General features: G+C 45.7%; 1 protein-coding gene and 1 long non-coding RNA gene across 8 annotated transcripts; one reads left to right on the forward strand and one right to left on the reverse strand.

The window, feature by feature from the left end:
- Positions 1-68937: 68937 nt before the first annotated feature.
- LOC142765457 (uncharacterized) lies at positions 68938-212009 on the forward strand. Of its 7 annotated transcripts, XR_012884259.1 has the most exons (11): positions 88569-89051; positions 92352-92502; positions 95341-95459; positions 97417-97528; positions 102194-102361; positions 103205-103321; positions 131189-131323; positions 135772-136101; positions 156573-156674; positions 175953-176153; positions 177060-177224. XR_012884259.1 is itself a non-coding variant. In XM_075866496.1 (7 exons), the coding sequence occupies exons 2-7, from the start codon at positions 92443-92445 to the stop codon at positions 109534-109536; spliced, it is 741 nt and encodes a 246-aa protein (XP_075722611.1). In that variant the 5' UTR covers positions 68938-70811; positions 92352-92442; the 3' UTR covers positions 109537-111810. The 7 variants fall into 7 exon arrangements, 5 of the variants coding, with proteins under 5 accessions (XP_075722611.1, XP_075722610.1, XP_075722608.1 ...); XR_012884260.1 differs by lacking the exons at positions 156573-156674; positions 175953-176153; positions 177060-177224 and adding an exon at positions 211734-212009; XM_075866496.1 differs by lacking the exons at positions 88569-89051; positions 131189-131323; positions 135772-136101; ... (1 more) ...; positions 175953-176153; positions 177060-177224 and adding exons at positions 68938-70811; positions 109372-111810.
- On the reverse strand, positions 140226-144726 carry LOC142765459 (uncharacterized). The gene is made up of 2 exons (XR_012884261.1): positions 143240-144726; positions 140226-142673 (listed from the first exon to the last, which is right to left on the reverse strand). It is a non-coding gene; the product is annotated as an uncharacterized LOC142765459 (long non-coding RNA).
- Positions 212010-272822: the final 60813 nt, after the last annotated feature.

Here is a 272822-nt window from a genome sequence, read left to right on the forward strand (position 1 = left end):
GTAACAACGGGTTGAAGAACGAAGAAGCGGCGTCTGGCTCAAGGATGAACCGTCGAGAGAAGGACCATGACCGACGACTGTTGGAGACGCGCATAAAAAGGCAAGAGCTCTTTCAACACGTTTTAGGCATGAACAAAGAGGTCCTATCGAAGAAGCGGAAGACGCTTCGAGCAAATGTGACGACACTTACGAGCGAAATCTATAAGAAGATAGAAGAAGACGCCGATCGAGCGCAACTTATGACGCTTCTGAACCAGATAAAGAGCGTGTCACAAACGCTAAGACAAGTTAACGAACAGATAGAACCGTTCATTGAAGAAGACGACGCGGAGGCAGAATTTGAAAGAGTTTTGCATTATGAGATGAAGATCGCCGCTGCAACGACAAAAATAGAGGAGCGATTACGCGAGTTAGAACAAGCGACGCAACTGACAACGAAAATAGTCACAGAACAGGCGAGTTCAGTGCAAGGTACTAACCAAATCTCGGAGACGCAAGAGCTTGTTAAGTTGCCACGTCTTGAGATGATCAAGTTTGATGGGGAAAACATTTGTTCGCAGCTTCCCTCGGGGGAACACTGAGGAGGATGTGGAGCATATAAACGGTTAATGGGGTGTTAAAGTGCGACTTACTTGGGTCGATGGCTAAATTGGTTAACGTGGTTGTGAAATGGGGTGTTAAACGGCGACTTACTTGGGTCGATGGCTAAATTGGTTAACGTGGTTGTAGGAGGGGGTGTTAAATGAGTGAACACGTACACACGTATGCGAAAGGGCGGCGCTGGTCGAAGGGACGTCGAACATTGTGTTTGTGGATTCGTTGGAATTCATTTCACCGCGACCTTGGACGTCGACGCGCCGTACAAACCAACCGACGAGCGGCAACTGAGCGAGCGAGCGCCGACCTTGAGTATATATACAGCGCGACGGCGCATGCACTGTCAGCTGTCGAATGTTCGAGAAGGGGGAGAAGCGCAACGGCGCATGCGCGCGCGTCAGCTGCCGATGTTCTCGAAGCGCGACGGCGCATGCGCGCGCGTCAGCTGCCGATGTTCTCGAAGCGTGACGGCGCATGCGCGCTACATTATACAGCTAGCGAATGTTCGTGAAGAGGAGAAGCGCACGCGGTGTGTACAAGGAGAATTAAAGAAAAGTTGCTGGAGTGGAAGCTCCTGCGATGCCTTGCCAGCAGAAGTGAAGCCACCTATTGCCACTGCCAAGATGGCGGAAACATGCTCTTTTCTGATAGTGCCCGCTTAAAGATCAAGTGGCTTTGATACGTTATGTAAATACTACGGTAGTTCTATATTAAAGGATGGTTGTTCCTGACGAAATAACACTCAGAAACAAATATGGATGACTGAATCTTCAAAGAACTTTGCCTCCAATTAGAGGCTCACTACGGAAAACTAGTGACTTTAAGACGCACTTGGAGCACTATGAGGCCCCAAAAATGTTGGTTGCATTAAACTCGTTGGGCGTGCGAGGGAAACGCTTCGTTTTCGATCGCTGAACGGTGATACTTTATCATGCCCCTAGTAGGATGGCCGCCACAGCCGCCATCTTGCCAGAGGAACGGCTTCAGATCTGCGCAATCATTTCCACTCCAGCAATTTTTTAATCCTCCTTGGGTGTGTAGAGGAGGAAGGGTGCACAGATGGTGGAGGAGTGAAGCGCGCGCGGTGTGTAGAGGAGGAAGGGATGCACAGATGGTGGAAGAAGGAGGAGGAAGCTTGCGGACGGCGCCGCACTACAAGCCTCGAGTATTAGATGCTCCGCATCTAAAAACAGCATGGCCAAGGTTTTGGCATCAGTGGGAGACATCGGTGCATAACAGAATGAACATGCCGAAGAATCAAATGTTTAATTACCTTCTGGCGTCACTGAGCGGGGAGGCTGCGTCTCTCATAAAAGGTTTGCAGTTTTCTGATCAAAATTACGAGCATGCAGTCACTCTTTTGAAAGAAACCTTCGGACGAAAAGATAATTTAAAAGAGACCTACATAAAAGAGCTTGCAAATTTGGAAGCAGTGAAGAGTCCTAAAGATGTAGATGGGTTGAATAAACTCTTCCAAAAGTTGTAAGTGAACACACGAGCATTGCAGTCATTAGGAGTGGAAATGGGTAGTTACGCCACAGTGATAGCTACTGTTGTAAAATCTGCGCTACCGGTGGATATGAGGATTGAGATGAAGATGAAGGAGTTAAAGAAAGGTGACAACAAACCAGCAACTACGGAACCGGACTCAGCGTCAAGAGACAGCACGAGCAGTTTGAAAGAGATTATGGAGTTTTTAAACATATATATATATATACGCAGCAGAGAAGAAACTCGAGAGGAGAAATACGACGTTACCCAGTCACCGCACAGTATGAGGCGGACTAGAACATCTGCGCTTCAAAGCACCTCGATGAAAAAATGCATCTTCTGTGAGATGACTGGACACTACACGGAGGATTGCAGAAGAAGCATTAGTATGCAACAGAAGAAAGAAGCCTTGCAACGGGAACGAAGGTGCTTCGGATGCACCAGACCTCACCACACCGCGAAGATATGCCGCGCTAACGTACGCTGCAAAACATGCAAGGGAAGGCACGCAACATCCATGTGTCGACCACGTATGCCTGCAGGAAAGTCAGCACAGCAGCAAACCGGTGATGTTGAGCAAGTGCGTAAAAGCGCGCAACCTGACCGGTTAGACACCAGCAAGTCCTGCAACATGCACGCACAGCAGTCCGATGAACACAAGTGCATATTACTGCAGGCAGCCTTTTCGTGGACGGAGGGAGAAGACAGCGGGTGCTACGCACGGATTCTGCTGGACAACGGGAGCCAGAGGACATTCATCCTCAAAAGATTGGCAAGAAAACTAGCGTGCAAGGTAAAAAGATCCGAAAAGATTACTGTAGAATCATTTGGAGGAGGAAAGATGGAACTAGACATGAAAGTCGTCGAGGTCAGCGTGAGGCAGGATCCCATCTCGGAGCCAGTCACGATTGAGGCACTGGAGATAGAAGTTATATCCTGTGACGTGCTACCATCGCCAGCGTTGACAATACACGAAAGAGCAAGATCGATGGGAATTCGTTTGGCTGATGACAACGAGAAGACGGACAAAGAAAGAAAAAATATGGGAACTTCTATATTAATTGGAGCAGATTATTACTGAACTGTAGTCACTGGTCGCATTTGCGAGATTCATCCAAACGTAATGGCAATAGAAACAATATTGGGATGGACGGTCCAAGGTCCTGTAGGACTTCATTGTGTGCCGATGAAATCATCGACGGTTATGGTACTCAAGGTCAGTGCCAAGTCGGACACGACTGCGGACGAACTGCAGAGATTCTAGGACTTGGAAAACATGGGCATCAAGGAGAAATTAGCAACAAAGTTGAGCAATGAACATGTGCTAGACTACGTCCGGCAAACAATGGAGTTCAAGGCAGGAAGATACCAAGTGCGGCTACCATGGAAGGAAAACGTGACATTGGACGACAACACCACCATTGCAGAGAAGAGGCTTTTCCAGGTGACCAAAAAATTATGCAAGGATAAAGATGAACTCCTAGCCTATGACAAAGCTATTCGAGAGTACTTTGAGCAATAAATAGCAGAAAATGTCGAAGAAGATGCTGGATTCGATATACAGAACAAATTTGTATACTACATGCCGCATCAAGCAGTAATTAAGAAGGACCGAACAACCAAAAAAATGCGGATCGTCTTTGACGCATCGTCAAGTCAGAACCCAGGTGAATCCTTTAATGACAACTTGGAAAAGGGGCCAAACCTAAACCCCGACATCACAAGCTTGCTGATGAACTTTCGACATCACAAGATCGCTATGTCAGCCGACGCTGAAAAAGCATTCTTGCAGATCAAGATACATGAAAATGACCGAGACGCACTGCGATTCATGTGGTGGGAAAGAATACCCAGCGAAGATATGCCAACCCCGAAGATAAAAACATGGAGGATGACAAGGGTTACTTTCGGAACTACACCAAGTAGCTTCCTTCTAGCGGCCACAATTCATCGTCATTTGGATAAATTCGAAGAAAAAATATCCTGGTCACGGCACCATGTTTCAGAAGGATCAGAGAGACCGCAGGACCGATACGTCTTCGGTTTATTAATGACATAACAGGAAAAAAAATATGCAGAGCGTGACCCTGGCTACTTCTTCTTCCTCGCCTTCCTCATCTTCAATCTGTTTTCTACACTCTACAATTAGGCATTCTTCGACAACTCCGAAAAATTATTTGCAATAAAACTCTTCGATAAGGCATTTCTCCGACAACCCGCAAAAGAGACTGCGCTCGTCAGCTCCACTATACAGTTATCTTCTAAAAGTGACATGTCAATGGGAATTGAACCCAAGCCCTTCAGCTTTGCAGCCGCTAGCCTGAGCTGCAAATCTACCTGAGCCTTCTAATCTACCCTGCCAGATAAAGACTAATGAGGTCAGCACTGCACGAGATAATGAATCGAAGAGAAAATTAAGCGGCTTGGAACCAAGACAACTCGTCGAGAGAATTGTGGGTGCTCAAATGCTAGCATATTTATAAAGTATTTGGTATTAAGGAATCCCATAGCTGGTTCATTGGCGTGTAATCTTCAGGGGAAAAAACTGTACCTTTACCCTCGTGCCACTGCTTCAGTGCTTTATCCACGTAAAAGGGAATAGCAAAAAGATTCAGACTGCGCACTAAGTTTTCCGAGTCGTCCTTAAGGAATGCGTACTGGTTCTGACTTACTGTTATCGATTCTCTTCAAAACCAGAAAGGATGGAACGGGAGAGCTTGCTTTCCGGCTGCTTCGAACGAACGTGCGCCGATTTGCTGATGCTGATGCTGATGACCTCTGATGGATGGCGCTTACCCACAAAGGGGGATGGGCCAAGAACCGGGCGGCAGGATACTTAAATGAAACTAAACTGAAAATCAAGCCAATCTGAAAAAGAAGCTTAAAATAATACTACCAAAAAACAAAAATGTGTGCTGAGCAAGCGGTCAAACCATCTTTTGTTTTTGAAAGACATAACTATGAATTATAAACTAAAGATCTGAAAAGGTAGTGGTTCACTAGCATGGTAATCTTTTAGTTGCGTTGATGTAATCAAACACAGCGGAGCATACATCCCTGTGGCAGTAACCAAATGAAGTTCCGCCAAATGATAAAATTACTGGTAAATTTACTTGTATTCCTAGCTTTTGTAATGGGGCTACTAAAATTCTTTTTCTCTGATAAGAATAACGATGACAGAATAAAAAGAAATGTTCAATTGTTTCAATTTCGTTGCACCAAATGCATAGCGGTGACGCCTTAAGCTGAGCTTTATTAAGGTAATAATTTAGTTGTGGAACTGCACAGCGCAATCTGGTATAAGTGACCTCTAACTGGCGAGATACACACCACTGTTTATTCCAGCAATAGCTCAAATGCTCGAAATCTTTGAATTTATCCAAATTATCTTTTCCCCATTGCAGGCAAGCATTTCGGAACCTTAGCGCGGTTACGTAAGCCGTATCTGGCAAAACTGGGATGGTGGGCCCACCCAGGGATACTGCTGCTAAAGAGTCCGCCATTTCGTTCAAATATAATCCGCGGTGGCCTGGTACCCATAGCAAATGCAGTTTTTTTACGTTTTTCGGTACTAAATGCCGAAACGTATTCATGAGCTCTGAATTTACTGCCGCAGAAAGTGCATTACAAACTGATAATGAATCTGTAATGATAACTGCTAATGATTCGCTAGAGGGTAATTTGCGTAGGGCAAGAACAATGGCCAATAATTCTGCCATGAATACCGGGGTATAATCTGGGAGTCGAATTGAAAAGGACCAGTCCAAAGAAGGAGAGAAGATGCCAACCCCAGCCTTTTCTTTTGACACAGATGCATCAGTCGCTATGATATTGCTTATCTCTAGGTGGGCTAGATAATCTGCTAACTGGTCATTTAAATACCTATATGCCAATTGTTTCGCGTTATGAGGAAATATATCATCGAATTGTATGCTAAGCATTGACTTTAGGTTATGTATTGGACCAATATGTCTACTTTTTACATTCAGTTGGTTTAGTAGCGCTTGTGCAAATACTATTTGCGGGGTGTGTACTCGCTACCAATGGGTTTCGAAAAATAAAGTCAGTTCTTGAATGAAAGCGTAAAATGAGAGTCTTTAGTGCGAACTGTATATCTTTAAGAATGCTTGCACAGTAAGAATTTTAAACCTTTTTAGCAGAGAAGGTAGGCGAGCTTCCATATACAACACGTTATTTGCAACAAACTTTGGTAGACCCAGACACAAACGCAACGCTTCTCTTTCCAGCAGTATTAGGGGTCTCATTTTATAGGCTGCGCTGCCAGAAAATAATACACAACCGAATTCCATGATGGGCCGCACATAAAGTTTATATATCATTATTAGCACATCTCTTCTTAAACCCGCTTTACGGTTTGCAAGCTACCGTAGCCACCCCATGGCCCGTGTTGCCTTGGAGTACACATCATCAATGTGACTTCTCCAATTTAATGTGTCATTATATATGATGCCCAAATATTTAAGGGAATTCGCCTGCGGAATGAGCTCATTACTGTACATTAACGAGATGTTGATAGGCTGCAGAAAAGAGAATGCAAGGCGCACACTTTTCTTCAGTGGCATTGGCGTGTAATCTTCAGGGGAAAAAACTGTGCCTTTACCCTCGTGCCAGTGCTTCAGTGCTTCATCCACGTTAAAGGGAATAGCAAACAGATTCAGACTGCGCACTAAGTTTTCCGAGTCGTCCTTAAGAAATGCGTACTGGTTCTGACTTACTGTTATCGATTCTCTTCAAAACCAGAAAGGATGGAATGGGAGAGCTTGCTTTCCGGCTGCTTCGAACGAACGTGCGCCGATTTGTTTGTTTGTATCCTCTAATTCATGGCTCGTACCCACTCTGGGGGATTGGCCAAGAGAACATATACCGTAGTCTCATATGGAAGATAACTGCCTTATTGTTTACAACGAAAAAAAAAGGAGGGGTTGGGGGAGTTGTATAGTGAAGACAGTATGTTAAAAAAAAAGAAATAAACCAAAGATTTAAATAGTGAGAAAAAAGAATCAACAACAAAGTAGACACTAATAGCTACAACTTGATTTTGGTGCCGACCAGACAGCTGGTTTCGCCAAACCCGATTAATTTGGTATGTCACAGATTTATCCAGAATTGAAAATTACTTCTCGACCCGTTTTTCTTTTTTTTTAATATCTGTTAACGTGGGCTTTATGTTGAAAAACGTTCGTTGGGTTTCTTCTTCTTTAATCAGCACGTGAACCCCCAACATGAAAACGCCTGACATTGGCGTGGCGTTAAACGTTAGGGTAATACTTTTCTTCAGAAAAGAGCTGTAAAAATTAAGGGACAAGCGTGAGAGAAGAATAGTTTGCGAAGAGCGCGCATATACTGAGAACCTCCCAAGACAAGTTAGGTGTTCTGCTATGGATAAAGAAAGAGAAAGAGATGTGATGCGGAAATGCAGGGAGGTTAACCGGAAAACAAATATCTGGTTGGCTACCCTGCGCTGGAGAAGGGGAGGCAGAGAAGTAGAGAAGAAAGGAATGAGAGAAATGAGGATGGAGATAGAAACACAGATGAACACACGGGATTCCCTGCTACGGCTGGTATATAAGTTCGTGATTAAGAAAAGGCGGAGCGAAAGTTCAAAAAACACTGACACGAAAAACGCTAAGAAAACTGCAACACAAAAAACAAAAAACATCAAGTTTCCCAATTAAATTCCAAGGTTTAATTTACAGGAAGGCGATAGCGGAACGCTAATACACCAATTCTGGGCATTATGCGCCGAGGTGTATAGTAATGATTCTTTGCGATAGGTTTGTCTGAACTGTGGAGCGCACCCGTATTCATTCCTACGCGCAGCTATACATCATCGGCCGGCCGGACGAGTGTTGACCACGTGTTCTTCTGTAGTATGCCATTCAGGCATCTTCTGACCCTTAAAAAATCACTCTTCAGTAGTGGTCGAAACTCCGCTGAGAATTTATTGCAGCAGCCAACTTTAAATCAATTGTTAAAAACTGTACAGCTTGCCCGAGATATATTGAGAAGTTTTCTGATGAGTATATCATAGAATACGTCGTTAAGGAAAAAAAATGACAGTGTAGCCCAAACATTCAGAATACCATTGCATGTATGAGCAGTAATTACCGAGGGTGTTAAGCGTAGGAAACTTTTTTACGAATGTAACCGGAAAGAGTGAGTGCCAATACAAAGACCTTCAGTGCGTTGGCGGCCACCTTTCGTATCGGTATTAGCTGTCTTCACAGCAGTGATTTCTTGAATCTGTTCATTCTTATTAGATAAAACGACGAACTCACCTAGTAACCCTTCTCATGGCAACAATGCATAGCTTACTCCTTCCTGCAGCAGCCAAAGCAACGTATATAAGTGCAACCTCGGAGTGCGCTGTCGCGCTCACTGCTGCAACTAAATACACAAAGACAGCCTAATTAGTGCTGAAACACCCGTTCTGTTATAAGACACTCTGTTCTTCAGGACTTCAGAAATCGGAAACACAATCGGCTTAATAGTGTGCACCAAAGTCAAAGCATGCCTCCAGTATTTTCGCCTCTATAAAAGGAAGGGGGAGGGGGATACCTAAGCTTAGGCCTTTATCCAGGGGGCGGAAAGTCTCTACCTATACCTCCAATGTACTCACTCTCGGCAGCGACAGCGCCGCTTTTACCACTGATGGTTGCCGGGCGTTCTACTAGAAATAACTCAGGAACAAATAATGTCTTTCATGACATCCCTGATAACGTCCAGAAATAGAGAAAAAGGACGAAAAATCGAGAGCAGGAGGGTTGCCGCGGAAGCCCTCCTTTCCCACTTCGCATGCGAGCGGAATGCTCTCCTGCCTTCTTTTAGGTCTGCTCACCGCTCGGGCGATGCAGACATTCCTAAAATTTTCCTAATCGTTATTTTTTAATTTCGTTTTTTTTTCGTCTTTTCTGAAGAGGTCAAAGTTTAGAACCGATTTTTCAGTAAACAAAACTCAATCAGCCAAAATGAAATGAACTTTTTCATTGCACGTTTTGTATAAAAAACAGATATACACGTAGAGCTAAAGTGTTAATCTATAAAAGAGGTTGATCTTATAATACGGACAAAATGAGTAAACTTTTAGCCCAAACTATCCGAAATAAAGCAAAAATTACCACCAATTGCGACTAGGGCACGTCGTATTTGACTCAATCACGTTTGTTATGGCAGTTCTCATAGTTTTTTTTTTTTTTTACGGAACTTCAGTACAAAACAAGACGGAAGTTCAAAGGCACGGGGAGGCTTGAAGCGATCAGAAGTTTTTCGAGGAAGAACGTCGCTGGAAACAGTGTTTCGGCAAGATTACTTGTCTTCGTCCGGGCAACAGCGTTGCCTTGAGGAAGAAAAGCTCGCTTGTCAAAACTTCGGCGCAACGACATTCTTTGTAATAATCTTTAGAAGCAAATAGTCCATCACGTGTTCTTGAGTGACACTATTAGAATTAAAGAGTAACAAATTTTCAATCCGCTGCTACAAGAATTTCATGGCGAGGAAGCAACCTACAATTACTTGACATCATTTGAACTACTCGCCGAAATAAAAAGAAACTAAAATCATGTAGCCGAGTCAACCCGGCTACATGATTTCATCAATTCAATCATTTCAGTAAACGCATTTTCCTGACAGTATTTTGTTTGTTCTCTTCACCAATTAGTCAAGCCACACTGCCTTTCTGTCAGTCCAGGCCGGCTTGCAGAGAACTGAGTTTAATCATATGTACACGTTCAAAACGAATACCTGCTCAAATAATTGATACAAACGTTTCTGCTCACCCGTTGCCTTTAGGAAACGCTGAAGAACCTTCACGTAACTTGAAACCCTCGGGTTAGCACACCGCCGAGTCACTGGAAACATGCGTTGCTCGACAAAGCCATCTTTGACGACTGTCTGGTCGACTTGTTCGGCGTATAGCTCACTGCGGCTTCCGTTCTCTGCCCACCACAACTTGATGTCTTTATCTTTCTTGTAGCTGACGCGCCAACTGAGCGATATAACTGAGCGCGATTCAACTTTTCACGTCGCTGAGCGAGGGGCGAGCAGGAGCGGAGACACGCGCTATGAACGCAAGCCGATCTCTTCCCGCGCTTCGCCTTGCCTAAAAATTTACAAAATAAGGAATAAAACAGGCATATAAACAAAAGAGAAGTGTCTTACAGGAGTATAATTTTTTTATTCGTAAAAACTTGTGAAAGCCAATAAATGCGAACATTCACATCAACTTCACTCCGTTGAACTGGATCTTAGAATGCATTGCGACTGCTAGGAGCGGGCATGTTCCTTGAAACCGAAACTAGCGATGAGCTTCCAGGGCTTGGCTAGCCTGGCCGAGCCGCTGGTGTGTCCGTCCGCGTGGCTGTTCCTGTGTCAGTTAAGCACGGGGAATGCAGATGTGCAGGTCGCGCGTGCCATGCTGATTTCCCCTCACCTTATCCGCGCTCTGTGAAAGTCGTAATTCACGGAAAGTATGCATGAACGCCACTGCGAATAAGCTACTTCGAGACATGTTAAAGGGGTCATGGAAAGGTCGCTATTAAACGACAATGCGGCATCATAAGCAGCCACAGGCGCTAATTAAACTCGCATCAGCTCAAGTGTACCTGCATAGACAGCCCTTCGAGGAACGTGGAAGATTACCTAAACTTAATTTGTGGAAAAGACCTCGTTGTGGCTAAAGCAGAACAACGCTGTGTGGTCTGGCCCCTATTCCAAGGCACCGCTGGCTCTCACTTTCATTTAAGCCATCCTGTCTAGAATTCGCTGCTCCTCAAGGGCCGGGATAGACAGCATTGCCTCCCGCACCTATCTGTTGTTGTCCCCTTCCTGTCCTTCGGTGTGTACCGTATACATTCCCACGTGATGTGATGCATCTCCACGGCATCTGCGATCGCACGCAAAAGACACTCATCGATGCCTTTGTGCGCTTCCGTGTCCCACAAGAACGCTGATTATTAAGACGTCAGCTGCATAGTTCAAGCTAGTGCAGATTGTATGAGGCAAAAACGCTGATGAGTGCACGCACTCGCAAGTACCGTAGAGTTCTGTGTTTCACGATAGGCAAAGCAAGGCCTGCTCGAAATGGAGGAGGCGTTGGGCAAAGGGTCCGTGGAGGTCTACTTTACTTACGCAAACGTCCCCTAGTAAGTGCGTGTGGATGCCGGTCGTTCCGCATCCTAGTTTTAGGAGTGACATTTTCACGAACCACGAACCTGAATGCAAGTGCGTTCCTCTCGAAAAACTGTAAGCATAGCGGTCATACGCGGAGGGTGAGTAAGGCCTAGCTCGTAATGCTTGCTGGGGAGAAATGCACGCCTCAATTTGTGTGTGAGATTGTCGAAGCTTCTATTCTGCCTGGCTGTATAGGGATAAACGCGATCACCTCTATGTGCATTTACCATTCTTTTGTTTTGCTAAATTTTCAAGGCCTCGGTCATTGTTGAAAGTAAATTTGTTTTCCTCACCTGTGCATCTTTTTATTCTAAAAGCATGCAAAATAAAAACGCATGTTATGAAAGGCTACATGCGCGACATGTTTCGAAAGTACGTGACTACGTAATTGATCTACTATAATTATTTGTGTTAATAGAGATGCACGTTACGATTTCCGATGACTTTCTAACGTACAGACATTTATTGGCCACGTTTTTTGAAGCTTGTTTCAAGGCATGCTTTATAACGTTTATGTTAAACTGCGTGCTCTACTATAGTGCCTCTTCGAAGCTGCCTGTACCAAGCAATGAGAGAAAAAATTACAGCAGGTGTCATGTGCTTTATTGTGTCACTAAAACAAACTTGTGCATAAGAAAGTGTTTGCACCAGGGTAGCCGTGGCTTCTTGCACAGTACTATATATATGTAGCGATTGTCCGGAGGTGTGATTCTAGACAATTTTTTACTGAGTGATAATGTTCTAAGGAGAGTTGTTGAGCGAATCCTTTTATGCTCGTTCAAGACGGGTGAGTCGTTTCGTCTCCGCTCGAAAAGCACTCGATGGCAGATCTAAAACACGGCGGGTGATGTTATCGCATTCACCTTCCGAGCCGGCTCGTTTGATCTTTGCTGTACAGTTGCCATCATCGCACCCGCTCACGCGTTCTTACCCACGGGTGGAAGATATGCTGCGCGATGTTTATCATGAATTTGCAATTTATACAGAACATGACAGTGATGGTGACACACTCTTCAAGCATCCGTCGAGAATGTCTGTGTAGTTCCCATGGCAATAGTATCATTTTTGCTAGATTCAGTACTGCTTTGCAGACCCTGCATTTTAGCTTCCATAGCTTCGGACACGCATGCATTAATGCCTGTTCAATTGTCTGGGTGAGGTAAACGTGTATTTCGGAAATCATTCAGACATCGATTTAGATCTGGTTTATCTGCCATTATTCAGCAGCGGGAATTGCTGATGAATACAAAAGGCCACACCTATGCCATTTTTTTTTTCTTTGAAGCATTTGACGTCGTTTCTCATCAGAATCTCTTCAAGCATCCGTCGAGAATGTCTGTGTAGTTCCCATGGCAATAGTATCATTTTTGCTAGATTCAGTACTGCTTTGCAGACCCTGCACTTTAGCTTCCATAGCTTCGGACACGCATGCATTAATGCCTGTTCAATTGTCTGGGTGAGGTAAACGTGTATTTCGGAAATCATTCAGACATCGATTTAGATCTGGTTTATCTGCCATTATTCAGCAGCGGAAATGGTTCATGAATACGAAAGGCCACACCTATGCCATTTTTTTTTCTTTGAAGCATTTGACGTCGTTTCTCATCAGAATTTAAGAACAATTATTAGCTATGCGTACTGAGTGGGAGGTGCTAACGTTCGCTGCATGCTGCTTAAGAAACATAAGACAAGGCGTATAGCATAAATGTGTGCCTCGGAAGAGTTATCAGTGTATTCCAGTGTACCGCATAACTCAGTCCTCAGGCCTCTTATTGTTTTAGTTTGTAATAATGTTATTCATATTTCTGCCGAGCCGCCAATTTGTACTGCGGGCTGACTGCAAACGACTGCAGAGTATAATGAATCATAAATTATCAACAAAGCTGAAATAAACGAAATTATGCTTTACGCTCCATTTAATAAGGAAATGGCATGATTCTATGTAATCTGAGTGACTTACAATGAAAATATTTTGATGGCCACTTTATCGCATAACAAAAATATATATAAAGTGCACATTGATATGACTTTTCAAATGTGTAATTGTTAATTGCTTATTCTTTTAATCTTCAAATTATGCAAAACTATCCAATGTATTCACTCCTGCATTGGCCTGAGGAGGGGAATGAAGTATCTGCAAATGAAAAAAAAAACATTAAAAACATGTGCTGTCAACAACAATGTTTCTCTGTAGAATACTGCCATTAAACAATTTAGCATACATCCTATTTTCTGTTGCGAAAAGTAGAATAGTCTGAGCACTCAATATATTTATTAGGCAAGACTACAAATTCTTGGCACGTCACTGTCTTATTCGTTTCTTTCTCCCCGGGAAAAATGTATACATGGGCGATGGCAGTAGGGAAATTAAAGAATGTTCAATTCACTGAACATTCCACACAACTTGTCTCGAAGGCGGTAATCCACTGATGTTTTTGAAAGCCGGGTCGGGCGTGCCACTTTGTAGTGTCCGACCAGTAATACACATAACCACATCGCTGAAAAACTGCACAAAGACACACACACGCTGCAAGAGGTCTGCAACGTTACTTCATTTTATTAAAACCTATAAATCAGGGAAGTGTTATGCTAAATACAAGCACAATGTGAAGGCGTGGCAATAATGTGCAAAACAATTGTAGAATATTTTGCTTTGGCGGTATAAAAAATACAACAATCAAAGGTGGACACTCTTAACGTTGGAGAATGACGTTCGTTGCGGTGATATTTGTAATAGCACAGCTGACGCCCAGCATCGGTGTTCGAACGGACGTGGCCGCGCATCGAGAGTTTCATACTGTCTGCCAACGCCGGCTAATGTCGTACTGGAACTTTCTGAATTCTCTGAGGCGCTCAAAAGGACCGTTGGGGCGACACTTCTTGGAGATGTCTGTCAGGTGCACATTGAACAGGAACCACGTGAAGTTGGCCCTCTTTCTGTTTGTAGTCATGACGAACTCGGCCTGAAGGAAAAATATTATTGCAGTATAAGATTTGTTACAACTAGAACTCAGCTTAACTTTATCTCTCGAGCTGGCGATCCCCTGGCAATGAAGGTGTCACGGACAGCTTGAGATGAACTAGTGTACCACCAACAACTTCCGAATTTCAACAATTATCCATATAAATGCGATTACTACGAGGAATAAATATTTTCTTGGAGACAGAATGCGTAACAACGGCAAGAAAGAAACTGCGTGAAGCAGCCTTTCAGGCAATAAATGTCGTGCACGTACGCTCGTATCTAAAACATAACGAGGGTACAAGTCATCCCGACATATACTCTTTCAAATCACTTATGCTTGGACATGTCGCCGTCAGAAATAGGTCACAGTCAGAAATAGGCGTTTCATTGAATTCATTGTTCCAACTTTCTGAAACCCAAGCTTATATTTTCGTGCGTGCAGCTACAACTACTCAGTGCCTCATTTCAGCAGCGCTAAGCATTCAGCTAATCAAAATTTCAATAATTTCGGCATGAATTTAGGTTAAACACTACCTGCGTGTTTCTCTGCAATGCTCCAACATTTCACTGGAAAGAATCAGGTACAACCATCCTGGAAGCTGTAACTGCTGAATTCACCATCCACCACGGTGGCCTAGTGGCTATAGTGTTGAACCCCAGGTCACGGGATCGAGTACCGATCATGGCGGCAGTGTTTCCGGGGAGGCGAAAAGGGTTAAGTCCCGTGTACTTGAAATTGTGCACTTGAAAGAACCCCAGGCGGTCGAAATTTCCGGAGCCCTCTACTACAGCGTTTCTCATAATCATATCGTGGTTTCGGGACTATAAACCTTAACAATTATTATTGTTAATGAATACGCACGCTATGCATAGCCCCACAAGCTGCTTAAAAATGCACAATTATTGTTATACGAGCGTAAAAGTATTCCTCGGTATATGACTATATAATAGCTGCCAGAATACAAAAAAAGAAAGCCAAGGCAACGTGCACTCAATATTGAAACATAATACGTACATATCAAATTATCCAGTATTTAGTGCATATATACGAAATACACAAGTAACGGATACAAATGTTGAAAGCGACTCTTCTTAAGATATCCTTTGTGTCAGAGCAGTGAAAATCTCGTAGTATCTAATGAACTTGATTCGTATGAGCTCTTAGCGGTCGTCTTTGATACCACGCACAAAGTTTGCTAGCTTATACTTGCAGAGCGTGGATGTTATGTGCGTTCCTTCATTCAAAATAGGTATGCCCATTCTAACCTGTTGCATACCAATAGAATCACTGGATAAATCATTTCTTAAAATGCATAGATCGTAGATAAATCAAGGGTGCCCCACTACACAGCTTGCAGGGCTAGTATGAGTGGTATCTCTGGAATGTCGCTGCATCTCTGGAATATCGAGTGTGCGGAATCTTGAGTGGAAGCTTTACACTTAAATTTTGTTTTGTTCTTTTTTCTCTTTCAATATTCTTTTTATAGTGGTTCCTTCTCTATTTCTGGACGTCTTAACGTACGCCCTTTACCGAACACCAGAAGCGTCCTATGAAAATATCCTGAAGCCAACTGCGCCAAATAACCCACACCATCTCCAACAAGATTCGAAACGCCGATAATCTCACGCAGTTTCAGCCCTCTCGGATGAAATCTCTCATCGAGCTTGAGAACGTCGATAGTCTCACGCATCCGTAAGCACATCGGTTACTATTTTTATTCTATTATCTGCTTTGCGTGCCATCACAAAAGATGTAGTGATTAGCGTTTGTTGGTCCCAAAAGTAAAAAATCGTGGGTATACGAACACAGGTGTATCTTTTTCGATGAGCCTAATGTATCCCACTGTTAATTTCAAGTGCGTTTTGATATATTTCTAAGTTGTATTTAATGCACTTCGACTAACTCATAACGTATCCACACCTTTTCATCTATAAAAAAGTACAGATATGAGGGTGTGTCGGAATTATTTTTTAGACGAATAAAATTCTGTCGTAAAGAAATTTCGCAGTGAAAACTGTGATGAATTTATATTTTTCTAGTTCTATAAGATGAATCTATATTTTTCTGCTTCTAGTTTTTATCGCAGAAAAGTATGAGTGAAAATATGTACCTTTTCCCTCATCGTTTCAACGGTGTCATAGGTGTAGAACAGCGTCCTGCGTTGAACATTGGTGACGCTACCGGCGGCCTTTTCAGCTGTCAGAATCTCTTCCTCAGCTTCGCAGGTCTAAGGGCAAGAAATTATAAAAAATAAAGATCCACTTACTAATACAAAGATGTCTGCCTCCCCCGTAATCAGAAGTAGATGAGAGCACGATACAGCTGCCGGCTAGGGAGACAAGTTTGAAGTTATAAGCATTTCTATTGGGGTAGTGATTGCAAATTACACTGCGAAATTTTAAAATAATTCTATGCATTTAGGCGAGCTTTCAACAGACCACACAGCCCCACGCCCGGCTGTGCGCATGTCCGTACGCACGTCATTATTTGCTGTCGCTATGTTAGACAAATCTTGCGTTCGGGCTAGCGCATGTGGCGATGACTTGACGTCACACTGGTATGCCGAAACCAACGTCATGCCATTCTCAAAGGAGGCCGCAACCATCGCTATGGAACTCGCTCGGGGCGCTCTTTAGAGAGAGACGATGACTAGCATCTTAAAGAAACATCGCTATTGGGAAATTACAAGCAAAACTAAAGTGTTCTAGAAGTTGTAGCTGCAATAATATAGTGAATAAACATTTGAAAGAACTCGGAAAGAGTGTTTTATAACCTGTTTGGGTATTCATTAGCGTATTCGCTTTTGTACAACGGGTTGTGGTCAGATTTCGCGCTTGTTAGAGCTCAGACTGTACAAATGTTCTCGGGTTTGTTTGTTTTTTTGCTTTTTTTGTGACTGCACTCGGAATAGCTTAATAAAGCGCGCTATGTTTTGGCTAAAGGTAACTTGAAGGTTGCCCACAACTAAAACTTTTATAAAAATGTTTTATTCTTAATAAGGGAGAGTGACATCCTGGAGGTCTCCATGAAATAAATACTGGAATTCTTCAAGTGTGTTGGTTTATGTGTTCCAATGACACAAAGCGACTTAGGCTAGTATAAGCGCCGTAGTGGAAGGTTATGAATATTTCTGTCCACCACGCGCTCTTTTGATATACTCTGACACAACACAGTTCATAGAACTCGGCTAACCTGTGAACTGTCGCCGATAATGAAGCCGCTACAGTTCTCGTATACTGCGTCGGCGGGCCGCCTGTGGGGATAAGTCATGTTGTAGATGAGGGTGCCCATCTGGAAGGCGAAGGCCAAAACTTGGCTCGGGGGCTTGAAAATGTCGTTAGCCATTTCCACCACGTAGCCCTGTACCAGTTGGAGATGAAAAATGCGAGAAAAATGAGAACTCCGCCACTACGTAGTGAACAAACTTTGGGCAATTGCTGTCGTTAACAGGAATTCGGCGAGTGTTGTGAAACTAGTCAGCTTCGTGAGTTTTTTTTTTTCACTCTGTGGGGAACTGAGTTTTTTTCCTGCTGCCACAAATTAGAAATTTCAAGGAACCAAGTGCGCGACCAAAAATACGCAGTTATTACAATGATAATTGATAACTGTGAGCTTCGATTCGTTTAGAATAATTAAGCTTTCCCTCATAGAGGCAAGGCTGATTTCTATGAAGCTGCACTGGTTCATTAGGGCGCAATACTGATACATGCATGAGCAAACCGAACCGTATTGCACAGTTTCTATGAATAAAAAGAGCAAGGTCTTCTTGTTCAAGCGTGCAAATTAAAAATAATTATTTTTCATTATCAAGCTTGGGAATCTTTCTCATCTGAATTGAATTTTCAAGTCTCTTATGGCAGAGTGACTGATTAAACAATTGATTGTGCTGATATGGATTACTGTGATTTTTAAATGCTAACAGAGGAATGGCAGTTTGCATGGCTCTGTGCGGATTTGATGAGCCATCCACATTGTGTAAACGGTCTTCAATATGTGCCTTTCTCAAAACACTTTAACGGCGTAGTTCGTTGTGAAGTTACTAACTTGGACCATAGTCGGCGCCAAGGCATTGATAGCATACCTAATTGATTTTATGTCCGAGCTATCTCGCTCCCAAAATTTTCACTGCTGAAGGGCGAACGATAGTTATAGTGCGAGCAGAGAAGGACGACACAGAGACAAGAAGGTCACGAAGGACACGTGTCCTTCTTGTCTCTGTGTCGTTGTTCTGTTCACGCACTACAACTATCGTCATATCATACCAACTAGCCCAAGCTGCCACACTTCTATGAATGGCTAACACACAACTAACATTGCACTTATGGGATTCAGAAATGACAGACGTTGTAGAATGCCTGCTGGCTAGAACACCTCTAGAAGTAGAATTTAACACATCTGGCACTTTGTAAACATAACGGTAACAGAAATGACACTGAGCTAGAATGCATTCTAGTGTACTTTTTGTTTTTGCAATGAACTGAATAAATTCCCTAGAGTGAGCAGCGCCCACTACGAATTTCATTTCTTGTTTAATAATAGCATTGTTTTGCACTCAGAAAACCAAGAACATTACTTAGTTCAGCCAATCAAGCCCTTGGGTGCTCAAAGGACGCGTTAAAAAAACATCAGCAAATATTTTATCATCGTATTCGGCGATTCTCGGGTGCATTTATATCAATAACTGTCGAAAGTCATCAACACAGCCACCCAATTTCACGAACATTTATGGCATAATTATGAAATATAATTGCTAGTACAGCCAAATAATTGCATTTTTTCTAGCTCTTCACCTAGAAAGCAAGGAACTGGAAAGTATCCACTCTCATTAGGTCTCACATTCTTTTCAGCATTTAGTATGTTCGTTAGGCACGAACACTGCAATACTCTCAGCGTTGCCTTTCTAAGGAGAGTTTTCTGGCTAGCGGCTAATTCTTAACATTACAGGCATTGGCATTCAGGGAGTTACGTTAGTCGATGAATAAACTGATCTTGTTACCTACGCCTCATTAGCCCCTACATCTGGCACTCTAAGCATCTGTTTACACTTGCGGTACTGTGCCCGGTGGATAAACACGTGCTTCAGGACAGGCTGACCCGCGCTCAGCATTTGTGTCTGTAACATATATGGAGCTATTGTCTTGCCCTGAGGACTTGCCTTGTAGGCGCCATAACTAGAGTGCATATTAATGCGAAAGCCTTAGATGCTTATCATACACGAAAACTGACCATCGGCGTTGGCGTCTGGTGGATGAAGAGTGATGTGAAATATCATTACGTGATGCCGTTAACACGTGACGTCCTCGTGACGTCAAAGATAGCTGAAGCCTGTGATCGTGACAACGCGATGACATCACATGGTGACAACATTGCACGCCACTGTTTCTTGGCTAGTGGTGAGCGCATTGAGGAAGCAGTGCAGAAAAAGAAGAAAAAATCAGGGGGGATTCAGAAAGGCCACAGTTAAATCTTGCGGTTGGGCTGGTTGTTAACTCATCATATTGTAAGTAGATTTAGCAATATATAATGATTCCTCGAAACTCTCAGAAATTGACACTCGCTTCCACTCAAGAATAACACACAGCAGATAGCACTTAAGTGCTGTGGGTGGTGTGTGTGTCCAAGCGAGTGTGAATGTGTGAATGTTTCGAGGGATTCCTAAGTTGCGTTTAACCTGGAAGCATTTCAAAACCACCTTATGGGCAGTATGCTTTCGGTGAGGGGCGAAGTGGGAACAGTACTTTGAGTGAGGAGGAAAAGTAGATAGCTTTCGCAACGATTTGTCTTAGCGCAATGCATAAGAGACCCCGTGAGTTGTATATGCGCGCTCCAAATAAAGTGTTATGAGTGAACAGCAAGAATGCTTCGTTTAAAGTGTTATGTATCACAACAGTCCATATTGCTTAGCTGTCACAGCTGGTTAAGCCTTGTATCCGCAGCTATATGTATATCCTCCTACGCACGCAAGGTGGGCGTTTACCCAAGAAAATGAAAATAGGATAAATGCGCATGTCTGTAGCAGCCTAAAGTATTTCTCTCTGTAAAATATTCTTCTCTAAATACAGCTAGTTACACCTCAATTACTGTTATCGATGATGGCCTGTAGAGATACTTTCATTTAACACGGCTGCCTTTAGTTCTTCGAAAGAGCAGCCAAAGATGCTGGTGAATATTTTGATGCAGTTGCACCGAGCGAAAGACACAATGCGCTAAGGAGAAATAGAAGAGACCGAGAATGTCCTCGTGAAATTCCAGTAAAATTCCAGTAAAACAACGTTGGACGTCCTTTCACCAAAATGAATTGTTGCAAGTTAATCCAAATGATTATCCTGCTCTCTTTGTCTGTATACTTTCCTGCGTTTCGCTCAGTGCCACTTTATTCAAATGTTGCACCAGCTTGCCCGAGTTAAAGCTTTCCTGAATTGAAGACGTTACGCCAATTAGCCCAGTAAGATGTGACTATGTCAAAGTTTTGTCAAAAACGTATTTCTCTTTAGCGCGAAAGGGTCCATTATGTGACAGCCCACACTCACGAATCTAGGCGGGTAGTCGCTGATACTCCTGAATGTCGTCGGTGGCAGAGCGATGCACGCACTGGCGCTGGGCACGCTCAGCACGCAGGTGATGACAACGATGATGTCCTTCCTGAATGCAAATGAGAATCACACAATAGACCAAAAAGATTGCTTCACACGTTGCTTTAACAAGAACTTGTTCTACACAGGACAAGTTCTTCTACAAAGGATAAGCCTGACTACGTCCACTGCAGGACAAAGGCCTCTCCCATGTTCCGCCAATAAACAAAACATATAGTTCATTTAGGACGGCACAATTTGCGTAGCTCGTCAAGTTATTCCGCAGTGTTACAGTCACAATAAATTTATTAAGGTATGCTTACACTTATTATTTTGATGACGATTGTTGCAGAATATGTAACATGACATCATGTTCAGTGCCTAACCCCACTGTTATCATTTCGCTACGAACACATCTGTATCTTGCAGATGTGATTGCAGTGGCATGTCATCTTCATCTCATAGTACGGAAATGCTATTCCGATTCCTTCATTGTGTTACGACTATGGAGAGAGACGTCTTTGAAATTCATTTCTCCTATTCAACCATCCATGCAGTTTTTCATTCACTTGTTGGTTCATCCGTGCTGTGACTTTCTCTGCAATGGTGCCTAAATAAAACTTAGCAGGGAAGCATTAACACCACTCTTGAGGCATTGGGTATTTGAATAGATCAGCTAATGGTGTCCGTGATGTATAACTTACGTAGTGTAATGTAGCTGCGATGAGCGAAAGTTACAAAGAAGTGCGAAACAATAGCACGGGACAGAGGGTGCGCAAACTTTCAACTGAGATGAAAGTTTAAACAGGTGAGTCGAGATTTGAGAGTTTCAACTTACCAGGGTTGAAAGTTTGCGCATGCACCACCTTTCCTGTCCTATTTTTACTTGCCATCTTCGTACCTTCCCGCTCAGCGCAACATTACGATGCCGTACAACAACTAGCCTAAATTCAAGCTTTGCTAAAACTTACGCATTTGACGCGAGGATCAGAACCTGCAGCCTGTTCCAGGAGATCTTTTTGTTGTAAAAGAAGAAGCCGATTCCATAAATAACCCGTGACGTCTGAGCCTTCAGCCTCGTTATTCTCTGAGAATCAAAAATGGAGACAAAGAAAACTGTTATTCGAAAATAGGACTGATTAATGGGTGAATCGGCGCATATTCATCGTGGCTAACAGCGCGAGAAACGCAGACGACCACAAGATGTCAACACGGCCGAGTCCACTTCTCGTCTTCGTTTTTGTTTAGTTGTTTCAATGGTTGACTTTCTTCCGTCTCAGTCCATACAATGGCGCACAACCATAGATACCGAAAAACCAAACCTTTCCTTGCACTTGCGATCTTGAACGTTTCAGTGAAAACTAAGGCATGTGTTGCGGCAATCACATCAGTCTTTCTTGTCAACATTCTGATCTCTATGTTATAGTATAGTTTTCTTGAAATTGTCGAGCTGCTCACTGCTTGATCACTCAGCACGCAAGGTAGGACGGGTGAACTTTTATTATTTATTTATTTATTTGTTTGTTTACGGCTACTGCAGCCTCTACATAGGGCTATTACAGGAGTGTAAAAAAAGTACGTGAAAAAATTACGATTCCTCTAAGAACAGAAAGTAGCTAACAAATATAATCAGAAGTTACAAACTAAAGGAGAAGAATGAAGTCATCAAAAAAACGCAACCGATAACGCAACCAAGAACTTAATCATTGAATGCACTGCAGCATGCAGAGACAAATAGAGCATTATTGATTACAAACGAGGATATGTGCTAGGTGTTTTAAAAGCATATCTATGGATGAGCTTGAAATGCTTCATCGCTCAACGAATCCCATATATTGATAGCTCTTGGGAAAAAGCTATACTTAAAACAATTGGTCGAAACAGCAGGTGCAGGAATAAGCAATGAATGGCGATGTGCAGAAGTTTTAGTACGAAAATTACTGAAATATTCAGCATTCCTTATATGAACAAGGTTATCAATAATGAGGTAAAGATACTTGAGTGTTTCGTGTTTTGTCCTAGGTTGAATTGTGGTTAGCTCCGCTAGTGCACACAGTTGAGATGGGGAATCTGTCAATCAATATTTATTAAGTATAAACCGAACTGCTAAACACTGCAGTTTTGTCAATATTTGATATGTTTGTAATCATGAATGGATATCAGACAATTTCGCGTATTCAAATATTGGTCTAATAAGTGTTTTCTAAGCTCGAAATTTACTCGACATCCGCCTTAATGGAATGGGTGCTATGGTGCTTCGCTGCTGGTCCGGAGGTTGTGGTCTTGCTCCCGGCCGTGATGATCGCATTTTGGTGGAAGCAAAATGATAAAAACCTGTGTACTGTGTGATGTCCGTGCACGTTAAATAACGCCAGATCGACAAACATTTCCGGAGCCCTCCACTACGACGCCTCGTAATCACATCATAGTTTGGGATGTACAACCTGTGATCTTAAAATTTACTCGACAAGGCGTTACGAATGAGAGCGTAGATCTGAGGCGGAATAATATTTGTACGGGGTGTTTTTGCTGTCCAGTTACCCGTTTATGCACCAGAACCTTTCCCGTGCAACAGTTCTTGGAGCCTCGCAGTCTACCACAGTGAGGCACATCACCACCGCATTACCTCTCGTAATTCCCGCATCACTTACGTCGGCTCGAACCGTCGTAAGTGGCTTTTCGTGGAACTATGACTGATACAAACGACACCTGCAAAAGTGAACTGTTTGAAAGGGGATGCTATCGAGCATTTAAATCTATAACCACCTTGATGTCGGGGCTTTATTCGAGCCAACAGGCTCAAAAGTATACAGTTTCCTAAAATTAACTAGAGGGGACTCTGCTGCTGTGACTGTTCAGCGCCATGGGAATGATTGGTAGTACACGAATTTGCCTAGTCTTCGTACTTGCGGGTGACGGATCACACTTGTGGCTTCGTTAATTGCTGTGTTTAAGTTTTCTTTCAAAAGAAAGAACGAGCCCTTTTGAACTTCGTTACTTGATTTGAAACGGTAAGCCTAAAAGTAGAAGGTGGTGAAGCGCAACCGCTGAACAGTCACTTATTTTTGTTTCGTGAGAAAGCAGCTCCCAGCCACAAAAACACACACGGAGCCAGAAATACGAAGACTGGACAAGTCCGTGTACTACCCATCATTCTCATTCCCGCTGAAGCACCGAGCGCTGCAGCTCCCACAGACACTAGTGCCAGAGTTCACTCTAGTGCATATTTAGAAAACTCAATGCTCAAAGGGGCACTCAAGTGAAACCACGAATTATTTTAGAACAATGAAGTGCACACTGAGGACTCTACTGTCCACGTTTCACCATCATAGGTTCATTATTAAAGGAAAAAAATCAATGTTGAAGTTTCATTCTTAAAATTTGCGCCGAAATCTCCACACGTGACGTCAATGATAACAAAATGTATTTTTCGTATTTGCGCGACACTGGCTCGATGAAGTTTTGTGAAACATCGTACGCTAAGTCCATGGCGCCCACAGATGACAACGTACTTCAATTTTACCTATTAAGAACTACGTAGGATCTCGTAGACTGCATAAAAATTTCCTATATATACATACGTCAAGTTTTTTAGTGCGGGAATCTCAAGGTGGCGTCTTCACCCGCATTTTCTTTTCGCGGGCTTGCTCGATAAAGATGTGTCGTCTCGCGGTAAGAGGGACATTTTAGGGAATGTGGAATTATGATTTCCAAATACGCAAATTATCTCTTTTCCCTCTAGTGTGTTCTTAAAATTATGCTAATTGAGTTAATTTTCGCATTTCGTAAAACCCTAAAGCAAGCCTAAGCATACTAAAATACGAAGAATGGGTGCGCCATTCTCTTCTGGCTTTCCCTTTTTTTAGACGCGATTCACGAAGCCAGCAGTCTGTTTGCGTGACGTAATAATAAGTTCTCGATTGCTGCCTATACATTCCCCATATTGGATCAGCGATTAGGCTGATCGGCCGCTAAGCCGGAGGTCACAGGTTCAATTTTTGCCACGGTGGTCTCATTTAGATGGAGGCGAAAAGGTAGAGGAGGCCCATGTACTGTGCATAGTAAGTGCTCATTAAAGATCACGAGATGGTTGAAATTCCTGAGCTCTCCACTACGGCGTCTCTCATCATCACATCATTGGCTTTGGGACGTAAAACTTCATTTTTAATATTAGTATTATCAACAGGTTAGTATACGAGGGTATAAAGTTGTTAATTACTGTGCAGCCGTACTGCCTTTTCTCGCATGGCTATCACTCGTGATCAGCTCGTTTCACCTCGTTCCGGGCATTTTTTTTACTTTGAAAACAAAGATCATAGGGTATTTCCGAAAGCCTTATTCTGATACGCTCAACACCAAGTGCTGGCATTGTGCAGATGTTTTATGTAGAAATAAATAGCGAGAAAAAGCTAGTGCCGATGTAAAAGCAAGAAAGAATACACTCTCTTTTCTTTAAACTCGGAGTGGCATCGGGTCCTTATAACCGCATATTCTGTAACACATCATGCCATATATTTTCTGATTTCTGATTGGGCGTTGCCTCTGCCACCGTCGAACGAATAGGGCTGATCTGTCGATAACAAACAGTCTAGCAATAAATCTCGAGTGAAGCAATGACCAGCGTTAACACGAAAAGGAATCAACAATAACCAAACTGCGCCAATAGTGTTCTGTTTGTATTAATACAATTTATCCATTTATATGTTTCTTATTTCGAAATACCATAAAGCATTTATGCTGTGCTTTTTATTTCAGCGTCTGTATTTGATCATCTTAATTGCTTTCTCTTATTAACTATCATTAGGTACTACGAAGTAGTGAAGGCAGCCGGCAAGTCAGTGCTTTTAAATGCGTCTTACATTGAGAGCAGGCTCCACGTAGAAGGACGCCTCCAGGACTCTGTTGTCGTAGTCGTACATGTTGAGGATGCCTAAATGCACGACGTTCTGCCGCCGTAAGAGGGCGAGCTCCTCTGATATGTCGCTCGTGAATTGCGAGGCCTTGACAAAGCTGCAAAAAGATACAAGGAACCCTTTCAAAACCTCTGTGAATCACCATGCATAAGTGCGACATGCAACAGCAAGTTTTGTTTGTTTTTTGTACCCACTGCCATACGTTTCCCTAGTTCTGGGTAGTCATCATCCAAGCTCTACCTACCAACACCTCTTTCATTTGCTTCAGTGCTAGTGCAAACGAGGGCTCCTCAACGGTATAGCCGTCAGTCCGCCTTAGTTCAAGGTAGAAGTTGTGATGCGATGGGTAGCGCTGCTTGCGTCACACGTGCGTCTGAGTGCTTTCCCATGGAGGTACGATACACGTGTTTTGCTCTCGAATATCACACGTCTGTCAAATTTCTTCCTTCGTGCTCCTTCCTTGTGGCTTGAAGCGTTCCTGCCACTACCTAACAGCGCTCTTACAGTCGGCACCTGGAGCAGCGTCGCAGTAATGCTTCTCCAATGGTTGCCCGCACAGTGCCACAAACGGTGACACGCTTTCTCAGATAATCGTATCTCTTTCGGAGCCAGCATGACTGCCTACGTTGTGAACACAGAGTATGCAAGACCCCCTCCCTACAAATCCGTACGCAGCTTTAACAGCAAATTACTTCAGATGATTTCCGTCGCAAGGCGCCAACGTTGGGTGGCCTCAAGGAGGTCTGAAAAAATTGATTGAGTGGAAATTGTTGCGCATGAGAGAAGCCATGCCAACCGTAAGATGGCGGCTGTGGCATCCATCTTACAAGGGGCATGATGAGGTGTTCACAGTCAGCGATTGAGAAGGAGCGTTTCCCTCGCACACCGAACGAGTTTAACGTGGCGTATTTTTAGGTTCAGATAGTGCTCAAAGTGGATCTTTGTGTTACTAGTTTGATTAAAACAAATTTCATTGAAGATTAAGCCACCAATACTAGAACCTGCGGATTATTTCTTCGTAAACACCTATCTTTTAATTTATAGTTAACGCACTCTTTAAACAAACAAATCGAAACCACTTTATCTCTAAGTGGGCACCACCAGGAAATAGCTTATCTCTGAGATCTTTGGAGGGCAAAATGTGGCTTCACCAGTGCTGGCAAAGCATTGCGGGAGCTTCCATTTCGGCAATCTTTTCAACTCCTTGGGTGGCCCCTTCCACAACCGCAAAGCAAACGCGGAGGCTACGCGATATGCGAGAGCACAAAAGAGCTAGATGAGAGTGTGGTGAAAGGTTGAATTGGGCACATCTAGCTGGCATTGAAAAACTAGAAGTGGCGTTGGCTCTAGCAACACAAGCTTCTTAAATGCTTTCACCGGTCGATTGGGGGGAGGGTTTGTGCGCTCTGTTTTCTCAGAGCAACTCGCTCCGTTATGAATCGCTATGAAAAGCTGAACCATTATGAAAAGCTGCAGATTCGCGTGCAAGCAGAATGAGCAGCGTAAGCCACCGCCGCTGTTGTGCGAGCAACCTTGGTCGCACTTGGCAGCCAAGGCTAAGGTTGCCATGGAAACACAAAAACGTGAGGAAGGGTGCTACGCAAGATTTCCCGGGCTTCTCGTGCACACGACTTTGCTTCGTTCTCACACTACGGTGGTCATAACACGACGACCATGTGGAGTGCACGATAACGGCGTTGATATAAACGACTATACAAGAACGAGCGTGGCGTCAAAAATGTACGTGGGTATTTCCAGAGTTTATGAAAGAAACAACACGTGCGAGCACGTCAGCGCCACCACTCAGTCAACACTTCAACAGAGCAGTGACGTCAGCGTTGTTGTCGCGCTATCAACATCACGCCTCCCACATGCGTGTTCCAGGTTCTTTGTTGCATTCAGAGAGCTTCTTTCATTTCACCTGCAGCATAGAAATTTCCACTGCAAAAGGCAGCAGAGGTGCATGCGCAGCCCTGTCGTGCAGCTCATTTCGCTTCTAACCAACATAGCTGACAACTATACGGGCAGGTTGTCGACAGGAGCACTTGCATCATGGCGGTTGGAGGTCAGGATCCAGTGCCTATATATATGGGGTGATTAGTGAAAGGTTGTGCAGCGCGAGCAGTCGGCTTTTCACTCGAGAAACTCGCTAGCAGACACTGGCTGTTTGGAGTTGCTAGGTGAGAGAGGGGAAGGGATACGCATGCAAGTAGTGGTGTAAACGCCGCTGAAAGGAATGCCTGGAGGAGAGGGTCGAGTGAGCGTTCGTTAGAAGACGCTCCCTGTATCGGCGTTGCGAGGTGAGAGGAGGGAGCGTAGGAGAGGAAAGAAGTTGCGCACGCGCTGAGAGAGTGCGGACGCAGACGCCGCGGTACATACACCCGAGCAAGAGATGCTCCGCACGTAAAAGTGGTTGATGAGTGAACTCAGGTACAAACTCTAGATACTGAAAAGGCCTGACGCCGATCTCCGACGAAAGCTTTGCTATGACCTACTGGACTTGCCTTACGTCATCTGCTGACGCCGACAAGAGCACTCGCAAGTGGTGCCCTGTCCTCGCACTCCTGTGACCGTGTTTCCATCATTCCTATCTTTCCTATCCCTCGATATGTCCTCGCTCACTGTCCCAGCCCATGTTTCTCTATATATATATACCTTTATTCCTATTCTTTAATGCCTCCTGAACGCCATCCCTTGTGAGCTACTGTTAAGGTGTCGCACCCTGATGCAGACAGTTACGGGGCTCACTTTCTTTTTTTCCATCTTATAACCACTCTTCTGAAAAGGCCCCGAAATTCAACTTGCGACTGTCATGGTGCCAGTATAGTTGTAAAGTGTTTTATGCAGCGGACGCTAAGCAGCATCTTCTATGCATGTAAAGTAACGTGTTCAGTTTGCACTACTTCTACAAGCCATTTGAGCAATACAGCAGCTTGTGATCACCTTGCTTCTTTCAGCTTTTTGAGTTTGTCGCCTATTGAGTCCGCTTGGTATGCTTAAAAATGAAGACTGCAATAGCTCAAATTCACTTCACTTACATAATTAGGGCTAATTATGACTTAATTTAAGCAGAATAGTGTTCCTAATTATTAGCTTAATAGGCACCAGTTATGGTTTGCAAACACTATCTCTCAAGAGGTAGGTAACAGCGGAAAATTACCAGTACTTACCTACGGAGCATAAACGTGGAGGCTTACAAATGGGGTTCAAATAAAATTCCGGAAACGGAGTGAGCAATTCAATGGAAAATGATAAGTCAATCTTGAGATACAGCAATAATGCAGAGTAGGTCAAGGAACAAAGGGAGATTAGGAATATTACATCGATTCTCCTATCTAGTAATCGGTATAACACGAAAGTGAAACGTGTATTCACAGATATAGTTAAGTGCTTGTTGTGAGTTGTTTTAGCAACAGCAACAAATTGCAAAGCCACGTGATGAACAGCAAGCAGCTCAAAGCTTTCAGTGCACATGTCGAGCAGAAAGCACGCAGGAAATGAGCGCGGACTAACTATTATCACAGCTCGACACCTTAAGGGGCCCCGCAACACTTTTTGAGCCTGGCCAAAAACGCTGCAGATCAGTAGTAGAGGCTCCCGAGAACACGGGAGCCAGATGTTATAGCACAGCACATGGCCTGGAATTCACAATAAAATATCAAAGTCGGTTGAAAATTGCTCTATCTTCCCTCGACAAATTACGAATGATGCTCAAAAATCAGACGTAGATTGCCCATCTATCAGCAATTGGCTGATTTTAACATGGCGCGCTCGTTCACTACAGAGATTGCTGTGAGAGGCCGTCATTTGTCCATGTTGCACCCACGATCACCCTGTAAAAGCCGCGTATTCGAAGAAAAAAAAAGAAAAAGCTTCTCGACGTCACGAAGCCCGCGTGACGTTTTCGTTTTGTTTTTTGCCCTTCCCATCTCTCCCTGCTTAGCTTCCAGCGCTTTCGTCGGAACAAGAGAAGAGAGAATGCGATTGCAGCGTGTGACAAATCTTTGTCTCTCCGCTCGTACTGGACGGATTCTTAAAAATTTTGCGGCGTTGAATTTGTGAGGCAATACGCTTTTCCACTGATTTAATTCCATGGTTACTCAGAAAAGTGTTTCAATGCCCCTTTCAAGTGCGCTCTTCAAATAGAAAGACGTATGAAACAAGCGCCCAAATATACACAGTTCGTGCGCGAACTACTGTCAAAATTCTTAACTCGTCGTGTCCATCAGTGCTCTCCTTACGTAAACGCGGTCACGGCAGCCAACGATGTGCCCTTCACCTGCTTTCGAACTGCGAGTCTCATGAACGAGCACGCAGGAGCATGGCCTCTGATATTGCAGGCATATGCCGCGCTCCTGCCATCTCGGAGGACATAGCTTGAAAGACCACATTCCGTGGAGGTGGCACTCCGTCGAGGCGACAACCTTTAGAGCGATCGCAACGCCCAAAGCTATTTACCCCACGCGATCCCATCATGCCATCTCGCTACTGATAAGAAGAAGACGCTAAGGTTTAGGAGTTCTGAGCACCGCCAAACGGTGTATGGTATATATGAATGGCTTGCCGTTAGCTTTCTGACAAAGCACGCTTCATGGCATAATGGTTAGAGCCACGCGCTCTGAATCGAGAGGTTGCCGGTCTGACTCCGGGTGACAGAATCTTTCCTTCTAGATTTTTTTCTTGGTGATCTGTTAGTATACACTTTACAACGTCATATGCGTAACGGAAGTTCGTCAGCGGAGCCATGGTGGACACGGGCTCTTTCGTTTTAAAATCCGAACATGCCACTCTAATCGTGTGTATTCCTGCCTGTAGGCAAAGTGCGCTCACCGGGCGTCGAATGAAATTCCACAGGTGGTCTTAGAGTATTTTACTCCACACACAGTGGTGAACGTCGTGTAGCTGTCCATGTCGTCAACCGCCACAATTTGGTTCTTGCTCGCGCGAACGTGCGTGTACATGACGATGTCGCACAGGTTGTCGTCCGGGTACAGGGAAACCAGCGTGGCCGTCTCGGAGACCGAGCACAGAAGAGGTTGCGGCGTGGTTGTGGCTGCACAAAGCACACGTTGGAACAGTATTTAGTGGAACGTGCTCACAAAGAGTTCTGTTATATAAATATTTTGAAACCAAGATGAGCTACCGTCCTGATAACTTCTATAGGGATCAGTACTCTTGTACGGTATCAGGACGACCTCTTTGAAGTCGCCATTGGCCGATACGGAAGGGTATCTTTTTAATATGAAAGTTGCGAAAGTACACAAGCTTTCAGAAGCATGAAAAAGCAAAATTTTAGAAATAATCAACCAGCAATTAAACTAACAGTCTGGTAGATAGAAAAAAAAACGAGCGCGCGCAGCACACGCTGTCAAATTTGGCCATGTCGCCTTTAGAAGGTAGACTGATGCAATTGTGCTCCCATTGCGGAGGTCTCCGATTTCGCTCGCCACGCTACTCCATTTGATGTGCGCAGTGTATTGATCGCAATGATAGTCGTGCCACATGTATAGCTCATCGCCTCTGTGGAGAAAATCAATCAGCATTTTGACCGATAAACGAGCCATATCATTTATTCGTGTCTAGTTGCCCTCTATAAGCGAGGAAGAATAACATATTCTGCACTCTACAAATGCTGCAATGTAAAGGTCACGTGTGCCGCATCGCTTGCTTTTTTTCAATCTGCATCGACACATCTATCTATGCTGCCTAGACAGATATGTGTCGTCTTAGGAAAGCGTTGGAAACACTTGCCCTTTTCAGCATCGCGTTGCACTGTCAGCTCAGCGTGATGAACGCTATGGTTTTTGGAATTGGTTGTGCGTGCCTTCTCTAGTAAAAAGGCACACATACGAAACATCGAGGTGTTGTTATGGTACCTCCAATATGCGCAATAGTTGTTTTTAATTGACAATCGCACAAGCATGAACGCTCAAACTTGAGAAATAATTGCGGGCACTGTGGATTGGGTTGGCCGTTTGAGATATTGTTTAGTGCCGTTAGTGATATCGTTACCACGGACAAACAGACCAATGCACAGACAGACAGGCATAAATTTTGGCATCGAAGGTCCCCAAGAAAAATAATTGTCTTTATTATATATATATCCAATAAAGTGGCTGGTAGTACAGCCGCCGTGGTAGCTCAAAGGTAGAGCATCGAACGCGTTATTCGACGGTCGCGGGTTCGGTTCCTGCCCACGGCAAGTTATCTTTCCAACCAATTTGCTTTCTTCACATTTAACTTACAATTCGGTCTAATTACCTTCCTTATACTTTCTTTGGCATTATTGTCTGTTAGATTTTATTAATATGGTGTCAAAACACGGAAAAACAAGCCCATAAGTATACACTTCTTTTCCTTGTTCATTAACGAGGGCCTTGTACTGGTAGACTTGGTGCCTTAGGTTGTATACGAGGGACTATTAGTCAGCTGCCAGTTCGTAACAAGTTCACGAGCTACGTGACGCCAAACAGGCTCATAAAAGAGTGTGCCACACTCACCACCATGGCTACAGATGGCACTGACGGACACTCCCACGTTTAAATTCACATATACACCCAATAAAGTGGCTGGGTGGATAGCCGCCGTGGTAGCTCAATGGTAGAGCATCGAATGCGTTATTCGAAGGTCGCAGGTTCGGTTCCTGCCTAAGGCAAGTTATATTTTCATCCACTTTTTTTCCTTCACATTTTTCTTATAATTCGGTCTAATAACCCCCCAATATTTTCCTTGGCATTATTGTCTGTTAGATTTCATTAATATTGTGTCAAAACACAGAAAAACGAGCCCTGAAGTATACACTTTTTTCCCTTATATATATATATATATATATATATATATATATATATATATATATATATATATATATATATATATATATATATATATATATATATATATATATATATATATATATATATATATATATATATATATATATATATATATATATATATATATATATATATATATATATATATATATATATATATATATATATATATATACTTATCATCTCTACTCTGTAGATATGCTGTGATTTTGGGTGCACGGGCGAACGCATAGATGAACGGCAACCATGGGTGGACAGACAGATGGATGGACTTACACATACAGACAGAATGACTCACAGAAGCATGCACAGACAGAGAGACTGAGAACGGGCGGACGGACAGAAGCATGGATGGTTGGACACACGGATGAATGGACGGATGCTTGGCCCCACTCATCGTGATCCACTTCAAGGATATGCTGTGAAAATCACTAATGCCATCTAGGTATATTATTCCCAAATACATGTATACATAACGCTATCTATTGAGAGAGTCATAAACTAGTGGTGGCTGCACACTACATACGGAGAAGGGAGCGACCAGGCTGATCTGATTTAGCATCGGCGCGATGCTCCTATAAGGAGAGACACGTGACACGTGTGTATAGGTAAAAGTGATTGATGATGGGAATGTTTCGCTGACTCAAGCTACTGGGACCGTGGATTTTTGGAGAAAGACAAAAAAGGCGTCTTGCTGTATAGCTGATCTTGAACACGCCCTTCAGCTGCTGCAAGTTTTTGTCATCTTTTGTTCGCGTTGCAACAACATATAGACATACTGTTGCACCGCGACAATATGTGCATACATCAAACGTGGGAGTTTAAGTCAGTGCCGCCTGCAACCTTGACGGCGATTGTGGAACACTTTTTCTGCCTGTTTGGCGTCCCGCAGTATTTGAATACGAGCTGGCCGCAGACCCATATTCCTCGTATGCTGCCTGAAGGCGCCAAGTCTGCCAAACCGAGACCCTTGCTTTGAATGAAGGATAGAAGCGTGCATTTAAGGGCTCTTTTTCTTTGTTAGAAATCATATATACATTCACGCATATATTGGGAGTGATGGGGGGGAGGGCGCAAGGGAACCGTTTAGCCACTTTCACTCTCGCCCTTCATTTTTCCTCAAAAGTTTGAGCAGGGGTTCAGCCAACTCATAAACCACAAAACATAAAACTTCACCGACAAACAGGACACAACCAGAAAGATTTAGACGGTACCAGCGCAAACTAACAACCTCGAAGGCAAAGGATAACACTGCATAGCTGAAGTTACCACTGTAGGATCAACGTACGTTGGGATGTGATTCGCGAAAATGTGATTCGCGACTGAAGTTCGGCCTTTCCTTACAAGTAGTAGGTGCTGGCGGAGTGGCTTGGGTGACCCAGGTCACTTCGCCTTTGGTCGTATCGGTTGCGTGGCTTTCGGTGCACTGGGTACTACGAGCACGCGTTGGCAGAACCTGGAAAATATCATCGGTAAATTAAGACATCGAGCACGCATTGCTGTACAGTTGTCTGCCGTCGGAAACTTATCTTTACCTACGCGAGCCCCTGATAATGATCTTTTTATCACTCTAAAAAAAATGAGTGTTTGGAGACTGTCCAAGATATATGTATAGAAGTCCGTGAATTGGGTTGTCAGCAGCTCGTTGCCACCGTTGCAACCTACGCGAGGAGGCACCAACTAACTGCAAACAAAAAACAAAGAAGGAAATACGACGTCACAATCGGAAGCGGTTGCGACGTCACACATTTCTCCTACATCGCACGAAATTAATTTTTTTCTTAAATGCCGACCTTTTAGGCGTAGTTCTTAATACGCGCTTTTATTGGGCCTTGTGGCTCACTAAATGCGTGCGGGAGAAGAAAAACAAAAAAAAACTAAGCTTGAGGAAGCAAATCTGTTCCATTATACAAATTATGTACGTACAACATGCCCGAAAAACTTTGCCGAGGCAAATGTGAGACAACTTTTCACGAGCGCAATAGCACAATAGTTCGAAACCTCATGATGCATAATCAAAACAACTCCAGCGAAACAGCAGCTTTGAAAATATAGCTTTGCCAGCCGTAAAGTATAGCGTCTTGTTGCTTCAACGCCACCAAAGCCGAGAGCACAACACGTTCACCATCACTGAAGCCGAATGCATGCCGGCCGTGCACCAGTGAAAGCAGTCGGCTGTCACAGGAGTGGCCATTTACACATTCTGTGAGCTAGTTCAGCTTTTGAATGTTACACCAGTAAAGAGCACATAAAATATAAGTAAAGTACCGAAGGAACACATGAAACAACCATGAAAAAGTGAGCGATGCCTCGTTGACCTGGCACAGCACTGAACCAAAGAACACGCCGAACAAAACGCAAGCTCTGATAGCCAATCGCCTGGATAAGCCCCCCTACTCCCCATTTCTGACACTCAACGAAAAATCGTGAAAATCAACTATTTATGCAAGGGTGAGACACATCGTAAGGTAAGTTTATAGCTAGTTAACTTTATCATATATACAATTACGACTATTTGAAAAAACCTAAATTGAGTATTGATTTTTAAATTTTAAATTGAGATTGACTTTTGATTGTTCCTTCCTCACCTAGTCACGCAACAACCATTCGCGGGCGTTGATGCCTGTTGCAATAAGTTTCCCACACTTTTCGGTCCATGTTTCGCGACCCATGTGATTTGACCATGGAGTGTCTCTGCAAGACAACAGTATTCGTCATCTACTTCGAGTACTTTCCTCGCGCTATCACCATGGTTCCTGTGTTCGCGGTCACAAACGGCGCGCACGTTACAAGTGTGGCATAGCATTCCCGACAGCATTAGGCCAAGGCTGGGTTTTCAAGAAAAGAAATGCGAGCAAGTCTGACGACAATTATTGTTCTGTAGCAGAACTTTTCCGAGAATAATTCATACTTTTTCTTGGAGTGTAGTTGAAAACAAAAAAACAGCACTGTTTCACTTGCTCTCCCAAGGGTCCTTGAATAATTTATTTTGCTTAGGAATGATTAGAATAAGAGACAACAAGAGATACAGCTACCGGCACTGCCTGAGAACGAAGTGAAAAAAAAAATACCACTAAAATGTCAATGCAAAGTTATTTTACCTTGTTCACTTAAAAATGCTTAGTAATAGATAAACTTTTTTGGAGGACCTGGGAGTTTGGTGTTCTGCGTAAAATTATTGCTAACTTGGAAGTCACATCACCAATTTATGTGCCTTGTAAACATCGGATCTATTCACGCATGCAACGGGAGTGATGAGGGTAAAGCACAAGGGGACCTTTTAGCCAGTCTCACCCTCCCCTTTCATTTTTTCTTAGAAGTCTTGGGCAGGGGCTAAACCAACTTATGAAGCGCAGAACATAAGACTGCGCCTGCAAACGCGACACAAGAAAAGAGATGGGGATGAGACCAGCACAGACTAACAGTATCTGGAAGCACCTTTCTTCATGTCTCTTGAATGTAGTATTTTTAGATTTTTAGTGTCTAAGCGACTAGCTCTCCACCGTACCCTTCTTGAATTATAAAGCGGTCTTTCACGCTTGCCAATAGTGCGGCGATATTTTCTGGCAGCAAAGGAAATATTTGACATTACCAGGCACCACGTGCATATTTTGTTCGCTCGCGAGTGCTTGTCATCTTTATTTCAACTAGCCATGTCTTTCAGCCGACTAGCGAGCCCCGTTCACCTGCCAGACCTTGCCCTTGGTGTCTTCGTCGCGTCCCCGATGCCTCTACTGATCGTGTGGATTCTAGATGCGAAGAGTCATGTGGTCGAACTTAATCCGGTGTGCGGCGTGACTATCCTTACAGCGCATGAGCGCCCCTTTCTCCTCTCTTACGCTTCCGCTCTTTCGCCTTGCAACGCCAATGCACACTGCTTCTCCTCGCCCACCGTTCACTCTCCTCTAGGCATCCCTCCCAGCAGCGTTTACACCGCCAATACGCATAGTAGACCCCTCCCCGTCTTTCTCCTCTCGTACGCTTTTCCTCTCACCACGCAACGCCGACACAGACAGTGTCTGCTAACGAGTTCCTTGATTTAAAAACAAAGGGGACGGTTCACGCTGCACAACCGTTCACTGGCCACCCCGTATATATAGGCACTGGATTTTAACCTTCAAGGTAGTGTCGGTGGAAGACTTCTCCTGCGCCTTGTTGAACAATAAAAATTTGCAGCGAGCGCGTTAACTCAAAACGGACTGCGGGCTTCTGTGTCCAATTTGAGTCTCCTGTCTCTCATTGCCCATTAGCAGTGATCGGCATGTTCCAGTAGAAAACACCAGTCCATCACTGCATGCTTTGCCCATCTGAGTCTTCTGTATCTCATTGCCCATCGTCAGTTATCGGTATGTTCCTGGCATCACCGCCTCCGTCGTCTGTGCTATCTTTCACACTCGTGAGACTCGTGATTCGGAAGAGTGCGAAGTTATTTCGCTCGCTGCCGCGGCCGCGGTTTCGAAAGAAGCGCGTTGCTTCTTTCGAAGAAGTTAGGACTGTGAAGAAACGAAGAAGTTAGGACTGTGACTGTTCAAACGATGAAGTTAGGACTGTGACTGTTCTCGCTTATACAGTGTAGATTTGAACGTTCGTTACGTGTGTCTTCCTTTCTGTTTGAACAGCGTGCTTTAAATGTCAAGTTGCAACAGTCATTAGTCCGCGCTCATGTTGTGTATGCTCATTTCGCGCGGGCTTTCCAATTGAGGTTCACGCTGAAATTTTCAAGCTGCTTGCCGTTAATCACGTGACATTGCAATTTGTTTCTGCAGCAACCATTCCTTCGCCATTGTATTCAAACAACGCACAATAAATGCTTTAATACCTTTTCAAAAACACGACGCAGTTTTCTGTTTTACTAATACCTGAAAACGGGATCATCTTGGTGAATATGTAAAAACTTACGACAGCTGGGCCACTTTCAGGTGCGTCAGGCACAAACAGTTCCGGGATAGGAGAGCCTCCACCTCCACTGCCCCCTCCGCCGCTGCCGCCTCCGCTGAAAGCGCCAGAGCCACCGTAGCCGTCTTCATCGTTTATTTCCGCTGAAACAAAACATATTTCATAGATAGATAGATAGATAGATAGATAGATAGATAGATAGATAGATAGATAGATAGATAGATAGATAGATAGATAGATAGATAGATAGATAGATAGATTGATAGATAGATAGATAGATAGATAGATAGATAGATAGATAGATAGATAGATAGATAGATAGATAGATAGATAGATAGATAGATAGATAGATAGATAGATAGATAGATAGATAGATAGACAGACAGATAGATAGATAGATAGATAGATAGATAGATAGATAGATAGATAGATAGATAGATAGATAGATAGATAGATAGATAGATAGATAGATAGATAGATAGATCTCAATTTGAGGCACCGTCATGTACTGGGGCAGCGTTGACGTTGTGGAATTCGTTGGAAAATCACTATCTACAGGCACCTAAATTGCTCCAAGGTGAAGTAGTTGTGTATAGTGGAAGAAGAGAGGAAGACCTCTTATGACGGATATTTCTTTCTTGTTTCATACAAACATCTCAATTTGTAAAAGAGTGCTGCTGTTACACCGGTTGCATAAGTTCTCCTTTCAAGTAAAGCATCGTTTTCCGCGGAATGGTAGCAATAGCCATTGATTGATTTGATGATATGTGGGGTTTAACGTCCCAAAATCACCATATGATAAGAGACGCCGTAGTGGAGGACTCCGGAAATTTCTACCATCTGCGGTTCTTTAGCGTGCACCCAAATCTGAGCAGACGGGCCTACAACATTTCCGCCTCCATCTGAAATGCAGCCGCCGTTGCCGGGATTTGATCCTGCGACCTGCGGATCAGCAGCTGAGTACCTTTGCCACTAGACCACCGTGGCGGCGCCGGTAGCAATAGCCATATAACGGCCTGGTTCTGAACTTTCGAATTATTTTAAGGTACGTGGTTTTCGATAGCGAAAACAAAGAAAACTTAGTCACCATCGTTGCCGAAGACGAAGAGGACCAGGAATACTAAGATGAATGCGATGGCCAGACAGCTGCAAGTCATGATGACCCACACCTTGCTGCCGCTAAAGGAATGAGAACAAACGTAAATTAGGACTGGTATTGCGTGGTAACAGTAACTGTCAGTGTCACAACGTGATACTTTACGGAGCTCTCTATACTTAAAGACCATAGATTATCGCAAAAATTTCTGTCCGTCTGTCCGTCTGTCTGTCTGCCTGTCTGCCTGTCTGTCCGTCTGTCCTCTGTCCGTCTGTCCGTTTGTCTGTCTGTCTGTCTGTCTGTCTGTCTGTCTGTCTGTCTGTCTGTCTGTCTGTCTGTCTGTCTGTCTGTCTGTCCGTCGCACGAGTAAGTCACGCAGAGAAAGTTCCAGCCCTTGCTCAACACCCAACCACGTTAATCTGTTGGCTGCATTCATACTTGTCAACAATGTCGAACAAAAAGCAAATATTATGCATATAGTAGACGCAACATTATTCCGTAAGTGTTTCGCTCATAGCATATGCAAATATGCGTTGTTCATAAGACTGCGGCGTCTTTGACACTGCGCTGACAATGCAACGCAGTGAACGAAAAGAGGGTGTTTTCTACACTTGGCTGCGAGAACATGGTAATGCCACCTACCAGTGACTCTGCGTTCTATCCAAACTTTATTTTCCCGACATTTGTGCAAGATGGCGCTCATTACTTACGCAGTGCCTCCAGACTGGAATTCGCAACATCTTTGGACAGCATTTGCAGCAAAGCACGAAGATACACGGCCAATTATGTGCTTTCTTTTTCAGTATTACTACATACGGCCGCTCATTTCTGGCTATGGTATTAGTGCGGCAGACACCAAGTGTCAAGTTTCAGATATCAAGTCACTCGACAAAAAGCGAACATTACGCGTTATAGCATTGCAGTGTTAAATTGTTACGAAAAAATTAGCTACATATGTACACGTCGTATGTAGTTACCAATGGTGCAATATTGGTTTGGTCAAGCTACGGGCACAAAACGTCGAATAAACGTTAGGCCTTTATAAAAATCACTAAAGCATAGCGAGTTAGTTCAAGTGCGTGGGAACTTTCAGCTTTTGTTTTGGCAACGCGTTACCAGATTCTCCGTATATGTTGTGGCTTCTGAGATTACCAAAAGGCCGTAAGCTCGTATGTCAGTGACAGTGTATAAACGAAGTATTATTTAAAACAAACATTCAACAGTCATACCCATGTGCAACTATTGTAGAAGTACTGTTTATAAAATAGGGGGTGGATCACAACTTTTATACACACGTATCGCGAGATAAACGAAACATGTCCAGACGTTTTACACGAGCTCCATTATGACATGCTAAACTCAAACAAGAAAGTGTAGATCAAAGCGTTGATGACTTGAATATTCATGTATCAGGCAATTTTTAATTTTTGATGTGCGCTTTTCTGTGAAAGTATCGAACGAAATTATCAAAGTGCTTTTAATTGGAAAATACATTCTTATTACCAAAAACATGAAATTGCACTGATTCGGCAGTTTGTTCAGAAAGCACTGAAGAGCAGAAAACTGCCACTTTTTAACTGCACACTGTTTTTACGAACTCTTCAACTAACAGTCCTCACCGTTTTCGCTAACTGAGCATGACATGCACAAGTTACGGAACTCGTAGACTTGCGCAAGCAAAAAAAGAGAGATATAAATATTTTGATGGAGAGCTGGAGAAGTTTGTCTGGCATTTCACATGACACGCTACTTCTAGTAGCGGGTCATGATCATGATATATACAATGATAAACGCATAATACATACATGCGCACACACGCACTACCCTGCTTACGTAAAAAAATGCGATAAGCTAGTTGTTTAATAAAGCGCGAAATGGTATTTTGTTGCCGGGGTTTAAGATGATTGTACGTGATCTACATGCATATAGCAAACAAGCCAGTTTTGGCACCTGCAAACGCACGTTTACAAATGTTTATAAATATTTCACAATATAGAGAAGGACGTAAGACACCAACGTCATCAGAAACATTACAAAATGGCACTCCAGATATACGTTGCTCAGTGCTCTGATACTTCGCTTGCAAATCACTAGCGAGCTTTTCCGGAAAAACAATATGTAAAAACACTGAAATTGATATGGCACGTACATTTCTCTCGGTAATTCGTCGTTAACACGTCTCACTTCCGGTACTCTGTTGGCCTCCAGTGCAATCCTGCGAAGTGATTCGTGCATCCAATAATAGCAATCAACGTGCAATAGCGTAAGCTTGTTACACAAACCGGAAGTATTACATACTCGCAAAAATGCAAAAACGTCATCAATAAACTATATTCAGATATAAAACAAGGTTTCACTCACCACTACAACAAAACGCACGTAAATTCTTTTAAACGTTCGGAAAAAAATTATCGAATTTCCTAAATACTGAATGTTGCTACAAGAAAAATACGTGGCAAATTTCTCGAAAGTTGCCACGTATTTGCTTTGTAGAACCGTTCGAGACATGGTGCACTTTATACCTTGACTTTGGCAGAAGAAATGTTACAGTTGTTCCTTTAATTTCACGTATACTGAAACACTAATCCACACGTACATTTCATTTTGCATTATCTCCTCTATGTTCCTCTCCGCCGGCGGTTTAATGGACACCCGTGGTATCCTGCAAAAAAATAATAATAAACATGTAGTTTACGTGCTGGGAGAATACATGGAAGCTTGCACCCATAAAGACGACTCAACATGTTTTTAAATACAAATATATGAGAGGTATATAGGTCCTGTGCTTGGCAGCAGCAAGCACAGGACCGGGTTAACTGGCGGAACATGGGAGAGGCCTTTGTCCTGCAGTGAACGTAGTCAGGCTGATGATGATGATGATGATATGAGAGGTTCGATTTTTGAACACAAAAAGGGCACAGCATGCTTCCCTCTTAAAATCACGGATACCACTCACTGGTATGAAAAAGATTTAAGAATAGCCTTAGGGGGAGTGAAACTCAGCGTGCGATATGTACTACAAGAGCAAGGTCGTAAAAAATTGCAGTTGCACCAGGCGAACCTGGAGCTATGTAGCAATAAAACTAACGTAGGTTGAACAAAAAAATTAAAAATGTTGAAGCAAGTGTCGCAATACGGCTCTGATTGATTGATATGTGGGTTTTAACGTCCCGAAACCACCATATGATTATGAGAGACCCCGTAGTGGAGGGCTCCGGAAATTTCGACCACCTGGGGTTCTTTAACGTGCGCCCAAATCTGAGCACACGGGCCTACAACATTTCCGCCTTCATCGGAAATGCAGCCGCTGCAGCCGGGATTTGAACCCGCGACTCGCGGGTCAGCAGCCGAGTACCTTAGCCACTAGACTACCGCGGCGGGGCGCAATACTGCTTTGCTTCGCTTGTAAAGAATCACACCACTCTCAAAGTCTATATATATATATATATATATATATATATATATATATATATATATATTGTTACGGTACGATGGATGCCTTTATTTACAGGAGATGATCAATGCGAGAGTCCAGGGATCTGACCGATCACCGCTCGTGCCAACCTCGTTCTCCTCTTCTTCCACGCGCATCCTCAGTATCGTAGCAATTCCCCCTTTGCAGACGATGCCCACCGGGCGAGTTAGGCTTCGTTGCGATGATGATAGCGTTTTAAACGGGCAACATGAACGACGTTGGTCTTGCTTGAGCGGCGGCCAGTTGACAACAGCTGAGATATCACGTACGTGACATCGCTTAGACGTTCCAAGACAACAAACGGACCGGTGTAGTTGGCCAGAAACTTTTGGCAGAGGCCGCGCTTGCGAAGCGGCGTCCAAAGCCACACCAAATCCCCTTTCTCAAACCATACGTGCCGGTGACTTCTGTCGTAACGGTTTTTGGAGCGTTTCTGTGAGACGAAAGTTCGAAGACAGGCGATGCGCCGGGCCTCTTCTGCGCGGCAAATGATTTCGGCGAGAGTAGGTTGATCAGTCTCGGAAAAAGGAAGAATAGTGTCAAGAGATGTGCGGGGTTGGCGTGCGTAGAGCAGATAAAATGGACTGTATCTCGTTGTTTCGTGCTGTGCAGTGTTGTAGGCGAAAGTTATAAATGGCAAAATCGCGTCCCATGTTTTGTGTCCAGAATCAACATACATGGAAATCATGTTGACGAGAGTCCTATTTGTTCGTTCCGTCAAACCATTAGCCTGCGGGTGATACGGGGTAGTGTGACGAAAATGGCACGAAGCAAGACGAAGGAGGTCTTCAAATACATCGGCAACAAATTGCCGCCCGCGATCACTGATGATGACACGGGGGGATCCATGGCGTAATATAACGTGTGACAGCATGAACTGTGAAACTTGAGTGGCCGTTGCCGCAGGAATCGCCGCAGTTTCGGCGTAACGTGTGAGGTGGTCAACGCCCACAATAATCCATCGGTTGCCGGTCATTGATCGCGGAAAAGGGCCGAGCAGGTCGACACCTACGACGTCAAATGGTGAACTCGGGGGTGCTATGGGATGAAGTAGTCCGGCTGGCGGAGTTGTAGGACGCTTGTGGCGTTGACATTGCTCACAGCTCGCAACGTATGCAGTCACACTTTTACGCATCTTTGGCCAGAAGAAGCGTTCTTGCGTGGGATAAAATGTCCTAGAAAAACCCATATGGCCAGATGTTGGGTCGTCGTGCATTGCTCTAAGTACGTGTTGTCGAAGACTTGTAGGCACAACAAGAAGTAGGCGAGGGCCTACGCCGGAATAATTCTTTTTGTAAAGAACGCCATCCTTTACGACGAAACCACGTTGACCGTTCGTTCCGGAAATAAAGAAAGAAGCGAGACTGTTGTCATTGCGTTGCTCTGCTCGAAAAGTTGTTAGGTCGGGGAACGAAGTATCTACTACAGCCAAATATTCATCAAAGTTGTCAGCGTCACACTCGGTTGTCGGAAGGGGAAGTCGTGAAAGGCAATCAGCGTCGGCATGACGACGACCGCTCTTGTAGCAGACTTCAAAGTCGTGTTCTTGTAATCGTAATGCCCAACGAGCAAGACGACCAGATGGGTCCCGTAGTCCAGTGAGCCAACATAAAGAATGGTGGTCCGTGACAATCGAGAATCGGCGTCCATAGATATAAGGGCGAAACTTGTGCACGGCGAATATGACCGCGAGACATTCCTGCTCTGTCACAGTATAGTTTCGCTCCGGTTTACTTAAACAGCGACTGGCATAGGCGACGACGTGTTCAGCAGCTCCATGGCGTTGGACCAAGACGGCGCCAATACCTACACCACTGGCGTCGGTATGAACTTCTGTGGCAGCAGATGGGTCATAGTGGCGAAGTACGGGCCCTGACGTAAGAGCAAACTTGAGTTGCGAAAAAGACGACTCGCATTCCGCTGACCACCGAAAAGGAGCGTTCTTGTTGAGTAGGCACGTAAAAGGGTAAGCGAGGTCGGCGAACCTGGGCACGAAGCGACGGAAATACGAGCATAGGCCCAAAAAGCTTCGCAACTCTCGTACCGACTGAGGTTGTTTGAAGCTGCTGACTGCTGCGACTTTCTGGGGGTCGGGTCGAACGCCATGCTTGTCCACCAGGTGACCAAGAACGAGAGTCTCACGGCTGCCAAAGTGACACTTCTTAGAGTTCAGGGTGAGCTTAGCTCTCTCAAGGCAGGTGAGAACAATGTCTAGACGATGGTTGTGTTCATCGAATGTACGGCCAAATATTATAATGTCATCCAGGTAGCAAAGACAAACTTCCCACTTTAGTCCACGTAGCACAGAGTCCATGAAGCGCTCAAACGTGGCTGGAGCGTTGCATAAGCCAAACGGCATTACATTGAATTCAAATAGACCATCTGGGGTTATGAAGGCCGTTTTCTCTTTGTCATTCGGGTGCATGGGGATTGGCCAATAACCAGATCTCAAATCCACGGATGAGAAGTACGATGCCGAATGTAAACAATCGATGACATCATCAATCCTGGGAAGCGGGTAGACATCCTTTTTAGTAACAGAGTTGAGCCGTCTGTAATCCACGCAGAATCGCCATGTACCATCCTTCTTTCGGACAAGAATCACAGGGGCAGCCCAAGGGCTACACGACTCTTGAATAACCCTTTTCTTTAACATCTCTTCTACCTGTTGAGTAATGACCTTGCGCTCCGCAGATGAGACACGGTATGGTTTCTGCCGGATAGGGTGAGCGGATCCTGTGTCAATCCCATGGCGAGTACGCCACTGGGGTACACTTATTTGCTCTTCTTTCTGCGCAAAGTCAAATATAGTAGCGTGCTTCGCAAGGACTTCGACCAAAGCTTGACGTTTTTCTGATGATAGCGACTTGTTTACCATACTCAGAAAGTTGGCTTCTGTATGGTACGTTGCACAAATAGGATCTACTCTCTCGTCGCTTAAAGATGCAATGAAACTTGTCGCATTTTGTTCGAAGCGGGCGAGTCGCATTCCACCGGGTAGCATAACAGGTTCATTTGAATAGTTCGACACCCATAAGGCCGATCGTCTATCACTGATCGACAGAACACAATGTGGAATGAGCACATTTTTCTTGGCGCAATTAAGAGGAATGGGCTCCACAAGAACATCAAACTTTCCGGCGTCCGAGGCAGAGGCGTCAACGCGTACGGTCTTCATCGAGTTGGGCGGCAAGACAACATCCTCAATGACGGTGATAGATCCTTGACAGCACCTAGGATCGTCAGTAAATGCCGATAGCATAATCTCGCCAGCATCGCAATCTACAGTAGCCCCGCACTCGCGTAGAAAATCGATGCCCAAGATGATGTCATGGGTGGAGCTGGTCAGAACGGCGAATTCAGCCTCGAAGACCTTGTCACCCAAAGTGACACTAACAACACACACACCGATCGGGCACAATGTCTCCCCGCTCACTGCACGAAATGATGCACAACTGTCCCAGCGAAACATCACTTTATGTCCTAGCCGCAATTTGAAGTTAAGACTCATCACTGAAACAGCTGCTCCAGTATCTATCAATGCCATCGTAGGAAGTCCATCAATAAGCAGGGGGACCCTATTTTGAGTCATAAAAACGGGTGGAGGCATAGGTGGATGTAGTGACAAATGTTCGGCGACCTCACCTCCATTGGCCGCACCACCTAGTTTCCCGGAGGCGGGGAGGTGACGCGTCGACCAGGAGATGGGGAACGGAACCGGCGTGTTGTGGGGGGCGTCAAGCTTCGCACGGAGGAAGGCGAGTCGTTGCGTAAATTCCGGTGGAAATTGCGTCCTACATGTGCATCACTGTGGGTCGTTTGCTGAAAGCCGTCCCCAACGTACGCGTCCCGCATTGAACGCATACCACCGCGCCAGCGGTTTTGTCGAGAAGAAGGTGATGGTCCCTCGTAGTAGCGTTGCTGGGGGCGACGCCTTTGACCACAGAATCGAGCCACATGTCCACGGAAACCACAGTTATAGCACACAGGGGCCTCACGCACGTCGCCAAACCTTCCACGAGGCGCCATGTGCCCATGATCGTCCCACGAAGACACCATTGTAGGTGGTTGGCGGGAGGCGTTCTGGAAACCACGGCGATGATGTAAGTTGTCAGTTGGGGGCTCTGGTGCTCTTGATTGGGGCACATTATATAGCGTTGCATCAACGGCAGCACACATTGCGTCGTATGGCGGGGAGGTGTTGATAGCAGGTGCTCTCGGCGGGTTGACAGCATCACGTCGTCCAAGTTCTTCGCGTACGATTTGCCTGATCATTGAGGCAAGATCACAGGGGGATGTTGGAGGGACATCGACACTTGCAACGGTGGTGACGTTGGCAAGTCTACCAAATTTGGGAGTGATGCGCCTAGCCTTCAGTGTCTCAAACGTGCGGCAGTGTTGTATTACGTCCGCTACAGACGCCAAGGTGTCCTTGCCGATGAGGAAATTGTAGACATCCTCAGCAACCCCTTTGAGAAGATGCCCTACCTTGTCATCTTCTTTCATGCGTGGGTCTACAGACTTGCACAATTTCAGGATCTCTTCAATGTACGTTGTGCATGTTTCACCGGGGACTTGAGCACGCTGCATCAAAGTTTGCTCAGCGCGCTTCTTCTTCATCAATGGGTCCCCGAAGCAGCTCGCTATTTCTTTCTCAAACGCTTCCCAGGTCATTATTGTTTCTTCGTGGTTTTCAAACCACACCAACGCCGTCCCTTGAAGAAACAATCCGACGTTGGACAACCGGGAGGCCGCATCCCAACAGTTGTATTTACTCACACGGTTGAAGTGTTTCAGCCATTCGTCGACGTCTTCTCCGACCCTCCCTGAGAAGCTTCGTGGTACCATGTGCCGGGGCCACGCAGCGCCAGACGAAGAGTGCGTGGTGTCGCCGTCAGCAATCGGATCCATAGAGAGCGGTGGTAGACCAGCCAGTCGGCGGCTTCGGCGTAGTTCTTGAGGTAGCGCTTCCGTGATCGTTGGCCTTGGATCGCTCCGCTGTACCCCGCACCTTCCACCAATCTTGTTACGGTACGATGGATGCCTTTATTTACAGGAGATGATCAATGCGAGAGTCCAGGGATCTGACCGATCACCGCTCGTGCCAACCTCGTTCTCCTCTTCTTCCACGCGCATCCTCAGTATCGTAGCAATATATATATATATATATATATATATATAGAGAGAGAGAGAGAGAGAGGTCACAATCCACGTGACAGAACACGTACCATACTCCTGTTGTTTGGTAGACACTGCTCGCTGCCCGTGATCTCTTAGGCATCAATAAAGGCCTGTGGTAAAGTAGTAGTAATAATACTAGTTAACGTGCGGCAGTGATGTAATGAGATCATACAACACGCACTTGGTCTGCCGTTCTCGCGTCTCGAACGGACAATTGGGCAGCGAAGTATTATCGAGAAATTGATGTGAAAATGCTTTCAGTGATCTTTAAAGGGACACTAACGGCAACTATTAAGTCGACGTTGATTACTGAAATAGCGGTCCAGAAACCTTGTAGTATTACTTTGGTTCCAAGGGATGGCTTATTTTGAAATAAAATGGCGTTTTAGTGACCTGCACCGGGTTGGCGCACTTCAAATTACCCGTCTTAAGAAGTGAAGCGGCTCACGTCGCTGTTGCGGTGCACAGTGTTGCTCGGCTTTACTGCGTGGTCATCGACACTAGTAAACAGAACGGAAGCATGGGAGCCACAGCAGCAACAACGGCCATTGATCAATTTCCTGCCATTGGCTCCAAGATGGCGGACGTGTTTTGCTTCAACTGCGCCCCACTAGATGTGACGACCTGCCCAGTTTAACAAGAGTTGCTGCTGATTTATTGATATGTGGGATTTAACATCCCAGAACGACCATATGATTATGAGAGACACCATGTTGTTGAGGGTTCCGGAAATTTCGACCACCTGGGGTTCTTTCACGTGCACTGAAGTCTGAGCACACGGGCCTGCAACATTTCCGCCTCAATCGGAAATTCAGCCACCGCAGCTGGGATTCGATCCCGTGACCTGCGGGTCAGCAGCCTAGTACCTTAGCCACTAGACCTCCGTGGCGGGGCACAAGAGTTACTGTATATGCTACCTTTATGGTACAGTGACTCTAAGCTTAACCACGCGAAAATTGAATTTTTTAACCGCTCGCGCCATTCTCCATAGTAACATCCGGTGGTTCTTTTTTTCTATAAATCAAACAGAAACAAACAAGCAGCATTTTTTGCGTCTGTTAATGCCCGGTGGGTTCTTTATTTAGTGCAGGTAGAACAAGTGATTAGTTGTAGGTGGTTCGTCTGACGTCATCGGTATCATTTTGAGAATGTCCTACTGCGGCGTATGTGTTCTTGCGCATTTACCTTAATTTCTCAGTAATTATAGTGCACTGCTGTTGATAGTATAATCGTTTATATGTGTTTATACATTAAGCTTTCACTCTGAAGAAAATTCTTAATTGACTTCAGTGTCCCTTTCACAAAACAGAATAGAGTGCCGTAAGCCATTAAGGATTGATTGCGTGCTTGCTGCCTTCCTCAATCGATTGTTGTTTCGCTGTCTACTAAGGTTTTCTTTAATAGCTATACAGCTATACAGCGGTGCATGGTCATCGAAAGCAATGCTGCACTGAAACTGCACTTCTGGAAATAAAAAAGTAAAATTGTTTCAAGGCGTAGCTTATTGCCTTATCGTCTCTGATATTCGACTCCTGTGAGTCAACTATCAGAGACAATAAGACAATAAGAGCACGAAAAATTGTTCGTAATGTTCCAGTCAGATTGAATGTGCCTTAATGAAACTTGTATACACTGAAGCTCCTACGTATTGACGTATCGACGTGAACTAAGTGATGTCTGCAGGTCACTCTTGTGTTTCTAAGTTCCCCAACATGACACGTAAATAAACACCACTGAAAACTGAAGGCAAGTTGCGCAATACTGCATTGTTTCGCTTTCAAGGAGTCACAGCATTCTCAAAGCAAACATACAGACGTCAGAATTCACGTGACAAAACACGTACATTGCTCCTGGTGTTTGGTAGACACTGCTCGCCGCCCTTGATCTTTTATGCGTCGATAAAGGCCTGCGATAAAGTTAATAATAATACTAGTTTCTGTGCGGCCATGATGTAGTGAAATCATACAGCACACCCTTGGTCTGCCGTTCTTACGTCTTGAACGGACAATGCGGCTGCGAAATATTATCAAGAAATTCATGTGATCGTGCTTTCAGTGACCTTTAACGCAACAGAATAGCGTGCAGTAGGCAGTTGACGATTGATTCTGTGCTAGCTGGCTCCATCAATAGATTCTCGTTTTGTTGTCTGTTGATGGTTACTTTTGGCAGCTGTTCTGTTACTTTGTGATAGAAGTGCTGCATGGCCATCGAAAGCAATGCTGCACTGAAACAGAAATTCTGGAAACAAAAACTAAATATGTTTTGAAACTGAACCTTATTGTCATATCATCTCTGATATTTCATAGCTTTTTGACTCACAAAGGCTTGAAAAATCATTCGCGATGTACCAGTCAGATTAAATGCACCCTAATTAAACTTATATACACTGAAATTCCTACGTATCAACGTCTTCTACGTGAACGAAGTGATGTCTGCTGGTTACTCTGAGGCCTCTCAGTTCCCCAACATGATACCTCAATAAGCACCGGTGACGTTGCCCCTGCAGGTTCATTTTCTTAACCGTAGTAGCAATCATAGTCGTTGTTTGTGAGCTCTACATGTGCTCTGCTTCGAGGCACCGTTCTTAGTTGGCGTTAGCATCTCCATATCGAAAGTATTGAACATGTACGCAGGAGACATCGCTGGTAGTTGGCGTCATTGTATAACCATCATTCCATTTCTAACAGATCAATCAATATTCCTGATCACTCACCGCTTGAAATAGTAGTACGCAGAGAGCGAGACTTCATTAGTGGCTTTTCTCAACAACTCAATTGCAAGACAAGCAGAATTCTGTCACAACATCAACATTTTAGGAAATCTCATTTGAGCACAAACCAAGCAAGGTACGTACGAAGTACCAGCAATGCTTTAATGGTTAAAATATGCGTAGCTTCGTCGGGTCAAATAGTGCCGTCAATGTGACATATATAGGTGATAAGTAGTCAGCATGAAGAGAAGTTGGCTTTAGAATTTGTATGTACATTTGTCTCAACAATTCTTATTGCGCGACAGCCTCCAGGATGATGCACATTTGGTGCGATCTTTGAAGTCTTGATTTCGCAAGTGCTTCTGTAGACTTTCAATGTGCACATAAAAAACTCTGTGGCAAGCAAGAAGACACTAAAAAGCTTACTTGGGCGATGGAGGTTCATAAGGAGGAGCTAAAAGAAAACAGAACAAGAGAAACCCGAACATTTTTAACATCACTTCATGGGGTGGTAGGCTGGTTGGCTACGCATGGGTGTAAAAGTTACATTTTTACTATTCGAAAGAACAATTACAGCACCATTTAGTCGATGTCACTTTTAAACTTCAGAGCACCTACAACGAACTTCTAACGTCATAAACTTTGCGTGGTAAAATTCTCGCTCAATGAAATAATACGCTCATAGTGATTACTGAAGTGAAACACTATTGCAATGAAAAATAGATGTCATAAATAAACACCATAAGACATCATTAGATTAGCGGATATCATGGCAACCCCAAGCTGGAAGTTCAAGAAGGCGTTGCCACACTAATAATGGCATTTATTCTCCTATTGCTCTCATAATTACGATTTCACGCAATTAAACTTCTCTTAGAAGATGTGTGATGAAGGTCCTTCATGAATCGTTTCATGTCTCGCTATATCGCGACATGATCAATGTTGTCAACTCTAATGTAGCAAGGTACCGCAAGCCACTTTCGCACGCATTGTCAAGCTTGTTACTGAACAATGTGGAATCGAGTATTTTCACTTGTTGCACTTCAAGAATGATTCGAGACACGCAGAATTCTTGAATATGAAGAAAGTAACATATTTTTATGTAGACAAAAGATTTGAAGATAATTTAGGAAACGCGCGATGGCAACTGTATCAGTCATGTAGGTTCGCGTAATTTCAACTTCAGAGTATACATGTAATATCAATCTTATTTATTTATTTACAAATACCGCAGGCCCTTTCCGGGCTCAAGCAGGAGTGGGTACATAACTGTCAGAGAGAATAAAACCAACCGATACAGGTACAAAACTTACGAAAGTTTGCAACATGAATGAGAAATGTAATAAATATATAGTAATAGAAGAGTGTAATTATCAGCACCAATGAGTAACATAAGATATAGCAACATTTAAAAATTGAAGAGATAGATTATTGACGAGATGGGCTAACGATTGTGTTGTGTCAGCATTAACCACTTCTTCCGCCAACTTGTTTCATAATGAAAGAGAATGAGGAATTTATGAATAGTACATATTCTATATGAATGTATGTATACAATCTATATGAATAAGATACGTGTGTATATTATTATTAATATTATTATTATTATTATTATTATTCCTACATGTGTACATATTGTTATGCAAGACGCAATACGCTTTTCTTATTCGCATCGCATTTCCAGCAGCACAACATTTTTCTCTTATTACGAAAATAAAGACACGTATATAGCCGAAATATTTGTACATTTCGTGCACTTTCCATTTACGACACGTGGTCTTACCATTCTCACATGGTCTGACATCATCTGTCAAAAAAGACAAGTACACAAAACTTTCTATTGTAGCGAGAACGTGAATGGGTAGTGTTAATAAAACAGGGGGTTTGTTAAAATTCAAGTTTAAAAGTTGATAACTTGGATTTATTTGTTCTCACTTACAGATTGTATGAGAGTGCCACCCGACCGCTTCGGCCTCCGTCCCCCCTCGCCACGCAGATGTTTCTGAAAGCAATGCAGGACGATTTCTTAGCGTGCAAGACTGACTTTCACGTGTGACCCATTTAAATGGAAAACAAGACCACTAGCGCAAAAGCAACTCGTACTGTTCACCAGTGTATACTTGAAAACACTGGTTCAAAGGCATCTCGCTTTTCAATTAAAATGAAGCACAAAATGCTCGCTGAGGTAAGTTTAGTTGCACCTAAAGAGCTGCTCACCACCCCGAGTTCGAAGGCGAAGAAGTGGTTGGTTTGTCGTCTCCGCCAATCTAGCTACTGGTGATGTCTCTTCTTCGCAAATTATTTCTTAGAAGTACACAGGCGCTCAGAAGTTCCTATGGCACTATCCTATATAGGCCTAGGGCTGCGCGGCATGGGACCTTTGGACCCCCCCCCCCCCCCCTTCTTTCTGTATATAAAGTGTGGACCCTATCAGGCTTCGCGCTTGAATGTGCAGACGAAGACAGAAATACAGTGAGCCACGCACGATAGTCAAGCAAGACAAAGAAAAGCAAGTGAATGCCTGCATAGCGAGGGATTCTAGGAGACAATTCACAGTTGGTGTTTCGCGTATATAGAAGAATCAAGAGTACGCACTGAAACGATGTCAAGTGAACCACTGCTCTTGTGTCTGGAAGTCCGCCAGAAGTACAAGAAATGCCAGGGAAATTAAGGAAACACGCTTGTTTCCTCAATTTTTTTGTATTTTCGGACGTTAGTGAAGGGTGCTTTAAAGAACCATTTACAAAAACTGTTATACTAGAGAATCACTTACCTCAGCGCTATTCCTTCTGTCTCTGTCTCTCTGAACAGACGGGTAGTTACGTTGGATTAATTTTCAGTGACCTAAGACTTCGCTTCTAATAACAATCTCGTCAACAGAGTGGTTTGGAAAGAGATAGACCAGGCCGTCCATGAAAATAAAAAAGAAATGCCGACCACTTTTGCGCAGAGCGCGGTTCATGTCCGAAGCTGATCTATTCGTAACAGATATGATCTCGACAGTTACCAATGGCATACATGTAGTCAGTCCACTGGTACGCCTGCAAAAAAAAAAGAGCGAATAAATGAGTGCTACGGGACGTTTTGTGCCCTGCGTAGCTTAAAGAAAGCAAGATAAAGAAAGCAGCAAATGTGTTTCTTTGCTAAATAAGTGAAAGTGGGTTCGATTATCAATCAGGTTGACGGTATTTCGATGACGGCGTTAGGCAAAAAGCGCGCATATTGTTACATTAACAATACTAATTGTTGGCCTAGTTGGTACTTGCTTACTGACATGTTTAGGCCGCAAATAATACACACACAAAGTAAAGAAACACTCAACTACAAGCACAAGCGGAAGTTGGAAATGCCGCTTGTACTTGTCATTGAGCGTTTCTTTACTTTGTGTGAGTATTATTTGCGGGAAAATTATGTCGTTAGATTAAGTTGTACGGTGGTGACAAAAAAATGGCGTCTTTCACTGTGGCGCACCTGATATAATTTTGGCTCATAATATTCGCATATTTTTAAATAGATCGTTATTTAGCTGTGCATGCACTCTGAGGGGGTAAAGAAAGCCCTTTGGTATTTTTTTTATTGTGCACAGAAAACATTGATGGTTCTCCATTTCTATATTATCGCAAATAAACTATGCATTTTTACTCAGTTTCTATGCCTCTGAGCAAGGGAGGCACATTCGCCAACTCAAAAAATTAGCATTAACCACGTGAATTCAATGAAATGTATTTACCTTTATAGCACAATAAATTGCGTGGTGCCATTATACGCAAAATATTCAGAAGGGACACTCGAGGCAAAGCTCCAAGTCTGTTTTGACGACGTCCTCGACAACCATAACAATGTGACACCTTGTCTTTCGCACCTTTTGTAAGTGCCCGCCATTGCTAAAAGTATCAACTGAAACAACTAGACGCAGGAAAATTTCGCGCTGCTGATTTGCAAGATGTGTTAATGAAAGTTGACTTCCACGACATTTTTCTTCCTTCAGCGAAGTAGTCTACTGCCGCACATGTCATCGCCGATTCCCCGTGGTGGGTTGACCCATTGTTCCGGGAATAGTCACCATCATCGTCATCGCCGTCGCTCGTCACTGTAGTGGGCATAAACCAGAACTGGTCGAGAAGAAGAAAAGCTTTGCAATTGCAGCTGTCGCTTCGACTGCGGCTCTTCGGTATTCTGAAGCTTTGAGCACAGTAAGCTTTCTTCTCTGCATTCCAATCGCAACAATAGCTATAAATGATCGTCCAGTTGACACAATAGAGGTGACGATTCATAGTAGCACGTTAAACATGGTCATTTTCGAGTTGTCTACAGACACTCGCCATCCAGCTAGAGCTTTTAGTGCAGGCTTGCTTAAAAGTTCAGCCCTCGCTAAGCGATTACACATTTTGGCTAGATAGTTGTTGGGATACAGATCGTTGTTGCAGGAGTGTGAAATACGAAGATCACGCGATGAATCTTTGGATTCCATGACCCTGTTGGGAAACAACCACATTTTTGTTCCAGAACGATATCATGGGAGCAGTATTTTTCATGCTATTGTGCTTGGGCAATTTTCAACATGGTACGTGGAATGATAAGTCAAGTTGCACTTCATTTTGTTTGCTTTTTTTGCAGGTACGACAGCGGGCAGCATGAGTGCTCAAGGTAACAATCTAAATCAAATCGAATCAGAGATGAACTATATCGTATGTAGAACCAATCGATGTGCATATTTTTTTATGTTGGTACAAGTCTTGGTGAACTGGTTACCTAAAGCACTCTGTTAGTGAAAAAAAAGTTTAGAAGTGCATTAATAATAATAAACAATGCGCGCCTGTTTAGTTTACCTTTTCACAACCCACCATAGCACAAGGAGAATGCCATAGAGGCAGTGACGTTAGTTATTGTTCTCCACCTGTGATTATTCAGCTCTCCTAAATATGCATGAAGCAGTGTTCTTGTGCCCATATTTTTAACTTCAAGAGTGCACGAACCGGCGACTTCAGGTACATTTTGAATGGAATACCGACCACGTCCAAGTCTGAAGTCGTTTATGTAACTTTGTTTTTATAGGGCTCTGCCTAGTTACATGAATGTATTCTCTTTCGCAATATAACTTACATTCACTGAGATAAAAAGGTCAACGAGGTGGTAGTGGTTCGTTTAGGTCATTCTTGAAGATACTCCAGACAAAGAATTTCCTAAGATGACTGGGAGGTCAAATACATCTTGATCATCTTCTCCTTCAGCACATTACCCCCCTCACCCCCTGCCCCTCCTCTCCACTTTGCCTGAAAGTTTTCTGCACGTTGCTGGTTGTCTGTTCATAAAAAATATAATTAGTGCCCAAATACACGGCACATTCACACATGTAAACACGTACACAGCCAGACACCGAACACGTACAGTTACCATTTCCATCTGTTTCTCCTGTACATGTTTGGTGCCTCGGTGTGTGTGAATTGGATGACCTTTGAGTAGTTGACGGAGCCATGTGATGGCGTCATTCTGTGACATCATGACGGCGTTACATTAATGTAAAAATAAAACGTTGGCGACCTGTGACGTCCTGCTGGCATAGTTACGTCATAACGTCGTACCGACTTTTTGCATCATGCAATATTTAGTGCGAATACCCAACAAGGGCGAGAAGGGAGGACACCCACCACGTGCGCTAACTTTTTACAGTGTGTTAATGTTTTTGTTGGAAGTGAGCGCACACGTTGTGTCTTCCTTTTTCGTCCTTGCGTGACTTTGCGCTAAGTCTCGCAAACAAGGCCGAATTCGTTCCCTTTCTGCATCACTGGGGTCGCCAATGCTGCTGACAGTCACTTTTCAACTTGGATGAGGCATCTCAAACTTGCGCCTTGCAAAAGAGCTATGTTCTTGTAGTGTGAGTTTCTAAACGACAAATACATATTGGGAGGGGGATAACAGGACATAGACAAGAACGTGATTCTGGGTTCTATAGAACTGCCTCAGTACAAGATTTTCGTCTCGTCCTGATTGTCTTTGTGCTCTTGCTCTCGTGTTGCACTGAAGTGATAAGTAATACCTCCACATTGTTCGTGCACGCTAACAATTGTGTTCTTTTTTTTACAGGAACGTCGTCCTGGCGAGCGATGAATGAGGCTGAAATGATCGCTTGGCACTCGCACATGTCGTGTAAGCGAGAACAGCAATTAAGACGTCTCATCCTACTCCTTCGCTTACTGGCCCGTTTTCATGCTCGAACCAGCGTTCGAAACGCTGTTACACGTTTCTACGAGAGCCTAAAAGAATGGAATACTAAATATGTGTGTGTGTGTGTGTGTGTGTGCGTGCGTGTGTGTGTGTGTGTGTGTGTGTGTGTGTGTGTGTGTGTGTGTGTGTGTGTGTGTGTGTGTGTGTGTGTGTGTGCGTGCGTGCGTGCGTGCGTGTGTGTGGGGGGGGGGGTTGCGTGCGTGCGTGCGTGCGTGCGTGTGTGTGTGTGTGTGTGTGTGTGTTATGCCATTCATTTTAGAGTTTTAAACAAGTTTAAACTGTTCCCTGTAATACCTAATGATTTCAACTATTTTCTTCAATAAGTGAATTAGTTTAACAAGTAAGACGCCGTCCCATTCATGACCTATCCCCCTGTGTGGGTTGCGCTAAGCTGTTGCGGAACCAACCAACCAACATTACAATAACTTGCCCGTTTTTATCGACTCTTTCCCGCAGATGACACAGCACCGCCAGGGGTTGGTAAGGCAAACGCTGCGATCACAAGATTCTGTCATGTGCAAATATTTTGGCCACACGTTTTCGTTCTGAAAGTGAAAGAAAAATTTGGCGCTAAGGCCTATAGCCGACTTTTGAATAACATACATATTTTTTTACAATTATTTACTGTATAGGACTTTTCGTGTGTAATCTCTTACGTAATGAGTACAACCACGTCGTCTCTTACGTGTGACGAGAGATGCAATGAACTAAGAACATAAGGCTGACGATTCAATAATGTCACGAAGGGAATTTCAAGTTTGCTATTGAAGTTACTGTAGTTCGTGCGAACGATAAGTAGACGATGGTTATCAGGCTCAGAATACCTAAAAATAATATAATTTGAAACTTTTTTATGACCGCACAACTTATATCTCAACACTACAAAGAAACATATGCAACACAACTGAATGCTTCAGCTGTAAAAGGTGATGAAGACGATGCATCAGTAAGACCTATTGTTGAGCTGGTTGAGATGTATATTTCAATTGGTTGTCAATTTAAAGATGCATTAAATTCAATAGTTTAAATGCACATTAGCGACATTTAAGATTCTTTGTTAGTCAGTATAAACTAATTTGTAATTATGTTTTCTTCAAGGGGCTGTCGCTCAACCGTCATCCCCAAAGTGAGTCACTGATCTTTTTTGAGGCATTTCTGCTTTACGCTATGATGTTCTCTACGTCCCCTTAGACAAATATGTACTTTCTCAATGTTCGCAAGTACTAGCTTAGAAATATCACACCATCGATGCGCCAGTATGGAGGTGCTCACGCTATAAAAATGATACTTTCAAACCTGTACGCATATTCGCGTGCGGAACTCATAACATTCATTGTCTAGCCTTTCATGCTGCAAAGCATTTGCTTTCTTACCTGACAAGCTTATTAATAAGTTTTCACGAAAATATTTGCTGGTTTTTTGTGTATTACCTGATTTTTTACCATGTTGAAATTCGTAAGGTATCGATTCTATGATCGAAGGCTCTTCGCATTGCTAGGAAGCTAACAAGTGGAAAAATGAACTGATATCGGCTGTTTTTTTTTTTGTTTTTCTTTTTTTGCGGGAGCATGTCGTCCATTGTTTAGCGTTATCTCACGTATCGAGTCGTCATCACAGATGTTTATTGACTTCATTTCATAGAGCAGAGAGAATGGTTGTAGACCAACCTGAAAGTATTATTTCCGACCTTCATATTCATTGCTTTTGAGACTGCGATAGCCAGGCCCTCTGGGAGATGTGCGTTGCAACAGGGGTGAATAAACTCACTGACAGCGATAGCTGCTCCAGTAACAATAAGTAACCTTTAGAAAAACCACCTGAAACCTTTCCAGGGGGATTGCATACTGCCGAAACGAAAGGTACAGGAGGGTCGCTTCCTTCACACGTGTCGCTTCGTTCACATAAAAGACGCATATTCGAAGGTGTTTCAGGGAGTGCAAAATCCAATAAGCAATGTTGCATTGGTTCAAATCTTAAGAATAATTTCTCGGGCTCTTCTTACTGTAATAAATTTCTTTCGAAACGTCGGGGAAAGGCAATAGGTTGAGCCCGTATTTGACAGTAGATTTGCAAAATGTCTGCTCTGTTTCGATTTGAGTTATTTAGTGCTTTTAAAAGGATGGCGAAGCTGTGATGAATATGTAAATAATATTTTAGTGTAAAAAAGGTCATCACCATAATTACTTTTTTTCACTTCATGAATTTCCCTCTACTCACGCGACCTGCATGGTTACTACTACTACTACTACTACTACTACTACTACTACTACTACTACTACTACTACTACTACTACTACTACTACTACTACAAATATAAAGACGATCATCTTTCATAGGATACTTGTACAAAGAAATTTCGACCTATCTATTTATCTGGCACTCTAAATGAGTAAGCCACTCGGCCAATGCTTAAGCACTTGCTCAGTGCCCAGCAATCTTGGACTGGGAGTGGCGTTCATATTTGTAAGCATTCTCGAGCAAAACGCAAATATTAGGCATATCTGATGCACGACATCCGTATTTAGGTATTAGGTCGTATGTTACTTTACTAAAAATAGACAGACGTGTAATTCTCAACAGCTTAGTGTTTGTTATGCTGCGCAGAAAATGCGACGCTACGCACGAAAAAGTGCTCTTCTGACGATATGATGCTGCCACCTGGCAGTGACCCTGGGTTCTGCACAAGCTCATGTTTCCCGATGCCACTGCCAGATGGTGTTCATATCCCACTCAGTGCCTCCTCTATTTTATCAATGCGAATGAGATGAGGCCGGTTCAAAATAGAGCAGGTGCTGTCTGAGGCACGGCAAAACATATATGCGGGACCGGCAGAAAAGTCTTTCGACGACATTTGCACCGAAGCATGCAAGTACGCAGCCAGTTTTTATCATTGAGGATGTAGATGCGGTCACTGACCAAGTCAGAAAGGAAACTCGCTGAGACATTTCGGCACTCGTATGGCTTCCTCGTCCCGTGAACAAAGAAGCCGAAGGTATCCCGAAACGTTTGTGTTTTATCACCTTGACTTGGTCAGTGACCGCATCGACATCCTCATCATAATACCTGATCAGACGAACATTCGTCGAGCTCTTGAATATTACATTATTATTATTATTATTGTTATTATTATTATTATTATTATTATTATTATTATTGATATTATTATTATTATTATTATTATTATTATTATTATTATTATTATTATTATTATTATTATTATTATTATTATTATTATTATTATTATTGTTATTATTATTATTATTATTATTATTATTATTATTATTATTATTTATAATCCATGAAACCATGACGATGAGAGTGGCAGATGCCGAAATGACACCACAGGGTAGCCTAAAACAGATTCGCAGTAATACATGGCCAAATAAACAAAGACAAGAACAAAATTTGTTGTTTATAGCCAAGCGAACGTCATTTTCTTCCTTTGAAAGGAAGAAAATGACGTCTGTGGGTTTGAATACTACCGAGGAAAAGAGTGTTTTTTTTCTTTTGCCTGATTTAATTCGTTTTATTTTAGGACTTAATTGGTACACCCTTATTAAAACAGATATTTTCCCTACTGTTCGCGTTGTCTCAATGCTTTTTTTCTGTATTCACTTCTTTGAGTGAGCACTAGAAGATTACGTTCATTGAGAAATCATGTCTCTGCACCAAACCAGGAGCTCAGCATGTCAGAGTGGCTAGCGGAAGACGTGTTAAATGGTCTTCGCGATTTTACTCCGCAGTGCATAGATATTCATATTTTTATGATGTTTGCAGGCCTTGGGTGTATAAAGGACCATCGCCGGGCAGCAGTGCCACCCCAACACCGGGCACAGTGTATGTGTTGTCTGTGTTACATCAGTATCAGTTGCTTGTTTTAAAGAAGAACGTTACGTTTCAGAAGCGAAGTATCCAAGTATTGAGCAATTTTCGTCTAGGGTAGAGAATGATTTTGTTGTGGCCGAACGTTAGTTCTATTGCAATGATCCATAGTCGTCTGATGTAATGTATGTAAGTTCTATGTGATGATCCATAGTCATCTGTGTATGATGTAACACTCGATGAGAATTACTTATAACGAAAAAAGAAAAACACAACACGGGTGATATGTTTTCTTTGTGTTCGTTGCTGCCGACCATCCAAGCCAGCCGTCCGCGCGCACGTTCGTGCACACTATTTTCTTAACAACGCTCATATCAGAGATATTGTCATGTTTCTCTTTCCCAAACCCCTTCACCCCTGCACTATGTATACTGGCATGGTGCTATCAATAAACGTTGTTCCACCACCAGCTAGCGTGTCGTAAATGCTGCGGCTGCTTGTCGCAGTAGGTTACTACAACGGGAAAGGCACAAGTGCTTGTCCCAATTATTTGTCTTTCTCGTGTACTATGTTTTTTTTTGCAGTAAGCAATGCTCGTCAATATGCGGTAACTAGGGCCTCAAGTAATCCGCCTATTATCTAACACTTACGGCCTCACCTTATCACGGCCCACCGCAACCTCCTTTGGGCTTATAATATCCCACATGCTGGTGATCGGTGTTCTCTCTTTTATCAGAAAAGCCTATTACGCGCTTGTATGTTCAAAATTGAACACTTTCATTGATTAATAATAACAATTTTATCAAATTAATCGATGCACGTTCCAATTTATTCAAGTGTTAAATTACCTGTTATAATACATAACAATTTTTACAGGAGTCCATGGGAGCCCAACAAAACGCCGCTAGACAAGAATTTAGAGCAGACATGGCAAAGTGAGATGTACGTGGGATCACTGTTTCTATGCTTTCACCTTGCAAGAAAGTTATACGACTTTTGCTCACGCGATGTGTTGGAGTAATGCCCACCAAGTCTTCGGTGTACCGATATTATTTCTGACGCCATTGGTTTTTTTCGGAGCTGCATGCTACTCCGATATATTTACAATTATTCTAAACATCGCTCTCATGGTAGCTGATCAAAACTCGTCTTTGATATGTTTGTTCATAATACTCTTATAATCTGGCAAGAATGTAAGGTTTGCTGCTTTCATAAACAAGCTTATTGCGCTGCCCAATAACTATTATAACTGGTTCTGCGTGTTCTGCAGGAATGCATTGGTGGCCGCTGAAGTGCCGGTAGTGAGGAGGATCGAACAGCCTGAACCAAGGGGAATGTACGTGTTATCTGTGTTTCCAGGTATTTGGCTTTAGCGAAATATGATGTGTTTACACCAGCGAAGTGAGAACCTGCTGTGCAACGTCACCCTCGACATACAAACTGAATTTTCTGACAACCTTTCTTTTTCTAACGATCCACATTTTTCCGATGGAACTACTGACATTTACAACAGTCATGCGTTAGTGGGCAGCAACTACCCGTTTTACATTTGCGTTTCTATTATGCATACTGTTATCATCATCAGTCTGACAACGCCCACTGCAGGGCAAAGGCATCTCCCATGTTACTCCAATCTACCCGGTCTTGTGCTCTCTGCTGTCACGTTGTGCCTGTGAACTTCTTAATCTCATCTGTTTAAGTACGTTTCACTCTCCCTCTCACTCACATGATTTGTGTTGAAACCCAGTCAGTTACCCTTAATCACCAGTGGTTATCCTTGCAACGAGCTACGTGTCTGGGCCTTGTACAGTTCTTCTTGTTGATTTCAACTATGGTATCCTAAATTCCTGTATGTTCCCGGACCCACTCTGCTATCTTCCCGTCTCTCAATGTTGCTCCCATATTAATCCTTGCTTCGTCCTCAATTTGAAATTGAAATTGAAATTTATTTTTCAACAAAGAAATGTTACGAGGAGCGAAGGAAAAGCTACGAGAACAGCTTGAGTAGCCCTGACTCCTTAGTACACAACGTAGCACAAAAGACTTGTGGCTGAGGACAACCGAAATAAAAGTGTTTCAAAATGTGCATTTAAAAAAGGAAACAATAAAAGCATACAATAAAGGAATAAAAAATGTAGTCATCAGGTTGCATCAATATGTAAACACTAATCGCCACTGTTTTAGTGATATGCTAGATATGTCAATGTTATGTTCCCTAATTAAGCAGTTTAGAACTGTAGGCAGTTGAAAGTTTAACAATTGATTTCCGTATTTCGTTCTACATTTTTATATGTGCCACACTTCAGGATGGCGCCGCCATGATGGAACAGTGGCTAAGGTACTCGGCTGCTAACCCGCAGGTCGAGGGTTCAAATCCCGGCAGCGGCGGCTGCATTTTCGATGGAGGCAAAAATGCTGTAGGCCCGTGTGCTCAGATTTGGATGCACTTTAAAAACACAAGTGGTCGAAATTTATGGAGCACTCCACTACAGCGTCTCTCCTAATCATGTGGTGGTTTTTGGGATGTTAAACCCCCATATCAATCAGTCACTTCAGGATGACGTACATTATAAGCAGGAAAACCTTTCTCCAACCAAGCCATTCTAGCCATCACATTATTATTTTTCAATAAACCGAATTTATATAAACGTCTTAGTTTGTAATCATACATTGATTCATCCCGAATGATTGTGTTTTTTTTAACAATTCTGCTGTTCAGACATGGGGAGGGAGGAAGGGATAACGGCCATCCTCTCAAATCCTCCAAGAGGGGCGCTAAGTCTTCTTTATAGAATACAAAATCACTGATGGTCAAGTAGGTTTGGATTCATAACGATATGAACAAGGGTAGTGCTGGGACCAATACAACGGATGGGATGACGACTGGCATGCGCTGTGTCGTGTCGTCATCTTGTCTTTTATGTCGTCCTGGCGCTGCCCTATTAGTTTCTTCCTCGTGCTTACTTAATCGGACATGTCTAGTCATTGTTGCTCAGCGCAGGGTTAAGCTACTGCGTGTTCTTGACGGCAATCACCAACGAGTATTCTTAACCTTGCTATGACTGTTTACTTCCCAAGTATATTCCCAGAAATCCGGGAACTCGTGGCTTATTGTGAGAAACTGGTCTTCATTTCATTTTATTTATTTTTGTCTTTTTAAAACGTTTGCGGTGCCTACGTTTTAAAAAGCGGTGCCTACTCAACCAATATGGTACAGTGGGGGTTGCTGCAGGCCAAGTTCTTCTCCCGCTAATGAAAAGACTGAGGCTTTTGCCTTGCCATTATTGGACGTGTTCGTAAGCGGAACTAGACGACATATTGAGCGTTAACAGACAAGAACACGAGAGAAGCGATGCATTGTTTTGTCAATATAGCGCATTGTGATGTCGTCTCTCATCTCCCTGTCTTTTGGCGCTCGATCTGCCGTCGAGAGCTTTTGCTTTAATAAACATGTGTATGTCTGTGCAACTAAGGACTGTTCACTGCTATCATAAACAAGTTCGTTGCACCTTCTTATTAGCAACACGGCTGTTTTTTCTCATGCTTTTTTGCTGAATTAATCTATAAAATGAAAATTTTATAGAAGAATTGTAACAAATGCTTTAATCGCCTGCAGTACAATGCCATTTGAACAAGCTGCCGTATGAAAGCGGTGTTACGTTTCAATATTTTATTAAGTGAAGCTTGCGGAACTCGGATGTTTCGGCACGGCACACAACAAACACGGCATTGGTGACCGTTTTAGAAGGGAGGGGGGGGGGGGGGTTAGTGCGCTCGTTACATGCATGTGCTGAATTCCCGTAACTCGTGCTTTTTTTTCGATCGTGGGCTTGTCGATGGTCAGGCTTTTCTGATAGGAAGATCTGCCCTTGTGTCGAGTTTACTTGTCAATTACCATGGGATGCTTCATTGCTACTGTAATATGAACGCCATCGCTGCTGATATAGTAACTGAAGTGTTGTACTGCTAAGCAAACATATGACGGTCTACTTTCCGTCGTGAAGGAAGGCAAACGTCAAGATGGAGCACTGCGCAGTGAATTACAAAAGTAGATAGATAGATAGATAGATAGATAGATAGATAGATAGATAGATAGATAGATAGATAGATAGATAGATAGATAGATCGATAGATAGATAGATAGATAGATAGATAGATAGATAGATAGATAGATAGATAGATAGATAGATAGATAGATAGATAGATAGATAGATAGATAGATAGATAGATAGATAGATAGATAGATAGATAGATAGATAGATAGATAGATAGATAGATAGATAGATAGATAGATAGATAGACAAACAGGCAGGCCGGCATGCATGCATGCAGGCAGGCAGGCAGGCAGGCAGGCAGGCAGGCAGGCAGGCAGGCAGGTAGGTAGGTAGGTAGGTAGGCAGGCAGGCAGGCAGGCAGGCAGGCAGGCAGGCAGGTAGGTAGGTAGGTAGGTAGGTAGGTAGGTAGGTAGGTAGGTAGGTAGGTAGGTAGGTAGGTAGGTTGGTAGGTAGGTAGGTAGGTAGGTAGGTAGGTAGGTAGGTAGGTAGGTAGGTAGGTAGGTAGGTAGGTAGGTAGGTAGGTAGGTAGGTAGGTAGGTAGGTAGGTAGGTAGGTAGGTAGGTAGGTAGGTAGGTAGGTAGGTAGGTAGGTAGGTAGGTAGGTAGGTAGGTAGGTAGGTAGGTAGGTAGGTAGGTAGGTAGGTAGGTAGGTAGGTAGGTAGGTAGGTAGGTAGGTAGGTAGGTAGGTAGGTAGGTAGGTAGGTAGGTAGGTAGGTAGGTAGGTAGGTAGGTAGGTAGGTAGGTAGGTAGGTAGGTAGGTAGGTAGTGCTTGTACAGCCATGCAGGCACAATCCAAACTTTGCTAGCCTCTCTTTCCTAACTTTTGGTACCTAAAACAGTAAGGCTCGTGTGAGACATAGGTTATTGCTCAGTTAGTTACGTCGCATTGCATACATCATTGAAATATTGAGTCATATTGTTTACTCTTATTCAAACAAGCCAATCAGTATACATCTCATGGTTACACTGTATGCCTTTTTTACCGCGCAAGACCAATTCAAAATTCTTTCCCATCTCTGTAGTAATGTCAAGGTGTGGTTCGCTATGACCTGCTGCCTTTTGACCACGGGAATCGTCCTGGTAGGCCTGGTAATCTTCGTCCTCAGCGACGATCGTGAGTGTGTTTTCTTTTTTTGTGCTTTGTTTTAGAAGCTCTGTTTGTAGAGGAGTTTGAAGTGGTATTCATATATATATATATGAATGCAGGTGCAATTTTCGAGAGACTGTAGGTAGATTTCAGCTCTTTCCGTCATGCCCCATGTATGCATGGGGACGTGCATACAGAGAAAATGCACAAAGAAAGTGACCGCGTACCTCAATTCGCCACGTTAGAAAACTCGGTGACGTGCTGTGGGCGAGTCACCTGAGCCTGCATAATAACGGAGAGCTATATGTATGCACCATTCACAGTTGGCTACACGCAAATATTGATTGGTAGAACCTAAGCGCGTTTACGCAATGCTCCTATAGTTTCGCTCAATTTTGAAAAAAAAAATCTTTCGACACGGATAGACGAGTGGCCACATTTCGGTCTTACTCGAAGTCGTGGGTGCCCCTTCATTTAGAAGACCTGGTGCCACCCCTGTGCCCCGCCTATTTACACGGCTCAGTTAACCCACTCGAACGTAACCCTGTATAACAAGCAGGATCCCCAGACAGTGCGCTATTTCAGGTACCCTGCTGTCACCGTTAACCAGGCTTCTAATGACCTTGATATCTATAGAGATCCATTATGCACTTTTCACGAAATTGTTTCTTACTACCGCCTGGCCAAAGAAATGTCCACCCCCATCTACATCTATCTATCTATCTATCTATCTATCTATCTATCTATCTATCTATCTGTCTGTCTATCTATCTATCTATCTATCTATCTATTTATCTACCTATCTATCTATCTATTTCTTTTATTCTATTTTGTTTCAGTGAGTCTGGATGAAAACGAGTATGGCGGCTTCGACGCTTCCAGCGGAGGGGGAGGTGGCGGCGGTGGAGGCGGCGGGGGCGGTGGGGGAAATGGAGGTGGTGAACTCATTGTGCCCGAGCCACTTCCAAATCGCTCAACTCCCGTAAGTCACCTCTTATTCATCAATCGTAGTTGCAAAGTTATCAGCGGTGAATGGTAAAAGTTGCTTCATAATGTATTTGACTTCCGTGAGCATTGCTATGTAAAATGATGTGGCCAGATTTCGGAAAATTCCCTCCAGACCAAGCATTGCGCTTACTATTATGCTAATTACCAGCTTGTTGATATTTTCATTTCATTTGTTTGGGCATTTCGTAAAATGCTCACAAAGCGTTGTGGGCAAGAGGAGATAGTCTGTCTCTGGATTTCGCCCGCTCTTCATGAGGCACCTCAGAAGGAGGCATCACGTTAACACATAAACACTACGATAATATGCATACAACCAACAGCTAAGCGAAAAGTGCTGTGGAAATAGGAGAAGAATGAGACAAATATGCCAGCAGAGCTGTTTATTACCGATAAAAACGATATGCGCACCGAATTAGAACCATTTCACATACATGAAAATACTTGCAAATGAAATGCAATACGGCCAGCAATTATTACCTTAAGTACTATAAATACATTGACAACGTGCGAGGTAGAATCAAGTTCAAATAATACAATCTATTTTTATCTTATCTATTGCATATATGATTCGGTTCCTAAACTGTGTATTGTTTGTAATCTCCCTAGCATATTGAATTATTTCAGGAATTTCCTTGCACAATAGAACAGAATGGTTGTCAGCTAGTGTGTGTATAGTTAGCCCGGCACATTAGCCCGACAATCGCAACAGTACTTCAATTACATATAAGATTTCTGCTTACGTCTGTATAAAAAAACATCTATTCTTTGTATTTTCTTCAACATTAACATGGCTAGCTTTTTTATATATCAATGTTTCTTTATTAGCGTCAGAAATGCACATTGTGAGTAAGTGTGCAGGAGGAGGTCCCAAGGTAGTAAACCTCAGGGGGACCTCCTATGTTAATACAAATAAAAAGAGAAAATACGAATAACGACCCTAGGAAGTTGAACGCTATAGTCGTTTAGTAATGGCAGTGCATTGAACACGCAAAAAAAGGGACATGTTCTTGTATACCCAGGCAACCATTGCACCAGTGCGCAAAATTTTGAAAACGAATGAACCTTTCTCAATGTTTTTGTTACACCTACCCCGAACTAAAAGAAATTGCATGATTTCCGAGTGGGTCGAAGAAAAGTAATCGTGTCGTTTAACTGTCCCTGTGGGAAGGCACTTCAAGTGTTGAAGAAACGTGCGTCAGTGTATTGAGTATGTCTGCGTACTGCGTGCACACAGATACGATTGCTAATAAGTCGAAATGGTAAATTTCAGCACTGAGCACAGCTATAGCACGGCCCAATGAATACACAATTTCTTCATAGCTATTTGTCGCAAATAGTGTATTACCAACATATATTCAGATTTGTGGTAAGCGAATTTTCTAAGCTGGTTACTCCAATTCTGTGATGTCGTATTATGCATCCCTATAGTAAAAAAAGACTGCAGTGACAGGGTTTAGCCAGATGCCTCCATCCGGATCTGGAACGTGTACAAGATTGCATCACAGGAATGTAAACACTAAGCGTAGCGCAAATTCGGTTTTAAAGCCGATGACATGCCAACGCTTTTGTCAAAGAGTTTTGCGCACAAATTTTCTTCGTGCCACATCACCAACTTGGTGTAGCTTTTTCGTGCATCATATGCGTGTCGCAGCTATAGAGTTTCCTAAAGTAAACTAGAGGGGACTCAGGTGCTGCGATCGTTCAGCCAGCTGGGAACATGATATATAGTACATGGATTTGCACAGTATTTGTGCTTGCGGGCTTCCAACGCACTTGTGCACGATGGCTTTGCTTATTGCAGTGCTTTGGTTGTTTATGAAATGAAAGAACGAACTGTTTTGAACTTCGTTACCTGATATGAATAGGTGAGCCCGAAAAGTTAAGCAAGTGAAGCATAACCGCTGACAATTCAAAGTTACGCATTGACGAAGCATATCCAAGCCGAAAGTATGAAGATTAGAGCAATCCAAGTATTGCTCACCATTCCTAAGCTTCCTGAAGTGACATGCGTTGCAACACCCTAAGACGCTACGCGAGAGTTCCCTGTAGTATATTCACAGAAAACTCTATTATCACAATGAGATTCTGTCGATCTGTTAGGACCAACATATCTGTCAAAACGTGTAGGCACTGCTTGACTCGACTACTTCCTGGTAGTTATGTAGCAGGGCTGGTTGTTCCAGTATAGGTACGTTGCGTGAGCTTGGGCAGATAGTTCACAAAATGTGTTTCCTTGTCGTATGCCCGAAAGGACCGTATTGGCTGCACTGATCTTTCCTAGCTTATGCACTGCCCATCCCAATTCCGAGAGGCAACGAGCGCGCTGTTCCGTTTTCTCAAAGACACCAGTCTGTTTCATCGCTTGTGATGTGAAACGTGAAGCTGTTACGCGTAGTCCCAGTCAGTTACTTTTCCCCTCCTCTATACCTTTCTTTACCCCTTTCCCCTTCTCTAGTGCAGGGTAGCCTACCGGGGCTCAGCCCTGGTTAACCTCCCCACCTTTCTCCTTATTTTTTTCTTTCTCTCTCACTCGGCGTCATAGAGCAGCATGGCGTAGCATTCCTGGTAGGTAATTGGTGAGGTACAAATAATAAGAAATGACAGCATGAGCAAGCCGGATGATGATTGTTCTTGTTGCACAAAAACATGGTAGATCCATTTGTCATATAAATCCGTGTAACAAGAAAGTATAAATTTTCTTCACAAAAGTGATTTACTTTTAAAATGTGCGGGAAGATACGAAGGATTGATTGCACAATATTGGTGTTTGGCAGCTATATAGCATTCTCTATGTGCATGCCCCCCCCCCCCCTCTGACGCCAGGCAGCACATAACACAATCCCGATAACTATCGTCCATGGTAATGAATGAACCTTTGCGGTAGCTGAAGTAGCCAAGATACACATGTTCATTGTATATGGTGAATCCTGAGCAAAGATGGCATCAAGAAGCACACAATACGGACCGCTAATCGATTCGCACTCGTTCAAAGCGTCAAAGTGCCATCATTTGAGACGCCTGTGCGCACGCTCCCCTGTTATAAGGTAACGTATGCCTGTGCTCATCATACATGTACGGCACAGTGCTTCAAGAACGTGAGGTGACATTTTGAACCGTGAACGCAGGAAGGCGTTCTGTACCCGGGAAGCCATTCCGAAAGGATGTCATTGATACAAATAGGGCTTGTAAAGTCTTGCGCATGTGCGTCGGCAGGTTGTGCTTATGCATTCGAGCTGTCCTATGCAACAAAACTCTGCCGTTAGACCATGCAGCCCTTGTAGTAAGCCAATCGATTCTGAGTGTTGTAGACCGCTTAAAGGCTAGCAGGCTATTTACACCAGAACACCTGCGTGATTCCTGCTAATTCCTGCTAATTCCTTTCAAAATAGGGTGTGCGCGAATGCTCCTCCTTGGGACACTGTAGTCATTGAAACAATCCTACTTGTTGTTGATGGATGCAACGCAAAAAGGGCTGTTGCCATACATCCAAGTACAAGCACATGAGTCATCTCCTGTTTCCTGTCAATACCATGCCGTGATTTTTCTGTAGGAGTTAAGCAGCCCCTCCTCCGTCCTCCTCCATAGGACTTTTGCAGGAGCGAATAATGCCTGTGCATTTGCTTTCCGGTTGAAGCCTAATATTTGGCTGCCCTCACACGTTTGCTTCGACTGTAGCTAGTTGGTATGACATTGCCAAGTGAAACTATGTGCTCCATAGATGAACAGACCCGAATGACACAATCACGCAAAACCGATGAGTACATTGGGTCTTTCTCTGTTTCTTGTTCTTGTGTCAGTCGTTTCTGTTTATCTATGCTGCGCCTCTTTTCGCTTCGCGATTTTCTCGCACACTTTCACTGCAACATGGAAAATGCAATCAGTGGGTCGACACTATCGCCCTGCGACGTTACACAGTGCCTCACGGCGACAGTGGTGATGGTAGTGACAGCGGAAAATGAAATTGTATCCGTAAATTGCTATTCCAATAAAATATATCATTATGCAACTCCTCTGCTGCAAACAGAAGAAAAATGTGGCCGCAAGTTCGATATTTGTCAGTGAGTTACACAGGAACATCTTTCAAAAAATATATGCTCCCAATTTCTGGTACAGTGTGATGGGGAGACAGCAAGCACTCTCTGTTCCCCTCGGCCTCCCGGTAGGTACGACTATTGCGTCATTTATGTGGCAGCGTGCATTGGCTTATATGATTTTAAATATTTTCCCTGGTATTATTGTATAGTACCTCAAAGTGAAGAGATTGGGAAGGACAGTGATGTGTGTTCGGTTGTTGTTTCACGAAGAAAATAGAGATAATTTTATATAAATGCTTTCGTAAACGTGGTCAGATTCTAAGGCAATTCTCGTGATCACGTTATCGTACTGTAATGATTCTTAAACAAATCAAGCCCTTCAAGAATGATTGACGCACCTGATATAGTTGTGTCAGCTTGGGAGCCATGCAGTCTGCAATAAGTTGGGTATCACGCAAAAATGAATTAATGTACATTTGTGCGTTCATTAATAAGTGGAAATTTTTCAGGTTTTGCCTACACACCCTTATAAAACCCTGAGTATCTCAAGCTTCAAGACTATCACGAGCTACTCACACAGAACTGGAGACCCTAGAGGCTGGTCCACCGAAGTACTGCCTACACTACGCCCTACTGCTCCTACCGGGCCAACTACTTCTCCATGTAAGAAAGTATACTGGAGATTTTAGGTTTAGTATGATTTATGTATATCTATATATAGGAAGAGAGAGAAAAAGAGAGAGAAAGATAAACAGAAAATATCTATGCATGTGAATCCTATCCCCTGTAGATACTCATCATAACCACTTATGAGCAGAGGGGCCCAGGCTCAAGGGCAATAAAGAAGCGGCTTGCTGCCTGAACGTAGTCTCACAAATTGTGGATCACGCTGTTTGGTCCCTCAGTCCTCTCGTTCTACCGGTATTTTTACGAGTCCCACTCCAATACGCCCCTAGAGCTTCGTTCAGGTCACCATTTACGCCCACACACCTACTTGGTCACCATACCCCAGAAGGACCCGCCAATGTTCACAGGACTTCGTAGAGACGACGTTGACGACTGGTTGAAGCAGTTCGATTATGTGAATGCACTGAACTGCTGAGCCAATCTGCGAAACTCGTGCGCGTGGCATTACACCTGACTGCTGTAGCGAACCCTTGGTTTTTTAACCTCGAGCTGGATTTCATCGACTGAATTTCATAACTGGACACCAGTTACGAGAGATTATCTCGTACCCGTCCATCCGCTGCGACATCGCGTAAATGAAGTTATCGGAGCGTGTCGTACCGGTGAGTCGCACACTTGCTACACAGATGTTCTGGCACTTTGTCGATGCTCGACGCGCAAACGACTCAATGATAGAGAGCCACAGGTGGGGCTGCGACATTCAACACCCTTGCAGTGCTAAACCACACTACCACTGAAGAAGCCATCGCCACGTGTCAGAGCCTTAATGAACTCCGTCTCCTACATTTACATCCTAACTTATCTCATCTTACCGCAACCAAATACAGTGACTTACGAGCGTTGACTCGTTCCATCATGCGCGAGAAACTTCAAGCAAAGGCTACTCACGGCCCATTTGAGCTCCCTACGCCTCCTGCCAAGAGCTTCCAGAACATTGTCAGGGGTAAGCTTGTTTCTATGAGCTGTACAGAGACTACCGGGTGTGACCATGTACCGACGCCAACTTACGCTCACCTAGCGGCCCTCGCCTCACCTGAGAAGCAACCACCCTACGCACCCGCAATGCACGGGTCGGCAAACGTTTTACCACCGTCGCCTCCATTATCCAACGCCTAGCGCCCGACTTGACCAGTTTGCAACTAATGTAGAACCTGTGGCCACGTTTTCAGCTTTTCTCGGCGCTATCAGTAGATCGAAAGATGCGGTTACGACTACTACGAAAGACACGAGTTTAGTGCGGCTGTTCCCACAACACGGTACCTCTTAACAACGCTACGAACATCGCTCACAATCTCTGCCGAGCCTCGAGGAAGCAAGCGGTTCCAGTTTACCGCGTCGCCGCTATCTGTTATCAATGCGCCGCTCCTCTTATCCCATTCGGCCAGCTACTTCGACCGCGGGTCATCACCCAGAAAACTAACTATTGCAGCTTCGGGTAGAAAAGCTGAATCTTTCAGGCTATGTCAAACTCCTCTGCAGCAGCCCTAAAATTTACTGTTAGTTTGTGTTGAAAATATAGATTGAGGCGTTGGTAGACACGGCTGCAGCGTTTTGCGTTATTACTAATGAACTCTGTGCTCGCTTTAAAGAAAGCATAAACGCCGCATACTGAACCTACCCTTCGGTGTGCCAACGCAGTTCTTGTTGAGCTTGTTGGGGTGTGCACTGTGCGAATTTTCATCGATGGCATACTTCATCACATTAAGGCTCTCGTTCAGTTGCCATGTACCCACGTACCTATTTTAGGATGAGACTTAGTCACAACATCGGCCGTGATACCTTGTCATCAGCGAGTCCTTCACTTGATAGACACAAAATTTTCCTCTGATTACGCTGGCAAACTTCATTTTGCCACAGTTTCCCACTGTTTTATTCCATCTGGCGACGAGCATGTTCTGACATTGACGTCCAACGCGATCGTTAATGGTGATGTGTTTCTCGCACCATATGATTGGTGGCTGTCTGTTATAATGGTAATTGGGCCTAGTTTGGCCGGATTTCATGACAGTAGTGCGTTTGTCACTGAGTGTAATACTACATCTAAGCCACTTGTTTTCTCCCAAGCTACCGTCGTGGCCTGTTTTGCTGACACCGAACCTCTTGCCCTGATGCGTCTTCACACGGATGCACCATGGCCGCCAACTACTAATGATGACCATGACTTTCCTTCAGCGTCTAGAGCAGCTGGACAAAGTTTCGACGTGTATATCGAACGCTGACCTGCCACTCAATACGAAAAAAATTCGTTTCGCCAGAACGAACATCACAACGTTGGGCTTCTTTGTTAGTAGAGATGGCGTTCGCCCAGATCCTGACAAGGTAATTGCTGTGACACGCTTTAGAAGCAGTTACAAAGTTTTGTGAGTTTTACATCTTATTTTCGCTGTTTCATTCACGACTTCTCCTCTATTTTGTCGTCATTTCACAAGCTACTGACGTCGGGCACTGCCTTAACTTTGACAACCGATTGCGACGTCCCTTTTGACACCCTGAATTCGGCGCTTACATCTGATCCCGTTCTCAGTCAGTTCCATGAGCATGCCCATACCGGCCTGCACATCGATGCTAGCGGCCATTGCAACGGTGCTGTCGTCCTGCAATGTGACACAACAAACCGTAAGCGACGACTCTCTCGAGTTGTGGCTTCCGTCAGCTGGGCAATCACGAATGCTGAACGAAACTGCTCAATTACAGAACAAGAGTGCTTGACTGTCGTTTGGGCCGTACATAAATTCCACCCATACTTTTATGGACGTCATCCTACAGTGATTACCAACCACCACGCTTTGAGCTGGTTGTCGTCATTGAAGAATTTGCCCGGACGCCTCGGCTGCCGGGTTTTCCGGCGGCAAGAGTACACAGCTGACGTTTATTTACAAATTTGGGAAAAAATCACCAAGATGCTGACGCCCTATTTCATTACCTGCCCCGCTGCGATAGTGTGGTAACTGAGGTACTCAACTGTTACCCGCAGGTTGCGAGATCGAATCCCGGCTGCGGCGGCTGCATTTTCGATTGAGGCGAAAATTTCGTAGGCCCATGTGCTCCGCTTTGGTTGCACGTTAAAGAACCCCAGGTAGTCAAAATTTCCGGAGTCCTCCACTACGGCGTCTGTCATAATCATATGGTGATTTTGGGACATTTAATCCCGCACATCAAATCATCCTATCTCAGTGCTCACTACCACTGCTGTCTTAATATATGTAGTTTAACGTTCCAAAATCACCATATGATTATGAGAGATGCCATAGTGCAGGGCTCCGGAAATGTTGACCGCCTGGGGTTCTTTTACGTGCACCCAAATCTAAGCACACGCGACTGCAGGATTTTCGCCTCTCTCAAAAATTCAGCCGCGGAGCCGGGATTCAATCCCGCGACCTGCGGGTCAGCAGCCGAGTATCTTAGCCATTAGACCACCACGGCGGGGCTACCACTGATATCTTCTTTGTACAAGCCTTTTCATAGCGCGTCCAATGATGAGGCTCACCATCCACTTATGTTATCAGAACTATTGGTTGTTGACGCACTGTTTTCGCCTTCCTACACTCAGTTGTCGTCCTGTAAACAGCAAAATCCGTACTGCCATCGCATGTTCAATGCCCCCGGGGAAAGTCTCCTCGACCAATGCCATGTCACATTGAGAACTCAGGCAATTCAAACTTGACAGCGACGTGCTGCATCGGCACGTTTACGCTGAAGTACTCCAGTGCTACCACGCTTGCTTAGTGCGCAAGTTCTAAAGACCTTCCACGACAACCCCTAGCTGGCAACTTCGGATTCAATAAAACATGCAGCCTAATTAGGAGCCGCTTCTTCTCGCTTGACCTTTCAATTTCGACTGCCTAGTACGTCTCTTCGTGCGCATTACGTCAATGGCTCAAGTGGCCGACTTCACCTCCCGCTGGCTTGTTACAACCGATACCATGTTTAGAGGAAGTAACCTTTTGCCACAGTTGGAATGAACATCTTCCCGTAACGTCGGCCGTATTTTGCTGGGTCATGACAGTGATCGACCATCCACCATGTGTCAGTTCGTGGAGACCACTCCCCTGTGCTCTGGCTCTACCTAAGACATGGTCACCTTCTTCGTTGAAGACATTGTCTTGTGCTATAGTGCGCTTCGCACACTAGCTAGTGATTTCGGCAAGACTTTTCTGTCTAGAGTTATTGAAGAAGTTCTTAAAGCTTTCACCACACACTAACTGAAATGAAGTTCTTGTATATTGGAGCAGCTCATGGCAACTGTGACACCATCTTGTCATTTGTGACGTTTGCTCACAATACCACAGTGCAACGTACTACTGGCTATTCACCATACTACCTCGTTTATTGAATCGAATTCAATGGAGTTTATTGCAGAACAAATTGCGTGGAGACCAGGCGAAAAAGTTTATCTGAGCAGCTTGAGGAAAACCTGGCCACCTCACACACTGAGTGGTTACAGCGATTGAAAGCCTGCTCAATATCTAATGCATGTACACAACAGCGAGAACCGTAAACAAACACGGTAAATAATGAACAAGGGTATTGTGTTAACATTTCCAACACCAAGAGAAAAAATTATCTCTAGTGATGAAGACAGCAAAAAAAACAAAAACATCAAACACACCTATGGCAGCACGAGCACTCGTACAAATATGTCACGTAGGCGTTTTAGTGACAGAGAGGATACATTAAGACCGTTTTTTGTGCAACCAATTTAAAATAGCCGGTGAGCAAAACTGTAGCATTTCGCCACCCTATAGAGTTTTGTTTGTGATAACAAGCCATAGTTTTAAACGAGAAACATTATAAAACTAATTATGTTGCTGTAAGGACGCCAGTTGTATTGGGGAGTCATCATTTTTAATATTTCCCCGTCTGCACAGGCGACAAAGCCTATACGTTTACAAAGATTCAATTTTTATGGTACTAAGCTTCGGGAACAAAGGAGCTGTATGCCAAATATATGACACCCTGGAAACAAGGCGCATGGCTTTTTTTTTGTAGTACCACGACTCAGTGATATTTTGGGCTGTAGTGGTCCCCCACTCTAGAGTTTTGTATTGAACCAGAAAAAGAAACAATGAATTAATCAAAATCTTTTTAATTCACGTAAGGAGATAACTGCAATAGTGGCGCATAATACCTATTGCTCTAGATAATTTACTAAGCAATTCCCTCGGCATTCCCATGACAATGTTTTAGAAAAATATACGCCAAGTCATTTGAAGAACGGTAGTAGTTCTATTTCAGTACTGCTCAACTTAATGGGGCTTAGTTGAAATTATTTATTACGCAATTGAAACAACACTGCATTTGTTTTTCCTACAATAATTTTAGAATAATTGCTGTTTCCCACATGTATAAACTTGCAAGCGTCCTATTGGCTCGATTTGACCATTAGGAACTTAAGTCACCCTCAGAAAACATGCTTTTATCATCTGCATAAATACGCACTTTGCCAATGGGTCAACATTGACCATGACCATTGATGGACAATATGAAGAGGTACGGACCCAATATTCTCCCCTGCGGGACGCCTGTTTTTAAAGATTCAAGCTGCGAATGGTCCCCACTTATAGCTACGAATTGGCATCTGTGTTGAAGGTAGGATGTAGAGAATGAGATACGCCCCGAATATCATAGTGATCAAGTTTCTTAAGCATGGCATTATGACCTATAAGGCCGAAGGGCTCTGAAATATTGAGGAAAATTCCACGCACTTTTTTTTCTCAAGTTTTTGCATTATGAACACTTTTTGGGTCATAAGGGCTAAATCAGGTGACTTGTATTTTACGAAAACGGAATTGTGCAGGACTTATGACAATAAAGTGGTAACTCAACGAACTAAATCGCTCTAATTTTCCTTTCTCTAAACCTTTCGAAAAACAGGCAGCACAGATACAGAGCGGTAGTTTGAAAGATCATTCTTGTCGCCTTTTTTTTAAATATTACTGTGACCTTTGGAATCTGCAAGCCTCCAGGGAAAATGCCTGTTGTCAAAGATTAGAAATGTACTCTAGGCACGATGAAATTATGCATATGACGAATTTCACGGGCGCTACATGAATACCAATTATTTTATGGTCGTTCTGCGACATTCACAATCGACGCTATTTTTCTTTCGCACATAAACTGACAATTCCACAACCCCACCCGAACAGTTGATTCTGAGACTTCAAAAAGGTCAGCAACTTGTTCGGCTCAGCACAGAAGCTAGTCAACAGGATCGAAAACAGCGTTACGGCTGCTTGCATCGCGACGCCTTTTTTTATTCCGGCGACGAAGTGCTCCTTTAGTCACCTGCTCGTGTTCTTGGATTGTGCGAAAAGTTTTACTCGCGATTTCTCTGTCCCTGCATTATAAACGAATGACAGCCCCTGTAAACTGTGACACCTACCGTTGAGGCTTCCATATATATATATTGTCACGTTACTCGCGACAAACTTGATAAAAAATGGGCTCGTTTAGTCGACTACTCAAGAAGCGGCTCAGAGAGATCGTCTTTGTCTTCTTTCACTCTTCGATCTCACCCAAGCAAACCATGTGGCAATAGTCCCCCCCTTTGAAAGCATCGACTCGATGCTCGTAAATAAAAAAAATGAAGGTATACACACGCAGATATAGAGAACCAAAAGAGGGAGAGTGCCACTACTCGCAGCGCAAATGAGGAAGTTTCGCCAACGCTTCCGCCAAGCGCAAAAAGAAAGGGCACAAAAACACACGAGAACACAAACAGCAGCGGCAACGCAATGTCACGGCATGTCGTAGCACGTGAAACCACAAGGGCTACTGTGTGAAGTAGGGCTTCAGCCGAAGGACATGCACGGTTTCGGGTCGAAGCTGTCGACGAGAAGACGCTGCGCCGTCCGGAAATACCTCGTAGGTAAGATCTGTGATTCGTCTAAGAACCTTGTACGGTCCAAAATAACGGCTTAGGAGTTTTTCGGATAAGCCTGGTCGCCGGACAGGGATCCACACCCACACTCGGTCCCCAGGGTGGTAGGTGACATTTCGATGGCGGAGGTTGTAACGTCGCGCGTCTGCATCTTGTTGGTGTCTGGTGTTTATGCGAGCTAGCTGACGAGCTTCTTCGGCGTATTGAGTGTATTGCTCAGCATCTTGAGCAAGTTCATTGCTTTCGTCACACGGAAGCATAGCATCGAGCATGGTTCGCACGTTGCGTCCGTAAACAAGTCGGAAAGGCGGAAATCGCGTTGTTTCTTGCGTTGCCGTATTATAAGCAAACGTGATGTATGGCAGAATCTCGTCCCAGGTTTTATGTTGTACGTCCACGTACATTGACAGCATGTCCGCTATGGTCTTGTTAAGCCTCTCTGTCATTCCATTGGATTGCGGATGATAAGCCGTTGTTTTTCGATGACTTGTGCAGCTCAGTTTAAAAATGTCCTCCATCATTCGTGCTGTAAACGACGTCCCTCTGTCCGTAATCACGCATGACGGGGCACCATGCCGTAGGACGATTTGGTGCACGAAGAACTGCGCGACTTCAGAGGCCGTGCCACGGGGTAACGCTTTTGTTTCAGCATAACGCGTGAGATAATCTGTCGCAACTATAATCCACTTGTTCCCAGAGGACGACAAAGGGAAGGGCCCGAGAAGGTCCATTCCCACGAGGTCAAACGGTGTCCGTGGTGGTGCGATCGGCTGGAGCAGGCCCGCGGGTCTCACAGGCGGAGTCTTGCGGCGCTGGCACTCACGGCAGCCCTTCACATATCGATGTACACTAGTTGATAGTCGCGGCCAGTAATACTGTTGGCGTACTCGGGCGAGAGTTCGCGAATAGCCCAAATGTCCTGACGTGGGCTCGTCGTGGCACGCCAGAAGGATTTCATCACGCATGTCGGTAGGAACAACGAGTAGGAAAGCCTTGTCACTACCACGGGCGTTTTTCTTGTAAAGAATGCCTCTTCTTAGACAAAAAGAGGACAGTTCGCGAGCAATGTGTTGAGGGACCTTAGAGTTGCGGCCTTCCAGGGAATCAATGACTGGGCGTAATTCATCGTCTGCCCGCTGCTTTGACATAAATTCGGAGTCACTAACTGCTCCGAGAAAGGCATCTTCATCTTCGGAGCCCCTGACAGCGTTCCCCACAGGTGCTCGAGAAAGCGCGTCGGCGTCTTCGTGTTTGCGCCCTGACCTGTACACAATCGTAATGTCAAACTCCTGCAAACGCAAACTCCACCGTGCGAGACGGCCGGATGGATCTCTGAGATTTGCCAGCCAGCAGAGCGAGTGGTGGTCAGTCACCACTTTGAAGGGACGACCGTAGAGGTAAGGCCGAAATTTGGTCGTCGCCCACACGACTGCGAGGCATTCTTTTTCTGACGTAGAATAGTTGGTCTCAGCTCGAGAAAGAGTACGACTGGCGTAAGCTATCACATGCTCAACGCCGCCGTGTCGTTGTACAAGGACAGCGCCAAGTCCGACGTTGCTGGCATCTGTATGAATTTCTGTAGCAGCGTCCTCATCAAAATGGGCAAGAACAGGGGCTGTTTGCATTCTCTGTCGTAACTCTGTGAACGCTGTATCTTGTTCTACGCCCCAAGTAAAGGGTACGTCATCTCGGGTGAGTCGCGTAAGAGGTTCAGCTATTTTGGAGAAGTTGGCGATAAATCGGCGATAATACGCGCACAAGCCGAGGAAACGGCGTACTGCTCTTTTATCTGATGGGACAGGGAAGGCGGCGACAGCAGCAGTTTTGTCTGGATCAGGTCGCACTCCATCTGCACTAATGACATGTCCCAGAAATTTCAGCTCTTCATAGCCGAAATGGCATTTTTGGGGTTTCAGCGTAAGTTCAGCTGTGCGAATGGCTTCCAGAACCTTTCTCAGACGCTTCAGATGTTCTTCAAAGCTCTCGGAAAAGATGACCACATCATCGAGGTAGACAAGGCAGCTTTGCCACTTCAAGCCAGCGAGAACTGTGTCCATCATCCTCTGAAAAGTGGCTGGTGCAGAACAGAGGCCGAAGGGAAGAACTCGGAATTCGTAAAGTCCGTCTGGAGTCACAAACGCGGTTTTTTCTCGGTCTCGTTCATCCACTTCAATTTGCCAATAGCCACTCTTTAGATCGATGGACGAAAAATACTTCGCACGTCGTAACCTGTCGAGGGAGTCATCTACTCGTGGAAGCGGGTAGACGTCCTTTTTTGTGACGCTATTAAGCTTCCTGTAGTCAATACAGAATCGCAGCGTTCCGTCTTTTTTCTTTACTAGAACGACTGGCGAGGACCAAGCGCTGCTGGATGGTTGAATAATCCCGTCATCGAGCATCTCTTTTACTTGTGTCTGAATAGCCTCGCGTTCTTTGGCAGAAACGCGATAAGGCTGCTGCCGGATGGGGCGGACGTCATCGTCGGTAATAATTCGATGCTTCGTGAGGTGAGTTTGACGGACTTTTGAAGAAGAGGCGAAGCAAGATCTAAACTCCCTTAAAAGGTCGTGAAGTGCAGCCTTTCTCTCGTCTGACAGCGTCGAATTGATGTCGATGTGGTCTAGAAATTCCTTATCCTCATGCGTTTCCTCGGACGCGAAGCACTCCGTGACGTCGGCAACAGGTTCTCCATAGGCTAGGGTGGTTCCACGGAAAAGATGCCGGTGCTCGTAATTGAAGTTCGTAGCTAGTATCGTTGACTGTCCGTCACGGACGCGCACTACACTTCGGGCGGCGCATACACCTTGGAGCAGCAGAAGTGATAAGTTGCTTTCAGCCACCACGTCGCCGTCTTGGAAGTCTTCACAAGTGACTTCGATGGGAACAGTTGCTCGAGGTGGCAGCGTCACACTGTCGTCAGCAACACGCAGCGCAAGTCTACGGCAGTTATCGGCGTCTCGATCTGTTGCGCCTTGAGTCGAGAAGGTCACGATGCGCTCACGGAGATTTATGATAGCACCGTATTCCCGAAGGAAGTCCATGCCGATAATCAGCTGACGCGAACAGTCGGGGAGAACGAGGCAGCTGAGCACAAACGTTGACGCACGAATTTTCACTCTTGCGGTACAGCGACCCAGCGGTGTTACAACGTGTCCTCCAGCTGTTCGAATTCGCGTTCCATTCCACGGCGTGATCACTTTTCTGAGATCTTTCGCTAGCCTCCCGCTGATGATCGAATAGTCTGCACCAGTGTCTACCAATGCACTGACCTGAAGACCGTCAACCAGCACAGGTATGTCGAGCGACACGCGGTCACTAAGTTCAGATGCGGATGTCGGCGTTTCTTCGGCACTGCGATTATTCTCTGACGAAATGCCTTCGGCGTTGCGTGCAAGCATCGATGGGAGGTCTTCCGCACTTTGAGTCCCAGCGACCTTGCCCCCGAAGGCCGCTGCCTTCAGTTTTCCCGACGAGGGCTCGGGGAGCGTTCCCGTGTCGTCACCCCGAAACGTGGCCCAGTGGCTGCGGGTCTCCTCGGAGATGGTGACCGCGATTGCCGTCGTGTAAAGGGTGCACGCTATTGCGCGAGATATTCTTCGATATCCCTTGGCCTTTGACCAATTCGGGGACGAGGGGAATTGACGGAAAATCCGCGCAGTCCAAGTTGCCGGTATGGGCATTCGCGGTAAATGTGACCAGCCTCACCGCAATGATAGCAGAGGGGTCGTCTGTCTGGCGTACGCCAGAGATCAGACTTGCGCGTCGGTGTACGGCGACTATCGATGTCCAAATCAGCGTGCGCTGACTGAATCGCGACTGACGGCATCATTGTCTGGATCGGGACGTATGGCATTGTCTGGATCGGGACGTGCGGCACTGTCTGGATCGGGACGTGCGGCACTGGCTGGATCGGGACTCCTTGACCCGAAAGAGGAGTGGCAGATTGCAAGGCTTCCGCGTACGTACGACGGCGACTGTCGGTAGACACAGGAGCCGTTTCCAGATCAACCGACGTGGGCGGAAAACGATGGGCGTGCAGCACCTGCTGGACCTCGTCGCGGATGACACTGGTGATAGACCCAACATCGATTTGCCTTGTCCCGTACATCTTTTCTATTTCTTCCCGGACGACAGATCGAATGATCTCGTGAATCCATTCGGGGCTCTTGCTCCCAGGGGTGGCGAAAATCTCGGGAGTTGAGGCAGCATTCACTTGACGGTCAAACTGGGCAGACCGTTGGTGCAGTACTCGCTCCATTGTTGCCGCTTCAGTAAGGAACTCAGCAACACTTTTGGGGGGACTACGCACCAAACCAGCAAAAAGTTGTTCCTTCACACCACGCATGAGGTGGCGCAACTTTTTTTCTTCTGCCATAGCAGGATCCGCTCGCTTGAAAAGCCGTGTCATGTCCTCGACGTACATCGAGACGGTCTCGTTGGGCATCTGGATGCGTGATTGAAGTGCACGCTCCGCCCGTTCGCGGCGGTCGGGACTCCTGTAGGTCTCCAGGAGGCGACGCTGCAACTCGCGCCAAGATGTCAGAACATCATCCCTGTTCAAAAACCACGTCTTGGCACCGTCTTTTAGGCACGTGTACACGTTCCTGAGCTTCGCGGCATCATCCCAGTAATTGATCGCTGCGACACGTTCGAACTCACTCAGCCAGTCGTCAACATCTTCATGCTGCGCTCCGTGAAAGGGGCTAGGCATGAGCGGGTTCTGGACGGTGCAGTAGATCGGCGTGGAAGGTGTCGGAGCTTGCATGGGATCTTGTGTCGAAGTCATAGTCGCTGCGTCAGTGGTTGGTGTCTCAGGTGGTAGGCCTCGTTGGCGGCGGCTTACTCTATGAACAGGAGTGTCCACGGGTGCAGGGCTTGTGTTCCGGCTGCTGGACGGGGTCTTGGGCATCGGGTGGATTGCGAGACGTTGTACCCAGCAACTCCACCAGTCTTGTCACGTTACTCTCGACAAACTTGATAAAAAATGGGCTCGTTTAGTCGACTACTCAAGCAGCGGCTCAGAGAGATCGTCTTTGTCTTCTTTCACTCTTCGATCTCACCCAAGCAAACCATGTGGCAATATTGTGGGCCATTGTAACTTACATCGTCCTCATCCCTTCATAATCACAATCATCATAATCCGCTTGTCTCTTTGCCCTCATTGCCACTCTGGGTCATCATAATCGTCATCGTCTGTGCGCTGGCTCTGCCCGTTCGTTTTGCGAGGTCTTTCCTCAAATAAACGCTGTCGCAGCCAAGACTACAAAGACTTCATACGTGGTGGAGGTGGATTTTCGGTCCTCTGACCTCCCGCAGCCCGCTATACCCCCTGGAGCTTCGTTCAGGCCGCCGCTTGCGCCCACAGTCAGGCAGCATGTCCCAGACCGAGCCTGCCGGCACTGATGTCATCAACCACGCACCGCCGCAAGCAAGCTGCCCCTCCTACTTACATACACGGACATCAGCGGGAACCCCCGCTCTTCGCTGGTCTTCGGGGAGAAGACGTGGAAGACTGGCTTGATGACTACGACCGCGTAAGTGCCGCTAATAGGTGGGACGAGGCCCAAAACTGCGTTACGTGCCTTTTTATCTGGTCGGAGTCGCGAAGACATGGTATTTTAAACACGTCGTTGACTTACCAGACTGGGCTACCTTCCAGCAGCAGTTGCGGCACGTCTTTGGGACACCAGACGTTCGATCCGCCGTCACGAAGAGGACACTCGATACTCGCCGACAACATCCAGGTGAATCGTATACTTCATACATCGAGGATGTCCTCGCACTCTGCCGGCGTGTCAATAAATCCATGCCGGAATCGGACAAAGTGCGCCACATATTGAAAGGCATTGGGCCTGTTGCCTTTAATGCCCTCGCTGTGCACAACCCAGCTACCATCGCTGATGTCGTGGCGACATGCCAGCGCCTTGATGCGCTGGACTCCGTTCGTCTTCAACCAGACATCGGCGACCACCACTCCACGTCAGATGGCCATCTGCGTGACCTCATCCGGGACATTATACGCGAAGAATTGCGGTCCATGGGCTTCACACCTCCTACACCGTGACCTACACAGCCTTCGGGAATGCCCTTACGTGACATCATCAGGGAGGAACTTACATACCTGACTGGCTCTGCGCCCGTACAGCCACCTGCTTCTCACCCTATAGCCACGTACCCTCAAGTTGCTGCCGTGCCTCCCAGCGACGCCCACGCGACATTGCCACGTCCATCCTACGCGTCAGTTGCTGCCGCTACCCCGGTGAACTACCATTCCGTGCCCCCTGACCCTTCGGCCCACCTGACCGCGCTATCTCCAGGTGCCCCGAATGCCTTCGATTCCCCACCGTGGCGCTCGTCCCGCCCTGTATGCTACTGCTGTGGCTATCGCGGCCACATATCTCGTTTCTGCCGAAAGCGCCAGCAAGATGAGCGTCGGAACGATGTGCGTGAACGGAATTTGTACACCGGGGCGTCTTATCAAGGTCGGCGTTATTCGTCTCCCCCGCACCGGTCTCCATCTCCTCCTGCATCGACTGCACCACGAAACAGCCGAAACACGAGACGCCGCTCGCCTTCGCCCTTCCGCCGTTCCACTTCTCCACTTCGGCCCGCTTCATTCACCTCTGATATTCATTCGGAAAACTAAGTGATGCAGTTTGTGGAGGAAAAACTGCATTTGGAATTAGAATTGAAATTCCTCCATTAGGCCCGTGTAACATGGTTTCTGTGGAAGTGGAAGGAGTGCGAGTCGTTGCTTTGGTGGACACAGGTGCGACATTGTCTGTGATACGTGCTGATTTGTGTGAACATTTAAGGAAAGTAATGATGCCTTACGATGGCCCCACGTTAGTTGCTGCCCAGGGGAACGTCATTCGCCCTTCCGCGCTTTGTACTGTGCGTGTTTTCATCGACGGTATCCGCCATCATGTCCAGTTTGCTGTCCTGTCCCGCTGCTCTCACCAACTAATTTTAGGGTGGGATTTTCTATCATTTGCTTCCGCGGCGATTTGTTGTGGACAACGCGTCGTTCACCTCGCTGACACCGACTACATGCTTGACGACGATAACCAGAAGCCACTTCGTCTGGTCGCTGCGAAAGACATCGAACTCCCGCCACTACAAGAGCAAATTGTCAGCATTACGTCCAACGACATCTATCCCGGGGATGTAGTGGTCTCACCATCACCACTTTGCGTTCGCAAAGGTATAGTTCTTCCGTCCGGTGTCGTTCATTTTTGCAATGGCTCGGCACTTGTCACCGCTGTCAACTCTACACCGGAGAAGATCTTACTGCCACAGGGCACTACTGTGGCCCGTGTTGCTGACTTCGAGCCTGTACTGGTCATGCCACTTCAGGCCATCGCATCCAAAGAACCTTGCCTCGGTGAGCATGTTTCTTCCTCCGCCTTTACCACCACTATCAGCAGCGAACTGACATATTCACAGAGGCAGCAGCTGCTCGCATTGTTACAAAAACATGCAAATTATTTCAATATTTGCTCGTCTAAGCTGGGCCGCACTAATACTACAGCACATCGAATTCAAACTGTTGGGACATCTATTGTACACCGCCGACCCTACCGCGTGTCTCTAACTGAAAGAAAAATTATAGAAGAAAACGTTGCGGACATGCTTAAATGGGAAGTCATCCATCCCTCATCTAGCCCTTGGTCGTCTCCTATTGTTTTGGTCCATAAGAAGGATGGCTCTGTGCGGTTTTGCGTGGACTACCGGGCGCTCAATAAGATCACACGCAAGGACGTGTACCCTATGCCACCCATTGGCGACGCCCTTGATTCCCTACAAGGCGCGGAATTCTTTTCAAGCATGGACTTGCGTTCTGGGTACTGGCAGATCCCCATGCATGAAGACGATAAGGAGAAAACGGCATTCGCAACCCCCGACGGGCTATACGAATTCAACGTGATGCCTTTCGGGCTCTGCAACGCACCCGCGACTTTTGAGCGCATGATAGATACCGTGCTGCGCGGCCTGAAATGGAAAAGTTGCCTATGCTACCTGGACGACATCATTATATTTTCGTCAACGTTTCCTGAGCACCTAGAACGATTGGATCAAGTTTTGACGTGCCTTGCGGGCGCCGGGCTTCAAATAAACACGAATAAATGCTCTTTCGCTAGCAAATCTATCAAGGTCTTAGGACACGTCGTTAGCAAAGATGGCATCCGGCCCGACCCTGACAAGATTTCTGCATTCCTTCACTTTCCGCGCCCCGAAAAACCAAAAGAGCTTAGCAGTTTCCTTGGCCTCGCCTCCTATTTTCGCCGGTTTATCCAGAACTTCGCTTCTATTGCTGCTCCATTACACCAACTACTTGCTTCCAACGTCCCCTTTCTGTGGTCTCAAAAATTTCAAACGGCATTCGACCTGTTGAAGCGGGCACTCACGTCTGAACCTCTGCTCTGCCACTTTGACGAAGCCGCACCAACTATCCTCCATACCGACGCTAGCGGCCTTGGTATAGGAGCCGTTCTTCTACAACGCGACAAGTCTTCCCTAGAGAAAGTTGTTGCATATGCCAGTCGCGTACTCACCGCTGCTGAAAAGAACTACACTATAACTGAGCAAGAGTGTTTGGCTGTGGTTTGGTCGGTCCAGAAGTTCTGTCCCTATCTCCACGGCCGTCCCTTCACAATCGTTAGGGGCCACCATGCCTTATGCTGGCTTTCTACACTGAAGAACTTGTCCGGACGCTTGGGTCGGTGGACACTACGCTTACAGGAGTGCGACTTTGACATAACCTACAAGTCAGGCAGAAAACATAAAGACGCCGATGCTTTATCTCGTTGCCCGCTTCCAACTACCCATATGAGCGTTGGTGAGAACTCAACCGCCACATCTACCAAAGTTCATACGCTCGCATCAATAACGCAACCCTTTTCGGACGACGAGCCAACATTTATCTCCCGCCAGCGGTCCGATTCATACTGCAGACGCACGATGGACCACCTTTCGGGAGTTTCTCATCCACCAAACGCGTGACTCCGTCGTCAACTCCTGCACTTTAAGCTGGACAATGGGGTTCTCTACCGCCACGTCTACCACCCTGACGGTCAGCGCTGGGTTCCTGTACTGCCCCGCTATCTTCGACTTCAGGTGCTCGAAGCCTTCCACGACGACTTGACTGCTGGTCATCTTAGTTTTCAAAAAACTCTTGACCGCATTCGATGTCGTTATTACTGGCCTGGCCTTTCTTCTAGTGTAGCTCGGTACGTCGGTTCCTGCTACCCATGCCAGCGTCGTAAACTCCCCACGTCGGCACCTGCTGGACCTCTACAGCCACTTCCGTGCCCTTCAATGCCGTTCGAGGTTGTAGGTGTTGACCTTTACGGGCCTCTCCCCGTCACATCTGCTGGCAAACGATGGATAGTGACTGCCTCGGACCACCTGACACGCTACGCTGAGATTTCCTCTGTTATTACAGGCTCAGCTGTGGAAGTTGCAGACTTTATTCTTCACGCAATAATACTGCGTCATGGGGCTCCTCGTGTACTGCTTAGTGACCGCGGCAAAGTGTCCTGTCACAAGTTGTAAATGAAGTACTGCGCGCTTCTGGAACTACTCACAAGACAGCTTCAAGCTACCACCCTCAGACAAATGGTCTCACAGAAAGATTTCACCGAACCCTTGCAGACATGATAGCCGTTTACGTCCAACCCGACCACAAAAACTGGGATACTCTTTTACCATTCCTGACATTCGCATACAACACCGCCGTTCAGCGAACAACTTGCTACTCACCGTTTTACCTCATGTACGGACGCACCCCGACTACCTTTCTCGACGTCTCCTTCCTTAGCAGCCATGGGAATTCATGTCAGTCTTCTAGCGAAGAATACATTTCCCGCCTGGCCCAGTCTCGCCATCAGGCTCGCATCAATACTGAAGCGGGACAGCACGAGCGGAAGATCATCTATGACTAATCCCACCGCGTTGTGTCTTTCCAACCTGGTGACGAGGTGCTGCTTTTGACACCTATTCACACTCCTGGTCTCTGTGACAAATTCCAACCACGCTTCATCGGGCCACACATTGTTTTAGAACAGACTTCGCTGGTTAATTATCGTGTGACACCACTCGTCGCCCCAACAGACCGCCGCTACCGCAGCACAGAGATTGTCCACGTTTGTCGCATGAAACCTTTCACGCGACGTTCCCCGTCACTTTGACTTACGGCGGCCAGGGTGTCCGCTTCCAAGTGGGGGGAATTAGTGTGGGCATTTGTAACTTACATCGTCCTCATCGCTTCATAAACACAATCACCATCATCCGCTTGTTTCTTTGCCCTCATTGCCACTCTGGGTCATCATAATCGTCATCGTATGTGCGCTGGCTCTGCCCGTTCGTTTTGCGAGGTCTTTCCTCGAATAAACGCTGTCGCAGCCAAGACTACCAAGACTTCATAATATATATATATATATATATATATATATATATATATATATATATATATATATATATATATATATATATATATATATATATATATATATATATGGGATATGGCACAACGGGAGCGTTGTCAACAAGGATAAATATATTTATTTCCCAACAGTTTCGGGAGGGGTCCTAACTCATCCCCTGATGAAGGGAGGACCCCTCCATCCTTGTTGACAACGCTCCCGTTGTGCCATATCTCATACCTTCACGAAGACTACATATATATATATATATATATATATATATATATATATATATATATATATATATATATATATATATATATATATATATATATATATATATATATATATATACGCGTGCAATACCTCACCCCTTCGAACACAGCAACTGGGCCTCGTGGAAATTGCTTGAATTGTTTGGGTCGAAAACTTCGAATAAACATTGTAATCAATGCAGCACTATCCTTACCCATAGGGGAAGCCGCTAAATGCACTTCATTATTTCATTTTGGCTGTACACGTGAATGCGGCTGCAAGTAGAATGTAAGAAATGTCATTGTAACACTGCATCGCAGGTATTTTTCCGCGAGCCTATAAGAATGGTGGTCATTCTAGGTTTGCCAACATCCTTGTAATGACTTTCACTAACAGATTCTTCAAAAGCGATCCGAAACGGGTTCTTTGCGCAGCCCCGTACAATGGGCAACCCCTATTCTGCTCGGTGTCCGAGACGGCTACGGTGGCTTCAATGTACCCGGGCGACAACCTATGTGACATCATTATTTACACGCACGTTCGCGTGGACCAAGGCACCATTGCGCCTGTTGACGATGCGGATAGCTACACTACGTTCACCACGGTCTGCTCCACAGTATATTCCACGACAAGCTGTGGTGTCTCCTTCGACGCGCGGTAAGTGAGCCTTCTTGAGAAGCAAGGTCGGCGGTATAATCGGCGTGTCTATGGAGTTATCTTTCCTTCACGAGTGGTGAAGTTCTACCACAGCGCACTCACGCCCCCTCCCCCTTCGCACACACACACACACACACACATCTTCTTTTGCGTGTGCGTCATAGGTAAAAATCTTCACAGCGGGTAAAAAAGAACGCCAGGCCTGCGCGACAAAGCTGGTCACAGCAAAAGCTTAGATGAACTGCCCTTACAGAACTTGTTCTAAACTCTTCTGGGGCTCTTAATCCAGGCAAGGTACGTACTTCGCCATAAATCATAAAATTTCTCAAGTTGGAAAGGCCCGACAATGCCATTAGCTCTCATTCTGTGGAGGAGTGAGGTACCCGCTACACAATTAAAAGGCATTATGGGCACATCGTTGATACTACAGCTGATGACGACGGCGAATTACAGTTGAGCCTTTTCCAATAAGTTGGAAGGACTCAGTGGCAAACTAATTACGAAATTCACGTTCTCTGTCACCAGGTTGTTATTTTACTGTTCTATCATGCTACATTACACGTGTTAATGTGGTCACTTTTCGACATGACGCCGGTATAGGGTCCCAAAACCACCATATGATTATGAGAGACGCAGTGGTGGAGGGCTCCGGAAATTTCGACCACCTAGGGTTATTTAACGTGCACCACAATCAGAGCACACGATCCTACAACATTTCCGCCTCCATCGAACATGCAGCCGCCGCATCCGGGATTCGATCCCGTGACTTGTGGGTCAGTAGCCGAGTATCTTAGCCACTAGACCACCGCGGCGGGGCCGGGCTTTCGGTTGGGGAGGTAGAAAGTAAGTCGATCTTTGAATGCAATATCCTGAGTCCTTAAAATAAGAATCTTGTGCGAGCCACACTTTTTTCATCAGCTCATGCTCGCGGGCGGGTTATACTCGACCCGGGCGTATTGCTTTGCACTATCACTCTGAGCACCACTGCAACTACTGCGGAGGTAATTTGAAAAAAAAACTGGAAACAAATATTAAAACATTATTCCATCATTCAATGTTTATTCACTTACTAGACGAGCTGACTTCATCGACATGGCCCCTGAGCTTATCGTCCACTGCCACACAATGTTAGAGTGACATGACACACAACAAAACAGTCTCCATGAGCTGCACACTGTTTCGTTTGACCGAGTCGGGCTCCAAGCCGGGAGAAGAAGGAGCCATGAGAAAGAAGAACGTAGGTTTTAATGCTGCATGCTTGCCGAAAGGAGGTGAACAAGAATGGCCCCACGGCATGGTGCGCAGTTGATTATAAAGGCACGCCGTGAATGAAGGGGGTGGGGGCACACATATAGGCATATACGCAAAAACAGATTATCGTCCGGAGCGGATGAGCCAAACTTGGGCGCTGGCTGATAAGCGGCGAGCGATGCTCAAACACAACACCACCCACTCTGCGACGATGCACCAGATGGCCTCATAGGTACAGCAGTAAGTCCGCCGCGGTAGTCTTTGTTTTGGGACGTTCGAGTTTTTTTGCCCCATCTTTACGCGTCCGAAAAGTAGGGTAGGAGGTGAGTCTATACGTGCGGGCAGCTCATACACGATTATATGCGGTTCTTTTCATTTCAGCATCGTTCGTTCTCTGAAAAATAGAGATGCGGAGAGACGTGAATCACCAAGTGCATGTTCAGGTACAGCGCGATAACGACGAAGACGAAGCGCAACGAGGGGCCCGAGAATTTAGACAAGAAATTTAGAAAATTTAGAAATGTTCCTCCAAGCGCTGTATACCTCAAATTGATTGATTTATTGATTGATGTGTGAAGTTAAAGTCCCAAAACCACCATATGATTATGAGAGACGCCGTAGTGGAGGGCTCCGGAAATTTAGACCACCTGGGGTTTTTTAACGTGCACCCAAATCTGAACACACGGGCCTACAACATTTCCGCCTCCATCGGAAATGCAGCCGCCACAGCCGGGATATGATCCCGTGACCTGCGGGTCAGCAGCCGAGTACCTTAGCCACTAGACCACCGCGGCGGGGCATATACCTAAAATGCTACCTCACCAAGCTACCCAACTTTCAATGCTGTTGCTAGTCACCAAACAGCTGGCTTCACGTAGCCCATAGTCCCTAGCCCCGCCGCGGTGGTCTAGTGGCTAAGGTACTCGGCTGCTGACCCACAGGGCGCGGGTTTGAATCCCGGCTGCGGCGGCTGCATTTCCGATGGAGGCGGAAATGTTGTAGGCCCGTGTGCTCAGATTTGGGAGCACGTTAAAGAACCCCAGGTGGTCTAAATTTCCGGAGCCCTCCACTACGGCGTCTCTCATAATCATATAGTGGTTTTGGGACGTTAAACCTCACATATCAATCAAGCACATAGTCCCTTGAATTCGGCACTAACAGCGTCATAGATTTCCACATTATTGTGGAGGAGGCAGCCAATAAGAGAAACAGAGGGGGAAAACAGCGAACAGGCGTCATCAATTACAATCTGCCGCATATATCGTTCCCAGGTTCCTACTCTTGACTGCTGAAGCAGAGAAAAAGCGGAGAGCCGCCGAGGTATTTTCCGTGCTGGTGTAGACGAGATCTATCGGGAAGCGTTAGAAGAATTCAACTTCACATAAGGTAAAATGCTGTTCGCATCCACATTACATTCGTTCCTATTATCAGAACAATCTAGGCGGAACTGCCCCAACGAAAATTCCTTGAAGGGCTAGTTGGTACTTGTCTTGCTGTATACCGAGTAAGAAACGGGGTCGAAGCACAAGTCGGTGTCGTTTGTCTTCTTTGTTCTTGTTTCTTAGGGCTGTAAATACTCAGTATATATAAAAACTGGGCCGTTGGTTTTGCGGTGGTGGCCTATGAAAAAATCAAATGCGGCATGAGAAGAAGGGGGGGGGGGGGGTCAGTCACGAAATATTTGCAGGCTTCTAGCTCACGCCTCATCTTACCTGTAATCTGTGGCAGGGCTCAGCAAGCCTAGGGACTGGTTGTTTCGCGTGACTGTCACTGGCAGCTTGTGGAATCCACACACTCACAAAAGATTTAGAGACAAACTTCATTTCAAAGAAGCAGGAATGAAATCGCTTCGTTTGTTCGCTTTTGTATGGACTGTTCTTGGAACCGTCACCGGGAAAGCAGACAATTGCGGTCATCGACTCATATGTATTCTGCATATAGGTACATGCATGACCTTACTCTCTCGAGTACGCAAATATTTATTCAATATCAGAGGGCTGTTAGAGTCAATTGCAAAGATGTGTAAGAGCTCATTCTCTTCATTCACAGCTTCGCAGATCCCTCGTATTTCACGACTAAAGTATCCGAGCAGCTCGCCCAGCTTCGACAGAAGAACATCGTTCACTTGGGAATCCTCAACATGTACGACTACCCCTCCAGAGTCAAGCACTACGCACCCTTAGTAGAGTCAGCTCTCGAAGTAAGACACCTTTTTTAACACCCATAGTTTTGGCATTGTTCGCGACGTGACATATTTAAACAAATTTATTCGTGAATAGTGGCAAGTGAAGGGCACTAAATTTGAAAAATGAGTCGAGTCAGATTGATGAATAGTACTCCGAGAATTGAAGTTTTGTTTATTTCGCAACTATACATTTATTACTAGAGTAAAATGAGAAGGTCTGAGTCTCAATAATTAATCTCGTGCTGAAACTTCTGCATTTAGCGTTACGTATGTTATTGCGAAGTTTTCGTGTTTTGGTGATACTGGCTCGATAAAATTTCGCGAAACGTGGCGTGTTAACTTTAGAGTCTGATTAGATAACAATGTTGCTCATTTTTATTGATTGGGAAAAACCTATGACGTATCAGACATCTATGACGTCATGGCGTTCGATACGGCCATTTGAAAATGGCGTCTTTATGCCCAATTCATTTAATCCGTTTTATCGCTTACTAGTTTTCTCGCGGGAGGAGGGGTGGTTTTAGTGTTGCGAAATCGTAAGCTCTTATACGCTAGACGTTTTTCTCTTTCAATATTTTGTTACAATAAAGTGTTGCCAATGAAAAGAACACACACGTATTAATAAACGTCTTGCAGCAACTACTGAAGAAAATACTTCTAAGGGGAGAACGAGAAACTCCCTTAGTACCACCATCATTATGCTCTTTTATCATGTTAAAGGGAACAGCAACCTTTTCTATGGTGCCTAACTTTTTTTTTAACGCGTAGGAAATCTTACCCATCAGTGAGTCAGATTCCGTAACGGTAAAGTGGAAAACGCCGCGTAATATTTGTAATTAGAGTTCTTATATTTGCAGCGAATATGTAAGTCGTATGCTCACGCGCTGCAAACAGTGAGTGCTCGGGCAGTTCGTGTTTGAGCGCGGTGCTCTACTGCGCATGATCGCACTCCGCGCGCATGCGCAACAGCTTGACTCGGTGCACTGTCGGCCATGACGACAGCGCTGCTTTTCACGATGCCAGTTTTATACAGCACAAAATTGAGCGGAGATGGCTGATAATGAACGTGGTAATAATAAACTTTGAGGACTGGCACGCACGACAGCATCACACTACGCACCCACGTTCAGCAAAGTGATGGACTCCATATTTCATGAGCCAGCTTCATTGTTCTTCCGCTAGGCTGCACGACAAAACAGTTTTTGGTAATTTTAAGAGTGATTTTAAAAATATAAATCCTGGTCTCAACGCGAAAGGAATGCTGGAATATTTCGCTATATTTTATGCTTTTTACAATTATGTATACTGCGATCTAGTTGCACGTTCTAGCTATAGTTATCGGTCCCTTTGAAGCAAGTTTCGACAAAGGTGAATGTTTATACATTTCTATATATTGAACAACACTCCATCTCCTCCTTCGACTTGGTTGTGCGAACTCTCGTGGTCTATTTCCTTTGTTGTATTTCATTTCTAATTTGTCATCTGTGCGCGATAAGTTCTTCAATTATACTACAACTATTTTATCTTTCAGGTTCATGTTTCAGTCTTGCAGGTTCGGTTTAACTTTTAGGGTGTTTTCTTTTTTTTTTCGTTTTTGCAGTTACGATTTTTCATGTTATGAAGTTGTTTTTGCTGTTCCAAATGTAGAATGCGAATCTTACTGTAACTCGGTCAAAGGCAAACCTGTCCCGGAAAAGGTGCTAAAGGCTTCAGAGGGGAACGGGAGCCTACTGAGAAAAAGAAATAGAAAAAGACGAAGAAGTTGTCTTTCGCAATACAGTCGTGATGTACACATTCGGAGGATGCATAAAGAACACTGTTTCATTACTTTTCTATCATCTTGTGTGAAGCATTCTCCTAAAGGAATCCAGAGATTTTGAGAAAATAAAATAGGCATATTTAGGACACCGTTGGTATTAGCTTGTAAGGGCTTGGAGCCAAGCGACAATTTCAGGAAAACGTTCGTAAAAGAAAGCAATGCTATTCCCTTAAGGATTGCTTTGGTTACAAATCAAGGGGTCGTTGGTGAGACCAGTAAATTTCTTTCACAGTGCTTGCCTACGGTTGTGCGCAGCTGTAAATTTTTCTAACAATAGACTGTTGGACGAGTTTGGTAGTTCTGCAGCCTTCTCCGTTTTTCGCACATTTTTAGCGAATTTTTTATTCATCACATGTGCACTATCAGCAGTAAATGTTTTCGGTATGTTTGATCCACAACAAATGCTTGTTTTTTTTTATATCAGTGCTTAATTCTTGTAATCAAGCTGGTGACCGCATAGGTCAGAATTTCAAGTGCAGTGTGGAACACTTAATTCAAAGTGACATTCGCGGACAAATAAGAAATATAGCTTTACCGAACACTTCGCAAACATTTGCTGCTGATAGTACAGTTGCCGGAGGTGGTACCAGGGGTGGGCACAGGGTGGCTGGAGCTTCCCCAAATTTCACCTCTCCTCTTCGTTGCCTCCCTGCCAGAGGCAACATAGTCATAACACAATGGCTAAGTCCTCCGTCTTGGTGCCTCTCTGAAGGAACTGATCCGGTGAAACAATCCTGGAGGCGCCCCTGACAGTCACGCTCAATACATCTTCCTACACGCTCTTTGGGCTCAAAATGGCGACAAAGCTGCAAATAAGGATGTGTAAGAAAAAAAAAGTTTATAAAATAAGCTGTCCTAGTTAGCGGTACTTTATGAACCAATTTCGCGTTTGCTGGTTTTTGTCGTTCAGCCTTGAGGTCGTAAACCACAAGCAGCGTGTTACAACTTTTATTGAGCGCGACTGTACATCTTCGAACAAAAAAGCTCGAGCGTTCCAATAACAGTTCTTATATTTTTCTTTTTTTTGATATCAGAAAATGGCAGCGTTGAAGGGACCGACGTCGAGGATTATTTATGGCATCGGCTTTTCCTACTACAACGACAACAGCTCCTGGCAGAATCTGCAGGTTTTGGTCCTTGCGGCGACTGCAGCGTGAGTGGCATTTCGTGAGACTCATTTTGATATCATTTGAAATACATGCTTCAGCAAGATGGCGGGGAATGCGCGCATGCTGGTCATCATTATTTCACTGCTTTATAGTGTACCTTATAGTTGCTATAATTGTGGAAAGATGATATTGTGGGATACTGAATAGGTGGAATGTTTTCAAAAAAGTGCGTAATTTGTGGTTAAAAGCCGAATCAGGGGATTGCGTGCTCTAATACCACAGTTTCCTGAAAACACGCGCCTGAATATTTTTGATAATTTGTGGATCATGAATGCGCAATCTAATTTGGTTGCATGGCTGTTTCTGAATCCCATCCAATAAAAAATGCTGCCATTGTGCTAGGAATCAAAGCAGCGTCGTTAATTCTATGTGCCACTTCTTATAAACTAAACTAAGCCCTTAAAAAGGTGAAAAATCAGTAGCGCAGTTCTAACTTTAACGCACTATGCTAAAGCATCACTAGCTTTAATGAAATAGAAGAGAAATAGTAAGCTTTCTCTTTACCATTCTTTCAGGCCTAATAAAGGTAACTGCTCTCACGCGTCACGTGTTAGTAATTATTCCTACCTCTGTTGTCCACAGTAGAGATGGAATCGGTTCGAAAGTAGGTTTATATGTTCATGTCTTCTCTTCGTTTCAATAATTTCTGTCCCAATTTGGCGCTACATGGAGTCCATAAGTATCTCTTGGGGTATGTTGTGCGTAGAATCATTGATATTGCGTGCTTGCATGTGCGTGCGTGTTTTCGGTCATAATTCGCTACATGCGTTTTTTTAATACATTGTTAACTAAAATGTCACTGGTGTGTATCTGCCAGTGCTATTATGCCAAGTAATAAGTGGTTATTACTTGGTGTGACAAGATAAATTCGTATTTGCGAATTTATCTTGCGACGTGTTACTTTGCTTATTTGCGACCTGTTACATTGCGAATAAATTGATCATGCGACCTTGGCCAGTCGCACGTGGGGATGAGCTTAAACTCTACTAAAGAGATGGTGACAACTATGGTAGTAAAGTTTCTATCTGGGTACGTCTACTTTCGCTTGGTGGTGAATGTAAATAGTAATTGTCATAGCATCGCCCCGCCGCGGTGGTCTAGTGGCTAAGGTACTCGGCTGCTGACCCGCACGTCGCGGGTTCGAATCCCGGCTGCGGCGGCTGCATTTCCGATGGAGGCGCAAATGTTGTAGACCCGTTTACTCAGATTTGGGTGCACGGTAATAAACCCCAGGTGGTCAAAATTTCCGGAGCCCTCCACTACGGCGTCTCTCATAATCATATGGTGGTTTTGGGACGTTAAACCCCACATATCAATCAATTGTCATAGCATCCATAAGTAATAGTTTTGTGGAAAACTGATAGAAGCTTCTCTCGCAAGCTCAGAGTAAGCGTGGACGTTCAGTGCGAATTTGTCTACTCCGGACGAAAACGGACGACGAGACGAAATCGCTCGTGGTGAATGCTAGCGTTTCAGTCAGCTGGCCCGTTTAGGCATACGCCGTGTCCATGTCTAGCGTTTATTTCCCTGTTTGCTAATCTTATAAATACAAAAATTTTGTTTCAAATCTGCTCTACTTCAAGAGTCGTCTAAGTGGCTGCGCTACCGAGCAAAATCAGCTTTCTTGAGAGCATTGCGTGAAGCCCTAAAATTTATCTCGTCGTTCAAGATGAGACGAAATTTCACTACTCTCTTAGCTACCCAACGCAAGTCAATTCTTTTAAGGCACCGATGCCCCGATTGCGTAAAGACAAAGTGATTCCATCACGACCGCGTACGACAGATACATAAAGATGAAAACGTTCTTCAATATCCGCACAAAACCACTACTTACTCTGTACAAAAATGAATTCAGTACACTCATACTTGCGCTGACATCTCGAACACATGTAATTCTAACAACTGTTCCTTTGTCTCCATTTCTTTTTCCTCCACGGGCAGGAAGGACATAATCGTTGTCATCACCTGCGTGCTGAGCGTACCCAGTGCGACCAAATGCATCGCTTTGCCACCCACTGCGCTGAGAAGCGTCAGCGACATTCCTCCCAGATTCGTGAGTGTAGACGTTGCTTACGGGACCACTCTGCACTTCTTTAGAACGCAGCTCTTAAGACCCCACCACACGTACGCGTTGCAGCGTGTCAGCACGTGCTTTTGAAGAGCTCTCGCAAGTGGTGCCCCGTCCTCGGACTCTTGTTACCGTGTTTCCATCTTTCCTGTCTCTCTTATCCCCTCGATATGTCCTCGCTCGCTGGCCTAGCGCATTTATTTCTCTATACCTTTACTTCTATCCTTTTAATCCCTCCTCACCCCCATCCCCTGTGAGCTACTGTTGAGGTGTCGCACCGTGACGCAGACAGTTACGAGGCTCACTTTTCTCTTCTTTTCTCTCTTTTAGAATCACTTAGTAGTGCTTTTGTAACATGATTCCTTGCCCTATCTCTATGAATAGAAAGGGTGCACATCTTCGCAGATACGTGCCCTCTCTCTACACAGGAAGAAGGCGCGCGGCGCCGCGTCCGAAATCCACGCGCTGACACCCTGCCACGCGTATATGTGGTCGGGTTTTTTAGGCGTGTGAGTAGCTTAGTCGAGCATCTTTTTCCGCCGCTCTAAGTGAACTATAGGATGATCTCCTGTATCGTGTGCACCTTCAGCTACGTGGCACTCTTCTTTTATCGAGTCTTGAGAGATTCCTCCGAAAAACTGGTCGACGAAAGACAAAAGAAAATGAATAAAATACACATTAACCGTACACAATAAAATGAAAAGGACGAATGGATAAATTAGAATTGTCCGTAAATGCAGTTTGTGCAGCCAAGCCAGTATTCAACATAAAAAGGTAAGTTTTTTGTGAAAGTATTCTGTAAAAGGTTAAAAAATACAACTAAAACAAAGAACAACAAATGAAAAGCATCTATAGAAAGAATGCACTGTACATGGACACATATGTATGCATATTCCAAGTTGTTTACATCAATATATCCGCAAATTAAAACGGAGGTTCTTCCGCCTCGGTGGAAATCTGGCTAAGGTGCTCGGACGCTGACCCGAAGGTTGCGGGTTCCATCCCGGCTTTGGTGGTCGCATTTAGTTGGCGGCAAAGAAGTAGAGGCCCGTGTACTGTGCAATGTCAGTGCATGTTCAAAAACACCAGATGGTAAAAATCCCCGGAGCTCTCCTCTATACGGCGTCTCTCATAATCATATATGTTGGTTTTAAAACCTAAAACCACATGTATTATTGTTAAAGCGCAGGTACAATGGCGCCTGCTTGTCAAATTAGGAATATTGTAATCACAGGTATATTTTCTTTCAGTTCGGCAAAACATAGGGTTTGGCTGTTTCCTCATATTGAGCATTATTGTAAGGAAATGGTATACTTCACAATAACTCATAATCGCCAAGAAAGTCTCCTAGAATTGAGAATCTTTACTCCATCTCTCTAACGTCGTGCGTGGGTAAGGTGGCAGAGCACGTGATTCTCAACAGACTTAACGACTACCTGGAGGGAAATAAGATTCATACGCACAATATGATCGGGTTTCATACCGGCATTTCAACGCAGGATGCAATGCTGTTCATTAAGCACAAAGTCCTTGATGGTTACTCTAGTGATACAAAGGCTCTTCTTGGCCTAGACCTATAGAATGCCTTTGACAACATCAAGCACGAATTCATCTGGGAGACTGTAGTGAACTTCGAGCTTGGGCCCAGGCTGTACAACTACATCAAGTCCTTCTTGTCTGGAAGAAAGGCGAGGCTGCGCATCGGGAACTTCTTCTCTGAAGACATACCACTCGGACATAGAGGCACGCCCCAGTGGTCTGTGATTTCTCCGGTACTGTTCAATTTCTGCATGATCGGGCTGTTGAAAAGACTGGCTAGCGGAGACAGCACCAAGCATACCATCTACGCCGACGATATCACAATCTGGAGCGTTAGCGGCAATGAAGGCCGGGTGCAAGAAGCAGTCGCCGAGGTGGAATCGTCCCTGCACCAAACGGGACTCGGGTGCTCACCCGCCAAGCCGGAGCTCCTGCTCTATGGAAAAGAATGAGGTGGCCGACCTCAGGTATGGAAATCCGTCGAAGAAAGCGATATACACATGTACATGAGTGACGGGGAGGAAATCCAGAGGGTAAACACCATCCAGATCCTCGGCATGTTTATTGATGCGAAGGGTGGCAACGGCACCGCTCTGCGGAAGATCATCGCCAAGACTGACAACGCTTTCCGACTCCTCAAAAGAATCTCCTGGAGACATAGAGGCCTTAAGGAAGACGATTTGTTAAGGCTAATCAATGCGTTCGTGCTCTGCCACTTTACTTACACCGTTGCCATGCACTACTGGCTTAGGTCGGAGTGGAACAAGCTCGACGGGATTATCAAAAAGATCACCTAGAGAGCACTGGGGCTACCCGTACGCACACACACCGAGTACTTGCTCATGCTCGGTGTGCACGACTTTGCTGCCGACATTGCGGAAGTGCAGCAACGCCCACAGCTGGCTCGGTTGTCCACTACGACAGCTGGTCGGCGCATACTTGGCGAGCTAAGTTTTAACCGTATGCAGCTGGAAACAAATAGCGTGTGTATATCAGAACATATATAGGAAAACGTCCTGGTTGCCCCAATACCCCGCAACACTCACCCTGTACACAATGAGGGACGTCATCGGGCAAGGGCAATGGCTCCACTGAAGCAACTGGGAAAGGGTGGCGTAAATGCAAGTTTCGTTGACGCTGCACCATATCGATACGGCAAGAAGTTCGCAGCGCTGCTCGTGGACCTGACGGGCTAGACTACGAACTGCGCTACGGTATGCACAACGAACCCCAAATTGGCTGAACAAGTGGCCATTGCACCCGGTCTGCTAAATGATCGGTGCGAAGATGTGTACAGCGACTCCAAATTTGGTGTCAGAGCCTTTCAAAAAGACCGCATATCAACACAGGCCGCCAAGATCTTGAACAGCTTCATCAGTGATACGATTGTCCCTCACACCATATAATAGTTCTCCGCGCATGGTGGCTCCGTAAACCGCGTTACACTGAACCCGACCGAGTCGACCCACACAGCAGGGCGCGTGCTTATTGACCGCGCTGCTCTTGACCTGGGCGACGGCTCCAGCGCCGACGACGCGGGACACACCTACCACACGCAACAAGATTACTAAGTATTACTACATGGCGAGGTGGGCATTCCCAATTCCACATTCAAAACTCAATAGATCACAGGCCGCCTCGTTGCGCTTACTTCAAACCTATTCGTACCCGTCGTTAGCATACCTAAATGCAATTCATCCTTACAAGTTCCTCGGTGCCACTTGCGGGCAGACCGCTACATTAACACACATGCTCTGGGAATGCGGGTCGCTTGGACCGACTTATAGCGAACCCGAATGGGATGCGCTTCTGCGCAGCCCAAAACTTCAGTACCAAATCCTGGCCGTCCAGTGTGCCCGCGACAGGGCCGTCAGGCTAGACCTGCTGGTCCCCACGTGGGAGTAGCCAGGTGACGCGTGGCAACCTCAGCGTCTGCACTGAACCATAATAAAGTTGTTTTCACTCACTCACTCACTCACTCACGTACTTCGTATTCTAATGGTTCCGTTACACGTGAGCGTAGCCTTCTTTAGTTCTGTATCGGTTCGGTCCTTGTGCCAACGAACACCACATATAATCGTTTTATGTCGTGTTCGTATACACGACACATCTTGCTACACTTGCTTCTGAGAACACTAGCCCAACGCGTTGATTAGTTCCATCTAATTCCTGCAATAGTTGCGGCCACTACTTCACAAAAAAACTTCGCGAAAGCGAGCAATAATAAACAAAAGTCATTGTTTTCCGAACAATTCATTCCAACAACTTTATTATTATTACGTGGAAGAACCTAATTGAATTGACAATTTGTGACTGAGTAGAGTTCTTCCTAATGTTGTTATCTGAAAGCACACGCTCAAACCCTTTGTAATGACGCCAGCCACGTTCAGCACTGAAAACGAGACTGAAAAAGCGGTAGTGCACAATTGCCATATTCAGACATCCAGAATGAGTGAGCAATGTTACACCAGTCATCAACCAACTCAGTTGTGTGGGGCATGACACACATACCTCAGCGAGCACGGAATGACCTCTGTATTCGTTGTCTTGAGCAGTGACGTCATTCTGATCATCAGCTTGTACACGCTCATCAGCGCTTCAATTTCTGCTTCGCCGTTGAACTTGGTTGAATTTCATTCCGCCACAAGAATTGCTACATGCCACTTTTTCTCAATCTAAAGTTTCTGATGGGTTCAAAATGTGGGCCAGTTGGTAATTCATTTTCTTCGTTCAGCGAACTGGGAGCGCAGAGAAAACACAGAGAGCGCTCGAACAGAGCGCTCGAACACGAACAGAGAGCGCTCGTGTTGTGTGGTTCCTCGCTTCGTCCTTTGTGTTTTCTCTGCGCTCCCAGTTCGCTGAACGAAGATTCTGATGGGTTCTTGCCATGAAGAGCTTCAATGCTTCCATTTGAGATCACCGCCGTCCTCAACTAACTTAAAAAGGCACTTGTATATTGAACAGAGATCAAGCATTGGCCAAGCACGCAGTATCAGAAAGAAAACGAACAGAGTTTGTAAGTGTAAAAGTGTATAAATCTACAAAATGGCAAGTTTGGTAACGTGAAATTTCCCATACTACGAACTTTTTTTTTATCTGCAACCGGTACAGGATCGGGCAGTGGCGATGGCTGAGGAGAAGTTCGACTCCCCGAGCCAGGTTCTGGCGTTCTCATTCCAGATGGGAACCCTTATTTACAACATGACCGAAGAGTACCGGTTACCCACCGATGCGCTATACAAGACTTGTACTGGCTTCATTGTCAGCGACAGTTCGCAGGTCAGCTTGCCTTTTGATGACTTCGTCACCTTGCACGCCACAGCCCTATCTGTTCATTTGTCGGAACCATCAATGTTAGTTAATGGAAATTTTCTGTAGGGACCTTGATCTATTTATAAGAAATAGCTTTATTCCTGCAAGTACAGCAACACAGTGAAGGCCTTATGCATGAATGTAACCTTCGAGCTAACCCAAGGTCATGCCAGTCTCCCTGAGCGCATGTGAGGGTCCAGATTTTTACAGATTGCTTGCCCATGAGTTCGCGCAATGTTCTTTAGCCGCTGATTTCAGGCCTACATTTCTCCAGCGTATCAGCGATTTGATCCAATGCACGCACCTCGCGTGTTGTCGCGACACCGGCCAGCAGTTTCGTAGCCAGAAGTGGTTATACGATCCCGAAATTTTTCAATTACGCTTGCGTTTGTTACATGCGCACGTACAAACGCATGCACGAACAGGCATAAAGATTGGTTAAACACCCCCCTCCCCCTCAAAAAAAAAGTTCTCGCTATGCTCCTGCTGGCCAGAGATTCAGCGACGCATTACAGCCACTCAAGCGTGACCTTCAAAATTAGCTCAAGCAACGCGCTGCTGGAGCCATATTGTTTTTTTGGCAAACTTTGCTTCGACATTGAGGGCATACTAGCATAACCAAGTGTAACGAATTTTGGCTTGCATAACCGATTCTCACCAAACAAAACCACATCCAATAGTACGTACTAACATATGCCAAGTACATATGCCAAGTACCTCTGATTCATCATTATCTCTATATATGTAGCCACCCATTCTTGCATGTTGTATTAAAAACCTTTGTTTTGTTTTGTTTTGTTTTGCCCCCAGATCTGCGAACGAGAAGAAACGCTGCTGACCGGCGAGTATGCAGTCGGTGGCATGGCTTCTATGCAGTACAGAAAGCTATTCTACACCTACGACACCATACAAACGATGAAGGAAAAGGTATAAGGTTTTCTTAATATGTGTCAGCTGCAAAATCTTCTAGCAGTGCAAAGCGTGTGTATGATATTGTCTCTGGCCTAATTTACTTATGCAAACATTTTGTGTCTGTCAATTGTCATTCACGAGCAACCAGTGATTCTGATCTTTCTCTTCCAAGAGCTTCAAGTCAAGCTCTCATTCTGGTTTTCTAAACATTTCAAAAATTTTTGCAAAAAAAATTGGCAGATCCCACGTACAGTGGAAATTGATGATAGGCGAAGCACGAATGAGAAAAGTTTATATGCCACTTTAAAATCAGCACAACGTTATGAGGTGGAGGTAAATGATGTCGTACATGACTTCCGTGTCATGATTATCATGTTTGGATTTGTTGTTTACCTTCGTCATCTATTCAAGTCACGTGATACCAAATTTTGAATATGTGGAGCTAGCGAAATGGCCGTGAGCATGCTATGAGCGTGGTATGTTGTCAATTTCTTACATGACACGCGTGTCAGGATTATCATGTTTACATAAGTCATATAATTCGTCATTCGTTGACGTCACGTAACACCAAATTTGGTATAAGTGGAGGTAGCAAAACGGCCACGAGCGCATCATGAAGGTCCCAATATACTCCCATGTAGCGTTGACACGCGCGCACGCTCGGCACAGCGACGCTACGTTTGCAAAACACGAGCACTCTAGTCTGACGCCAGGTGCGATCGGCGCGACCAGCATCCGTAAGTGCGGCCTGACGGAAACCGGCGCGAAATGCGACATGCTGTGTTTCGTGTCGATGGGTTATCCAGACAACACTGCGTCTCGTAAGGACGCTGGACGTGCTGAAATGCGCATGCGTCAAAGCAACGCAGCGTGGCGCGCGCCTGCGAGTGTATGCCAAAACTGGCGCCTGGCGTGGCAACTCCGGCGTGACGGAACGAAATGAACGCCGGCGAGCACGCGCACCACATCACGTCGAAATGTGTTAGCTCCTTGAGTGCGGCATGTAGTCATGTTCTCACATGACGCGCATCTCATAATTATCATGTTTGCATCAGTCACATACTTTCGTCATTCATTGACGCCACGTAATGCCAAATTTGGCATATGTAAAGCTAGCGAAACGGCCGCGAGAGCATCATGAGCGTGTCATGTAGTCATGTTGTTACATGACACGCATGACATGGTTTTCTTGTAAGGGTCTGTCTCTTGTGTTCACCATGCGATCATGCCATACCATACCAGTTTTGCAACGTGTCATGTGAACGAAACCACTGAAGAGCTACAGAACAATGAAATGTAAATTATGACATTCATGACCTACATATCATGATTTTCATGTTATGACTAGTCAAATATGTTCGTCATGCAGTCATGTTATGCCATACCAAGTTTGGTATCGATACCATCATCGAAACTGCCAGGAGAGCTAAATGTCGTAGGCGGATAGATAGATAGATAGATAGATAGATAGATAGATAGATAGATAGATAGATAGATAGATAGATAGATAGATAGATAGATAGATAGATAGATAGATAGATAGATAGATAGATAGATAGATAGATAGATAGATAGATAGATAGATAGATAGATAGATAGATAGACAGACAGACAGACTCAAAGTCGTCGAAGTTCGTTAAGAAATGCTTCGCATTAAAAAAAAACTCCCAAGCATTTCCCAGAGGGTGAACATGGTTAAGTGCGAATACACGGGGTGATGCTATGAGGGGTATTTATTAATTCACACTATTATATTTATTAATCACACTATGGTGCCTTTATGGTGTAATAGTTCCTGGGAATCGCAATTTGATCACACGGGGGAGTTTACATTGACTCACTGGCGAATGCCAACGGATTTTAACTTTATTCCCCCTCACGACCCCCTCTCGACGGGAGACTGAGAGAGAAGGCGGGCGCGCGAGAGAGAGAAGTGCGCGCGCAGCTGCAGCGAGCGAGGAGAGCGGAGGAGCGAGCGAAGAGGGAGGGGGTATAAGGCGCGTTACTGACACCGATATAAGCGTCGCGTCCGTGGCTTATTCGGTAGAGCGTCGCGCTGCGGCCCGCCAAGTCCTCTTTCTTTTAAAGATAGAGAGAAGACTGCGGACGCCGCCGACGGCGGTGGATGGTTTGGGGTCGCTTATAAAGTGTATTCACACTTGAAAATCAAACTGGAACAAAATTGAAAGTCCTCATTGAAGTTTACAGAGTTATGTTTAGTGCGTACAATATCGGGGCATACGTTCACACTACCGTCCAATTGACTGTCGATTAACTAATTCAATTTTATTTAACGGGTTTATTGAAATACTAGGCGGTTGTCTTGTGGCCAGCTGGGAATAATGCTAAACCTGGCGGAGCGCTTCTCTAACGTTCGCTTTTCTTTATGCAGTCTCTGAGAGACAGTTCGGGGGGGCAACAAAATGCAAAGTTAGCTCAAGTAGTACACCATGACAGACTACCATCGATGTGCTCGTGTCGCCACTGGGCTCCTAAGTCACGAACTTGGGTGACTTTAAATTTTCTCTACGCCGTTATAGAGTGGCATTTAGTGAAGCTGCAGTGGCCAACACGAAATAGAGTGTAAATTGCAAAGGGCCCTGTGACACAATTGGAGCATGCATTTTGAATCGGTTGTGCAGGTGCTAGGAGATGCGCCGATATCGTTGCGCAAGGGGAAACGCCGAAATAGAAGCTGTTATAATTTTATTTCACGGGACCAATTACCTTAATTTGGACTACTGTGACACACATCGGCTATTTTGTTCTGGGAAGGGACATTATCTCATGCGACGAGACAACAAAGACAGTTTGCTTTTGATTGGCTTAACGCGAGAAGTAGCGTGCAGTAGTCATATGTCAGTAGTTAGGCCATGCGAGTGAACGCTAAAAACAGCAAAAACCCTTTTTATACTTTATCGGAAAGAAACATTCCTGTTTCTAAATGATGTACTTTCAGAATCATGTACACGACACTTAGTCTGTGAATGAGGCTACGGTACGCCAGCATCTAAAGGTCGAAACACATGCCACGTTAGCCGCGTTTTTTAGCGAACCAAAAAATGCGACATTCGGCGGACGCCAGCGTTGTCGTCAAACGCGTCTCGCATGCAAACTAAGAAATGAACCCAACCCAGGTGTATGCATGTATCTTTCACAGTGTGACCGTGGGAGCGTCTGCTACCCGACGCACGTGGTTCGTAGCAACCATGCTGACGACTTCGTCAAAAGTAGCTGTAGCGAGGTATTGTGTGAAGGCCACTTCTGGTATGCCTTTACGAAAGTCGGCAGTCTTTGACGTCAGCAGACGAGTGACATGCGAAAAAGAACGTTTCTTGTCGTCGTCCGCTCGAGTTCTGAGCTTTTCGGAGTCGTAGCTCGCTTTTCGTGCACCGACTTCCATCACCCTTGTTGTATTCGTCTCGGCAATCATTGCTACACGCATTCCGGTGCTAAAGAAAGCTGTCGCAAAAGTGTCGCACGGCCCCGTTGAGAGCTTTTTTTTGTTATATTCGTTCTTAAGGAGGACTAACAGACAATGATGCCAAGAAAAGTATAGGGGATGGTAATAGTATTATGTAAATGTGAACAAAGACAAATAGATGAAAAAATAACTTGCCATAGGCAGGGACCATACCTGCGACCTTCGAATAGTGCGTCCGATGCTCTAGGAACTCCTCTACCACTCATCTACCTGTCCACTTTATGGGGTCTATATGTGCGTAAAGCGTGGAAGAGTCAGTCAGCGCCTGCTGTTGCCATTGCGGCGTTCAGGAGACTCCGGCACTTTTGCCAACCATGTCTTGCGCAATAGAGAGTTTTGTAATAGGGACCCCAATTGTATTGGGGCCTTGAAGAAATGGTGTCGAGACTTCATGCGGGAAACCCAAACAGGGTTTAGGTTTTGCGTTGTAGGACGTTATTTCTCGAACTTAGCGGCACGGCACCCGCTGAAGCACCTGCTGAGGTGAAACGCCACGGCATCCGCTGAAGTGACGGGTAAGGGGAGTCTTATACCCCTGTCACACGGCCACCACCAAGCTCTGTTAAACTCCGTCAACGTAAAGCTCCGCTAGGTAGTTGGACGGATGTGTAGTTGTATCAGGGTCACACGGCAATGACGAGGTTACTATAGTTGCCGCGAGGGGGCTCAGCCGGCACTGTTTCAGTTTCACAGAAGTATCCCAATTACATCTCTAGGTGCTTTTTTGGAAATCTTTGTTATGCGGTTTCTACGAAAACACAATATTAAGTACGTCTGAATGCAACAATGCCTTAAAAATTATTTCGAATGGAAACACATTCGCTAATTGTAGCAATGCTGGCCGCGACGCTGGCCACCTTGTGCCTAATGCTATGTTTGTTTACAATTGCGCTGTGCTCGGTTACTAGTTGGTTTTGTAGCCCGTGCACCAAAGTTCTTGTGTTTCCTTCCCTCGTGAGTGCATCCCAAGTTATCCTTGAATTATGTCTGGTCCCATTACCCATTTCTGCAGTCGTCGAAGCAGGTGACAATGATGCAATGCTGTCAGTCATTCCTCTCCCGGGCACACGCAAACACGGTGACAACAAGAACCACACGCATGGACGATGCCATCCACACCGTGCCAAAAAAACACACGTTATAAATGAGTAGTGCAACAAAAGAACGTTTAATATGGGCAAAATGTAATTATTATTGTCACTGCGGTAATTTATTGCTCGAAATTTTTTCTGACCTGCCATACTGGGAACAAGATTACCTCGTTTCGCTGCAAAGGGAGATCGTCGAACGTCCTTTGCGAAGTGCTCCGTTTACCTTCGTTTGCTTAAGGGTTGCCGTGTGACATGGACCGCACCTCCCTTGACATAAGGATGAAGGAGCTAACGGAGTTCGCGGGTGCTCGTGTGACAGGGGTATTATTCGAAAACTCTTAGCTTCTGCTTGACTCAAAGCGAGCACACGCAATGCGCTTTGGGGCCCCAAACTTATGGGACCCCTAATTGAAAACTACCTAATGTCCACGTTCGACGAGTCACCTAGCTCCTTGCCCCGCCGTGGTGGTCTGTAGTGGTTAAGGTACTCGGCTGCTGACCCGCAGGTCGCAGGATTGAGGACCGGCTGCGGCGGCTGCATTTTCGATTGAGGCGGAAATGTTGTAGGCCCGTGTGCTCAGATTCGAGTGCACGTTAAAGAGCCCCGGGTGGTCCAAACTTCTGCAGCACTCCACTACAGCGTCTCTCATAATTTCTAATCAAATCAATCAATCGAGCCACCTAGCTCTTCTAAATAAATATGCGGCTGAAACCACATATAACAAATTATTGTTCATACGTGTAAACTGACAAACAAAATACTTGCGTGCGGGATGTGTACGGACTCGCAAAAGCGTAATGACCTAAATTAGCTTAAGACTGCTCGTGGCAGACAGTACTGACTTCTTTTGGTCAACTCGTTCGGTGCAAGAACAGTTTCCACATCCACTTTCACTTATAGAGTGCCAACAATACGAAAGGAGCTCACCGCAGTGTTCTCTTTAACAGTGTGCCGTACTGTAGCTATATTACGGTTGTAAAATCTACTTGACTGTATTTTGTCTTTGTAAAAACTTTTGATATCTGAAATTGCTTATATACAGAACTTTATCGTGATCCCCTACACATTATATACCTCCACGTTCGACCATATAACGTCCATTCATGTCATCGTTATAGACACTTTTCAAATTTGTAAAGGTAGCTTTTGTGCCACGCAGTTTGAAGAACTAATGGCAGCTTGTCACTTGGTGGAAATAGCCTGTTCAAAACTAGTTTACTTACGCAATGTCATGGACAATATTGAGTCGCCTTTTTTATATATAAACACTTACATTAGACAAGTCCTAGCGCGTTCAAGTAGGACCGCGTCTCCACTTGAGGCACGAAAGCTGCCGCCAATACTTGATCCAATATGCAGTGCAGAGAAGCACACTTGAGAATTATGAAAAGGGTCCATTGAGAGGCTAATTTTGAAGCACTGGTACATGAACATTTCTGCTTGATATAACCCACCGTAATCACTCTCTCTCCCTCCACCTCTTTATCAGGCCGGGTTTGTCATGAACAGCAGACGGAGGAGGGCCAATTTGACGTGGTTTCTTTTCAACGTCCATCTCACTGATCTCTCCAAGAAGTGCCACCCCATCGGTCCTTTCGAGCGCCTCAAGGAGTTTAAAAAATTTTTTCTCAACATAAGCCGACGTGGCTACTGAAGATAATGCCGTCGATGTTCAGCCATATTTGTCTGAAGGACGACAGGAACAACGAATCGTGAAACTTGACTGCTGTACGTGGTGCGGGACATTATGTACTGCCTGCCTCCACCTTATCTCCCCAGTGATTGGGGGAAGCGTCATTGTGTATATGTTTTTATTATTAACGTGATAGCATAGCATTTTATTAACGTTTTGCGCTATTACTAGACAAGTTATAACGCATTCTTTACAGTAAATGTGAGCTATATCATGCTTCTATGTTTCTTTTTTTTTTATTTATGATTAGCATAAACGCTCTATGCGTCACTACACAAGAGTAAAGCCTTCCTTTACTGTAGCTGTGGGTTTTACCATGCTTTCGTGTCCCCAAATGTACTAATAAAATCACGCACTGCGCAGCATCTCTACGGTGTTAAATAGCGAAAACATTATGCACTTACCCAGCAAGATAACGTAAAGTGTAGAAACGCTCACCAGACATTCCAACGCTTTAACAGACAACTATTTTACCACCGGGCCACCGTACTACTCAGGAAAACCGTAGCAGCGGTGGCACTAGAAACCCATGTGTCTCCCCCTTCCCCCCTTATTTCGATATAGAGGACTGTTAAACCGAAAATAAATTATGAATATAGGTTTATGTCTCAAACAGACAAGGCCGTCAGCAAGTGCCCGACAGCCCGTCAGACAAAAAAAATCCTGACTACTGGCCTGCTATGCAATTTATTTCCCTATTACGCCTTTTTCTACTACCCTTTTTTTTTTTTCTACTCGCGGGAACGTCTTCTAGCGAAATGTTTGGGTGAAGCTATTCAATTTTGGCGAGTTCTTATGCGCGTAGTTTCTGAAGCTCATAAGGAAAAAATCTTGGGCATGAATACTATTTTTTGCGATGTAGTACTCTTTTGTCTTTCTTTCATTGCTATGTTGCGTGACTGCACCAACGCCACCTAGAAAATTATCAGGCCTGCTCGCTGCCACTGTGACGTCACTATTTTTGCCCGAAAGAATGCGCGTACGGGAGGCTGTGAATCCACTGCCACCATCGTCTCCCGGTAAAAATATTAAGCCTTCGCGGCGAGTTTTACACGCTTATTATCTTTATCCTGCCTTTTGCATCAAAAAGTTCGCTGGTTTAAGTGAATTATTGCGCTTCAAACCATTTAGGAATTCACGTGTGAGTCATTTTTTTCGCGAGCAAAGTGACGAAATAAATAAGGCGAATTTTATTCATTATTTATTCACACACACACACACACACACACACACACAAACAAACAAACAAACAAACACTATGTAAAGCATGCAGAGAAACTGTTCTTACTCATTTGGAAAGCTTTTGCAGTTCAATTTGTACTCTTTTGAACATCTGTCTTCTAAGACACGTAGTTATTGAGGAGAGTTTGTGCCGCTGCCACAAATATAGTATTCAGCAAATTATCAGGGTCATGACCATTGCAACAGCTAACAAAATCGTTAGTTTTACAAAAACAAAGTTGTGATTGACGCAAGAAGCAGCGTTTCCTCTTTTGCGCTGGGTACCCTCGCAGTGGTGCGTAGTTCATAAAATTTAGGTCCTGAAAAAATATTAATACTTTGTCTATATTAAACCATGTAGCTCCTTTGGGCGCTTCTGCTTCACAGCCTATTTTTGTATCGGTACATTTTTGGTAGAAATCATAACTGAAAACCAATTAGGAAGCGTTTTACTGTAAGTGTAGACACTCATCTGAATTTCAAGAAAACAAATTATGCCAAGGTGCTGACCGCAATAAAGTGGTATAAATACCGGAAAGAAAATACTATATGCACAAAATCGATACGCTAAGTCATTTCTTCCATTTTTATCAACCAAGTTAATGAAACTAGCACAAGTCCGTGGCACTAATCGCCAATAGCAAAATGTTTGCCCACCCTGAAGGAAACACGCCTATTCTGAGAACGTACTGCCACGCGCGTTTATTGTTTTAATGCCAGGGCTTACGACAACAAGTCAGAAGCACACATGACACCTTCATCTTAGAGCAAGAACAGAACATAGTCGAGATGGGGCGATTGGAACCAATTGGTAATACGTAGTACGGGCACATGTACCTTCAGGTCACCAAGAAAACGAATGTCGACGTCAGTTTAACGAACGACACACTCCCATTTCGTTCTTCGGTTGTCCTTAGGGAAACGAGAACGCTCGCGACTTCGATCTCTTTGCCACGACAATTCGCCACGCAGCATGGCCCAACCGTTCAGACTTGCAGCCGTACAGATTTTGAATATCCAGGGCACAAATCACATCACATATTCACGCAGCAGGTTACGGAGTGCGGACACAGAAAAATACGGGCTTGTCATATCGTCAACAAGCACACCAGCTCTAAGAGAAAACGTTTGTCGGGCTTGCCAATCCGTCTACCGAGCAACGAGATCAAGCTAGGCACGTCTGTGCAGTGAAAACACGCTGGTCACAACGGAGTGATGTCAGAGGCTGAGGCAGACACAGTGATCAGGCGTGAAGTTATCTAAATGGCATTAGACTGGATTCCAAGATGCGCCAACCACGTGAGAGGGAGACAGAAAATTAGGGGGCACAGATGAGATTAAGAAAGAAGTTTACGCGTAAGACGCGGCCGCAGAACGTACAGGACGGGGTTGATTGGAGGAACATGCAGCGCGTATAGTCAGGCTGCTACTGTTGCCGATGCTGCTGGTCGATTCCACGAAAGACCGAAAAACGTGCTATGCTTGATATCTCCTGGTTTGCTCGTATTTTTTATATTTTTAGAGTTGAAAAAGTTCATTTTAACCAGTTTGCGCAAGAAAATATAAGGATATAAAGTACCCACACAAGAGTTGTTAATGCTGCTCATGTCAGTGTTGATTCTTGTGCCCTCCTTTTTTATTTTTGCGTAATCGTCAAGAAATATACTAGTATGCATTTCATTCGAAATGTGGTTTTTGATGAGAACATTTATAATCTCAGTAAATAACGCACTAATGTTATTTCGCAGAATCACAAAAAGAAAAACAGCGTTATTGTATTTTTTGCCAAAAAATATATGGAAGTGAACATGGAAGTGAAAACACTCTGAAAACGCAATGTTTGAAAATGAAGAAGTTTGTTCTCATCAAATTGAGCCAACATTTTTTTTAGAATATAATAACGCAGTTTACCGAGTAAATTTATAAAACATTGAGCGAAATTGAGAGTGTGTTTTTATATAGGTTTTCATGTTTAGAGCGACAAAATTCACTCCTTTGAAAACTACTGGACAAATTAAAATGCAGAGAATAATTACTCATTTAAGGTGCTATCAATGCTGGAAGTATGAACAAGCTATAACATTCACAGAAACAGAATCTGGCCCCAAAAAAAAAAACGAGCGACTTTTATAAACATGGCGTTTTTAGATAATATTTAGAAATACCTAGGTTGCCCAGAGCTTGATAAAATTATATAAGCTATTTCTTCATTACTTCTAGCTGTGCTAAGCAAAAACAATTTCTGATATATAGCTTGCGCCACTGTTAGCATGATCGCGAATTCCCGAAAACCCACTTTTAAAAAAATGGCCGGCGTGACCCGGCGATGCTTTTAAATTTTTCCTTGGTTCAAAAAAATGTTAGTTGAGAAAAAATTGTAATTTCAAGCTCTTAAATCACACAGGCATGGCATAAAACGTACAAGGAAAATAGGAGATATCAAGTATACCGCGTTTTTTTGATCTTCCGCGGAATCGGCCAGCTGGTGATGATGTTAATAATGCCTAGAGCTGAGACCATTAAAACTACGTACTGAAAGGGTTGAGCGGATAGTAAGGACATTGCGTTACAGAATTGATGGATAAAATATTCACTTGTATTATCAAGGAAACTACTCGAACTAACGAACCCATTGCTTTCACTTGAGAATACTCTGAGTGATTGGATATGTATCTGAATGATGTGCTGTGGTGGATAAGTGGCTAAGGTACTCAGCTGCTAACCCGATGATGGCAGTGGTCACATCCCAGTTCGGGTGACCACATTTCGGGGGAGGTGAAATGGCTAGCTATGGGATTCTTAAACATGGTTCGATTTTCAATAAAACCAAAAAACTATTAAATTTGCATCATTTGTATTTTGTTTGCGGAAAACAGTTCTCGCTCAAAACTAACGCACAACGAGCTATTCAACGCATTAAAATAGACGGGCGTTTCGATCGTAAAGTTTCCTTTATTTCTTAGATTATAAGAACGGAAAGCAACCAGCGCTTGCTACTTGTCGTTGCATCCGTCTAACGAAACGAACGACTCAGCAAATACAAGATCGCTCAGCGCGTTTTCCTTGCCGCGGCTTCTATCTACCGAAACAAAAAAATTATCCTACTCAAATCAAAGACCAACGCCGTAGTAACTGAGAGAAAGAGACTTAAAAAATCAAGTCATTTCCCACAGAAACGGCGAATCACAGACAGATTAGCCACACGTGCTGTGCAGCCCTGTGCTTGGCGAAGGCGACTATTATGGCGACTGCCTCTTCCATGAAGACTTGCTTGTACACTGACGCCATTTGCACGGCTACGTTGGCGATTGATTCAAGTGTGTTCAAATAGTCCCTCTTGCGCACGGTGCCCAACCCTTCGGAACACACTTCGATGTCTTGCGTTATGTATTTCGACAGGAAAAGCTGGGCAACCGCCTTCTCTAGCATCCTGGCAAAGTCGACTAGCCTGGAGTCGTTGTCCAGCTTGGTACTGCGTAGCATCTCTTTCGTCCAGCTGAACATGGCCGCCATCGAGTTCATGGGCATCTCCAGACTCGTCATGTAGCAGCGGAAGTGCTTCGTAATGGTGCGTTTGGCGACGTTTGCGAACATGGTCGGATCGTCGGGGTAGAAGAGGCCGCTGATCATCAGGTCGATCAAGCTTAAACCCTGCGCCACGAACCAGGACCGGATTTTGCCGAAGTACGTCTTGCAGACCAACACGAAGACGCGTTTCGTGTGCAATGACCTGGGTAGCAGGATAAGTTGTTGGTAAGTCCTATAGAAAGATATTCACTCTTCACAAATCATTGCATACACGTCTGCTTGAAGCAAGAGGAGTTGATGAAGGCCGCCTGGCTTTTTTTTACCAGACACCACCCAATGAGACTAACAGACAATAAAGCATAAACGTGAATTAATTGAAGTGGATGAACGGAGAAGTTGCTGACGGTAGGAACCAAACAGAGAACCTTCGGATAACGTCTCTGTTGTTCTACTAATTCAGCTAAAGCGTCAGGCGTGTTCCTGTCCTGCCACCCATCTTTCAAAAATATGCGATCTCGAGTATCAGGCCAGCAATGTTCTTTGAAGAGAGCAAGCTTGTGCCACTTCTATGCAACAAAATCACAACACCAGATGACCAACAGTGAACAAGAGGTGGCATCTCGTTGGCCAGGTTGCCCTACAAAACGTGTGATAGACATGACTACCATTTCAGCATGCACTATAACGAAGCGAATAATGAGCTAGTGCTAAAAAAATTCGGCAGATCCCACGTGCCTGATAATCGACGTTATGCTAAGCATGCGGAGGGAAGGTGACCGTGTTGCAATTTTTTTATTGAGTGACACGTCATGAAATGGCGTTAAATATATGTACAAATGTTGCACGCACAGACATATGTTTTAGAGTTGCAGATGTTTATATAACCAGTTGTTTGCACTTGCGCAACGATGCCAACTGTAACATGCGTATTAGCAACAGCAGAAGCTCATATGAAGCGCTGATGCTCGCGAAGATGCTGGCCCTAGATATTGTACATAAACAAGTGTCAGGACATGGCAACTAATCACGATTGGCATTAACCTGACGTGACGGCTGTATCAAATGAGTACATATGTAATGTTAATAAAATTGGGTAGGCAGCACTGCAACCACTATAGACGTTTCACGAAGATTAGTATCTATTTGAAAAGTCGTTCCGAGACCTGGTGTAGCTGTGTGGTAAAATGCTCAATGCCACGCAGAATGCTTGGGTTCGATTCCAGCTGGGACCCTGACATTTATTCTTTGCATTCGACGGGTCAACGCTACCAATGTCGGGTATTAACGTGCGTTAAAATTTCCTATGTGTGTTGTCATCGTTCCTGGGTGGATACTAAGTGTCAATCACCTGTGTCACATACCCACATACCAGCGGCACATACCCGACTATGGGTATGTGCCACTGTCAGGCGGTATGTGTTGACGACGTATGTGATGGGATTGTGACGAGCGCGTCATATTCGTCGAACCACCTTACCCTCCCAGGCTAATTTTGGTTCACGCCAAGTTAAAGGCGTGACCACGAGAGCACCCAAACGTAAGTGGCTGGCTGGCTAGCTAGCCAGCCAGCCAGCCAGCCACTAGCCAGCCAGCCAGCCAGCCAGCCAGCCACTAGACAGACAGACAGACAGACAGACAGACAGACAGACAGACAGACAGACAGATAGACAGATAGATAGATAGATAGATAGATAGATAGATAGATAGATAGATAGATAGATAGATAGATAGATAGATAGATAGATAGATAGATAGATAGATAGATAGATAGATAGATAGATAGACAGACAGACAGACAGACAGATAGATAGATAGATAGATAGATAGATAGATAGATAGATAGATAGATAGATAGATAGATAGATAGATAGATAGATAGATAGATAGATAGATAGATAGATAGATAGATAGATAGATAGACAGACAGATAGACAGATAGATAGATAGATAGATAGATAGATAGATAGATAGATAGATAGATAGATAGATAGATAGATAGATAGATAGATAGATAGATAGATAGATAGATAGATAGACAGACAGACAGACAGACAGACAGACAGACAGAGATAGATAGATAGATAGATAGATAGACAGATAGATAGATAGATAGATAGATAGATAGATAGATAGATAGATAGATAGATAGATAGATAGATAGATAGATAGATAGATAGATAGATAGATAGATAGATAGATAGATAGATAGATAGATAGATAGATAGATAGATAGATAGATAGATAGATATGCTCCAATTCGCCGACGTTCGTTAAGAAATGCTTCGCATTTAAAAAGATTGAACAAAGCATTGGTACTGTACCTGTCCGGGTGTTGGTCCCCGAACGCACGGCAAGCGACAACGATAGTCTTGCCCCACTGCTTGAGCAGCGGTTGCGCGTTGGCGCTGATGATGGGCTTGCGGAAGAGGGTGCCGCCCAGGGCGTCGCGGATAACCGAGTTGAGAAACTGCAACATGCGTTTCATCTGGTACTTCTCAAGCACGTCGCACACCGCTATAATGGTGGTGCGCTTGTTGCCACAGCTAAAGCGCCACAGGGCATCGCGGGCCTGCAGCTTTGCTATGTTATCCATATCGTTCTTGTTGGAGAAGAAGAGGTCGTGTACCTGCGCAGGATGTACGAGTGAAAAAGTTCGCGTGCTTTATTCGCGCTGCACGCAAGCCGCTTTTCAATTATGATGGTGTGCTTTAACAATACAGTGGGATTAATGACACATGTTTGCTTGCACGAGAGATACAGTGTACTCTACCAGAGAGGCAATTTCTAAATTAAATACCTCTGGAGCTTACGTAAAGCTCTAACGATAAGTGCAAGCTTGCGGTGGCGTAATACGTAGAGCTGGGGGGCAGGGAAGTACTGAACCCCTCTTGTGCTCAGATAGGGGAGAGGGGAGATGCTGGTTGCCAACATGATGTGTCTGAATGGCTGCACAGTGGGCCATAGCGAACTTAACATTTTCATCGCATTTATACTTTGTAGCGTGTAACCGGGTTCAATACCTCTCAGCTCTGTGAAACTACTGAAATCAACTAGCACTCAATCTGTTATAGATAATACTGAACAGAATACCTGCCACGGCAAATTTGTCCCCCCTTTTAATTTTTTTCTGAAATTTCGCCCATGCAGGCTTGATTGTTGGTTTGTAAGTGGGTGAAAATTACAATAGCCTTGTCAAAGACACATATAAAAGTATTCGGGCTGCTCCGCACGCATTGCGCTCGTCCGTTACGAGGTTTTTGCAGCTCACAAAGGGGCATGATGAACACAGTTTAGGAGATGCCAGCAGCAAACTAGGCCAGTGGTTTCTCAAGGGCCTTTTAGAGCTTGGAAGTAAAGTTTAACTGCTAAGAAAGAATCAGTACAAACCTTGCTCACCAACTAGATTATGCAGAGAAACCCTGCAACACTTTTTGAAGTAGCCTTGCAATGAATTCATTGAAAGAGCTTATTGCCTCAGAAAATAACCGCCGAAAACATTTTTAGTATCTGTACAGGACGAGTGGAGTCACTAAGATTTGTCGCACGCTGCAATTGCACTCTCTCTGCTGTCGTCCCAACGAAAGTGCGGGAAGCTAAGTAAAGCGGGACGGCACGGAGAAAGAAAATACGTTAGGCACGCCTCGTAATATTCAGCACTTTATCATAGTTTTTTTTTCGACTACGTGATTTTTAAGTGCAATCACGCGTGCTCGCTTGAACAAGTGACGGCCTCCCACGACGGCCCAAGTAACGACAGAGCGTGGGAAGCTCAAATCAACCAATGGCTGAAGCAATGGCTAAGACAAGAAATGTTTTAGCTTGTATCGTCCTTTTTCGAGAGAAGCGAATTTTTGAGCTCATTTTAAGAATTTATCATGAATTCCAGGCCGTGTGCTGCGCTATATTGAGCCTCTGCTACCGTTCGGCAGCATTTTCTGATGATGTTCCAAAATTGTTGCAGGGCCCCTTCACGTCTATGTTTCACTCTTTCCTGCCTCGTTAGTGAAGTTTCTTCTTTATTATGCAGCGATGGCGCCAAAAATGCGTTGTTTCTTTATGTGCAATTGCGTAACATTTTTTAAAACTCGAGCGTTCTTAGTAAGCACTTACTTCTCGGACAATCTTGAACATAACGAAAAGCTAATCCTTGTTGAACTTTGCAGTGTCCAACTAAGATACACGTAAAAAAACGTCGCAGGCAGGCGCTCCAATTTATACGATTATGCTTGTCTTGTCTCCTTGTGTCCTGTTGAGAAAGACGAGACGCCAACACAGTCCCTAAGGCGCCACTGCTCCGAACTCCGCCGCCACGGTCCCCAGCCGTTTGGTAGCGCGTGTTACTCAGCTCGCGACAGCTTCTGCGCAAAGCTGATAGGCGAACGGGCGAGACCACGGTGAGTTAAGGCAAAGTTTATGTACAGCAAAAAAATAGGGGCGTTACAAATTCGGCAGTGGGACTGACAGCTTAGAGACTTGAACAGCCGAGCTCTCTTCTCTTACACATAAGTCTACTGCTGGCGACGCGCCGCAGGGCTTTTTTTTTTTTTCATAGGAACCGGGTGGATCCTTTGAATAACCAAATATCCAACCAAAGCGCCGCTGGCCATGATGTCGGAATCTTCCTATGGGGCCCACCGCTGCGCGTGGTTGCACCAAGGACGAGGTGATGTTGCCACGCATTGCGTAAGACTCGCCAGACTCGAAGGCGCCGATCGCTGCGCGTGGTTGCAGCCAATGACGAGTGACGTTCCCCCACATAGCGTAAGACTCGCCAGACTGGAAGGCGCCGATAGCTTCAACGGGCTCGCGGGCTGAGGGAGCTCGTGGTGCGTTGCGTGACAGACCAACGCCGCCGCTTGATGACGTCGTTGAGTTGATCGGGTCAGGGGGGTTCGACGGCTGGCCTTGCCAAAGATTGCCTTTTGCAGAAGCATTGACGGTTGGTGTGGACTCGCAGGCGTAACAGTCCCTAACTGCATCGTATTTTCTGTCTCAACGCGCTGTTAAACTACATATAACCAACTAGGCGTAGTGTCTGAAGAAGGACTACGGACCGCCTCAAATCTCCCCTTTATTTTCAAGGACACAGACACACATACAGGACAGAGACGCATACACAACACCTCCTCTCGTGTGAAATGAAAAGAACGAAACTGAAACGACAATGACACACCACAAGACCCTACCCTAACTCTTCTAGCTCTTCGTTAGTAGAGCCGTCTGCGAAAAACATGTGAAACTGTGCAAGCCGCCGCTGGCAATCCCTTGCAAAGCACGCCCCCACATACCTTCAGTTCTGTCTCGACGAAAGGCTTAAGCTTCTCACGGGGCTGCTCCCAGATTCTGCTCGACATCTCGTCGCCCAGTGGCTCCACGATGGAGCTGCACAGGAGACGACCCACGGCCTTGGCTCAGTGGAACGAATTCGCTGGTAAGACACGATCGTAGCGGTGAACCAAGAGGTGCTTTTCGAAGAAGACCAGCAGCTTCTGCTTCGCGAGCTTCGAGCCCCGCCCAGATGTTGATGATGATACTGATAAACTCGCACATGGAACGCGACGCGCGCGCGCGCTCTCCCCTTTGTTTTTTTTTTCTGTTTCCATAGCTGTTTCTTATTTAGTTGTAGCGGAAGAACATGGAAGGGTCGGTTAAATTATAGCCACCTATTCCGTCATAACTATAACATTAATGAAGACGCACAAAAACATGTGAAATCAAAAAATAATAAAGCCACAAGGAAAGAAATTTAAAGCGGCCTTTATCTGTAGGGGTGCCAAGCTTGAAGAAATTATGGAGCTGGGCAACCTTCTTGGTTGCTCTTAATTCGGTTTTCTGTTTATTTTCGCTATCACTATTTATATTCATTTATTCTTCTTTCTTTATCTCTTTTTCTAACTCATTCTGTCTACTTTTTCATCTATTTTTTTTCTTTCTCTTTCAATTAATGACGACTTTTTTAATTTTTTTTCATTCTTTAAGTCATTTTCTTTTCGTTACACTAAGTGATCATCACCAAGGCGCTCAAAGTACGAGAGCACAGATACTTCTCCTTGGCGTGAGCACATTCCACTATGCTACCCGTTAAGCGTTGCGCCAACCGACGACGGCAACACGACAGCAGACGACGCCCCCCTTAAGTGCTCCCTCCGCACATTAAAAAACTTAAGCCGGGTCAACGCCGAGCGCACCGCTGCTGCTTCGCATCCCATCAGGATTGCGAAGCAGCTTCGGGAAGATAGTCTATAGTTTTTTTTACGCTGTGATGTATACATAACAGGGCCACTAATGCGTGTGGAGCTCGCACATAGACAGTTTTAGTAGAGCAGAGTATAAATCCTTGAAACTGTGACACACACTGGCGATGTGGTATTACCCAAGAGCTATCACATGAGTTACTAGAAGCCCTCCCCAGTGCCTTTCCCTGTGGTGGCGTTGCCGATTGACTGCGGTCACGGAGCAAGAATTATTTGTTCCTTCATGACAGTGGTGCACAGGTGAGGCTCTCTCAGAAGTGTGGCAGCTTGGGCTAGTTGGTATGGCATGACGATAGTTATAGCGCGAGAACAAAAAGACGACACTTGAGACAAGAAGGACACGAAAGACACGAGTCGTGTCTTTCGTGTCCTTCTTGTCTCTGTGTCGTCGTTTTGTTCTCGCGCTATAACTATCGTCATGCTCTCTCAGAGTTGAGGCTTCAGACTCGTCATCATCATCATCGTTTCTCATGCACTGAAAACGGCTGTGCTCTGATTTGTGCGCGTGCATTCGTAACACAGAAGAAGAGAAAGAGAAACGCTCACTCGGAGGCTTTGGAACGTTGTTAAAAGCGTTCATCGAATATTCTTCAACTTTCGTGCATCCAACGTCTCGACATCGACGCTGCGCTCAAGCATGGCTTGTCACCTGGTTGCCGCGCTTCTACTGGCGTTCCTCGACATGCAAGGTGCCATTTTTTAATGTTACGTTCACGCTTTCTTCCATGGATAGCAATTAACTGTAATGGGGATAGCATCAAATGGTACGCCAAAATACTCCGCAGCTGCGGGAGAAACAGGTTTGGGGCAACCAGGCATGCCAGACACAATCTGGCATAGTTAATACTCGAGGGCCAGCGGCACCACTAAAATGGCAAAAAAAAAAGAGGGGGGAGTGGGCAAGGGTTCGTTGCATGCCTCCCCCCCCCCCCCGTCCCTATTCTGTCAATGTATGGGGCGAACTTCGCACCGTGCACCACCTCCCTCCTTTTGAGTTGCAGCATCCCCCTCCCTACTATTACGGTGTATGGAGCTCATAATGCACCCCCCTCTTTCTCCCTCCGCCCCCCCCCCCCCGCGGGTGCACGCCCATACCAAGCCCGCAACGAACGTGCGTACAAACCCTCTAGCCGAGATGGGAGAGGTCATAACGGGAACCATATAGAAGACCAACGAGCACTGGTCGCAAAGGCCCGGGAAGCGATTGCTGTCAGAGGATTTTGAGAATGATGGACCCTCCTAAATAGGATTACCCTAAGTAAACAATCTCGTGAACAGTGTTTCGGAACGTTATTCGTCATCGAGGTACCTACCTTAACACGAAAAAAAATCCACTAAAACATGGACAAAGAAAGAACTGAGACAAAAGCTGAGACAGTCGACACAGAGGTGAGAGCCGCCTTTGTTTCTGCTGTGTCTGCTTCTGCCTCTCAGTTTTAACTGTTATTAGCGGCTCCTATTTGCTGTTATTTTCGTTGCATTTTTTTACTCACCTTTGAATGTTGTTGCCGTTTTCTGGTTTAAATTTTGGCTTCAGAGGTACAGGTACTACTGCTTAAGAGAAGAAAAATGGTTTTTTTGTTGTTGTTGTTGTTTGCTTATGCGCAGCACACTTCGCCTGCCATCTATACTGACGTGCCGCTTGGAGAAAAAAAACAATACTTTTCATTCCCTTTCTGTTCAAGTAAAACCATTGTGATCACCTTAAAATTTGCAAACATCTTCGTTGATTTTTTTTCATTCGTTTTTCATTTCTTCAGCAGTTCCTAATTTGTAATTCATTAAATATGCGTTCAACCACCTAAACCGCATCGCGGTCTTTCGACGCAACGTATATAGACATGATTTCTTGCTAACTTTTACTTCTTGACATTATCATGAAGGTCATGATCCTTGCTGCTTTTGTGCTGTGTACACATGTACGGCCGTCGGCATCTTTAACACCAACACTTTGACGCGTGGCCAGGGCTAGTTTGATTGATGCCAGCCATGAAGTGCTGGGAACTTTTGCCGAGACAATACCTCGGTAGGCTTGGATAGTATGTCGGCATATATGGTTAGCATCGTGGCAAGAGAACCCGAACGTACGTGGTGTCAGCTTCGATCAAACTGCTGCAGGACACGTGGCGAAGCATTCGTGGTAAAGGTGCTGACGGCTGTACGAAAGTTTCTTCAATAAAGACACTCGGAAGTTAGCGCCAGTACCGTCACTCCCTCCGCGTGTTGCTTCCCGCTACAATAATTTTCAAGAGGGAAACTCCTTAGGTCCACACCCCACCATCGCCGGGCAAGCGTGCCGATCAAAGTTACAGGTGCGCGCTCGCGCTGCGCAGAGCACGCCCCACACACACTCGCTCAATCTTACGCGTCACCGAGCGCAGCCAGCGCTCTCCGCACCCGCTCCCCACGCTACCCTGACAGCTTCATGAAAGCCTGCAGGGATATCAGTCGCGTAGTGGTTTGCGTCCCATTTTAAAGGAGTTTCTCTCATCAGTTGTATTCTTAGATGGAACTGCTAGTTTTTCTTCGCGGGTCATAAAGAAACTTGCTCAAGAAAACATCTAGCTAAGCTATACAATCCATACACTCACACGACCACTGTACTGGCATATATCGCCGCTTACTTGAGAGTCGTCATTCGGTGTCTTTTGTGATCGGCAGCGCTGTGCTATGCCTTATGATGATATTGCCACATGGTTTGCTTGGGTGAGATCGAAGAGTGAAAGAAGACAAAGACGATCTCTCTGAGCCGCTGCTTGAGTAGTCGACTAAACGAGCCCATTTTTGATCAAATTGTCGAGAGTAACGTGACAAGACTGGTGGAGGTGCTGGGTACAACGTCTCGCAATCCACCCGATGCCCAAGACCCCGTCCAGCAGCCGGAACACAAGCCCTGCACCCGTAGACACTCCTGTTCATAGAGTAAGCCGCCGCCAACGAGGCCTACCGCCTGAGACACCAACCACTGACGCAGCGACTATGACTTCGACACAAGATCCCATGCAAGCTCCGACACCTACCACGCCGATCTACTGCACCGTCCAGAACCCGCTCATGCCTAGCCCCTTTCACGGAGCGCAGCATGAAGATGTTGACGACTGGCTGAGTGAGTTCGAACGTGTCGCAGCGATCAATTACTGGGATGATGCCGCGAAGCTCCGGAACGTGTACACGTGCCTAAAAGACGGTGCCAAGACGTGGTTTTTGAACAGGGATGATGTTCTGACATCTTGGCGCGAGTTCCAGCGTCGCCTCCTGGAGACATACAGGAGTCCAGACCGCCGCGAACGGGCGGAGCGTGCACTTCAATCACGCATCCAGATGCCCAACGAGACCGTCTCGATGTACGTCGAGGACATGACACGGCTTTTCAAGCGAGCGGATCCTGCTATGGCAGAAGAAAAAAAGTTGCGCCACCTCATGCGTGGTGTGAAGGAACAACTTTTTGCTGGTTTGGTGCGTAGTCCCCCCAAAAGTGTTGCTGAGTTCCTTACTGAAGCGGCAACAATGGAGCGAGTACTGCACCAACGGTCTGCCCAGTTTGACCGTCAAGTGAATGCTGCCTCAACTCCCGAGATTTTCGCCACCCCTGGGAGCAAGAGCCCCGAATGGATTCGCGAGATCATTCGATCTGTCGTCCGGGAAGAAATGGAAAAGATGTACGGGACAAGGCAAATCGATGTTGGGTCTATCACCAGTGTCATCCGCGACGAGGTCCAGCAGGTGCTGCACGCCCATCGTTTTCCGCCCACGTCGGTTGATCTGGAAACGGCTCCTGTGTCTACTGACAGTCGCCGTCGTACGTACGCGGAAGCCTTGCGATCTGCCACTCCTCTTTCGGGTCAAGGAGTCCCGATCCAGCCAGTGCCGCACGTCCCGATCCAGACAGTGCCGCACGTCCCGATCCAGACAATGCCATACGTCCCGATCCAGACAATGATGCCGTCAGTCGCGATTCAGTCAGCGCACGCTGATTTGGACATCGATAGTCGCCGTACACCGACGCGCAAGTCTGATCTCTGGCGTACGCCAGACAGACGACCCCTCTGCTATCATTGCGGTGAGGCTGGTCACATTTACCGCGAATGCCCATACCGGCAACTTGGACTGCGCGGATTTTCCGTCAATTCCCCTCGTCCCCGAATTGGTCAAAGGCCAAGAGATATCGAAGATTATCTCGCGCAACAGCGTGCACCCTTTAACCGACGGCAATCGCGGTCACCATCTCCGAGGAGACCCGCAGCCACTGGGCCACGTTTCGGGGTGACGGCACGGGAACGCTCCCCGAGCCCTCGTCGGGAAAACTGAAGGCAGCGGCCTTCGGGGGCAAGGTCGCTGGGACTCAAAGTGCGGAAGACCTCCCATCGATGCTTGCACGCAACGCCGAAGGCATTTCGTCAGAGAATAATCGCAGTGCCGAAGAAACGCCGACATCCGCATCTGAACTTAGTGACCGCGTGTCGCTCTACATACCTGTGCTGGTTGACGGTCTTCAGGTCAGTGCATTGGTAGACACTGGTGCAGACTATTCGATCATCAGCGGGAGGCTAGCGAAAGATCTCAGAAAAGTGATCACGCCGTGGAATGGAACGCGAATTCGAACAGCTGGAGGACACGTTGTAACACCGCTGGGTCGCTGTACCGCAAGAGTGAAAATTCGTGCGTCAACGTTTGTGCTCAGCTGCCTCGTTCTCCCCGACTGTTCGCGTCAGCTGATTATCGGCATGGACTTCCTTCGGGAATACGGTGCCATCATAAATCTCCGTGAGCGCATCGTGACCTTCTCGACTCAAGGCGCAACAGATCGAGACGCCGATAACTGCCGTAGACTTGCGCTGCGTGTTGCTGACGACAGTGTGACGCTGCCACCTCGAGCAACTGTTCCCATCGAAGTCACTTGTGAAGACTTCCAAGACGGCGACGTGGTGGCTGAAAGCAACTTATCACTTCTGCTGCTCCAAGGTGTATGCGCCGCCCGAAGTGTAGTGCGCGCCCGTGACGGACGGTCAACGATACTAGCTACGAACTTCAATTACGAGCATCTTTTCCGTGGAACCACCCTAGCCTATGGAGAACCTGTTGCCGACGTCACGGAGTGCTTCGCGTCCGAGGAAACGCATGAGGATAAGGAGTTTCTAGACCACATCGACATCAATTCGACGCTGTCAGACGAGAGAAAGGCAGCACTTCACGACCTTTTAAGGGAGTTTAGATCTTGCTTCGCCTCTTCTTCTAAAATCCGTCAAACTCACCTCACGAAGCATCGAATTATTACCGACGATGACGTCCGCCCCATCCGGCAGCAGCCTTATCGCGTTTCTGCCAAAGAACGCGAGGCTATTCAGACACAAGTAAAAGAGATGCTCGATGACGGGATTATTCAACCATCCAGCAGCGCTTGGTCCTCGCCAGTCGTTCTAGTAAAGAAAAAAGACGGAACGCTGCGATTCTGTATTGACTACAGGAAGCTTAATAGCGTCACAAAAAAGGACGTCTACCCGCTTCCACGAGTAGACGACTCCCTCGACAGGTTACGACGTGCGAAGTATTTTTCGTCCATCGATCTAAAGAGTGGCTATTGGCAAATTGAAGTGGATGAACGAGACCGAGAAAAAACCGCGTTTGTGACTCCAGACGGACTTTACGAATTCCGAGTTCTTCCGTTCGGCCTCTGTTCTGCACCAGCCACTTTTCAGAGGATGATGGACACAGTTCTCGCTGGCTTGAAGTGGCAAAGCTGCCTTGTCTACCTCGATGATGTGGTCATCTTTTCCGAGAGCTTTGAAGAACATCTGAAGCGTCTGAGAAAGGTTCTGGAAGCCATTCGCACAGCTGAACTTACGCTGAAACCCCAAAAATGCCATTTCGGCTATGAAGAGCTGAAATTTCTGGGACATGTCATTAGTGCAGATGGAGTGCGACCTGATCCAGACAAAACTGCTGCTGTCGCCGCCTTCCCTGTCCCATCAGATAAAAGAGCAGTACGCCGTTTCCTCGGCTTGTGCACGTATTATCACCGATTTATCGCCAACTTCTCTAAGATAGCTGAACCTCTTACGCGACTCACCCGAGATGACGTACCCTTTACTTGGGGCGTAGAACAAGATACAGCGTTCACAGAGTTACGACAGAGAATGCAAACAGCCCCTGTTCTTGCCCATTTTGATGAGGACGCTGCTACAGAAATTCATACAGATGCCAGCAACGTCGGACTTGGCGCTGTCCTTGTACAACGACACGGCGGCGTTGAGCATGTGATAGCTTACGCCAGTCGTACTCTTTCTCGAGCTGAGACCAACTATTCTACGTCAGAAAAAGAATGCCTCGCAGTCGTGTGGGCGACGACCAAATTTCGGCCTTACCTCTACGGTCGTCCCTTCAAAGTGGTGACTGACCACCACTCGCTCTGCTGGCTGGCAAATCTCAGAGATCCATCCGGCCGTCTCGCACGGTGGAGTTTGCGTTTGCAGGAGTTTGACATTACGATTGTGTACAGGTCAGGGCGCAAACACGAAGACGCCGACGCGCTTTCTCGAGCACCTGTGGGGAACGCTGTCAGGGGCTCCGAAGATGAAGATGCCTTTCTCGGAGCAGTTAGTGACTCCGAATTTATGTCAAAGCAGCGGGCAGACGATGAATTACGTCCAGTCATTGATTCCCTGGAAGGCCGCAACTCTAAGGTCCCTCAACACATTGCTCGCGAACTGTCCTCTTTTTGTCTAAGAAGAGGCATTCTTTACAAGAAAAACGCCCGTGGTAGCGACAAGGCTTTCCTACTCGTTGTTCCTACCGACATGCGTGATGAAATCCTTCTGGCGTGCCACGACGAGCCCACGTCAGGACATTTGGGCTATTCGCGAACTCTCGCCCGAGTACGCCAACAGTATTACTGGCCGCGACTATCAACTAGTGTACATCGATATGTGAAAGGCTGCCGTGAGTGCCAGCGCCGCAAGACTCCGCCTGTGAGACCCGCGGGCCTGCTCCAGCCGATCGCACCACCACGGACACCGTTTGACCTCGTGGGAATGGACCTTCTCGGGCCCTTCCCTTTGTCGTCCTCTGGGAACAAGTGGATTATAGTTGCGACAGATTATCTCACGCGTTATGCTGAAACAAAAGCGTTACCCCGTGGCACGGCCTCTGAAGTCGCGCAGTTCTTCGTGCACCAAATCGTCCTACGGCATGGTGCCCCGTCATGCGTGATTACGGACAGAGGGACGTCGTTTACAGCACGAATGATGGAGGACATTTTTAAACTGAGCTGCACAAGTCATCGAAAAACAACGGCTTATCATCCGCAATCCAATGGACTGACAGAGAGGCTTAACAAGACCATGACGGACATGCTGTCAATGTACGTGGACGTACAACATAAAACCTGGGACGAGATTCTTCCATACATCACGTTTGCTTATAATACGGCAACGCAAGAAACAACGCGATTTCCGCCTTTCCGACTTGTTTACGGACACAACGTGCGAACCATGCTCGATGCTATGCTTCCGTGCGACGAAAGCAATGAACTTGCTCAAGATGCTGAGCAATACACTCAATACGCCGAAGAAGCTCGTCAGCTAGCTCGCATAAACACCAGGCACCAACAAGATGCAGACGCGCGACGTTATAACCTCCGCCATCGAAATGTCACCTACCACCCTGGGGACCGAGTGTGGGTGTGGATCCCTGTCCGGCGACCAGGCTTATCCGAAAAACTCCTAAGCCGTTATTTTGGACCGTACAAGGTTCTTAGACGAATCACAGATCTTACCTACGAGGTATTTCCGGACGGCGCAGCGTCTTCTCGTCGACAGCTTCGGCCCGAAACCGTGCATGTCCTTCGGCTGAAGCCCTACTTCACACAGTAGTAGCCCTTGTGGTTTCACGTGCTACGACATGCCGTGACATTGCGTTGCCGCTGCTGTTTGTGTTCTCGTGTGTTTTTGTGCCCTTTCTTTTTGCGCTTGGCGGAAGCGTTGGCGAAACTTCCTCATTTGCGCTGCGAGTAGTGGCACTCTCCCTCTTTTGGTTCTCTATATCTGCGTGTGTATACCTTCATTTTTTTTATTTACGAGCATCGAGTCGATGCTTTCAAAGGGGGGGACTATTGCCACATGGTTTGCTTGGGTGAGATCGAAGAGTGAAAGAAGACAAAGACGATCTCTCTGCTTGAGTAGTCGACTAAACGAGCCCATTTTTTATCAAGTTTGTCGAGAGTAACGTGACAATATGGAACCCATTTCGACAGGAATATCACATCTGTCTTCAGTATGCGACCCAGAAAAATGAAACCGAATGTTTTGCTCTGTTTTTCAAAGAGGGTGCTTCTTGCAGTGTGGCATAGTGTAAGAGATTAGGGAAGTGATAGGTTCAAATTCTGTGGACATACGCTTTTTTTCACGAATTTACTCTTTCTTTAAATTCAACTGATGTTTTTAGAGTATACTGCAATGGCGGTTACGTCGAGTCCCAATCTCCATGTTCTGACGAGGCGTTAGATGTTGTCGCTATTCTATGCTTCAACGCTGCCTCTTTTGTTGTTTAAGAAACCAAAAGTAGACAATTTCCAGAACTTTGTTTACTTAACACTGAAAAAGTCCTTAAATTAACTGGCACTTAAGCGTGATCTGGGGAGATTACGCTCAAAGGCTTAAAATTACGAGGCAATAATATATCGCTGTGCGTCGCCAGCCAGATTCCAAGCGTGTCTTGACTCCATCTGCCTAAGACGAAGATTCCGACTTGTTCATGCTACGTCGGCGCGGTAGTTCTAAGCATTGGGAGCTTCAGCTGAGTAGCAGAAAGTTCGAACTATCTTTTACTCTGCCTTCAAGAAAATAGTATTTTTCGTGGCTAACTCTGCACTACTCCCCCACGATGTAAACGAACTCTGGCGAGAGTATACAGAGTTGCTCTGATCTTGCAGTGTTCCTTCCACATATAAATTAATGACAATACACAGTGTTTTACGTACCAGAACTGCGATATGATATTTTATAAGACACGTCGTGGTGCAGAGCTCAGGCCCTTTTGACCAACTGGTGTTTTAGGGACAAAGATTTTCACTGGGGACTTGTCTCCCGTTGGTGCCGTAGCCGCTACAGTTCTCATTGCTCCCGCTAAAGGCGCAACCATGCTCTCTCCGGTGATTTCAAAAGCACTGACTAGAAGGCATGCCGCCGCTCAAGGCTGCGCACTCTCGGCACGTGCTTTCGTTATGAACACCGATGAAAGACGAGGTGGTTGCGGAGTAGAGGGCTCGCCAAAGCGGTTGCAGCGCGGGCTCACCGTCAAGACTCTGCAGTGAGAGCTCGCGAAACAAAAGGTACAGGGGCTCATCGACAAGCAGACCCGAAGCTGAGGGCCCATGAGGCCGGAGCAAGAATTTAGCACCGGCAGCGGGCCCAAGCGACCACCGATCCAAAGGCGGCGAGGGCCTGTGGAGCCGAAGCGAAACAGGCGCAAAGAGACGCGGACCCGGAGCTTAGAGCCCGCGATGCCAAAGTGAGACAGAAGCGCGGAGACAAGCAGGTTCGTGTTTCTGTGTCACGTCCTTGTATGATGACTGAGAGGCAAAATGTACGGAGGATTCACGGTTTACCAAATTTCCACCGGAGCTTCACCCACTCATCATCATTTACTTCGTGGATATACATGTATTTTTTGAAGCGCAGTGAAATCGCACACCTCACTGGTATGTAGCAGTTCGCTACCATCGAAATTCAATCGACTCGGCTGGCATCAAAGCCACGACATGAGTCAGCAGCCGAGCAGCGTAATGATCGTAATGCGCTCCCTAACCTAGCTCCTTTCACCATTGCTTGTTTAGTAGTATTCACAGTATTCTACACAACCTTATGATCTATATACCCTCATTAGACCAGCTGCATTTGTACCGTCTACGATCGGTCAGGTTAATCTTACAGCCAAGAAATTGGCCTGCTTCACGGCAGTCTCGCCTTTCAATCATGACCCGCCATAGTGGTCCAGTGGTTACGGTGGTGGGCTGCTGAGCCGCAGGTAGCGGGGTCGACTCTAGGTGGCGGTGGCCACAGTTTGGATGGCGAACTAAATGCTTGAGGCCCGTGTGCTTACAGTTAGGCGCACATCAAAAGAACGCGGGGGGATCGAAATTTTCGGAGACCTCCACTACAGCGTCTTCCATAATAATATGCGTGTTTTGGGACATAAAACTCTAATAATTAGTTATTGTCTCATATTCGTGGTTTTCGATCGTTATAACCCCGATAATAATAATAATTATAATAATTATATTAATAATAACAACAATATTATTATTATCATTATTATTATTATTATTATTATTATTATTATTATTATTATTATTATTATTATTATTATTATTATTATTATTATTATTATTATTATTATTATTATTATTATTATTATTATTATTATTATTATTATTATTATTATTATTATTGTTCAGTTTGTAGTATATTTGTTTGCATTTTCAGTTGTTATACTGCTGCGAGTTCTCCTGTTTTTACCTAAAGCACATTTCATGTTAGCCATCTCGTTTTGTTAGAACAATCGGTGAAGCCTGTTCTAATTGGTTGTGGGTTCCATCTTTTACCTCATATTCGCAGGCGTTACGGAAGTCTACTACGGCCCGTCCATCGGCGCAATTACGACGTTTAAGCACGGTGTCTCGGGCAATGTGTTCGCCGCCACTGAGATGAGCGTCATTATATCGGACCTGACATACGACGGTACAGGACCAGGTAGGCACCCGCTCCTTTGTATTGGGCGAAAATGTGGGCACGCCTCCCATCAAGAGGCCCGTCGAAAAAAAATTGCCACGTATGTAAGTGTTGCGTTGCAAAGGACATCGAAAGATTTCTGTCTGGAGGTGCTGCATGAGACATGGTGCCATCTGGCAATATGGTGAAGAAGCTAAAGTTTATTTAGAGCGCGTAGCCACTGGTAGCTGGCAGCAGCAGGTCTTTTCGTGAAAGAACCTGAATTCTTTGGAGAAGCGCAGGAAACGCCTGCCTTTTTCGTTCATTGCGTCGCCGATTGTCAGCGCAGCGTAATTGGAACTTCCGTATCTAAAATTAAGCGTCTATGCATTTTAGACGCAGTGCATAAGTCTTACGTCTCTATGCGGCATCTCAAATAGGCTTAATATTTTCCTGTTGATTGAAAATGTTCACAAGTATAAAAGAAGGCAACAGACCATGATAAGTTGGCTTTGAGCGTGGGCTTATTTCTTCAGATGGCTCAATAGTTTAATAGACACCAACAGTTACGTTGGGGTTAACCTCATGTGTTTCCTTGCGGCTGGTTTTGGCCAACACATCAAGAGTTTAGCGTTAAAGTATCCCAAGAAAGATAAAGAACCATGCAATCTTGCGACGTGGCAAACTACTACCACCGGAAGAGACCACATATAAATTCACCGCTGCTGGGTCTCGCATATTAACTGTGGTTTCGCGCTTTGGTTCAAATGTAAGCCCGTTAATTTGGTTTTATTGCGATAGCAGTCAGTCCTGTAGCTTCGTCTGAACTGTCTGTTACAAGAAGAAGGCTAACCTATTGCCTCTTTCACCTTGGTTATGTTGGGGTTAAGCTTGTGGTGTTTCATTACTGCTGCTGTAAAAAATTAACACTTGGTGCTCAAAACCGTCAACCCTGCGGTAATATTTTTACAGGGAGAACTTGTTCTGTTAGAGCTAATTTAGCAAACACTCTACAGACCGCACAGGGTTGCAGGCCAACAGGGCAACTCGAGAGTCCAACCAAGAACAGCGTTTTCGTGTTGCTCCACTAAATGTCATCTCAGCGCCTGTGTCGTGGTGCATAGCTTCATACCCATGACAATATATCCATGCAACGCAGGTAGTGTGTCGTGTCCATAAAGAAACATGGACACTCGATGTGCATTTTGCCGTCGGTGGCTCCCCAGCCGTCATGTTCGGTATAAAGTTGAGACCAACGAGATCATCCTTCATCCCTCTTTTCTACCCCTTTCCCTTATCCCCTGTGTAGAGTAGCAGGCTAGAATGAACTAGCTCAGGCCGACCTCTCTGCCTTCTAATAAATTCTCACTCTCTCTCTGAGACCAACGACATCACAGTGTGCATCACGTGTTCTATACGTGAGTGAGCGCGTGCGCGAGCTGCCGGTGGCTTCAACTGAAGCAGATATCATAGGCTCGTTAACACTAAACGCGTACTGGCAAAGCGGAAAAGCGATCAAGCTTCTTGCACCGGCGACTGCGCGCACAACTTCAGACCGCACATCACCTTTGGGTAGCCGCGCGGCAGAGGATGCGGGCCATCTCGCACTTTTGCCCACGTGTCGCTAGCGTGGCTATGCTTCTCCCAAAGATATAACATCGCTATAGCTGCAAACTACCTTGGCTCTCTGCTATTCTAGGCATTTATGCATCTAGTTATACCCTTGTTAGACAGGCAGGCTAACCGGGGTTACGACCAACCATGGTTAACCGCGTTGAACAGCGGTTACCACCAACAAAGGTTCGCCGATGTTTTCACAGCGTTCAAGGCGGCCAACGCCACCTTGCATGCAACACACTGACGTACTAATCAGCAGAGAATCAACGGTTGTTCGCCAATATGTCACTTATTTTTTACGAAATGTTCTACATAAGTACGACTGGTGCACCGTTGAAAGGGAACTGCTTGCACGGATGTTTAGATTTCTCTATCTTACAGACGCATAGCAGGTTTGACTTGCATATGTCGTATGCTAGTTGTTGACAGTTGTGACTCTTCTTGATAGACCAGTGACGTGCAGAAGAATTACTTCCTTATCCACTTTGCTGTTAGAGGGTCCACATTCTTGCTGGTTTTCTTTCGAGTGTGCCCTTGATAGTGGACAATACTGTACATTTATTCGAATATATGCATCTCTGGGGTAAATCGCTCTACGTCAGGCGGCAATTCAGTGTTCAACTCGGCTTTTATTTACACATACACCTTATCACCACATAGGGATTCGCAGATAACGCAAACGACTTCCCAATAGCCTAGTCAGGCGTTTCGTAATTCATGCCGTCCAGTTCGTTCGTTTTTCACGCGCGCTCGCCGGCATCCACCCGTCATTTATGGACGCCGCCATTTCATCGGCCTTGCCTGCCAGATTATTGGCGGTCACTTCTAAAGCCTCTGAAATTAGTAGCAAACGCCAAAATAGCCCATATCAAAGGCCAAGTACAAAGACCCTTACTCCTACGTATGCAGCGCCGCCATAGATGACCGGCGTTTCACGCTCATCCGGCAGGCAAGGGAAATCTAGGAGGCTATGTCATCGCTTATAACCGCCATGTCGGGGTTGCCAAACTCAGTTTCCTACAACCACGCTTGGCGGGCAAGACATGGTGTTGCGCACGATGTAACACACGCGATTCGCGGTTTCACATAATCACGGGTACGTTAACAGCCCTTTAGGCTGTCTTTGTTATTACACATACGAGCCGAGTTGAACGCCGAAATTCCACCTGACGTACCGCAATTCACTCCGAAGATGCATATATTTTCTAAATGCACAGTATGGTCCACTGTTAAAGGGGACACCTAAGTTTATTTATTTTATTTATTTATTTATACAATACTGCAGACCAATTTAATGGTCCAAGCAGGACGGGCAGAAAAAAGAATGTTCACGCACATAAAATGCAGTGCAATGTAACAAAAACAATGAAGCAACAAAACGCAAAATTCACTTGGAACTACAAAAAAAGCAAGCCACGGTGAAACCGACTTTTCGCACAAACATAGCAGGGTTTCAAATCCAAATAAAACTAGAAAATCACGCACAACTTCAAAAAACATTGCTAAAAACCCGAACGTCAGTAATTAAAAGTTTCTAAAATGATCGTGTAGGGCTGTCATAAAATTTCCACTAAAAATTCTTTCTGCAATTTATTCCAGTCATCTACCGTGCGTGGAAAATATGAAAACTTAAAGGTATTTGTTCGGGCAAAGAATGGGGATAAACTGTGGCTATGTGTGTGTCGTGGTTTCCTCGTGGTGGACGGACTAATGAATGGAGTGGGTGATAATCCAGTCTTACACTTAATTAGGGATTCCATAAAAGCTAAGCGGGCAATTTGGCGTCTAATGTGTAGTGGTTAGATTTTATTGAGTGCCATGATACCTGACGGAGAATCACTTCTTTTATATTTATTATAAATAAAACGAACAGCCCTTCTCTGAACCTTCTCCAATTCGTTAATGTTTTTGTTCGTGTGCGGGTCCCAAACAACCGCTGCATACTCCAGTTTAGGCCTAATTATGGAATTATACGCTAAAATCTTATTGTTACTAGGTGTACCTCGAAGTTTATGCCGTAAAAGACCAAGTTTTTTTAGCGCTGAAGAAGTTACCTGCTGAACGTGGTCGTTCCAATCTAATCTGAAGTTCAATACGATACCTAGGTATTTAAACTTACTAACCTCCTCGATTAAGGTGTTTTTAATTTTGTACCGGAAAGTTGTGGGGTTTCGTTTCCTGGTTATACGTAAAAGAACTGTTTTTGTAGTGCTAATTTTCATGCCCCATTTGTCGCACCAAGACGATATGTCACATAAAGCCCTATCTAGCCGATGTTGATCAGAAGCAGACTGCACTTCAGTATAAATCTTGATATCATCCGCGAACATTCCAATATTCACAGTATCACCAACCACAGACACTAAATCATTAACATACAACAAAAAAAGCAGGGGCCCCACCACACTTCCCTGGGGCACACCTGATGTCACTGTTAGAGAAGAGGAACAAGTACCATCGATGTCTACAAATTGCGTTCGATCTTTCAAATATGAATTAACCCAATTTACAAGTGTAGAAGGAATTCCTGCTTGTTTAAGTTTTAAAAGAAGGCTACCGTGAGGAACCCTGTCGAATGCCTTGCTTAAGTCTAAAAACAAAACATCAATTTGCCCGGAGTGATCTAAGATTGAACTAAAACTATGAACGGCGGTGACCAACTGCGTAACGGTAGAAAATCCCTTTCTAAAACCATGTTGGAAGGGACTCAATGTTTTATTGTTTTCTAGTACATTAAGAATATGGTTAGCTACAATATGTTCTATCATCTTGCAACAACAGCACGTTAAGGAAATTGGTCGATAATTGTCAACATTGGGTCCGGCAGTGGCATGATGTGCAGTCGCTACAGTGTCTTCTGCTTCATTTTGCAGATTGCCGCCAGTCTGGGAAACCACTATCTCCACTTGCATGCCCCTTCCAAAAGCCACCTTTGCAACGCGCCCTTCAAACGGCATGACGAAGCCTTCAATAACAGCACGTGCGCCAAATCATCGACTCTCTAGGACGTGCCCGCTGCCACGTGGTGCTCGCCCGTCGGCTGGTCCATGATCAGCTGGCCAAATTGCACACGGCGTGGGACGGCAGCGACACCTACCTGGAGGCAAACGGACATAAAAGCATCGTCGCCGACGCTCCCCTTCAGTGGGTCCGGCAGCGGCATGATGTGCAGTCGCTACAGTGTCTTCTGCTTCATTTTGCAGGTAGGGAATCCGTACCGGTATAAATGCCATAGAAGTGACAACCGTTTTTTGCTGCTTCTGCCGGACCCTACCTGCGCATGGCTTTTGAGTGTTGTCACTAGTGTAAAAATTGTCTTGAGATTTCTGTTACTTTTGTCTGGTGACGTCGAGACCAATCCCGGCCCCGCATCCAAAACTGAACAAATGTTATTAGAATTGCTAGCTGGGCAAACACGTATTAGTGAAGATATATTAGCACTCACCACAAGGGTTGCAGCGTTCGAAGCCCGTCTAACAAAGTCGGAGTCTAGTGTCACTGATAATAACGGTCTTGTGAAACGTGTGCCGGAAATGGAGATTACAATGAACGATCTAACTAAAGCAGCGCACACACTTGATCGCAAAAACGACGACTTGGAAAATCGATCACGACGAAATAACCTTATAATACATGGATTGCTGGAACCACATGATGAGAAACCCGAGCAGCTACTACCGTCGGTCGTGAACCTTATATCAACGAAGCTTGTTATTGAATGTGACAACATCGAACGCTGTCATCGCCTCGGAACACGCATAAGCGACAGTCCAAGGCCAGTAATTATCAAGCTACTCGATTTTCGAACCAAATCCAAGATCTTAAGCAAGACTAGCAAATTAAAAGGAACGGATATCTTCATCAACGAAGATTTTTCAGTCAGGGTTCGACAAATCCGCAAGGAACTATGGCAACACTCCGCTGACCTAAGAAAAGTAGCCAATAAAGTACGACTACAGTACGATCAGTTAGTAATTGACAGTGTTCGCTACGTCTGGGACAATGTCACAAAGTCAGTTATTGAAGCGTCTAGCAATCGTGTTCCCCGTAGCAATGAATGACTTTCTGGAAGCCAGCGTAAATTAGTGCTGCTGAACGTGAATGCTCGCAGTTTGGTAAATAAGACTGTAGATTTTAATTGGCTCATCCAAACTTACGCCCCATCACTAATTTGTGTTACTGAGACGTGGTTAAATAATACTATTTCTGAGGCTGAATTCCTACCCCCGGGTTTCTCGGTGCTACGTAAAGACAGAGAGGACAGCCGCGGTGGCGGTGTCGCCATCTTCTTAAAGAATAGTTTGAAGTTCTATCCATTACCCGACCTTCCCGAGTCAGAATCTTTATGGTGCAAAATCAGCGTTGGGGGAAAAATAACCGTATTAGGCGTAATATACCGGCCTCCTGGTACCGACCACGTTGTTTTTCCTGCTATTAGTGATTATATATTGAAAAACAGGCTTCACAAATTTAAACTGATTTTATGTGGTGATTTTAATGTACCGCATGTTGACTGGAATTTACTCTTACCCACTGGTCGCGATAGGGCACTCAGTGAAGCTTTAGTTGACCTTGTTGTGTCGTTTGATCTTACCCAAGTAGTCGATGTTCCTACGCGGGAAAATGCAATTTTAGACCTTGTATTCTTGAATGAGACTGTGCAGCAGAATGGATTTGAATGTGAAGCAGTGAATAGGGTATCTGACCACAAGGCAGTCCTTCTTAGCTTGAATATTGCCTGTGAATCCAAACTTCCGACGTACCAAACGGTTCTGGGCCCGAATTCACAAAGCTTTCTCTTTGGCTACGCATTTTCTTAGCCAAAAATTCTCTTATCTGGAGGGATTACAATAGCGCGGGTATGAATTTAACTTATTCGGCACTTAAGAGGGCAAGGAGGACCGACGATAGCCGATGAAACGACAAGGAAAGAAAGAAGTGTGTGCCGATAATATCAAGGTAGCACGCAAAGCATCTAGCATCGAGAGTATACGATGATAGCCAATGATTTGCTGCATCTAAGTTTCAGTTCCGCGAGCGTCTGCTACAGCGCTTACGGGATGCCGCGTACGTTGTAATAGACGTTTTGGTGGGTGATAAATGAAACCACACATAAATCGATGCATGCAATGTTTGAAAATGTGCCTTGAATGTCTTCCCTTATTTAAAGCGACCACTTACCTTACATTTCATTGAAGCTGCGCTGCTACTTAACTAATTCCGTGCAATCTAGCACGGTATAGTGGTGAACGTAAGGTGTTTTGTACCTATAGTCAAAGGTAGCCTTTGTTGCAATATTCTTATTAGAAGACACATGAGCGACTTTGGTGCCTGCAGACTAATTGTGCTAAAATAGATAACAGCAGTAATCAAATCAAATTGTGAGCGGAATTTCGCTGGTTCCATGCACCGTGGCATTTTTATAAAGCCGGAATGCAAGAACGTGCATACGCTTACGCTTAGCTATATGTCTACGTAAAATGAGGGAGACTCGTCGGGAGGTGTCTCAGTGATAATGCTTTTCACAAAACACGGTGCAAATATTTCGTCCAGCGTTGTTTGAGTGCGCAAACAAAGCAAGGGACGTGTATACGAGTCTTGAGGTCGAGAGACGTTATCACACGTGCGAAAAGGATGAAGAGAGAGAGAGAGAGAGAGATTCTCGTTTTGGCTTCGCGAAAGCTTGAAATTGATAGATAATAAAGACAATTTTCTGGCCCAGCAGACGTCAGGGAAAGTCTCCGCAAAGCAGCGTCAGATGCTCGGAGAGCATAAAAGAGAGGAGTACGCGTTATATGGGAGTGACAGCCACTCAGAAAGCGAGATGAAGTGTGACTGTCCTTAGATGTGAGAGTCATTGCTAATTAGGAGAGTTGAGTTAATGAGCCAAAACTTTCCTAAATAACGATAATGAAAGCAAACTGAGCATTCATCTAGTAAAAGTGACACTAGTGACAGTGAACTCATAATAGTTGATTAGCGTTGTCACAGGCTGTTATATATTTTCATTTTCTTATTTATATTTGGCAAACTATGAGAAGGTAGCCTACGTTAGAGCCGGCTATCCCAACGTCATGACAGTAATGTACAAGAATAAATAGCGCACGGTTATACAGTCACACGTGGTGGTTTCTATCTTCTAGTAACCTTGGGCAAACGCATTCTAACAATTTTTTATATTTTCGACAACGTTTCACCGGACGTTTTTGCATTTGACTTCATTCGAAGGAATGACGATATATCAGCAATAGGGCGAATGCAAGCACTGCTGCAGTGGACGAGCGGTTACAGCGCTCAACTACAATCTACGAGGTACTTGGTTCGATTCGCAGAATCACTAAGAACTTCTTTTTTTTTTCAAGAGGTTGCCCAGCCTGACAATATGCGTGGTGGCGGGTACTAATTTTTTGAGAAGTAGGCTTTCGCACTTGCTTCTTTCACTCCCCTTTTGACCCAAAAGCGCTGTATTGTGCTCCTTCAAAAATTAAACAATTCAGGGTTCATAATTTTTTCCTCCATTCTCTTTTATCGCAAAAGTGTCCAGTGCTGAAATACCGTATATATTATATTATAGGTATATTACTTTTCACGTGTTTGGATATTCGACCAGCAATCAGTCTTCACGGTGTTTTGAAGAAATTCTACACATGCAGTGAGCTAACTGCTTGCAGCCAAGTTGACTGCCTTTGTAGGGACACGCTTTCGTGCTAATTTGGTGGGCATAATCACATGCAGCGAGACCAAAGGGCACGGACAGTTAGCGCTGACGCGAACAGAGTGATTAGTTTCTGTCTTCTCTCCCACTATTTCTCATGCTGCACGCTTCAGTGTAATGTCGCTGTCAATGGTTAAAATGAACTATAGCAGTTAATCTAGTTCTGCTGAGAGGGTCCCCTATTGTCCAGAATGGAACAGAACAATAGCAATTTGATTTGTGTGATAAAGAGATACCCTGCTTTTGGGTACTAAAATAAATTTCTAAACTGAAGTTTATTTTTATTAACAACAGTTCCAGTGCAGATGAAAGGTGCATGGACAAAATTCGTGTATTCAGCTTGACTAGGTTTGTGACCTTAATTGCAATTGCGAACCGGTATCACAGTATGCATAAATATCACACACATATACAACGACGGGTGATAGCTTGCTTATTCTGATTAAAATTGAAAGGTTGAAATCGAGATATTCAACCAACGCAATGTGTACGAGATATGCCATGTAGAGTAGCTATGCTGTAAACTAATCTTCGCAGGTCCCTTCCATTTTACCGAATTTCTTGCCCATGACTGTAGGTTGGTAAATATAACAACTTCTTCGAACACACATATTCTGTGTAAGGTTACATTTATTTTTATGCAGTACAAAATAAATTGAAAGATGTAATGGCTCAAAAGAAAAATAACTAGAAACAAATTCAGCCATATCATTACCAAACTTACTCACCAATGATAAACGGATTCTCATTTAAAAGATACATACATACATACATACATACATACATACATACATACATACATACATACATATACGCACACACACATATACATATATACACCCGTACATACATACATACACACACTCAGGTGTAAATATTAAAATGCATGGCTATAAAACAACAATTCTAATAAACTCATTTTGAATATACTGCAGAAAGTAACTTACGAGAGAAATCCACCGGCACTGTTATGTCTGAACACGGTGTTTCTCGAACCATCTCGCAAAAGCTTGATGCATAGTTTTCCGCTGATGCCCAGTGACAAGCACTCTTTATAAAAAACACAAGAATAAAGCCCTTGACAATGTCATGCTAAAGAAAAGGGCTGTGCATCAATATTTTGTACATGTCTGCAATATCACTCTATTTACATAGCTTGGCTCATTCACAAGCCACTAACAAAGCATGTTAGGACACTTGGGCTGAAAGTTGGCACAGCGCGAGTAAATTCTAGACAATACATGAATAATACAAATATAAGCTACTAAGCTCCTTGGTGCAAACAGTGTTTATATTGACAGCTATAGGTGCCATTTCGTTTCCCCAAAACACTTCTCAAAAGTAGAATCAACTTTATTTAGCTAAAAGTTTCTATTCTGGCGCGTCGTGGTGGCTCAACGGTGGAAGTGACTCTTTCGGCCAAGAAAACAAAGACCAAATATTTTTCCAGTTTGTGAATTCACCCCATGCTAACATTGAGGCAGCTGGTAGGAGTGCTTTTGGAAAGAGGAAACCACCACATTCCCACCAGTTGTGGCCTTGGGTAGCTACTTCACTTGGACAAAAATGATGAAAAACACTCCTCAAGAAGACTTCAAAGTTTGCACACCAACACAGTTCCCATACAGCTGTCTATTAGTCTGCTTGAAAAATATTGAGTTTACTGGTGGGCAAAGACTATACACTATGTGAGGTGATGCTCCAGTGAACTGCATGTATGACTTGCTGCTGGCCTCAACTGCGATGTTGCTCAGTACATATGTGTAAAATAACAACTAATACTGTGCCACTGCCAAGTAATTATGGGTCATTTGCATGAAACAGGGACCACAATAAAAGAACATAACATTTGCCTTCACAATGTTCAAAAACTGTAAATAAATTTCCAACGAGTTTTCACAGTTCATCTGAGGATAGTAATATTGGTTATAAACACATTCTTACTTCCACTAACAAACTATTTTAAGATGCCAGATTCAATATTAGAGTATACCAGCACTTTTGTAGGGCTTAACAATTGATATGTGGGGTTTTAACGTCCCAAAACCACCATATGATTATGAGAGACGCCGTAGTGGAGGGCTCCGGAAATTTCGACCACCTGGGGTTCTTTAACGTGCACCCAAATCTGAGTACACGGGCCTACAACATTTCCGCCTCCATCGGAAATGCAGCCGCCGCAGCCGGGATTTGAACCCGCGACCTGCGGGTCAGCAACCGAGTAGGGCTAAACAATTGTACAGGCACCTAGAAAAAAAAACACAAGTGAATGCATGCTACAGCTACGTATAAAAAAAATAAATACTTTTATTTCTAGTCTGAGTAGAGCTGCATAGATGATAAGTCACTTGCATTACATTATGAACAAACCTATCCGAGCAAAGTATACATTTAAAAAGTTACACTTACACAGTAGATAAGTAGACTGTTGAAGGACGGACAGGCAGTGTGATAATACCCAAGCACTAAAATCTACTGTTAAGATATACTAGAAGTAGTGATGATCCTCTTCCTTCCAAATAAAATAATCCACATAGATTCACTTCCCAGAGCTTATACACTCATGGCATCATTGGTGCTATACAAATGAGTGTACACTGAAGGATTACATCGACTAAGTACATGATTACTGCATCCATGGCTTTACTTCTTGTACTACAAAGAATGCAAACACATTTACCATTGGCGACCATGGATGCTGTGATTTCTGGCATGCAAATGTAGAGGCACGAAGGCACTTAACACACCTGTTAAAAACTTCAGCTCAAAAATATTTGCCCACTAACACTACAGCAGCCTTTACATTAGTGTCATACTTTGGTATCTTCCATGCAAAATTTAAATAATTTCGAATGCAAGCAAAGGAACTGCTGAATAATGCACTGCTAAGAAGTTAAGCAGCAGCCTCTCCTGACATCACAATGTGCTCTTTCTGCTGTTGTAAACTTTGAGCAGGAGAACAGTCACTGGCAGTCCCTTTATACTTGTTGGTCTTCTGTGCTCTGTTCTTGATACACTGTAAATGACCGTGGAGCACCGAACCCCTTGTTACTGCTGGAACTTAGAAAAATACAGATCATTGTTACAACCATGCTACATGCAAGAGTGTATAGTTGTCAATTATGTGCTCATATTTACAGACATTGTATTTTCAGAAGCCAATTACAAGCCTCAACACACACACACACACACACACACACACACAAACAGTGAAGGCTGAAAATATATCTAATATGATACAAGAGCAAAACCACAATGGTATAGATGAAGGCATGAAACTTCTGACAGGCATAAAAAGCCAATAGAGTTTCTTTTATTTCGACTTTACACTAGGTGCGAGAAGTAGACCACAAATAAGTTCACTAAGAAACACAAGTTAGACTGCATAACAACACAACAGCCAATGTTGATAACTTTAAGGCTATCTAACATAGCCAGCTCACCATACCGCATATAGGAGCAAATGGGCAGTCTAGAAGACACAAAGAACTTGTGGATTATGAGTGTGCTTGTTTCTGACATCTATTATTCTAAATGAAGAAAACCTTTCAAAAATGCACTTTATCAGGGAAAATAATCATACACAACAAACACAACGGGCTCCAACAGGTGCCAACAACACTCACCATTATTGTTCATACCAGTGTCTTGCCGGATGGATATGCTGTGTCCTGCACAGAACACCAAAGGAGCGCTCCATGACTTGGATTGCATGTGTGCTAGCTGCATCGCTCTGCTGCTGAAATAGGCTAGCCACAGTCAGAGAAATGAGAAGCCATGGCTTTGAAACACACTGAACATCACCTTTAGAGATCAACAATGCATGCTTAGGTCAGGTACAATTTGTAGAAAAATATATATCACTATGCAGTCGTGGTGAACATGTTCGGCTGAAACACAAGCAACAGCACTGAGAGAGAAAAAGCTACATTAGGTAAAAGATGCAGTTACTGGCCTTATGTCATCTGAGGCTTCTTCAATAGGTCTTTCTCCTTGCAAGTTGTGAACAGCAAGGCAATTTTCACCCACTTGCTATTTCCTTCCAGAGCATTTGATCCACAGAGGGAGTCACAAGCTGGAGAGCTCAATAAGGAATCAAAGTATTTGTGCTCGTTGCAAAGCACACGCTTTTGAGTCTCAGATTATTGGAGTTTCATTCATAAGCTGCAGGCTTTCAGCTTTCAACATTCTCAATTATCTTGCATTTTAGTTCTATAAATGTTGAATAAGAATTATGTGTAAGAATATTACAGGTATCCACTGAAAGCAACCATGCTTGGGTTTTCAATTTGTGCACAGTAAGTGGTGTTCACGTAATCGTTTATTAAAAAAAACTATCCTTGCAGCCAGCCGTAGGCAGTTTTGTGCCCTCGAAGCTCCCAAGCAGATTGCAGTCTTTCAAGATGAGGCTGCCATGCATGCTTCCACGTCACATCCGCTGAATGATAACAGTCCGAGCAGTGACATAGGCTTGCACAGTTAGGGAGAACGTGTCCTTCCTATTTTTGTACAGGTGCTCCAAGTAATGATGAGGATTGATGTGCCAGAATGTGCAACCGATGCATCACAGGACCTTAACAAACCAATCTCTGCGATCTGTGAAGAGCCAAAAACGAGATATTTAAAAACAATCATTAAAAGCACTCACTTCTAATACTTATTTGAGGAAGCTATCACTTCGTTAAAGTGACCAAAGTCTGCTATAATCACTTTGAAATAAACTGAAGCCTCATGTAAAATTTACGTACCGCAATATATATGTCCTACTGAAGTATAGTACTACCGCAGTGGTAATCGTCTATAGAACTAATTTTCCAAAATAACATAAATTTTTAAGTGCAACCTGGCTCCTGAAAAATAAATTCACATTAACTTTCTAACTATCAAACGTGGTCAATCGACAGGCCCAACCTCATGATCAAACAAGAGCTCACTTGTATCAAATCACAAAAAACTTTTTATGTATTTGCTCCATAATATATGTATGTATATAACAGTAGTAGTAAATTTTTCATGCTTCAACTTACCATAGAGAAACATTACATCTGATGGGCTTAAAAACTTGCACACGTTATAGAACTGCGTGAATTATAGTACCGGTGAAATTTAGTTCAGCAAGCTCAACTCACCGATGGCAGCATTTAGTAGCCGTCGGTGTCCTGACGAACCAAGTGTGCACTACGGCCAAGAGGCAAAGGACATCTGCAGACTGGAAGCGGCCGATGACAGCAATTAAGGGCTGGCCAGGCATGCACGTCCACTGATATAGTGTAAGAACTGGCCATGACCGGCTGTTGTCAAGGCTCTAGTGCCGTGCAAAACGATGGCCAGACGAACTCGGAAACCTGTAGTTAGGCGATATTGGCCTACAACTTCATCCAAAGCAAGGCACCGGTGAAATCTTTGCTTTTTTGGGGGGCTGGAGGGAAGATTGACGTTCACGGGCTCTCGCTGCCACATAGAACTCTCAATTTGTTACCGAAGAACAGTCTAGGCGCGCTTCCAAAGTAACACGATCCACAACAGAATGTAGCATCTCGCAGTTTTGGTTGATCACATCACAGCGCTAGGACTATGGTTATCACAAAAAGGGGAAGTGACGACTTAACAAACAAAAGCGCCAAGCTGCCCACCACGACTTCGCAGGGCAAAACAGTTATCAACGCTGTCTTTCAAGTTTCGGTCACACGAGCACAGCGTGTTCACAAGTCTTGGAACGTCAACACAGCACCACTGTTCACAACTAACATCGTTTCACTCCCGAACAGTACATTGCTCTCCAGTGAATAGAAGCGTACGGGCTTACTAGTGGCGAAGCAAGAACCGAGCGCGTAGTCCATACGTTTCCGTACGTACTTGGGGTCACTCAAATAACGTGTCAAAACGATGTCAATCCGAAATATCGCACAGCACCCAACTGAGAGACTGGAAAGTCAAGCGAACGAACTGTTACCGGCACACAAACACACATTGCAGGCTTCTCGAGTGCCAGTTGTGGTCGATACATCGACGCCGATCCCCGCTTGATAACCACACTAACGCACAGGCTTCGCTGCGCTTCACCGTACACCATTGCACTGCCACAGCTTTCCGCACTGCTTACACGCACCGAAAAAGCTGCTGTAATCACAACACATCCGGTCAAACGCTGAAGTAACTCGTGCGAGAAGCATTTGCTGAAAGTCGCACCGACCGATATGCTGTTTACGACGCCATGTTGTTTTCGACAACTGCGCAGCACATAAGACGATAAGAGAGCTCTTAGAAAGTACTTGCACTATTTTCACGGCGTGAAAAAAATTTCTCTTATGTGCGAGGGGGGTGATACGACGAACAGGACAGGCGTGCCAGATGAAAGAAGTGTTTTGGCAACGTCACGGAGTGAGCTGATGTGGAGGGTATTGCTTCACAACCAATCACAAGCTGTGCCGGTCGGCCAAGCCGTCGTCTGCTCGCGTTTATCGTCTGCTTCGATCAGAGCATGCGACAGGGGATTCGCCTTCGCAACGCTATTATTCTCAGCTCAAGTGGTCGCTACGTCGCACAAAATACTTGTCAGTGGCTCGCTCTACCTTTGAATGATGTTCGTGCGCCAAGTTAAATGGCTGGTAATTGACGCAGGGATGAATTCAGCCAAGGTTTGCTCTAGAATCGTGAGGGTTTGCATATTTTTGGTGTCATACAAAGTTACTAGGGTCATTTCATTCCGATTGCTTGCCATAGTATCACGGTCCATATCGGTGTCTGAACAGTGAAGGTGAAGATGCATGATTTGTTTGTGGAGTTGCATGCGTAATCATGCGCACCCCTAATACGCTTTGGTTTACAAAGTACGCTTTGTTCCAGATCGTCCCAAAGTGTATCGACAGCTGTATTTCAGAGATCGCAACCATTGGACTGTTAGAGCCAATGAAAGTACACTAGAGCACAAACTTTAGGAACCACTCACTGAAAACTTTCTCTCATTTTTATTTCCAATAGCGTGCAAAGAGTGTGCTCCCATTAACCTCTTTGGTGGTAATTTCCACCAATGAGGCAAGGATCTCGAGTCGCACTTTTAATTGGATGAGATGGGGCGCAACACAACAACATAACAAATAAGGTTGATTATATGCCATGTCGCGTTCGAATGCACCGACCATTCACGTATCACATTGGTTTTCATCCAACCACAAATCTTTACATGCGTAGTTTTATGCCATTGACGCCCAATAGAATTCTTCAATTACTGCGACTTTGAACCTATTGGACGATGGTGGTTGTCAACACCATCCACTGCATACAAGGGAAACAACACGCAAAGCTCAAAGCACCGAAAGAAATAAAAACGCACCAGCTGTCATCAGGCAGCCCTTGATGGGCGTGAATTAACTCAAAACCAGCCAGGGCACCAAAGTATACCGCTGCGGCAGCAGGTTCTAAGTAGCCACATTGTTCCTAAGAGTGGTCCGGACCACTCTTGGGATTTTCTCTCAGCCATGCTGTTTTTACGCACAATTTCGCTTCGTGAATCCACTTACGAGCACTTTTCGGTGACGTAAGCAAATATAGCAACTGCATCACCATCGCTGACATGTTCCCGGGCAGTTACAGCGCGCTTTATTTGCAGCGGCCGATGTGACAACTATGGCCTCTTACGACGTTTTTTCGTTTCGTGAATCGACTTACGCAAGAAAATTTCTCTTGCGCAAAAATGTTTTCGTAAGTTAGTTTTGTGAATCCGGGCCCTGGATTTTACCCACGCGGACGACAATTCAATTCTTGCAGTTCTAGCAGCGTCTTTTGATGATTTCTTGTTCAATAGCAACCAATGTCATGTGGACTTGTTAGTTGATCAGTTTTTTAAGATTGTTGAACACTGCATACACACATATGTCCCACAGAAGTGCCTAAAACGAAACCCTCGGCATCCTTTGCTAAACAGAGAAATTATTCAGCTTACTCGGCGAATAAAGCGACTTCGAAGGCATCGTAACACTCTCCTAAATAACTAGCACTTATTGAACTCTCTGAAAACAGAGCTAAGAGAAAAAATGCATGCTGCCCGCAAATTCTACTATGAAAGTTCGTTAACAACCTTTATGAAAAACGACCCATCTAAATTCTGGAAAACTCTTAATCCTGCAGGCCCGACATCTTCCTTACTTATTGTGAACGAGCAGCCCTCTTCGGATTCTTTAACTATCTCGGAAGCGTTCAATGGTTATTTCAAATCAGTGTTTAGTACAGATGATGGCACCAGTCCCGCTTTCGGTCTTGACAGTACATTGCCTGCCTTCACAGAACTACAAATTAGTTACGCTGGAGTTGTCAATCTCCTACTGAACATCGACACAAATAAGAGTGCCGGCGCTGATAACATCCCTAACACATTTTTAAAACGTTACGCTGAATGGAATGCGAGGTATTTAACAGTCATTTTTCAGAGATCCCTTGAAACAGGAATTGTACCGCAGATTTGGATAAATGCAAAAGTTGTTCCGGTGTTCAAATCTGGCGACAAACAAGTAATTCCAAACTATCGACCTATTTCATTATTCTGCACCTGCTGTAAAATTCTTGAACACATTATTCACAAACATGTAGTCACATATTTAACTGAAAACAACCTCCTCTCCCAAAATCAACATGGCTTTCGTGCAGGATTTTCAACAGTCACGCAGTTGCTGGGGTTTACGCATGACATCGCTTCGACTTTAAGCGGTCGCGGTCAAGTGGACGCCATTTTTATTGACTTCTCGAAAGCGTTTGACACTGTTTGCCACAATAAACTCCTCCTCAACTTAAAAGCCTTTCTGCGCGGCACTCACGGCATTCGCTTGTTATCTTGGCTTTCAGATTACCTAAATTTAAGGCAGCAGTTTGTCGCGTTTACCAATTCGCATTCGTCATCCCTCCCTGTCACATCAGGTGTGCCGCAGGGCTCGGTCCTTGGGCCTCTTCTTTTCCTAATTTATCTCAACGATGTTGTCGAAATAACAAAAAATACAAAGGTCAAACTCCGTCTATACGCCGACGACTGTGTCCTCTATTCTTGTATTAGTACCTCCCGTGACCAAATACAGTTAAATAATGTTTTTTCTTCTTTCCGTACCTGGAGCTCAACGTGGCAAATGGCACTAAACCTTAACAAAACGGTAAGTATGACATTCACAAACAAGAAGGAACCCCTACGTTTTTCCTATGGCCAGAACATGAAGCATGTCAACGAATACAAGTATCTTGGCGTAACATTCTCACCGAACTTAAAATGGCATAAACATATAAACCTAATCTGCTCGAAAGCGCTCCGAAAATTGGGCTTCTTGAAGCGAACGTTAAAAGATGCAACTCACGAATGCAAACTAACAGCATACAAATCCCTGATACGGCCTGTTCTTGAATACGCCTCCGTTGTCTGGTCACCTCACTGCGCATGCGACATAGCACACTTAGAAGGTGTTAAAAAAAAAGCAATAAGATTCATATATCGCCGTTATGATCACAATTTTTCGCCTTCGTCACACGCTGTACGTCTATCACTCAAATCACTTGAACAAAGACGTACTTGCGAGCGTATCGGCACTTTACATAAAATCGTGAACAAGATAATCACCATTGACATGCCCTTTTCCTTTGCCAACTCCGTTGCAAACACTCGCAGGTCAAACCCCATTAACATCGCACCCTTCATGCCATTTCTAGATTGTTTTGAGTTTTCATTTTTTCCTTTCACAGTGGAATTGTGGAATAATCTGGATGTTTCTCTCCGAAAGTTGCCTACCAATAGTTTTTTGAATGAACTACCAAACCATGTGTTTTGTTAGTTTAGTGTGTATTCACTGTTATGGACCCACTCCTGCAATGTTTCGAACTGTGAGACAGCAGTATTTGTAAATAAAAAAATAAATAAACAAGGAAACGGTCTCTATTTTTAAAAACTGGAATTACCCTAGCCATAAGCCAATATATGGGCAGCACGGACGTCCGAAAAGATTCACGAAAAATGACTGTCAAAAACCGAGCTAAAGATTCTGCATAGCGACGCAGAAAGGCGTTCGGGATTTCATCCGGGCCAGTAGTGCACTTAGGATCTAATCGCAGAAGCATTTCAAAAACTCCTTCAAAAGAAACAAGCTCGATCTGTTCCGAATGAGCCTCCATATAAAATTCATCACCTTGATCGTTTGAAAACACAGAATGAAAAAAAAGGAATCGAAAGCATTAGCAATGGAGAGACGAGATGTTTCCATCTTGCCATCAACCAATAATTGATCGACCGATTTACGTGCACTACGGATGTGATTCCAGAACTTTCCTGGATCGTTTAAAATGAACTGGGGCAAACTTTCGCAAAAATACCGTTTCCTTGCGGATTTTACGCTGCTCGAAAGTTTAGAGACTAACCTATTTAAGACATCACAATCGGGACAGCGAGTCATCTTGATACGTTTAATTCGCCGCTTTAGGTGAATAATATCTCGGTTAATCCATGGATTGACCCTTTTGATTCGTTTTTTCTTATCAGGTGTAAAAGACTTTAAACAAAATTTGCAATGCTCTTTAAACATTTCCCACAAATGCCGCACATCATTACCTTGAAAGCTTTCGTAAGCTATGTCAAGGTAATCCAAAACAGACTCGTCCCTCGCCCTGGAGTAGTCTTTGACATATGTATGCTTAACTCCCGCCAAACGTTTTTTAGGTTCCAGAAATACATTGGTAACTACAACCTTGTGATCAGAAATCCCGTCACTTACATGAAATGAATAATCAGAAAAACTGCGATCTAAGAACACAAGATCGAGTACGGACCTAGCTGTACCGCAAATTCTGGTGGGCTCAACCTGGTTTAAATTATGAGTTAGCATAATGTCGGATAGAATATCAGAGTGCTCTGCGGCTCCGACACATCCAGTAGGCCAATCAGTACCTGGTAGATTGATATCGCCAACAAGCATAAGCCTGGTTTTGCGGAAACTAAACAAATGATCTTGGAGCTTTCGCAAATAAGAAGAATCAGAACTGGGAGGTCTGTACAGCGCACATAGGACGAAAGTGAAACTAGAAAATGTTATCTTGAGAAGCAGGCTTTCGTGGTCTTCTATATGATTTAAAATCACAGCTTTTACATTTTTCTTTAACAGAACAGCCACACCCCCCCCCCCCCCTCGTGACCCACGGTCACGTCTGAAGACCGAAAACGATAAAGGAAAGACGCAGTCGTCAGTGATATCGCTAATTAACCAAGTCTCAGTTATTACTGCTACGTCGGGGTTGTGCGCAAGTAATGCAATTTCCAGGGATTGGGATTCATTGACAACACTTTGGGCATTCATATTCAATACAATGAGCCTGTTGCGATAAAAATCGCTGCCGGGATCATGTCACTTCGACTGCGACTGCGCGGGGGACAAAATGAGCTTCATTCGTCTACCTGTTAAATCATCCCAAAGATATGTTTCGTCATTAATTTTAAGTTTATCGTCATAAAGTTTTGGATCCACCCCTTCATCCTTATCCTTGCGTGCCGATTCCCAGAGAAGTTTTCGCTTGCGGAGAGTTTCTTTGGAATAAGCATTCTGAATGTAAATTTTCGAGCCTTTCAGCTTCTTAATGTTACTGAAAACAGCCATCTTCTCATTGAAGTCTTGGAAGTACAAGATTACTAGTCAGGTTTTTTGCTCGCCTCTACCGCTATCATTTTCACTGTTACCGGTCTCCTTGATGCGTTTTCCCAGTCTGTGGATACGCCCAACGGATGCAACTTTCACACCAAGCCGTTTATCGAAGATGTTGCCGATAACCTTCTCCTTCAGTTCATTTTCAGATTCTGATTTAGCCTCGGGTACACCAAAAACAAGCAAATTTGACCGCCGAGTGTAATCTTCGAGATTCACTACCTTTTGCTTTTGCGAAATAACCGACTTATGGAGCGACTGCAGATGTTGTTAGATTGGTGCTATAGGCTGCAGGGAAGTTTGAAAACCTGTCACATGTTTTTCGATCGGTTCAAGTCTAGCCATTACACTGCAAAGCGAAGCATCAAGCTTGCATTGCAAGGCTTTCATTTCGGATATATCGTTCTGCATTGACTCCTTCGATTTTATAATCTTATCTAAAGATTTCTGGATATCTGGACCAGGGTTACTCTCAACATCGCCACACAACAATATTTTGAATACAGAAAAACACTCGTACGCAATGCAAAGACAGCGCCGAGGGCACGGCAGAAGCACTAGTAGCATGTCATCACTTCGACAAGAAGAATCATGACCAACCTGGATAATCAAAACGGGTGGCATGCTTAGAGCCAAGTTCGACAGCGGTTCGCCGTGCCCAGTGAAGACGAAGCGATGCAGCTCTTCTTCTATACCCGGTGGCCCTGGTGACGTCACACCTCCAGCGAAGTGGCCGATAGGCGGACAGTCAGGCGCCGGTGCGTCATGCCAAGATGTCACGTTCGTAGTTGATACCGGTGGATTGCCGAAGTTGCAGAGCACGTTGTTGAAACCAGCGAAACCAAGAAGAACCTGGATAAGCAAAACGGGTGGCATGCTTAGAGCCAAGTTCGACAGCGGTTCGCCGTGCCCAGTCAATATTGCTGGTCCTCACATCAATATTGCTCGCCCTCGCCTTTTATGTGCAACAAGTACCCTTGTTACACGGCAGCCTAAACTGTAGTTAGCGTCCGTGGTTATGTGTAACCGTGGCTCGCGTACGTTAACCACCAAACCTGGGTTGCCAAGCTCGGTCCCGTACAACCGTGTATAGAGGTATAACCGCTGTTTTGCGTGCCGTGTAACAGAAATGGAACTGTGGTTAAACACAGCCACAGTTACGTTAACTGTGGTTTAGGCTGCCTGTGTAACGAGGGTTTCACATAATCAAACCGCGGTTACACACATAACCGTGATTTAGGCTACACATCTGAGAAAGGTATTAGACATGTGGGGGAGGTGGTGGAGGGTAGTCGGAAAACGACTAATACAGCACACGATGGGCGGGTGTTTATCTCTTCCTGTGGTCCCATGAAGGACTGTTCTCGGATTGAGTAACGCAAGTTCCGAGCTCAGCCTGCAGCTAACAAGACACTAGGCTGAGCACGTGTGGTACGCTAAAGATGACTTGCGTCGCGGACTATTCACATTGTGCTGTATCACTTGCACGCAGGGGGAAGGTTTATAGCCGACAAGACAGATAAACTCACCGACTCGGGCGACCTGATTCCCGACGAACATGGAAAGTACGTATGTGGCGGAATAGTTTTGGCCCGTAAAAGCATTCATTTTCGCGTTTTTTTTTTCTGCCTCAAGACGTTCTTTGGGTGTCCCAGAAATAGTTTTTTGAAAGCATACAAGCTTCTAGGCTGCAAGCGTGTGCACGAGGGGTAGCCAGTGGACCCACCCCAATTTGATTCGCCTGAAAGATAGGGAAGGGGGTACAAAGTGTGTCACATTTACTAAATATGAGGAATGGGCTACGACAAGCCTTCACCCCCTCCCCCTGAAGGGGAACTCTGCACACATTTATCGATACAATTGCAGTGTATCATTCCCGCCAGAGCTTGAATGATATCACCGCGTATCGAGAGAGCTACCGGACACTAAAGATTACCCTCCTGCTAAACCTTGCTCTGCTTCGACTTCGCCGATCGAAGTAAGCACCAATTTCGGCGGTCCTCCGCAGACACCGTTTGGCACATCCTCTTTATAGCATACGGTTTCTTTCTATGCATGCCTGCTTCTTCTCCTACTCCTCAAGTTTTTAGAGCAGCGTCTCAAACGCCAGCCCCGCGGGCTTTTCATTTGCGGCCTGTGGTCCGTGCATTATCATCTTCGTCCTGTATTGTTTCTAATTCTTTCTTTAGAATGTATGGTTGAGAGGGCTCCACCATGGTGCTCTAGAGGTTACTCTTGTCGACTGCTAACCTGAAGGTCGTGGGATCGATTCCCTGCTGCAGCGATTGCATTTTCGATGGAAACGAAGATGTGTAAGGCCCGTGTAAACAGATTTAGATGCACGTAGAAGAACCCCAGCAGGCCGAGATTTCCGGAACCCGTCCCTACGGCGTCTTTCATAATCGTATCATGGTTCTGGGACTTTAACTTTAGATAATAATTATATTTGTTTTCGTGGGGAGTTCCGTGCTGCCATCATGTTCTAATAATAATAATAATAATAATAATAATAATAATAATAATAATAATAATAATAATGAATAAAGTTTACGGTGTCAGAACCACTACAACATCTCTTATGAGAGATGGTGTAGTGTAGGGCTCCGGATTTTCGGCCACATGGGGTTCTTTAACATGCGCCAAATCTGAGCTCACGAGCCTACACCATTTTCGCCTCAATCTAATATGCAGCCGCTGTAGCCGAAATTCCATCCCACGACCTGCGGGTCAGCAGCCGAGTACCTTAGCCACTAGATCGTTGCAACGGGGCCCCACATAGTGTTGAAACATGCCCTTCAAACAAAAAACTATTTTAGAATCGGCGTCCAGGTCATTACGGTAGGTATTCACATGTTGCAATGCTGTACGCCAATTCTTCGGAAATTAGCTCTATATCAGATATGAAAAAAAAAAGATTTTCTTGCAAAAGGTAACGTTAGCTGACAATTACGACAACCTACCCTATGCCACTTCCCACCTCCCACTTTCATCTTCGCTTGTTTTCCTGGCCCGGCCCTTGCGGGGCTAAATTGCGTTGCTGCATGCGGCCCGCTGGCGAGTTTGACAACCCTGTTTAAAAGTATCGAAGAACTAAGCAGTGCGTGTGAATTCATTCTTATTTCGAAGGGTTTAAGGTCCCTGAACCACGATATGAGGTACGCCGTAGCTGAAGATCCTGGGAAATTTGACCATCTGGTGTTGTTCCGAGATCACGTAAAAAAAAAAAAAAGGTCATGGGAAATGCTGTCCGAAATTTCATTTGGTTTTTTTTTAATAAACGAAATCCTAGTACTATATTTCTGTTTCGTAAACTAAATAAAGGTAATGTAGTAGTATATCAAAATGAACTCCACAATAATAATGTACTTATTAAAAGTGAAAATTTTTAATTGAATACTTGCTGCGATGGCAACATTAAAACGTTGCAAGAAATATCAATATTTGAGCAAAGACACTACAGTAAAAACAAAATTCAAAGGTGTACAAAACATGCCTACATCCTTTATTTCTGGTTTTGAAAAGTTTGGTACACATAACTGCAACACGTTTTCGTATGTGTTTCAAAGCAAATGCAGTAGTCATTCACCAAGGCGTTTGTGTCGCTGAAACAGACAGTTCCGCGCGCATCAGTAAAACACCATCGCACTTGACATTTGCCGCAAAGAAAGTGCTTTCAGATCGTTTTACTTCTGCTCATAAGAAAGCTCGCAATTCTTACACCTGTCTACCTTTTCTGACTTTTGGGCCACGGGAATGAAGGAACATTGTGGGATGGGCTCGTTAAGATGAATAAGCTCGTGAATAATCTATTCTCTAAACGCTAGTTGAAACTCTGTCAAATAAATTTAAAACAAAGTGATTAAGCAGCCAGTCTGTTTAGCTACTCGCTAGAAAAAACGAATGCGAAACTGCGCTCACCCACGAGTACTGGCTGGTCCTGGTCGATCCTCGTCCTTTACTGCTCTCCGAAATAAAATTCGAGCTGTCGAATTCAACCTCGGACTTCTCGCTGCTCGGCTTATCAAAAAAAAAAAAAAAACACGGCATATCCACGGAGTGAATGATGATGAGTGGGGCGAAACATCCGTTGGTGTGTCTGTATGTATGTATGTATGTATGTATGTATGTATGTATGTATGTATGTATGTATGTATGTATGTATGTATGTATGTATGTATGTATGTATGTATGTATGTATGTATGTATGTATGTATGTATGTATGTATGTATGTATGTATGTATGTATGTATGTATGTATGTATGTATGTATGTATGTATGTACAGACATGCATGCATACAGCTTTTTTGGACAAGCTTTATTTGTGCAGTCGTATTTACTTTTTTGCCAAAACCTTGCTCAACACATGCATCCTAGCGTAATATACCATCATTGCCATCGTGGTATTTCTCCGAAACTTTGCAGATGGTGGCGCAAGATTTTCTTTTAGCTACTATAGCGAGAAACTCTGTGATTGCTGGTACGCTGACACGTGTTTATTATCTCTCTTTTTTGCTGTAACCTGGTTTCGCTTGCGAAAGCACACAGTATTGTTCATCGCAAGTAGTGCACAAATATATCGTAAATTTCTGCTGTGTTTTCTATTGTTATAGTTCAATTCTGGCAGTAAATCTACAACGTTCCATGACATATGCATAAGAGATGGTGCGTCTTACACTAGAGTGAATTTTTTGACGAGACCGCAGGCGTTTATAGCGAGTGTAGAGGACTTATGCTGACGTCACTGAAATCTTTCCTGTTGGGTTACCAACATGGTGGGACATAATGACTCTGATGTCACATTGACATCAATGCATGCATCACATGCGGGCTCTTCGTGATAGCTGAGACGAAAATACATCAGCGAAGTCGTAGTAAACATGAAACACTTTAGTGTTAAAATGTGCTTTGACATGTGTCACAGCAGCCTCGTTGTCACACTGACGCAGGTCAGCAGCCACATGATTATGCCACACTGACGTCATGAGTGTGACGCTTGAATACCAGTGCATTAGCAAACATGCGTCTGTGTCGTCAAATATTACTTATCAATATTGTTTTGTTGGGTAAAAGTTGAACGACTGTTCATTTTTTCAGGTTTGGGTGCACGATAATGACCCCCAGGTAGTCGAAATTTCCGGAGCTCTCCGCTTTGGCGTCTCTCATAATCATATGGTAGTTTTGGGACGTTATACCCCACATATCAATAAAAACTCATTCTTTTACGATTCGGCTGCTTGCATCTATCAGCGTTAAAACTACGTGACTGAGTGTAACCATTCGCAATGTGTACTCTTACAGGACCGAAAAACTGAAAAAATACACCGGTAAAACAGTGCACCTGACTTTGACCAAGAAGGTCACCGAGTACAAGTCCTTCGGCATTTATTGCACAGTGCAAAGGTAAGCACCGCAGATATGAAGTCGTGCCGTGGTTCACTATTCTGTGGGCAACTGAGTCGCGAACTTGATTGAACGTAAGCACAAACACTCTGAAGTCATCGCGCTATGAGTACTGCCATGGCTTCCGAAATGGCGGGTGCGCGACGCCGCGCGCCCGCCATCTCGGAGGTCATGGAACTGCTAACAGTATATGGTGTGTATAAAAAGCTCACCGTTAGACACCTCCAGTGCGTACGTTCTGCGGACAAGTTGTTTCGCGACGCACTTTGCGGAGCGAGGTGAGTATAGGGTCGACTGCCAACGACGCAACTATTAAAGACGATAGTCTTTCTAAGGGACCTTGGACGCTAAAAAAATGGCAGCATATCCACGGAGTGAATGATGGGGAAGGGGGCGAAGCATTCGTCCGTCCATTTATTCTTGCTTCCGACCGTTCCTGCGTACGTCTGTGTAACCGTCCATTCGTCCATCCACCTGTCCGTGCGTGCGTCTGTTCGTGCGTCCGTCCCTGCGTTCGTCCATGCATCCGCCCCTGCGCCCGCTCATGCGTCCATCCATGCATCTGTCTGTGTGTCCGTTCGTCCATCCATTCAACTTTCCAAGTACCACCATCCCGCATCTTTTCATCAGATATTTCCCATATAGAAGCACCGCCATCCAGCAGACATTCCAAGGACTAAACGAGAGGTGGCACACGCACACTTTCTTACGGCTTGCGCTTCGGGCCTACTTCCCGCCTTTAACCACCTCGAGTTCGTGGTATATACTTGTTCACTGTATTCATGGCACTGCAGCCCAACGCTCGCTAAACCTTTTTAAAACTAAGGCGGTCACACCCAGCAAGTATAACGTAGCAACCCTTTCTTGTCAGATAGTGTTCAATGCACATGCCAATGGCTGCTAATGGGGATAGCAGCGTGCGCGTTAACTAAAAGCAGAATGGTCCTGTCTCTCATTCCCCCTTAGCAGCCATTGGCATGTACATTGAGCACTATTTTTTATTGTTCAACAACGCACAGAAGAAATGTCTCACTGGCACCACCTTGAAAGTCAAAAGGTTATATTTGTTACACACTACAACGGCTACGAGGGACGAACGGGTGCCGCTATAAGGAGCTTCGCCCCTAAAATTTGGTCTCTCTGTCTGTACCTTTGTCTGTTTGTCCACCCTTAACAGCACCTTAAAAGGCACCGGAGTGACCAGCCGATACCTTAAACGACCGACCCCATCCGCAGCGCCCACCAATATTGCTCAAGGTTCATCGTTCATACTTGTGCGATTGTCAATTAAAAAGCAATTACTGCGCATATCTGAGGCACCATAGCAACACGTCAATATTTTGTACGTATATCTTTCACTAGACAAGACATATATAAGCAATTGTAGGGACCGTAGCGTTTATCATACTGCACTGACCACGCAACGCTTGCACGAAAGGAAAGTGTTTCCAACACTTTGCTAAGACGACATGGTGATGGCACCGACCCGTCGCCTTGCGTTCTGCACCTTATCACCTGGGAGACCAGGTGGGCCGTATGGTCCGCCGGGTCTCCAACAAGCGGGGCGGATTACGAAGCAGGGATGCAATGCGGCTTGCCCATGCTTTCGTAACGAGTAGAATACTCTACTCGACTCCCTACTTGCACCTACGCAAACACGAGGATGATCAACTCGAGGTCATCCACCGTAAAGTTATCAAGCGGGCTCTCGACCTCCCTATCACCACGTCCAACCAGAGACTTCTGGCCCTAGGCGTGGTGAATACCTACCGGGAACTTCGAGAAGCCCACCTCGTTAACCAATACACGCGCCTTGCACAGACCCATTCCGGTCGCCGCCTCTTGGACCGAATACACATCAAACACGATTACTATATTGAGGAAAGGGTGAGAGTGCCAGAACCTTGGAGACGCGCCCTCCGGGTCCGACCCCTTCCCCGCAACATGTCCAAAGAAAACCACAGTGGTCGCCGCCAGGCGCGCGCGGAAGCGTTGCAGCGACACTTTGGTCAAGAGGAACACGTGTGCTACGTGGACGTTGCCGGCCCGCACCATGGGGGGTGGTATACTGCCGCAGTCATACACAACGCAAACACCGTAAACGGGCTCACTTTCAAAGCCTACAGCGCAACACACGCGGAGGAGGTTGCCATCGCTCTGGCTCTCACCTATCCCTCTTCTAAACATATCATCACCGACTCACGAGGGGCCTGTCGAAACTATCAGCTAGGGTGGGCTTCACCGCTTGCTCAGCGCATACTGGAACCTAGCTGCCGATACGTTAATCCAACTCCGCGAAATCTGGTTTGGGCACCCGGTCACCAAGGACTCAGGGGTAACGAACAGGCCGATCAGGCCGCCCGCGCACTCTCTTCCCGGGCTATCTCCCTGTCTTTGGAAGCCTACTCGCAATCAGACAATTCGGCCCTTTCATTCAAAGATATTACCAATTACTACAAGGAGGAGCACCGGCGCTATCCAGACCCTTGTAAGGGACTGCATCGCGCTGACGAGCGCCTCCTTTTAAAACTGTTTACCAATACTGTACTGTGCCCGGCGGTGCTAAAACATTTCAATTCATCCTTTGATGGCACGTGCCAGTTCTGTGGTGAGGTGGCTGACACCTTTCACATCGTCTGGGCGTGCCAGTCTAATCCATCTATCCCCCCCAACCCCAATCCCACGAGAGAGGACTGGGAGGCGGCCCTGCTCGGCTGTCAAGACCTGAAGGCCCAAGAGGCTCTGGTTCAACGTGCGCGGGCGGCGTTGCTTGCCAATGGAGCCCCGGAATAGGGGTTCCACCTAGTGCTGTGAGGGTAGGAGGCCAATAAGGCCCCAACCCAATCACCTCTCTGTAACCATTTAATGGTTATTAAATGTTTTCACCACCACCACCACCACCACCCCCGAGACGGGCGTGAACGCCGCACGCGCGCTTCGTTTTCCGAGATAACTGCCAGATGGTGCTCATGTCTCACGTGTGATGTGACGACTCCCCTGCAAGCTCGAAGCACTCTTAGGCCGCGTTCACACTGAGCATTCCGGCCGCCGAAAGTGCTCCGAATCTGGTTCGGCGGCGGCGAGATCCGCCGAAAGGGCCCTCTACGCGCCGATTGCTCTTGGACCGATTTTTGCGGCGTCTGCCGCCGAATCGGTCACGGCGGACCAATAGGAGCGCTAGTCAAGGAATTTTGAAAAATGGCAGCCAAGCCCTACTCACTTGTTTTGCCGCAGTGCACGTAACTTAACGTTGAAACCAACGGCAGTTTAACCTACTCTGTGCCTACTTCGCCTCCGTATTTCGTGAAAGAGGTGACCGATCTAGCTGTTGGCGTGACTGAGCTTGTTGCGGTCTTGCAGAGCAAAACGAACCCACCAACGCCGCTGGCGTCGGTGGTTTTTCTGCTCTTCGTGCATTACAAGACAGCCACTCGCCAGCAAAGTAAGCAGTACTGTCTTTTCTTGCTTCTTGCGCACGAGAATCGTCGAAGTATACACCACCAGATAGCGTAGTATCGTTTGCGAGCCGCGACAACAACCGGGAGACAGCGCATCCATCCCACGTTCATTTCTTTTCTTTATCATTAATTATTTCTTCTTTATTTTTCTTCTCATCCTTGGTTCTTTTTCTTGCTCCATTTATCTCCTTATAATTGATGCTTGCCTATGCTTTCCTTTTGATCTGCTTCTTTCTTGTTTTCTCTTGGTTTCTGTCTCTCATTTTCGGATTGTTCTATTTTTATTTTTTCACTTTACGTCTTTTAATTATTCTTAATATGGTATCCTTTACTTTGTGCACTCCCTCTTTTCCTCGTGTTCAACCTCACATCTTTCGTCCTGGCTCTCACTTTCTCATCCCGCACCGTTGCTACACTATACTGCACGATACTATTCAAACGGCTCCGGTATTAAAATGTTTCTTCTTTGCAAACTGCGGGCATTTGAACCCCTGACCCTCACATATCTAATACCTTCACGCTTGTGAGATTTTGAGCTTCTCTGAGACACTTCGACAGGCGTGCAGTCACAGGTATTACTATGGTCGTGGGGTGATCGGCTCACAACGTTCCGAGAAACTACCCGAACCTATAGGCTGGCTTGAAAGCCCTAAGTTCGCGCCACCGCACAGGCATGATGCCAGAAGCTCTCGCTTACTCCAAACCCACTCAACAATAGACCTACAATTCTAGGTCACTGCTACCCTATCTTCTGTATCACCGATGTATGTAAAGCGTGCGGGAACGGACTAACGATTAGCCACGTGCTCAGGAATTGTGCGGGAGACAAGTCGTGAACACATTGCCGTTAGCAATATGCCTATACCGGCCATCCAGGCTAGAACAAAAATCATGCAGCTCATTTGGCTGCAGGAGCCACATTGGTCCTTCTTCGCTGGCACCGCTACCACTGAGAGGTGGCCTTCTGAAGTTCTAAGCTAAAGGACCATTTCTGTGCCATTCGGCAGCCCGAACATATCGCTCCAGTCCAGGTACTCCGAGATCTCCCCTGAAGCTATCAAGACGAAACTTCCGACCCAATCTATTAATGTCCTCTTTCTTCCTACGCAACATTCATGCATGAAGTTCGCATCGAGTTTTTTTTTTTTTTCTGAAACACTTGCAGGTATTGACGTTGCTCTGTGGTAGAACTCCTGCTTGACAAGCAGGAAATCGGGTTTTAATTTGCACAGAATTAACGTATTCCAGTAATTATTTCTTTGTATTGATTGTGACTTCTCGGTAAGGACAAGCTGACTTTGCCACTGCCTGTGACGTCCACACTGGTATTGCTGCCAAAAAGCTCTAAAGCCCTATCGATTTGAAAATACACTTACGTGTAATCAGTGGGCAGTTGCTGAAGTGAAAACTTTACATCTAAAACTAGTACACATATTGATCAAGCAGAAGTTAGTCAGACTGTTTTGTGTGTTTCAAATATTGTTTAATTAGGTATGTCTAAATAACTAACATTTCAAGGAATGAAGATAGAAAAAAATTCAATGAGAAAGTTGTAGATTGGTTCGCAAAACGTCTGACTTGACAGTTTTGAACCTGATATCTGTTAGGTAATAGTGTTTTTCTGCTATTGACAAATGCCCTCAAAATACAAAAAAATACCACGTGACAAACCCGCTCGCGTGTCAGTGCTCACGATGATTCTAGTGTTCACTAACGTTCCATGTACGAACCACACGCTTCCCTCGCACCGGCTCATGACAGCGATAAGCAGTCACAGTGGTTATTGTTTTTGTGGCTGATAGCAGAACGTGTCCATCGTAAAGCCACCACTATCGTTGCGGCCTTGCCGAGACAGCACAATGGGGCAAGTTCTATGGTCGTTCGTTCACGGAACGTTAGGAAGCACTAGAATCATTGCGTGCACTGGCGCACGAGCGGCTTTGTCATTTGGTATTTTTGTTTTTTGCGGGCATTTGTAATTAGCAGAAAAACACTAATACCTAACACATATGAAGGTCAGTACTGTCTAATCCGATGTTTTACAAACCGATCCACAACTTTCTCATTAAAATGTTTCATCTGTCTTTGTTTCTTCAAAAGATAGTTAATAGGTGACCAGTAAAAGAGCGAGGTATTGTGGGATGCCTCGCTTATTGCGAGCTTCCGGTTCGAAAAGAGTAGACGACGGCAAACTGCTTCACCGCAAGTCTCAGGTTATTCAGGATGCATGCTCGAGGTTGGCTGTTTATCTTCGTCCTGATAAACCATTGTTGGTTGTTCAGCCGTTGGCTGCTCCAAGTCGAGCGTGAAAGGCAAACGCAGGTATCAATTCTCATGAAATGAAGAAAGAAAATGAGGTGTACCGTGGCTGTAAGAAGGGCCACCACGACAGGTAGCCTTTGAGTACGGAACGTTGAAGCCAGTGTGTGCGAAAACCATTTTATCACAGGTACGTGTGTGTTCCACACTAAAAAAAGCTTACGCATGAATTTGCTGCGAATGTTATATCGATAAGTGTATTGTCGCGCAGGCGCGCCTAGCAAAGACCCCGCCGCAGTGGTCTAGTGGCTAAGGTACTTGGCTGCTGACCCGCAGATCGCGGGTTCCAATCACGGCTGCGGCGGCTGCATTTCCGATGGAGGCGGAAATGTCGTAGGCCTGTGTGCTCAGATTTGGGTGCACGTTAAAGAACCCCAGGTGGTCGAAATTTCCGGAGCCTTCCACTACGGCGTCTATCATAATCATAGCGTGGTTTTGGGACCTTAAACCCCACAAATCAATCAATCAAATCAAACTTGTTTTCGTTATTGTTATGTATTTTGCTCACTCTGCTTGAACTTTTTGTGCGCAATATTTTATAACTGATTTGCTAGCCAAACTGACAATACTCCGGAGCAGCAAAACAGCATCGCAGATCATTTTAGTGTGATCAAAAAAGTTTCCTAACCGTTCATGGCTTTCGTAGCCTGTCATCGTCACAGTCATGGTTGGCAAAACCAAAAAATCAAATTCTAAAGCACTGACATCGCATGGAGAGGTGCTTTTTTAAAGGATTGGTACAAAAATTCGTGCATGCCGCTGCTACCCCGTGTGGTGCGTCAAACCGGAATCTGTCGTATTCTTCACTTCACTTCACTTCACTTCACTTTTATTTCCTTAAAGACCCCCTGTAGGGGTATTACATAAGGGGTGGTGCATAACAGAAAAAAAAAAAGAGAACTATACAACGGTGTTTTTAATGGCTTCTGCAAACATAGATGGGTTAGTGATGGCACAGGTGGCGTGAGGAAGGCCATTCCAGTCTTTTGCTGCTCTTACGAAAAAGGAGGCTTGGAATACAGTGGTCCGGGTACGTGGTAATGCGACTTGTAACGGATGACCAGTGCGATGGGATATGTGCGGAGGGGGCGTGATGTACGGTGGATGATTCAGTGAACTGAAATAAAACATATGAAAAAGAGAGAGGGTGGCACACCGTCGGCGTGAAGCAAGGGTATCTAGACCTGATTCCGCCTTTAGAGATGAGATGCTGATATCGTATGAATATGCAGAATGAATGAACCTGGTAGCCCGATTTTGAAGTGATTCGAGTTCACTTATGATGTATGATTGATGAGGGCTCCAGATGGAAGATGCATACTCGAGTTTGGACCTGATAAATGATTTGTATGCAAGCGTCTTGACGTGAGGCGGAGTATGGCGTAAGTGTCGTCTGAGAAACCCGAGTGATTTATTAGCAGACGAGATGATGTTAGTAGTGTGATGACGCCAAGACAGGTCATGAGCCAAGGTGATGCCGAGGTATTTGAATGATTGAACTGATTGTATGGGAACATTATTGATGGAATAGGTAAACTCAAAAGGGTTACGGTGGCGAGAAAAAGAAACGAGCTTACATTTATTAGGATTTAAGTTCATTAACCAACGATCACACCATGTTTGTATGTTGTTAAGATCATGCTGAATTAGTGTTTGGTCATGAATGTTGGTTACTGATCGGTAGATTACGCAGTCATCGGCAAACATACGAAAGTTACATGATACATGCAATGGTAGGTCGTTAATGTAAATTAAAAAGAGTAGAGGCCCTAAGACAGACCCTTGCGGGACACCTGAGGTTACAGGTAGTCGGTTAGATGAGTGATTATTAACAAACACAAATTGGGAACGATTAGTCAGGAAAGATGTTATCCATGCAAGTACATTAGGATCTAGATTTAACAGAGATAATTTAAGAATTAGGCGTTTGTGAGGGACAGTGTCAAATGCTTTGGCGAAATCCAGGAAAAGAGCATCGGTCTGAATGTTGCAGTCAAGGTTAGAATGTAAGTCGTGAATGAAAATGGCCAGCTGCGTTTCACAAGAATAACCCCTTCGGAACCCGTGTTGAGAAGGATGAAAAAAGTGCATTGAGTCCAAGAAGTTGATGATATGGGAGTAGATGACATGTTCCATGATTTTGCAGGGGATACTTGTTAAGGATATGGGACGGTAATTTAGTGGAGAATCTCTGTTACCTGATTTGTAGACTGGAACGACCTTGCCTACTTTCCAGTCTGCTGGCAGAATGCTTGATGATAATGACTGCGAAAATAATAATGTAAGGTATGCGGCACACACATGTTTAACATTTATGAGAAGTTTTGAATTAATGTCATCCACACCTGCAGAAGAAGAAAGCTTAATCTTTTCTATAATCGAAATGATGCCGTCCGTAGAAAATGCAATCGGGGGCATAGACTCGGTGCTGCGCGCAGGTGAAGAAAAATCGGGAACTGAACTCTCATTCGTAAAAACAGAGAAAAAGGCCTCGTTAAAAAGGTTCGCGCATTCATTGTTGTCGACTATATCGCCATGCGCATTTGAAAGACTAGTGGTGCGCATCTCCTGAGGGTTTATCACCTCCCAGAATTTGCGAGGGCTGGTTGCAAGCATTTTGGGCAGCTCTTCATGAAAGAACACGTGCTTGGCGTTTCGAATGGTTCTAAGATAATCATCTTCCGCGGCGTAATATTTTTCCCATAAGGACAGAAGTTTAGACTGTTTGGCTGATCGGAAGAGGCGTTTTTTCTTGTTTCTTAGTTTGTGAAGTGTACGTGAAAACCATGGCTTGTTTCGGTTTGCGGTAAACGTTATTTTTGGGATAAATTTCTCGACAAGAGTGGCTAACTTATCTCTAAATATAATCCAATTCTCATCCACAGAGCGTGTATGGCTTATTCTCTCGAAATCAGGAAGAAAAGATATCAATTCATTATTGATGGCACTATAATTGCCCTTGTCGTAAAGACGGATTGTTTTGTTGACAAGATCGCGTTTTACAGGTCGAAACGCAAAAGCCGCATGGATTACCTTGTGGTCACTGACGGCACGCAGATATGTAATTGATGATAAGCTCTCTTGATGACTAGTTAGTATTAGATCTAAGATGCTGGAATTGCTCTCTGTAACGCGCGTTGGTTGGGATACAAGTTGGGTTAGATTGCAATTCAGGCAGAAATCTATGAAGTCCTTTGCGGGCTCACTGCCCACAGCTGACGGGACGCTACTACTCCAATCTATTTGAGGGAAATTAAAATTCCACAGCTTCCTGCGATTGCCGATACTATCAGTCACGTATTAACATATCTAATTAAACAATATTTGAGAACACGAAAACTAGTCTGACTAACTCAAGGCAGCGGTGAGCAACATGCGTTGGGTTGCGTCGTAATTACGAAATCTGGCATATTTTTAAAATCTGGCTCAAACTACGTGGGACACCCTGAATATTGTCATGGGGTCGTGACGTGCCGAGGACAGGGGACTTAATGTTGGAATTTAACTGTTTATTCGGGCGAACCTGTGCCCGGTAAACGGAAAGTCCGATTACAGTAGCAGTCTTTTCACAGATAGCAGCGAACGGAGCGTCGGCCGTCGATCAACTACTGACAAGCGGCGAAGTGCGTCGGCATTTACACTCTTGCCATCGAATGTTCTAGCGTTATCGCTGGCGGTGACGAGTATTCCGGAATAATCTGTACAGTTCGCGGAGTGGGCGTTGTAAGTGTCGGAAGGAAGGACTCTGGAGGATACGAAAACACAAAACAGGTTTATGGCACTATATACACTTATTTACAGAAAAGAAAGGTTAGTGGTTTCACAAACCACGAGCGTGGTGAATGAAGCGTTACATAGTTCAGAGCGACGTCCAGCACTCTGCGGCGCCGTTTTAAGCCCTGTCGGGCTCCTCCTCTCCGAGTGGAACACCAATCACACACACACACAACAGGTGAGGGGGACGAGCATGCACAGTCCCCGTGAACGTCCAATATTGAGTCGTGAACACTGCACTGCAAGGTGGCGCCAGCAGGGCTCTTCCTCGTCGTGTGTGTGCCGCTAGTCGAGAGGTCCCACGGTCCTGACAGCATACCTCAAAAGGTCCGCCGATCGGTTCGCTCAATTAGCGGGATGATTTGCGGTGGCCGCCGCGGTCTCTTCCAGGAAGATTCTTTCTTTGTTGTCCTCTCTGGAACTGTTTACGATGTCGTGGCGACACGACGTCTCATCCTCCGGCTAGCAGGGACAATGCCTGGCGGGCATAGGCAGCCGGCCGGTCGGCTGCTTGATTGGGGATTAAAAGGAGCGCCGCTCTCCTGTCAGCTCTGGCGCCGGTCGCAACAGCTTCCCCGTCGCCAGATGAATCACCGAGGGCATCAGTCACCGCTTCTGCTCGAAGAGACGACAAAAGGGTCCGCATTTGAAAGACGGGAACTCGCCTTTGCTTGCCGCATTGTCTGGGTAATTGTTCAAATCTTCGACAGCGTCAGGCAGACTGGGTGCCGAAGGGATTGAGAGACGAATCTCCAGGCCAAACCTAACAGCTCCTCCGCCACCCAGAAAATCTCGGCTGGCCAGCGCTCCCAACCGCTGGGCACGAAGAGAATGGTTGGTGACGTGGACGATGGCCTGGCTTTGACCCTCCAGCTGCGAACTCGTAAGCAATTTCCAAACCAGCTCACAATGATCGACAACAGCAAGGCGAACCACACAACACAATACCATGCTGAAGCCAAGCACATTGAACCCGCTTAAAACCCTCCAGGCTTCTCAAGAAACACAAACAAAAGAGAAACCTGTACGCTAAAATTTTGAGGAAATTTGGTGCCGCCAGAGTTACAACAATCATGGACGTGTAGATGCTTACCAAAAAATGGAACAAATTGCCGTGCGAGAAAAGCACACAAAGGCAAATACAATTTGGCCCCATATAACCGTAATCACACTATTTCAAAACTAGCTTCCTACCATCCGCACTATGTTGTAACTTACATCTAACTTCATGACTAATTTCATGAAAGACAACTACCTAAATTCCACACAAATGCAGCCTGAACCAACAAAAGGTATCTGGGCGCATTTTCTATTCTCTCATTACAAACTTAAAACGTAGTCGTGAGTGCCTACTTGGAGGACACCCTGACGCCAACGAAAACTCTCACAACACATCAAACTGCGTTTTTATAAACTCTAGAAATAGATCTCGAGTCTCAAAGATTGGTGAACGCTACTCTCGTCAGCTCAACAGATCACTTGAACTGTGACCACTCATTAAAATAACAAAAGCAAATTACCCTCACATACTAGCACCCTCGTCAACTGAATGTAGCCTCATGTCAGCCCCTGTCTTTAAAGAACGCACATGACTGCTGTGCGCTCTAGCACGACATCATACTCTCATTCAAAGAATGCTAGCATACTAACACACACCTCATCATAGGTCATATCGCTATAACCTATAGCCACCACCCTTTCAAATTTAGCGGTCGTACCATAACTTCATTGACTTACGTGCTCTTATCTCCAAGAAAACTAATTTCACGCAGTCGGCAGATTGATGCGGGCCACTGTTTCCGCTTAACAATTAAAAACTTCACTCGAAGCTCTTACAAAGCTCACAAAAAAATATTGAAGTGAAAAAGCAACTAAACAAACTACCCGGGGAGATGACAAAGGAATATTACTTCAAAAACAAAAAATAAGCAAACAAAGATGCTTCCCCGTAAATTGCTGTGTCACCTTCTGCAGCTTACAGCCGTCCCTCACCTCAATCGCACACGCGGCGGTCGCGGTCTTGGCGGATTTCGAGGACGCTCGAGTCCACAACGTGCACGTGCTACCAGCTGAACGGCAGCGTTACGCCTCATTTGCGATTTCGGCCGACTTGTGTCAATCTGGCGGAGGGGATACGAGCAACGCGTGGGAAAGAGCGACGGTGTCCTCTTGGGTCTAGCTCCCGTGCGGTGCTTAGCTATTGTAGCCTTTCTTGTAGGACCCCTTCGATACCCTGTCCGTTCAAAGCCTTAAACCTCTTCCGCGAATTCCGTCGCGAGGATGCGCGCTGCGGCCTACCACTTCGCCGCTGGCGTTTTGCTGCACGACACAAAGGCCTCCCCGTCGAACTGGCCGATAACCCACTCTTCCGTCATTCGCCCGGCTGATTGCTACCTCTTTCATCCCTTCGCTTTGTCCCTCGCGTACGCTTCTTCCTTTTTCGGCGACGTTTGCGACCGACATTGCTTTGAAATCGGTCGCGGGTTGAGTCATCAGCGGTAGGTATTACAGCTCAAGGGCGCATCATGAAACTTGCTGTTGATAGAACGGAAAGACTGGCACTTTCCAGGTGATTCAATTTGCGAACCGGCGTTCTTTCGACTTTTGGCCCGACTGCTCGCACGCATGCAAACCGGCTTTGATGCCGATCCAGAACTCCTAGTCCTACTTGCTACGCTAAACGGTTTTGCGCCTTCTTTTACCCGCGTAGTACTTTTTGTCTCTCTCGCGACTTTCCGACGTCTCTTGCGTCTGCGCCGCTTCTTGCGACTCATCTCTGAGCCTACCGCTCGCATCTCAAACTCGCTCACCCTCTCACAGCACTCGTCAGCTGTCGACGCCGCGCCGTCTAAATGATTTTCGAAAAAATCACCTATTTCACACTCTAGACTGGCGGACAGCTTGACGCTCTTAGGAACAATGCAGCTGCTTTACTGTTAAAAATCTCGCACGTCTTGCTGGGAGCTGCCTCCAACCACACCGTTATCATCCTCTACCTTCGCTGCTTCTCCTGAGCTTTCTCCGGTGTCCTTGACTACTTCCACATTGTCTGCAAGATAGATCCACCGTCGCGACAAACACAGTTGAGGTTTGTACCAGCCTGTCTACCGCTATTGTAGCTGTCTCGCTAGTATTAAACTGGCACAGCACCTCGTCGCATTCGCTGTCGGCCTTTCTACTCAGCGCAGCATCATTTGCAGCACTCAAACTCGATTCGCCTTTGAATCTGCTGCTATGTTCACATGTGCTAGCCTTCTCTGCGGCTCTAAACTGCACCTCACTCATTTGAACATTGCACTTCTCTTGAGCTACACTTACGCATGACTGAATTTCTAGTCTCCTTGCCTCAATTTTCTGTTCCAATTGTTCGATCACCAAGTTGCGTACTCGATCACGCTCTTTTCTATCCCTCATTTTCTTTTCTTCGCTTTCTTTTTTCTGTTTTTCTACGATCTCTACCGTGTTTTCAATATCCTCCTTACTGGCTTTTTGCGAGATCAGCCTCACAACTGCTGTCCTGCCCATTCCTTCCTCTACTTCGATGCCTAGATGCTTACTCACAACCAAAAGTTCATCTCTTAGCATTGCCTTCCACACCATGAATGCCGTTGTACTTTGGTCCTGCATTTCACACATAATTAGGTGATCCCTACAACTCAAAAATCACAAAAGGTAATCTTCCTAATTCACACACAATCCAGCTTCTAATAAACTCACACAATTGAAGCCTGGAAAGTCAAAGCGAAGACCAAGTACTCACCACAGCACAGCACCACGTCGTGAAGTTCATCCCACCGCTGCCACCGGTTGTTAAGTGTCGGAAGGAAGGACTCTGGAGGATACGGAAACACAAAACAGGTTTATGACACTATTTACACTTATTTACAGCGAAGAAAGGTTAGTGGTTTCACTAACCACGAGCGTGGTGGATGAACCGTTACATAGTTCAGAGCGACGTCCAGCACTCTGCGGCGTCGTTTTAAGCCCTGTCGGGCTCCTCCTCTCCGAGTGGAACACCAATCACACACACACAACAGGTGAGGGGGACGAGCATGCACGGTCCACGTGAACGTCCAATATTGAGTCGTGAACACTGCACTGCAAGGTGGCGCCAGCAGGGCTCTTCCTCGTCGTGTGTGCCACTAGTCGAGAGGTCCCACGGTCCTGACAGCATACCTCAAAAGGTCCGCCGATCAGTTCGCTCAATTAGCGAGATGATTTGCGGTGGCCGCCGCGGTCTCTTCCAGGAAGATGCGTTCTTTGTTGTCCTCTCTGGAACTGTTTACGATGTCGTAGCGACATGACGTCTCATCCTCCGGCTAGCAGGGACAATGCCTGGCGGGCATAGGCAGCCGGCCGGTCGGCTACTTGATTGGGGATTAAAAGAAGCGCCGCTCTCCTTTCAGCTCTGGCGCCGGTCGCAACAGCTTCCCCGTCGCCAGATGAATCACCGAGGGCATCAGTCACCGCTTCTGCTCGAAGAGACGACAAGAGGGCCCGCATTTGAAAGACGGGAACTCGCCTTTGCTTGCCGCATTGTCTGGGTAATTGTTCAAATCTTCGACAGCGTCTGGCAGACTGTGCACCGAAGGGATTGAGAGACGAATCTCCAGGCCAAACCTAACAGCGTGATCTTATCGAGATGATCTACTACAGTCCCGAAGCTTCTTGAAAACTGCAGGCACGGTTTGCGCTAAGAATTCTGTAGTGCATTGGGGCGATAACAAAGCTTGGGGAATGGAACGTGGCAATATACTTTGGTCCCATAATATAAACGTCGTTGTGACAAATTTTGGATTAATTGGACTACCCTTGGGCCTTTAACGTGAACCTGAACTTGAAGTACAAGGGACTCGTTTTTTTTTAATTTGTGGCCTATTTAAATGCTGCCGTGAATGTGTACGGAGGCTATGTGGCTATCATTGCATAGAGAGGCGGTGCTCCAAAACTTCGATGAAATGCCCTCTAGCACGGCGGACACATGGTGGTAGCCATGCTACACGAAAGCCCGCAAACAAATTATTGCGTACATGTTGATAGAGTGGCTTGGCTGTCTTTATGTAACTTAGAAGCATATTAGAAGCACCTGGATGATTCTTCACATGAGACCTGTTGTGTCAACTGATATATGCATCTTAATATATAGCGATCGCGAAAGAATGATAAAGAGTTGCGCGGTTACGAGAACGCTTTTATTTATTACTTGGTTCTGTAGCTCTTCGGAGTCATGCGGCAGTGTATGTTGGTGAATACAACAATCAGCGAAGAGTAGTGAAGTAACCGATCACTGAAGAAATGAGCCTGCGCCGACCGCTCGAGTTTTTGCCCGTGACCGTAAAGCTCGCGTTCATCGGAAGCAGTGGCACCACCTTTTGAACAATTGTTTTCCTGGCACCGGGGAGTAACGCCCGCCAACCTGCACGCCGTATAGCTTTGCTGTTGGACTACTTCAAGGTGCAAAGCCAGCTCTTGTGCGATAAAGTAATATATAAAACGTTAGGAGAGGAGTCCCTCCATAGGCCCCAACGGCCGATTTCAGTTCGCAAAGCAAGAAACAGGCGTACGGAAACATTGCAGCCTCAGAGATGGGGGCCGCAGAAACAGTCATTTTGAATGCCATTTCTTAGCGATTACAAGAACTAAGCAGCCTCCAAGACCACTCCTGTGTGCGTGCTCGTCTGTGAACCAATGCTTTATTTATTTTATTTTTTCGTGTAAAGTGCACCACTAGAGCGGCAAGCACACGATGCCATTGGGTGTTCTTGCAAACATTTACAATAAAACGGGAGAACTGTTTTGAAAGAGTGAAAACTTTTATTTTCAACTCATACTAATCGTAACCACATGGCCACTTTTTTTCTCAATGTTTGATAAACGTGGGTACGAGGAGATATGTTCATTGCACTGGAAGACGCGGCAAGGCAGCTGTCATTTCATGAGTTTAACTTTACAGAATAGATAAGCATATAGGCGACATTACAAAAAGAAACCTTCAGCAAAGTAAAACTGCAGTAAACGCTCAAACCTAGACATACAGTGCGCAACGCAACACTTCGGTAGTTGCCGCAGCACTCGACTTCGGACGGCATGAACTGAAGAAAAGAAAGAAAAAGAAAATGGTTGCTACGTTTTTGTTCCCGCCTTCTCACAAATTTTGTTCCATTCATTTTACATCACTATTTCACAAAAAAACGTCACAAACGATCGCCGCAGCAAAAACAAAGCAATCTCGGGTATCAAGCAAGCTGTTAACGAGGCAGCAGTGTTTATTTAGAAACTTACGCCGTAGCTTTAGCTAACAAACATTTTTCTTGATTCGCCACTTCTCTCTTATTGCGTTCGTTACAACAGTTTGAAGCAATTTGAGAACGCCAGAGGTAACTATACTAAGCATAACTGTACCTTTTACACAATCTTACACATACAACGATTTTGAATACATGTAATGCCAGCACAAAGGAAAACTAATAATGCGAGCGACAGCTCACTTTCTTAAGCCAAGAAACCATTTTCTCGCCAAGGTACTGCACACCAGTTTAAACGGTTCATTTCTTTTTCTTGTGAAATTGAGCAATTTAAGAGAATAATACGAGAAATGAACAGCACAATAAAGCTCTCTACACTGAAAGAACACAATGCGACAAATGGTAGTTTATTACTTCAATGCAGAATGCAATACGCACTTTACGAAGTAATGACAGAGTTCGTGCCAACCAGCAGACAAGGAGCGAGGCAGACGAAACGAGCAAAAGGCCATGACGCATGCCGGCAACGTTATTGCACATCTTTTAACGTGTCTCCCCTGCTGTTGCCTGTACTTTTTCACTGCTTTGAATGCTCATCAACACGGAGAGTGACAACATTGCCGTCACATGAACGCCATGCGCACTTATCTCGCATCTGATTCATGCCAGGTCCTGCCCGACAATATCACACTGTTCAATTGCAGCTGATAAATACAGATTCCGAGCCTCAATGCGTGATGGTAGAAGCCACAATTGCAGTCACAAAGACACATCGATGTATAAAGCACTAGAAAAGGTACTGCAGTAGATAACCAGTACGCGCGTTTCCTTAAATGCAGTAAGTGATGTCTTACCTTCCTGCGGTTGGCGTGAAGCTGCGTAGCTCTGTCGCATTTCACAGGAGTGACCACTCTTGCGTGTTTATGTTACTCCATGCTTGTACTTTACCAGCGCCTCATCTATTCTTTAAACTCTAGCCGGATGCACCCAATCCAGCCGTTCACCACCTTGTCCTTTAGCCCTTTTCTGCTATCGCCAACCGCCTAGCCTTTGCTTCTTTGCAATTATGGTCGAGAGAACCGCCTTTGTGGTGCCTCACGATGAAAGTCATATACAGTAATTTTCGGTTCAATCAACAGATACGTGGGGCGGCGTCTTGCATTCCTCATATTTACAGTGTTGGCGGTCACGCTGGCTCTGTAATATATGCGGTGTTTTGAGATGCCATGTGGCCGCTCGTAACGTTATGCGGGCAACCAATAGGGAAGCGTCAATGCTGCGCATGCGCTGTCTTAAGAGTGTTTTGAGGAGGTGGCATTGCTTTGAGCCACAAAGAAGGAGACCAAATAAATCATCTAACAAACGTACGATATTGGAGAGGAAAACACATCTATCGTATCTCCGTGGTCAAGCCTTCAGACGCACGCGTGACGCGAGCAGTCATGTGGCATCGCATCACGACCATTCTCAGAACTAAGGTGAACAGACAGCTTCCATTGGGCAGTACGTGTCTGCACTGCGAATTAAAGAACTGTTATGCTAAATTGTATATGTATGAGCTGTGGAGTTGCTACGCTTGGAGACTTGGACATTCCGTGAACTTTGTTATTACGCACCTTTAGATGTGAAGGGGTAGCCGGCGCTTTATTGGGGCGCCAACACCTCATCACATCACATCATTAAGAAAAAGAACTATAGAAGGCGTTGGTACTACGCATTGTCGCAGGAGAGCCCATGAAAATGCATGTGTCACGGCCACCCGCCATGTTCGTGGTTCGAAACACAGAAGACATGTTTCATTTATGCAACGTCTTCTCTTCATCAAAACTCTTTTCTGTACTCTCTATGTCCAAGTGCATCAAGCGCTTATGTAACTGCAGCGTGTTCATAGAGTCTCGATGAACCAGGCATTGTAATCGAGTAGCTTGAGGGGCAATATTATTTCAGGTTCTTCGTATGAATGACATTTCACAGCAAAGCCCGCCTAGACACTGCAAATAGGAAAGTTTTTTTTTAATGCGACTGCATGATCATTCGATAAATAAATATATTTAGGTCCACTATATAGTGTGATTGCTGAGAATGTGCGTGGCGCACGTACCCATGACCATTCATTTCGTTCTTATTATTTAGTTGCTATTGTTAATGGTGCTTTCAGCGTTGTCATTTTAATGTGTAATTGTCGCAATGTGAGGTTTTTACTCTACGTGCTATGCGCTGTGTGCTAATGCGTGACAATGATTAAATTGTGTAATAGAATCTTTGCGGTGTGTTTGCGCACGTGATGGTGGCTGAGTGGTTCTGGCACTGTGCACATTTCGCGATGGCCTCCCTCTCACGCCCCGCAGTTGTAATGGTCTGGTGCTGTAGACATTAGCCTTACGCTTATTTGACTTTGAGTTGATCAGTGGCTTAACTGTGCTTACAAACCGCAGAGGTCTAAGCTTTAACGTTGCCCGGGTTTCGTTGTCGTCGCTTAGCCCGTCAAGCTTGTCGAACGGCAGATGCTCGGTAGCTTTCGCCTAGGTATTCGCCAAGAGCCGACGCTGTCTTACCAGGGGCTGATACGAAACGGCGCGCCTTGATAGGGCACCGGAGAACCGCATCTAGGCAGAGCAACTGTGCACTTCGTTAGGTGGTGGCGCCCTCTCGCGCAACGTCGGTGGTCGCAACACCGTTTTTGAAGTATGTTTAGCAATCTCGTGGCGATTGTTGCAATTACGTCTTGATAATTTCTTCATTTATGTTACTTTAGACATTCTTCATTTAGGTTATTTCAGTTTCGAGCATTTTAGCATTGTTTGAAGCGCATATTTACCTCATTAAATGGAGCGTAATCACGCCACATAAAATCTATAGAAGGACGAGAAAACTGGCTCCTAAAAACGCTACGCGCTTAATAATGGACGAAGCTCCACGACGTCGAGCTCTATCTTCGGCATCAGCATACTTATAGTCCTACTGAAATGCGGACGTTGCCTTGCATTACTGCGCCTGCGAGTACGGGGGGTTACATTACAGAGACTACTGAATGTATGCATATTTAGAGCGCACAGTATTTAAGATTAAATTGCAGGTTCAAGAAACCATAATAACGAAGATGAAAGTGGAAACTTCCCACATAGAAAGACTCACAGCGATACCATCTCAAAAACCAGGAACAAGCTTTTTTTTATTTCAATATGAGTTTCTGAGCCACTTATGATCTACATGCGGAATGTACAAGTTGGGAAAAAACATTTTTGGTTCTGCGTAGCACTGCGTATTAGAATACAAGTATCAAAAGTTTAAAAAATAGATACAAAAAAGAAGTATTTCAAATAATCTGTTTCCTGTTCGTGTTTTACACATGCTTATGATGTAAACTCTGTTCGTGGCCTTCAGTACCACAGAGATTGCGTTTAGTCTAGAGCTTCAAGTTCCTACTTGCTTCTCCTGCAGTATTTAGGTTCTCTAATTATGTCAATCGTTTCATCTTCTAGCTCATTCGATAGGGGCAAGTCGAAAAACCCCCAGTTACTGGTTGAACCCGAAAGCTCCAGGGAACACATGTGGGAGAGGTCCACTCACTTCATGGTATTTTGATTCTGAGGGCCGTAAATGCAAGGATTTTACCTTCGGCGGATGCAACGGTAACCTAAACAGGTTTTCTTCGGAAGGACAGTGCCAACGCTGGTGCTTACGTAAGTGAATGCCTTCCCTATATTAGAGCATTTCTATTCAGCTATCTGGGAAAGCACGGCATTTAGGTGAATGTAGAAAAGCATTAAAAAGTATCCGTGTCAGGTATATTCGTAATAGGACTATCGCTCACATTAACACTCGCTCTTTATACTTAGGCCTCCTACTATATTGGGTGATAAATATTAGAAAATATTCAGATTTACAACATTTCTAAGCAAACTATCAGTATAATAAAAAGTTACCAATTATCAAAACTTTCCAGTTCATTTCAGTAAAAAATAATTATTACACAGCACGTACAAAACCAGAAACGAATAGAAAAACCAAAAGAACATGACAGCATTTAAATACAAGGAAGAAAGCAATGCAGATCTGCAGTTATCAAACTGACGTATTAGGAGAGTATCGCACGTTTTTTGTCGAAAAATAAACAATAGTAGTAATGCTGCAAATTACAATATGCAATTTTTTTAGTCACATATTTGTCAATACTGATATTTAGCGTGTAATCAAGTGCGCGTAACGTGAAAATAATTGCTACTCAAAAATATGCCCGAGAATACGTATGTCGATATCATACTTTGTTTTTACAAAAAAAAAACTTTTTCTCAAATTGGCATCATGCCAATATTAACCGACATTACACAACGCAAGCATTGATGAGTTCATTCGAACTAATAATGCACGTTGGTTTTGTTGTCGTTCATCATAACTGCCAATGGCATAAATCATCCAGGACAGGAAAGAAGAGTGACGCGTGAACAATCACATATAACGCAAAAATGACAGAGGCTAATGTTTTATGCGCTTTAGTGAGATAAAATGCCACGGCATCTTGCTAAATCGAGGGCTAAGAAAATTGTTGCTTAAGATTTTGTATAGCACACTACGATTTTTTTGCGCAGGTGGTGTTCCAGAGAAACCAGTCTGTAGCTTGGCTGTCGAAAAAGGAAAAGGGATTTGGGGCATTTTTGCATGGTCATATAATGCTACACAGGACCAATGTCAAGTGTTCCTGTACAGTGGGTTTGGCGGAAACTCGAACAAATTCAGAAGTTGTTATCAGTGCATGAACAGATGTAGTGGTGAGTTTCTTCTTGTTCAAACATGCAAAAATATTGCCCTTCATCAACGCTCCAATAGCTTCTCTGACTTGTAAATCATTTCTAAGGCAAGAAACCGATTGACCAGCCGCTCAGTACTCGCGCTGTGTGCCTTGATGGATGCATAGCTTCTCTAAGCTCTAGAGACACGTAACACTACCAAGAGCGCAAGACAAGTGCTGCCATCTGGCTTTTGGATGTGGAGAAGCTGTGGACCAGTACCTAATAACCTGATCTTAGCACCTGCAGAGTTATGTTCACTTGTATAATACAAGGGGTCGAAAAAACAGTCATTCCTAGTTGAACCCCTTCATTAAGCGTGGGCAGGATCGTGTACATGTAATTCGAAGATGCGTCACACGTTGCATGTTTGTTCAAATGGCCTGAAACTCGGCTTTAGCATTCCTGCAGGCTTTCTGAGTGATCAGCTATTGGTCAAATAATTTCATTGCGCTCCGTAGTGCTGCATAAGACCACTTTGCTGGAGACACTACCCGTGTTCGACGATTCTTCGGTGTGCTGCATTCCAGGACCGACATGAAAAGTTTATTTCTTGTCCGCTCGGTATGAATAAAACCGGAAAGGAAACTGTGCAAATGATTGACGCCAAACTTTCAATTATTTTCATGCAAGAAGAAAAGCTGGCTTATGGCAGAATAATTAGGTAGTTAGAGACAGACTTGTTAACATATTTTTTACTGAAAATCACACAAAACATCACATTCTTTCATTTTCTTTCTCGGATCAAAATAATGAGTGCTTCGAAACACTATCTTGCGAATTTGGAGTTTTTCTGACGGCGCATATAAATTGACTGAAGGGAGCAAACATTCAGAAAAAAATTATGGCGGGCTAGGTGCTTGATAATGATGAAGGAGCTGTGCCCCACGACTGCTGAGAGACCGGGCAAAAGATGAAACATTGTGCTGCCCTTGTGTAACCGTCCACACGCAATGCGTTGTTCTATGAGCCATTCACATCCAAGATTTATAGTTGCTCATCGAAGGACACTAAAGGTGACACAATGATGACAACGGGAGATATAGTAGCTTCATATTGTCTTTGTACTTATCAGCTATATGAAGTGCACATGCAAGCTCACACCGCCTTATTGGATGAATACAATGTGACATTAAAATGTACACCAAGCTATAATGCAGCAATAAAGGAGGAGTGCAGACACGCTTCGAATCATTTAAGCAACGAAAGCCACTCTACATCTATAATTTTTGTCTTGGTGGTATGTATTAGCCCTGCTCAAGCATTTATTTATTCTGGAATGGTTCAAGCAGAACAATTTGAAATATTTCGGCTCAAAACGGGGCCATATTTCACTGATAAACAGATTGCTTACCAGGATATATAGCTTCGCTACATGTGGCTTAGGTTACTGTGCAGCTATCAAAAAGAGACACATATTTTCTATTCAGTCTTCTTCTTGAAAATGAAACAAAAAAAATTGATTGCGTTCTCTTTACTATATTTCCCGGACACGTTCTGAAATGATTCCTTGTGTTTTCCTTATTATTTCATATAATTCACACAACGCTAACTGAGAGCCGGTCAGTGGAAGCAGACCGAATGTAAAGTGGTAGAACAATGCCCTCTATTACGAGTAAAACAATAAGACTGTTGAATTTATACAAAAATTTATTTTCACGTAGTTTCATTGTGTATTATTATCAAAACTGATATATCGTCCCAAAACATGAGCAGCCAGAAACATGTTTTTTGTAACCGTAACAGGAAGCCACGCTATCTTATGTGAGTGGGTTGCCTTCATTAAAACATTTTGGCTTTGGGCCATAGACGGTGGAATTCGAGCTGCTTGAAATTCCTAAGACTTAGTTATAATTACGGTGTTTGCTGCTCGACAACATATATTCAAAAAAATATCGATAATCAGTACTGTGCGCACACACCAGCAATTACTGAAGAGCCTAAAGCACACTTCTTTGAAACTTCAACTTTCTTGGGATGTAAGATCCTTCCCGCGAATACAAAGTGACGAAGTTCGTGGTTAAGCCTGAATTTCATTCATACCGTCATTGATTGAGGAATTGATTCATTAGGCGCATAACTTAAGCGGCAAATAGCAATATCAGCAGCAACAAGAAAGAAAGCACTATAAATAATGGCTACAGCCTTACTTCATGTCATGCACAATTAGCGTACGCGTTAGCGACTTATCAAAACTAAGTACATCAAATTCTTGATCTTTCACAACGTTAGTGTGCCATAGGCCGAAGCTTCCGACTACCATATGATTTTAAACTGACATCATTTCTGGAACATCATCTATACTTTTAGGTCCCAATAATTATGATGCCATCTGTGGTTTTATACGTTAAAAAGCCAAAATGCTATTATAAAAAACACTGGTTTGGCTCTAAAAGATTCGACGAACTAGGGATTTCTATTGATCGTAGACATCGCTCAGTAAACAGGTCTCTGCCATTTCTCATCTACCCCGATTCAAACGCCTCGGTCGCGATCGAACCCAGAACGAAGGCTGTATCCGCAGCCGTGCACCGTAGGCACAGATCACCGTGGCGGACAGTTCAAGGTCGCTGACGTATAATTCATTTCTTCCCCATCGAAAGAACTAATAAATTGAGCCAGAAGTCACACCTCTGTTAGGAGTAGCGCAATGCATTTGGTTCACAATATTTACAACAATTAAGGACTGTGCCTGATGCTCTATTTCCATGTTAGCACAAGGACGTTAACGCCCATTTCAGTGCTCTTGCCTCCACTAGCAGATATTCAGCGCTTTTAAATTAGCGATAAGAACAGCTTAAAATACCTGAATGTCCAAGCGAGTTTTCGTGCAATCTCAAAAATATGTCAACAACGTAGGCCTCCTCAATTTATTTATCCACAATAATGAATCGTCACAGAAAAGGAAGCAAACAAGTAGACCAAACGGGAGAAGGCGGGGAGGCTAACCAATAAGACATCCTCTTAGGTTCCCTATATTGGGAATTAGGGAAGGGTACAAAATAGAGAAAAAAGGAAAGAGAGTAAAAGGGGAGGGAGAGCCAATAAATTCACCCCCACGGTTTGATTTTTTTTCAGGAAACAAGAACTCGAGATATATATGCGACATTCTCAATTACCAGTTCATGGTGTACTACTTCTCACTTGTGCCATTTGGCATTGGCTGGCCTACATGAAAAACATAACGCCCTCTCGAAGAAGAAGAGAAAACCAAGTTTCAGCGGAGTACCTCCAGCACAATAAAGACTCACGCGTAGTCTTACATGATTAGGATGTTTATGTTTTTACTTTAAGATACGTGTTCAAGTTTCACTCAAGCGCTAAGGAGTATCCAGCGCCATAATTGTGCGCCAGCATCTCCTCCATTCAATAAAGAAAAGATGTTTATTGCACGCATTCGTTGTTGCAAAATCGTTGATCGCAAAAATACCACTGCAAGAACGAAGTGCAACGGGTTGCAAGAAGACGTTTCATGTAGAACTGTTAGTTGTTTTTTTTTCAACTTGCAACGAAAATCAGTTGTACTTGACCAACTACAGTATGTTCAAATTTAAGAAAATTTGTGGGGTCAATATGCGTTTACAATACTTCAAGGAAGTGCAGGGCAACAGATTAGGAGCATTCAAGCAGACGTTCCTGAATTTTTGTTAGATTTTTTCGTTAATTTCCGAAGATATTGCACAATTTGGTAAAAGAGGCGGTAAAAAAGGATTGATTGGCGTCCTAATAGTGACCACTTTATTGCTAATGACAACTAGTGTGATATCAATGAGCACACACTCGAATTGTAAGTGGGACTGCTACAGAAGACAAATTGATTACCTATCGCAAGTGACTCGATTGTGACATATTAACTGCGAAGCATTGCTTTGCGTACTACAAGCACATTTGGCGTATGTCTATGTATCTAAATGACTATCTTCATAAGCGCGGGCGAGTATGTGCCACTGGTGATTGACAGTTAGTAAAAATTATGTGCAATTTTAACGCGTGAGCGTTAAGAAAAAGCTGACATCGGCTGCGTTGATCCAACGAATGTGAAGAAAAGTATGCCAGGGTCCCAGCAGAAATCAAAGCCTTGCGTTCTGCGTGGTAACCAAGTATTCTGCCACAGAGCCACGCCACGTCTCGCAACTACTACGACGACGAGTGGTCGAACCTATTGGTTTTAGGATCCATAATGTCTACATTGAAGTCGCCGACTAGTATAAAGTGCGGACAGATGGACGCATGAATGAACGGACAGACATGTGGACGTGTGCACGCATGCACGGATGGACGGGTAGATGCATGAATGAACGGACAGATGGACGGCATTGGTGATCGTGTATTGTGCTGCCATATAGTTTATTACACACAAAGTTGGTTGTTTACACATGTTTCCATTTCTCTTGCAGGTGTTTAGTTTCGGTTTGTGTTTTGTGGGGTGTGATGGGCGCCAACTAGGTCGGCACTAAGAAGCTTCGCCTCTAAAATCTGGCATTCGGACAGTCGACCGACAAACGCATAGAATAAATATCATGGTTCCGGCAGCAATGCAACCCCCCCGTATGCGTGACAATCAAGTATTCTACCACACAGCCAGGCTAGGTCTCGGAACTGGTTTTCAAGTAGACCATAAGGTTCCAGCAGCAATGCAACCCCACAGTATGCGTGACAATCAAGTATTCTACCACACAGCCAGGCTAGGTCTCGGAACTGGTTTTCAAGTAGACCGTAATGTTCGTGAAACGTCATATTTGTTGCAGCGCTGGCTATTCCATCTTGTCAACAGTACACAGTATTTCCAGCATTCACAGGGTTTACATTCTTCCCGATTTGGCAAGCATGGACGTTAGCGATATTGAAAACTCCCGTCTCCGGTGCGTGCGGGCATAAACTTCATGTTTTCAAACCCAGTACCACTCAGACTATTTTTTACGCAGTTCTTTTGCTATGTCTCCTATGACCAATACGACGACGCACAGGGCTTTAATGAAGTTGAAATATAAATTCTTATGCAATAAAGAACCTTAGTGATGAATAGAGAGTAAGGAACACGTGTATACACAAATCATTTGATACAGCAATATTATCTATAAGATAATGCGCCTTCAAGCGACGTAAACGAAGACGCAAAGCGGCACTAATAGATTTTGTATGTACCCTACTCGCTCCTTCGAGGAAGGCTTGGACAGTCGCTTTCATTATTGTAAATGTAAAGTTCTTGACAGTTCTTTTTTTATGCATTACGTTCATCCGCCACTCCAAAGAGAGCACAAGATGCCCCGCTTCAAGGTTACAAATACTTGACTGCTCCCTCAACGACGTTATGGGTTTTGATTGCAATAGCCATTACATGGAACCACTCAGAGAAGTTTTTGCCATCGCCGTCACCATCATGTTCCGGATATGTATATATTGCCACGACAGGTTGGCCACGTTCAAGTAGCCCGCCGCAATCATCGTGGCAAGAGCACAAGCAAGACCCGGCTGGCATGCGCCACGCGTTCGTGCGCTCCGGCAACGAGGAAGAGGAAGATAGTTGGATCTGTGTCACTCGGCTACTCGGACTTGAACACCCCAGTCTTTAGAATTGTGGGCACAAGTTCACCCTAATAAATACGCTTGTTTTTTAACCTGTCTGCCTCAGCATCGGTACGTTTCTTGTGGAGTTGCTGGGTATGAATCAAAGCCCCGCGATCTCAAGACAGCGTAGCCCCGACGACCAGCGTATCAACCCCGTGGAAGTGACTCCTGTACACCAGAGGGCAAGTCGCCGTCTTCGAGGTGACTCACCTGAGATCGGTGCTCTTCACTTTACACCAAGGGGAATTCAAACGATGGATGCCACCACTATGACTTCCCAGGTAACACCGGCAAAAGTGTTCATTAGCCAACCGCACCAGCCGCCAGTATTCCACGGCGACTCGTACGAAGATGTTGAAGATTGGTTGGACCTGTTCGAGAGAGTGGCGAGCTTGAATGGATGGGACTAAAGAGAGAAGCTCCGTCGCGTATACTTCGCCCTGGAAGACTTCGCAAAGACATGGTTTGAGAACCATGAAACCTTGTTGTCTACCTGGGAGGTATTTCGTCAACAAGCGGTGGCTACGTTCGCGAACATAGACCGGAAAGAAAAGGCGGAGGCTGCTCTTCAATCGAGGAACCAGCTCACGAACGATAGTGCTGCTATGTACATTGAGGACATCGTCTGTCTGTTCAAGCGGGCGGATTACAACATGGCTTAGGATAAAAAGTTGCGCCATCTAATGCGCGGAGTGAAGCAAGAGCTGTTCGCCGTTCTCGTCCGCAACCCTCCAAGCACAGTTGCTGAGTTTTACTCGGAAGCGACAGCCATCGATAAAACACTGGAACAGCAGGCTCGGCAGTACAACCGAAATATTACCTGCGCATCTGCACAGGTATTCTCCGGAGGCGTGCGAAACGACGTTAAAGCCCTGCGAGAGCTCATTTGATCAGTTGTTAGAGAATAACTGAGCAGACTGCAAATGCCCCAGACTCCAACTGCACTATCCATTACGGACGTTGTTCGTGACGAACTGAGGCAGGTGATACGAGAGCCAGAGCGTGAGCTTCAGCTGGTTCGACCTATCCGAACATACTCTGAGGTTGTCAGACAACCCACCGTACACAGAAATGCAGCAGTTGCGAGGGCGACGACTCCTCTCCCACCTGTGGCACGCAGCGCACCTCATCCGCGGGAACCAACAGCTACCTATCTGCCCCAAGGAGCACGTAGCACACATCACTATGTGGAGCGTAGGCCCAGGAAAAGTAACGTCTGGCGTGATCACGAGCGCAGGCCTCTGTGTTTTCATTGTGGGGAAGCGGGTCATCTGTACAGATTCTGTCCTTACCGACAGGCTGGATTAAGAGGCTTCCCGTCGTATGCACCGTGCCCCCGAAACGGCGAACGACCAGCGGAGATTGAGGAGTACTTGTCCACGCGCCAGACCTCGCCAGCTCTACGACAACACCGGTCACGGTCACCATCGCCTATGCGCTACCGGTCCTCCAGCCCACGTAGACCTTCAAGGCAGCCTGGTCATCGCTCTCCAAGTCCACTCCCGGAAAACTGAAGCAGGCGACCTGTGGAGGTGAGGCCGCTGATAACGTCAGTTACGAAGATCCTCCAATATGGTTGGAGGGTGATGACGGTGTATTTCCGGTAGATGGGTGCAGCAACGAAAACGTTACTTCAGATTTGCGGTTGAGAATGGAAGGATGGGAGTTGAATGCCTTAGTCGACACCGGTGCTGATTATTCAGTGATAAGTCACAAGATGGTGAAAAAGCTAAACAAAGTTGTGACATAGTGGAGTGGATCGCAGATACACACGGCAGGCGGTCACACTATTACGCACCTTGGCAGATGCACTGCAAGACTTGAAATACGGGGCTTTATTTACGTGGCCGATTTCATTGTGCTGCCAGAATGTTCAAGGGAACTCATTATAGGAATGGATTTTTTGCGAGCTAATGGCGCCGTAATTAACCTGCGTAGATTCAGCGTGTCGTTTTCGACTGAACGAGCTATATCTGTGGAGGAATCTGAGGAACGACGCCTAACTGCTCTACGCGTTGTTCATGACGACGTAACTGTGTCGCCACACTGCAGTATAATGGTGCTCGTAGAAAATGACGCATTGTACAACCGCGAAGACATAGCGGATACAAATGTAGGGCTGTTTTTGAACAAAGGTGTCTGCGTAACTAGGGGTCTTGTTCACTTGACGAAAGGCCGTGCAGATGTCCTACTCACAAATTTCTCCAATGAACTTCAACACATCGCTCAAGGCATGGCTATGGCCTATTTACACGACTTCTGTATGGCGACTGAACTATGCAGCTTAACGACATCAACCACTCGACCAGTGGCCTGCAACATCGACACATCCGTGACCGTCAATCAGAGCCTTCCGGACAGTCAAAAGAAACAGATTTATGCCTTGGTAAAAGAATTCTCTGATTGCTTTTCAAGTGCCTCGAAGGTCCAGCGCACGTCTATCACGAAACACAGAATTTAACGCAAGACGACACGAGGCCTATATGCCAGCATCTATATCGGGTGTCACAGAAAGAACGGGAAATTATCAAGAAGCAAGTGGAAGGGATGCTTTCGGATGATGTCATCCAGCCTTCGAATAGTCCATGAGCGTCCCCCGTAGAGCTCGTTAAGAAGAAAGACAACACACTTAGATTCTGTGTCGACTACAGAAAACTGAACAGTGTAACTAAACGAGATGTCTATCCCTTGCCACGTATCGACGATACACTAGATCGGTTGCGATACGCAAAGTTTTTCTCCTCCTTAGATCTGAAAAGCGGATATTGGCAAATAGAGGTCGACGAGCGGAACCGTGAAAAAACGGCATTCGTAACACCAGATGGCCTCTACGAATTTAAAGCGCCTCCATTCGGCCTCTGTTCCCCACCAGCAACGTTCCAGCGAATGATGGACACTGTCCTTGCCGGATTGAAATGGCAATCATGCCTAGTGTATTCGGATGACGTGGTGGTATTCTCTGCAACGTTTGACAAACATCTAGAGCGACTACGCACAGTATTAGAAGCAATCCGGTCAGCAAAATTGACAATCAAACCCGAAAAATGCCACTTCGGCTTCGAATGACTGCAATTCCTTGGACATGTCATTAGTTCCGATGGTGTTCGTCCTGATCCCGAAAAGACAGCCGCTGTTCAGAGATTCCGCACACCCAGAGACAAAAAGTCAGTGCATCGATTTTTTGGTTTATGTGCCTACTATAGGCGATTTGTTGAAAATTTCTCAAAGATTGCGGATCCTCTTACAAAACTGACGAAAGACGACGTGCCCTTCACATGAGAAAGCGAACTACGGAAAGCTTTTAACGAATTAAGAAAACGACTACAGTGTTCACCAATACTCGCTCATTTTGATGAGACAGCCGACACTGAAGTCCATACCGATGCCAGCAATGCCGGCCTCGGCGCCATCCTTGTCCTATGGCAAAATGGTCAAGAGAAAGTGTTAGCCTATGCCAGCCGCAAACTATCAAAAGCTGAGGCTAACTCCTCTGCAACTGAAAAAGAGTGCCTCGCAGCCATCTGGGCAATAAACAAGTTTCGACCATACCTTCATGGTAGACCGTTCAGAGCTGTCAGTGACCACCATGCTCTATGCTGGCTGGCAAATCTCAAGGACCCGTCAGGTCGACTAGCAAGATGGAGCCTCAGACTGCAGGAGTATGACATTATAGTCGTGTACAAATCTGGAAGGAAACACAGTGATGCAGACTGCCTGTCACGCTCTCCCGTCGATCCAAGTGTACCTGAAGAGGAAGACTTCCCGTTTCTAGGCGTTGTCGACGCATCCGAAATCGCTCAACTACAACGAGATGACCCGGATTTGCTGACGCTTGTACAATACTTGCAGGGTCTCGACGTTCAATTCCCTCGCATATTTTCCAGAGGACTCTCCGCGTTCTGCCTTCGAGGAAGCGTCCTTTACAGGAGGAACTTCGAACCTAATGGTGAAACGTTTTTACTAGTCGTGCCCACAGCCATGCGAGAGGAAATTCTGCACGCATGCCACGACGAGCCAACATCTGGACACATGGGTGTGAGGCGAACATTCGCCAGTATTCGCCTGAAATACCATTGGCCTAAGTTGCTCGCATCAGTGCAGCACTACGTGAAAACTTGTCCTCAATGTCAACGGCGCAAAACTCCACCCGTAAAACGAGCCGGCCTTCTCCAGCCAATAGACCCTCCAGATGCCCCGTTCCAACAAATCGGCATGGACTTCCTAACACCTTTCCCGACATCGTGTGCAGGCAAGAAATGGATAGTCGTAGCCACAGACTATCTGACCCGTTATGCTGAGACTGACTCTCTGTACAGTGCGACAGCTGCCGAAGTCGCCAAGTTCTTTGTGAACAACATAGTGCTCGGACATGGTGCGCCCATCGTCGTTATTACGGATCGGGGCACCGCATTTACTGCAGACCTAATGCAATGCCTGATGCGCATGACAAATACCGATCACAGAAGAACAACGGCGTATCACCCTCACTCAAATGGCTTAACCGAACGCCTCAACCGAACTCTGATCGACATGCTATCAATGTATGTCGATGTTGAACATAAACAGTGGGATGAAATATTACCCTACGTAACATTCGCATATAATACAGCCGTCCAAAAAACAACCCACGTTGCTCCTTTCGAACTAGTATTCGGCCGAAGAGTGACCACCCCGCTGGATGCCATGTTACCACTACAGGACGAAAGCAGCTATCCACCTGACTTAAATGACTTCTTGCAAAGAGCCGAAGAAGCACGGAAAATGGCAAGATACCGAATACGCCACCAACAGCACGTCGATTCTAGTCGGTACAACAAGCGACGCAGTGACGCACTTTATCATCCCGGTGACAAAGTGTGGATATGGATACCAGTGCGCCGCCGCGGACTCTCTGAAAAGCTTCTTTGCCGATATTTCGGCCCTTATGAAGTACTCAACCGTATCAGCAACGTCGCTTATGAAGTCAGAACCGTTGGACACGTGACTTCAAGACGCCATAATCCCACGGAAGTGGTACACGTAGTCCGCATGAAACCCTATCATGACAGATCGTCGAAAAACGAGTGAGAGTGCGCATGTATCTTTTCACTGTCTTAAGCATCGGTACGATGCGTCTGAGGAGGGAGATAATGCCGCGACAGGTTGGCCACGTTCAAGTAGCCCGCCGCAACCATCGTGGCAAGAGCACAAGCAAGACCCGGCTGGCATACGCCACGCGTTCCTGCGCTCCGGCAAAGAGGAAGAGGAAGATAGTTGTATCTGTGCCACTCGGCTACTCGGACTTGAACACCCCAGTCTTTAGAATAGTGGGCACAAGTTCGCCCTAATAAATACGCTTGTTTTTTAACCTGTCTGCCTCAGCATCGCTACAATATAAATCAGAAAGCCTAAACAAATCAGACAACAGTTTTCTAAGTGTGCCACCAGCATTAGGACTTGCGACCATTCACTCTGAAGCCTGCATGCCGCGCTAGACAGCTCTGCCACACGTCAGTCATTATTTGAATGCTAGAGGCAATCAAGTACCGCTACCGGTACCCAGATTCGGGAAGTGCTTCGACGTGTTGTTAACCACCAGCGCGGTGGTGCGAAGGGCGCGCCTTAAAGCAACGCTCATTGGTTTCTTTTCAACGGATTTCGATACGTGCACTGAAAGTCCACGAAGTGGATGCTGATGGTGCAGCAAAGCTGGGTCCTAAGGTTCAATACATCTGTGTTGAAGTGATCGACTATCGACCCATTCGCGATGTGGAACACCTGGCAATTTTTCGAACACCATGCGCAGCAGAATTGCAGGGGGATCACCACGATCCGCAGTGCTCAACAAGGAGGTTCCGGTGCCGTAGACGCTTGCAGCAACCAAAAAAACGGTGAAATTACAAATGCGAAAGTTGTTAGTTTCAAAGACGATAGTCTTTCTTGGGGACCTTCAAAGCAAAAAATTTGATATATCTGTCTCTCTGTACAATTGCCTGTTTGTCCACCCTTAACGGTACCCTAAACGGCACCACACTGACCAAACGATACTCTAAACGGCCAACCCAGCTGGCAGCGCCCACCAATATTGCTCAAGGTTTAGTGTCCATACTTTTGCGATTGTCAATTAAAAAGCAATTATTTCGCATATCTGAGGCACAATTACAACAGTTAATATTATGTACGTGTATTTTTTACTAGAAAAGGCATACATAAGTAATTTTAGCGATAGTAGCCTTTATAACTCTGCGCTAGCCATGCAACGCTTGCACGAAACGGCAAGTGTTTCCAACGTTTTGCTGAGACGACACGGTGGTGGCTGCTACCCGTCGCATTGCGTTCTACGCCTTATTAACTCAAAGACGAGCGCGCACGGCGCGCGCCCCATTTTCTAGGATAACTGTCAGATAGCGCTCATGTCTCACGCGTGACCTGGCTTGATGCACTCGTTCGCCTTCGCTGCACGCTCGAGGTACTCTAACACAGTGCTTCCAGAATACCATTCACCGATTTCCTTGCGCAGAACATCAAAAGAACGTTTTGTTCACTCTCTCCAGATGCAAGACTGTCGTCTTGCGTCTGGAGAGAGATATTTGCGGGCCTTCGTATCTGTCTTTTGTATACCTACACTCTAGCTTCAATCATACTTTTTGAACAGCGTGGTGTGGGAGTTGAGCTGTGATGGCAAACAAATCACTGTCGTGCGCGCGCGCGCGCGCGCGCGCGCGCGTGTGTGTGTGTGTGTGTGTGTGTGTGTGTGTGTGTGTGTGTGTGTGTGTGTGTGTGTGTGTGTGTGTGTGTGTGTGTGTGTGTGTGTGTGTTTGTGTGTGTGTGTGTGTGTGTGTGTGTGTGTGTGTGTGTTCTTTTCACCTGAGCAAAGCTCCGCAAGTATCGAGCTGTTTCCCGTTCATCGTGTGAAGTTGTAAATTGTTTATCACATCACAAGTGAACAGGTGAAAGCGGATGAAATACGACGCACGCAGAAAAGCTGCACACGGCAGGAAGACTATACACCCCCGACGTAAGCTTGATTCGGCATGAATTGTGAGCCTCTGGCTATCTCAAATTCTTGAACGCCGTCGACTGACAAATGGCACGTCCGCACATGCCCTGTGCTGCCTTTGGTGGAGTGCGCGCAAGAATACCCTATATCCTTCAATTACCTCAGCCTTCAGCCACGTTCTACGTTCCTACAAAGAAAATGTGATACACGTTCCAGGCCAGAAACAGTGACAGTGACTCGTCCGTCGGAAGGACAAATTACCCAAAGTTCCCTGGTGTGGTGTACGTTCTCCCGCACCAGGATTCTCACAACGTGTACATTGATAAGAATGGTTGCTTTTAAAGGCTTCCCAAGCAGCACAACGATGGCGTGAAGCCGGCAAATAATTATTTCGGTGTCTTCTCAGAGCGTGATTCAGGGAGGCACTTAAACGACGGGGAGAAGACAGGTGTTCTTGTTAAAAAGAAAAAGAACTCGCGATGACTTTTATCTTGGGTTATTCATAATACAGACAACCGCACGCTCTCTCAACAAGAACGATGATTTAGGGTTAGGATTAGGACATTGTTTTTAGCCGGCGGATCTACAGTTTTGCAAAATTTGCAGGCAACCACCTTGCCCGGTTTCCTTCTTCTAACTAGTGTGTTATTATTTGCTTATTTTTTCATATTGCCACATTGAATAAGCAGCGCCAGGAGAACAACGAAGAACAGGCGCAGAGAGAGAAGAAGACGAGGTTCTCTTCCGAACAGTTTGCCAGTGTTCTGGTACAATTAAAGTGAGTTTCCTGGATTCGACTGCTGCTGTTTCTGCATTGTGACACTGGTGGAGGCTCGGGGTACATGTTCGGGACGCCTGACAACAGCCCCGCATCTGGTCAAGAAAGACTTCCGCGCATCGACACCCCAGTTCACCGCAGCAGCCGGCGCCTGTTAGGCCTCAGCCCGGAGTTTGGTCCATTGCCGGAAAGCGTGACTGTGCCGGAAAGCATGATGGCGCCTGGAAGCACTGGCCCCAACATGTCCAACCCAAGCACGACACAGGTGACTGTTTATACCCTTGACTTCCGGTTGACTTCCACGAAAACGCATATGAGGACGCACATGACTGGCTCGAGGAATTCGAGCACACAGCGAATGTTAACGGTTGGAACACCACAGAGAAATTGGGCTACGTTTATTTTCCGCTTCAAGACGGAGCGCGAACATGGTTCACGAACCGCGTGTGGTCGTGTTGGGACGAGTTCTGGCAGAAGTTCCTCGACACGTTCGCGAGCACTGAAAGACGAGAAATCGCACAGCGTCTCCTCGAGTCACGGATTCAGAAACCAAATGAATCCGTTACGATGTTTGTTGAGGACATAACGCGGCTATTTCGTCGAGCAGATCCTAATATGCCCGAAGCCAAAAAGGTCAGCCACCTCATGCGGGGCATTAGGGAGCAGCTGTTCGATGGTCTCGTACGAAACCCGCCTACAAGTGTGGATGAATTCTCCAAGGAAGCGACATCTATCGAACGCGCACTGCATCTACGTTATCGCCAGTATGACCGCCCAACCCACAGTGCACCGATCAGCGTGGCAGCCACTACCACAGCAACAACACCCGACGAAGGTTCTTTGCGCCAACTAATACAAGAAATCGTACAAGAAGAGGTCAAGAAACTCGTCGCCAAACCAAATCACTGCGCGATCACCTCAGTAACGGAAGTTGTACGCCAGGACATCAGGCAAGCGCTCTCGCTTCCTGAGCCGAACACGAGCACTCCCAGGGCAAGCTATGCAGACGTAGTCCGCCGACAGCCAGCGAACGTGCCGACACCACATCAATACCACCAGCAACATCCGCCGACAGCGCCTTGGTACTACAGAGAAACTTCGATGCCGAGGCGGCCACCACTTCGTAAAACTGACATCTGGCGTACCCCTGATCATAGGCCCCTGTCCTTTCACTGTGGGGAAGCAGGCCACATCGTTCGGTACTGCCCGTATCGCGCCGCAGGGTACCAAGGGTTTCCTTCTACGGTTCCTCGGCGCCATTTCAACGGAACACCTGACGTCGACACGAATGTCATGACCCCACGGGATGTTCCTCCTGGGTTTCGGTCACGCTCACCCTCTCCTAGGCGTTATTCTCCATCTTCTAGATGGAGCACCACTGACATGCCAAGAGGGAGTTCTCCTAGTCCACGCCGGGGAAACTAAAAGCAGCAACCTCAGGGGGGAAGATTGCGAATCGTCGAAGTGCTGAAAATCCCCCATTACTGCCGAGCGAAGAGAGACACATTTTCAATGAATCGACGAAAGATGGGGTTGTTACTGCCGAACTTGCAATTACGATTGACGGACATGACGTCATGGCATTGGTCGACACTGGCGCGGACTTCTGAATAATGAGTGAGAGTCTGGCAGACACGCTCAGGAAGGTTAGAATGGAATGGACAGGACCGCAGATTAGAGGAGCTGTAGGGCAGCTACTCTCACCTACCGGAAAGTGCACCGCAAGAATGAAGATAGGGGATGCATCCTTCGTCGCAACTTTTGTTATCCTTTCTGAGTGTTGCAAACAGGCAATCTTGGGGATGGATTTCTTGCGTGAATATGGTGCCATCATCGATATTCCGGACGGTGTACTGACCTTTTCAGCGGATCAAAGCGCAGCGCTACACCGAAAATCCCTACGAATCATTGACGATGTGACCGTACCTCCGTTATCGTGCCGCCTTGTTTCAGTCACGTGCAGCGAGCAGAATACTGGAGAAGGAATCGCTGAACAAGTATTGACGCTCCTACTCTCTCGCGGTGATGCAAATGCCAGAAGTATCGTCAATGTTGTGCGCGGTGAAGCAGAGGTTCTGTTGACGAATTTCACCAACGAGCGACGACACATTACACAAGGCACTACTGTTGCCTACTTCGACGAGATCACCGAAATCCGCGAGTGCTGTGTAGTACAACAGGACGAGCCGCAAGCCACGTCAGCCCCACCACCTATTGACGTAAGCTCGGATTTGTCACCAGCGCAGAGACAGCGTCTAGTAGATCTTCTTCACCAGTTCAAAGACTGTTTTTCATCGACCTCGAGGGTCAGTCAAATGCCACTGACGAAGCATCTGATAATGACGGAGGAAACGGCAAGGCCAATACGACAGAACCCATACCGCGTAGCACCGAAAGAGCGTGAAGCAATCCAGGAACAAGTGAACAAAGTGCTCGATGATGACGTCATCCAGCCGTCAAGAAGTCCTCGGGAATCGCCGGTAGTGCTGGTTAAAAAGAAAGACGGAAGCTTCCGATTTTGTGTCGACTACCGCAAGCTGAACCGTGTGACAAAGAAAGACGTATACTCATTACCGCGCATCAATGATTCACTCGACAGGCTGAGGTATGCACGCTACTTTTCGTCAATGGACCTCAAAAGTGGGCATTGGAAAATTTAGGTCGACGAGCGAGATAGAGAAAAAACGGCTTTTGTAACGCCTGACGGGCTTTATGAGTTTAAAGTCTTGCCATTTGGATTGTGCTTAGCCCCCGCAACACTTCAGAGACTGATGGATACCGTTCTGTCAGGCCTTAAATGGCAGACATGTCTGGTCTATCTGAACGACGTCATTGTTTTTTCAAAAACATTTGAGGAACACCTGAGCAGGCTGCTATCGGTATTCAGGGCAATAAGATCTGCCGGCCTGACACTGAAACCCGAGAAGTGTCACTTCGGTTTCAAGGAGCTTCAATTTTTAGGCCATGTGGTGAGCCATGAAGGTGTTCGACCTGATCCCGATAAGATTGCGGCCGTCCGAAAACTTCCGGTACCAACAGACAAGAAAGCAGTCAGGCGTTTCCTTGGCCTATGCGCATACTACTGAAGGTTTATTGCCACTTTCTCCCACATAGCCTCGCCGTTAACACGACTCACAAGAGAAGACGTTTCGTTCACATGAGGCGACGATCAAGAGGTGGCAATTGACGATCTTCGACAACGCCTGCAGACTCCGCCTGTGCTTGCTCACTTTGATGAGGGTGCTCCTACCATGGTCCATACAGATGCCAGCAACGTGGGTTTAGGCGCTGTACTCGTCCAGTGGCAAGACTCAGCCGAGCGTGTGATCGCATATGCTAGTAGGACGCTTTTTTGCGCCGATTCCAACTACTCCACAACGGAAAAAGAGTGTCTTGCTGTCGTACGGGCGGTTATGAAGTTTCGTCCGTACCTCTATGGTCGTTCCTTCCACGTAGTCAGCGACCATCAATCCCTCTGCTGGCTGACCAACTTGAGAGACCCGTCTGGTCGGCTCGCAGGGTGGAGCTTACGCCTTCAAGAGTTTCATATTACGGTCGTGTATAAGTCCGGACGGCAGCACGCCGACGCCGATTTCTTATCAAGGTCGCCGATAAAGCGCGACGATGACACAGACGATGAGAGCATGGCGTTTGTAGGAGTCGTTGACACCACTACGATTTCGTGCAAGCAGAAAGAAAACAGTGAGTTGCTTCCTCTTATCGAATTTTTGAATGACCAGACAAACGTCCCTAGAAGATTTGCAAGGAGCCTGCCGTCATTCTGCTTACGTAGTGGTGTTCTCTATAAGAACTTTTCCGCCAGAGGAAGCACCCACCTACTTGTCGTTCCGACGTCACTTCGTGAGGAGATACTTTGTGCTTGCCACGATGAGCCAACGTCTGGTCATCTCGGATACACACGCACATTGGCCAGAATCCAACAGAAATACTACTGGCCAAGACTTCCAGCTATTGTGAAGCATTACATGCGCACGTGCTTCGATTGCCAACGACGAAAATTGCCACCGTTAAAACCAACTGGACTATTACAACCAATTCAAGTGCCCACGGTACCTTTTGACCAAATTGGAATGGATCTCCTTGGACCATATCCGACTTCCCATGCTGGCAACAAGTGGGTATTAGTCGGCACTGATTATCTTACGCGCTATGCGGAAACAAAGGCTTTGTCAAGTGGCACCGCCGTTGAAACCGCAAAATTCTTCATAGTAAATATCGTCCTGAGGCACGGTGCTCCAACAATCATAACAACGGATCGAGGTGCCGCTTTCACGGCCGCGCTCCTGAAGACAATGCTTGAGCTCAGTGGAACAGCCCATCGGAAAACCACTTCCTATCATCCACAAACCAACGGCTTAACAGAACGCCTCAACAAGACTCTTGCCGACATGTTTAGTATGTACGTTGAAGTGGATCACAAGAACTGGGACGACATTCTACCGTACATCACGTTCGCCTATAATACAGCGCAGCAAGAAACTACACGAAGAACGCCGTTCAATCTCGTTCATGGCCGTGAAGTGACGACGATGCTTGACGCCATGTTACTGCACGACTGCAGTGACATCAATTTGGACGCTGCATCTTTTACCCAACGAGCACAAGAAGCGAGGCAGCTTGCGCGCGTCCGAATCACCCAGCAGCAAAATTATGACGCCCAACGTTATAATCTGCGACACCGACATGTCGTCTATCGGGCCAGCGACAAAGTCCAGGTATGGAGTCCTATCCACCGCAGGGGACTGTCCGAAAAATTGCTGAAGAAGTATTTTGGCCCCTACACAGTTTTAACGCCTGAGCGTAATTAACGCCTGAGCGACATTAATTACGTGGTCGTTCCTGACAGCCCCTCGACAACTCGCCAGCAAAAACGAGAAATCGTGCACGTTATGCGAATGAAGCCCTATTTTTCGGACTGATTTACACCATACATCTACTACACCGTCTTTTGTAGAAGAGCATCGGGACGCTGCTCTCTGGAGGGGGGCAAATGCCACATTGAATAAGCAGCGCCAGGAGAACAACGAAGAACACGCGCAGAGAGAGAAGAAGACGAGGTTCTCTTCCGATCAGTTTGCCAGTGTTCTGGTACAATTAAAGTGAGTTTCCTGGATTCGACTGCTGCTGTTTCTGCATTGTGACAATATATGCACGAACATGCTCTTAAAAATTCGCGCGTCGCGCCATGTTTTTCTGCATAAGCCAGCGGCCTCTGTGCTGCTCGGCATGCAGTACTGTACAGGAGGAACGATGACAGTTAACAGCATCAGTGTATGCGCACTGCCATCACGCATGCGTTATATATTAAAGCCTATATGACGCTATCTTGTCGCTCACTTGTTCGCATTTTACTCGTGAAGAGGCTCCCTTGTTGAAGCCAAAACGTCGTTCTTTTTCTGTGTGCGTGTTTTAAAATTCACTTGGATTGGTGTCGCGCCAACGATTTTGTCGCCTTCACCAATCACTTGTTTTAGCAATCTAATTACATGTGTTGGGTAATAGTGAGCACTCTCGAGTAGTTGTGTAACCTACGCCTGTGCCCATGCACACACTAGCCAAATGCGCCACAGGATTACGGGAGGTAGAAATTCGTAGCTTGAGCCGCGAACACCCCCAGACGTTCGACGTTCTGCGGTCCCCTGTTTCGCTCCACCAAGGTACGCTATTCTCCCGCCGACATCATTGCACATCTGCACCATTACAGCAGGATTTTGATTGGTCTGCGCTATCGCACTCGAAGTAAACGGTAGTGAAACACCGTTGGTGCACGTGAAAGTTGCACTACTTCGAGAACGACACGTAACAAGTTTACACGAAGCGAAAGGCAAAGACCATATCTGCGCCGAAAGTGAGCCCCCAAAGCGAGCGCGTCGGGGACTTTTTGCTGCTATCGCCATGCTTAAACGATCACATGATTGCTCGCCGGCATGCGTTCTAGAAAGCCATGTTGTAGCTGCATCGTCTACGAATGGTCTCTATTGACCCCATTAGGTGTATGACACATTACTTCTCATCATCACTCACAGACAGGCGACAGCACCACCCCGCCCCACTAACAGACAGAACCTTGCGAGAAAGGCCGTGTGAGCCATACAAGGCGCGTTCGTAGGATGCCCTTGACCTGTTGCGATACCCTAGTTAGCAGAGCGTCGCGCGCATACCGTCGCTGCCCGAGGAGTCGTAGATTTTGTTCCCAGTCCGGTTTTCAATTTAAAAATTTTTGGTCTGTCTGTCTGTCTGTCTTTCTGTCTGTCTGTCTGTCTGTCTGTTTGACCAGCGTAGTGATACCTTAAACGGCCAACCCCATCCGCAGCACCAACCAATATTACTCAAGTTTAGGCGTTCATACTTGTGAGATTGTCAATAAAAAATCAATTATTGCGCATATGCGAGTCACTATAACAACAAGCCGATATTCTGTATGTGTGTCTTAATACTAGGGAAGGCATAATAATTATATCTAAAGACCGTAGCGTTTATCACGCTGCGCTGAATATGCAACGCTATGCTCAAAAAGGCAAGTGTTTCCAACGCTTCGCCAAGACGACATGGTGATGGCACCTGCCCGTCGCTTTGCGTTCTACCTTATCGCCTCCGAGGCAGGCGGGCACACCTTCTTTCGTTTTAAAAGATACCTGCCATATAGCGCTCGTGGCTAACGTGCCTCGGCGCGCTCGTTCGGCTTCGCTGCACGGTGAAAGACACTCTAACGTAGCGCCTCTAGAACAGAATTCCCTAATGTTCTAGCGCAGAGCATCAAATAAACGTTTCGATCACTCTCTGCAGGCGCAAAACTATAGTCTTTGGACGACATTTTTAGTGAAACGTGCACGCACAGGGCCAATTGTTTTTCTATCAAAATGTCTCTTTTAGAGTTGATAGCGTTCATTTTATTCTCATCATATCAGTGACTGAAATATGTTAGTTATGTTTTGGTGAACCGTGGCAAAGACGTATATTTTCTTTTTAAAAACAAAATATGAAGGAAACACGATGACGGCTGTACGCGAAGGATCGCTCGCATGTTTTCGTCAACAAGGACCAAGCGTTTCTGTGTAACTCTGCTCCACGAATTCGGATGTGCCAAACCCATTGCCGTTCGCCGCTAAAGGACTCTTCCCGAAACATAAATGATATATTTTGCACTTTTATCCCTATGACTGCAGTATTCACTATAAAGGGAGAAACAGCCCACCCTTAAACCTAATCGTTCTGTCATGTTGACGCATAAGTATCTTTTATTTGAGGCGCCCGATACATTGCTTCATATGTATGAAATGCACATACAGATAACACTTTGCCAGATGCCTTCGTATATTACATGCTCCTTCGATACTGTAGCAGTGCTGCACCACGAAGAGGCGTACACATATATACCCTCTAAACCACAAAGATGAGATCTCTGTGCAGCTATCACAGACAGTGCACTCAACAGCTGCTTAGGCTGTGTGGCAACTATTTTAATTAACGTAACCAAACTATCTCAGAGACCCGCGTACAACGCCATTGTATGATTCTCTTTGTGAGAATGAGAATAGATTCATGCGACCCCCCCCCCCCCCGCCACATGAAAAAAGAAAAACCAAACAACTCGGGCTGCATGTTTCACGCAAATAATCGGTGGCCACCGTTTTGCTTGTTCATCCAGATATGTACTTCTGGCTCTCTGCGTAGTAGAACTCTCTGAATTTTTTCAAGCGTTGCATCTCCGTACTGGGAGCTGCTCCTGGCTTTGGTGTGAAGCAAACATTGGTGACGTCCGTCAAGTGCACATTGAAGAGAAACCAAGTGAATTTGTGTTTTCTGTCCTTGCTACTCATAACTAAATGAGCCTGCAAAAGAAGATTAAGAAGAGCTCAATAATTGCTTGAGAAACAAATGACTCGGCAATCAGTCAGATACGATGAGTTCATTACTGCCGAGCATCGCAATTCAGAAATACGGACACTTACAATGATATAGAGTAGATGTCTTAATCTCTGAATCACCTAGCTAGTTCCATCACACCCAACATCATCTCTTTTTGTTCTTAGAGGCACTGATTTTGAGATAAGAAAATGTCTTCGACAGTGATTCAAAATCATCAACTGGGCGATGTACTTAGACACATTCTCATTCTTCGGGCCCAATGGGGAGAGCCAACTTCATCTTTGTAGGCTTTGTTTTCTTATATGGGAGTGCTGTTTAGGACAAAAAAAGTGCGTCATGATTATTTACACGGCTGTGAGTGGTAAAGCATACTTTATACACAAGCAGAATAAATTTGTCTACTGTGCTTTCATCCCTGACCATGAAATAAATCGCATTTTCTCTATCTTTCATTTGCGTGTGGACATTTATTTCACAAGAGTACCACAGGTACAAGTTCTAGGTTGGAAGTTTATTGTTGTGCCAAACCAGTTCAGTGCGTTTAACTTATCGTGACAATCAACGTGACTTCTCACAGCCACAAAAAGGGTATTAGCGGTTTCTGGTTGTCTTTCTGATTTTAACTCATGTATCTCTTAATATAATGGCGACAAAAATATCGCGATTACTATTATAAAGGTAATCTCTCGCTTTGTATTTATGAACAATACAATTTGTTCCTATCGCTTTCATTTATTCATTCCTACAGTGACACTAGCGTATATTTTATCATTGGGCTTGAGCGAACAGTCATGCTGAGATATAAAATTTTCGATGAGGGTATTTGCTTAAAATATTTTCTCTCAGTGGTAAATATGAACTGTAGCACTCTTAGAGACGCGTGTATAGCGTAATTTCAGTGCAATAAATACCAACAGTTGGTCCAAATTTCCCGAGAGCCACACTACGACACACCTCATACTCAAACCACAGTCCTTCCGTGTATAAGTATATATAATATTGTAACAATGTCTGGCACTGGGCATTCGCGTTTCTTTTGTGACGTCTAGTAGCCTGAAAACATCCTCTATAGGTTTGTTTTCTGTTGTTAGTTTCCCCTTTGGAAAAATTTATGCTAAACGAGTCCACATCTTTAGAGCGAAACGATGGTTCTATGCATCGGTGATCAGATGAATTCTTGATATTTTCCAATCTATGCACTTGTCACGCATGGTCAAGGGAATCAAATGTAACTTTAAAATTTACCTTACCTGCAGTCATCTTTATTTATAAAACAGAGAAACGTATGAGGATGCCACCTCAAGCCAAACTAAAATTAGCGAGGCAAGCAGTATTATTGAAATAATGAGAAGTCGTACCTTTTCTTTCATTGTGTCCAGCGAATCAAAAGTAATGAAAAAAGTTCTGTTGACAGCTGTATTAATGCCAGCCATTATCTTCTCATTTTGTAGTTCCGTGGTACTGCCTTCACATGACTAGAACGGATGAAAAAGGCGTGTAAATCAAAAGCTGAGGTGCTCATTTGCGCAGATTATCACAAATACTTTTTTGTTAGGGCACGGTATGCTTCGTATGACTACCTTTATGGCAGTGAACGTGATAGCGCGTCAAATCTACCTAATTGTTTATATCTTATATAGTAACTGCTGCTATAAAACTGAAATCAACTCCACGCGAAAAGTAAAAGAACATGGTTGTCCCTCAAATAGAAAAGTCGGTAGAATACAAAACGGAGCCATTTCTTCTCAGTGCTAGTTGGTGCTTTGTTGTTCATTGATATAGGTTAGATTGCACAGTGCCTGTAGTTTTATGGCAGCTATTGCACCGGTTAACGCGAATGCGCCAACGTTGGCGCATTGTGGCGCATCGCCATCCCGATGACTATGGTGGCCATGCTCATGAATAAACATTTCTGGCAACTGAAGTAGTTAGCATCGTCTGTTAAATCCCGCGCAAAGATGACATTCATAAGTGCATGATAAACCCGGATGATCCATATAAGCCAGCTTAAAACGTCATCATCTGCGAACAGAAACGCCATCAGGTGCCCTCACCAATTACACAGGAAGCTATGCCTGTGCCTATGTGTACCACAACGTGCTTCACCAAACGAAAGACAGAATTCCTAGATTGAACCCTGGACGTAGATAAGCGTTCCAATTTTTTCTTACATGGTTCTCACTCCACTGATGCATGTATTGCATGATATTCGCCTGTAGACGTTGTAGCCTTTATGTGGCGCCTAAACAGTTTTGTCAGTCGCTGCTGCTGCAATGGCAGTGTAAGACCCTGTGAAGCTGCTGCATGTCGAAGTTGCACTACCAAAACGACGAGGTGTCACGTGCTGAAACGGCGCAAAAATTCTAACACGTAACTGCTCATTAGCGAAACGAAGGACCACGCTTTCATGCTGATAAACAGCTTCATGCTGAAAACAAAAAAACCTAGTTGCATCATCAATGCTTGAACAGTATTTCCATTGGTGAATGTTTTTTTGTCAATTGCATTGTTATGTATATTTATGCGAAAAAAACGAAGGGCCTCATAATTATTGCTGCAACAGATATTGCATGCTTCATGACCAATGCCGATAACATTGCCTGACTCGTCACTCTTACACAAATCTCCCAACGGCCTCCTGAATAACCCTTCAAACTCACTAAGCTGGTCGCCGCGCTCGCAAGAAACCCCGTCTTTACGTCTGTCTAGACCATTCAGTTTCCTGCAATGCTCACTGGAACTCTGGCACTATGATCGCTCAGCCCCCATGAACGATAGGTGGTGCAAGGATTTGTCTAAATGCCGTGTTCTTGTCTTTTAACACACTTGCAACTTTATTTGTTGTCTTAGGCATATTTTTTTCAGACAAAACAGAGGACCATTGTCAACTTCATCACCCTATTTGAAATGATGAGCCTAAATATGTGAAGGTGATGAAGAGAGACTGCTGACCTATTTCTGAATTTCGTTTTGAGACATAGTAGCTGAAGGCCACTCGCTGAAACGCCAAGATCAAAGAACGAAGGTTAGACAAATCCGTGTGCTACCCATCTCTCGGGTGATGATTGAGGCCCCGTACGTTGAAGCTTCTATAGAAAGTAACACCAAATTTTTTTCTAAAGTACAAATAGGAAATCTCTATAGCCCAGTCTAAACTTGATAATCCACAGGCAGTCGCACCTCATAACTTTCCTTCTAATTTATAAGGGAGCACTACTTGCGACAGCACTGTCAATGCATAAAGGGGGGGGGGGGGTCAAAAGCTCCCATGCCATGCTCTCATAAGAATACATGTGATAGTGGCCTAGGAACATTTCATCCCCCTGTATTTGCATGAGTGCTGAGCTTGTCGCAAACATGGGACAAACCGGAAAGGCATTAACGTTTTGTTCAATCAACCACCGATGTCATCCTCTTAGCCTTCATCATCCACTCTCAAAGCTCGTACAGAAGCCATGTCCCTCCTTTGAAATGAAAATTGTGAGATGCCGCGTCGATGAAAGGACTCATCTCAACACGAAACATGACTGTTTGTTGGCGTGGTAGCAGCAGCGCGGTGAACATGCTGACGCTGCACTCGAACAGTTAAAAAAATACTGACTATCTTCCGAGCATAAGTACTAATGTTAAGTACTATTGTGCCAGTTTAACCATCTTCGATATGTCAACAACAAAAGCGTCGTAAGCATTGCTTTTTTTCTATACAACAACTTCGAGAGTACGGTAATAGTGCAATTGTAAAGTTTACTCGCAAGAGCCATGACACGCAGAATTGCTGGATTGGGACATTGATAGCTTTTTGGTGTTAGCTACATAAGTGCTGCTTATGACAAGGCGTGCACAGAATCATGTAGACAAGGTTTATTGCATACATGCTTCATTGTTCCACTTCAGTATTAGTTCAGGATCGAAAACTTCTCATACAAGGGTGGACTGCAGTGAGGCAGGTAGCCACCATATTTAGAGTAAATGTTTTTTATATCTGTTCCTTTCTTTCTGGATAGGGTATATGAAATGCTACGTAATCGGTAAGGTGCCACTCTTAGCAGTTCTGTTAATCGATCTTTAGGACAGTTGTTCTGAACCCTATTAGTACGGTGATTGTGCACACGTAACATTGGTGTATGCGCAAGCACAATATTAGACAGTGTATACGTACCAGCACAACATTAAGACCCTTTTTGAAAGAGCTCTGTGATTACATACTCAAAACAACTCCATCTTGCCAGTATTAGCCACCTTACAGAAGGCCTCGTCTTTTGTTTTCGGGGCTTCTTCGTCATGTTAGAGCACATCGCAGGTATTCACATTTACGAAGCACTCGAGTGTTGCCTACGCAGATGCACTTATATGTGATGATGTGACTGCATGGAATACAAGTTTGACATCGTCCTGTGTGACTATATTAGCGCTATAGGTACATGATTTAGTTTCCTACCAATGTTGCTTGTCAGTGTTCCTTCGCCTAGTGCTAGTGTGAAAAACAAAAGTAAACACCAGTCGATGAGTACTCGAACGTAAGAACGAGTAAGGCAAAGGTATGAATATGGATAATATAGGAAGGCTTCGAATCACGGGGCACAATTACCAGCAGATAGCTGAGTTGGTAACGAAGCCTTAAGAAAGAATATACTGCGAAACCACATGGATAAATCAAAAGAAAGCAAGACGACACTAACGCCAACTATCCACAAAAGGCTTTTCACGATTGCGGTAAAATAAAGAACAAAAAAAATAAGTTATCTGTACTTCCAAAAATATGGCAGTGCCGCCTGTAAATGTTTTACATTAATGGGTGTGCGTGGCCATAACTGTTCAGGCACACGCATACACATGTATACTTTATATGTATACTTCTCATGTATACTTGTATACATGTATACTCATGTATACTTTATATGTATACTTCTCATGTATACACGTATATTTCTCACATGTATACTTTTACATTGTCGAGAGTCGCCCCGCCGTGGTGGTCTGGTGGCTAAGGTACTCGGCTGCTGACCCGCAGGTCGCGGGTTAGAATCCCGGCTGCGGAGGCTGCATTTTCGATGGAGGCGAAATCGCTGTAGGCCCGTGTGCTCAGATTCGGGTGCCCGTTACAGAACCCAAGTGGTCGAAATTTCTGGAGCCCTCCACTACAGCGTCTCTCATAATCATACGGTGGTTTAGGGACGGTAAATCCCACATGTCGATCAACATTGTCGAGAGTATGACGAAAATTTGGTGCGGGGACTGTACTATGCGGGCACAAGAATGAGCAATTTGTGTTAGGGTTGCTAACTTGCAGTGGAAGCCCAAGTGTATCAAAATATCAGACTTAAACGATAAACTTTCCTGCGCCTTGCATTTGCTACATTTTTGTACATACGCATTACGGTGCGCAAATCAAATTTTCTCGTGCAGGTTCACCCGCAGCAGTGACTTACAGAAACCGTATGCTAAGTAGCACACCCTTACCTCTGGCATGCTGCCTATGGCGAAACGAGTACAACGTTGATACGCCGCGTACTCCGGCTTCATAAACCTTACGGGCATATGGTAATTTAACACGCCCATCTGGAATGCGAAAGCAACTATTTTTGCGTTGGTAGCGAACGATGTAGTCTTCATGGGGATCGTATTCTTCTGTAACAGAGAATGCGCACAATTTGTAAGTCCTTTGCCGAAGCTTTTACGTCGCGGCATGCTTGAAAGAATGCTGTCTCTGCGTCAGAAACATATACAGTTATTCGAACTGAGTCCGATTTTAAAGCCCTCTTTTTCTTGATTCTAAACGTGGTTATGATAGAAAGTCGAATCATTTTAACTGAGGTTATTTCAGGTGGTCGTCTTGAAGTCATTATTGGTTAATTGTGAGTTTCGAGCAAACCTTTACAAGGAACATCACATGTGACGAAGGATTTCACAAAAAAATGCCTCCCGAAATACAATATGTGGGCGTCATCGCTAAAATACCGTACGTGCCCGTTAAACTGAAATTTATTCAATCATCGCGCTGTGCCATAGGCAAAAAGCTCTCTAATAAGCGAACTTTCGTAACCCCTTCAGAAAACTGATCTTCTGAATTCATTTCGATATATTTTTTTATTTCCGATAAAGGACACTTTAGTACTGGCCCTTAGTGATTTACAGCTTTACACAAGAACTGCATGCACTATTTGAACTACAAAATATGTCAGCTACATTACCTTTGGAATTCAAGAATTCTTCATTCGAAATTATGAAAGAACGCAGCAGAAATATTAGTTTATTTTTCGTATACTCGCATTACAGTTGCAGTTCCTAAAATTTCAACAATTAAGCGAGATATCACCGCACTATACTTCCATGACTGTGCGTGGAAGTGGCTCTTGAGACTGTTCCTTCTCCCTTAAATAACATTTGGGATTATAAAGCCATACTTTTTGTAGACATTCAGCAATGGTTGCTGCTGCATGCACTGATTACGAATACACGTATGACATTTAAGACATCTACTGCTACAGCTAACGAAAACAAATGGAACGCACCGCTAAAAAACAACTATTTTTCAGGTACTGCTGATTAGGCATAGGGTATTCGATATATTGATGAGTGTCACAAGACAACATGATAAGGAAAGCATCAGCAACGGGTGAAAGAGTTCATTCTGTTTTTTGTTGTTGTTTTTGTTAGTTGGAACAGAACACCCTTCATGTATAGCTGTCACAAAAAAGGCCATCATATACAACAAGGAGAAACACACAGCCGAAGCACACAACTGTTTTAGACAAGTCAATAATGAATAGAGTGCTACTCTGACCACAGCTAACACACTCCATGAGTGGGTATATTTGATAATATGTAGTTATCTCTTGCAATAAAAACAGCAACCTTTCAAATCTTCACTTATGAAAGACTGAGCGCTAAACTACACCAAGACTGCTAGAAAGCAAATAAAAATTACTACTGCTTTTTACATGCACAAAGAAACGAACACAATGATACAACTAACTTGAAATAGCTGACGTTTTTAGTGTTATGGCAGCTCGTCCTCCCTTTCTATATGCTTTTCATGTGTGCGTCGTTGGTTTCTGATGATTGGCAAACTTTTTTAGGCCTATTAATCCTATTTTTGATGTCGTTCTCAAAATAATACTTCAAGCTTATGGGGGGAAGGGGACAGACAGTGCCCAGGACAGAGGCTCACTTACCATCGATGACATCATATTGTTTTTTGGATCCCAGGCACTTGCAGGCATTGCCTTGCAAGTTGACAGGCTGCGCACCGTCAACACGCACGTAATAATAACTACCACGGTCACGTCATCCCTGCGACAACGTGAGAAAACCTTATGAGACATCTGTTGCGGCGGAATCTACATGGGTGAAAAAGATGTTTCGATTCAGCTTACTATAGGTCAGAGACTTTGGGATAGGCAGGCTATGGTATTTCGTGTTCGCGCACTCAAGCTCACACTACAACCCAACTCCTTCTGTACTATGTTTCTTTTCCATAAGGTAGTGATATTGCGCAGTTTCATAAACGGGACGTGATGAAAAATTCCACACGGTGCCTCATTGGTCTTGGGATTGGCTAGTGGTGTACGCTACCACTGAAGATAGCAATGTAGTATACCACGTAGTGAAATATATATATATATATATATATATATATATATATATATATATATATATATATATATATATATATATATATATATATATATATATATATATATATATATATATATATAAATAAATAAATATATATATATAAGAAAAAAGTGTATACTTAAGGGCTCGTTTTTCATGTTTTACACAATGTTATTGAGATCTAACAGACAATAATGCCAAGGAAAATATAGGGGAAGTTATTAGGCCAATTGTAATGTAAAGGAGAAGGAAGAAGAAAAGTGGTTGAAAAGATAACTTGCCGTGGGCAGAATCCGAACCTGCGACCTTCGAATAACGCGTTCGATGCTCTACCACTGAGCTACCACGACAGCTATCCCTCCAGCCACTTTTTTGGGTATCTATGTCAATTTAAACGTGAAAGTGTCAGTCGGCGCCACTAGTAGCCATGGCTGTGAGTGTGGGACACCCTTTATGAGCTTGTTTGGCTTCACGTAGCACGTGAACTTATTACTTACTGACAGCTCACCAGTAGTCCCCCGTATACAACCTAAAGGCACCAAATCTGCCAGTACGAGACCTTCGTAATGAATAAGACAAACAAGTGTATAATTTAAGGGCTCGTTTTTCGTGTTTTACACAATGTTATTGAGATCTAACAGACAATAATGCCAAGGAAAATATAGGGGAAGTTATTAGGCCAATTGTAATGTAAAGGAGAAGGAAGAAGAAAAGTGGTTGAAAAGATAACTTGCCGTGGGCAGAATCCGAACCTGCGACCTTCGAATAACGCGTTCGATGCTCTACCACTGAGCTACCACGACAGCTATCCCTCCAGCCACTTTTTTGGGTATCTATGTCAATTTAAACGTGAAAGTGTCAGTCGGCGCCACTAGTAGCCATGGCTGTGAGTGTGGGACACCCTTTATGAGCTTGTTTGGCTTCACGTAGCACGTGAACTTATTACTTACTGACAGCTCACCAGTAGTCCCCCGTATACAACCTAAAGGCACCAAATCTGCCAGTACGAGACCTTCGTAATGAATAAGACAAACAAGTGTATAATTTAAGGGCTCGTTTTTCGTGTTTTACACAATATTAATGAGATCCAACAGACAATAATGCCAAGGAAAGTATAGGGGAAGTTATTAGGCCAATTGTAATGTAAATGAGAAGAAAGAAAATTGGGTGAAAAGATAACTTGCCGTGGGGAGGAGCCTACCCACGGCAAGTTATCTTTTCATCCACTTTTCTTTCTTCTCATTTACATTACGATTGGCCTAATAACTTCCCCTATACTTTCCTTGGCATTATTGTCTGTTAGATCTCATATATATATATATATATATATATATATATATATATATATATATATATGAGATATGTGTGTGTGTGTGTGTGTGTGTGTGTGTGTGTTTAAAGGAAAACTACCGATCGGCGAAGAAACCAGACCGAAGGCCGTTTCTCGCTTTCAACTTCTTCTTCTTTTGCAGTACTAGCCTGCAGAATTTTTTTCCTTTTCTTTTTCAACATACTCCCGCCCCCCAGTAGCGTCGCTCGATTCCAGTTTGTACAATCCCTGCACTGGTTTTCTGAAAACTTCCCGTCTTGAGCTTTCACTCAACAAGGATAGACTGTTTGGGGAGAGTGTGTGCAAGCTACAGTTGTTCGACGTCCTTCGCGAATACTTCCAGCTGAACATATCGGACCCAAAACATTTCAGACTTGCTTAGCTCCCGTGCCGAAATTGTTTTGCTGAGCAAAGTTTGAAGTCCACGGCATCGATTCACAAAGCTAAACCCAGGACCCAGGCGGTGACGCACAGGAGTTTCAGCAGGTATTTATGCTTCCTTATATCGATCACCGGGTGTAAGTTTCTGGACGACACTTGAAGAAATACATGTTGCGTCTCAATCTCTGCATCTTCGTTGATCGGTTTGTACTGGTTAGGTTATGGAGGCCAGCCTGATTTTCGCTGGGACAACCATTCAGGTCCATACAACCAATAGCGACATGCACGTAGAGTCCTTATCGGTATACCTCTAGTCAGTACATCCACCTGGTTGTCTTCTCCAGGGCAGTAGCGCCAAAACGCTGTTTCCGTAACTTGCGTTGTTTCAGTCACTCTGCGCATTACAAACTGACTCCACTTGCTAAGGTTTCCGTGGATCCAGCTTAGTGTGATCATAGAGTCAGTCCCCATAACGCAATGAAAACGCTTGAAATCCCACGAGGAGCAAATGTATTTTAGCTATCTGGCTCTCACTACCATGGCCATAAGCTCAAGTTTTGAAAGCGTTAATGTCTTAATAGGTGCCACTCTTGACTTCGCTACTATCAGAGAGGTAGCAGAGTTTCCACCTTCATCAAATGCTCTCAAATAGGCACATGCTCCATAAGCCTTCAGGCTGGCGTCGACGAATATATGCAGTTCAGTCTCTTTAAGTGCTCCATGCAGTCCATCTCTCACGCAACGCGGAATCTTTATGTGGACGAGCTGTATTACATTTGCACACCAGGCTGCCCACTGCGTCTTGATCTCCGCGGGCGGTTCTCTATTCCAGGAATGGCCTAAAACCCAAAGGTGTTGAAACAAAAGCTTCGCAGTGTTGGTGAATGGCGACAGAATGCCAAGCGGGCCATAAATTCGAGAAGCAACCTTCAGTAGGGTACTTTATGTGTCGAGCTGGCCAGCCAATAAATACTGGGCCACAGACTTGGAAGAAAACTTGAAGTAATCATTTCTTATATTCCATTGCATTCCCAAGACCGAAGCTGCTTCTCCGGATGCTCCTTCTACATGCTTCTCCTGGTTGTCAAAAATGTTCTGCAGCTGATGGTCATTGGTCTTCCACTTTCTGAGCCTCCTGCCAGCATCCTTCATAATTGCTTTCGACGACTGCTGATAGATGCGTCGACCTTCACGGAATGTCTCCACACCCACCAATAAATCGTCGACATAAAATGCCTTTTTTAATGTAAAAGCGAGCTCTTTGTCTTCACATGCGTTATCTAAGTGGTAGTGAATAGTTGCCATGAGCGAGAAAGGGCTTGACGTTGATCCAAACGGTACCCGTGTCATGCGCCATTCGACGAGCTTATGGTATTGGCTTACGGAAATAGAGTCAAACCTGAAAAACCGGAATGCATCTTGGTCAGTTTCCTGTATCTCAATTTGTAAGAATGCCTTTTCGATGTCGGAATTGATGGTGACAGGGTACCACCAAAAACGACGAAAAACTTGCAGGGATTCTGGATTGAGATTCACTCCTTTATCCAAGCAGTCATTAAGGGATGGTACACCTTGAGTTTGTGACGATGCGTCGAATACTACACGCAGTTTGGTAGTTGACGATTCCTCTCCTAATACTTCCCGGTGTGACATATAATATATGGTGTGATCTTGATCCCGAGGAGCATTCTTAGGCACCACTTTCGCGTGACCCATCTCCAGATATTGCCAGATTACTCTGTCATATCGCTGCAACATTCCTTCCATCGTTGATAGCCTCTGTGTTAATCTTTGTAGACGGGATAGCGCGATTTCCTGGTTGTTCCCTAGGAGCGGTTTCTTATCTTCCTTCCAAGGCAACGCCACTGTGTATCAGTCGCTTTTCTTGCTAATGGTTTGATGTAATCGTGCAACGGACTCATGGTAGGAAGGTTACGTGGAATCTGCGATGCTCATTGCTTCTGGTTGCCGAAAAGATTGCAAGGTCTGCGAGGTTGATTCGTCATCACCAATTGCTTGCACTTTCAGAATGCAGACCATTAGGCTAGAGCTGCAGTCAAGAAAGGCTTTTTGGTGACTGGGTCCTTGTAGCGTCCATCCAAAAGGTGTATCCCTTGCTACCAGTCCTTGAACTTCTGCACTTTTGACGATACGTCCCGACATGATTTGCCAGAGGTGGTCAGCGCCGATCAACAAGCTGAGGCTATTTTCCGTTTGCGCATCAAACTTCTTTTCGTCCGCAATGACCTTGCCTTCAAAACGCAGCTTCTGAACGAAATGGCTGTCAGCTTTCGGGGAAGCAATATCGTGGCAGATAACTGGAACAACGATTGCGCGCAACTTGCAGGTATCAGAAGTGTGTTGGCTACGCAGAGGAACTTCTACCACTTGCCGTCTTTCCACAGTACTTGGTTATGAACAGCGAAACGTATTCAGCGCAATTTGTGTTTCTCCCAGCACCTGTAGGTGTAATTTCTTAGCGAGATCTTCCGTGACGAAGGATCGCTGGCTCCCTTCATCGAGAATACCTCGGACATACCTTGTGTTGCCGTTTTTGACGACAAAGGCGCGAAAAGTTTGTAGATAAACTTCACTGTGATTTGTTGTGTCCTCGCTCAGTGAATCCTTATCACACAGCATAACTGATTGTGATGACACCATTCCTACTGTGCTGCCGGAGGAGTCAACTGGACGAGAAGGTGTCGCTGTTTGGTTCGATGTATAGTGCGGGTCGCACATACTTGATGCGTGCCTCCCGTGGCAACTCGAGCAGGTGAGTTTGAGGCGGCAAGAACGTGCCTGATGTCCTCGGGATGTGCATCGATAGCAGTGGTTGTCTTTCGCAGGCATTCCTTTCTATGAATCAATGGCAAGGTTCGCGTCACAAGTGCGGGTGCCATGTTTCTTCGACTTGCAGAAAAAACACTCAACCCAGCTGCTCAATGGGCTGTGTAGTACGGAAGCCGTGCCGGTGCTGCCGCTTCGAGTCCTCTGAGCACGGTCATCCAGCAGTCAGTCATTAAAGGGCTTGCACTGCTCCCGACTTTCTAGTTATATACGTATATAGGTGAGCAGCTCCTTTAACTCCGCATCAGATGTAGCAGCTGCCACGCTTGGCTCAAAGACATTGGCAGCATACCCGTTTTCTCTTAGTGCCTGACTGCGCTTTGCACGTGTGTAGGCCAAAACGATGTCGTACGGTAGGGCTTCCTGTAAAATGTTAATCAGCATAGCGGAAAAGCTAAGCGTAGGAACATTTAGAGCAGTTAGACAACGGATATTCAGCTGCACAGCATCGTAAAGTCGCCCAAGGCCGCGGACGTCGCTTCCCGGCTCTATGTGAGGTAGATTGCGAAGCGCTGATAGAAGGTGTTGCTCGATGCGTTTTCGATCTTCGAAGCGTTCCTTCAATAACTCGATGGCGTCTGCATAACAGGCTTCAGAAGTCGGAAAACCACATATCGCAGCTGCCGCTTCACCTGCAAAATAATGACGTAGATAGAAGAACTTCATCGATGTTGACAAAGTATTGTTCAGGTGGACAGTTTGCTCAAACTGCTCCCAGAAAGCCGACCATTCATGTATTTCAGCTCTAAATGTTGGCATGCCAAGGTTCGGCAGCCTTGGGCCAATTGCGGTTGTCACGTCAGATGGTGATGTGTTTGCATTCTGAGGAGCAGCCGCTGCTGTACTGTCCCCATGTCGCAAACCGTCTATCTTGCAGCGAATCTCAGCGAGCGTGCTTATAGCTTCGTCGTTATACTCAGCTGCCGCGATATACTCAGCTTCGAGCTCCTCGTCCGCTATATGCTCCTCTAGCGCATCATTGATCTTCGAGAGCTCGTTGTTGCTCGCTGACAAACGGTCATAAATGCCGGTGAGTTTGGGCTTGTCCGCGGTAGAGTCACTTAGCAGTGCCCTTGCTTCTTGCAGGAGCTTGGTGTTCTGGACTCGTCGAGCGGAGCGCTTGGTCTTGAGGCGATTCATCGGATCCGGTGTTGGAGTCTAGTCCGGTCTACGCCGACCAGGAACGATTCGTTGCAGTACTCGCCACCCCGCAAAACGACGTGGTCGAGTAGAAGGTCCCCTTGAGTCGTGCGATGAAGGAGACGTGTCCGCACGAGGAGTTCCGGAACCACGATGTTAAGGAAACCTCCCGATCGCCGAAGAAACCAGACCTAACGCCGTTTCTCATTTTCAACTTCTTCTTTTGCAGTACTAGCCTGCACACGTTCATTCCTTTTCTTTTCCAATAATATATATATATATATATATATATATATATATATATATATATATATATATATCTATATATATATATATATATATATATATATATAGATATATATGCAGAAGAATAACTTCGGTTGCCGCAAGGTTATAAATATGAAAGTAGATGCGCTTTCACATAACAACTGTTTATTGTGCCGACGTTTCGACAGGAACCCTGTCTTTTTCAAGGCATAATACTATTTACATATGTTCCGTGCCTTTTTATATCCTGTCGAGACAGGAGGGGAGGGGTCAATTGAGAGAGAGAGAGAGAGAAAAAGAAAAAAGAAGAAACAGCAAAACCGGAGGACAAACATTAAATAAAATATAGAAAATCTAGGAGAAGAAGCAAGACCGACACGGCGTAATTAGAAAAGGGCAGCATTTCAACAGAGTAGGGCAGAGGTAGATGAGGAATGTCATCATTGTTAACAATACCTCCCCCGCACCCACACTTCCCCAAGTGGGCAGGGAGCCGCCGTTTTTGTATTTCACCTTTGCGTGTAGTCCGCTGGCGGCTCGTTCCTCTTTGAAGTGTATGACAAGTTAATGGGGAGGGCTTAAGCGCTTTAAGTGCATGCTGGTGGCGTCGGGAGAAGCGAAAAAGCCGGTGAATGAGGCACTGCCATCGATATTCATTATATGCATTGGCTCCTTGTCAGTTAAGGAACAGAATGTGGGTTAAAAATTGAAGAAGAAGAAAAAAAGGAAAAAAAACCATTGGGGGGGGGGGGGAGGGGGGAGACTGTACGACATCCGAGACAGTCACCACACAGTTGCGGCTCACTTGGGAAGACATGCGCGCATTCACGAAAAAGTTAACGAAACCACCTAGTTGTCAGCTCCTTGTCAGTGAAGGAACAGAATGTGCGTTTCAACTTAAAGAAGAGAATGAAAAAGAAAAAGAAAAAAAAAGAAAAAAGGAAAAGAAAAAAAAGAGGGGGGGGGACAATACGACATCCGGGACCACTTATCTGTGCGTTCCGGCTGTGCTTGATGAGGCAAATCCTTTCTATGTTGTCAGATGCATAGGCCAAAAGCTTTGTTAGCGGGTAATATTATTGTCGTAATGAAACCGGACTGATTAGAGAGAAGCGTTTGCGTCTTTTAGTTGTCGTAACGCAGACAGAGTGCCTGGGTGTTCATTTATTCCGTATTTTATCGTGTTAAATTTGTAGATAAAATAAAATTCCCGTTGTTCCCTTTCTCTGATTGTTCGAAATTTGTTTTCTAGTAGTGTAACCCTGATGTCATCAAAGCTGTGGTCTTTTAATGTGCAGTGTTTTGAAAGTGGAAGGCCTGGCAGAGATCGTACATGTGCCCGATGGTTGTTGAATCTAATTCTAAACGGAGTGTCTGTCTGGCCCACGTATTGCTTGTTACATACCCCACATTCCAGGAGGTATATGACGTTGTCTGAGTCACAGTCTAGTGCACCTCTTATCCTGTGCTTAAAATCCGAGTGGGTGCTTTTCGCCACTGTCGTTGTCTGCATGTGTTTGCATACCCTGCATCTGCTTTTTCCGCAAGGGTGACACCCAATTTGAGATTTCACACCTAACTTTGAATTTATTAAATGATCCTTTATATTTTTCGGCCTTCTGTATACAACACAAGGAGGAGAAGTGAAAATTTTGGATAGTCGCACGCTCTGTTCCAATATGTTAAAGTGTTTTCTTAGGACCTTGTTTATGTTCGGTGGGCTGCTCGTGAAAGTTAATAGCAAGTTTTTGTTGCGGTGTTGGTCGGCGTTTCTCTGGTGGTTGAGAAGAATCTGGCGGTCCAGATTTTCAGCTTTTTTGATGGCGTCATCGATGATAGCTGACGGGTATTCTTGATTAAGGAGTACTTCGCGCATATGTGTGCTGTTTTTGTGGAAGTCCTCGGTGCGGGAGCAGATTCGTCGAAATCTGTGTGCTTGGGAATAGGGAATGCTGGTCTTGCAATGTCGCGGGTGGCAGCTTTTGAAGTGCAGGTATTGTTGCCTGTCTGTAGGTTTTCTGTATACGTTAGTTACCAACGCACCCTCGTCCACTCGAATGAGTACATCAAGAAAGTTTATTTCAGTGTTAGAGTAGGTGTGTGTAAAATAAATGCTGGGGTGTACCTGGTTGAAAGCCTGTATGAATTTGAGGAGCTCGTTTTCTGAATGTGTCCAAATTATGAATATATCATCTAGGTACCGTTTATAGAGTAATGGTTTGATATTACAAGATGAAAGAAAATTGGACTCTATGTGGTGCATGAATATGTTAGCGTAGTTTGGGGCCATTCTTGTACCCATTGCCGTACCGCTGATTTGAAGATAGTACTAGTTGTTAAATTCAAAGCTGTTCAAATCGAGTACAAGTCTTGTGAAGATTTCAATTACTTTTTTGCTTGGATAAGCGACAGGGTTGTGTGTGCCATACGATTCAACAAGTGCCCTTAGTGTAAGGGCACTTGTTGAATCGTATGGCACACACAACCCTGTCGCTTATCCAAGCAAAAAAGTAATTGAAATCTTCACAAGACTTGTACTCGATTTGAACAGCTTTGAATTTAACAACTAGTACTATCTTCAAATCAGCGGTACGGCAATGGGTACAAGAATGGCCCCAAACTACGCTAACATATTCATGCACCACATAGAGTCCAATTTTCTTTCATCTTGTAATATCAAACCATTACTCTATAAACGGTACCTAGATGATATATTCATAATTTGGACACATTCGGAAAACGAGCTCCTCAAATTCATACAGGCTTTCAACCAGGTACACCCCAGCATTTATTTTACACACACCTACTCTAACACTGAAATAAACTTTCTTGATGTACTCATTCGAGTGGACGAGGGTGCGTTGGTAACTAACGTATACAGAAAACCTACAGACAGGCAACAATACCTGCACTTCAAAAGCTGCCACCCGCGACATTGCAAGACCAGCATTCCCTATTCCCAAGCACACAGATTTCGACGAATCTGCTCCCGCACCGAGGACTTCCACAAAAACAGCACACATATGCGCGAAGTACTCCTTAATCAAGAATACCCGTCAGCTATCATCGATGACGCCATCAAAAAAGCTGAAAATCTGGACCGCCAGATTCTTCTCAACCACCAGAGAAACGCCGACCAACACCGCAACAAAAACTTGCTATTAACTTTCACGAGCAGCCCACCGAACATAAACAAGGTCCTAAGAAAACACTTTAACATATTGGAACAGAGCGTGCGACTATCCAAAATTTTCACTTCTCCTCCTTGTGTTGTATACAGAAGGCCGAAAAATATAAAGGATCATTTAATAAATTCAAAGATAGGTGTGAAATCTCAAATTGGGTGTCACCCTTGCGGAAAAAGCAGATGCAGGGTATGCAAACACATGCAGACAACGACAGTGGCGAAAAGCACCCACTCGGATTTTAAGCACAGGATAAGAGGTGCACTAGACTGTGACTCAGACAACGTCATATACCTCCTGGAATGTGGGGTATGTAACAAGCAATACGTGGGCCAGACAGACACTCCGTTTAGAATTAGATTCAACAACCATCGGGCACATGTACGATCTCTGCCAGGCCTTCCACTTTCAAAACACTGCACATTAAAAGACCACAGCTTTGATGACATCAGGGTTACACTACTAGAAAACAAATTTCGAACAATCAGAGAAAGGGAACAACGGGAATCTTATTTTATCTACAAATTTAACACGATAAAATACGGAATAAATGAACACCCAGGCACTCTGTCTGCGTTACGACAACTAAAAGACGCAAACGCTTCTCTCTAATCAGTCCGGTTTCATTACGACAATAATATTACCCGCTAACAAAGCTTTTGGCCTATGCATCTGACAACATAGAAAGGATTTGCCTCATCAAGCACAGCCGGAACGCACAGATAAGTGGTCCCGGATGTCGTATTGTCCCCCCCCTCTTTTTTTTCTTTTCCTTTTTTCTTTTTTTTTCTTTTTCTTTTTCATTCTCTTCTTTAAGTTGAAACGCACATTCTGTTCCTTCACTGACAAGGAGCTGACAACTAGGTGGTTTCGTTAACTTTTTCGTGAATGCGCGCATGTCTTCCCAAGTGAGCCGCAACTGTGTGGTGACTGTCTCGGATGTCGTACAGTCTCCCCCCTCCCCCCCCCCCCCAATGGTTTTTTTTTCCTTTTTTTCTTCTTCTTCAATTTTTAACCCACATTCTGTTCCTTAACTGACAAGGAGCCAATGCATATAATGAATATCGATGGCAGTGCCTCATTCACCGGCTTTTTCGCTTCTCCCGACGCCACCAGCATGCACTTAAAGCGCTTAAGCCCTCCCCATTAACTTGTCATACACTTCAAAGAGGAACGAGCCGCCAGCGGACTACACGCAAAGGTGAAATACAAAAACGGCGGCTCCCTGCCCACTTGGGGAAGTGTGGGTGCGGGGGAGGTATTGTTAACAATGATGACATTCCTCATCTACCTCTGCCCTACTCTGTTGAAATGCTGCCCTTTTCTAATTACGCCGTGTCGGTCTTGCTTCTTCTCCTAGATTTTCTATATTTTATTTAATGTTTGTCCTCCGGTTTTGCTGTTTCTTCTTTTTTCTTTTTCTCTCTCTCTCTCTCTCAATTGACCCCTCCCCTCCTGTCTCGACAGGATATAAAAAGGCACGGAACATATGTAAATAGTATTATGCCTTGAAAAAGACAGGGTTCCTGTCGAAACGTCGGCACAATAAACAGTTATGTGAAAGCGCATCTACTTTCATATTTATATAGATATATATATATATATATATAAATATGAAATAGATGATCAGAGTTTCTTCCGGCTACCGTAAAAAAGTTATAAACTTCGAGAATAGTGCAGTATAGGAAACAAACCATAAAATATTTATTTAATCCTAACAGTTTCGGCTGGTGCACCAGCCTTCTTCGGAGGATGTAAGTGAAATGATACAAGTTCCCATAGCAGAGGGTCACCCTCACAGTTTAAAGACCCTCCAAAAAAAAAGACAAATGGGCGAACGAGGTAGCAACAGACAACAAGAAGCAGAAGAAGGAGAGGAACTAGAAAGGAGCGACGGAGAGCCGCCGGAAACGAGCGGGTAATTCTGGCATTGTTACTGGGTATAGGTAAGACGCGCCGCCAGCGGAGGCGACCAAGAAAAACGGAAAAATGTGGAACATGTTGCCGCTTACTCGCATCCCACACATGGATCGAGTTTAAGTTCACGTGGTTCGGCGGCTGGCCCGTGGCATCGGGCCACACACACACACGCACACACAAGAAGCATACGACCCGCTGCAGCTTTCGGAATATAAAGGCCACGTTGGAAAGCTAATGTGCCTTCTCCCCCTCCCTCCACCTGCCCTCTCTTGCAGAAAAATGTACAACCAGTCATACTGAAAATAAATGAATGGGTATTCTTGTAAAGGATGAAAACGTAAACAAAAAATATATAAAAATAAATAATACTAAAAAAGTACTCAGAAATGAAAATAAAGTCTAATAATACTAACACACGCCGTTTGGTTCACGTAGCATCGAATTCGTTTAGTTTCACACGCTATATTGACCAACTTGCGTGTGCGACTTCCCGTATGTGTAAATAAATTAAGTGAGTAATTCAGTTTCTGTGTTTCACGAAACGTCGCGGAGGCACGTCAGTCGCCCAGGGCTCTCGTTGATTCCGTGGGTAAGTGATCTGAATTTCTTTATAAAGTATGACTCCCGCTGTTCGCGCTCCCGTGTGTTCTGGAAGCCGGATTGTAGGAGTATGACACTTACGCGTTCGAAAGAGTGACCAGGAAGATTGATATGTTTGGAGAACGGCAAATTGGGGAGGCCCTTTACGTGTGCCCTGTGGTTGTTGAAACGCAAACGGAACGCGGTTTTCGATTGTCCAATATATTCCTGTTTGCACACCTCACAGCGAATTTTGTATACCACATTGGCTGAGTCACAGTTAAGGTCGTCTTTAATTTTGTACACATAGTCTGAACAGGAGGCTTCGGCCGTATCTGTGGTCACCATGTGTGTGCACACCCTGCAGCGAGGTTTCCCGCACGGTCAACAGCCCTGATGGTGGTCGGATTTGTGTGTTTTCGCCCTGACCAGTAAGTCTCTCAGGTTTTTATTTGTTTGGTAAACCACCTTGGGCGGAGTCTGAAAAATGGCAGAGAGGCGACTACTCTGTTTAAGTATGTTGAAGTGGCGGTTTAGTATAGAATTCACCCGAGGGGCGGTGGCGCAGTATGTGAGGATTAAATTTGCCCCTGAAGTTATATCATCTTTATTGCCACCTTTTTCTCCCATTGTTGATTCTCGGTCCAAAGAGCGAGCGCGCTTAATTGCATTGTCAATTATTTTTTCGGGGTACTTTTGACGCAAGAAGGCTGTTCTCAATTCCTGTGCGTGGGTGTCAAATTGCGTGATTTCAGAGCAAATTCTTCTGTATCTGTGGGCTTGAGAGTAAGGAGCACCTGTTTTGCAGTGACGGGGGTGACTGCCATAGAAATGCAGATACTGTTGGCGGTCTGTTGGTTTTTTATACAGGGAAGTAGATATGGTGGTGGCACTGAGTGATACAGTGACATCCAGAAAGTGAACACTCTTCTGCGAATACGTGTGCGTGAATGTTATCGAAGGATGCACGGAGTTGAAACCGGAAACGAATTTGGAAAGATTATGTTCACTATCGGCCCACACGAAGAATGTATCATCGAGGAAGCGTCGGTAAAATATAGGTTTGAATGGAGAATTTTCGAGGAAAGGAATCTCCAAAGAGGCCATGAAAATATTTGCGTAATTTGGGGCCATTTTAGTTCCCATGGCAGTTCCGTTTACTTGCAGATAATGTTTTTGGTCGAATTCAAAGTTATTATGTTTAGGTACCACATTTAGGAGCACCTCTAAAGCACTTTCGTCGAATTCACTCGTCGATTTACTTTTTCCATAGGCGGCGACTGTGGCGGCGATTCCTTCAGTGTCTCATCACTGTACACAAACATTCCCCACACCGAAGGAATCGCCGCCACAGTCGCCGCCTATGGAAAAAGTAAATCGACGAGTGAATTCGACGAAAGCGCTTTAGAGGTGCTCCTAAATCTGGTACTTAAACATAATAACTTTGAATTCGACCAAAAACATTATCTGCAAGTAAACGGAACTGCCATGGGAACTAAAATGGCCCCAAATTACGCAAATATTTTCATGGCCTCTTTGGAGATTCCTTTCCTCGAAAATTCTCCATTCAAACCTATATTTTACCGACGCTTCCTCGATGATATTGCCACGTTCCATTTCACAAGTTTTTGTTATCGTTCCGAAACACCACACGATTCTCGGCGCAAACCGCGCCTGCAGGTTTCGAGAAGGTTCCGGACTGTAGTAGATCATTTCGATAAGATCACGCCCACTGTGCGAACGGTACAGATTGTTCTGGAACCTACGTCACCGCCAGCGATAACGTTAGAACATTCGACGGCAAGGGTATAAATGCCGACGCGCTTCGCCGCTTGTCAGTTGTTGATCGAAGGCCGACGCTGCGTTCGCCGCTATCAGTCCGAGACTGCTATCTGTGCAAGACTGCTGCTGTAATTAGACTTTCCCTTTACCGGGCACAGGTTCGCCCAAATAAACAGTTAAATCCCAACACGAAGTTTTCTGTCTTTGGCCACGTCACGCCCCCGTGACATCTGGTGGAGGTGCTGCTTCGTTCATGTACCGGACGCCCCCGTCAAGCCGTGAACCCAGCCCCCTTCGCGGAGAAGACACCGACGCCAACCAAGAGCAGCGAACGAGCCGCCGACAACAAGGTCTCCCACCGGAGTACGGCCTGCTACAAGACAAGGCGCGGAAGACCAAGACCATGACCTCGACTGCAGCGACAATGACAACCAGAGCGTCCCAGCCCGCGATCGTCATTCATCAACCCAGGGAACCACCAACGTTCCATGGCTCATCGTTTGAAGACCCGGAACCTGGCTAGAAACATACGACCGTGTGGCCGCCCTCAACCACTGGGACAACGAAGAAAAGCTCCGTCGTGTATACTTCTACCTGGAAGACACCGCAAGGACCTGGCTAGAGAATCGGGGGTCCACGCTCCGAACGTGGGATGTCTTCTGCGGCGCATTTCTTCAAACGTTCGCAAGCGTCGCTCGCAAAGAGAGGGCCGCTGCTCTACTCGAGACCCGGGTTCAGCTGCCAAATGAAAAGGTTGGAATTTTCACAGAGGAGATGACCCGCCTATTCCGTCACGCTGACCCAGACATGCCTGAGGAAAAGAAAGTTCGTTTCCTCATGCGTGGGGTCAAACAGGAGCTCTTCGCGGGACTAATGAGGAATCCACCGAACACCGTCCAAGAATTTGTATCCGAGGCGACCACCATCGAAAAAACGCTGGACATGCGCACCAGACAGTATAATCGTCGCCTGACTCCAGAATGCGCTGCTGCTCAAGCCAGTGACTCCGACGACCTGCGTGAAACCATCCGAGCGATCGTGCGGGAAGAGCTGCGCTAACTGTTGCCTTCGGCGCAGCCTCAAGTGGATTCGATCGCCGACATTGTGCGAGAAGAAGTCCGGCAATCGCTTCGAATTCCCAAAACACCGCCGCCCGAGCCAGAAACTATGAGCTACGCCGGTGCAGTGCGCCACAACGCTCTTCCCCGTCCACGCCAAAACGCCGCCCCGTCACACTTCCGTCGCCAGACGCCACCGCCGCCACCACCCCAACCGACGTCCTACCGTTCCCCAGCGGGCCAGCGCAGTGCACCGAGGAAAACGGACGTTTGGCGTGCACCTGACAACCGCCCGCTCTGCTGCCACTGCGGCGAGGCCGGGCACACATACCGCCGTTGCCAGTACCGACAGATGGGACTGCGTGGCTTCGCCGTCAATGCACCGCGTCCACAGCCAGGAGATCGGCCACGTGACATCGCCGACTACCTGGCAGGAACTCAATGGACACCACGAAGTCCTTCCCGTTCGCCGTCGCCCAGCCGCCGCATGTCACCGCACCCCCGGCAGTACTCTGGCCCAACGCGGGGCCGGTCTCCTAGCCCGTATCCGGGAAACTAAGGGCAGCAACCGATGGAGGTGCGGTTGCTGTGCGACGAACTACCGAAGATCCTCCGACGACGACGCCGACGCGACGGAGCTTTTTGAACACAACCCCAACCAGGCAAAGCCCTGAAGGCAAAAGCTCACTTACCGAAGGTGGCCGGGCGACGCAACATGGAAGCAGCGGAACAAGCCGACGCAGCCGTGACCCGACGCCACGCCCTAACTGTAATGCGAGACAGCGAACTAGCGACTTCGACGTTCTTATCGACGGCCACAGTGTGACTGCTCTCGTCGATACTGGTGCCGACTATTCTGTCATCAGTGGGTCGTTCGCCGCGAAGTTAAAGAAAGTTAGGACAGCTTGGAAAGGCCCTGAAATCCGAACAGCCGGAGGTCATCTCGTAACGCCTGCAGGAATCTGCACAGCAAGAGTCACCATTAACGGCCGTATTTATCCTACAGACTTCGTAGTCCTACAGCGTTGCTCGAGAGATGTCATCCTTGGCATGGACTTCTTATGCCTCCATGGTGCTGTCATCAACCTAAAATCAAGGTCGATAACGTTATCCACAGAAGAAGCACTACCGCCGCGCACGCCGTCAGGACACCATGCCTTGAATGTGCTGGAAGAACAAGTCACCATTCCGCCTCGCTCAAGCGTCATTATTTCAGTCGGCGCTCCTAAATCACCTGACTTGGAAGGCGTCGTTGAAGGCAATCAGCATCTGTTGGTCACCCGAAATATTTGCTTCGCAAGAGGAATTGCAGAGCTGCGGGGAGGCAAAGCAACGGTTATGCTCACGAATTTCAGCAATGAGTACAAACATGTGAACAAAGGAACAACGGTTGCATACATCGAAGAAATTGTCGAAGCCACCAGTGCTTTCGCCCTCGCCGATTCTGCGGAACCTGCTCAGAGGAACCAAGCCCCTCCCATAGCTTTCGACGTCAATCCCAGACTTCCGAACGATAAGCAAGAACAGCTCAAGGCCCTGCTCCTGCAATACGAAGATTGCTTTTCGTCGTCATCCAAAATTCGGCAGACCCCAATCACGAAACATCGAATCATAACCGAAGAAAATGCCAGACCACTCCGTCAGAGTCCGTACAGGGTTTCGACGCGAGAACGTGAGGCAATGAAGAGACAAGTTGATGAAATGCTGCGAGATGACATTATCCAGCCGTCCAAGAGTCCGTGGGCATCCCCCGTGGTGTTAGTGAAGAAAAAGGATGGGACCCAACGTTTCTGCGTCGATTATCGCCACCTGAACAAAATCACAAGAAAGGACGTGTATCCTCTCCCACGAATAGACGACGCCCTTGATCGGCTCCATAACGACAAGTACTTCTCGTCAATGGACCTCAAGACTGGCTATTGGCAAATCGAAGTCGACGAAAGAGACCGAGAGAAGACGGCGTTTATAACACCGGACGGCCTCTTCGAGTTTAAGGTGATGCCCTTCGGCCTTTGCTCGGGGCCTGCAACTTTTCAACGCGTTATGGATACAGTACTGGCGGGATCGAAGTGGCAGACTTGCCTTGTGTACTTCGACGACGTCGTCGTGTTTGCCTCGAGTTTCGACGAGCATCTTCGGCGCCTTGAAGCTGTACTTCAAGCCATCAAGACGTCCGGACTCACACTGAAGCCAGAAAAATGCAGATTTGCGCATGAGGAGCTCTTGTTTCTGGGGCACGTTATCAGCAAGTCTGGAGTTCGTCCCGATCCACGGAAAACAGCCGCCATCGCCGATTTCCCGCCGCCCACTGACAAGAAGGCCGTGCGCCGATTTCTGGGCCTGTGCGCCTATTATAGGCGGTTCGTGAAAAACTTCGCCCGCATCACCGATCCTCTCGCTAACCTTACCAAGGCCGACTCGGAGTTCAAGTGGGAAACGCCACAGGAACACGCTTTCCAGGAGCTTAAACATCGCCTCCAGACGCCTCCGTTACTTGCCCATTTCGACGAATTCGCCGAGACAGAAATACATACTGACGCAAGCAGCGTAGGTCTTGGCGCCGTTCTTGTGCAGAGGGCTGACGGACTTGAAAGGGTTATTAGTTACGCCAGCCGATCGCTATCCAAAGCAGAAGCAAATTATTCCACAACAGAAAAGGAGTGCCTCGCCATCATCTGGGCTACGTCGAAATTTCGCCCCTACCTCTACGGCAGGCCCTTCAAAGTTGTGAGCGACCACCACGCCTTGTGTTGGCTAGCCACCTTGAAGGACCCTTCAGGTCGCCTCGCACGATGGAGCCTGAGACTTCAAGAATATGACATTACTGTCATTTACAAGTCCGGCAAAAAACACTCCGACGCTGACTGTCTCTCTCGTGCACCTGTCGACCAACCGCTACCCGACGACTCGGATGGCGACTACTTCTTGGGAACGATAACTACCGACGACTTCGCTGAACGACAGCGGGCCGACCCGGAACTTAAAGCCCTAATAGAATACCTCGAAGGCAGGACCGCCGAAGTCCCGAAGGTATTCAAGCGCGCACTTGCGTTGTTCTTTCTACGAAACGGTCTTCTACAAAAGAAAAACTTTTCACCGCTTCGAGCTAAGTACCTCCTTGTGGTGCCTTCAGCTCTGCGACCAGAACTTCTGCAGGCCCTGCACGACGATCCGACGGCAGGGCACCTCGGTGTTTCCCGCACGCTCGCGAGGATACAAGAAAGGTACTACTGGCCACGTCTTACCACCGACGTCACTCGTTATGGGAGGACATGCCGGGACTGTCAGCGACGCAAGACACCGTCGACAAGGCCAGCGGTACTTCTGCAGCCAAATGATTCACCTTGCCGACCTTTCCAGCAGATTGGTATGGACCTACTGGTGCCGTTCCCGACGTCGGCTTCCGGAAACAATTGGATCGTGGTAGCTACCGACTACCTCACCCGCTACGCCGAGACAAAAGCCCTGCCGAAAGGCAGTGCATCCGAGGTAGCTAACTTTTTCGTCGAAAATATCGTCCTACGTCACGGCGCCCCGGAGGTCCTTATCACCGACAGAGGAACGGCATTCACTGCCGACTTAACTCAAGCGATCTTGGCATACAGCCAAACAAACCACCGCCGGATGACAGCGTACCACCCACAGACCAACGGCCTCACCGGGCGGCTTAACAAGACGATCGCCGTCATGCTGTCAATGTACGTCGATGTCGAACACAAGACGTGGGACACCATTCTTCCGTATGTGACCTTCGCATACAACACGGCGGTGCAGGAGACGACGCAGATATCTCCATACAAATTGGTCTACGGAAGGAGCCCGGCAACGACGCTCGATGCCATGTTACCCATCGTCACCGACGAAGAAAACCTCGATGTGAGCGAGTACCTTCAACGCGCCGAAGAAGCCCGACAACTTGCGCGTCTTCGTATCAAGAATCAACAGACGACCGACAGCCACCGTTACAACCTTCGACGACGCTTCGTGGAATACCAGCCCGGTGAACGTGTTTGGGTGTGGACACCGATACGCCGACGTGGACTAAGTGAAAAGCTTCTGCGATGGTACTTCGGACCGTACAAGGTGGTTCGACGTCTCGGCCCACTTGATTACGAAGTTGTCCCCGACGGCATCACGAACTCTCAACGACGCCGATCGCGACCTGAAGCCGTACATGTCACGCGCCTCAAGCCGTTTCATGCACGTTAACAAACTGAAACAGTGTTTTTTTTGTATTATTGTTCTATTGTAATTTATTCATTGTACCTTCATCTTTAGTTAAAGCATCGGGACGATGCCTTTTTTCAGAGGGGGGCAATGCTACGTTCCATTTCACAAGTTTTTGTTATCGTTCCGAAACACCACACGATTCTCGGCGCAAACCGCGCCTGCAGGTTTCGAGAAGGTTCCGGACTGTAGTAGATCATTTCGATAAGATCACGCCCACTGTGTGAACGGTACAGATTGTTCTGGAACCTACGTCACCGCCAGCGATAACGCTAGAACATTCGACGGCAAGGGTATAAATGCCGACGCGCTTCGCGCTTGTCAGTTGTTGATCGAAGGCCGACGCTGCGTTCGCCGCTATCAGTCCGAGACTGCTATCTGTGCAAGACTGCTGCTGTAATTAGACTTTCCTTTTACCGGGCACAGGTTCGCCCAAATAAACAGTTAAATCCCAACACGAAGTTTTCTGTCTTTGGCCACGTCACGCCCCCGTGACAATATATTCTTCGTGTGGGCCGATAGTGAACATAATCTTTCCAAATTCATTTACGGTTTCAACTCCGTGCATCCTTCGATAAAATTCACGCACACGTATTCGCAGAAGAGTGTTCACTTTCTGGATGTCACTGTGTCACTCAGTGGCACCATCATATCTACTTCCCTGTATAAAAAACATACAGACCACCAACAGTATCTGCATTTCTATGGCAGTCACCCCCGTCACTGCAAAACAGGTGCTCCTTACTCTCAAGCCCACAGATACAGAAGAATTTGCTCTGAAATCACGCAATTTGACACCCACGCACAGGAATTGAGAACAGCCTTCTTGCGTCAAAAGTACCCCGAAAAAATAATTGACAATGCAATTGAGCGCGCTCGCTCTTTGGACCGAGAATCAACAATGGGAGAAAAAGGTGGCAATAAAGATGATATAACTTCAGGGGCAAATTTAATCCTCACATACTGCGCCGCCACCCCTCGGGTGAATTCTATACTAAACCGCCACTTCAACATACTTAAACAGAGTAGTCGCCTCTCTGCCATTTTTCAGACTCCGCCCAAGGTGGTTTACCAAAGAAATAAAAACCTGAGAGACTTACTGGTCAGGGCGAAAACACACAAATCCGACCACCATCAGGGCTGTAGACCGTGCGGGAAACCTCGCTGCAGGGTGTGCACACACATGGTGACCAAAGATACGGGCGAAGCCTCCTGTTCAGACTATGTGTACAAAATTAAAGACGACCTTAACTGTGACTAAGCCAATGTGGTATACAAAATTCGCTGTGAGGTGTGCAAACAGAAATATATTGGACACACGGAAACCGCGTTCCGTTTGCGTTTCAACAACCACAGGGCACACGTAAAGGGCCTCCCCAATTTGCCGTTCTCCAAACATATCAATCTTCCTGGTCACTCTTTCGAATGCGTAAGTGTCATACTCCTACAATCTGGCTTCCAGAACACACGGGAGCGCGAACAGCGGGAGTCATACTTTATAAAGAAATTCAGATCACTTACCCACGGAATCAACGAGAGCCCTGGGCGACTGACGTGCCTCCGCGACGTTTCGTGAAACACAGAAACTGAATTACTCACTTAATTTATTTACACATACGGGAAGTCGCACACGCAAGTTGGTCAATATAGCGTGTGAAACTAAACGAATTCGATGCTACGTGAACCAAACGGCGTGTGTTAGTATTATTAGACTTTATTTTCATTTCTGAGTACTTTTTAGTATTATTTATTTTTATATATTTTTTGTTTACGTTTTCATCCTTTACAAGAGTACCCATTCATTTATTTGCACTATGACTGGTTGTACATTTTTCTGCAAGAGAGGGCAGATGGAGGGAGGGGGAGAGGGCCCATTAGCTTTCCAACGTGGCCATTATATTCCGAAAGCTGCAGCGGGTCATATGCTTCTTGTGTGTGTGTGTGTGTGTGTGTGTGTGTGTGTGTGTGTGTGTGTGTGTGTGTGTGTGTGTGTGTGTGTGTGTGTGTGTGTGTGTGTGTGTGTGTGTGTGTGTGTGTGTGTGTGTGTGTGTGTGTGTGTGTGTGTGTGTGTGTGTGTGTGTGTGTGTGTGTGTGTGTGTGTGTGTGTGTGTGTGTGTGTGTGTGTGTGTGTGTGTGTGTGTGTGTGTGTGTGTGTGTGTGTGTGTGTGTGTGTGTGTGTGTGTGTGTGTGTGTGTGTGTGTGTGTGTGTGTGTGTGTGTGTGTGTGTGTGTGTGTGTGTGTGTGTGTGTGTGTGTGTGTGTGTGTGTGTGTGTGTGTGTGTGTGTGTGTGTGTGTGTGTGTGTGTGTGTGTGTGTGTGTGTGTGTGTGTGTGTGTGTGTGTGTGTGTGTGTGTGTGTGTGTGTGTGTGTGTGTGTGTGTGTGTGTGTGTGTGTGTGTGTGTGTGTGTGTGTGTGTGTGTGTGTGTGTGTGTGTGTGTGTGTGTGTGTGTGTGTGTGTGTGTGTGTGTGTGTGTGTGTGTGTGTGTGTGTGTGTGTGTGTGTGTGTGTGTGTGTGTGTGGGTGGCCCGATGGCACGGGCCAGCCGCCGAACCACGTGAACTTAAACTCGATCCATGTGTGGGATGCGAGTAAGCGGCAACATGTTCCACATTTTTCCGTTTTTCTTGGTCGCCTCCGCTGGCGGCGCGTCTTACCTATATCCAGTAACAATACCAGAATTACCCGCTCGTTTCCGGTGGCTCTCCGTCGCTCCTTTCTAGTTCCTCTCCTTCTTCTGCTTCTTGTTGTCTGTTGCTACCTCGTTCGCCCGTTTGTCTCTTTTTTTGGAGGGTCTTTAAACTGTGAGGGTGACCCTCTGCTACGGGAACTGGTATCATTTCACTTACATCCTCCGAAGAAGGTTGGTCCACCAGCCGAAACTGTTAGGATTAAATAAATATTTTATTGTTTTGTTTCTTATACTGCTCTATTCTCAAGTTTATAACATATATATATATATATATATATATATATATATATATATATATATATATATATATATATATATATATATATATATATATATATATATATATATATATATATATATATATATATATATATCTGGTACGTAGCGACAAAGAAGCGGGAAAGCACTTCATGACTAACGTTTTGACCGTGCATGGTCCTATATATAAATATATGCCTATTTCCTGTACTCCTACAAGTTTTTTGCTCTATAGGTAGGTACAGGTAAGATGGTGCTCTTTTATACATTCCTCTTGATGGATAATGGCAATCTACTATTTGTCAATAGAGGTTCCTTCTCGAATGTGCACCACCCCTTTTTTTGTGAAATGTATGTAACGAGAGGTTGGTGCCTATGAGTGGCGCCAGCTGCTCCTCTTGCACAAACGTCGAGATCGCACATTTTGTAGCAAACACAAGGCTATAGATATGTACATAGCACAACACTTACCCAAATAGTCCACAGTTTTTAATACTGAGTGTCCACACCACACAAACAATTTAAGCGTTCACACAAAACATGAAAATTCAATAAAATGTTCAAGGTGATCTTGTCGCGTAAGTACTGAACTGTTTTCAGAAAGGATTTCCCGAAAATATTGTATAGAAGCACGAAAATATTTTTGAAACATACCGGTTAACAGTGGCAATAATACATTTGTTTCGTTTAGAACTTTTGAGCTATTGCTGATTGCTCCAGAAAGTGAACGACTGCACGCGCTTCAGTAGCTTGTAGCTTTCCTTTTGGCCATGGACCCTAGATTTTGCAATTGATGGTGGGCGCTTATTCTTCTAGTTACTTCCATCTCGTCATTCAGCTCGTCGGTTACTACCTGTTCGAATTAGACACAGTCTTTTACAACTTCAAGCGCACTGGTACCTCTCCCGAAGCGCTGTTCTTTTCCGAGTTTGTTGTATATTATTTTTGTTACCTGCAGATTATTTTAGGACCCACCCCTTCGCTCACGTTGTCTAATTCAGTAATGATGAATTGAAATTTGTCCTTTGAGTTACTCAGCAATTCAATGCCATCGGCGAAGCGCGCTTAATTAAGGTACTCTTCATTATCTCGTATACCTAACTCTTCCCATTCTACGCCTCTGCGTACCTACTGTGAGAATGCAGCAAATAGCATTAGGGATATCGTTTTTCCTTGTCTTACACTCTTCTCCATTGGTATTCTGTCACTTTCGCCGGGGTATATCTCAGCCTTTATGCCATATCTAGAGCGATGGGTTACTCACGAAGTCAGTTTTGTCACCGTCGCCTTCAGAGTGTTGTAAGAGTCCTTGAAGTCGTAGCTGTAGTATCCGAAGCCAAAGATAATATGAGACGATTTTCCATATTCCGAAGCTGGAATGACAGATCTCATTTTCTGCATAGGAAATAAAATTGATGTTAATTTTATTTCCTCTAAAGTTCATTCCTGGTCAAGCTAGAGTGCGAATGCGGAACAGGATGCATGAAGCGGAGCAATAGAATGAGACATCAAGAACACCGTACACACACCAACGCAAAGGCACTTCTCACGTAACAAAGTATTTAACCTTATATTACGCAAAAGCTACCAATCAGCAAGCAGCCTTGCACCCATATATCACACGGGTACACGAATTACCTTCATGCGCGAACTTGTTCGATGAGGTATACATCAAGAATTTCGCTTTTCTCAAGCTTCGATTAATTTCTCTACACACCTCTTTTGTTGTTCAACAAGTCTGAAGTCATATTTGGAGTGCCATCTGCTAAGTTTACAGTTCAAGCCACCGTAATAAATAGCGAGTACAACCATAAGTTTATCTGTTTCACGAATAATTTGTACAAGGTTCTCAGTTTTCTACAACCATATGCGTGTTCAACGGGTACGGCAGCGGGAGGAACCAGCGCCTAACTGTCCGAAGGGGTGGGGCAATCATATCCCATACCTTTACTTAGGCTGACCTGTCCTATTATTGTTTAAAGGATAACCTGATTGCTGCATAACACCCTCCCCTTCCCCTTTTTCAAAGGCGAAGATTGCGTCGTTTTATTACTACGGTTACTTGTTCGACTGGTTTGAATATTGAACGCTCATGCACTTCATTCCATTTGAAGTAACCCCTGCAAACTGTCTAAACTATACTACTATTTTTAGCACAATGTACCCTTTCTTCTGAGTTTATGGCCGCATTCTCCCACGTCTGCACGCGCTTCTTTTCTTTGCCTAAGCACGGAAATCGCATAAAAGTACAGGTCTATGCTCATGACCTTGTCTAACTATGTGCTGTCGTCCAACTGTGAGAGATGTACCCTTCTGATTCGTAAATGCTGCTTGTAACTCTGTCAAACATATTGGTCCCTACCGGTACGCTCAGTTAGTGCAAGAATAGGATACTCATTTAATACTGTTTTTTTTTTCGTTGAAGAGCTTTGGAGGAGCATTTCTTTATATGGCGGTTAAACGAAAACAGCGCACATACCCATTTCGCATTGTTAAAAGATTGAATCAGTGTATTAATGTTCCTTGCGACGACAGCTATACATTCACAATATTACGGAAAGATCACTGTACCGCCGTTGTCTTCTTCAACAGAGCTGCGCCATAGCTTTGGAGGTCAACGTCGGTTCCATAGATCTTCAGAATGCCAAAATGCTTGATCTTTTTTGTTTGAACAAACTGTAGCGCACTCGACATGCCTTTATCAGTCGTTTCGTTTATGTACCTGGAAGAACAAACGGGATACATGCGTTCGCTGTTCAAAGAGCGCACCATCATGCGAGCTCGTTCAGAAAAATTCAAACCATTCCTTGCGAAGCATGTCAATGGCAAGTGAATTTGTATAAATCCTACCCCATTTAAACAGTGTTAAACCTGATTGCCAAATAGCGTATCTCCCACTAATATGATTGATACGAGGCTTCTAACGCCCCAAAACCACCATATTATTATGACAGACGCCGTAGTGGAGGGCTCCAGAAATTTAGACCACCTGGGGTTCTTTAACGTGCACCCAAATCTGAGCACACTGGCCTATACAAGTCCCAAACAATAAGTTTCAGCTATTTAGGCACCGCGGTGGTGGTATTCAAGTGGAGGCGGAGTGCTACGAGCGTGTGTGTGCTATACGATGCTAGTGCACGACCGAGGACAGCTGATCTGGAGTTCTTGATTATTAGGTACCTGATAACTACATCTCGTTTTTGCCATGCAAACGTTTATACATAGTTATTACCAGTAGATTTCGCAACGTATAGGTGCAATGCTGGAGGGCTTTTGTTGTTGTGCCTTTGTCTTGTTTTTAGCCTCGCGGTAGAACTTCTCATCTTTAACAAACTAGGCCTCTTGTAGTTTCAAAGCATTTTGTTGGATTTCTTTGAAGTACCGATGGCCCTTCTAAACCTACTGCTTGTAGGGGGGTGCTGAACCCCCCTGTAAAGTTGTCTGCGCCGCGTGGCGCACGTGTCTCGCCCCAAGGCTTTCTTTCGGTGGTGACCACCGCCGGGCGATAGATGGCGTTGTGTTCGCTTTAAGTACCCCTGTTGGTAGAGTGGTGGCGCCGGCGGTGGCCCCTGGTGAAAGGCAGGCCTTGGTGGTAGGCGAGAGTTGAGCCTCTTCTGCGCGTGGCGGCTGCCGCGAACGGTTGTGTGTAGCGTGGGTCCCCGGCGCTCGGCACCGCGGGCTTCGCACCGGGGTCCCACGTGGAAAGTCAGGCGTTGGCGACGCCGCCTTGGGTATGTGTTAGTGTGTTGGGTGTGTTAGTCTGTGTTTATCATGTTATTGTGTGTTTAGTGTGTCACTGCGTTATGTTGTTTGTATGGTAGCGTGTTAATTGAAAGTGGTGTATCATTCGGCGGACGATATCGTCGTCTAAATTAGTTAATAAATGTATGTATGTTGTGTGCTTTGTACTGACCGCGTATGCTGTGTCCGTTCACTCCAAGAGCTTGGCGTGGCGATGCGCTCGTTTGCCTCGCCCAGACCGCACACTGGCGCCCAACGTGGAGCTCTTGGAGTATCGGACGACAGCTTTTGCGGTTTAATACAGGGATTTGTTAGAGCCGGAGTAGAGTAGGCCTAGGGGGGACTTCTTCGCTAGCGTCGGTGGTGTGCTTTGTTGAGAAGTGAAGAGATTGGTCTTGTAACGTGTTGGAATTTGTCGGCAGGTTTACTATCTATTTATTTTTTTTTGCTCGCAAGTGTTGCTATTTTTTTGTTGTTGTTAGTTTTCAAAACGTTGTTGAATTAGGACGAGAGCCATGCGGTCCGCATCCTTGGGTGAGCAAGGCCTAGAGCACGTGCTTTGTAGGCCAGGCCCGAAGCGAGTGAGTACGGAAGCCTCGTGGGTGGTCCGATTATCTGTAAATAGCTTCTATATCTTTGGGCTCAGGGAGCCGGGCGTCGTTGCTGTCGGACACTGCGGCTCGACGCCGAGGCGTCGTGACACCGACCGCACCGCACACCGATTGCTCGGTAAGCTGCTGTGTGCGGCGAGCGATAGGGCCACCTCACAGAGTGGACGTCTCCTCGCGGCTGCCTCTTCTGCGCCTAGGCTGGGTGCTGGGTGGATGCCGGTAGTTGCCGAGCGACTCATTAGGCTTAAGGCTCTGCGCAGCCTCCTGTCGCACGTGGCACAACTAGGTGGATCGTGGCGTTCAGGTTTTGTGCTCTGCTTCCCTCACTTTCTTTTGTTGTGAGCACGAGTAAGAAAAAGTGATTTTTTTGTTTTATTTTGATGGGCGTCTCGGCCGCCACCGATATATTAGCTAGCAGTACTGACCAACGTACCACGTGGACGAAAAGCTCGAAGCTCCCTTCCCGATGACCTGCTCGATTGTTTTCTTTCAATTTTTTTTTGTTGTTGTTATTGATGTATTCAGCGGGAGGGATGTCATCCACGGCCGGCTGTCCTGCACATCGTCAGCGTCGCTGGCTAGGAATGCGGTCGTGAGGTCGGGCGATGGAGATGCCTGGGACCTGCGCAACTGCCTGCAGTCCGGCGCCCTCGCGAGTGCTGGTCGCAACTGGAAGACGTGTCGGCGCTAGCGACGGATCGTCGCACCGACGGCAACGTCGCTGTTGCGGGGCCGGTACTGAGCTGAAGTCTAGCCTGACAGTGCAGCAGTGTCGACCAGCGGTGGTGTCGTGGTGCAAGGACATTATGGTCGTGCAGTATCGTTTTTTCATTAAAGCTTGTGCAGCCAATTTTTGATTTCGGGATATGGTTTGATTTAAGGTTGGGGGAATGTGGGGGTGCTGAACCCCCCCTGTAAAGTTGTCTGCGCCGCGTGGCACACGTGTCTCGCCCCAAGGCTTTATTTCGGGGGTGACTACCGCCGGGCGATAGATGGCGTTGTGTTCGCTTTAAGTACCACTGTTGGTAGAGTGGCGGTGCCGGCCGTCGCCCCTGGCGAAAGGCAGGCCTTGGTGGTAGGTGACAGTTGAGCCTCTTCTGCGCGTGGCGGCTGCCGCGAACGGTTGTCTGTAGCGTGGGTCCCCGGTGCTCGGCACCGCGGGCTTCGCGCCGGGGTCGCACGTGGAAAGTCAGGCGTTGGCGACGCCGCCTTGGGTATGTGTTAGTGAGTTGGGTGTTTTAGTGTGTGTTTATCATGTTATTGTGTGTTTAGTGTGTCACTGCGTTATGTTGTTTGTATGGTAGCGTGTTAATTGAAATCGGTGTATCATTCGGCGGACGCTATCGTCGTCTAAATTAGTTAATAAATGTATGTATGTTGTGTGCTTTGTAACGACCGCGTCTGCTGTGTCTGTTCACTCCAAGAGCGTGTCGTGGCGATGCGCACGTTCGCCTCGCCGAGACCCCACATGCTGCAGCAAAGTTTTTTTTTAATTTTACCCTTTTGTTGCCATTCATCAGTATTATAAGGTTTCATTCAATAGAGCCATCACATTAATTTTGCATTCATGGGCGTAAGCATAGGAGTTAGTGTGCTACAATAGACTCACAACATATTTTTTTTTTCATCGTTAGAAAACTAAGCAGACTTCTAGCTCCGACACTCGCGCTTCTTAAAGTCAGGGCGTACCCTAACCCCGCGCTATTACACAAGATTCATCCCTAAATACAGTGAACTAACACATATTCCTTCTGAAATCGTATAGATAATTTATAACACTTGCTCTGGTGGTGCCCCGCGCGACGCAGTGAAGTCGCCACGCCGTCTAAATATGAGGGTGAGAATATCAGCCGCAAATAGAAGGGTGGTATTACCAGCTCTGAACTCGATTGAAAGTTATCGGCATTCCAACGGGCCCGCGACACAGAATAGAGACTTGGTCTTTCTATTCCCACGTGCCGACAACCCGCAACGTGCTACATTGCGCTTTAAGGGACCTATTAAAGTTCATTCATTCAAACATTCAAAAGATTTCGTTATCACGAATTTAGGCTATTACTTTTCACTGTGAATACGTTTACTATAGCTAATATGATCGTTTAACCTAAAATCTTTCATTTCTCAATTGTTTATTTTTTTTACAGTCGCGCAATCAACGCAGCATTATTTTTGGACATGACCTAGCAAACACGAGATTTATTATGGCTGCCTTGCGTTCATAAACGCGTTCTTAAAGCTAGGCGCCGGGGCGTCAGCTGATTCCGCCTTTAGCAAAATGCGGCCAGAGTAGCCGTTAATTGAACCCGCCTCTTCGGAAGTCATTAGGGCGCACCTGTATAGCAACTGATCTACTGCATGGAGAGCATGTCTTCGTCCTTTTATCCCTTTCACTCTACAAATCCAGAGATGACTTTGTCGGGCGATGGCACGTGCATAAGTCTTGCCAACAAGTCACTACCTTCCATTTGCAAGGCAAATAACTCTCGTCAATAGAGAGTATTTGAATAGGGACTTCAAAAAAATAGAGCCATGGCCACTGCGCATGCGTAAAATTCAGACCTCGTTGGGGTTTTGGGTTGGGGAAGCTGTTCTTTGAATTTTGCGGGAACCCCAAAGCCTGCCCTACAAGATTTGCATCAGACAAACGAGACAGTACCCACTGAAGTGATGTGACCAAGAAATGGGTGAATATCCTAAGCGCCGCAGCCCCATTCGAAAACTCTTCGCTCCTGCTTGACGCAAATCGTGCATAATCGAAGAGCTTTGGGGCTCTAAACTTTTGGGGTCCCTATTCGAAATCTCCCTTGTAATGAGCTACAAGTTATATTTCAGCATACTTCCTCTCCATAGATGGCGGTAAGTGCTGGTGTTATCGGTGCAGGAGTTGAAAGCCCTCAGTCTCTCTCAGGTTGCGCAATAAATATTGTGCGGTGTCTGGTTCGTATATTGCTTTTGGAACGCGCAATATAACATCTTGTAACTCGATTATTTGTCCTATGGCGTCCATCATTCAAGCGGTGCCTCCAGGCAGAAGATTATCGTATAGACCCATTTCATGTTTGTAAACACAGGTAGGCTGATGTCAACATTATGGCTAAAAATATAGCGACGTCCACACGTAACTTCCGCTATAAGCGCTGAGAGCTGCGATGTGCGCCAACAAAACGACGATGTGAGACCCCATAACCGTTGTGAAAGCCATAAGCTGCGAGGGCTGAGATGTGCGCCAACAAACAAAACTAAGTTGTGAGACGCGACTCACATCCAACCGCGAGGCAGTTTGTCGGCATACCATTTTAGGGGCGAAGCTCCCGTTCGTCTCTCGTAGCCGTTGTAGTGTGTTACAAGTACAACGTTTTGACCTCCAAGGTGGTGCCGTTGAGAGATTTCTTCTGTGCGTTGTTGAACAATGAAAATAGGGCTCAATGTACATGCCAAAAGCTTCTAATGGGAAATGAGAGACAGGAGCATGTGGCGTTTAGTTAACGCACACGCTGCGATCCCCATTAGCAGCCATGGGCGTGTACATTGAGCACTATCTGACAATAAAGGGTTGCTACGTTATACTCGCTGGGTGTAACCTCCTTAGTTTTAGAAAGGTTTAGCAAGCGTTGAGCCGAAGTGCCATGAATACAATGAACTAGTATATTCCATAAACTGGAGGTGGTTAAAGGTGGGAAGTAGACCCGAAGTGCAAGTGTGCGTGTGCCACCTCTCATTTAGTCCTTAGAATGTCCGCTGGATGGCGGTCCTTCTGTATGGAGAATATATGATAAAAAGATGCGAGATGGTGGTACATGGAGTGGTAAATAGATGGGCAAACGGACACACAGACAGATGCATGGATGGACGCATGAACAGACGCAGGGGCGGATGCATGGACAACCCACAGGGATGTACGCACGAACAGAGGCACGCACCGACGGGTGGATGGACGCATGGACGGTCACACAGACGGACACATGGATGGACGGAGGCAAGAACAGATGAACAGACGAATGCTTCGCCCCACTCTCCATCATGCACTCCGTGGATATGCTGCCAATTGTTTTTCTCGTTGTACGACAGAGAACACTGTATGCACTATTGCAAACCCAGCAGAAACTGGGGTAGGCAGAGCACTTTTTGTCTACCAAGACAGCGCCACCGCATTTTCGTGACGTAAGTCCCGTGTAATTTGTCTATATGGAGGACATTTGCAGCGAAACGCGGAGATCACCGGCCATTTTTTTTTATTTCGCGCGTTGATGTTTAAGAACACTGGTGGTAGCGGACAACTACGTTCTGAAATCTACTGTATTTGTTCACTCAAAACAACCTTCCCTGAAATGAAAAAAATGAATAAATAAACGACAAAGCATTGCCTCTACCTAAAGGTTTTGTACAAATGCTCCTCGCGGCCTCCAGTTTTCGGTTTTCGCTAGCGCCAGTCGCTGCACTTACCGCACGTCTAGTGATATGCCACACGTCGTTTTCTTATATGTCTTAGCAGAGAGCTCGAGAAACAGTTGATAAGAGGTGGGCACGATCGGCTCTTCAAACGCCTGATTCAGGAGTCGCACGTCGCTGTACATGAGGATGTCGCAAATGCCGTCACCCGGGTACATGGTCTGATGAGTGGCCGTTTCGCTGACCGAGCACATCAGTGGTGGAGGAGGAGTCGTCGCTGCATTCGCGTGAACAATTGACAATTCACTCTGATTTCAATAATACAAGAATAATCCTTTCGCTGAAGATGGAGGAAAAGAAATATTGCTGTGAAAGAAACGAATATGACAGAACTAACGCAAGGACAATTCCGTGTATATGATGAGTCTGTGGCTATATAGGCGAATTTTTCTGAACCCTTTAACTGAACACTATTATTTAGAATGAAAACTGGTCCGTATGGTGGCAAAATAGAGGTCAGAGCAGTTTAGACAATAGATAGGTCAGAGCGGTCAGAGAGTTTGGAGAAATTATAGCAGCATTTAGACAGACATGTCAGAGCTGCGCTGAAAGTCGCACAAGGTTTTGAAATATCACAACGCCGATATTAGTGACGAATTTAGATGCCAAGCACCTTAGCGCCGAGCTGAATCTCAAGCAGCGTGACCACCTTCTCAGTGAATGCGCGTCTTCTACCCCTTCTCTCCGCTCCAATGCTCCCCCCTCTCTAACCTCGAAAACGCCGACGCAGGCAGCTTCTGCTTGCGAGTTGCTTGACTGCCAAAACAGCAACTTTGCGCTCCGCTTGTAACCTTTACGCAGCGCTGATGACTGCAATATTTGGCTAAGCAGTTCATAACCGTGTCTGCCTTCCAACGGATTTGTTACTTCAACAGGCTCGAGGAGGTCTTCATGTCCTCTTTAAAGAGCAACTGTTGCCTTTCTTACATGCTGCGTGCTCGGTCCACGTCTATTTCTTCTGCTTAATTTAAACTGAGGTGTGCATAACACTCATTTGTACTCTGGCCGACTCCGCACTCTACTTCTTTTTCAAGTTATACCTATCATTTCTCATGTCATTGCTCGCTACGTTGTCCTCAATTTGAGTGCAAACGACGTTGTAATCCACAAGGTTTCTGCATCGCAGGTAAGTAGGGGCAACACTCGGTTGTCACGTATCTTCGTCTTGAGAGATAGAGACAAACTACCATTAGTTATTTGATAATAGTTGCTGAATATGTTCTACCCTATTTTTGTTGACCTCCTTTAGCCTTTATCTTTTATCTTAGCCATTTATCTACTTGTTAAGAGTAAGCACTACTTACTCGTGGTCGTAGTTTTTCTGGTCTTAGTTGATCCGGTCTTAGTTGATGCAGTCTTAGATGGTGTGGTCTTTTCGGTTGTAGTTGATTTGCTTGAGTTTGAAGGAGGAGGTGGAGGAGGTTTTTCAGTCGAAGGCGGTGTCTGGATGAAAAAAATGGTAGATTGTGATAATTTTCAGCAAAATGCTATATGAAATTTCGCAATAAGATGATACACGAACAAAAAAATAAAAACTGAGCCTGGTCCTGGTACCACGGACACCAGCGATCAGCAGAGCTACGGCTGTGTAGAAAACCGTTGCAACGCTATGAAAGGAAGAAGCATTTTTTGGGGCTGAAGCTTCATAAGGCGTAAGGCTTGTCTGCCGTAGCCATTCCTTGTGCGCGAAGTATTCACAAGATGGCGCGCGCATCGTTCGAGTTCTTTCGACAGACAGACAGACAGACAGACAGACAGACAGACACAGACAAACGCTTCGCCCCTCTCATCATTCACTCCATGGATATGCTGTAACTTTTTATCCAAGGCTCACCTGACGCTTGGCACCTAAGTCTTAGTGCATGTCAGTAATGCTCACGTTCTGATCTTAAATACCCACACAAAGATTTGATATGAGATTAGCTGAACAGCTGAACAACCAACTGCACGCTAAGCAGCGCCGTGTATGCACTAGAACTCGTCATTAAGTCATACAGTATTATGGATGCTGTCTACAAGGATACACTGGCCGGATTTGCCACATTCTTCCCGTACAGGCAGTCTATCGTGGTGTTTTCCGGAATATGCGATTTTCAGTTTTTCGGCAAACTACAAATTTGAATACCTGGTTCTATTTTAAACGTCACTTTTCATCAGTTTGCCTGCTGTCCCCGAGTGTCTTTGTCAAAGTAAGGACGATCAACATACTTGCGCTATTCAGAATCAATTAGCAGCACGAGTGTGGTGAGTGCTCACTGTCTGAGCATTCAGATTAAAAAAATGTGACGTGGTCTTTGCTTCCATAAGCGTTCGCAGTGTTTCCCATTTTTGGAGGGGGAAAGGTGCAAAGTGGGAACACACAGCTCTAACCTGCCATTGATCAAGTCAAAAGACTACATGCGTTGCGATGGCTGAAAAAAAATGAGAACAAATCGATGGCGTGCCTCTGATAAATACCTCCCAGTGTTTGCTTTTCTGACATGAAAATGGCAAGCAGAGAGTTCTTTACACGTTTCATCAGGACTTTCGGCTGCAATTGTTGTTTAAAACGTGCATGCCCATAATTGAGTAATCACTCGGCACTAACGTTGCGCCCTCCTCGCGAATGATTTCAACAAAATCAGTTGTTTGAGTGCTCTTTTGCGGGGCTTTTTTTTTTTCATGTGTCCTGCTTCGTTGCGCTAATCGCGATGGTTTCTATCTCTAGGGTGTGTTCAGAAAGTCACCATAGGCGGCGGCCATCTTAAGTCAGATTCCAATTCACACGTAGCCGGCAAATGGACGGCTTCGGGAAGACTGCATCATAGACAAATACGATGCAGGCTGCTTTGCTGTCCAAGCAAGATGGTGGCCACGGAGTAAGGAAAGGTAGGAGATGGCATGCGCAGCCAGCGCGCGGCGTGAAAAGTGTGGAGGAAATGACATCATGGCGGCCATATTCACTGGGCGGAATGGCGGCGTTACTATGGTTACGCGTTGCGCATTGGAGCTGGCCTAGCAGTGAGCGGCCGTGGCTGGCGATGGCTAGTGTGCCTCCCCAGGTCTCGTGCTGAGCCGTGGCGGCCAATATCCGTGCTCTGCGCCACGTTATTGTTTACGCAGTGTTCTCCGGGGAGTTACTGTACACTTAGCAACGTTTACAAATCCTTTTGTCCATCACGGGGTTTTAACAGTTCGTAGAACGAGTGCATATCCATATGTCGTGTGGCGGATGACGCGGATGAAGCAATTAGTGTTCAGCGAAATTGCGTTGGGCACCATGACGAAGCGGAACGACGACCAATGCCTTGCAGGTCAGTGACGGTTGGGCAGTGCTCCTGCTTGTGACAAACGACGCTGTTGAGCCCAGCAAGACGCAATGAGGACCATGTGCACATATGTAGTTTCATGTTGTGTGTGTACAGTAACAACTTGCATGTGCGTATTAAAACACCTTTTCCCTTCCGCTTCGTATACTCTCCCCAAGCATTGCATGTAATTTACACGTAACAGCAACCGCGTTCAAGTGTCACTTGCACTGTGCTCAAAGTCACCACGGTCGCAGATAGCTGACGCCGGTGAGTTTCACGCGGAACACGGACACAGTGGCCGGACGCTGCGTCGGCCGCGTGGCGGATTGCAACAGTAGAACGTGCACAACTGATCATGTTGTCTGTAGAGTTTCGGAATTATTTACGTGAAAACACGCACCGTTGTCGATGCATCTAGTGCGATTTTCTCTTGTACTTGCTTCGTTTTTGGTGAGCTGTTACTCGCTGTTAATACTGTGACGAAATGATTTCGCCGAAGGCGTTGCACTGGCCCAGAGTGTTGAGCCCCGTTTCATTAGTTTCGAATCGTCACGACACGCGTGCTGCGCAGCTCACGGGCTTTCCGAGCCGGAAAGAGAGCCGTGCCTTCTGCTTTACATATCGAATGTAAACAAGAGAGGAGAATTTGCCAAGTCAATATGGCTGACTTCCGGCTCCATCGCGGCTTCACAACGAGTGACGTCAGGGCCTCTCCTACCTTTCCTTCCTCTGCGATGGTGGCTGAGCAAATTATTCGGGTTGTAGCGGATAGCTCGGATCTCGCCGGAATAGCCGTCTGCAAACAAGCAAACGCTTCACCAGACACTCAATGCGAGTACAGTTATTTTTTCTTAGATTTTAACTCACAATAAGCTAAAAAAATCAACAGTTAAGTTTATTTTAGCTTTCTCTTTTCAACGCTAGGTGGCGCCTCATCGCCTAGAAGCTGTCTAGACGTGTTTTATATCTCGGACAACGTGGGCTCGGTGCTGTCTTCTAGACTAACTGCGTAGACTGTCTACGACGCTCTTCAAGAATAGGAACACAACCTCTCGACACATAGGTGGGCGCCTTCCTCTACGCGGTTCCCTCATGCGCATACATACGTGTGCGTGCTCAGTCTCCTTAGAACAAAGAAGCATCGCTCTAAGTTGAAACAACACTTGTGATACCTCGGTACAATATGCTAGAGTTAGGTGGCTGGGTAGTTTCAGCGAGAGCAGCTAGCTAGCCAGATCGGGCCTGCAACATGCTGTGTATGCACGTTCATTGGAAGGCCTATGCGATCACACCAATGTAGTACCACCTAATAATATAAGCACCACTCGCCTCATTCGTCAGTGTACATTCGGAACGTGACTGCGACTGAAGCATTGGCGTTTTTTTTAATTGCGATAGCAATTATATGGACCCTCTCGGCGGGATTTCATCGCCAGCGTAAGCGTTGGCGCCACCGTCACTCAACATAAATTTATACGTATCTATATATTGGAATTGCAAGAAAGAAAAAATTACGAAAGAAAGACTTCAGCGCATGGAGTTGAACTTGGGTCCTCTGAATTGAGAGTGGAAGGCTTTAACTACTGCGCCACTGAGAAGCGCGTTCCGCACCATTCAAACGGCAAGCTATTTATATCTACCACTTACCGCCGCTGACGGGCATATCTGAGTATTACCATCAAGGTGGCGCAAAGAGCGTACGTCACCACATCGCGCGGCGGCGTGCGTTCTAATCCTCCACGCGTACTTAGTCCCGCTGAGAGGAGGGAGGCGACGCTCCCTCGCACGCCCTTTTCTCGCGGTGGGAAGGAGTGGAGAGTCATGCGTCTTGGCTAGCCTCGGGCCATAACTGGAACGATGCTGTTGTACTTACTGAGAGCACAATTAAAAATAACTGCAATCATTACACTCTCCGTTTGCGAAAGGCGCTCGCTTTTCAGACACATCGAAGTAAAAACTGAGACGCTTATTCGCTTGCATCTGTACCTGTTAGTACATTTCTGCATATTTTGTGTGGGAGAAACACGGGGCGCCTTTCGATATGCTTTCCATTCAGCGCATGACCTTCCAATTTGTTGCTATCGCGTTCATTGATTCGCCTTTGCGACTAATTTGTGCCTTTTTTTTCTGGAGGAGCTGTGGGGAGACCTAACGCTAGTAGGTCCCTAATGCTTGTCTCAGAATAATGCCCCTTAAACACATAAGCCCGTGCATGTACAGTCAATCACAGTGTATTTCCGCCGGTGCGCCCCGTTGGAGATCGGCCTATCTGGTGTTCCCAGCTACTATTAGAGAACGTCTACGTCGATTGTCTAAAACGACTTGGACCTGAAGCAAATGCTATTGTCAAACAAAAGCTGCTCTAGTTACACTGAAGCTAATGCATCACTTATAATTGTTACTACAGAGTGTCTGCTGGCCACACAAGGACCGCCATTAAAAATCGATAAGTCATGTCTAAGGTCCCAACAAGATTATATAGAAGATTTAAGCACCCTAAAAAACTTGCTGTTTCGAAAACTCCCCTATCATCTCACTGGATTTGCTGGCGCGGGGCCTCGTCTGAAGGGCTGTAGGCCTGTGTGCTCAGATTTGGGTGCCCGCTAAAGAACCCCAGGTGGTCCAAACTTCCGGAGCTCTCCACTACGGCGTCTCTCATACGCATATGGTGGTTTCGGGATGTTAAGCCCCACATATCTATCAATCATTTTTTTCTGTAGGGCAATTCTCTCAATGAGTAATTCGCTATAGGCGTCACCACCACATAACAATGAAGTCATTGACATTTAACTACCACCTCAGAAGTTATGTGTTTGTACTCTGGTACTTCCCTTCAAAATCATTTACAGAAGTAGAAGCTTATTTGTCTAAATAAAATGCGTTCAAAAGCTTTTGGGATTGTCAAGGTAAGGTGGAATGAAGCGTAATAGAGTCTGTCTCTATCTGTCTGTCTCTCTCTCTCTCTCTCTCTCTCTCTCTCTCTATATATATATATATATATATATATATATATGTATATATATATATATATATATATATATATATATATATATATATATATATATATATATATATATATATATATATTGTGAAGAAGAAAGCGCATCGTTAGCAAGCAACAGCGCCCCCGCTTGGGTACTGGTTCCTGGGCTTCTCTCGCTCGCCTCGTGCTGATCGTCACCGGCATATTCTTGACCGTTGCTCTGTACCGATCGTGTTTCCATTTTAGGGCCACGGTCGCAAGACACGCCAATAAACCCCTTTTCAATTGGTGGAGGGTGCTGACATTCCCCGCCAATTGAACTTGGGTGCTGCCTTTCGCCATCGCCTAAACCTGGATCTGCGCAGCCGAACGCTACCTCCCATCATGGCCACCAACAACGCACAACTTGGCTCTTCCACTCCATCCTCCAGCAACCCCAGTGTCCTCCGCTTGCGAGAGCCGGAGGTCTTCAGCGGAGCTGATGAGACCAACGCGGAAGACTGGTTCACTAACTACAAGCCGCTGAGTGCAAAAAACAAGTGGGATGACGCGGACAAGTAAACTAACGTCATCTTTTACCTCGCTGACGTGGCCGAAATGTGGTATAACCACAAAAACGACATTACGACGTGGTCTATCTTCAAAACGTCGTTTGCTGACGTTTTTGGCAGACCCGCTGTCCGCAAGTCCAGAATCGAACAACACTTGCGGACTCACGCACAGAAGCCAACGAAATCGTTCACCAGCTACATTGAAGACATTATTGGTCTTTGCAACCATGTGAACACCACCATGCCCGAGTCGGAGAAGATTCAGCGCATCCTCAAAGGGATAAATGATGGCGCATTTCAGATGCTCCTGGCCCGTAATCCTGCCACCGTTGCGTAACTTGTCACTTTGTGTCCAAATTTCGACGAGTTGAGAAAGCAGCGCGCCCTGACTCAGCCATTTTCCTCACACGCCGACTCGCTCTCCAGTCTTACTTCTGTTCCCGATCACTCACCAACTCTGAAAGAGATAAAAGACTTTGTGTGTGAAGAAGTAGCTCGGCAACAGTCGTTGATTCCCTTCATGCAGCAGCCGCCATCCTCTCGTCTGCCCTCACCACTCCGCGACGTTGTTGCCGAAGAGGTAGCTCAGGCTGTTCCCGTCACTGCCCACCAGCATCCTGTGGCCATGCCTGCTCAGCATGCGCCTGCTATGCAGCCCGTAGCCGTGCCTATTACGTATGCCCAGGTGGTACGCAGCAGACCCCGCCAACAGCATTTCCTGCCCATGTCTTCACTTCTCCCCACTCCACCCCTCTTTCAAGACTTGGGCCGCACCGCGAGTCAGCAATTCCTGGCGAACGTCTGACAATTGGTTGATTTGCTACGCCTGCGGTACGCCAGGATGCGTGGCACTATATTGTCGCCGTCGCCTCCAACCACTCTACGACGCTACTCGGCCGTTCTTGTATGAGCCACAGCCAATGCACCTACCTGCTCCCTATCCCTTACCGCAGTATGGCTACACTAACCTTCCCAAGTCTCAGCCAACCCAGCCCCCATCTCAGACTCACTGTCCCCGCTCCTCGTCTCCCCGCAGGCCATCACTCTCCCCAATGCGTCCCCGACCCACTTCCTCGAACCGGGAAAACTGAACGCCGCAGTTCCAGGGGCAAGAACTGCGGTGTCGTCGAAACGCACAAGCCCTCACACTTCACCTGCTAACGTCGTCGCCATATCTGTCGATGGTATTTTTACCTTTGCCCTCGTCGACACAGGTGCTGCCGCTTCTGTTATGGCCGCCCAGCTGTGCCACCTCCTACGCAAAGTGACCACGCCACTCTCTGGACTATCGCTTCGTACGCCTAGCGAACAACCAGTTCGACCTCTCGGCACCTGTACGGCCCGCATATTCATCGAAGGCTCTGTCTACGTTGTCGAGTTCATCGTCCTTTCGGTGTGCTCGCATGACATTATTCTCGGGTGGGACTTTCTGTCACATCATCATGCCGTCATCGACTGCGCACGCGGTGAAGCTCAATTTTCGCACCTGTGTGACAAACCTTTGCACGAAACTCTTGAGCGGTCGCCAAAACTCGTCGTGCGGGGGGACACTGAAATTCCGCCAGCCTCTCTTGCCGTTGTCTCTGTTTGTTGCGATGACCATAACGATGCTACAGTAATGTTTACGCCTTCGGACATTTTCATGAACCGCAGAGCCATTTCCTTGCATTTCACTTCACATGACGTCACTGCTGGCCAAAGCAATATTTTCGTCCACAACCACCATCTCCACCGCGTACGCTACTTGCCGACGAATGCCTCGGTCGAGTGGAGTACCTTAATTCTTCTTCCTTCCTTAACATGCCAGATAAATCGTCCAGTAGCGCCTCGACCAAACTTCATGCCTATTTCCCACAGGAATGTTCTTCGAATGACATCTTCTTGAGTTCCATCGCCGAAATCTTATGTGTTCAAGCACGTTCCGAGCTTCTTCATCTCCTCCAGAATTCGCGAATTCGTTCGACACTTCTCAGCCGCAATTGGGTCGCACTTCCCCTGTGCACCACTACATTGCCACCGGTTCACACCAGCCATTGCGTCAAAGACCATACCGTCTCTCTGCTGCAGAACAACACCTCACCAACGACGAGGTCTAAGAGATGCTACGCCGTCGCGTTATTCAGCCATCGTACAGTCTTTAAGCATCTCATGTCGTTCTAGTTCGAAGAAGAATGGATCGATTCGATTTTGCGTCGACTACGGGTGATTAAACAAGGTGACGCCAAAAGATATCTATCCATTACCGCGAATCAACGACGCCCTTGACGGCAGAAGCTGAATTCTTCTCCTCCTTAGACTTACGATCTAGATACTGGCAGGTTACTATGGCAGAAGCTGATCGCCAGAAAACTGCGTTCATTACACAAGATGGCGTATATGAATTTAACGCAATGCCTTTTCGGCTTTGTAATGCTCCTGCCATGTTTTAACGACTCATGGACAACACACTGCGTGCACTGAAGTGGTCTGTGTGTCTATGCTACCTCGACGACATTGCCATTTTCTCTCCCGATTTTCCTATACATCTGCTTCGGCTCCAACTGGTTCTGACGTGTTTAACTAACGCGGGGCTCCAACTGAACCTTAAAATATGCCGGTTCGCTGCGTGAGAGCTGTCCATCATAGGACACATCATGTCCAAGCATGCTGTTCTACCCGATCCTGCAAAACTTTGAGCAGTCGAAAAGTTCCCGAAATATACTACACTGAAAGAATTACGCAGTTTCGTCGGACTATGCTCGTACTTCCAGTGCTTCGTTCAAAATTTTACATCGATGATGTGAAACCACTGACCAACTTCCATCGCGGTGACGCAGACCTTTCATCCTGGTCTCCCGACTGCGACGTCGCGTTTGCTACGCTCCGTAGTCTGCTAACCTCTCCTCCCATTTTACGGAATTTCGACCCAACAGCTGCGACGGAAGTTCACGCAGACGCTTGTGGGGTTAATCTTGGCGCTGTCCTCGTTTAACGCAAGCCGGGCTACTCCGAATACGTCATCGCTTATGCGAGTCGCACGCTCACTAAAGCTGAGGCCTATTACAGCTTCACTGAAAAGGAGTGCTTAGCGCTAGTGTGGGTGCTTCGCAAGTCCCGCCCGAATTTGTACGGTCACACAATCGACCTGGTAACGGACCACTGTGGACTTTGTTGCCTCGCCACATTGAAAGATCCTTCTGGCCGCCTAGCTCGGGGGGCTCTGCAAATCCAGGAGTACGACGTTCGTGTCATCTATGGCAGTGGACGAAATCACTCTGACGCCGACGCCCTGTCCCGTTCGCCCTGTCCCGTTCACCCTTACCTCCCGACTCGGCCCGCGGAACCAATGGTACCGACTCCGTCGCATCTCTCGACCTTGACTTTTAGGGGCGAAGCTCCTTAGGGCGTGGGCTGTGCGTCCCCTGTAGCCTGTATGTAGCCACCTCTAGTTTAGTTCTTGCAGTGTTCACTAGATGCCGGTACCGTCCCCTGTATGTAGCCACCTCTAGTTTAGTTCTTGCAGTGTTCACTAGATGGCGGTACCGTCTCCTGTATGTAGCCACCTCTCGTTTAGTTTTTGTAGTGTTTACTAGATGGTGGTACTCGTAGCTGATGATGAAAAGATGCAAGATGTTATAAACTAGAAAGCGGTACTTGTAGTTGATAAAAGACGCAAGATCTTATAAAATAGGAATGATGTCACATATGGCGCGTGTCATTGGTTGAAGGCAATCGTTCGATTTAGTGCGGCTACGTACGCTAGAGGGAGCGTTGTAATAAAATCCGCTCGCTGTTGGCGCGCGCTCGGAGTCGCCGGATGGATAAGGCTGCACAGCGGAGAGAGCGCAAGGCGGCAGCAGCGCGCGCTCGCAGACAGAATCCCGATGTGCGAGCGCGCGAGGCAAGGGACATCGCAAGCCATCCATCGTCTAAGAACAAATAAAAGTTGATTTGTGTATATACACACACAGCGTTTCTCACGTCTTTACATGATGATCAACTGGGCGAATTACACGGAAGATTCACAGTTTACCGATGAATCCCTCCGGAGCTTCGCCCATTCATCATCATTCACCCCGTGAATATGCCGTAATTTTTTTTGCCAGTGAACAACACAAGGACCAGTGGATCACTTCCCTCTTTGACTGTCTCTCTTGATTGTCCACCACTGCGGTATGACGATTTCTCCGACGTCAAGCTGCTCATTTCGCCATTCGTGATCAACTGCTACACCGACGCAACTACGCCCCTGAAGGTCGTAAGCGGCTCTTCGTTGTCCCCCGCCACTTGCGATCACAAATATGCGCCTCCTTTCACGACGATCCCTAATGTGGCCATGCCGGAGTTTTCAAAACTTACGAACGAATTCGCCATCGCTTCTACTGGCGCGGCATGTCTAATTTTGTTCGAAATTTGGTTATGAGCTGCCCTGACTGTCAGTGCCGCAAATCATCGCCTTTCCACTCGTCTGGTGCGCTTCTGCCGCTTCCGTGCCCTCCCAAACCTTTTGATCGGATCGAAATTATTCTCTATGGTGCTCTACCGATAACATCAGGTGAAAATTGGTGTATCATAGTCACTGTGGACTATTTAACATGCTACGCTGAGATCACCGCCCTTCCAAGTGCCACTGCGCAGGACGTAGCGTCCTTCGTCCTCCGTCGCTTCATACTACGACATGGTGCACCTCGAGAACTGGTAAGTGACCAAGGTCGAGCCTTCCTATCAGAAGTCGTCACGGCTCTGCTTTCTGAATGCCATATTGTTCATCGCAAGACCACGGCATACCACCTGCATACTAACAGGCTCGCGGAGAGATTTAACCGCACCGTCGGCTATATGATCGCGATGTATGTGATATCTGATCATACTAACTGGGATCGCATTCTTCCATTCATCACGTTCGCATAACACACCATGGCACAGTCTACCAATGAATTTTCACCTTTCTTTTTGGTGAATGCGAACCTTCCCACACTATCGACACTCTCCTTCCATACCGTCCTGACACATCCTAATGCCCATCTATGGGCATTCGGAAGCTGCCCGAAAAGCGGAAGAGTGTCGTGAACTCGCACGCACCTTTACGGCACAAGAACAGCAGCGCCATAAAGAAAACAACGCCGACTCTTCACGGAGCCACAGCTATTCTCCAGGATTACTTGTATGACTGGCTGTTCTTATTCAAACCCCCAGCCTTTCCTCGAAACTCGTCCCAAAGTACGAGGGCCCCTACCGCGTTTTGGAGCAAACCTTGCCGGTGAACTTTCTCATTGAGCATCTTTCCCCATCTTACGACATGCGCAGGCATGGACGTGACATCGTACACGTCACTCGCCTTAAGCTATATCACAGCCCTGTGCCTCCAGACTCTTAGGTCGCCAGGATGGCTCGTTTTTTCGGGGGAAAATCGTGAAGAAAAAAACGCATCGTTGGCAAGCAACATCGCTGCCGCTTGGGTACTGGGTCCTGGGCTCCTCTCGTTCGCCTCGTGCTGATGGTCGCCGGCATCTGCTTGACCTTTGCTCTGTCCCGATCGTGTTTTCTTCGTAGAGCCGCGGTGGCAACACACGCCTATATACCCCTTTTTAATTCCTTCAGTTTGCGCGACGTGTATGGTTTTGTCTTAAGTGTCGTTCATGAAATACGAGATTCACTCCCGAGTTATGCGCTGTGTTTCGTGTGCCTTCTTTTCCCTGCTGACGTGTGCTTGCGCTGCCATTTATTATGAAATACGACCAACTAGCCCACTTGTTCCTGTTGCCAAAATTGCAACTCATGCAGCGCTGACCGTTACTTACGGCAGGAGGAGTGTTGCCGGACGACGGAGGATAATTAGCGTAGCGGGCATCGCTATCACCTCCATCACCGCCTTCATCAGTCACGTCTATGGAGAAGAAAATGAGCGAATAGTTATAGTGTCGCCCCACGGACTTCGCAATGATCGGTATAACGAGAAATTGCAGTTTTATCACTAGGGCCATTAATCTTCGCAGTTTACATTTCTTGAAAATCGCGAAGTTTCTCTCGGAGTTACGGTTTTCTTTCGTAGATTCGAGTTGCATCCCAATTTACATCGCGTGGATCCGAAATCCTACAAAATGTCGAGCTTAATTTCATGTGATTCTCACTGCTCCAAAATCTGAGTTTCGCATAATCTGAGTGTCACTTGTTTCACATACGGTGCAACGTATTTACCGTTTCACTAGCCATTACAATTTCAAACTTGCACTCTCTGAATGGGTAAGGCACAATAACACTCATCTAATTGGGCAAACGTGATTAGAGTGAATCAAAATGCTTAGGAATTATTTTATTCATTACGTTGAGAAGAACACCGGCAACTTGAAAGTAAAATCATATCAATCAATGAGCACACTCGCCCTCAAGCTTTCTATTTTGCATGCATTTTCACTAAATATAGTTTTCAACATTATTTAAGCCTAAGCATAAACTTGGCTTAACAGAATTTATAGCCTTTGCTGAAATGTGTTCTTATACGTCATAAGACAATGGCACACCAAACAGCTAACTGTAGGATGAGTGTTGTCAGTTATAATACGTGATGTAGTTATTTGGTGGTAGGTGAACGACTATACTCTGTTTCATACATCAGGTGCAATGTTGCGGAAGCTTTGCGAAAAATTCGCTCAGCGAGATGTGTCATTGCGCTTGTCTTTTGTCGTTGTAAACGCTCGTGCGAACCGAGCATGTGCGCGAACACGATTCATCATGACGCGCTACACATACAACACTAAAAAGCGAAGAGAAAGCGACTCCAAGTGGTTCAAAACGACCTATTGTTAAAGCGATGGCGGTGTTTGTTTATATCTGACGTACAAATCATCTTGAATTTATTGCTCAAGCTAAAGAGGAAATGAAATCATTTTACGAGTGGTAAAGTCATTGGACTATTTCTTGAAGTGAATGCCTATACTGTTAGAAGCCTCCCTAGAATGCACAGCGTCGCACCTGATGTACGAAACAGCTGAAGTCCAACAGTTGATACGGATAAATTCCATGGCGACCAACTGACACGCGTATGCCAGCAAGTGAGCTCGTGCTCATTTCAATTACCCCTCCCCCCTGTCATGTAATTCCAGAAACTATAAAATAAATAGGGTGTAGGATTGTGGTGAACAGCGCCGGCAATTTTGCGATCTGGTGTAAGATAATAAGCCAGATAATACGCAAAACCTCTCAGCCTTTTTAAAGATGCACCTAAATTGGTACATGGTGGCCTATATATGAATTGATGCTTTTCGTAATTCTAATGCAGCAAACGTATCTCTTTGCAATAGAACACAATATTCAAGAGAGCAACCAACTTCACCCACTTTCATAGCACACGTTGTAAAAGATTACTCGGAGTTTCTTATTTTTAATAAGGCACCATGTGACATTGACTTTTTTTCATTCTTGACACAAAAATGGACAAAAGTGAACGTCACATGGTGTGTTATTAGAGATTTTTCAGCCACTATGGCTTTGCAGTTTTACTAGACATCTACGCGCTGACCTGGTTATGTAAAATGTTATAATTCAATCAAGAACAATGGTGACAAAATTCGAACCTAAATGCATCATTGAGGCACCTGCCGTAATTAAGCCTATCGCTTCACGTATATGTTTCTGTGACAATGTATATTTGTAGTCTGTAATATATGCAACCTTAAAAGAATAAACAAGCTCGCAATGATGGACGTAAAAACAACGAGATCGCTGTCGTTTGTGTCATTTCTCAAAGTGATGCGTAACGTTGGCGATTAGTTTTGCGTACATACAGTGATTGCCTGTTATTGTAAAAAAAAATGTGAATAAGAAGAAGTTTAGCGTGCGCCTTTCCTTAAACGTCACTTATCACTCTGGAAATACAGAGCCTCTGCACTGTGCATGCGGTTTTACAAAACCGGCAAAGTCGTCAGAAACGGGTACAAGAAACAGATCACGGTGAATCAGTTTCTTGTGCCCATTTTTGAGTGAACCAAGAAAAAAAAAGCCTTCAATAGAGCCTTAGGACAAGAACCTATCTTTTAATCTCTGTTTATTATGAAATATAATATTTTACACCACTTCGTAATTAAAAATTCCCATACTCACTAGTCTCCTCCGAAGAAGACAGTAGCGACAATAGAACGAGGGCTGCGATCAGGAAACAACAACACAATCCCGCCCAAAGCTTCCGATTGTCACTGTCCGGAGAAAAAAGACAAAGTCAGTCATCAGGGGCAACTCGGAACAATCCAGCATATAAACTGACTTGAAGTGCGAACAATGCTTGCTAATGCTTTATTCAATCGCTATAGAAACCACCATGAGAATGGTTTCTGTTGGAATGGTGCTGAAGATAATGCCTTTCACAATGTTTCTATGCACGATCCTTCCATGACCTCTGTTTTTAAGCACAATTAACTGTTCCAAACTGGCTATTGACTACAAAACTTATTGTCACAGAGAGGCCTGCTTAACCATTTAGCGTCACTGCAATGTATCATCGCTTCTCGTAAACTCGTGCAATGGAGTTCAATAGATCTGCTAATAAAACGAAGCGTTTCAAACGTAGTATTCAACAACAAATATGAGAGAGCCTGAACTGCCTCATTATACCTCATATAATTTAATGACCATTGAGCTACGGAGAAAGAAGTTGGCCCCTGTCGAAGTCATTCGAAAAAAATTCTTCATTCTGAGAAGTTGTCTGCGGTAAAAGTAATGGTTCTGACGTAACTGTTGCAATCAGCCTATGTTATAAACTGCAACAGTAAATTATGGCTTTATTCGTTTGCTTTTTTATTATGCCTTTATTCATTGCAGTTAATGATAAACGTGTCACATCTTGTTGCATTGTGTGACAAAGCTTAAAAAGTATTTCTCTAACTTTAAGCAAAAACAATGTAGGCGAAAAACGAGATCACAGGAACCATCTGCTCGAAGATATTCACTAGTGTTAGTCATATGACACAAACATACTAAGCATCATAACTGCATACCAATGATACAGTAAGAATTTGCTATCATTTTTCTGAATGTTCTTCCCAAGATAATGCGGCTTTATTGCGTTCCCAGCCAATGGTTCCTTCCGAAGAAGTCATTTGGGCACCCCAAAGTTGGACTTCAACTTTAACTGATTCCTGATGTAATGGCTCTATATAATTTTGTACAAACGGGAACATAGTTGAATGCTTCATGCTCCACCTGTAGCACACCTGCATCCATGCATATTTTGCGACATCAGGGATATAGAGCCCACAGCACATTGCCAATTACAAAACAGACACCAACCATAACAAGGAAAGAATTTGCTCAGTCCTCCTTTCTAGAAATTTTTCGAGCTAGGTTTTTATAAGAGCAAAATTGGATGATACTTTTTGTTTTTTTTTATGTCCGCACACACTCTTTCATCAATGCTACTCTGTATTGAAATTTTACTACGCTTTCTACAATCAGTTCTTTCGAAAAGAAAAATAAATTAATTACAAAACGACCTATACTATTCACTATTATAGGCTAGTTTGTGTAAATTTTTTGATAAAGAACCCGTACAGGCAGCATTGTTAACTTGTGCCCTCGCTAATTTTACTGCGCAACTTGGGAATGAAAGTACTAGTTTTGCTTCTTTAAATTGTCAGGTCTCACGTGGTTTTACTTTGTTTTAAGTGTTAAAAAAATGCGACATTTTTTCTTGACTGTCTTTTACATTGAAAAAAAGAAAAACCGATAATCATCTGAAGCCTAAAAACCTACAATCCTACTTTAACACGTATGAAGCAAACTACAGAAATAGCTCACTATATAGCAGCGTAACATCAGAATTTTCGTTGGTTCATTTCAAATTACAGGAAGGTATTTCTGTGTGTTCATGCTGCATTACAATGTCACAAACAGGGTTCTGTAAAAACAGTCCAAGTATACTGATACACACACGCATACACCATGCCCTCCCCCCAAGACATGCTTATACAAGTATACCTACACGTGGACATACTTTTTGATAAGCATGCATGTTTTTATCTCTTAATGCGTGCCATTAGGGACATGTTCCCCCGATTCGGGCTTACTAAATTACAAAATGAGTGCCATAATACATGCTGGTATGTCTAAGTAGTGCTCTAATCTGCGAAATGTTCAAAAAACGTGGCTGATTCCTTTTTCTGAAAATTGGTATAACACGAAAGCGAAGCGTGTCTTTACACAGGTAGTCGAGTGTTTACAGAGCATTGTTTCAGCAACAGTAACGGCAAACAGCTCAGAACTTGTAGGACACACCTCAATTAAAAATCACGCACAAAATTAGCATATGAAGAGTGAGTACGGTCTAAAACTGTCACCGCTCGACACTTCAAGCGCGCTCTTCAAACAAAGATAGATGCCCAAAACGAGCGCACAGGTATACACGGGACAAGCACGAACAACTGTCCAAATTCTTACCTCAACGTCTGTCAGCATCCCGCTCCTTTCGTAAATGCGGCCCCAGCAGCAACCGAAGTGACCTTCGTCCTTTCCCGAATCCATCCCGAGTCTTCCTACGAGTCTGATTAGCGCGCGTGCTGATGAGACCACGCTCCGTTGAGACGACAACCTGTGGAGAGCGCCCAACTTCGCCCGTCACGCCATCTCGCTACTGATAACGAAAATGCGCAAACGTTTCGGAGCTCTGAAGGCCGCCGAACGGTATATGGTGTATATAAATGACTTGCCGTTAGCATCTTCGAGAACTCACGCTTCGTCGCATAGAGTTATAGGGCCGCGTGCTGTGATTCGAGAAGTTGCTGGTTCGACGCCACGCTGGGTAGTTAGGTAGGTAAAAGCTTTATTTTTTTCTTTTTAAAGGAAATGGGCAATGGGACAGAAATAAGAAGAGGTTGCTACGCTCGGTAGTCCTCTGCAACCATCTCTGCCTAACCCAGGATGGCCTCCTGGACGTCGGGTTTTAAGCTGCGCAAAGGAATTTTTCGTATTCTTTTTTTAACACGAATGTGTTTTATGTGGGTTCTACCGCAGCTCCACCGTTTTTTCGTCGAGGATATGGCATTGTATAATCTATACAACAGATTGCAAAGAAAAAATCGGTATGCAGCAGCTCTACCCCGGGGCGTCGAACCAGTGAATTCTATAGCCACCACGCCGCAGTGCGCATGCAGGCAAGAGAGCTAACAGTAAGCCATTTATACATATACACTATATGTTATTTGGCGGTCCTCAGAGCTCCACAGATTCACTGCGTTCTCGTCATCAGTCGTGAGTTGGCGTGGTGAGCGCACGTTGGGCCCGTTCTGAAAGTCGTCGCCTCTCTGGAGAGCACCGCCTCCAAGGAGCGTGGTCTCTCCTGCGCGCACGCTTATCAGAATTGTGTTTCGAGTGAGCGCGAAGGTCACTTCGCTCGTTGTTGCGGCCGTATATACGAAAGGAACTTGCTGGTCGCACGCAAAGAAGAGTTTGCGCTTGTCTTGTGTATAGGTGAGCGTTCGTTTCGTGCGCCTTTCTGTTTATTTTTAGAGCGCACTTTGAGGGTCGAGGTGTGGTGACAGTTGTCACTCCACGCTCATCCCGTGTATGCTCTTTTCATGCGTGGTTTCCGCTTGAGGTGCGCTCTTTAAATTTTGAGCTGCTGATGCTTGCCGTTTTTTGCATGACATTGCAGTTTGTTGTGGTAGCATTTGGCCTTGTGGCGAAACAATGCACCATAAACGCTGAACTGCACAAGAAACTCGTGTTTTGCTTTGCTTCATTCCATGCCTACCAGTGTTTTTGTTATTCATGCATCTTTTCGTATTTTAATATTGAATTCGTCATATTTTGTACCATATTCTAGTTCTTGATTACTACTGTCTTTTTCCTCTCTCATACATTGTTCCAAACGTAGGAACCTGTGAAGTATTTGTACGAATAAGTATAAATTGCGTCCGTGAAAAGATGCTTCACTTTCGTGTTTCACCGAATATTAGATACAGGAATCAGCCACATTTTTTTTCTTTGCAATCAGTCAGCATATATTTTAAAACGTTATATTCATGACGGCAATACGTCAGTGAAGCCATGGTGGACCCTGGCATGCAATGACGTAGCCAATCAGGAATTGCAATCGCCGATTGCCGTGGTATTTTCATAAAAGCTACGCAAAGCTCTATTTAGTGCTACTTTTTGTTGTTTCTGCTAAGAAACTCAGAATGCCTGTTCTTTATTTTTTTTCTTTCTAATGACTGCTTATATAAAAGCCTTCGTGTGGAAAGACAAGCGTGAATGCTTCTTCAGATAATCTCTCGAAGTACGCAAGCGTAAATTCTTCTTCAGGTAATCTTTCCACTTCAATTGTTGTAGAAGCACTTCAATAGATACCTAACATACAGCCACGAACCTATCTATGAAGACGGACATAGTGCATTGCTGAAGTGAGTGCAGAAGTTTCATATAGCGTGTTAGAACATCAATATTAAAAGCTGAGAATAACGCAAATGAGTGCTGGGGAGCTAGTGTATAGGACAGGGTTGGAAAGAAAACAGTACTGTTAATCTGTTCTTTCACGCCCATCATATGAGCACACGAGCCTAAAGTTGCAGGCAGCTTATATATTTAGTTCTCTACCAATCACACTTTCTCGGTTGCAAGGGCAGCACAATTGATAAAGATGAAGAAGGAGATCAACAACATTCCATGACTTACGTGCTTTCTGCAAAAGGTTTGACGGTGCAAATAGTGACACGATTAGTGGACACCGGCCATGGCTGGTATTTTATTTGGAACAAAGTGCGAGTTTCTCTCGAACAAATGACATCTTGTTTTAATACTACATTTATGAGAAATGAACCGCCAATTCGTTCTTCACATGAACGATTTGCACACAAACGCCAGAGTAAACGAAAATCTCCAGAAATCACGCTGACTAGCTGCTCACATCAGTTAACACATAAAACATTGTCTTAGACATCACTCTTAAACTAGATTTTATATAAACATGAATTAACGAGGGGCTCCCAAAAAATACTCATATCTACCAGGCAGTGCTAACGCACTTGAAAAGGAGGGGGAGTTTCCAAATAAACGAAAATATGCACAATTCACCACGAAGCAATAAGACACCTAACTGTTACGATCATGTTACCTCAGTTCATTTGCAATGTTCAAGTTGACAGTGCATGCCTCAATAGATTTTGTAGAGATAAGAACTATGATTGGATTGGATAAACTTTTATTTGGTCCTCCAAAACACAGATCACTGTGTTGCGGGCAGCTCCCCCGTGGGGACTGAGATGCCAAGCTCCTCAGCCACCTCGCGGGCTTTGTGGACAGCCCAGCGCTGATCTGCCATGGACGAGCTGCGGATTGCCGCCTCCCATCTGGCAGAGGAGATGTTCGATAAATGAGCGAATTTAGTGCACAGCCAGAGCATGTGTTCTAATGAAGCTATTTCCCCACAATGTGGACAAAGATTACTTGGGTATAGGTCAGGGTACATGATGTGTAACATTTTCAAAGTAGATTACATCTGCGTTTGCAAAAGCCTTAATGTAAGTGCTTGGGGCCGGGTTAGATTTTTGTGAGGTGGAGGGAAAATCCTTCTAGACAGGTAGAAATGTTTAGTGAGCTCGTTATATGTTGTAAGAATTTCCGGGTTATCCCATTCACCGGAGAACCCGGGGAGGAGCGGTTGGAGAGTTCTCGCGCCGCCTCGTGTGCTGCTTCATTGAGATTGGGAGGGGAATAGTTGATCTGCCCAAGGTGAGCTAGGACCAACTCAGAAAATGATGCTTTACTTTCTTGCCTTGCAGTATTCTCAGCGTTTGTTCAGAGACTGTCCCCTTGGCGAACGCCCGTAGTGCTGCCATGGAATCACTGTAGACGGCTTCAATTTTATCCATCTTGAGTGCTAAGGCGATGGCCACCTGTTCCGCAATGATTGGGTCTTTCGTCTTGACCGTCGCTGAGTTGACGACATGGCCAGCCCCATCGACCACCACTGCCACAAACGCTTTCCCATTGGCGTAGGAAGCCGCGTCAACAAATACGACCCCTCGTTCCTCGTTTGAGACTTAACGAAGTATAGTTCTGGCCCTCGCTACTCTTCTTCCGACGTTGTGTTCTGGATGCATGTTTCTTGGTATAGGAGACACCGTGATATTCTCCCTGATGTTGTCGGGGATATCATTGTATTGGCGTGTGATTGCCATTGGGTATTGGCCCAGCTCCTGCAGGATCATTCTCCCCGACCTTGTTGTAGATAACCTTGCAAACTGTGCTCTCTCTTGGGCTTCTGCTGTTTCTTCGAGCATGTTGTGAATGCCAAGCTCAAGGATCGAGATGCTCGGTGCTGGTATGTATGGGTAGGCCCAGGACCTTCTTGATAACTTTCCTGAGGAGCACATTCAGTGTCTCGGACTCTGCTCTTGACCAGTTGTGCATTGCTGCCTCGTACGTGAAGTGGCTTGGAACAAGCGCTTGCATCAACCTGATAAGTTTGTCTTCCTTGATCCCAGTTTTTTTGTTGGCCACTCTGCGTATGAGGTGCACCGCACTCTCTGTTTTCCAAGTTAACTTGGCTATAGATTTGCTGTTGGCGCCGGTAGACTCTATCAGCATGCCCAGGACTTTGATGGAGTCGACCCTCTGGATGGCATCCCCTTGATTTGTATGGAGGTGGATGTCTATCTGCTTTAACGGCTTCCATCCACTGGGCTTCGGTCCCCGGCGTGCAGTCCGATACAGTAAAAGTTCTGACTTACTCGAGGAGCACTTGAGCCCGGAAGAACAAAGGTATGCTTCTACGGTGTCAATCGCCTCTTGCAGAGCGCTCTCAATCTGCCCCTCGCTTTCACCTGTGCACCAGATGGTAATGTCATCTGCGTAGATGGTGTGCTTCAATCTTTCAATGCTCAATAATTTCTTTGACAGTCCAATCATGGCAATGTTGAACAGCATTGGCGAAATCACTGCCCCTTGCGGCGTGCCCCTTGCTTCTAGTTCGATTGCTGCTGTCTCGATATCTGCAATCTTCATAAGAACTATGATAACACCTAGGCCAATCTCGGGAGCTGCAAGCGTACGAACAGTGTTTGTCCGCTGATATTTTAGAGTTAGAGACGCTTGATAGTTTACCGGCCTTGTGACAGTCACGAGTTGAACGGGAGCATTCTAGAAACAACAGTTTTGAACCCGAGTTCACCTGTCAACCAGTTTAACATACGCCCAGCCCAAGGTTGAGCCCACCCACCACGTTGGCGCTTGCAGAAGATCTGTCCTCATGCTACTACGCCAGCGAGCGGTATGGTTCAGCTGTAAGACAATTGCGCAGGCAATGCACTCACGCACAAAAAAAACGGGGATAAGTTCTTCCATATAAGCTCTTCTCTATAATTCCTTTCATCACTTGGCTACCACGTAACGCAATCTATTTCACCATGCTCACGAAGTACCACTCACAACCGCGTTGCTCTGATGAAGCGGCCACCCCCATTGACATTTGTGGTGAATAACGACTTTCGAGGCATCGCTTCTACTAATTTTTTTCTCCAGAAAAAATTTTAGGCGTGTATTGTAAATAACAATAACCTGTCAATTTATTTGCGTGTAATACTCGATAGAATCAAGACGAGCAGCACGAAGGTGCTGCGTATGCACTCTTTTGGTAATCGAGAGTGGAAAATTCCATGCTCGGGGTGAAACGAAAGACCTCACCTAGAGGTCCATTAATGCCCACGGACATGCCGGCAAGGGGTGAGATTCATCTTGTAGAGATAGTTCGACAATCACAGTGACTTGCTGCACTGTTGAAATGTTGACTGAGTGGCAGCGCTGACGCGTTCGTACGTGGCTTTCCTTCGAAAACCTCCTCAATTGCTACTAGACATGCATTTGGGACGCAAATTTTTTTGCTCAATGCTGCTTTCACACGCTCCGCACTGCTTTCCTGTTGTGACCGACGTAGTGCGAGCTCGAGGCAAACTAAAGTTCGTGAAAAGCTCAGGCCATTCTACATAGCTGCTCTGTGTACGTTGTCACGCCACAACTGCCGCCACTCTGTCAAAGCTACGCAACCGCTCGTTATACATTTCACTTTGCTGGCAACTGGGACAGTCAACGTTCCCCCGCAGGAGTGACTCCTTTTGCGAAGGCCTTCCATTTCTTCAGCTGTTAACTGGCTCCACCGGCCATGCTTTTGTGACCTAGTAGATTCGAACATTTAAACTTGAGATGATGTGGAGTCAAGAACAGTGACGGTAGTTCCATTCATTATTATGCGTCATCCTGTTATTCAGAAGCATGGGAATTTTTATCACGTGATTTTTTTCGAGGCCATTCATCAAGGTGCCCTGTTGCAGCGATCATGCATCTGCTGCGAAGTGGTACAGCGGGGGCGATAGCTCAGACCATCGAACTGATCGTAAGTACGGAGTTAATAGCTTGTTCAGTGAGCCGGGTAGGGTAAACATTAATTATGATCACCGTGAACCAAGAGACTTTGCCCTCTGCAACTTTTTCTCCGCTCCCATCACACGTGTGCCGATTGGTTTGGCGTGGAGTGCATTAGTTATGATAGGCGAGCGAATTACATTACGAAACATTCACGTAAAATCACGTAATATTTATGCACGTGACTAAAGACAGCTTATGAAGCAAATGGTTACGTGACTACAATCACGTAACATCACGTGACAACTGGTCACGTGACATTATCTGGCCAATAACCTGGTAACCGCAAGTCACGTGACTGAAGGCACGTAACGTCAGGTGTGTACTAGTCATAGGAATAGAATCATGCTACATAACGTAACTAATCACATAACACGTTGCCACCAAAACACGGGACACGTGACTTATAGGGCAACAAACTGATATGAGAGAGCAGCCAATTCTCTAAATAATTAGTACTACCAGCTAGCACAATCAAAAAACAAATTAACATCTCTACCAACGCATGGCAATACTGGCAACCTTGAGCTAGGTCGAACACTATCTCCACTGCCGGTTCTTGTCGTGCGCCACTCGTGCAAACTGCATGCTTTTCTGTTTCTCAGTTACACCAAAAACTACGTAATTTGGCCGCTAGTTTTCGCCCACAGATTTCTGGTGACGGCACCATCTCCCACCAAGCAAAGTAAAGCTCAGAAAATTAAACAGTACCTTTAATTTTTTCCTTATTTCATTTAGTCCCCTACAGTAACGAATTATGATGCCCTGCCAAAAACGCATAAAATCTACATGGCATAATTATGAGGTACTCAGTATTATAATAAAAAAACATACAATAAAGGATTGTTTTTTGCAAGTTTCAGCAAATATTGGTGACGAGCATATAACCATTTATGTAATTATTCGGCCACCAGTCAGCTTTTGTACTTTGATAAAATTGATCAAGTATTGGGCCTCAAACATTCACACTGTTTTTTGGTTGTACTCGATTCCAGCGGAAAGAAAAGAACTGTTTTTTCGGTGGTTCTAGAACGCAGCGGGATGAAATATTTTCCAACATGGCAGTGTCTCCAGAAAAGTGACCTGTTACAGCATTAAGAAGCACTAAAATCTAAATTGACCACTGGTTGGCCACTCAGGAAGCCTGCAGTAATGTGCACCATTTTCTCAGGTCATTTCAAGAAATATGTGGCGTGACGCGCCTTCAATGTTTACGTACACAATTGTGTGCGCTGCGATTGAAAAGGTTATGGTAAGATGAAGTTCTGGTGAGATAAATACAATGTATCTGTATGTCGCCTCTGAAGTGTTCAATTACCTGCTTCCTGAGGAGGTGCAGTCAAATCTGTAAAGAAAAAAGCGACGCTTCATCATGCACTTTTAGGGAACCTGAAGCCCTTTAGGAATTACTTCGGAGCATGTAAGCACAGTCCAACGCAAGCACAATTCACAAAATGAGAAAAGAGTTCTTAAACGGGAAAGTGAATGCTAATGGCATTTTTCAGCCAAAAAAACAGACGCTGTAGCCAATTTAAATTCCGAATCAACCTCGCCCCCTTTATAAGCTCCGACTACAGCGCGTCACAATTCAGTCACACAGACTGCACAGTTTGTTATGCTCATTCGTCTACTACTTCATTTTCATGAGTAGAATAACGTGTCCTTTTTAAAACCACTTTTCAGAAGTTGTTCGTGCTGATTGCAAATATTGAAATCGTTTTCAATTGTGTTGTGTTAACGACGGTGGGCTTTGCCTTCAGATATGACGCAGTGACTTCTACGTAAATTAGCCCGTCTGGTTGCGACATAGGTAGGTTGGAAGGGAAGGAGGGCTCTCTACTTTGTAATCATGCAATCACTTATAAAAACGCCCTTCTTTTGGCATTTTATCGAACATTAATTTTTTGTTTTAGATATTTCGCCGACTGTTACTTGTCTAGCAACAAAATATTCTCAAGAAGTCTACATACAGGATGAGGAGCAGCGTAAAGCTAATTTAGCAGCCCATAAAGTGCTAAAATGATGCATTGAACCTGTAGAACATCCTATAATATGCGAACATCTATAAATAACAATACTTTTATACATACTAACTTTTGTTTCAAACAGAACCTTAGTTTACGAATCCTTCCTTCCTCTTCCTTTGTATTCAAGATTCTCCGACAGATGCTCAGACGGAAGTAATAGAGCCATTTTAATTTACCACAATTAGGGTGTACCAAGATATATATATATATATATATATATATTGTAGGCATTCATTAAGCACATCTACTTTCTTTACACATATTCATCATCATGAGTGGTCGTCATCTTCATCTGCTGTGGGGACTTGGCTTGTCTGAGTTCTGTGCCTTGGGCGTGGTCGCTTCATCGTGTCTTCTGGGCCTAATAAAGGTTGCCTTCACCGTTACATCACAAGTGGTGGAGTGTGCTCTACGATCTTCCGTCCTCTCCCAGCCCAATCTGCCTCCTGGAGCTGCGCTCAGGTCGTCGTTTGTACCAGGTGTCCGGTAACATGCCTCACGACGAGCCAACCGGCGCTTCTGCGTCTACCTCCACGGCCCCGGCTACCACGGCCTATCCAACGTGGATTATCACCGCGCACCAGCGTGAGCCGCCCACGTTCGCCGGACTTCAAGGTGAAGATGTGGAAGATTGGTTGGACCAGTTCAATCGAGCGAGTTCCACTAACAACTGGGATGATCCTACCAAGCTTCGCCGTGTTTCTTTCGACCTCACAGGCGTAGCGAAAACATGGTTTTTCAATCATGAAACCGACATTACGGACTGGACACGCTTCAAGCAACAGCTTCGCCAAATTTTCGGCACCCCGGCGGTTCGCTCTGCTCTCGCGAAGAAGACACTGGATTCTCGCAAGCAACAATGCGGTGAGTCATACACGTCGTACATAGAGGATGTGCTTGCTTTCTGTCACCGTTTCAGCACGTCCATGTCAGAATCAGAGAGAGTTCGTCATCTATTGAAAGGGATAGGCACAGTCGCGTTCAGTGCCTTGGTCATTCAAAACCCGACTACAGTCGCTGACGTTGTTGCCACGTTCCAACGCCTAGAGGAACTTGAATCCCAACGGTTACCGCCGGACAGCTCTGAAAACACTACCACGACTGATGCCTCATTGCGTGCCAAGATCCGGGCGATTATACGGGAAGAGCTGCAATCTTTCGGCCTCTCAATGACACCGAGTCCACCTCCCCCCTCCAAAACTGTTTTGCGGGATGTTATCAAAGAGAAGTTGGCGTCCATGACCGGGCCAGCGTTTGTAGAGTCTCCAGTACCTCGACTCCGGCCGACGTACGCACAAGTCCTCGCTGGCTCACCACCCGTGGTACAACCGATGCCCGCACACTCAACGCCTGTCACGCTGGCTTCGTTAACTCCGAGTGTGACTAGCCAGCCCTTTCACCCACCGTCGCGGCCGCATCGTCCGATCTGTTATTACTGCGGCTATCGGGGCCACATTGCACGCGTCTGTCGGAAGCGTCAGCAGGACGAGCGTCGTGGACTCGACACCTACGGACGGGATGATGGGACAAGCTGGTACGCTTTCCAACGTCGTCCTTATGATCCGCCGCTACGCCGCTCACCGTCTCCAACTGCGACATCTGAGCCAACCAGTTCCTACCGCTCTACTAGACGCCGCTCACCCTCACCCCTCCGCCGTTCCACGTCTCCATTGCGACCTGTGTCGCAATTCACCAACCAACGCCCGGAAAACTAACCTCTGCAGCTTTTGGAGGAAAAGCTGCATCGAACAAAAAGACAAATTCCTCCACTGCGTCCATATAATACGATAGCTGTTTTAATAGAAGGTGTGTACGTTGACGCTTTAATAGACACTGGTGCTTCTTTGTCTGTCATTGATCGTTCTTTGTGCTCACGTCTACGAAAAGTCACCACCCCTTATGATGGACCTACACTGCACGCTGCTCAAGGGGACGCCATTAGACCTGCCGCTATGTGCACCGCTCGTGTTTTCATAGCTGGTATTCTTCATTTTGTAGAATTTGCTGTGCTGAATTCGTGTGCCCACCAGATTATATTAGGCTGGGATTTTCTGTCTACGGCGAACGCTTCCATCTGCTGTCGAGAAAATATTGTTCATATGATGGAAACTGACTATGCCCTGTATGCGGATGACAAGCCCGTTCGCTTGCTCGCTGCTGAAGAGACCGAGCTACCACCTGGTCATCAGCGGATAGTTGCCATCACTTCTAATGTGATCGACTCTGGTGACGTGTTTGTCCAACCATCTGCACGCTGTCTCGCAAGAGGTATAGCCCTTGCTTCAGGTCTAGTGTGATTCCACAATGGCTCCGGACTTCTCAACGCTACAAACCAAACTTCTGAGAAAATTCTCATTCCTAAAGGCACCACAATGGCTTGCGTTTCTGAATCTCAACCTGTCTCTGTTGTCCCGCTTATGCCAGCGTGTTCTGACCTTCCTTCTATTGGACGTTCACCAAGCGTTTCTGTTCTTGCTGCGACTATTAGTCCAGAACTGACCTCTTCACAGACAGATGAGTTGCTTGCCTTGCTACAAAAGCATAGCAAATTGTTTGATGCCCATTCCTCATCTCTGGGACAGACGTCCATAATTAGCCATCGTATCCAGACCAATGGCACTTCGATCGTACGCCGTCGACCATATCGCGTCTCTTCATCAGAGCGTGAGATCATTGAACAAAATGTAGCCGATATGCTGCAACGGAACATTATACGTCCCTCCACGAGTCCTTGGTCATCCCCTGTTGTTTTAGTGAGGAAAAAAGATGGCTCCGTGCGATTCTGCGTGGACTACAGAGCACTTAATAAGATTACCCACAAGGATGTTTACCCCATGCCGCGCATAGACGATGCTTTGGATTCACTGCAAGGTGCTGAGTACTTCTCAAGCCTAGACCTGCGTTCAGGTTACTGGCAAATACCCATGCACGAGGATGACAAAGAAAAGACAGCGTTTTCAACACCAGATGGGCTGTATGAATTCAACGTCATGCCATTCGGCCTTTGCAATGCTCCAGCAACATTCGAGCGGATGATCGACACAGTTTTACGAGGCTTGAAGTGGAAGACTTGCTTGTGCTATTTAGACGATATCGTTATTTTCTCGTCAACCTTCCCTCAGCACTTGCAACGACTGGACGAAGTTCTTACGTGCCTTGCAAACGCAGGCCTTCAGCTGAACACCAAGAAGTGCCATTTTGCGAGCAAGACGATTAAAGTGTTAGGCCACATCGTAAGCAAGGACGGTATTCGTCCCGATCCTGACAAGATTTCCGCTGTCCAACACTTCCCGCGTCCTGAAAAAGCCAAAGATTTGCGCAGTTTCCTCGGTCTCGCTTCTTATTTTCGCCGATTCATTCGAGACTTCGCCTCAATAGCTTCACCATTGCACAAGTTGCTCGGATCAGGCGTCGCCTTTGTGTGGTCTCCTGAATGTGAAGCGGCGTTTGCCCAACTGAAGTGTGCACTCACATCCAAACCAGTCCTCTGCCATTTCGACGAAACCGCGCCTACGCTCCTGCATACAGACGCTAGTGGTCGAGGCATTGGTGGAATTCTCCTACAGCGAGACAAATCTTCACGTGAGAAAGTCGTCGCATACGCGATACGTGCACTGACCCCTGCTGAAAAGAATTATACCATCACCGAACAGGAGTGCCTAGCGGTCGTATGGTCGATACAAAAGTTTCGACCTTATCTCCACGGCCGCCACTTTACTGTGGTTACGGACCATCACGCCTTGTGCTGGCTCTCGACAATCAAGAACTTGTCCGGCCGCCTTGGTCGCTGGATTCTTCGCTTACAAGAATACGACTTCACTATCACATACAAGTCGGGAAACAAGCACCAAGACGCCGACGCACTTTCGCGTTGCCCGCTCTCTTCGGAGCCGCTTAACAAACCCGCCACTGCCGCACACGAGAAGCTTTCAGCCGTCTCTTCCCTACATGTTTCGTCATTAACTACTTTGGACCCAACTTCTCCAAGCGAGTGTGGTTTGTTCTTATCTCACCAACGTGCTGACCCTTACTGTCGCCGCATCATGGACCGTCTTGACGGGACTTGCCGGCCCCCTAACGCCCGTCTTCGCCGACAGCTGACGCAATTCAAGCTACACAACCACGTCCTGTACCGTCATATCTACCACCCTGATGGTCAACGCTGGGTGCCCGTTTTACCTCGCTCTCTTCGGGCTCAAGTCCTCAAGACATATCACGACGACATGTCTGCTGGACACATGGGCTTCCAGAAAACGTATGACCGCATAAGATGTCACTACTACTGGCCGGGCTTGTCCACCTGTGTCGCGAAGTACGTTGCCTCATGCGCCCTTTGTCAGCGTCGCAAGCTACCTACATCAACTCGAAGTGGACAATTACAACCGCTCCCGTGTCCCCTGCAACCATTCGAGGTAGTTGGCATTGACCTGTATGGTCCGCTTCCTATGACTGTCACGGGCAATCGATGGATAGTTACAGCTGTCGACCACCTGACCCGCTACGCCGAAACAGCTCCCGTGCCTTCTGCATCAGCTTCGGTAGTGGCCGACTTCATCCTTCGAGCAATAATCCTTCGACACGGAGCTCCTCGTGTAATCCTGAGCGACCGTGGAAGAGTATTTCTTTCAGCACTCGTCGAAGAAGTGCTCAAGGCAGCCGGCACTACGCACAAAACAAGCTCCAGTTACCATCCTCAGACGAATGGCCTGACTGAGCGCTTCCATCGTACACTGTCAGATATGATTGCGATGTATATCGAACCCGACCCCAGAAACTGGGACGCCGTTTTGCCATTTGTCACTTTTGCGTATAATACCTCTGTACAGCGCACAACCGGTTACTCGCCGTTCTACCTCGTCCACGGTCGCTTCCCCTCTTCTTTCCTCGATGTTTCGTTCTTCTCTGCGCCTGTCAAACCATGTTCATCTTCAAGTGAAGAATACGTGTCTCGTCTACTTCATTGCCGCCAGCTGGCTCGCGTCAACACTGAAGCCAAGCAACAGGATCGCAAGCTTGAATATGATGCCTCTCATCGTGCCGTGTCTTTCAGCCCTGGTGACGAAGTCCTCCTTCTTACACCCATTCGCACTCCCGGACTGTGCGAGAAGTTTCATTTACGTTTTATTGGCCCCTACACTGTCTTGGAGCAAACATCTCCTGTGAATTATCGCGTGGCACCCGTTCTTCTTCCGACGGACCGCCGCTACAGGGCAGCAGAAATAGTCCACGTATCCCGCATGAAGCCTTTCATACGGCGTTCATCTTCGCTTTAAAATGCGGCCAAGAGCTGCGGTCAGGATGACCGCTTTCACGTGGGGGGGAAGTTAGTGTAGGCATTCATTAAGCACATCTACTTTCTTTACACATATTCATCATCATGAGTGGTCGTCATCTTTATCTGCTGTGGGCACTTGGCTTGTCTGAGTTCTGTGCCTTGGGCGTGGTCGCTTCATCGTGTCTTCTGGGCCTAATAAAGGTTGCCTTCACCGTTACATCACAAGATATATATATATATATATATATATATGGATATATATATATATATATATATAAATATATATATATATATATATATATATATATATATTGTAACGACGAGAAATAAGAGACAACGCCTTTGCTGCAGGCCGGCTGTTCTTATTCTTTTTTACTTCGTCTTCCTCTGCTTCCGTAACCTAGCCTGCGCCCTTGCCTGAGCCCCACTATTTAATATCATTACACTCGGCCCCGACTGCGAGCCTCGTGGGCTACCGACAATGTCTCCGGTGGGCGGCATTGACTATTCCGGGGTGGCCGGGCTCGGCCAAGCTGATATTTCACATGGAAGTTTGTTGAAGGAGATTCCGGAGGACGACACTGGCTGTGACGTGATGGTCGGTGCAGGCGTCGTCCACGATGGGGCCAACGCTGTTGACTTGGACAAGATGCCGCTAGCAGGAGATACAGACTCCTGCAAAGTGGCCGCGTTGGTTTAATCTCGTCGGTTTGAGCATCCTGTCGCAGTCGTGTTACAAATGCTGGAAATAGTCCACGCTGCACCGTCACCTGCTGCACTGAGCGTCGACGCCTGCGTTGCTTGCGGTGTGGCAAGGGGCGTCGGGGTGTCTTTGTAGTCATCTGAGAGCCGAGTTCAGGTTGCAGCTTGAGAGGCAACGCGTGCTCTTGCAGCACTGCCTTTGTCGGACTCATGCTCAAGCTGCTTATTCCTATAGTTTCACGTGCAGTAGAGCCTTCATTGTCAGATGACCTGTCACTAACCGGAAGTATTACCTTCTCTGGTAGGTCTTTGCTGACAGTGACTTTGAAGGAGGCGGCGCTTAGCGTGTGGCAGACGTCCGCACACTCGGCCACAGACTGACGTGATATCAGGAGATGTCGCTTCGAAGTGAGGGTCAGCACTGTAGGGTTGTTCGTCCCAGGGTAGGTGGTTAAATTGGCTGTCGGGAAGCTGCAAAATACAGCTGAAGCCGCGAGGGTGGTCTCCTTCTCGGATCTATTCTCGGTAGCGGTCGCGTAAGACTGGGTGGTCGTGGAGAGGTGATGGTGACTCCGTCCAAAAGCAGCTATGAGCTTGTCACTCCAGTCCACCCAGGACGTCTGCCGCACGCCTTCGTATCGATGCCAAGCCGCGGCAGCATTCCGAAGGCGGTCTATGGCCATGCCCCACTTCTTTTGGTCCGTCCACGCTGCGTGATCTCCGACAGCGTTGACGGTTGCCACCCATTCCTTGGCATCGTCCTGGAAGCCGCGAAACTCCGGTAGCTCGAAGGAAATCGGCGATGGCGGGACTGCGGGCAAAACTCCGAAATGTGCCCACGCCAAGCAGTTCACTTGCTCTGATACCTCCGTGAGAGAACGCCCGAGATTGCGACGGTTCTCGGGCGAGCTTACCTCGAAGTTTTGTGAGGCGGCCGCAGCCAACATGGCATTGAGTGCGCACAATGTTGGCAAGATGGCAGGACATAGCTGGGAGCTCGACGCTATGAGGGCGTTGGTCGTGACGCGGAGTTGCGCGATGGTATGCTGCAGCTCCGCTGCGCTGTCGTGTGATCCGCACGAAGAGCCAAGGCCCGCCTCTGCGGAGGATACAGTGACTGCGGTACTCGAGGTGGTACAATTGCTGACCAAGGACGCGTGGACGGCGTCCCTTGGAAATCCAGCTGTGGTAGGAATCGTGGACATGGGTTCCAGGGCGCTGGAAGCGTCAACGACGTTCCCAGGCAAGCGGAACCCATGTGATGAGTTGTGACCTGGTACTGCGGCGTAGATGAAGCGGTCTTGCGCCGCCGGGTAGGCCTCGACGCCGTACACGGTGGGTGCTTGAAGCGCCGACAGGTTGCCAGGTATGGAGGAGGCATGTACGCCATCCCTAGGTGAGAGAGGCCCGTGCGCATGGTTGCCGCGACGTGTCGCGTCCCAGGACAAGTTTCCCGGAACCACAACGGAGGCCTGGACGCCATCCGTCGGTGCTGGGATGGATGCTGGCCGCGACGGACGCCTTGCGGGTTCCATCAGCGAAGAAGCGTGACGGCGTTCCTTATCGTGATCTGGTACGGTACCCCGGTAAGCGGGTGCTGGAAGCCGCCGAGGGAGGCCTTGACGCCGTCCCTCGTCCGCTGAACGGTGGTCGGCGTTGTGGATGCCGAGGAGGGCTTGACGCCGTCGACTTCACTGACGTCGTACTGCGGCATTGCTACGTCGGCGGGCTGTGTGGATGACGGACGTAAGTCGTTTTCTTCTTTCGGACTTCGACTTCTCTGCTTCGACAGTGTACGACGAGACATAGCCTTTGCTGCCTGCTGCGGCTGTTCTATTCTTTTTTACTTCGTCTTCACTGCTTCGTAACCTAGCCTGAGCATTGTATAGACATACTATTTAATATCATTACAATATAAATATATATATATATATTTAATATATATATATATATTTATATATATATATATATATATATATATTGCTACGATACTGAGGATGCGCGTGGAAGAAGAGGAGAACGAGGTTGGCACGAGCAGTGATCGGCCAGATCCCTGGACTCTCGCATTGATCATCTCCTGTAAATAAAGGCATCCATCGCACCGTAACAAGATTGGTGGAAGGTGCGGGGTACAGCGGAGCGATCCAAGTCCAACGATCACGAAAGCGCTACCTCAAGAACTACGCCGAAGCCGCCGACTGGCTGGTCTACCACCGCTCTCTATGGATCCGATTGCTGACGGCGACACCACGCACTCTTCGTCTGGCGCTGCGTGGCCCCGGCACATGGTACCACGAAGCTTCTCAGGGAGGGCCGGAGAAGACGTTGACGAATGGCTGAAACACTTCAACCGTGTGAGTAAATACAACTGTTGGGATGCGGCCTCCCGGTTGTCCAACGTCGGATTGTTTCTTCAAGGGACGGCGTTGGTGTGGTTTGAAAACCACGAAGAAACAATAATGACCTGGGAAGCGTTTGAGAAAGAAATAGCGAGCTGCTTCGGGGACCCATTGATGAAGAAGAAGCGCGCTGAGCAAACTTTGATGCAGCGTGCTCAAATCCCCGGTGAAACATGCACAACGTACATTGAAGAGATCCTGAAATTGTGCAAGTCTGTAGACCCACGCATGAAAGAAGACGACAAGGTAGGGCATCTTCTCAAAGGGGTTGCTGAGGATGTCTACAATTTCCTCATCGGCAAGGACACCTTGGCGTCTGTAGCGGACGTAATACAACACTGCCGCACGTTTGAGACACTGAAGGCTAGGCGCATCACTCCCAAATTTGGTAGACTTGCCAACGTCACCACCATTGCAAGTGTCGACGTCCCTCCAACATCCCCCTGTGATCTTGCCTCAATGATCAGGCAAATCGTACGCGAAGAACTTGGACGACGTGATGCTGTCAACCCGCCGAGAGCACCTGCTATCAACACCTCCCCGCCATACGACGCAATGTGTGCTGCCGTTGATGCCACGCTATATGATGTGCCCCAATCAAGAGCACCAGAGCCCCCAACCGACAACTTACATCATCGCCGTGGTTTCCAGAACGCCTCCCGCCAACCACCTACAATGGTGTCTTCGTGGGACGATCATGCGCACATGGCGCCTCGTGGAAGGTTTGGCGACGTGCGTGAGGCCCCTGTGTGCTATAACTGCGGTTTCCGTGGACATGTGGCTCGATTCTGTGGTCAAAGGCGTCGCCCCCAGCAACGCTACTACGAAGGACCATCACCGTCTTCTCGACAAAACCGCTGGCGCGGTGGTATGCGTTCAATGCGGGACGCGTACGATGGGGACGGTTTCCAGCAAACGATCCACAGTGATACGCATGTAGGACGCAATTTCCACCGGAATTTACGCAACGACTCGCCTTCCTCCATGCGAAGCTTGACGCCCCCCACAACACGCCGGTTCCGTTCCCCATCTCCTGGTCGACGCGTCACCTCCCCGCCTCCGGGAAACTAGGTGGTGCGGCCAATGGAGGTGAGGTCGCCGAACATTTGTCACTACATCCGCCTATGCCTCCACCCGTTTTTATGACTCAAAATAGGGTCCCCGTGCTTATTGATGGACTTCCCACGATGGCTTTGATAGATACTGGAGCAGCTGTTTCAGTAATGAGTCTTAACTTCAAATTGCGGCTAGGACATAAAGTGATGTTTCGCTGGGACAGTTGTGCATCATTTCGTGCAGTGAGCGGGGAGACATTGTGCCCGATCGGTGTGTGTGTTGTTAGTGTCACTTTGGGTGACAAGGTCTTCGAGGCTGAATTCGCCGTCCTGACAAGCTCCACCCATGACATCATCTTGGGCATCGATTTTCTACGCGAGTGCGGGGCTACCGTAGATTGCGGTGCTGGCGAGATTATGCTATCGGCATTTACTGACGATCCTAGGTGTTGTCAAGGATCTATCACCGTCATTGAGGATGTTGTCTTGCCGCCCAACTCGATGAAGACCGTACGCGTTGACGCCTCTGCCTCGGACGCCGGAAAGTTTGATGTTCTTGTGGAGCCCATTCCTCTTAATTGCGCCAAGAAAAATGTGCTCATTCCACATTGTGTTCTGTCGATCAGTGATGGGCGATCGGTCTTATGGGTGTCGAACTATTCAAATGAACCTGTTATGCTACCCGGCGGAATGCGACTCGCCCGCTTCGAACAAAATGTGACTAGTTTCATTGCATCTTTAAGTGACGAGAGAGTAGATCCTATTTGTGCAACGTACCATACAGAAGCCAACTTTCTGAGTATGGTAAACAAGTCGCTAACATCAGAAAAACGTCAAGCTTTGGTCGAAGTCCTTGCGAAGCACGCTACTATATTTGACTTTGCGCAGAAAGAAGAGCAAATAAGTGTACCCGAGTGGCGTACTCACCATGGGATTGACACAGGATCCGCTCACCCTATCCGGCAGAAACCATACCGTGTCTCATCTGCGGAGCGCAAGGTCATTACTCAACAGGTAGAAGAGATGTTAAAGAAAAGGGTTATTCAAGAGTCGTGTAGCCCTTGGGCTGCCCCTGTGATTCTTGTCCGAAAGAAGGATGGTACATGGCGATTCTGCGTGGATTACAGACGGCTCAACTCTGTTACTAAAAAGGATGTCTACCCGCTTCCCAGGATTGATGATGTCATCGATTGTTTACATTCGGCATCGTACTTCTCATCCGTGGATTTGAGATCTGGTTATTGGCAAATACCCATGCACCCGAATGACAAAGAGAAAACGGCCTTCATAACCCCAGATGGCCTATTTGAATTCAATGTAATGCCGTTTGGCCTATGCAACGCTCCAGCCACATTTGAGCGCTTCATGGACTCTGTGTTACGTGGATTAAAGTGGGAAGTTTGTCTTTGCTACCTGGATGACATTATAATATTTGGCCGTACATTCGATGAACACAACCATCGTCTAGACATTGTTCTCACCTGCCTTGAGAGAGCTAAGCTCACCCTGAACTCTAAGAAGTGTCACTTTGGCAGCCGCGAGACTCTCGTTCTCGGTCACCTGGTGGACAAGCATGGCGTTCGACCCGACCCCCAGAAAGTCGCA

Source organism: Rhipicephalus microplus, chromosome 6, assembly GCF_043290135.1.
Source record: "Rhipicephalus microplus isolate Deutch F79 chromosome 6, USDA_Rmic, whole genome shotgun sequence".
Classification (NCBI taxonomy): Eukaryota; Metazoa; Arthropoda; class Arachnida; order Ixodida; family Ixodidae; genus Rhipicephalus; species Rhipicephalus microplus.

Coding starts and splice junctions, on each gene's coding strand:
- LOC142765457 (XM_075866493.1), top strand. CDS start 88,774: ATGACTTTCACTAACAGATTCTTCAAAAGCGATCCGAAACGGGTTCTT. Junction 102,362..103,204: donor TTGTCAGCGACAGTTCGCAG/GTCAGCTTGCCT, acceptor TTTTGCCCCCAG/ATCTGCGAACGAGAAGAAAC. Junction 103,322..109,371: donor TACAAACGATGAAGGAAAAG/GTATAAGGTTTT, acceptor CCTCTTTATCAG/GCCGGGTTTGTCATGAACAG.